Source organism: Battus philenor, unplaced genomic scaffold (genome assembly GCF_028537555.1).
Source record: "Battus philenor isolate CCGP_79_NKW_IND1 unplaced genomic scaffold, ilBatPhil1.0.hap1 SCAF_11, whole genome shotgun sequence".
NCBI classification, from domain to species: Eukaryota; Metazoa; Arthropoda; class Insecta; order Lepidoptera; family Papilionidae; genus Battus; species Battus philenor.
Genome location: NW_027181673.1, coordinates 179717 through 448614, shown reverse-complemented (window position 1 = coordinate 448614; position 268898 = coordinate 179717). Strand labels below are relative to the sequence as shown.

At 38.4% G+C, this 268898-nt stretch overlaps 3 protein-coding genes across 4 annotated transcripts; 2 read left to right on the top strand and 1 right to left on the bottom strand.

Annotated features, from left to right (window-relative positions):
- The first annotated feature begins 41247 nt into the window (after positions 1-41247).
- On the top strand, positions 41248-48987 carry LOC137931044 (uncharacterized). The gene is made up of 4 exons (XM_068774446.1): positions 41248-41461; positions 46248-46415; positions 47340-47499; positions 48706-48987. The coding sequence occupies exons 1-4, from the start codon at positions 41375-41377 to the stop codon at positions 48834-48836; spliced, it is 546 nt and encodes a 181-aa protein (XP_068630547.1). The 5' UTR covers positions 41248-41374; the 3' UTR covers positions 48837-48987.
- Positions 48988-49785: 798 nt separating this feature from the next.
- On the top strand, positions 49786-65191 carry LOC137930505 (uncharacterized). Of its 2 annotated transcripts, XM_068773777.1 has the most exons (7): positions 49786-50115; positions 60494-60608; positions 61399-61581; positions 62221-62235; positions 62782-62865; positions 63525-63678; positions 64842-65191. In XM_068773777.1, exons 2-7 carry the CDS (start codon positions 60522-60524, stop codon positions 64940-64942), a joined length of 624 nt encoding a protein of 207 aa, XP_068629878.1. In that variant the 5' UTR covers positions 49786-50115; positions 60494-60521; the 3' UTR covers positions 64943-65191. The 2 variants fall into 2 exon arrangements, with proteins under 2 accessions (XP_068629878.1, XP_068629887.1); XM_068773786.1 differs by lacking the exons at positions 62221-62235; positions 62782-62865 and having other exon boundaries at positions 49790-50115.
- Positions 65192-74999: 9808 nt separating this feature from the next.
- Positions 75000-221646, bottom strand: LOC137931541 (visual system homeobox 2-like). The gene is made up of 9 exons (XM_068774969.1): positions 221358-221646; positions 193483-193536; positions 169270-169290; positions 158140-158230; positions 152105-152231; positions 98505-98679; positions 79572-79705; positions 78478-78660; positions 75000-75146 (listed from the first exon to the last, which is right to left on the bottom strand). The coding sequence occupies exons 1-9, from the start codon at positions 221644-221646 to the stop codon at positions 75000-75002; spliced, it is 1221 nt and encodes a 406-aa protein (XP_068631070.1).
- Between the last annotated feature and the right edge of the window lie 47252 nt (positions 221647-268898).

Here is a 268898-nt window from a genome sequence, read left to right as displayed (position 1 = left end):
TCTGGGTTATGGACTCTTTTTGTCCTGGCCTTTCTAGTCCGCGGAATTTGTAAATGCCGATAATGTAATAATGACCCTCCGTCCGTCTAATAAAAAAATTGACAGTGGAATTGGGAACAGTTCAAGAGTTCCCCAAACTTTTTTGTTCCCCTTGCCATGTTTTTCCGTGTTGGGTAGACCCCCTACTTACCTGATATTGATTTCCTGTAAATTTCTAACTGTAGTGAAGTTTAGTGTTAAAAACTTAAAGTAAAAACACATGTTAATTTATACATTTATTAATTGAATTTAAATTAAAACTACTCAAAATAAAATTTTGTATCTGTTATGTAAAATATACGTAACATTAAATAAACTTTTTTTTTTACTTCATAGGTACTTTTATATTATTTTATATATTATTGTAAATGTTTTAATATTATAAAATAGTATGATGTAAGTAAATAGGTACTATCAGTGTATGTGTTGCGATCCACTATCGTGGACCCCTTGCAGGTTGTCATAGACCCCTAGGGGTCGATATAGGTCACTTTGGGAATCACCGGTTTAAACGATAAAAGTCTACAAAATACGAAAATCTGCAAACGTAGTGTAGAATGTTCTCCCACAAGGTGATGTTGATGATTGTTTTAAGGTTGTTGATAAACGTTGGATGTAGCAATTTCCAACCAGTTTTTTGGGAACCTATGTATGAGACCCATGTCCAGTGGTACAGTAATACCCCGCTTTACGCGACCCCGTTATACGCGATTTCACTATAACGCGAATCGCAAATTTCGCGCTCAAATGCCTCGAATTACGCGAAAGAGTGCGTATAAATATAATGTAGTCATCAACTTCTCTATGGTGTCTTGACCATCTGTCAAACAATTAAAAACAGTGTTAGATGTTATGAACGTATTTTACAAGAACGTAAACAAAACGTTACCAAAAAGACAATAGATGTATTTTTCCGTAAATAATAAGAGTATGTGTTGCATAAAGTGTTCCTAGAATTAAAGTGATTGATTAAAATGATTTGTATTTTTTTGTAATAATTTTTGACTATGTTTAATCATAAACCTCGTTATACGCGAATTTCAGTCAACGCGTTTTTTTTTTGGAACGTATCCCTCGCGTAAAGCGGGGTATTACTGTATACGTCTTAAGGTTGATATGATGTTAATGTTTTTGGTAAAAATCGTTACACAGCCACACTAAGTAAAACTGTCTCGAATGATAACACGAAACGCTTTCCTCTTCGATTGTGAACGCGATGCAAATTATACGAACGCGGGGAAAGTGACGACGTAGAGACCGCAGCGGAAGCTCTGCCACCTGTTTCATTAAGACAATCATTTAAAAAATATTCTAGAACAAATCGCTGCTTCCGGTATTTAACAAAGCTGTTGTATTTCTGCAGGAAGGTGGTAATAAATGCAATAGGTAAAAATAAAACAAACACTAAAATATAGAAATAAACCGAATATAGTAGTACCAAAAATAGTGATAAGATAATACATGAAAGAGAAGAATGATAATAAAAAAAATATGAATAAATTACTAGAATTAAAAAGTCCCTGTCCCACACGACATAGGGGAACGAGAGGTCCCCAACAGCGGGGACCAAATAAAAAAAAAACCTGATGTATTTTGATTGCAGCCTATGTGGTACATGGTGAGAATGAAACAGAAGACATAATCTTTAGATTATTTATAGTGAACACTTGTGTACACGAGGAAATATGCCAGAAAGCTTCATTTAAAAGAAGTTTAATAAAATTAAGTTTCTATAGAATTAAATCTTTCACCTTAAAATACGCGAGTAGGGTTCCAAACGCCTGATGATTTTAAAACAATTCACAATATACTTGTGTTGGTGAACACTCACCTTATTACAGTGATTATAGCAATTCATTTTAAAGCTGTATTTAAATTTTAAAATACGTTACACTGAAGCAGTATTTGTTTTGAAGGCTCACGAATACCCAGAGAGCAATGGAAAGGGTGATGCTCAGAGTATCGCTGCGAGATCGAATCAAAAATGACGAGATCCGCAGAAGAATGAACATCACCAACATAGCTCGAAGAATTGCTCATCGATGGCCGTTGGCGGGAAAGGTTCTCGAGTGGCTGATCACAAGCCAGTAGACGCAGCGTGGGTTGGCTGCCCACTAGATAGATAGATGACATAGGTAAGGTCGCCGGAAGTCGCTGTGACCGATCATCGTGACCATCTTTTGGAGAAGCCTATGCCTTGCAGTGGGCGTCCATCGACTGAAAGAAGAAGAAGTAGAAGTTTTTGTTTACCATCGACATAATACTGCTATTATAATACCGTGATTTTTATTTTACTTAATAAAAAAAAAATTAAATTTTACAAATTAAATCAATGATATAATGGTGAAGCGGAAAATTATGTTAAACTTGTACATTAACATATTGTATGCGGGCGTTTCGTGCCGCGATACTACGACCGAAGCAGACATTTGTCGCGAAATCATTATCAATTTTTGTACCAAAAAATATGTTTGTCATAGTTCTATTGATATATAAAAAGTGCTCTGGTATGTACAAACATATTTTCAAAATATCTTTGTTCAAGCAGACATATACTTGCTTTTGAATGGTCGATTATTTTACAGTACCGGCGATAAATATTGTACATCGTGGTTTGAAAGGAGACTATCGGCTAAATTCGGCTTCGTAGAGTACTATCTCTGTCCGACACTAGCTATGTGACGTTTTGTCAGTCGTTGTATTTCGTGCGACAGAGATAACGCTCTACGAAGTTGAAATTAGTCGATTGTCTCTTTCCAAATGTCGATGTGTAATATATCGCCGGATACGGTAACATTATAAGCAATAAGCTACCACCGGCTCGGAACACTGATTTGAGAAGAGTTGACCAAAAACTCGACATTTGCTTTTTAAAATAAACCTTAACAATTTTTCATGCGTACATATCGACCATGTGAATGTGTAAAAAAACAAAAACCTTTGAATATTAATAGGATTTATTCAATAATACATTTTTAATTTTAGATTTAAAACTAAGAAACGAATGGTCTAAGAATCTTGTAACTTTATTATATACACGTACACCCAAAGCCATGAAGGATTTGTTAACCTTTTTTATACAAGCGACCTGCATTTTACTGCCAGTCTATGATAAACATATTTATATGTACCCCGCTCTAGTACTGGTCGACCAATAACAGCTTAATATGCGATCCGATTGCAATGTGTTAATATGGGTATGGCTCCGGCGTTCTGCAATTTCAAATGAGAATTATTAAAATTCGATGTTTTAAAAAATAATAGTTGATCAAAAGTCTTGTAAAAAATCAGTTACAATCAAAATTGTGATGGAAGAAAAAAGCGAAACAATATGTGATTTAAGAAAGAGGACAATTAAACATAGGAAATAACTGAAAAATTATTAAATTTGAAATGTAAAACCCCCGTCCCACACACGATAGGGGTGAACGAAAGGTTCCTATTAGCGGAAGCCATAAAAGAAGTTAAATTCAAGCAATCACTTTGGTGTTTCTCTGTCGAAAGCAGAAGAATTTTTGGTGGTGTTGGTGGCTTACGAATTGAACTCCTATTTTTTATCATGCCAAGATATGGACCCCAGGGCATCCTGGAACACTTTGATAACCAAGTCTCTAAACTTTTCGTCTCACTATACAAGAAATTGTCAAACAATAAAACATTTCATTTAGAAAATGTTAGCACTTTACACACGTTTATAGTTGTGTCAAAAGCCCGATGTCTCTTACACTTCGAGATGCAAAATCACTGAATTATTATAACATACTTAAAAATGAACCTTACTGTGTAGTTTTAAAGTTTATAGTTGATTGAATTGAGTTGCCAGTGAAAGTGGAGTGATGCAGCGGGTTGAAGCTGATGCTCTAGTTGGGTGACGCGCGAAGTCGTTCCGCGCTGATAAAAACTTGGCACAGCACGGCTCGTATATTATGATATCCTGGTCTAGGACATCATTCTTTTATATCGAAATTTCACTAACTAGTTATACAGGATCTGTAACAATACACATCAAAATAAGAAAGTTTTTAATGTGTATTTTTCCTCAAAGTGATGCAAGGAAGAGCTTATTATTCTCGGAAAAAAACCCAATCGTAATCAATCAACATATATAATTATGTATCTTTAATGTATATGCATATAGTAAAAGTAATTAAGGTCTTGAATTTTTCTAATACAAGCCGCTTAGCTAATTTTAACAAGGTAGAGAGACAATTCCGTAAAGGTCGCGGGCCACGCTGCAAGTCGCTTCCAACAAGTCTTATTACAAATCTATGGCGGAGGTCTATATCCAGGAGTATACGAAGAGTGAATCCGTGCACAGCTGGTAGTTTATAACCACCCGCTTAACGCTTATGTATTGCGCCGGTCGCTTACAATCAGGAAAAAAATAACAAAAAATAATAATTTCAAATGGTCACTCAGAAAATTAATCTTTTTAAGATTGGATAAAATATTTATGGACAGTCGTAGCCTTTTTTTCAATGTCTAGGATTAATACTAGGTAACATAAACACTACTGTACTATATCCGTAACAATCGCGTTAGGTTACGGAGCATATTGATTCTATAAAAGCTGCTCCAAAAAGCTGACCAATCCATCTGTATCACATCATTGTTTACACGGACTCTCTCAACAACACACAACATCGAGTTTGAACATAAATATTACGAAAGCTTTGTTGTCACATCACATATCTTAGCTTTGCAACTTGTGCAAAATTAATAATAGTTCGTTTATGTTAAAATAAGTTATTAATAAGGTGGCAGTTTGAGGTGCGTTTGGGCGTCTAACTTAGATGTAACACGTTTTTCTTAAAATACTATCTCTGCTGTTTTTAGTCATACATACACCTATCCTCCGATTTACACGGTACTTGTTTTACACGTTTTCGCTTTTACACGGTTTTCGTAATAAGTTTTTTTTTGTTTTTATCGTACTCTACTAAATGCTACTGTGATTGAACACGTGTGCTGTGTACACATTTCACGGGGAATCCCGAGCTTATGTGCTGACTTGGCTCAATATGAAGAAGTTTACAAAGATCTTACAAAAAATTCTTGTATCTTGAAGCTATTGTTAATAACCGATTTTATTACCATCTCTCATAATGTAAATATTTCTGCTTCAAACATCGAATCGGCACAAATAACTTCGAGTGATTAAAGTGAATTCATACCTTCGATTCCGAAAAAAAGGATGAGAGTGATTTCTGACAGTGATAGAGGATAATAAAACACCTTTGGTTTTATTTTTTGTTATTTAATGTATTGAAATTAAATAAAAAAAACAGTGTCTCCGTAATATATTAAATATTTTAACTTGTCAATGCATTTTATTTTTATTTCTGTGAACACCTAAAAATATTGGAAAAATCACAACTGTTAAATAGGAAAATTATGCATATTCTGCAAGCTTTTCGATTTACACGGTTTGGACTTGAAAAGTTTTAATTTTCGAATTACACGTTTTTCTCAGGAACGTATCTACCGTGTAAATCGGGGGATAGGTGTATTTATTATTATATCTAAATTTATATTTTGCCTTCTACAAATTCATGCCTTATCGCTTTTTCAGAAACGAATATCAAATTTTTGGATTGTTTTAGATCTAGTCCAAGCGTGGACTGCAGTCAATATAAGTTCAATACATCTTAAAATTAAAATTTATTAATGAGAGTTAACAACAAATGATTCCTACTATTTCTCCGGCAAATAAAATAAGATAAAATAGTTTTTATTGCTGAACATAGATTTAATTATAATAAAGTAATATAAATAACAGTAAGCTGTGGTCAAATTGTTTCAGCTTGTCTTTCGACAAACGCTTCCTTCAAAGATTTCCATTTGGTTATGTTTTTTACTATAAGCGTCCTTCTTGGACCCGCTATTTTGGTAATATCTACCTCTTTTGCAGTCCTGTGGATAACACTGTATTTTTTTTTATTCAAGCCACCTGTGATCTGCCACCAAACGGCAGGGGACTTTTATATTGGTTAGTAAAAGAGCTCTGCAAAAAAAACACTATGTTAATAATTTTGTCCTCTTCTCCGACATATGTTTAATTATATAATAAAAATACCATGAATAAATCGAACTTATCAGTTCTATCTCGTCAATTTAAAATGTTATTTGGTTATATAATTTCGCAAAAAAAAAACTAGTTAATTAATAATATTAAAAAAAATCTGTCAGGACGACATTTGAATAAATAATATAATTTTAAATAGAAATCGCTTTGCACTGAATATATTTGAATTTAATTTGCAGACGTTTAGAAGTTGCGCGTAAACTAAAGGTAGCTATTTGTATGTTTACATAATGACTGGTCAACTTGTTTTAATAAAATTTGTGCTTATTAAATAGAATACATTTGAATAATTAGAGATTTCTAATTTTTGCAGCGATCATAAGCGTGCATGTAATGGAACTAAGAGTGTAGTAACATTGCATTCGTTCGGAGAGTTCTAGAAATGTAAAGGTCAGTTCAGACGCTTAATCTGGGGTTAATCGCTTGCCCTTTTGTTCCACCGGCCCGCGCCCGCTTAACTCGTGTGAAAGTGTCTTAATGTTGCAACCGCAACATTTCTGCGAAACAAATAGTGTCCGACATAAAGGAATACGCCATCTTCTCCGTACATTACGAACTTTAATTCAAACAACAGAATACTGCGTAGGTTTTTTAAATAATATAATAATAAAATAATACAGGTCACATAGAGCAGAACAGATTGACGTTGGACATTTATAGTTCTAGAGTAGAGATCACGCATCACAAAGTGGACAGGCAATCTTGTTACGGTATTCGGAAAACACTGGATAAAGGCCGCTTCCAAGCTTTCCTTTTGGAAGTCTTTAAATACAAAAATGTACCTCTTACAGCTCAAAAGATGGTTTTGAGTACCATCTTCTTTTTGTTACGAGAGGTAGGGTGAATATTTTGTATGGTAACAAGATAATATGCGCTCTGAGGGAATGGTAGAGTTATGAGGGATTCCTTCCTACCGAAACCTCCGTAACCGTCTTACATTTGAAAGGACCGCTGGATCTCCCACGGAACTTGTAGCAGCCTCTCATTACTATATTAAGACACATCCCGGGAGAAAGATATACCTCCCACGGCATGCTGGATGTAACGTAGCAACAACGAGACCACTTGTAACGCATTCCTTCTTGAAATTGAAGTAATACCTAGGGATCCAAAGTATCTAAGTGTCTAAAGCTTTCAATCAACACAGCAACTAATCACGGCAGGTTTCGGCCATATATAGTACTGCCAGAAGCTACTAGCCTGTTGAATTCCAATAGAAAAAAAAGATGAGGTACATGGAACGGCGTACTTCGTCCTACGACAGGTTGAACTGGACACAGTTTTGGTCCAGATGTTCTGAAGATTTAAGCTCAAGAAGACCAGATCACGGTGAACATAATCACCGGAAAGAATAGAGGAGTGTAACGTCAAAAATTAGCTATACACTAACCCCATAAATACAGTCAATGTAAATAAAAATATATCGAATGTATCTAAGTACGCTAAACAATCAGACGTCTTTATTTGCGCGAGTAAATTCGCAGAGAATCGCTAGTTATGTAACCGCCGTGTGTTACGCGGAGATTTCACGCAGGCAGTGTCCGGTTGCGGCGTGCTATTGGTGCGGCCACGAAATTGGCGAGTATACTTAACCCTTAAATGGACGATTTTTTTTACACGTTTAAAAAAAATATATTTGTTAATAGACATGTATTATAGCCTAGGAAAAATGATAAAAAAAATCTAGACATGAATTTACTATACTTTTTTTGCAATAATGTGAATGTTGTTTATAAACTACATTGCGCATTCATTGAGATTTTGCAAGTATGGGTAAAATAAGAGTGGATACTGTATTTGAAAAGTATTTATTTATACTTCATTATGATATTTATAAAAACAATTGCTTCTTTTCGTATCACAAAGATACACGATATTTTTGGCACATTTTGAATGTAAAGCCTGAACATTTTGGGAATTTGCACCTGCTGCTGCTTATCCAGTCAAACTGCCCAATGACATGTCTGATCCAATCTGACGTCTTTCAAAGGAATTGCTTGAGCTGGTTCTCGGAACTTCTTCATTACAAGTTCTCTTTGTATAGTGCTCCCACTAGGTCGACCACTTTTTGCGCCATTTGCAGTAGTAGATTTGTTTCTGGGCTGCGTATAAGTTACTTTGTTCTACAATTTTCTTTTTTAGATCTGATGTAAAATAAAATGTAAAAAAAAAACATACGACAACGTGTTACAAGACCTCAATGCTTCTGTTATCCGAGTTTCTCCCCTAAAAATAAGGCTGTCTTCAGCAGTAACAAGGTTTCGTTTTCGCGAAACCAGAGGTCGTCTAGGAATCCCTTGTGATTTACTCTGGGGTGCTGCTTCTTCGGCTTCCAAAATAGGAAGGTCTGGCATATTTTCATCGTTGTTGATTACGAGAAGAGGATCAGCATCCACTTCATCAGGCTGGGCATTCTCACCGTCATCACTATTTTCAAGGTTTCGAAGAACATCTCGAGCGATTTGATAATAGTGACCTTCATCCTCTACTTCGGAGTCTCACTCTTCTATGCCATCTTCTGAATCTACAAGAGTTTCTAAATACTTTGTAATTTCGCTTTCTAGTAATCGCGGCATGGTAAAAACCAAAAGAAAAATCCTTCACCAAACATGCATTTATTTAGCAGGCAATGCGCATTGTAGTTTTCCTACAACATACCAGATTTCGCCCTATTCGACTGTAGCATCAAGTGATTTTCAATGTTTTACAACGTGAACATGTAATTGAAGATATAATCAAGCAAATAAAAATATATTATATACTTACATGATATGTTATCAAAGTCCAAACAAAGCTACAAAACTTAGTTTCGCGGCACTAGAAAAGTTTTCTTCAAAATGACATTTGACATTACCTTATTTACAATTCTTATAAACATTGGATAGTGCTAACATTAAAAAATGTACAAAATTAGTACAGAAATAAGAACTAGTTGTCAAGTTTAACAAAAAATTAAAAGAAGGTCAATTTTATCTGTGGTTTTTAGTATGTTGTTTAAAAACAACAATATGCATTTAAGGGTTAACATGTTAAGATTTTTAAGTAAATAGGTAAGTAATTTAATAAAGGATTAGGATTATTTATTTTCGAATAAGAAATATTGTGTAATATAATTTAAGCCAATTTACACGAAAAAATTATTTAACTTGAAATAAAAAAATTATGTGAAATTGTATTTTAAAACTCCGGAACATTATCAAGGCAGATAATTTTTGTCCCTACGTTGGTATAGTCTATAACATTTCCCAAGCATCTATTTGTCAAAAGGTTTAATTACGTTTCAGTTACACGTGTTTTTGTAAAATGTTTCAATTTTGTCAAATGCGAAAAGTTTTGATTGGCGCCAAAATCTAGACACCTAGACCGGCGCCTACCCAAGCTGCATCAACTGGCTCTTTGTCACCACTAGAGAAACTTTTGGCCCTAACAGCCATCGGCTGCACGAGCAGCGTGCCCCGCCTACTCCCACTTCAGATGAGCAAATCTTCGAGCTACGTCGGTGGTCTTGGTTCAACAACATTCCTGATCAGTTCATAATATCTTGTCATAATTACTGGAATTAATTAAAATATAAGATTTTTTAAATTGGCTTTAATAACCGTTCCAAAAAAAAATACTTTTTATTTAAGTTGTTTAATAATTAAATTATTAGTAGTGGGAAGAGTGTTGTTAACATAAATGCTGCTTTAATACTCACGTGTATATTTAAACTTTAATATTATGTATCATCATAATACATACTATTTTTTTACGATGATTGCCGATTTAATGGCCACAAATTCTTTTCTAGTTTTAATAAAAGTAAAAGAGTTGTCGAAAGCTCTGTGTCTTTGCACCACGTTGTGGGTTTGGTGCCGACAGTTGACGCAGTTGGTGATTTAACATGCACCACTATCAAACTCATGGAAATTCTAGAAAGTTCTGTCTGATGTATTCACTGTTGCATATCTACTTTTATTTTCTTGCTGTTTTAAATATATACTTCAACAGGCAGCTATTTTCAGATAGTAAAAACCAGAGTGAGAAAGAGGGGGAAGAAATATTGATATACAGTTTTATTTATATATTTATTTATATATGCTTTCTTATACACAAAAATATTACTACGAATAATAGCAGAGAAAAGAAAAATAGATAATAAATAATTTTTAAGCCGTGGTACGTAAGTCAACGTCGTAAATGGAGATAGTAAACGTGAAGGGACGCTTTCTAGTAAATAATAAAAACAAATAACATACAATGTTTAATGGAATTAGGCTTTATTTTGCGGAAGTCCATGATAAGTAAGAAAAGGGCCAATATTTAGCCACTTCCGCACATGTAGTTGTAGTCGTGTAACAAAGTGCATGTGTAATTCACATTGTTTGCCGCATGCGCATTTCATCAGCGGGCTGGCGGCCGGTGCACTTTGTGCATGCATGTGCGGAAGTGGCTAAATATTGGTCCTTTTCTTAAATACCATACACATATATCACATCATTACAATCTTAATAGCTGATAGATGTCCACTGTAAGGTATAAGCTTCTAATCTAAATTTGTGACTTGTGTAGTTTTTAAACTTAAAATTTTTAAAAAAATGTGTAAATTTTTACTAGCGTACCTTTTAAGTTGACTTACGCACAGTTTCATAACAAAGCTCATGTAAACCAATCTTTATTTTTTAAATTGTCGACTTCTACTGTAACTGTCTTATTAATACAGAATAATTAGTTACAGGCGTAAAACCTATAAAAAGGTTAATATATGTTTTATATGCTGTTAATAAATATAAAGTACACCCTTAACAGAAATCGATGGTTTCAGAAATCATAAACAACATAGTAAAAACTCGTATTACTTCATATTATATCTAATTATTATGCAGACTGCAGATTTTGTACTGCCAGCAGTTATTGATCAGTTGCATTACATTAGAGTAACAAATTAATGTAACATATTTCTGACTGAAACTTTATTCAGGGTGATTAGAAATAGGCATAGTTTTAAGCTGGCATAAGCTATACATTCACAGCTTTAAAGATTTCAAACTTACAATTAATCAACCTGTATGTCCTAGTATACTTAAAAAATTCGCCAATAAAATCTATCTAATAATTTTTTTTTCAATATTCCTGTTCCTCACGCCACTATTTCCTCGAACATTTTTTAATGCTTTGGAGGTGTTTTTATGGAAAGAACGTTAAAACACTTTTCATAAATCATTAAGTTTTTTCTATTAATATCACTGTAACGACAGTTTCAAATATATTGGTTATAATTATTTAAAGACACAATAAATTGTTCAGAGGCGTTTAATATTGTATTACTAATTAAAGTATTTTTCTTAAATCTATATTCCACAGATATTACAATCTGTGGCTTTGTTCTTACAACTACATTTAATATTTCGGCCATTTTTTTTTCTTATGTTTTTGCATGTTACAGTGTTTATTAAGTGTCTTAAAGTATTTCCTAACTTAAAAAAAGTAAACTATTTAAAGCTAAATTAAAGTCAACTTTTTATTATTTTTTTTAAATCACTGATGTCAAGTTTGTTTTTAAAGACGCTCTACCAATGTCCAGTTTTTAACATTACGTTCCTGCGACCACTTTCTCACCCCTACTCCATATTGCCATCATCAGGTTGTGCGCCAGTGTCTGTGCGGCGGTTGCCGTGTTCGCATCGATGAACCTTGCGATCTCATCTTAAGTCTCGTCCGTGCAATACACACAATGCACGAGTTCGTGTGACGTGATATTGCTACCGCATGTTGGACACTGTTATATAGCCCGAGGTATCTGTTGTTAGACGAACAACGATGACCGCAACGCTCGTGGATGATCAGCTTCTTTGAACCTGCCCTTGTACTGTAACCTTGTTATCATATTCGGTGTGATTTAGGTACAGGGTGTTTATGATCCATTGGGACTTCTTGAGGAGTTGGGTTGAGCGTATTGCCGCCTAATTGCGGAAACCAGCACACTAAGATAAGAAAAGAAGGTACAGGGTGTTTTTATGTTCACGAATATTCTCCCCAGAGTAAGGATGCCTACTCATGGAGTGTATCAACTCCCTGAACGAATATATGCTCCTCCTTAATTACTGTTTAGATATATGCTTGCATATTTAAGGTCAAGGCTGTATGATTACAGTAGACAAACCGGTCAGGGTTGCATGCTTATAGTAAACAAACATTTACTTTTGTATTTTATTACATAAAACTAATGTATAACAAATAAATAAATAAGTATAGCTCCAGTCATTTTTAATAATTTTTAAAGAATCTAGTAGCATTTGTCGATCGAAGTAATGTTTCCATCTGCCAATAGCGAAAAATATTAGTATTGTTCAAGTTAAAACGAACTAATTTGACAATGCAAGTGTGGTAGCTGTTAAGTAAAACCTCGTGCCCTGGTTTCGCCCGCGCGATGGTAAGACAGCAGCCATCTTAAGGCTCTAGTGACAGCCTGCGGATCTTCGCAGCTGATCTTGTAGCAGGGCTTCGGACGGTAGCGTGGACTACTGCCTCTGAGAATGTAAAAAGAATCAATTGCAATCTTTTTAATTTCAGTAAACTATTTTATATTATAAATATAGTGATTAGTGGCTGTAAATATATTAATATAACCTCAAAATGCGCGATAGACTTTTTATATGTATATTTACTTTATTGGACATAAACAGTAACAAAAGGCAGTAAGAAAGTACAAACTTAGAAGCTTAGAAATATAAAATTAGTTACAATTGTTACCTTAAACTGACTATGATAGAACCTAGATAGTTTTGTAGATAATATGAATATTTATTATTACGTCAATGTCTTACAGTGGTTAAAAGCCCGTGAAGGCTTTGAGTTTTGAGTGGAAAAGTTCTCAAACAAGTTACCGGGCTATCATCTATTAACCTAAGAGACCTTGTGTATTTTACAGCAAAAAGGCGGACGGAATCTCAAAAAGTTTTTATAGGAGATATCGAAAGAAAGAGATCATTGGAGTAAACAAACACACGCTGTTCTAGATAGCATTGTAAAAGATGGTATTTATGTAAACAATAGTGTCATTTAACATAGTGAAAATAATGGTGAGGAAGTCTTGCGTGTTCTAGATTCAATTTTAATTTAATTTCTTCTAGATACAATAAGCAAAATATATAAATAGTTAACAAACAAATGCTAGACATCGGTGTTGGTTAGTTAGCATAGGTCCTCCAGACCATTACACAGGTCACGATCATACTTATCCATGATTAAATTATTTGACTTACTGATAATTGTGATCGGAGTGTATCTCGCAGAGCAACCTTCGCTTGCACTCCTCGCTGACTAGCGGGAACGCGGCGGAGTCCAGACGACGTTCCAACCGCTTGTGGTGTCTGCGTGTCAATTTTACACGTAAACAATTAGATGCTGCAGATTTAGATATTAATTTCAATAGATCCATTTAATAATGAACGCATTGTGTTCCTTCTGTCATTATCTGTGGCATAACGTCTGCAAAAGTAGATGAATTTTAAAAAAAGAACTAGAGCTTCTACAGTAGAAGCTATATAATATTATCCCGCGAATTTGACAGAATCAAGGCCAGCAATTTTGTATCATAATTTCAACCCACAGACCATCCAATGCTGGGAGCCTATGCGTTTTAATTTAAACTTTTTTAAACTCGACTGGACCCTACGCTTTTTAAGTTAGATCTAGTGGCGACATAATGGCCACTACAAAACACACACACCCATACAGACTCTCTGACATTTCTCGTGTATACGTCACTCACAGACATTGACACTTCACTCACTTCTCTGTTAGAGTGACGTATTCTTGTGACTTGTGTATTATTTTTATAAAAACATTGGAATCAAAATAAATGGAAGGTTTCAATCCCTATCACCTAAACCTCATTGAACGTGGCATGGTGATTCGTAACGGTATTAATTGGTGATCGATATAAGAGAAGAGAAGAATGGCAGACGAGACTATATTGATACAAAATACAATCAGATTGAACTTCCTATCGTAAAATTTTCCAACTTCTAATTATAAAATTAGGAGGTTTAAATACATCACACTTCGGAAAGATTCAAACTCAATCAGTTATTACTGAATTTGGTTAAAAAATCTTCATATATTTTTAATAATTTCTCGCAACGCTCTATGTGACATCGGTTACCTTACGAATTGGAAACTCGGTACATCCGTAGAACAAGTGTCACAGTCGAATTGATTATCTTAAAGCCTTACGTAACGGAGATAACGGCGCAGGCGCAGGTTGCGTGCCGCCGACATGTCCGGTTAGGTTCACCATGTTCACGGCCCGGATATGGGACAGCCTTTATTAATTTTTTATTGTTATGTAAAGGAACGTAGATTGGCTTGTTTAATGTTGAATAGAAGAAGCTTTATACTGTTTATTTACTATCTATAGTTTCGCAGGTATTCGTAGAAGTCACTTCGTATCACGTTTCAAATTTGTTTCATGCCGCACTGACCGCAGCATTTTTATATTGAACGAATCAAGCTAAAGAAAATTCCTTCCATTTTATGAATTTACCAATCAGCAAACGGCTTAGATCGAATATACTAGAACTTTTTTTATATCATCAAATGAGAGTTTAGTAAACCAAACAAGGTTGGGGCGTTTTTTTTTAAAAATTTTGTGAACAACTCTAGACAGCGAGTAAAAATCGACCGTAATACTTGATGTGTAAGGTTCAACTTCGCTCGTCGTGTTAGATAATTATATCTATACCTAAATGTAATACATAACCAATACAACTGCTGTCGTCAGTTTACTAATCATAAATCATATTGATCACTTGTGTATGTTAAGAGAATGCCAGAAAAGTTTAATTTCATAAAAACTAAAATCATTTAAGATCCCGTAGCAGAAGCTTCAACTTAAAGCTGCGAGATTTCTAAAAGAGCCCAAACAAACTAAGACAGGTTCGTTCTTTGTAATTACTTTCTTAGTAATTGATAAGCATTCATAATTAAATTTGTACAATTTGTGACGGTTGTTAAAAAGTCTTCAATAGACAAAAAATTACGCGCACAGGATGTTGCCAAAAACGGACCAAAGCGGATATATATCGTTTTTATTTTCATTAAAGTAGTTAAGAGAAACATCTTTATAAACAGCTAAAAGTGGAAAAATAGCAATGAAATATGATAAAGGAACGTTTTTATTCTATTATACAAACCACAGAGTAAATTAAATATCATGTCTCTATCTGTCAAAAGTATAACCTCTAAATTTATAGTTATTTTGGTATTGTTGCTTAAATCTTGCAGTGTTTAAAATAGTAGACTTATTATTGTTAATAACAGTTGTCAAAATTAAGACATAAAATCAATAATTACAGTGATATATTTTTTATTTATTCTATCTTTCGAACTGCAACAAACAGATTATTCTAGAAAGTACGAAATCAATCAACGCAGAAAGCAATTTATATATATTTTTTTTTATAAAAACAATGGCTCATAAAATATACCAATTTATTTAGGACTATCCGTAAAGGTGAAAACGCGTTGTCGCCCTATGCACCGTGGATCCCTTACTTCTCAAACTATATTGATGAATTGCGTTGTTATCGCAACTAAATTATAGAAACGAGAAAAGCACGCCATTACTTATTCCATATCCCGGAAGTTGGTAGGAAACGGTTTGGGCCCACGCGACTTGGGCGTGAAATTCGGAGCGGTTTGCTGGGGCCAGTACAGCAGATCTTTGAGTTATTCTTCCTCACAGATTCGTTAATAATTATATCTGTTAATATGAAGTAGCCGTTCTTGGTATTCAAAGTTAGCCGCACAAAATGACTGCTGATCGAAATGAAAGAAGATAAAATAGACTACTAACGTCAGTTCAAAAATATAGTTAGTATTTTAAATCAAATTTAATAAAAAGGGTGACGTAATGAGACATAACAAAGCCATGATACAGAAAGTATGGCGATGGATGGGTGGGAGATGCGTAAATGTAATGTGAATGAATGCTGTATATTAAATGTGTGCTAAATGATAGAAAATGTGAAGGATGAAAGAGGGAATAAAGAGAGGAATTATGGAGGTTTAGAGAGGGAGGATGAAAGTAGGATGGTATATATCCCTCTCCCGAAGACAAGATGGGAGAAGGAGTATTTAAAAAAATCAAATATAATTTCAATAAATAACATATTTTTTGGATGTAGCCTGATTCTCGTGAAGCATCAGTATTTGAATGAATCGTGTAATACATTGGACAATTCTGGCGATATAGATGAATATTAGAGTGGTAACATAAAATTAAATCTAGGTAACCCATTGTCATTTGTACCAATATTATTATAAGTCCATGTGCTCCATTAAGAACAGGTACATATATAAAGGCGGAATCTCAAGAAGAATATAATTAGGTTAGGGTGAATTAATAACCTTTTACCCCGAAATATGCTTATTGTGTAGAAATTGACCAACAATATTATGAATACTGTAAATTGAAGGTAGTCCAGGGTACACTAGCGTCCTCTATTCTTATTGACATTAATAAGTGTTAGTGTTACAACTTACTGTAGACCTTGGTCCTGGTTCTGAATGGTGAAGACGGTGGGTGTGAGCGCGGACACGATCAGCCCGACTGGCAGCAGCGCTGTCACCAAATGCAACAACTTCTTCCATGGATTTGCGCTGAAACATTTGAAACCTTTATTGCTTATACCATCTTAAGGACTTCGAAACTCAAACAATATGTAAACACAATCCTACTTGACAACTTGGAAATGCACCAAACAGATCATCAGGCAACAGTAAACTAAGCTAAAAAAAAGCGCGAAGTTCTTTTTGGAAATTTGCTCCAGGCATCCCCTACCAGGACAGCTGGATAGGAAATAACTCACGGTTTATGCCATCTAATAACCTAATCATTAAGGATTGTGGTAAGCCTTGGCGGATATGGAAAGATCGCCGGTTATAACAATGGAGACAGTAAATAAAAACTGCATAAGGAAATTGACGTACTGGGATTCATTCATTTTAATCGTACTTTTTTGGATTCTTTACCGACAATTCTCAACTTCGCTTGTCGTCTGTGTAAGACCTAAAAACTTTTGAAGTATATTTTTGTTTTTTAAACCAACAAAATTAGAATGGCCGGGAATTAGAGTCAAAGTTATGTTTACACAAATGAATCAATAAAAAACATATAGGTCGAAGTAAAAATATGTATACCGGATAAAGTCAAGAGCAATTTCTGTAAAATAGGACACCAGAGAGTCAATGAATAAAACAAGGGAAAGAAGACATCTTGAATCTAAGGTACATCAGTAAAATATAATAAAAACATATCAACTTACCGCTTTTTTAATGCGTTCTCCTTGCCATTAACGTTAGATTCTTGGCGATAATCTTCGTAGTCTGCATAGGAACTTGGCTTGTTCAAGGCATCAGGTATTTTGTACAGACCTCCAGCTGGTATCCTTACCGGTGCTTCTACCGTTGGTTTAGACAAGAGTCCAGCTGGACTCCAATGTCCCAGAGGATGTACAGGAGCATGGTTATCGTAATTATAGGGAAATGCTACGAATTCTTCCTGCTGGTTTTGTTGATGTGGATGGAATTGATCTTTCAGCGGTCTGTGGAATTGTTTTTTTGTTTAGATAAAGTTTATCATAGATTCAGTCTTAGGTTTGGTCAATATTTCCCGGTCTTCATCAGAATTGTGCTACATAGAATTTACAGTTAAAATACTTTAAATTCATATTCGCTGGACCATTCGCAAATGATTTCAGTTATTTTCTTAATTAACTTTGGATCGCAGTACTTTCTAATTATGATTACTAAAGATTGTCTTAAATATGTCTTAATAAGGCTATTACTAAAAGTTAAAACAGAATTAGATCTCTTTACAATATTTATTTGGCCAAAATACCAAAATCCAACTACAAAGCCTTACTTAGGAATCAAGACAGGGGTTTCGTGGACGCATTAAAAGTATTTAACTAAGAAATAATACTAACCCGTGGTAGGTTGCAGTTTGCAGCGGTGGTGAATAAGTCACCGCCGGGAGAAGAGGTGAGTCATCTAATGTATCATGATAACTGAACAAATGAGGACTTGGCTTGAACTCCTTGTCAGATAACTCCTTGACATTTTCTCTTTCTTTAGTGTTTTCACTAAGTTCATTGCCATTAAACATGTGTTTACTTGCATTTAATTTTGTCTTTTCTCTTGGAAACATAAAAAGGTTTGGCTTAAAATCATGATTCGTGTAATTCTCTTTTTCAACTTTGCGATATTCCTTATAATTATGTTTATCCGTTTCATTAATTTTCAAAGGTTCCTCCGTGTTTTCTTTACTGCCATCATCTTCAGGATTCGCAAACGTCGCATTGACCGTCCATGTTGTAACGTCAGTATTGGGATTTTTTTCTGACGTTTTGTTTATTACACTTTGTTCAGTAGTTGACTTTAGAAATTTATTTTTTTCAACAGGGTACAAAGTCGTGGTGTTGATATTTGTAACAGAATCAATGTTTCCACTTTCCTTTATTTGAATACATTCTCCATCACGTATCAAGGATAACACGCAAATCAATACCTACAACAATAGAATATTACAAAAATTTAATAAAATATTTGTGTCAACTTTATACTATTTTGAGTCTCAGGAACTCAGCCTGTTGGTGAGTAATTTCAGTACTGAAACAAAATTGTTTAGAAACTCGGCCAAGTCAAGTCTGGCAGAAAACCAAGTTACCCTTAGAATTAGCCTGAAATGTACTAGGAATACTTGTGAAAGACGAAGAAGGTTACTAACAGGAAACTTACTGAATATACATAGAGTTCGTGCGACATTAATGATAAGAAGGTTTGATCACCAGATGAATAACGGAAGGTTTATCTACGCAACAGTATAGATTTGCAACAATCTGGGAAAGATTGTATGGGAAGCCCAAATTCAAAATTGATTTCACCAACAGAAGAAAAAGAATTGAGAAAAAATTACATAGATCTTTATGCAAAATATACAACCATAGTCTAGTATTTGAAGAGAAATTAACATCGCTTAAGCTAGCCTATGTAATTTAGATTTTTTATGGACTTTCACTGCTGCTCAAATGGCATTTGCAGATTCCGACGGTTCGAGGTAACACGGCACAGTAGGCGTATACCTCTTTTAAGGCAGCAAAGTTGAAGAACTGGAAGTAGAACTGATGATCTTGTTGATGTCCACTTAGGAAGTTAATTATTGTCGCGAACTCTATATAAAACTGTATTTATAAAGGGCAACTGTTTAGTTTTTGCCGGTTCTTAGCAGAACTGCTTTCCGAGTCGGTGGCTTCTAGTAAGGATAACATTGACGACATTTTATGTCGATTGACGATTCGAAAGTGCCTGTAATAGCCTATTCGAATATAGAATGTTTTGGTTTTGGAGCCACGATTCCATGCATATATATGCATACCATCACTGGATTTGGAAAATTAAGTCACATTTTAATTATCATAGTTATATGGTTTCAAAATGATTAGTTTACTAAAGATTTATTGAGCAGTATTGTTACATGGCTATTGAATAAACAGATGCAATTTTAGACACCAAAAATTTATAATTTCTTGATCATATGATCTCAAATATTTATTTTTCTTTTTAGAATTGTGTTATTGCCCGGGTATGATGAGTTAAAGTTTATTATCCAAAATAACTTTACAAACTTCGGTGTGTAGGAGGTAGAAGTACAACCCTTTCACTTTCAGAATAATATTTTCTATAGGTTCGCCTTGCCAGCGTGCATCTGATGAAAACGAATGCATTGGTGCAGTGGCTGGAAATTTCCTTAGAAAGTGGGAGAGGGCAAAGGTCGGAGAGATGTTATTTGTGCGGGTCGTTTCAAAGTCGTTATGAACCCTCACTGTATGGTAGAAAAAACATTGGTTCTTATTATTTAATTATGTATTTAAAGGGATGGAAGCTTGAAAATTTATTTTTATTATTCGTTAAGATAAATATAATTTTATGTATAATAACTTATTGAAAGGTATTATTAAATTTGATGTATAAACGCGTCTGTTCAGCTTGGCATGCTGATCTTAAATATTTAATGGAATCAGGCGTTACCTCGCGGCAGTCCATCCTAAGTAAGAAAAGGACCAATATTTAGCCACTTCCGCACATGCAGTGGTAGTCGTGCAATAAAATGCACCGCCCGCCAGCCCGCTGATAAATGCGTATGCGGCAAACAATGCGAATTACACAATCGCCACCGCCAAATTACTCAACACGTGTTTCACTCCTCCACGGGGCATTTTCAGGAGTTATGTTACACCGATTAGTGCCAAACACAGAGTTATGAAAGAGAGGTATTATTAAACTTCTTTCTCGGCGTCAGAGATATCAAAATTTCCCTGTATAAAACAGTTTTATATGAGTTACTGATGGAACTGGTGGAAATAAATTCACTTTGCACACTAACGCTCACATAGACAAGAGAAAAATGCACGCAGAGCCTAATTTAATAAAAGCTAGAATAAAATTGATCTTCCCAATGATGGCATTCCCAAACTAAAATTAAACCTACGATACGTTATATTGTATAACATAACGGGGGTTTGTTATTAGTGGCATCTCGTTTCTCCATCTTGTTTTTGAAACAGGGATATATTTTACAATGATTTTCTTCACAAACTTTCCTATTTGCAACCTCTCTCTCATCCTTCACAATGATACTCTTTCTTCCTTCTTTCATACTTCACATTATCTATTATTCTCACAACATTCACGCGTCATGATAAGAGGTAATTCATTATCAAAGTCTGCTCTGTTTCTGTCAGTCACAAATGTAAGATTTATTTATTTTCTTTAGACTATACGTAAAGATTTACTTTCAAGCCAGATGCACGGAATATCTTATATGTACACTAGGTAAAACAAAAAAAAAAATTGTTAAAAAAATAAAAAAAATTTTTAAGTGTGAACAACCTTTACCCCTTAGGGGTATAGAAAATAGATAGTAGCCGATTCTCAGACCTACTGAATACGCATATTAAATTTGGTAAAAATCAGTCAAGCCGTTTCAGAGGAGTTCAAGTTCGAACACCGTGACACGAGAATTTTATATATTAGATATACAACCTTGATTGAAACCTTCAAGTTGATGGAAACACTATCGTAATCTTTGGTATTGCGCAGCAAATGCTTGTGACCTAGTGCCGATGGGGTCCCATGCGGAATGACAAGTGACGGCGCGAGGCGGCCGGCTTGCGCAACTAGTGTCCACTTTCGCCGAAAGTCACTGACCCCCACGGATGGGCTGTTGTGTTCACAAGGCCGTCTCGGCCACGTAATCTTATTATGAAATATATATAAAAAAAATCATTTGCCTATCGGTATGAAACTAGTTAAACTACATCCGGTGTTGCTTAACCTCTCTTTCTTACTTGTGGTTTAACTAAAGTTTATTTATAAAATTAACAAACTATACTGTATACTAAACTATACAAATTTGGGTTCACATTACAGCTAGAACTAAACCGAGTGTAAGAAAAGGACCAATATTTAGCCATTTCCGCACATGCCGCATGGCTGACCGTGTTGGAACGGATATTAATATAATCTGGAACTACATTTAACCGCTTGCATTGTTGGTTAAACCAAACTATTTGAGCTGCCACCCGATGTCATTTGGTTAATTTTATGTATAAACGTGCCGGTTCGATGCTGATCTTAAATGTTTAATGGAATCAGGAATGGCTAAATATTGGTCCTTTTCTTACTTAGGATGGACTTCCGCAAAATAACGCTTGAATCCATCAAATATTTAAATCGAGTGTTTTAAATGCACTTAACTAAAAATAAATAATGTATTATAGAAAATAAGTAAAAATGTAAAATAAAAATGTAAAATGAAAAAATGTAATAAGAAAAGAGGAAAGAAAGATAGATGAACAGAGCAAAAGGGTAAGAAAGTAGAAATGTAGCATGAAAGATAGATAATAGATCGAAAGAGAAAGTAAAATATGAAAGAAGAGAGAGAAAATAAAAAATCACGTGAAAAATTAAATTGCAAATAAAGTCCCTGTCCCACCATAAATAGAGGTACGAGAGGCCCCCAATAGTGGGGGTCATAAAAAAAAACTAAAAATAAAAACTCAGTAAATACTTCTTCAAGGCATAGGTCTCTCTTAAAGATATCTATGGGGGGATATATCATAATGGCCACGCTTGGTAGGCGAGTTGATGATCGCATTGTGGTACAAAGAGGGCGCTGCTTACAATCCTCTGGCAACTTGTTTATATACAATGGTTACCTTATATAATTAAATCACAAGTTATATATCATATAACTAGATTGACCAAATCTTTTAAGTACATAAATATATAGAATACATTTCACCACACTATGTAGAAGTTTAAACTCCCTAACTATAATATATGAACATTTTTTATTCGGATTTGCAACCCTCTTGTTTAAATTATTGTTATGTGTAACTACAAGTGAAATAATTGGCTCTTAGGTTAGCAAACTTATTGCTCTGTATTGCTCTACAATCTTTTATATATGGTAAATTTGAAAGAATAATAATATTTTGTATGTATGTTTTAAATTGTAACATATTATAGCACAGATAAAAAAATGTTGAAATGTTATGCGTGAAAATGGTAATAAATAGAATGGGCTAAGCTCACCAGAATTCGCTGAGTGACCGTCATCTCCTGGTAGGGAATACGAAACGACAGCTTTTACTGTTATATATAATATTTACGTCACCTACACTTATCGCGACGTCTCTATTGTTCTTGTCGTGGTGACAATTTTAGTGATGTCCAACAGTAGTTATCGATAAAATTATTTTTTTAATTTATAATTGAAAAATTTTTTTAAGGTATTTCTTAATACTGGCCACTAAGGCTCTGATAATATTTTTTTTTGAAATCATTCTTGGGTGACGTGACCGCTGTCATTGTATTTTGGGTTGATTTTGAGGAACAAACACATGCACGGATGGCAATTTATTTCCACCCATACGTGCAAATTTACTAAAAAGTTTTTTTTACACACTCGTAGATACTTTATTCACACTTTGTGTATTAATTATATAGGAATACCACCGCTCACAAAGAAGTTTCCAGTGGGCAGCAGCGACCTTTGATATAATACTCATCCTAACCTCTCATATAATACCACACTGCGATTATCGATCGCCTGAAACTACTGCGATTATGACATATCTCCATAAATATCTCTGGTGGTGGCCTGTTCCTTGAAGTGGCCCATAGAACACATGGCCTCGATGTAGAGCGATCTGGTGCGGTGCTCAGAGTTGAAGACTCGTGTAGTAGGTTTAATGAAACATCTTTGCAATGCGTGTGTATTCCTACCTTCGTAATACAATTTTAAAATCATTATTTTCAATCAATTGGGAGGAACCAATGCTGCTTATGAAGCGTGTCCCAAAAATTAGCTGGAACTCGTCCTTACACATTCAAGTTCTTCAACTGGTTATAGATAAAAAAGCTGGCCTAAGCTATCATGAATTTGTTTTTTATTTATTTCGATTCGAAACAGTAAGTTATATTAATACAAGTTCAAATATCGTTGTAAAAAGAAAAAGGTTAAGTCCAGAAGTCATTATCGTCATATACCCAGGGATTCTGAGGATATGGCAGTGACGACACTAACACATTAAATGAAAAATAAAAAGTTTTGTATGTGTACTATTAAATTCAATATGTCTTCCATTAATATAATGCTGATAAGTAAATATCTATAACAAAATTTAGTGTGTTAAAATTTTTGCAATGATGTATAGATATAAATTCAATTTGAAATGTTACTGGGTAGGCCATGTCGCACGCAGAACAGATGTTTAATTTTTTTTTATGGCTCCCGCTATTGGCAGCCTAGGGACTTTATTTACAAATAATTTTTTCTGGGTTTTATCTTTATTCTACACTTAATTTCTTTTATTCTTTCCTTTTATCCTTCACAATATCTTGCATTTTTTTTTTGTTCTTTCATTCCTTCTTGCTTTCCTTTCCTCATCATTTTTACTCTTAGGTGGCTAGGTACAATTGTTTCTAATCTTTATTTTATTCTTATAAGAATAGATGTTCGGCTAGCGTAGGGTAAGACACACAAGGTAAACCAAGACCTTGTTAAAATGTTCAAAAATGTCATTGAAAATTTATGGTAGAGACCTATGTTTAGCAATCGACGCCCTACAGATAAAATAAAAAATTTGTGAAATAACAATGTTTAATTCATTTCTTTTCAGGTCAACATTAAATATAAATGATTTTTTATATCATAAAGACATAGTTTAGGAGTTTAGATAAATTATCTGAATTGAAAAGGCACTTAAAACAGTGTTCCTATTTTAATAAACTTTTTTTATGTATGAATATTTAGCCACACATAGAGTCAAAAAAAGTCTCTGTGTTTGGCACTAATCGGTGTAGCATAGCTCCTGAAGATGCCCCGTGGAGGGGTGAAACACGTGTTGAGTGAATTAACGGTGGCGGTTGAGTGATTCGCGATTATCAAGTTGAGTGATTCGCGATTAATATTTAATGGAATCAGGCGTTACCTCGCGATTCCGCGAGGTAACGCCTGATTCCATTAAATATTTTTTTATGTATGTTTCATTCTTATAAACCGCGTCCGTCTCATCACTAGCCAAGTGGTTAATTTTCCGGGTGGCGAGTGCGCGTGCGCATTTATATTGTTGCTCGCTCCCGCCCGCTTCTAATTATTTCCACGTTTGTTCTTCGCGTTCCATCGCTGACTTTTAGTAAAAGTACAAAAACGTCTTTACTTTTTTATTCATAATTAGTTGTCACGACAGGCTGTGTTGCCAGAAATTATTGGCCATAGGCATTCTTATAGAAATAATAATCAATGCTACATATATAGTGGTAGTTAAAATGATGAAATACAGGATTTCGTAGCTCTAGTATTACGAACACATGTTTGCGCCGACAAATACCATCGCCTACCCGCCTGCCAAACGTGGCGATTTTGGTACATCCCCCATATATCTCAGAGGAGATATATGCCTTGCAGTAAGCTGAAAAGACGACGACGACGAAACTCACAAAAGATAGTTTCGAATAAAATTACTGCAAAGCCAAAAATAAAACCATTTATTTGGTTGTAATTAGTTGAAAATTTTTCAGAAGCGTCGTGAAACGTATTCTTTATATTTATATACTAAAAAAGGTATGTCAATGTACTGTAATACAATGTTTTTCTTTTAAAAAAAACACTCAAATAAGTCCACAAAATATAAACATACATACAGATAGTAAACCTGAATTACATTGGAGCATTTGAAAAAGTATATTAGCACAATATTATACTAATATTAACAAATAGTAAATAATAATGATCAAAATATTTAATTTGAATCTCTTCTGGATATAATTTATTAGTGCATATAAAATTCGTGTGAACACGTGACCCGTTACAGAGAGAGATGTGCGTGCATCTAAAAATTTCAAAATTTTTTACGTGCCCAAAGAAGTATAACTTTAAAATTACACTCTTGGATACACACCCATATTCACACACACACAATTATGTATCTCATAATAAAACAGTCATTTATTTCACATATCTTTACTCAACATACATTTATACTACAATACATTTTGTGAGATTTGGTTTCTTCTTCAGCCTTAATATGTTTATTTTATACTTTATCGTACACCAAAACTTTGATAAAAAAATGAAAAGGAAATGTACCAAAATAAGTAAAAAAGGACAATTTATATACAGGCACAAGAGACGCTCTTATCACTCAAGGCGATCTCTACCAGACAACCTTTGGATAGAGATGAGAGACATGAAGGAGTGAGCAGTTTTATATGTACATACATTACAGTATTTGCATATATATACAAATATGCCTGTTTCCATATATATTCATATACATACGTACGTATTTTACATGGAAAAGTCTATTTTAGACGCCAAGAAATTGCTCTTTTACCATCTTTTTAAATGCTGACAGCGATTTACCGTGTTTTATTGCTTCTGGTAGCTAATTCCATAATCTGAAAGCGACAAAAGTGAAAGATATCTCCATAAATATAGTAGTATGAGCAGGCAGTCAATTTCAAGTTCTTCGATGATCTAAGCGACTTATCATGTGAGTCACGTAAGATAAGAAATCTAGATTTAAGATAAGAAGGAGTAAGCGGGTTAAACGAAATACTACAGAGAGGGCAAAGGATGTGGGCATTCAGGCGAAGACGAATCGGCAACCACTTGAGCTTATTACTAAATTCAGAAATTTAAACATATTTGCGCAGAACAAATATGAACCTAATACAAACTTTCTTAATATTTAAGTATTTAGTCTAAACCATTCTTGGATATAGTTTTTTAGTTCAAAATCTCATTCTATCAGTCTTACACTGGATCATGCTACACTTAACACTTAACACTGGATCATAGTCAGTTACGCCACGTCCTCGAAGATGAAGAGGCTTTTGGGTACGTCGACCTCGTTCACCAGCTGCTCCGTCGCCTCGCTCCTGTCTTCATGCATCATCTCCAGCCTCCTGCTGTTTACCACCGATGCTGAGTAATATAATGTCACTGGAAAGGATACAAATTATTGTTTAATAAAATATTTCTATGCAACAGTAAATATTTTAATCGATTTATAAAATGTGAGTAGGATCTCTCCGGTAGCATTGGAATATCATTTGGTTAAAGCAAAATGCAAAGCGAAATTCAGAATGGATTGGCCATTTTGAATGGTTTATATCTAAAACGCGTCAAGTCTTGATTGGTCGATGTGACAGTGTTCAAGCGCAGTTAAGATTCGCTAACGAAGGCGATTATCGTTTTGATACAACCTAGGCTAGCTTGTTACAGCTCCAACAGACTTGTAGGTACACGTGATGCGCAAAATGAATTTCACGTCTCCTTTAACAACATTTTAATTATCTTCAATAAGTTTTGTTATTTATTTACTATTTTAATTACCAGCGTATAATTCTTTTGAACTATGGTCGTCCAGCGGTAGAAGACTAAAACTTGCGATTGATTATGTTCCCTGGACACAATCTTTGTGCATTAGTTATACACAATTTCCACTAGTTTAATTAAAATAACATTCATGTATCGCCATGCACTCTTCGCCAAATTGTTCACGATATTACACTTTTAGTAAATCAATTTTTTTTCTAAGTTGGTAGAACTGTTTATAAGTTGCCAAGCGTCTGTTTGTCTTAAATTAGAATACAATTTGCTAAGCTCAAACCATTTTGAAGGAAGTTTTGTGACTCAAATGCGTCAAGTCTTGATCGGTCGATGATTCATTGGTTGTTCGCGACTTTTTTTCCCAAAAACTCGACTCACATCGTTCCGTAACCGTAGTATTTACCTGATTCGTCTTCGTGCAACTTCTGGTTTTTTACCAAACGGGTTTATTTGGTTGCGGCGACGATATGACTTGGTGTATGTACACAGTAATTACTTACCGGCGCTTATAAAGTACACAGATATCATTGGATTGATTTCGCTGAAGCTGCCACTGTACGAAGGGAAACTCAGGAGCACGGTTCCCAGGATCGCGAAACCTATGAGGAGCACGCTGGATATCCACGCCATCACTGTCCACGGCCACATCAATCTTGGCTTTCTCTGTAAACGGAACATATATATTTAATAAATACTTATTTTAAACAAATTCGTACTCTTAGAGTTGTTGCATAAAAGATAAAGATAAGATAAAATTCGTCTATTCAACATTGGAACTTTTAAAATAACTCTTATTGATCGGCAATCAATTAATTTTTAATCAATATTATTATTTAATATTTAACGGAATCAGGTGTTACCTCGCGGAAGTCCATCCTAAGTAAGAAAAGGACCAATAGTAATTTGGCGGTGGCGGTTGTGTGATTCGCATTGTTTGCCGCATACGAATTTATCAGCGGGCTGGCGGGCGGTGCATTTGTTGCACGACTACCACTGCATGTGCGGAAGTGGCTAAATATTGGTCCTTTTCTTATTTATTATTTGACACTACTCTTTAAGATGTTATAGTTGTAGAGAAGAAGCAGAAATAAACTACTCAACAACACATGTTTAAATAAAGTTTAACACAGATTTATACATGTACACTATACCAGATGTAGCCTAAATGAAATCAAAATAATCGACATAACTGCCAAGGATTCTGGTCATTTAAATATTTGTTTATTGATTAAAAATCTTTTTCCGACAATTTATTTTAATATACGTTTTGAATTTTGTAAACGGTAGTACGATAATGTTTTGCGGCATTTTATTAAAAAACCTGATTCTGTTTATTATTAATGATTTAGAGATTCTTTGCAGTCGAAACTTTAGGACAGACAGTTTTTCACGTTGTCTTGTAAATACACTGTGGACATCCCCTATTGTTTTTTTTAAATTTATTATAATAATTTTTTTTAGTTTCCGCACTCTACATCCATTCATCTTAAGTTATTTCCTTCTTTTTCTTACTTTCCACACTTCGTCTGTCTCATCCTTTCATTCCATTTTCCTCTTTTCCGATTCCTTTGTTCCGTCACCTAATTCCTTACTTTTACTATTTCTTTATTTTTTTTCTTTATTTTATAAAATGTTGTTTTACAGCTATTATTTTGTTTACAATTTATTTTTTATTATAATTATTATACACTTGTACTGGCACACATATCAGCTACTATATATCGAAACTAAATCGATTATAAAGAAGATAAAAGAAGACAACAGGGAGTTACTGGTTACAGTTAGCTGATCATCGTAGAAGTCACTTTTTTATCTACCAGACTTTTGTACTACAAAACAGAAGACATCGTTTCAGGCCATAGACGCCAACTTCAAGACATAATCATTCCACAAAAAAATATACAGTGTGTGATTACGATAAGCATATGACGTTTTGCTCACCCTTTTGAAACTTTATTGTGATCTGTGGCAATTCTATATAATGAACGCACAAAGTGTGAATTATATAAGACTGTATCCTGGGAATCGATTTCACGACCGCAAGTCTTGGTCCTCTACCGCTTGGCTTTCGTTACGTGGCGTAAGAGAAGTACATTAGAATTATTAGTAACATGTATTGCCTAGAAAATATGGAACATAGTAAGTAAGAATTTTAATATTTACTACCTTACTCTTTTCTACCATAAAAAAACAGACGCTGTTGTTATTGTTCTATTCTAGAAAGAATGTCATAAATTTTTAAGCGTATTTGTTCGTTGCCTCGCATGGAGCTTTCATAAATGCGACGTCCCTTATTAAGTTGTTTCAAATACCACGAGAAGACCAAAGGTAGGATATATATTAGGTAGATACGAAAAGGCTCTTAGATTCGATTTCCTCCATGTCTAAGTTAAACCACGCTGTGTCTGCACGAGTGGATAAATAGTGCCAGAAGAACCTAATTCAAAAACAAGATTCAAAATGAACAGAATGACATTTTTAGCTAAAGGCTACGAGTTCACAATAAATCGAGTTTTATCAATGATAATTTTTACAAGCGTAAAAGCATAAATAGATGTAAGTGATCGAAGAATGTGTATTCACATGTCTGAAAGAGCATTTAAAATTTACACAAATTCATTCCAAATACAACGGCAGCGACCACATCACCGTTGACTTCCAAATTCAAATTCGAACGCGCATAAAATGATTAAACATAAAAGTATTGTGGCGTAGTGGCCAGCAATACGGATCGTGAACGCTGCAAGCGTTCTTAAAACAACTAGTTTTATTTCATTATAGCAATTTATATTTAAGCGATATTGCTATTTTATTTTTGCAGGCACTTAGTGTTTACAGCTTTTCTTTAAGTTACGTCACTGTTACGGCATATCTCCCGCAATAGTAAATCTTATTACTAAAGTGATTGCCTGAACGCACGAGGTTTTCAGTCACCGTTGAATTTGCCGTTGTCGTTCGTGGTTACAGCCCAGTCTCCAACTTCAAGGCATAGGCATCCCTGAAAGATATCTGTGGCAGGATATACTATAATCGCCAAGCTAGGCAGTCGGGTTGGCGATTGCAGTGTAGTACATTGTAAATTAACTTACTTACACAAAGATACTCTAATCATTTAGTTTCAATTCAAATATTAAAAGTATATTACTAAATAAATCTTACAATAGCATTCAAGAATTTTTAGTTGATTGAAATGTGTGGAACGTGCTTTGTTGATATGGTTGATATTATGTACATATGACCACAAAAGAGCAGTTGTTGAGTTTCCGGTCGGCTCTTCTCAACAGATCAGCGTTCCGAGCCGGCGGTAGCTTACTGCTTATAGTGTTAAAATAATCGACGATTCAAAAGCGCGCGTTATTGCATAGATAAATAAATTGACAGTAAAACGAATAAAAGTAAAATGGTATCTTTTGTTTTGAAATATTTATTCATGTATCGATGATGTGTGTATTCGGGGACTTTGATATATTATGTATGTCATATATGTTTTGGGATATTTCAAATTTATATATTTCAATAATTAAACAAACTATTTTGCGTTTGTTTTTAAAGCTGAGTTATAAAATTTATCCCAGCAGCTATATATTTTGAAGTCGTGAAGTTCTCTATACTGACTAAATTGAAAAAGACCAGAAAAGTAGACTGCCTGATTTTAATGCCGCTAGCCCGAGACTTTTTCAGTTTCATCGCAACTTTCAGGGCCTTTCAGTTCCGCGAAATTAACAAAATGTAACTAGCCGGATTTAGCCAGTTGAACGAATTTCGTAGGAAGCTAGACTACACGAGTGTAAGTGTTTAGTGTAAGTTTACAGTGTGAGATGAAAGCGAGGAGTACTCAGCGATTGATGGTGGGCTAGGAGTCCTGCCTCGGATCACCATTGCCGTGCGAGGCGGAGGCAATGGTGATCCGAGGAATAATTTATCTTTCGTTATGGAGACATTTCCTAACGCGGTACTACTTAAGCGCTACTGTGAGTACATCCTTTGTTAACAAGACAGTTATTTTCTTCTATCTCTATCTTCATTCATTTTCATTCCTTTAATCTGATACCTTTCACCTCCAATCATTTACATTAATTTCATCTCATAACTTTCACTTTCAATACAGTTTTGTATTAGACCTTTTATTGGTTTATCATAATCATTTTCAACGTATTTACAATAATTTGTTGATCTATCACTAATCTATTATGATAATCAGAGGAAAAATAGATGATAAAACTACTGTTCAATAATTAAAGCTGTTCTACACTTGTACCTAACCGGAAATTAATGTAATACAATATCATACTAATATAATTTATAAGATAATCTAAATTTTATCACCGGTGTATGATATCCAACTATTAACGTTTTTATTACGTTATTGCTTCATAAGATTATATTTTAGGTGATTGTAATAACATCCGCTTTGTACTTGGATACGCCACTAGGTTTCTATTTTTACACCTAGTTTAATCATTTATGTCATCAAAGTAAGAAAAGGACCAATATTTAGCCACTTCCGCACATGCAGTCGTAGTCGTGCAATGAAATGCACCGATAAGTGTCAAACACAGAGTCTCTGTGTCCGTACCAGACTCTGTGTTTAGTACTAATCGGTAAAACATAACTCCTGGAGATGTCCAGTAGAGGGATGAAACACGTGTTGAGTGATTTAGCGGTGGTAGTTGTGTAATTCGCATTGTTAGCCGCATGCGCATTTATCAGCGGGCTGGTGGGCGGTGCACTTTGTTGCACGACTACCCCTGCATGTGCAGAAGTGGCTAAATATTGGTCCTTTTCTTACTTAGGATGGACTTCCGAAAAATAACGCCTGATTTCATTAAAAAATCTATGTCATCTATTCATCTTCGCACCGCAATCGAATTCTGAACTACGTAACGTTTAAATCCGTGTGTTAAGCTCCCCCAGGAGACTACGAACTTTGCTACCTTAAAAAAAGGTCTTAGTCAATGTCTTGAAACCCGCAGAAAAGAGTGTTGGCTTTTGTTTAAATTTTCTAATGCCTTAATGTACCTCCAGTGGGTGGCTCCTGAATTAGTACTAAAAATAAACAAGCTTATTATATGTTTCTTCGGGCTTGGAAATTAGTACACAATTTGTGGGTTTAAGGAAGTCATAAGCCATGACCAATACATAAGGTCGGAAATTAGTTATAAATAGCCATGATGTAGTAATAAGAAAACAAATTTCAACAAATAAATGCAATAACAATAAAAATGTAAATAATGGAAAAGAAAATAATACAAATGTAATATTGTGAGAAATGTGGTGACAGATAGAAGACGATGTATGAACAGAATGTAAAAAACTTATAGAGTGAAAGATATTGTGAAGGAAGAAGGAAGAAAGAAAAAAGAATGCAAAATTATGTGAAGGATAGAAGAAGAAGAATGAAGAACAAAATACTAAAAATAATGTTTTGTAAGACAAGTCTCTGTCATAGATTAAGGTATAGGGAAAGAAAGGCTTCTAAAAAGGGGGCCAGCTAAAAAAAACCTTTTGTGGGCAGTTGTGTACAGTTTTAAAATCATTTGAAGGAAAAAATATGAAACTTGCCTTGAGACTCTAATATACTGTAGTATAAAATAAATATATAATAGTAGTATAAAATAATAAGTATAAAATGGCGAACCGTTGAATGTTTCACAGGACATTTAAAATAACACAGAGCCTGTAACTAAGCAACTGTCGGATTATTGAAAAAGTCCTGTTCGTCAAAAATCCGCAATTTGATCTTCGACCCAGGATGTTGTGTTCATAATTTCGATAAGTTTTGATAGAAAATTTAGAAATTTCCATTTCGAAGGGTTGAATCGAACGGAATATTCAAAAAGAATATCGAAGATTAATTGAAAAAGAAATGCATAATGAAAATCGAACGAAGATTGGACAACAAATTCTCACGGGTTTATAAAATCGCCATCTGTCCAGAGCTGGCAGTCATTGAAGAGAAAACGGTATTAAGGTAAAAGTTCTGAAAAGTGAAAATAGTGAACGTTTTAGATAACTTCAAGTTATTGTAATCAAGCAGTTGTACGTAAGAGATCCACGTCGGGGTGCTCTACAAGAGAAGGTCAACATATAACCAGTGCAGTTCAACCGCTCTTTACATATGGTAAATGAAATCTATTTAATTATTACCAGTACTTCACTCCAATCCTGTACCACAAGCCCGTAACAATAATTTACAATGCAGCGGTAGTCCAGCGGTAGAGAACTAAAACTTGCGATCGTAGGTCACGTGTTCGATTCCCCAAACACAATCTTATATAATTTACACTTTATGTATCAATTACCTCCAGTGAGTAGCAGCGCCCTCTACGTGTCATAATGATATTTTCCTTATGAGTACTTTTAGAGAAGGCCTAAGCTTCGCAATATGCTTCTATTTACTAAAACATCAATTAGTATGGTGACGTCAAACATTCCATAAGATAGATATTCTAGAGAAAGTGTATGTGTATAATTAGATTCGATAAGACGCACCAATGTACACCGTTGAAGATCGGTATAGACGGCGTAACATATTGCGAGAACTTTTCAAAAAGAGTTCCGATCCTCAGTAGTGAGGAAGACACCGCAGTAGTAGTAACATCAAGTAAGTTAAGTAGAAATAAGCGCTAACCTTGAAAGTCCCGTAGGTTAGGAGAATGCTTAATAACATCATGGCTGCCGCTATTGCACTTGCCAGCTCATAGAAATGGCGCCGTGTTGGTGGTAGGTATGTGAGGGTCGCTGCCACTGAACCATATAGCACCGTCACCAGGGCGAACACCACCTGCAAGGAAGAATTTAAAGATAATCAGAAGAGTAAACTATAACACTTGTGATAAGTCGCTCGTGATATTCTTTTTCTCTTCTAGTTCAAGTTCTGTCCTTATTTATCTTTCATAAATATATCCGAACTCTGTAGTTTAGGCCGCTGTCGACAGATGGTGCTAGAAGTTTCTCCGCCAAAGCGTATAAAAGGGCAACTGCGCGGTAGTATCGACATTAACAAAGAAGAGTCGATAATGACAGGACTTATATGTTTCACTTTTATATACATATTTGTAAAAGCATGTATATTATATATAAATCAAACTTATACGCTTCATACACTATTTAAAAAATATACATGAATTTTAAAAAATGTATATCTTATATTATTGAGAAGTTAAAATACCATCACAGGAGACATGTTTTATTGATCTTATTAGCATAAATTTTAAAAAAAGCATCAAGTAACTATTACATCGTAGTTGTTTTGAATTTGTTTTCTTTTTTTAAACTTCTATTAGTGTCGTCTAATTCACTCCACGATACAGTGTTTTGGTAAGCAGTAAGTTTTGATGTCATAGAAATAAGAATTATTTTAATACTTTCTTTTTCTTCTTCTTATTTTCAGCTGATAGAAGCCTAATGCGAAGCCTGCGCCTCCCTCAAAGATCGCCACGATGACCGGTTCAGCGCTGCCGGCTACCAGCCACCTCAACTATGTCCTCGGTCCATCTAGTGGAGGGCCTACTCATACTTCGTTTACTGGCTCGTGTTTGTCACTGGTGAACCTTTCTGCCCATCGGTTGGACGAGTGATATACCATCTGCTACTTCAGAGGAACAATTCTTCGCGACGGAACCTTGGTACTTTTTTGTAATAAATATGTAATTGTAATGTATGTAAGATGGAGTAATACAAAATATAAAACCTGTGATAAATTATAAATAGAAATAAATATAACTGCAGTGTTTGAGGATGAGTCAATGGAAAGATAGACAGATTTATGGAATAAAAGAACGGAGAAAGAGATAATGTGAAGAATGAAAGAGAAGAATAAAAATAAAAATGTAATGTGAAAAAAAATAATAATAAATAAGAATTCCAGTTCCCACAAAAACAGGGGCGGAACGAAAGGTCCTCAATAGCAGCAGCCACAAAAAAGAAAATAAACCTTGGAACTTTTGCGTACCTTTTTAATTCTGATTTAACCTAAATTTAAACTTTTATCACTTATAAATATTATTTTAAGTTAAAACCATTTGAAAAATACATATTAAATAGGCATATGTTTAGTAATTATCGATGATTGGTGGACTTTCTTTTTCTAAGAAGTATTTATAGTTTTACAGAGATGATATAAATACCAAAACGAAGCTCTACTTTGTCATAGTATCTAAGCAAGAGATGCCTCGGGAGACTTGGTTTTGGCCGTTATTTTGTTACAGGATTGGGAGATCGCTGAGCCCTTATGTCGCGGAAGCTATATAGTGTTGGTGAGAGTTTTCAAAAAGTTTGATTTTGGTGTTTGATTCAGTACACGTTTAGTTAGTTATTCCGATTTGATGGTGCTTAAGAGGGCCTCATTTTGCTTAAACATCTTGTATAATTTCCTTTGGAATTTATTTGACAGGTTCGTTTTATGAAGTTCATTGCTTGGTATAAATAATGACAGCAGGAATTTCGTTCAGGAACCCGTGATATTATGAGTAACACCAGTTTCTGCTGTAACTTATTAATTTAATATTTTTAATATTGGCGGAACCCGACGCAGCAAATTTTGAACACATAACGAGGCAGCCAAAAAACGAATTGAATACGAAAAAAGAAGGCAGAGTCAAAGAAAACCTAAAGTAGATAAAATAGTCTGATAAATGAAGTTTTAGGTTAGGTTCAACCTATTAGCTCAGGTTCACTACAATAGGGCTAAGGTATTTCTTGCCTTTTGTAAAAGGCGCTTAAAACGAAAACGCCTATAGACTGGAATATTAATCTTTTTCAATAACCATTATTTTTATGTTAGCTTTTACACAATTTTGCTTCACAACGAACTTAAGAAATGTGACTACGCAAGTATGACAAGCTGTTATTCAACCGGCTTAAACGTTAAGCCGTGGTTATCTAGATTGCCAGGTATGTTACGTGTAGTCATAAGGTGGAAGGTATTCCCCGATTATGTTTTAAATGCTTGAATTGTGTACTAATTACGTCAAATTACGTCAAATATTCCAGGATATTGAATAGTTTGTGATGTTTATGCTGTGATGGAGGTAATAGTTGTACTAAAAGAGATGATGAAAGATGTATTTATCAATATTTGTTACTTTTCAATAAATTATTTTGTATTTTTATAATTTTCGTTTAGCTTTCCTTTAAATCATGGATGCATAGACCGCGGCCCGCCGGTCGAATACTGGTGGCCCATCGACAGCAAATATAATACTCTTGTGTATTCGCAAAATATTGAATTCTATTCCAGAATAAAAAAAAATTAATTACCTATACTTCTGGCGGCCGGCCCGCCATCAGTTCATGATTTGCCCGAATGGCCCTTAGTCTTAATAAGTCTGTGCAACCATGCTTTAAATTGACAAGCTATTAACTTCTCGCCTGCGATGTAAAAGATTTATACAAAAAACGTTATAAGTAGAGAGATATGGAGTAAAAATGGTTGAATTAAATAAATAAACGAAGTAAATAAAACAGAAAATAAATAGTAAAGTACGCTAAAATGTTTATAAAACGAAAGAGAGACCTTTTTACTTTTGATCGTATCTTCGAATGCCAAAGATGAATCTAAATACATATAAAAATCTTTTATTTTTTAATTGAATCATATTAATAAATATATTTACCACATGCACCACAGCCACGATCTTCGTACCCGTTTCTAGGCTGATGCAGCAACAACATATTTCCATCGGCAAGCACATCCTTGCGATTTCAAATTATTGGAAAAATATTTATATAAACATATCAATGTTTTATTTAAAATTGTTCCTGAAATAACACATAGATAACGATTCTATTTGTTTATAGTCAATGATAGAAATCAATGAACCGTGATAGGTGGAAGCGGAGCGGCCAGCGGTGTCACACTGTGGAACAATACAACTTGATAGCTTGATTTCGCTGCAAGCGATAAGAGATAGCGTCTGACGCGACGCCCGGAGGAATGCGGGTAATTCATTTTTAACAGTTTATCGGGCACGTTACTCGATAATCATTTTCAAAGGAACTGAGCAATGACGCAAGCCTTGTCTAGTATGTGTGTGTAGCCTACAAGTGTAAATATGTACCACAATTAATGTCAAAGCTCTATATAATATATGATTATACGGATTTCATAGCATAAGTGGTTACCGCAAGAGAGATATATCGAAACCGTCAAAGAAAACTCGTGTATTCTCTTTTAGGCTTAATATGGGTAGCAAGAGGCAACAATTAGTCCATCCATGACTAACTAAAGGTTAAGATTAGACTGCCCACAACATGAACACTATTTTTGAAGGTAAAGTATACGGCGAAAGGCCATGTGGGCGATCATGTACCCGCCGATCCGGTCAAGTCAAATTGATAACTGCTCTCTCCATTTCTCCCTCTCCTGAGGGAAGCAGATGATGGGATGAAATGAAAAGAGCTTGTTGTCGAGTTTGTCAAGACGTATACGATCTTCTAAAAGCAAGAGAATACTGAGAAGAATTAGGAAGATATAAACAACAGAGCCAGAGCCGAAAGGACAACTGGAGAACAACGAAGAGGGCTATGCTCGGAGCTGTAACGCGAGTCAGAAATGTGAAGTTCTACCGTAAGAACAAAGTCAGCAACGTATATAGATGAATTGCTTGTCTGAATTGGCAGTGGGCGGCATTTCGCAGCAACCAACGGGCTGAAAGGTTTCCGAGTGGCGACCATGAGTGGACGCAGTACGGAAAGATGTCGTACTAGGTAGAACGACTAACAAGCAATACATCGGTAAAGGCGTTTGAGGCCACGAAAGAAAACATGCCGATGCGAAAGCTTCAAGAACTTTGTTTAACTATCACCATTAGATTAAAATAATGATGCTACTTGCCACAGATTTATCGGAAAGCTAGATTATTTTCTGTGAAATTAAGACCCGCTAAACAATAAAGCCTCTTAGTAGCCAAGAGTTTCAATTTTGATACCATTCTTTTAAATCGAATGTTCACATTACTATTAGTTTTTTTTTATCGGTTGGCTGTACGAATTTTACTGTTGTATAATATTCTTTCTGACGAAATTTAAAAAAAATCTATATTTCCCTTCATCTAGACCCTCAAGCAAACACAGTAATATTAAAAAAAATCACTCTCGTAAATCAGGATATTAAAGGTTTATATGTAAATTCTATGGGATATTGTCTTCTGCTTCGGTGCAATAAAATTAGAATAGTAGATGTTAACATGTATATTGTTATTGAAATCCACAACAAAATCGAACGGCTTGACATTTCCAATGCTGTTTTCAAAGAAGCGCGCGTAAATGAATGACGAAAGGTACGTTTAGTTTTCCTTTTTGGAACGTTGAATATTTTATCTATGGCAGTCACAATTCATTTAGGAGTGCGTAATGTCATGTAAAACTTACTCATAGTTCTAACACATTATCTATCATTCATATTTTAAAAATATATATTACATTGAGTAAATAAAAAAGAAAAAAGTGCGATTTTTTTATTATGATTCTAAAGATTCGTTCTTTTATATATTGATCGGTGTTGTAAATTATATATATAATACGAAATATCTGAGTGTTTTTGACATTGCTAAAAATTGTATAACATAAGATTGTCATATGTTTGTAATGACGTCACTCCATTAGCACCTGTAATGGATTTAACAAATTCAGTAAATACGAACCAAGAACCTGTTAAATCATTCTTTTTGCATGGAATAATGGTAGAAAATGTTTAAATACGAGAATACATCAGTGCACTCTGTTTTGGACAACTAGATGCCGGATACGGCACATTAGGGAATCAACTCCAGTAACGAGTCCTTTAAATCAAGATGCTGAAATTTGTACTATGTTATTTCGTTCAAACTAAAACTTCTGGCCATTCACAGTATATATATTGTAATTTATTATAAACTATACGTGTAAAAAAGATATACTCTTAAATGAAATTTTAAACTAATTGCATCATCACAGTTTCAGCCATAGGACGTTCACCACTGGGCATATGCCTCTCCCATAGATTTCTTAGAAGACCAGTCCAAAGCAGCCTGCGTCGTTTAAATGAGATATCGTCTTCTGCTTTAGTGCAATGAAACTGGGATGGTAGATGTCGTCTTGTATAATGTTACATAGATCTACAAAAAATCCAACATAGAGATATTTCCAATGCAGGTCCTGACGTCATGTGCGTTTAGTTTCGAATTTGTGAACATTGAATGATAAGTGAGTGAGATAGTCGTTACAAGTGTTTTCCGAGGACCCTAACAAGTTCATCTGTCTACATTGTCGGTAGACTTTCTACGTTCCGCTTGCTGGTTCCTTGGTCTCTACTTCAGAACTTTAAATTCCAGCAGTCATCTGTTCTGGGCATATAGCCTGCCTGCTGCCATTTCAACTTGACAATCCTTTGAAGTGTGTCGTTTTCTTTTGTTCGTCTACGGATTTGCTATGATAATATAGCAAAGGAGAGAAGGAAGGTGAGATATGGGAGACGATTTGAATTTAAAGATAGAAAAGGAAAGATAGCTGCTGTCGACTGACTGGGTCATTTAAAAGCTTTTTATATTTATATTGGCTTACTTTATATTGACAGTCTATGTTGCTTGCTTGATGTAGGCTTGCTTGTTCGTTTGTTCTGTCAGTCTATTTTTACGTATTATTATACTGTTACGTAGTTTTGTAAAATTATATTTAAATCACCACCATCATTTGAATGTATTTAATCCGTTTATACAGTCCACACGCTCGCCAATAACTGTGAAGTATGAAAGTAGAGAGTGTTATAAAGTTAAAAAATAGTTTACCCTAGTTGTAATGTCGCTGCCTCACACATGGAAAGGGAGGCAAGAGGTTCCAGAAAAAGAAGGCCATAAAAAATAGTAAAACAAACCGCTGATGAATAAACTAATCGAGCTCCTGCTTTCTATTAATTCTAATTACAGTCCCTGTAACAAATGATTGTATACATCACTTCTAACAATACATAAAAAATTACAGATTCTTAGCTCCATTATTTTTAGCTAGATAGTTCGCCTCGAGTGTGTACTTAATAATTAATTACACTGTATTTACAAAGTTACATTCTTCGACTTACGGTATCGCCTGTGCACTCACAGAAATCATTGATTTATTAGTAATCAGCGTGTACAAGTCACTAAACGTTTCAAGTGGCAATTAGTCATATTTTAAAAGTTTGCTTAGCCACCTATGATAAAGTCCACAGAGATATTCAATACAGGATTTGTGCGGTGTATAGATCAGTGTGCAGAAACGTCTTAGCTATTTGCAAATGGACCGAGTAAAACATAAAATTTGCTGTAGAAATTGTACTGTAATAATTATACGAACATCTTAGAATACCACACGTTCGTAAAATCGCTACGCTTGTATAGTTCGTCTATGTCATGTTTTTCCGTGTTGGATAGACCCCCTACTTACCTGATTTTGATTTCCTGTAAATTTCTAACTGTAGTGTGTTAAAAACTTAAAGTAAATACACATGTTAATTTATACATTTATTAATTGAATTTAAATTAAAACTATTCAAAATAAAATTTTGTATCTGTTATGTAAAATATACGTAACATTAAATAAACATAAAATAAACTATAAATGAAATAACATAAGTAATATAAATAATATAATTTTTTTACTTCATAGGTACTTTTATAAATAATGAAAATGTTTTGATATTATAAAATAGTGAGATGTAAGTAAATAGGTATTATCACTGTATGTATTGAAATCCACTATCGTGGACCCCCATTTTCATTTCATGGACCTCCAAATTTTTTTTCGCTGACGTAGACCCCTTACAGGTTGTTATAGACCCCTAGGGGTCGATATAGATCACTTTGGGAATCACTGGTCTATGGTATAATTTTTGCACTGACGATTGCAGACTGACCGTGTTGCATTTATTCCTTTTTTGAAATAAAACTTAAAATTTTATCGATTTTATTCACAACATTCACTTATTTTGACAGAAAAACTAAGAAAAAAAAATAAAACACGCAAACTTTTTAATGTCATCAACACTAACCAGATACAGCCATAACCATATATATTTGCGCAGAATTTTTCCTTGACTATATATAAGATGAATGCAATGAAATTAAAAATCATGACAGTCCGGAGGATAATAAGAATATTGTGTTAACGTCGAACAATAAACACAGTAGTTTATCTCGACGTAATTGTGCCGATAAGAGCCGCCTTACCTTTTGCTAGTCAGTATTGAGTTGAGCGTCTGAGTGTGCATGCTCCTACAGTTTATTTAGACAACGTTAAAACAACCGTCAGTTTAAACGTATCGCAGTGAAGTTATTTTAGTTTTATGGATGAACATGGGTGTTCCGATGGTGATGAACTGTTGTTACTGTGTGAGCTTGCACACAGGCACACTGATCATTGGATACGTGTACACGGTAAGATCGATAACGTATCTACTTTGTAATGTAGTTAGATAATGTTGGCAATATTTATGTTTATTATTTTCTATACGGACATCTTTATTAAAAAAAATTTACAATAAAATAATTTCATATTCTGAAGCGATCACAGTTAAATGTATAATACAGTGTTATTATACAAAAAATAAATGAATCCAGAAAACGTCTACCCTCATGTTTGTGCTATACGTCATTTACGAAACTGTTTATTATTAGTCCCAGCGTGGGCAGTTGGGCCGACGACATAGTTTAGATCACTAGAAGTTGCGGGTAGCGCAAGACCAATTATTGTGGCAATCTTTGTGGTAGGTCAGTACCTTGCAGTAGATGAAATGGACGCCTATCTATTTTAATGAGAATTTAATCCCAAATAAACTTTAGTTTCTTTAATAATTTTATGTATATTTTTCAAAGTAGTTAAAAATATGTATAATTGATAAACATAAAGTTACAACGCCATCTCGTGTCGAGTTACAATAATAGAGACAATGTATAATCCTTCTCCATTAACATATGTACAAGTAATAATTTTGATGGTGGTAATTAAAATTATTCTTGATGTAAAACAATTCAGCATATACTAACGTACACTTCTATCTATACATTCTAATAATCATACATCATTTTAGAAATTACAAAGATGAGCAAATAATAAATACAAATTAATTGTCACATAACTATAATAAAATTATCTTTTACAATTTTCTTAAAATGCGGTAAAACAATAGCTTTTATAGAAGTTTGGAAATATTACTTTATTTATTCTAACATCTTATAGTTTATTTTGAGATAGTTTTATATATACAGAGTTCTTAGATTTAAGCATAAAATATTATGATTTAATTGATATATTGTACACCTTATCCAAAAATTAGTTGTTTTAAGACAAAATATCGTAATTAAATATAGTAAGAACAAGCGTTTCCTAATTCTAGGCAGACTGTACTCCCAAAAGGTATTGGCCTGTCGAATTTTAATATGGTTTCAGAGTGAACAGTTTATACAGGCTGATTGAAAATAGGTGTAAAACCTTTAAAACTTCTTGATGACAAATAAACGAAATATCCACCTAATTAAACCTTTTTATACCTTTAATCAATAACCCTGTACATTTGACAATTTTGTACTAAAGCTTTATTTATTTATTTTTCCAAACAATTGTATGGAAACATCAATAAATTCCGATTTATGAGGTTGTTTTTTTTTTTTAATTTATAGCCCCCGCTATTGAAGACATCCCGTTCCACCCCTTATTTATTTGTGAACAGGAATTTGTTAGGTCAATAATTTTTACATTTCTTCTTTTTATTAATAATTTCTTTTATCTTTTTCCATTCTTTTTCATTTATACTTTACATTGTTTTTGTTTTATTAAATTTTTCCATCACCTTTTAACCTATTCTCAGACATTATATCTTAGGTCTAATTTATTATCTATTATATAAAATTCTCGTGTCACGGTGTGAATGATTGAACTCCTCCGAATCGGCTCCACCGATTGTCGTGAATCTTAGCGTACATATCGGCCAGGGTGGAGAATCGGATAACATCTATTTTTCATCCCCCTAAATGTTATGGGTAGTCCATCCCTAAATTTTATTTATATTTTTGATTTGAAAATGTTTCTTACAAATAACATACACGGTAAAACAACGTTTGCGACATCAGCTAGTTCACTATATATTTCTCATTATTTTTACTATATCACAGTTTTACATCTTAATTATTACATCATATACAATTTTCAGTTTTTATCTTTGGTCCTATTATATATTTTTTTGTTAAAATTTTTATTTCTTATTTTGTTAATTTAATCGTATTTACATTTTAACAGTGATTTATGAAGTTTTAGCATGAGCGGTGTTAAGATCGATTTTGCGTTTCAAAAATATTGGCTTTTAGTTTAATATTCTTTATTGTACACGCCAGCTTGTATGCTTGCTTTTATGCATTTTTGTAAATTTAATCTCCTTATTATGCTGCTCACATCACTATAATATAAATGAATTAAATGAAAATCTATCACAATATAGAAAATCTACATATGAATTCTCTGTCCGTATTTATATAAACGATTGCATGAACTAGTAGTATATGAAAAGCGAGCCAAGGCCGCAAATGAATAACTATGGAATAATACACAACACTATTATGTTTCCAATGTCTGTTTTAGTTTAACAATAAAAGATGGCAACAATTTATCTTTCACTTGTCTCCTAAAATTAAAAGTATATTATTAAATAAATCTTACTTTAGCATTCAATAGTTTTGTAGTTGATCGAAATGTTTCTTGACTCATTTTTATATTATAATGAACACAAAAATTTTTGAATTTCACTTAAAGCAACTGTCGAGTTTTTTTGGCGGCTTTTCTCAACAAAGCGTTCCGAGCCGGTAGTTACTACTTATAATGTTAAAATAATAAAGATATTTTAATTTTAAATTTGTAACTTCTAAGCGTGACTATTAACATGAACTAAGATAATCAAAACTCAATATCGTCTATACAAGCATTGTGTTCCCATTGTGAACTTTAGATTCATTATAAGTAATGTTTATTTGTTTGTAAATCTAATGGTGAAGAGCAGTAACTATGTATTTAACAATACAGTAAACTAAGTATTTTTACTGTAAATACAGCGCTAGAAAACAGTAAGGCATTCTTCTTAGATTCGTCATCCGGAGTTTCTAATGTCATCCGACACGGGACTCGTGTTGACACATCTTATCGGGGCTGACGTCACAACTGTTTGTGTTAATGACGATGGTTTCTATTTCGCTGTTTCTCTGTTAATACCATATACAGATTTTTACAATCTTATTCATTTGGATATTCATCTGACAAGCAAGATAAGGACCAATATTTAGCCACTTCCGCACATGTTGCATGTGCGGAAGTGGCTAAATATTGCTCTTTTTCTTGCTTGGGATTTACTTCTGCAAGGTAACGCCTGACTCCATTAAATATTCATCTGAAAATAGTTTTAATAAAAAAGACGTCCGAAGTTCAGGTTCGAACGGGTGATCCTGCTCGAATCAATAACACTCATTTATTTACCACAAAGGAAGCCTATGCAAGTCTCAAATGTTTTAAGATGGAGCCCTAAGTTCCTTGGTTCAGTTACTCTGAGACAGATGGACTGATCTGGTCTCGAACTATTATGATCACACTACAAGGGTTTTAGGAGTACTACAATCCTATATGTATCCTAATGTTTATCTAATATAATACGAAAATAACAGGCAGTAAAGCCATTGTCACAAGTTTAATTAAAATATCATAAGAAAAGTCGTATAATTTAAGTCCAAAATTCAAGACAACGGCATCCCGTAAGTTGCACTAAGATAGCGTAGTAGATTGCTGACCATCAGTCTAAGTCAGAGTCCCCCAAACTTTTTGTGTCGTAGACCCCTTGCCATGTTTTTCCTTGTTGGGTAGACCCCCTACTTACCTGATATTGATTTCCTGTAAATTTCTAACTGTAGTGAAGTTTAGTGTTAAAAACTTAAAGTAAAAACACATGTTAATTTATACATTTATTAATTGAATTTAAATTAAAACTACTGAAAATAAAATTTTGTATCTATTATGTAAAATATACGTAACATTAAATAAACAAATTTTTTACTTCATTGGTACTTATATAAATAATGTAAATGTTTTGATATTATAAGATAATATGATGTAAGTAAATAGGTACTATCAGTGTATTTGTTGAGATCCACTATCGTGGACCCCCATTTTCATTTCATGGACCCCCAAATTTTTTTTCGCTGACGTAGACACCTTGCAGGTTGTCATAGACCCCTAGGGGTCGATATAGACCACTTTGGGAATCACTGGTCTATGTTGTGGCATGTATACCATCTGTCGGAAAATTAAGGTCATAGTACGCGTGGAAGTACTTGATACTTCTAGATGGGCAAGTTCGACAGAAGTTAAAGTCTGTTTTTAAATATCTCAAGATCATTTACCAACAGAAGCGATTTTTTTAAGAAAGTAGACCTAATATAATGATGTTTTTATTTATTTATTCTAAATAGGGACACCAATAGTAAAACTTAATATACATTTACATAAATTGCGTATTACATAGTACAAAATGCATTTTGATCTATTATACGAGTACATAGCCCTACTCATAATTACGCCAGTCTATATCTAGACGTTGATCATCCTTCTCTTTCTTCTTTCCTGTGTCATCTCCCTCACAACTAAAGATTGTGACTCTTTTTGGAAAGTTTATTCCACACTATGTTACATCTGTGACAGTCTTAGGCGGCGTGTATTACTTTGACTGTAGTTCAGGACTTGATGATTAAAAAAGTTTAACAATATTAAGCGGCTCTCAAAATAATCTATACAAATAAATAAAATTAGAGTGTCTGTTTGTAATATTAAAATAACTTCTTTAATATTTATATGAATATATACGGTTTATGTACTAAAATATACGTTTTTATTATTTTTGTCTGCGTGTCTGTTTGTTCTGGCTAAACTCTAAAATGGCTGAACCGATTGTTTCGGAACTTATATTGACGGGTAGCTGATATATTAAGGAGTAACTAGGACTACTTTAATTTGTAGAAAAATACTTAAACAAAAGTAATAAACATTTTTTTTGTTAAATGAACGAGGTCGCATACACAGGTAGTTTTTAAATAAAACACTATCTATGCTAAATTAATCACAGACAAGATTTAAATACTTTTGACAGTCATATTATTTTACTGTAACATGATCACGCTTTTGTGTTCCCAGGTGTGGGCTCTGTTGGAGTTAACTGCGTATTGTCTGCTCGTGACCCTGGCGCCGCTGGGCAACGAGGGTAAAGTCTCCACTCATAAATACGTGCTGTACGTGACTGCTGCAGTAGTCAGCGGAGTCCATTTGCTATGCTCTCTGCTTCTCATAATTGCAGCTTATAAGGTGCGTATATATTCAAATGTCTTGTAAAACACCGTGAAAAATCTGGTCATGGATTTTCACGGTACAATATTCTTGAACTCAAGAAAGATATATTTTAAGTAGAGTTATAAATGTATTAGAAATGCTATATCTTTTAAACATTTTTTTGTTAAAGAATGAATATATGCAGTTACTTCTGCAAATGATGTAGGAATGCCATTTAATTTTTATCGGACACTTCCAAACACAACTATAATGTAGCTGCAATGTATGTAATAAATAATAAATAAAAATTAACAAAAAAAGGAAATTATAACCAACTATGAAAGACAGGAGAGTGTAAATAAAAGAAAAGAGAACGCTTGAAAATTTTGAAGTAAAAAAGAGTATATAGTAGTAGAGATTGTTAAGGAGAAGAGAAAAGAAATAAAAAAAAAATAAAGGACATATTGATAAGAAAGTCTTTGTAATAACTTTACGATAGGGAACGAGGCCCCCAAAAAGGGGTGACACATAAAAATAGCAATGTGTGTATGTAGAGAGACACAGAGAAAAATTACATTTTGAATTTTCATTACGTAACCTAGGCTAATAATTAAAAAAATGACGTTCTTTTAAACACAGTGTGTCAACGTCAAAAATTGTGTCATTACCATCACAGATTATAAACGTTAACATAAAGCCCTGAAATGGAATTGAAATATTCATTGTCTTTATTATCTGTGGTTAGATTATGTCTAATTATGACTTGTCGATTATTCTTAACTTTTTTTATTGATCGAATAGTGACTACAACCTCCCACTAGGACTTAGGCAGCGAAAAGTAGTCACCGTGAAGATCTTTGGGAGAGGATTTTGTCTTGTAAAGAGCGTCAACTGGCTGACGTGATGATGAATAGTTTATAGTGTTTGGGTGATAATAAATAGCTTTCAATAAAATTGCAGAAATTGGCATCACTCACGCTGCCATGGACAATCATCACGGGCATCCTTACCGCCCTTTTCTTCGTGATGTGCCTAACAGGTATCAGCCTCATCCTCCAGGACTCCGGTCTGATACTAGGAATCGAGGCGGTCGTCATCATAATTCACCTTTTGAGAGCATGTAAGATATTACATTCCTATATTTGTACATTATTTAGACATAGGCTTCCACATAGATTTCCATTGTAGCCGGTTGGTGGCCAGTATCCAGCGTTTTAAGAAGACTTGGGTGGACGGTCTATTACAGTACAGGTAAAGGTACATTCTCCATTCCAAATTCTTTAGGCCACTAGCCTTCAACACTACGACTTCAACTTGACAAGCAGCTTTGCTATGTTGACTACTTTTGTTTTGGATCTCCTCATTCTTAATCCAATTTTGCATAGAAATTCTGCGAATAACTTCTTCATGGCTCGTTGAGCAACTTTGATGTTGCTGATAATGCCCGTAATGGGAGATCAAAAAAAAAACTCCTCTCCTTTCTACTGCCCTGGTACTATGGTAATGGTACCTGGTAATTGATACCCTAAAGACGTATAAATTGACGGCTTAAGCCAAAGTCACATCTTGGAGGTTGTAGCACCTAGTTACTATTCCAATGAGAGCTTACTTATATAGCTTAAATAATAAATTGTAATGGTCTGGTCCAAAACCTTCAGCGTTTTTCTTACTTTAACCCAAAACCGCTGAAGCTATAAACGCTAACAAGAAACAGCCATAATCCAAGACACCCTGTAACTTACTGTATTGTTAAGATAATTTACAAAGAATAATTTTCTTAGTCATAGTTGTATGAAGACATAATTGTTAAAACTTTACGTATGTACAATAATGAAAAACAATAAAAAAAACTTGCATCGAAAATTTTAAGCTTGTTCCTTTTTAATTAAAATTAGTTATAATTGCTAACGACTGAACAAACTATGGCGTCATCATTTTATCAGGCGTTTTGTTTCCAAGGTTAATGTTTCTATTTAACTCACACTCGTTTAATAAGCCATAACGTCTGTTAAATGGCGGGAAAGTATTTGCAGAATTGTCATCTTCAAAACATAAACAATGAATTTTATTATCTATGGATTTATGATAGTTTTGATATTTTTAGGACATACAATTAAATATATACATTAAAACTGTTTAATTTTATTTTGGTATAATTAATTTTAGTAAAACTGCGAAATTAGCAAATAGTTTTTATCAAAAATATTATAACTTTGATTATAAAGAGGCTAGGAGATGTCACCAATACGTTTTAATTGCGTTCCGTTTCAACTTATCAACTTTGAGGGATGGAATTATATAATTTTATAAATTTATTGTTTTTCAGGTGTATCGGTGTACTGCATAATTATTGTACATAGTCGACATAAACAAATTATGTATGAAGATGACGAAAGAAGATTTCAACATTCAGCGCGTGTTTATAGACCAGTAAGAACATCAGATCATAATGTGTGATCTAATTATAAAAAATTATGGAGTAATGGTCTCAAATGCTGAAGGAATAATTGTATCCAAAAAATAACATTTGAACTAAGTATACTTTCTGGTAGAAGATGCCTGATGAAAGAATAACTTCGTTTATTATTCTACTAATTGCATAGCAAATGTAAAAGGAGAAAACTGCTTAGTGCCTTTGAAATTAATCTGTTTTAAAGTCAACAACAAGGAGAGGTTTCATACAATATATTCTTATGTACAAAGAGAATTATAGGTTCTTGTAAAAAATAATTATTATCTACAATATTATGAAATGCCCATAGTAATTTGTGAATAAATAATACATAAATTAAAAATTGTACATAATAATATAACATTTGATAAATAGGAAGCGTTCTAATAAATTACTTTGATTGTTTTTAATCTGTTATACTACCAAAAAATGTTTTGTAAATCAATTAAAGTCAAAAAATAATTTTATATATTTCATTAATCATATCTTGTCATAATTATCTTTTTAACTATATTAAAGTTTGTACAGTATATAAATACTATTATGTATTTATTGGATCGCATACGACTTATTTTGTAAAATATAGAAAATGAATCCTGTAAGTGGTAGTAAGTTTTGGTCTCATATACCAAAGACTTTAGATTTATTTGATGATTATGTGATGTAGTTTTATTTTATTTTCGTATAAAAGATGCACCTTATTTTTTTATTTATCCCTGAACAAAACATCAATAATACATATTAAGTTTAAACTGTGTTTTTTTTAAATTGTGTTAAAATCCATTTTGATTTATGTATCGAGTTAGAGTTAAAAAATGAAAATTGCGAAGTCCTTGAAACAAGATCGAAGAAGAAATCATGTAAGGAAAAAAAACAAAAAAATAAATAATATAAATATAAGAAAAAAAAATAGTGTTATACCAAAACGTGAATTAGTTTTTATAACAAAGTCAATTTTACATAAATTTTACCAGAAGTGCGCTTAGAATTAAAAGATGTTTTTTAACAAATGGTTACTGCGTGAAATGTAACCGTGAAACGGAACCTGATGTATTGATCCTTTACGTCAAAGGACGACGTAGTTTATTTATAGATTTTTCGCTTTAAAGCGTTTTGTCCTTTTCTAAAGAGCTATGTTTATACTCCTCTCTTTCTATTAGCTCGATCGATCCACTCCCGGAGGCCCATTCGAGAGGAATTCTTGATACCATAATATTATTTGTGCGCGTCGTTCTTCAAATATTGCATCGAAAGGAACGTGGCATCGCCCAAAAATAAATAGAGGTACGTTTATCTGTGTATAAATGCTTTTTACGTAATTAAGAAAATAAACATCTTTGTCCAGATATTTTAAAAATAATTACATTCGTTCTGAAACTTTATTTAAAAAAAAATAGCTACCATCAGATTAGTTATTTATAGATGTAGTTTCTTCTGATTTAAATGCGCACTATAGAGGAAAAATATTTTATGATTTTAAAAAATGTAGCTGAGGCGAATTTTCTTGAATATTCTCATTGCGTTTTTGATTCTGTGTTTATCGACAATTGTTTTGTTTTTAATTTAAAATACTTTTTTACATTGAAAAAGCGTTTTTATATATATCTCTATGGGAAAACAAATGTACATTTATAAGATGTCATAAATAATATATACAGTAAATACTGCACAAATATTTTTCATTTACATTTAATATGTTAAAATGATACACAATTTTTTTTATTATTCATAAAACAATTTGGGATTGCTTTATATTACATTATTATGAGAGATGTAAAGAGATCTGTTGATGAACAAAAACAACTAATATAGCCCTGTGAATTGGCAAGTTAAAGCGGTCAGGCCATATTGCACACAGTACAGATTAGCCGCACTAGAGCCTCAAGGTTTTGGGGCGAAGACTACAGACTGGAAAGTAAAGCATGTGTCCAGTCACAAGGTCAGACTAACAGGTTGCTCAGATCATTGGATGATGCTGCATGCAAGCGGCTTCATACTGGTTCTATTGGAGATGCCCAGCTATGGACTTTTTACAGCTGAAAGGATTATTAAGTCTAACACATTTTATTTTCGAAAAAATATGTTCAACTATTATCTGTATGATAATCTAAGTAAGCAAGAATGTATAATGTATTCAATCAATAAGTTAAAGGTGCTTTGTTTTTAGCTCTGTCTGGTCAAAACCATTGTATTTTAGTCAGACGAAGCTAAAAGTCTGTTAAGTTTATAATATTTATATTGTTAGTGTACAAGTCTCCTTTTAGAGTTGGGACAAATATATTAAGGCTTGTCTTTTATAACAAGTTAATGAACTAGTTTGCAAATCAATGGTATGGTACTCAATCTTTTGTTCATAATGATCTCAACCATATGTTAATAAATTTAGTAACAATTTCATAGGTTTTTACAATTGTTAGTAATTGAATTAATCATCTACGAAGACTCCTTGAATATAAACTATGATGAATGAAGACCTTTTTACTGTCAATTGATGTATAGTACACCCTGTACAAAAATCAATGGTTTCAGAAATAATAGAGAATATAATGATAATGTAGTCAGAAAAAGCATTTTATATATTCTAATTACTACTTATTAAAATTAATAATAATTGTTAATTTTAATAAGTAAAACTATACTATCTGTTCCTACAAAATTTAAATTACCAGAAGTTACTGGAAGTTAAATTATATTCTGATAAGAAAATAAATTGATGTAACATATTTCAGTTTAAATGTTTGAAACTTTTTTGCTGAAATTTAAGTAATTAAATTTAATTAAGTTATTTTAATTATAAGTTATTTAAATTTAAGTTTAAAGCTGTATCCAATCATCCTGTATATCTATTTAATTTCCCATTACCTAATATTTAATTTTGCCGAGGGCCCCAAGCAGTTGTTTAATTTAAATTATTTAAGGGTTAAAAAAAGGTAAAATAAAAATCAAAATTAATGAATTAATTAATATAATGTATTTATGCCAAGTTCAGTTGAACATTTTACATATTAAGATGTATTACTTAATTTCCTTTCCTTTCTTTAAAAAATATATTATATGAATATTTTCAAAACAAAATATTCCTTTTATTTTGTTCTTAATTATGACAGGGTTTTTATCTATGCAAACCTTATAGAAACATACATTTTTCTTTACATAAGTTACAAGTTATGATGCTGTGACAACATGACCATATCATTGACCAGGCTAGTGCTCTAAGTGTAGGCTTTTGTTAATATGACTCGAAACAAACTGATCTTTAGTTCACATCTCAAGGCATTCCTGCCAAGCTATATATTCAAATTACATTTAAAAATTATTTTAAAGTAACACAAAATGGGCCAACTATTAAAGCCTAAAAGGTTTCAGGTAAATAACACTTGTTTAAATGAACTATTTTATCACAGAGATAGATCAAGTTGATTCAAACCACATTGAAGGCCAAGAGGCTTTTATTTAGGCCATGTTTTCTCAAGATATCTTATCTAAAATGCAGATAGTAACTGAGATATCAGGTAAAGAAATTATTTTAAAGTCTACGCTAACTACAATAAAATATGTTCCGTCTTCTATAGTTTAAAATATTTCACTGTTATTCACAAAACATAATGTAATAATAATCATAAACAATTATGGTATTTTTAAGGCGGTTCAAAACTAATGTCAAAATTTTCAATGCTTGTTTAAAAACTTATTCTCTATGCATCTACATCATAAATGTCAAAGTGCAGTGACGTATGGCGCCATTTGTAGAAATTAAGTCGCGTTCACATTAAGACATTAGTTTTGGGTCACTTGTTAGGAATAAACTTAAGTTATGAAGGTGACTTTGAAGAATATTTAATTGTAAACTTTAGGCGTAAAAAGATTTCACTATACTAAATTAAATTAAATATCGTTGTGTAAAGTAAACCACATGGCTGTTACATACGGAACTCTATTATGGAATGCTTGTATTAACAAAGTTAGTTAGTACCTATACATTGTAACATAACGATTGTTGAACATAAATGTGGTAAAATGAATAAGTATTTCTCCAACTGTGGGCCTAATATCACGAAAAACTCCTACAGTCGCGCGGCGTATGTTTGGCTTGTGGCGACGTTTCTCGATGTTGTCCTGTTGTGGTATAATTATTTAAAATACGTCATCTGTCAACAAAACAATTTTTTTCTTTTCGTTTAAAGTGTGGCGTAGGTCGGGACTCACGTGTTAGCAATTGGGCGATTGTATGAAGGCTTCAAGTGTTGCCCCTATAAAGAACTAATAATATTTCCCCATCCCCACCTTCCTTCCACTAGTACTAAGCGTTTTGATAATACTTTTATATTTTTTTTATAATATAGTTTTTTTTATATGATAAGTCTTCAAGACAAGAGTGAATGGGTACCTTCTAAGCAAGCATGTAGCCTCATAGACCTCGTCATAGCTTAACATCAGGCGAGACAGAGGTCAAATGCTTCGCCTATAAAAGATAAAATATACATTAGACCTCTATATTAAATAAATATTAGGTGCCTGGTATGGTGTGTAGTGATATGAGAACATTACTGTTTTAATATGTAAGTAAAACTTTCAAGCCAACGGGACCAGGAATGTTGTCTGGTTAGAATTTGTTTCCTTATGAAGAGAATAAATAAAAAAAAAACATGTTGCATTTTTAACTTGAGGAAAAAAGATATTGAAAAATGTTTTGCCTCTTGTGCAATATTAGCCAAGCGTTCACGTGTTTTAATTTATTATGAATTATACTTACTCTCGAATAAGCTCGATAAAAGTTAACATGTTTAGTTTCAGCTACTCGTGTCCGAGTGAAGCGGGGTAGTTAGTTAGCTATGTACCGTTTACCGATATCCATATCAGAGTATCTCGCACGTTCATTTTTGTATATTTATAGGCCAGTTGAAACTCGGTGACGTGGATGTTTTTTTATTTTAGGCATAATGTCAGTCACTCATGTATACGTAAGGGAAATTAAAAAGGAAATTGGTCTCTGAGGTAAAAAAAAATCTTAGGCGCTCAACAGTCGACGCCTCACGGAAAACTATATGCTCTGTTTTATTTAGCTCTACATTGATATATGGAATTTCCAAATGGTCTAATATCAATATCGACTACATATGCTATGCATTCAAATATAATATTGTCAAAGTTTAGACGTTTATAGAAGGCTTTTATCTTTAAACACACATGCTTGCCTTCGACAAATTGATTAAATAAAATGTGTAGGCAAGGTGAATTTGACTTTGTTGCTACTTATTGTCAGACGAATTATAAGTGATCAAAAAATATAACTAAGCTTCAGCTAGGGTTATTATCGGCCGTCGACGAGCAATTCTTAGAGCTACATCGGTGACCAGATCCCAGGTCCAGAAGCGAAGCTACAAACATATCCCTCTCCATTGCTCTCTGAGTGACCGGCAACACACATTGGTCAAAGGCCTTCGTCTTCAAACTATGCGGTATTTTGGACGAGATGTCTCGGGGCTTCCCGAACTTGGATTCGATTTAGTGATTAACTATTTATTGTGGATATACCTCCGCCATTTATAGTCCCGTTTGTGGGGCCTCTCGTATAATACCCAGCGATAAATATTGCACATTGACCTTTGGAAAGAGACAATACGCTAATTTCGGCTTCATTATTTATTGCCGGGTATTGTACACTCTTATATTATTCTATGATAGGGACTTTTTCAAACGTTTTTGTTATAATTTGTTTATATTAGCATTCTTTATCTCTCATCTATCGCAATTTATTCTTTTCTCTTTTCTCTCATCCTTAATATCATGGTTGCACAGACTTAATACGACTAGGGGCCACTCGGGCAAATCATGAACTGATGGCGGGCCGGTCGCCAGAAGTATAGGTAATTAATTTTTTTTGTTTTCATTCTGAATTAGAATTCAATATTTTTCGAACGTACAAGAGTATTATTTTTGCTGTCGGCGGGCCACCAGTATGTCGAATACGGCGGGCTGCTTGCGGCCCGAAGGCCGCGGTCTGTGCATCCATGCTTAACATTATTCATCATTCTCACTGTTTGCACTTATATAACGTTCATGTATCGTCTCCTATCCTTTTTCATATTTCTCGCTATATTCATTTTTGCCCCCTCCCCCTTCCCCCTGTTAGGTGGACTGACAGCATAATCAAGGTTCAATCGACCGATTATCACGGCGATCTCTGGCGGAGGCCCATGCTTTATAGGGATTTTCACCAATCTTGGCGTCTTCTAATTCCTTCTATGTCACCAATTTGGGTATCTTCACATTCTTTCACTCCTCAATTGTCATCGACTTTGGTGTCTCTCATGTGTGTTCTGGCTTCTGTGCTGTCCTCGGTTTCTTCTGTCTTTTGATTACTTCATTGTCACTATCACCGCAGTCTTCATACTACCCGATCACCAGTTTTGGTGTCTTCAGATTTCTTCACTCTTGCAGATTCCTCTACAATTACTAATTTTATAGTAATGCTTTTCAGGATTCTACGCTAAATTACTGTTCGGTTTATATCTGAAATTTATTTTTGGCAATTATCTTTTATTAATAAAGTTTTATGATGCGCATACGCAGTTTTACGTCAAAGGTGTGCCCTTGAAATGTTCATTGTCGCGACGCGAGATAAGGCCATGCAGGTATACTGCATTGTTTTTGTCTAACATCGACGACGCTAACAAGTTGGAATACAAATGTATAGCAGCTGTGTGAAGATATATATAACTATAAGGCTTGCGTCGCACTAGAAGCGATATGGATTCGTTTTACAACTATTTGTATTATATTGTTATTTGAAAAAATATACGATTTTAGTTAGAAATCGTACGAGTTTGTTATAATGAACATTCAAATCTGTTTATTTTAATTAAATATTTAGTTGATAATTGACTGGAACTTACTCTGCCATAATTTTATCAGTAGAATGTTTCCTGTTTGGCATGGGACTATCTCGTAGACTTCACAAAGGCCGGTTTAGCAGCCGGTGTAGGCGTCTTCCGATGACCTTAACAATATCTGTCCACTTTGTGTGTGGACGACACACGCTCCGCTTGCCGGGCCGCGTCTACTCCAGGACCTTGCATTAGCGGCCATCTCTTATGCCCACCTGTGGCCTACCCACTGCAACTTTGCAAATCCACTGTGTTCGGTTACTTTCGTTCGTCTACGGATCTAATTTATGATTCGATTAAAAACACAATATTTCAATTTGGATGTCCAGCTGTGGGAATTCACGTTTACCAAAATGTTCCTGACGAAATAACATCGCTGTTGCTATTTTTAAACGGTTTTATTTAGTTCGACCCGTACGGAATTTATTTGGATCAAAATCAGAAATTGAAATTTAAGCACCTTCCCGTTGTTAGATTGATCTGAAATTTGATACACACATTTAATTTAGATGACAATACAATATAATAAAATCAATAACATTATAAATATAAGATGAATATACGTATACATATACTCAATATACGTATCAAATGAAAAGGCTACACTAGTAAAACACGATGATTATGTTAAAATTTAAAATTCAAGATGGACGCTGTTCCAATAAGGCGGACTAGGTACATATTTTTCCACAACCATCACAATATGGGTATCAAAAAACCGTTTTACTTAAAAGTTTTTTAAATGTATTTATTTGTTTAGCGTTCGGCAGCACACGATTCGAGCCTATCGGTTGATACTGTGCCGCTAATTCTAGAAGTCCGAAATCTACTAGTTTACTATATTAATAATATTTTGTACATTTACTATAATTATAATAAATAAAAAAATTGAGCACCTCCATAGTGTGGACAAGGCAGCGTGAAAAACTGTCTGTACCAAAGTTTCGACTGCAAAGAATCTCTAAATCATTTGTAATAAACGGAATCAGATTTTTTAATTAAATGCCGCTAAACATTATTGTACTACCGTTAATAAAATTCAAAACGAATATTAAAAATAAATTGACGGAAACAGCTTATTATTTAAAATGACGAGAGTCATTGGCAATGACGTCGCATGATAATTATTGATTTCATTTAGGCTATATCTGATAGTGTATATGTATAAATCTGTATTGTTAAACTTTATTAAAAGATGTGTTGCTGTGTAGTTTCTTCATGTTTCTTCTCCACAACTGCAACACCTTGCGAAGCAGAGTAGAGTGAATAATAAATTGTCGATCGATATGAGTTTTGTTAACAGTTGAATAAACAATGTTGAATAATTGAAGTTTATCTTTTACTTGCACCTGCCGTTGTTATAAGACAACTATTGTCATTTATTTTTAAAATGAACTGTTCTGTATTGGAAACAAAAAACATTTGTCTACTAACTAGTCTAGGTATAAATTCTGTTACTGGCTGTGTACATATATTTAAAAAAAAACATTTATTTGAATTTCGAACATTAGCTTCTACGATAAAAAATTGACTTCTTTATCGCAATTATTGTTTGTTTTTTGTTTAGAAATTATTTGTTTTGATAGTGGAGTGGAGTACTAAAGAGAATATGATTGCAGTAATTGCACTGTACAGAGTAGGTAAGGAGCCAGCCGACATTTTCGATACATTGAAAAAGCCAGGGATTAGCCGAATGTTTGTGTATCGTACCGTCCAAAGGTTCACTGAAACCATGTCTGTTGATGACCGTGAGAGATCCGGCTGACCGCGGTCTATTCGGACAAACCAGGCCGTTAATGCAGTCAAGGTCAGAATTCTTCAAAATCCCATAAGGAAGCAGAGAATCCTTTCCAGAGAAACGAGAATCCCACCGAGGTCACTTGGTTATCAAACAAAACTTAGATCTAGGGGCTTACTGGAGATACATAGGACATACCTTAAATCAGGTTCTAAAAGGAGATGAAAGATCAAAACAGCTGTTAGTTTGATACGCGGACGAAAACACTGAAAAATTATCTTAACCGATGAAAAAAAAATAACAATCGAGGAGCACTACAACAAATAAAATTATAAATTGTATGCACCCAGCTCTAAAGAAGCTTTCGAGGTAGTGGCCAAAGTTCAGCCAGTTCAGTTACGGCATGGTTTGGTGAGGTGTCCCCTACCAAGGGGTTATATATACTCCATTTTGCGAAAAAGGAGTGTATCAAGACACCGTGTTAGAAGAGGTAGTTAAACCTCTCAACAACACTTTACTCAAAAACGAAGTGTGGACATTCCAACAGGATTCAGTCCCAGGTCATAAGGCGCGCACTACTCAAATTTGGCCTGAGCAAAATGTTCAAGACTTCATAAAAGCCGTTGATTGGCCTTCGGCTAGTCCGGACTTAAACCCTTTGGGCTGTAAATTGTGGTCCATCGACGCATGGCCCGATCGTTTAAAAGCGTACTTTAAAACTACGGGTGGATACTTTGAATAACTAATTTAGTACGTAATATATCAACATAATCACATATAAAAGTATATATTTTTTTTAAATTATCGGATATTTTCTTTGTAACAGAATTTATGGCTAGACTAGGTATTATTAAAACGATTACTGGAATAAGCTTCGTATGATTAGTTGTAAATAATGTCGATAAAACCGCTTCAGTTTTTGCCTTGGGGCTTGTTGACGAGACTCGTTGGAGCACAAAAAGTAATTCGTTTTATTTAGCCACCTGCCCGTCCCATAACATTGTATAATGCCGGCTCAGTCCAGTGCAAGGTGCGCACGCGATGACACCTGAGCTTGTGTAAGTACATGTTAGTAGATCGTTTTATAAACACACCTAAATTTACAATTAAAATTTGCATTGTGTCTGTGACCTCTAAAATAAGAATGGACGATGTATGTATACATATATAAGCTTGTTCAAAGTGTAGTATCTACATACACACACACACACACACACACATATATATATATATATATATATATACACTACATTTTTAACAAGCTTCGTTATCAACAACCTTGTGACATATAGTATACAATTTTTCAAAGCCTGGGCGGTAACAAGTCAATCGCTTTTTCTGTAAAATATGTCGAGAGAAACGACATTACTTTCCGGTCCCCCTAATATATATATATATATATATATATATATATATATATATATATATATATATAAGTATGTGTAAAAGATAATGAAAGATATGAAGATATGAGGAAAGATATGAGGTCAATAATAGTTGATATTTAAATCTCACACCAAGCAAACGTGACGGACCTGTTCTTGGCACTGATGCCACCGAAATTTGCTAGCTGCAATCGTAACACATGGTTTCAGTAAGATGAAGCCACTTTGTCACACGTCCAACGAATCCCTGGCGGTGTTCAAAGAAATGTTTCCGGTGAAATTGATTTTTATACGCGGTGTTATCCCATAGTCACTTTGGAGACGAAATCTATATCCAGTAGACTTCTATTTGTTATTAGTCGTGCGTACATCCATAAACCAAATACGGTATTTCAACCTGTGGGATTCTTCCTAAGGCCGGAAGGTCTTGGAGCTCATCCCATATTTATGCCAATTTAAAACTACGAAAACAATGTTCGACTAATAAAAATCGTCTGCCAATTTTAAGTAGAGAAGTATTGTAGGGCGCTCTCTTTCGCCCGATGTATATAAACAATTATATTTCTGTGGTATTCCCCTTTTCGATGTGACGTTTATGTAATGTAGCTTCTATAAACTAAAAAAAAAAAAGAAGAGGTGTCGGATCATGCTGCCATTGCCGTCGATTTTGTAAAAATTTCCGCTTCCTTGTATAAGTGCAAAAATCGAAATGGTGGTCATTTAGATAAGTTTATTAAAAAAAAAAAAAAAACGAATTATTTATTTATATGAATTTTCCGATTTATGACCAGCCATTTATGTTAACCAAGATGAAGCTGGAGCAAATTTTGTGCAACCTCTCATGAACTTGTGTTTTAACACAAAAACTTCGCACAAACACATTAACCTATAAGTTGTAAATAATTATTACGTGGCGACACAATTTTTAACTTTTCATTATGTATATTATAATGTATCATTTAGTTTTATATTGCGTTTAAATCATTAGCCGCCCTGCAATTTTAAATAAATAAACAATAACTAAAAAATAAACTAATTATGTATGTTTATTATTGTTTTCTATATATGCTAACCAAAATTTAATGTAATCGGACTCTATGACAATTGTTGTTGAATTAAGATTATAATTAACCTGTCAACTGCCTATAGTCATATCTGTCCTAACTTCACGTGTGGGTGTGGGTCATATCTGCCCGAAATGAAGTAGGCTACATTGTATCGAATCCCCTTCAAAATACAGTATAAAATCGCTTGCACTATATGTACTGCAGACCACAGGATCATAAACAAAAATATTTCTATTATCATTTGAATAAATTTGTTCTCGACACTGACAAGCGCCATGTTGCGGCAAACGAAGGGTTAATACGCAGATATTTTTATATTTATACAGGATGATCGGTGTAAAGGATTTAAAGGAATAAATGTATAGGTTATTAACTGTCACTGTGTAGAACACTCTATTACCCTATACTACATATTAATATTATTGTATACTATCAGTACCTGCAGATTGTACTTATACGTAACGTAATATATTTTTGTCTTTGTTGTCTTGTTCACAACAATAACCATTCACATGTATATACGATTATTTAATTTTATAGCAACGGCCTATATAATCTAATAATTGTATAAATTTCTCTTTCTAGTAATACCGGAAAAAAAGAAGTTGAACAAATGAAGATGGGTGTGCCTCACATCACCACCTTCTGCTGGTGCATGGGCCTCGAGTCGGGCACCAAGGTCATCGCTTATTTGCACCTGGTAAGATTGGTGTTCTAAAATTAGTTTAAATGCAAGCATTTGACGCTGTGATGCTTCAAATGATTTTCACTTCTTACCGAGAAAAGATAACACGCTCCATATTTCACTATATATTAATTGCTTCGATTATTTTCTTATATCATAACGAATGCATTATATTGCATACGATTGTTGATCCGGCGCATCGAACAGGGGAATCCCACGCCAGAGCGTTCTATATTTAAATCGGGCGAAAGAGAGCGCTATACAATATTTCTCGCGACGTGATTAGCTGATTCTATGTCAGCTCCTGGGAAATCGAAACAAATTACTGTTGTGAATAATCATTATTATTCCACCATAAAATTATCGAAATCCTAATACCGATCATTATTAACTAAACGGCGTGTTAATTATTATTAGGTGTGCTGTCATATACGTGTGCATCTAACTGAAATGCATATATTTTGTACTTTTGTCATATAATTTAAATAAATTTATTTTTTGTAATGAAAATTTTCGTTTGCGTGTTTTAAATGCGTATTAAATTGTGGCTCGCGATAAATTTTTTCTTTTTATCAAGAAGCTTGGCCACCCCCTTGTTGTATACTTTCGCTATTTTTGAATAAACGTTACTTACAATACTTAAGACATTACATTATTGCGATCTTCTAGTTTCTATACTATTTATTTTCTTAGTTGCAGTCCATAAACATGTTAGCAAGACATGGACCTCCACTGAAGGTCTCTCATTTTCTCCAATTTTCCTCAGTTTTACTTGTCCTTACTCTACCTGACATTATTCTTCCAGTTGACATCGGTGGTGAACGTGTCAGTGTGCTCGGTGGCTGCGGCCAATGCCAAGGACCTGGCGGGAACGGACATAGACCCCGACAAGGTGTACGGCCGGCTGGCGGCCGTGGCGCTGACGGTGGCCGTCATCAGCTCCGTGCACGTGCTCCTCGCTACCCTCCTCATGATCGCCGTTCATAAGGTACGTCGCTTGCGGGACTTTAGGACTCATTAACCTTCTAACTGCCAAGCTGTTTTGACCATGACTTCCCCAGGTGCCAAATGGAAATATCAACTGTAGGCTTTCCTTATGTGAAAATTTGGGATCTTTACATTCTATGAATGAATATAAAATATTATGTATATCATTATGTACTGAGACCGCCCGCGGCCTTCATGGCACTTAAAGGCAACAGAGTACTCGATGTGCCATGAGGTCGCCGGCGGGTCACGTTTTTGTAACACAGAAAACACGATAGGTTTTCAAAGCCAGCTTTGAAATATGAATAAATTGTGAATTCAATACAAAGAAAGGTTTCTATATACATATTCTAATGTCAATTTTATATAAAAAGTGAGGCCGCCCGCGGTCTCATTGGCACCCATGGTAACCGCTTCTAAAACATGCTGCAAATCGTATACCATACCGTGATCCAGTTGCTAGGTGCCTAATGAAGCTAATAATTACCGGAGGGTCGGAAAAAAATAATATTCCTTAGATGTACAGATGAAAAATTGTGAGGTAGCCGGCGGCCCTCACGGTACCTATTGTTGGGTATCGTGAGGTAGCCGGCGGTCCTCATGGCACTTAAAAGGTTAAGTGATTTATACCGTTGCACAGTGGATCGTGAAATTGGTAGAGCGGACATAGGACTTGCTTTGGTTTTTTCACTATTTTTTAATGTCAATCGATAGACCTAGTAAACTTTAATCGAAGTTGTTCTATAATATTTTTTCGAAAACCTGGTAATTTAGGCAGAACAAATGTTTATGTTTTTTTGTATACGGAGCCGAACCAAAACAAGTAAATTACAGCTAAGTCATAATCGATCCACCTTTGAAACCTTATCTTCGATATTTCCTGGGCACTATACTACACGAATGCACTGTAAACGTTTGTCTATAGTCGCCTATTGGGAAGATAATCAAATCGAAAAATTAAAAAAAAAAGCTTTTTTTAATCTTAGATTTTCTTTTATCTTATTATTATAAATGAGTTACAAGAAAGATTTCACTTCATCAAGCAATCGCGTCGTGCGAATGTGTGAATATATATATATGTTCTCTCCGTTTTGTAGAGACACTGCAAAGTTATATATTAAATTATATATGCCTTGCAGTGTACATTAAATATTCATTCATCGGTTTGATATAATCAAATATTTTGTTGTCGTACCTACAGGATAACCGTCGGAAGAAGCCGAAAGACGCCGCAGAAGCTCGCATTAAAGAATTTCGGAAGTATAGAGAGAATTATTATGGAAAAGTAAGTGGGTCAGCGACAAATGAGGATATTTTACGTAACCTTCTGTTAACGTCTGATCCTAAAATCACAAAATATACACCTCGAATGGTAAAACAAATTGTAATGGTTCTCTCTAAACAAGTCGAAAATCTTCTGCCGCATTTTCCATTACATATATACGAGTACATTTACAAGATCGGTATAATGACAAGTATTTTTATTTGTAATTACTTGTACAAAATCATTAATAATGGTACTGTGTATGTTGACCTATTATAATGTGTTATATTTGATTGACAATCACTTTAAAAAATTTAAAAATCTATGATTAAAAATAGATTTTTTTATATTTTTACGATTAAATTATCTCCTCAACAGGCAGCTATGGGCAAACGTTTACAGTGCTATCGTGTAGTATAGTGCCTAGGATATATCGAAGATAAGGTTTCAAAGGTGGATCGATTATGACTTAGATGTAATTGACTTCTTTTGGTTCGGCTTCATACGAAAAAAAAAACATAAACAATTTTTTTTGCTCAAACTACCAGGTTTATGGAAAACTTATATAGAGCAACTTAGATTAAGCTTTACTAGGTCTATCGATTGGCATTAAAAAAGTGAAAAAGGCAAAGGTCCTCTGTCCGTCCTGCCATGGTTTCGATCCACCGTGCTGTTTGCAGCGCTTCGCTCCGGGCCTGCGCGTGTGGGTGTGCGTGATGTGCGCTCTGTGGCTGGCCGCGCTCGCCTACGTGGTTGTGTCTTCGGTGGCCTCCAAGCCTCGCGCCTCCGGTTCCGACATGTTCCTGTCATTCCTCGAGGGAGTGGTGTTCTTTGGTGAGCGAACTTTACGTTCAAAAATTCAAAGGTCCATTGCTTAGCGGTGTGATTCTTAAGATATGCCTCGAGATGTTCAAAGTATTGAAGACAGAAGTTTAAGTGAGTATAAATCCTCCATAATGATGTCCATTCTCCCAAGGGGTAGAGATTTTGCGTATACTTCTGTATACTCTTCCGAAATAAAAAAGCAGAAGTTGGTGGAATAACTTAGCGCGCTTTGAACTAGGATTCATAACGATATGCTATATATATTATTGTTTTATTGGGTAAATGCTAAATTTAATTTTCTACGAGTTATTCTTTTATCCTGTTACTCTATCATACTTTTATTGTTCCTTTCTTTCGTACTTTCATTCTTACGTACATTTGTTATTTCGTTTATTCAATTTTCACTTTTCCCATTCGTTCAGTTTTTATTCCATCATTTTTTGTCATCTCTCGTTTTTTCGTTCCCTTTTTGTATTATTATTATGATTGATGTTCCACAGACAGATATTAGCGTCTGTGCCTATGTTTTACATTCATGTTTATTATTTCCATTTTTTTCCTCACGTTTTTGCATGTTATAGTGTTGAAGTAAAAAAAGGTGTCTTGATATAAATCAGCAACTTACTAACAATGTCCAGTTTTAAACATTACGGTTCGTGCGACCACTTCCACATCCCTACTCCATATTGGCATCCTCAGGTTGTGCGCCAGTGTCTGTGCGGCGGTTGCCGTGTTTGCCACATCGATGAACCTTGCGATCGCATCTTGAGCCTCGTCCGCACAATACACGCACTAGTTTTCTTTCATGCTTTCATATTCCAAATTGTTTTATTCATAGTCCAGTGGTAGAGAACTGAGACTTGCGATCGTAGGTCGCGGGTTCGATTCCCCAGACGCAATCTTATACAATTCACAATTTTCGCGTTAGTTATATTGGATTACCACTGCTCACTATCAAGTTTCCAGAGGATCGGCAGCGGCGACATCTGTGTACCATAATGCCTTTGCGAGTATACCCCTCCATAGATATCTTTGGGGGAGCTCTACGTCTTGCAGCGGATCTTTTGCTTGAGGCTCGCGTGTGTGTGTGACTCTCGCACATTCAGAGTGCCCACTTGTGGAGTAAATGTGCTGCGAGTGAGCCAATACGTAAACGCCATCTATGGTTTCAGGTATCGTGGCTTACTGCATCCTGTGCGTCAACAGCTACTACATGGTGCTCCGCAGCGTCCGCGACATTGATATCAATGACCTCGAGAAGCTACCTTACTAGATGCATGTACACCCTATGCAGTCTAACCACCACAGTCTATACGAACTGTGCAACTTGCGCAGTCACTGCAGCCTAGGCAGACTGTATAAGCTGTGCGAATTGTGCAGTCTGTAAAGTTTGTGCAAATTGTGCAACCTGTGCAGACTGTGCGAACTGTGCAACTTACGCAATCTGTAGAGTCTATGCGAATTGTGCAATCTGTGCAGCCAGTATAAGCTGTGCGAATTGTGCAGTCTGTAGAGTTTGTGCAAATTGTGCAGTCTGTGCAACTTACGCAGTCCGTGTAGTCTATGTGAATCCTACAGTCTGTGCAGCCTGTATAAGCTGTGCGAACTGTGCAGTCTGTAAAGTCTGTGCAAATTGTGCAACTTGTGCAGACTGTGCAAACTGTGCAAATAACGCAATCCATACGGTCTATGAAAATTGTGCAGTCTATGCAACCTGTGAAACCCACCATTATACACTTTACTTCCTACTGCGGTATTATGAAACACTCTGCCGAGTTCTTCTCCCTAAATCTCTTCCTGCTCAACTCAAAGGTGGAATGCCTTTTGGCACGAATTCTATCTTTTCTATGCAATTATATGTCTATTTAACGTATTATATATGTCTAATGTATATTTCTATATGTCTATTCTTGTCAATGTTCAACTCATTTGTGCGAGCCACTGTTTTATATCTTTATTTGTATGAAAAGTATATTATATTTATGTCATTTATATAACATATATATATAGATATATTATTAATATATATCTGTATATCTGTATTTCATATGATTGTTAATATTTTATAAACGACGTTTACTTTTATATATATAAGAAGTGGTGACCACAAATGAATTGATATTCTTAACATATAGTAGCTATGTTACATAATGTATGTTATATGTGTTTGATGTAACTAGATGTTAAGATGTTTATAGATGTGGTACTATCAAATTTATTGGTATGATTCTTAAAGATATACGTCGGTCTCTCTCTGATATAGGCGGGCGATAGAGATGCATTTATTTATCAGAATAGGTACAGAGATACTGAAAATGAAGTCAAAAATTAAATCTTTATTTTTTATTTTGGTTCATTTATCACTTATATACACATATATATCTAATTGGGCAAATGCCAGAAGGTTCTAATTTGATAAAAGGATGGGTTTTATTTTGTAAGAATTTTCATAAATACTCTTTTTATTTGAAAATTAATAATTACTTTACAAGTGGATTTTATATTATAAGATAACTTTCCTATAATATAAATATATGTTATAGGCTATATATTTATATTATAGGAAAGTTATATTTTTACTTTTTATACGTAATAATAAAAGTACATATTTTATTGACTATTGCAATGGCATATTTGCGTTATCAGATATATATACATATACATATATATATGTATATGTGTGTGTGTGTATGTATATATATGGATATATTTTTATTCTATCTGTTGACATTTTTTTTGTTGAGTTTTAAAATTATAAAACTCGTCTATGTATTTATTAATGTGCATATATATAAATATAAATATATATACATGTATCTATACATGTATATATATGAATTTATTAAATATTCTTTGGATACATTTTCATGTAGTCTGTAGAGGTTTTTTAAATTAAGTCAAGGGCTTGATTGTAAAATAAACCCAGTGCCATATTTCTTTCTACGAGTTTAACTTACATAAATATTATTATGCCATGTGTTTGTTAATTACAACATTTCTGAACTTTAATTCAATGTTATTATATATATATATATATATAAGACATTTACACTTATTTACTCACTCATCACAATATCTCTGGACCTATAAGGCTAAGAGATCTGAAATTTTCGGTAGAAATATTCTGTATGTCGAGTTAAGATCAACTAAGAACCGATTTTACGAACTTGCAAGGAAGAACGTACTTGAACGCCTCTCCCCCTTCCAAATTGCAAGGAAGTTTGGGGGGAGAGCGTTCATTAAGTTTGCGAAGCCGGCGGGAGATAGATTGTATATATATTATATATGTTGACACATATATTTCCTAAAGTATATATGCCTAACATGGCAACATTACTAGCAGACGCAATTCAATTACCAGTAATTAGTTACTTAATATTTTAACAAATGTTGTTAAAAATTTGACATGGATCTCGATTTTGCGTTCAAGAATGGTCCACCCAACTCTATGAAGATATATGATAGAATACATATTTTGTACTTTGCATTTTATTTTTACAAGTTTTTATATTTTTTTTATTATCTTCAAGATTAAAATTTTGGACGGTTATGTTTAAGTGTAGTTTTAGAGACGCTGCATAAGTGAGACTTTATACATGAATACAATTACTTAACATTTTGTAAGAGCCCTTCCGTCTTCTGATATTGCCAAATTTTTTTTTAACAATCTTTACGCTTGTTAAGGGAAAACAGAGTAACTGTAGCTGATTTATATATTATAGATATATATATCTACATATATGTATATAAATTCTTTGGATATCTTTACGCCCAATTATTTTTATTATGCTACTGGTGCTTGCTATTATTATTTAAATAAATATTTTTATAGGAGTTTTAAATAAAATAAACACAAGAATTAACTGTGTACAAAGCTTTCGTGAAAATAAAATTGATTACTTTTATTGTTTATAGTCTGTTCGCGTTAAGAATTTTAGCCATTGCCTTCGAAGGTATGCTTTAAATGTGTAAACGTAAAGCTCATTTTTGATTAACTACCGTTCCATTTGTTACGGTGCGTTATTAGGTCGGCGCACAATTTTTTCCCCCCCACTGAATTATTAACGCAAACGAACTATAGTGGTATTTACAGCTTGAATTATTTTTTTATATCAATCGTTTTACAGTGTTGCTAGTAATATTTTTATTTTTATAAAAAAATGAATATTACTTTACGAACTTGATCGGTAACCTTTGACGTAGTCGTCATATACTTAGCAGAGCTTAACTGTATGTCTAAGACTTGAACGTGCCATGATTGTATTCGATCTGTTTGGGCACATGGTGTTCTCTGAACTACATTAGATGTGATATCACCTAGCGAAGGGGTCAGCAACTTATAGCTCGTGAAACAAATTAGATTTTTTTACTACTTTTTAAAGTAGGCACATCTGTTTGAATATTATTAATTATATCATTTTGGAACTATCAATATTTTTATAAACAAATTGGAAAAATACGCTACTAGAAGAGAATATTAATTTTGCATAATATTTTGAATTTACGATATTTTGCTTTTATCTGTAGTTTGCCGATCCCTTATCTAGTTAGATATATGTCTTCAAATTCACCATAGATTATTTTACCCTTGTATAAGAGACATATATTTATTTATTCGATAATATTTACATATACAATTTTAAATGGAAAAGATATTCATATATAAATTGTATAAGGTTTGGTAGAGCTAAAAAGAGGTGATGTGTAGACTAAAGTAGACAGAAGAATATAAAAATTCTTGTATATCGATCTTATATATCGAGCAGCTAACAATTCTTCTAAAAGTATACTCCAAATCCAAAGTATACTATCTTCACCGAATACTGTATAGATATTGTAGTCAAAAAAAGGCATAGACGATTGTAGAAGGCGATAACAATTGTAAGGTAAGGGCGCGTTTACAAATGGCTACCTTTTAAAATGGTGTGCAAGTAACTTTAAATGATTATAATTTTACCTACTCAAAATGTTCTATGAATCTCTTCGATATTTTGTTTTCTAATTATAGATATGTTTATTTAAGTTGGCATTTAAATGCACTTTTGAATTGTCGTTTATTTCAACATTATAAGTAGTAAGCGACTGGAAATGCTGATTTGCCGAGAAGAGGCGGCCTGAAACTCGACAGTTCTTTTTTTGGATTAAATTATGGATCATGTTTAATGTATGTGTCATAATATGAAAAAAATATCTTCTAATTTACGCCATCATTGTATGTTACACATCACAGATTAACAAGAAATCTGTCTAAAAATACGCTAAATCATAGAGCATATGATAAATCAACACTACATGTGTCTGAACCATGAAAATGACAGATGTGACGGATATTTATTCATAATGTAAACGCATCCTTAACTTAAACACTTAAATTTGGAATTAGTTTTACATTTTCTGATATTAACTCTGTCCAGCGAACACAGTATATATCTATTTACTTCCTGAGTCATATATAACTATGTTAGATGTAGTAAGATGTCGAATCTAGTTTTAAACATAGGATATATATTGATGTACGATCAGCATGAATAGTATTAAACGGTCTGTCGGTTATTTATTTAGATATTATATTTGAATCTTTCAAAAGAATCTCAAAATTTGTGTTGCATATAAATTCAGTACATTGACATTTTTTTCGTCTACCCTCAGACATACTCTCGGACAGTTGTACTATTTCCATCATCTTTTATTATGAACAGCATAATAGTGGTCTTACATAGTAAATGACGTCATGCTATACATTCCATATATAAAATCCTATATTTGTTTTTCCGTTAGATGAATATTATATCATTTGTGTGTCATGTGTCTGTGGTTAGCGGCCACTGGTAGATTCCTTAATCCACATGATCTTTAAACTATAAATCAGTTCCAACACCTGAGATTGACGACTGTATGATACTATGTATGCTATCGTTTCTCGGTGTATTAGCTATTATATTCATCAATTTATTAAATGTTATAAAACTGTATTTGTTTTATTTATTTATACTTTTTTGTGCACCATAACAATGAAAATACGTATAAAAAGACATGTAATATATAAAATGTAGATAATAAATATAATATAATAAAAAGTTAATTTATGCAAAGGTACAACAGGCGAAATGAAGGCGGTTTAAACCAAACGTTCTTTGCTTTGTTTCTTAAAGCTTTTTCACCCATAAATTTGATTATCCTATACTATATAAATTGTGTTACACCTTTCAGAAAGGTTTCAAAAATAAGTACCTTCTCGTGGTTAAAGGGCGTGGCTAAATAGTGACAGCAATGAGTCACTATTTTCTAAACTATAGTTAAAAAAGTGACTTTGTTGTTATATGAGTTTCAAATTTTTGCTTCACTATATTTTGATTTTAGGGCAAACATAGTTCTCTCTTTTTATCGTTAGTTTCTTTTACCATGAGTTAGTTGAAGGTAAGCATTCTGTCACCCAAGAACTTTCGCAACAGAAGAAGAAAGCCACTAAATGCTGGTTTATAAACATGGTTAAGTTGCTACAGACCTGACGTCTGAAGTTGATTTTACAGCGTTCTGTAGCTCTATATAATATAAAGTTTTGAGTACAAATATTCAGGTGGTGATGATGTAACAATGTATCTACATCAGAGTTCCCCAAACTTTTTTGTGTCGTAGACCCCTTGCCATGTTTTTTCGTGTTGGGTAGACCCCCTACTTACCTGATATTGATTTCCTAGTCAGTGCAAAGTAGCGAACCTCTGAGACTGCGACTCTCAGGTTTTTACAAGTTCAAAATGTATGGCGACCACAAAGCGAATACCAACATCCTACAACTTACACAATTTTATAAACAATATATAATATTTTTTTTTACTTCATAGGTACTTTTATAAATAATGTAAATGTTTTGATATTATAAGATAGTATGATGTAAGTAAATAGGTACTATCAGTGTATGTGTTGAGATCCACTATTGTGGACATTCATTTTATTTAATGGACCCCCAAATTTTTTTTTCGCTGACGTAGACCCCTTGCAAGTTGTCATAGACCCCTAGGGGTCGATATAGACCACTTTGGGAATCACTGATCTACATGATGTTTGTTTATGTAATAAAAAAAGAATATTTTCCTAATTTACAATAAGAATTTCAAAAATCACAACACGGTACTGCCAGTCTCCTAGATATAGTTTTGGACTGGTGTAATGTGTTAAAAACTCCAAAATAATTACTGCATGCTCTTGATTCTGTAGAATGACATGTAGTTGGACTTACAGGTGACAATGAGCTAGTTTCTAAAAGCCTTGAACACCGCCTGCGAGTACCTAGTCCGTCAAGTTTTTACAGAATTCATTTTGGGGAATTCCCGTTTCTGTACGCGAGTAGAAAGTAGGCGCAACCACCTTTACACTTTGGAGTTTTCTAGGAGGCGTACCAAGTGTTTCGACTCTACGTTTTTAAACCGCACAGCCCTAGTATGTCACGGTCTGTCAGCTTTCTTATTACGTAAGAATTATAACCCAGGTACCTTCAAGGTGAGATGAATACTTCTGGTTTTATTTGTTGTACATTTCTTTAGGTACACCCGTGTAAATAATGATTATGTTATAGCTGACAGGACATTCGTTTATAGGTGACACGACATTAAAAATTTACTGTAAACAATATTGTTGGAAGATCAGATTACAACAAATAAAAAATTGAAGAGAAAAATGAGCGCATGTAAGAGGAAACATCTGCCTTACGACTTTAGACACCAATAAAGATTTTAACTTGAAAATGTTTCCTTCGGCGCGCAATCTTCATCAAGAATGTGTGCTTAATAATACTCAATAAAAATTAGGAATCTGTTATGTATATAAAGTCAATTATTAAGATGGTTTCTAAAGTCTAAGAACTGAGAGATTTTATTGATTTAAGAACTGGTATAAATATTAGGCCTATAGTTTAATCAATATACACTTCAAGCTTGCTGCTGTCATTATCTTCTAGACCTACAGGCTCTAAGAGGAGTCACAGATTTAAAAAAATCGCATTTTATAAAGGTTACTGAGTTTTTTTTGTAATATAATTATGGTTTTACATAAAATAGTGATCGAGCGAGGACTGTTAAGACCTGGTCAAATGTACGAATGTGACAAAATTTAACTCAGGATATATCGACGAGTCTTCGTTTATTTTTCTATTTATTAATTGTCAAGTCAACCAATGGGGTGAACGCCATCTATCAGCATCGTCCGCAATCACAGCAACCTGTACGACATCTTGTATCAAGATTTAAAAACTTGCTTCGCCACGACATCTATATATTTTTTGATGATCTACAATCGCAAAATGACTAATAAAAGAGATTAAGGCGCCAAAACATTGGTTAGAAAAGAACCAATATTTAGCCACTTCATCACTTCAACACAGAGTCTTGACTCTGTGTTTGGCACTAATCAGTGTAACATAACTCCTGAGGATGCCCCGTGGAGGGGTGAAACACGTGTTGAGTGATTTAACGGTGGTAGTTGTGTAATTGTTTGCCGCATGCGTATTTATCAGCGGGCTGGCGGGCGGTGCACTTTATTGCACGACTACTGCTATACAGAGGAAGTAGCTATATATTAGTCCTTTTCTTACAAATGAGAGAAGATATTGATAGTAGTCGGATGCGGGGTTCAAGGTAAGTGAAACAAATAATAGGTTTTTACACAGTTTGTTTATTCATCGAAATGAGCGCAGGGCCGGTGCTTTTCACCTCCGTTCTGTTCAATAAATATATTACAATTCTATAGAATTAAGTACACGTAAGTACGGCCACTTAACGATTTACTATACATCCACTCTTCGAGACGAAACGAACCGAATATATTACATCGAGCCGTTATCCAGTGGATCACAAAACCTTGCGGCCAAAAACCAGATCGCAACTCACAGATTATATTTACAATTTACTTCCAAACGTTACAGCCTGACAGACTATATCACTACTTTCTATTTTTAAGAAATTAAAAATTATGTAAAATAATCTGCGTGTATTCAGTATTTGCTTAAATATAATCTTCACGTGCTAAGAAAATTTTGTTTATATTTTATCTGGATTACATTAGACATCGCTTCGAGAAATGAAATGGGAAAAGTAAATCTTATATTAAATTAGGCCAAGCAAAGGCGTTCGATGAAGCGAGGCTTCAACACGACGCTAAAAATGTATACATAAATTCAAAAATAGTTTATTCCACAATTTAAGTACATAAAGTGAATGAAGCCATGATTTCTTTCCATTCAACAGAGATCAAGTCTTTCGGAATGTATTCGATGTATTTCATTCGTTTAAAACTAACTGGCGTGCGGAGAAATGTACATCGTTTATTAACTTGATATTCATTGTATTGAGTTCGTTGCAAATGTGAGAATTTAGTTTACCTTGTGAAAGCTAGATTAAATTAAATGCAAAAACTGTCATTCAACGCCCTAAAGGCAACTACGGCTATATTGATTTGTACTGTCAAATTAGTGTTGCCAGCACCTTCACACTGATAATTAAAATATAATATTAATTAAGAATTGAACACAGAGTGAGAACTATCCGTGTTCACAGCAGGATGTATCTTATGTTAGATTTTAATGTGAAACAATGTCGGTGGTCCTAGAAACCGGCAGACGTAGACTTTTCTTAATTAATTAGCTCCAAAAATAAGCTTTCGTCGCATTCTTAACTTTAAATCTAATAAAATAGTCACATTGCACCTAATATTAAAATTTTACAAGTTAATGTACAGGATGTTGTTTCACGGCGACCGCCCTCCGTATAATTTACAATGTATTTCATAATTTTCTTATCTACGGGCGGCCCGAACTCGTCTAAAATTGTTTAGTACCGATTTTGTAACTAAACTAGATCGATTTGCATCGACAACGCGCGGCTTGCTTACAACTAACGGAGCACAACGAGGTCACAGAGCAAACATGCCGGTCCTTGTCTGAGGTTTATTTAAATTATTCCGAAAAACGAACAATTTTGAAAGTGGGACTTAATAAACTTTAAAAAAAAAATTAAGGAGAAAAATTTTGGTTATAATTTTCTTTTGGATCAAACTGTCACTGCTGCCTAAATTGCATTTGCATTAGGCAGGTTTGAAATGGCAGAGGGCAGAGGGCGTCTAGCTAAAGACCTCTTTTAAAGTTGAAAACCCGTTACTGAGTTATCGCTACACAATACTATTTTACCGGTTCTGGAGCCGCTAATCTCTTAGATCACTTCGGAACACTCTTCATGGAGTGACTAAGGCCAAGAGTCTCCATGAGGGGACCTCAGCTTGGGCTATCATCGGGCACATGTTCTAAAATTACAAAAAATATGGTAGAGCAGAGATTCCCAAAGTGGTTGTTATCGATTTCAAATTTCATACGTCATTTACTTTATTTTGTTGCCGAGCTCTAAAAACCTTCTAATACACGAGTAATAAAATTACTTTATAAGTTGTATTATGTATATCAAAGGCTTACGAGGAAGAACCACATCTTTTCGAGTAAATTATATCAAAGTTTCTAAATTCGTAAGCATTTTGTACCAACAGAAAAATACAAGCATTATGAAAAATAATTTGGCCGTCGATATCCGAAGTGTCAGTAAATTTTGAAAATGTACTTTGTACAATAATGTTTGACAATCTCTGCTGTAGACAATTCAATGTAGTTTATTAAAAATGATTGTACAAATCAAAACAATACAGAGTTTATAAATATACAGACTTTAAAGTACTTTAAAAATTTCGTTTCTTTTGTATTTCTGTTTGGGGTAGGGTAATCTAACAAATTCTGGTTATACACAAATATTATTTAGTTTATTTTGAAAGCTTATGGCGTTTGGTGGTGTCGTCGAACTGCGCTGTTTACTCTGTGACGTACATAAATCTAAGTGCAGGGGAACTTTGTACAACACTAACACAACTGGCTAAACGCATAAATAATTAACTAAACGTATTGCACGAAAACTGAAGCGCACGCGCCGGACCGCGTCGCCGCCTCACACGCTGCGAGCTGACCGGCCGGCACGAGCGGGCCGCAGCTGCACAACCTCAGACGAAACGACGTAGAGGTCGCGTCATATTTACACTTAGTTCATAAACCTTTAGCTTACGAGACACAAATATAATACCACTTTATAAGTAACCGTTAAAGTCAAATGTATCTGAGTGAGACAGATAACCTAAGACACGCGCGTATCATTCATATGTCTTTGTAACACTTTCAAGTCCAAAAATGAATGTTTATTAACACGATATCTGAGTGTGCTTGGTTCACGTAATCGTGTTTAGTCGGTGTCGGCGATGGTGTGCGCGGGGTGAGGCGTGAGGTACGCGGGGTGCGGGGTGCTGGGTCAGTAGAGTCTCGCGGGCGGCGGCGGTTCGGTGCCCACGTCGATGTCCAGCGGACTTTCCTCCTCGCTACCCGCCCCCGCTACCGCGCATGCGCCCGCACCCGCTATCGCTCCAGCCGCCGCGCCCGCTCGCTGCAAGCCGCGCACCTGAGTACAAACACACTACATGAAATATCGACTAAGACATTTAATCGCATGTTAGTAAAATAATGTGAAGATTACCAAAAATGTTCACAGTTTTAGTGGTCAATTTTGCAGTGTTAATTATTATACTTTAGTTCTACCGTCACTGTATAAGAAGTGTTTAAATAAAATAAATAAATAAATTTATTTATAGTACCTAACCTGAACTAACTAGGTCCCAATTCTCAACCCTAATTTAAAAAAAGTAAATACATAGTAGAACAGATAACCTACACAAGATAACGATATCGCAGGTTCTGGAGTGGGAGACACGACAAGTTTGGCGCAGGAGGTCAGCCCACAATGTGGACTGATAACTTTGTTTTAAAAAAATGCTGGACGCCGATCGCTTCCAATCGATCGGAAATCTGTGAAAGAGGCCCAGGTCCAGCAGTAGATGTCCCACTGCTGAAATGTTAAAGCTTATACTCTCCCCTGTGATGTGAAATAAATTGTCAAGACCTTTAAAACAGTCGCCTGTTTTCTTGCGGTGCACTATGATAACCGTTTCTTTTGTCTATTTACGAATATATATTTTTATGGGAACTATGATTAAATACTAAAATTTTTAGCACGACAATACTATATAGGATGTTCATATTGATTATCTAAAATAAAGCCATAAGCTCTTTGACCAATTTTACCCATTTTCGTAGGTTCCGAGACCCAGCAACCTTGAGCTTTATTTTTATGTCCTATTGGCCTCTATTGCTCTCCCCTATCGTATTTATACAGCTTATTAAAATCTTATTTGTAATATATAATATCCATTATTAATCCCCGAGCTTGAAGTAGCAATAAAAGCCTTAAAGCTTAACAACACCTTAATAAATAAGTAAATATGTGTACTCGTATAAGCATTGCATTAGTTAACAAGATTAAGCAATTTTTTAAAATTATTGCTACTAATAAATGGTTTTATTTCCAAGTAGATAATCCGAAGCTAAATACGCATTTTAACATAGGCTAAATGTTACTTTTTCCCTGATTTTATATCTTAAATTATATAATACCGTGAGTAATAGATAAGAATGTGATTTGTACTGAAAAATTCGATGAAATACAGATATTCAAATTCGATTTGCAGTTAAATATAGACGATTTTAGCACGAGCACTGTTTGAGGCCATGACCTTTGTAAACTGCTGAAAATATATTTGCGAAGAATGAGTTAATATTTGGAACAATGTAAGCATTTTGTCATATCAAAGTTTGGAATGTGTTATTCCTTTTGAAGGTAAGTTGGATAAGGCGCACAAATGCGTCAAAATATTCCGCAGTACAAAATCAGTGCTTACAACATAATCGTAGAATGGCCCTTTATTAGCAAATTTCGGCAACTTTTTTAGTGAACATCTTGCGAATATGAATATTTAAGACAAATATATGTAATAGTATAAACGGTGTTTCAAATCCAGTGTAATTAGTAATATACCTGCGCGATTAAAAGTTCCCGAGAGAGCCTTTTCTATAAAGAACCATTTTTGGCGACCTACCGTTTTCCTTGCCATGTGTGGACGCTACATGTTCGGGTAAATAATTATTTCACTTAATTTTATTTCGTATTCTCCCTTTATTCTTCTCAAGCTCTTTCGTGCTTTCTTTTGGTTTTTTACAATATCTATCTTTCCATCGCTTACACATCATCTGCTTTTTAACGCCTTTCTTCTTTCATTTTCTGTCTTAAATCACAGTTTGACCCCAGAGAGCCTTCGAGGCTTTGTTATGGAAAAAAAAATAGACTAAGGGCCATTAGCGCTCTGCTACTTTAATTCTCCTCCTCGGTTATACAGGGTGATTGGTTATTCGTAGTTATAAAAGGTTTAGAAAGATAAATATATAGGTCATTTGCTACCAATTAATGTATGTATGGTATACTCTATCTATAACTCTATCTATAGTAAGAAAAAGCTTTTTTAAATTCCAATTACTAAACATTACAATTAATATTTTTTTATTATCTGTTCCTGAAGACTTCATACTGCCAGAAGTTATTGGTCAGTCACATTGCATTATTTAATTATAAAATATCTCAGAGATAGTTTTATTCAGGGTGATTAAAAATATGTGTTGACAAATGTGCTATATGATTACCCCTATAAAGCTTTTATACCTTTAATCAATTACCCTGTATAATTACAATATCCGCCTAAGTACGTGCTGCGATGCATATATATCACATAGCATTTTATATGTAGCATTGCACAATGCGTGGTAAAAGAGTAAATAAATAAATCTCTGTGAAATTATAAATGTCAAATGTGAAAACATTAATGAGCGGTAAAAAAAGATGGCGGGAATGCGAAAGATTCAAGCGCGATTTGCAACTCTACAAGTAAAGTTAGTTCATTGAATGACCAGTGAGAAATACATAGCAAGATATGTTATAGAATCACCTCCACCAGTAGAATACCAGCGCCGTTCATTTACGTATTTAAGTAATACTTACCTGATGCATCATGTCCTCGTGCAGCAACCGGCTGTGTTGGTCCAGTACCTTAAACTGAGAGACTGTTCTAAAGTCTGTACTACCCTCACGTCTTTATCATAGCTAAAGTTTCCGAGGGAATCGTCAAAAATTTGAAAAGAGTTTTCATTAGCAACTGATTCTAATATTACGTGATAGTGTTATCGACTCTTAATCGATGTCTAGAATAATAAAACTAATCAAAGCGGGAAAAGGACGCCCGGGATTCGTCAACAAGATCAGGAATGAGATTCTTAGACGAATGAGAGTAAGCGGTATTGTCTAGCGAAATGGCACATTGAAGTGGTCTGCCCACATGGCACGTAGAATTTATGACTCTAGACATTATTACATGAAGCTATGGACTAGAGATAAAACACCAGTAAGCGCAGCGCAAGACGTCCACTCATGCAAAGTATCGGTCTAAGCCCAGGTCCCTGAACGTACTCCACGAGTATAGTTACTGAATATAGGTTTAATTCAAGTTAATACAACACTTTGGTACTTAAAATTCGGTGATGCTACATGCTAATGAACTAAATTTATCAATGACAAAGAAGATGTGTGAAATCGTGCGAAAGTAGATATTTAAGAAGCCAGGACTGGGACAAAATGTATGACAGTGGACGAAGTGAAGGCTAACAAACCTAAATATTTTAAAGGAATCACACTGCACACATTTGTATATATCACAAAAAGTTTTATACAAAAAATACAATTGGTCTGTTTGAAAATATATTGAGGAAGCCTGTGCCTAGCAGTGAACGTCCTAGCTGAAATAATTATGAATTAAGACAGTTGATGTGTGGTTAATTAAAAATATATTCACCTGCAGCAACAGGTTGTTGGAGAGCAGCCGGGCCTGGTGCTCTTGCGCCTTGGCCCGGAGGCAGGCGATGCTGTTGTTGCGGAAGGCCTCGGGGTCTTCGTAGAGCTCCCGACCAGGCTCGGGAGAGGCCCGGCCCTTCGCCGAGGAGGATGCTGTCGTGCTGCTGCCAGGAGAGCTCTGCGCCTGAAATGTTTAATTAACAACCTTTACAATAGAACTGATACACAGACAACGTAATAAAAGAAACAAGAGTTGAGCTAAAATTGAAAATTACAAATAAAAGTGTAAAAATAGGCGATTAAATAAATAAGTAAATAAAATAATACATATAATAATGTATACCTAGAATAGATGGATAATGTATGAGGAGAAAAAAGAATGGTATCGAATAAAAGGATAAATGGATAGGAAAGGGAAAGAAAGTAGAATTGTAGAAAGAAAGAAAATAAAAGAATAAAAGATCATAGGAATAACGATAGAAGAGAGCGAAAATAAAAATATACATGAAAAAATTATTAAATAAAAACAAAGTACCTGTCCCACAATAGATAGGTGTACGAGGGATCCCCATAGCGGGGGCGATATAAAAAAATGACATACAATGAGGTGTGAATAAAGACTATTTACATTTGAAATAATAAAGTTTACCACAAAGACAACTTCAGTCAACTAGGCGTCCATAATTCCACAAAGCGTGTGTATATGCGTAGCTTTAAATGATTACAAATAAGAATCCCAGCAATCTAAAAATAGTACTTGAGATGTTTCGGAAAAAAACTAAGGACCCTGAGTATCTTATGTGTTTAGTTATATATTCGAGTCTGATGAATGAGCTTATGTTTCCTCTTTTGTACTACATGTTCGGCATATGGAACTATCTGTAATATCCAAATTGTAAATAAGTTTGTTGAGAGATGTTCACTGATGGCTTTCGTTACCATTTGCATTTGCATTTAAGTTTAATTGCTTACAGATCAAAAGAGTTTATTTATCTAGAAAATTTACAACGTTACAACATACATGAACATTTTCTCACAGAATTCTGTTACTCTCCAGAAGAACTTCCTCGCGATGAGAATGAGCGCGAAGCTTACCTGGTTGTCGTGAAGATCGTGGTGGCGGTGCGGCGAGGCGGAGTGCGGGCGCTCCGGTTCCGGCTCGGAGCCCTCGCGCTCTGACCCCGACTCCTTGAGGTGCTGCGCGGCCTCCAGCGACTTACGGTGCATACCTATCATAACAAACACTCTTATTCATTTCTCGGGTTATTCTTTCTTGCTACCTATCTGATCAAAGTTTTGACCTGAACACTTTTGACTTTTGTTCAATGCTAGATTAGGGGCTTCACCAAAGTTAGCGATGACTAATCTTGTGGATTATGCTATCGGTCTACCTAGTGGAAGGCATTCCCACGCTGCATTTACCGGCTCGTGGTCGCGACACAATGACCTTTAGAATTGTTAAAGGAATGATATTCACAATCGAGGGCCTTGAGAATGGCAGCTTGGGGTCCCTTAATTCCTAAACTAGCGGATTTTAGAGACCCTAAAACTGATGTTAGGTCACTGGCTTGCGTAAATACCACACATCAGGACATTTGTTCTTAAAACTGTAGTTATATAGGATAATCTCTTTTTTATGTACTTTTTATTTTATTTATTACATCATTTGTTATGTGAACTCGTGTTGCGAGCGATAACATGCTTGACACGTGTTATATAAAATGTAAATGATCGGTAGCTCGCGCGTTGTTCGCTCCGAGCTAGTCTCTGGTGAGCGAAAGTTGATTTTCCATCTATTTCCCTTGGCTGCTATAAATCGCGTCGCGAACGCATCGGCGACCCCGGCTCGGAAGCTGGCTCCATTATTTATTAACTCGCTCTAGAGGCGTCTTAACGTCTGCTATAAACTTGGGGCTGCTATACGCGAAATAACGCATCCAACCGCTATAACGTAAGCTATTTAAGGAAAAGCTTAGCTCGTATTATAGACTGTACACTTCATATCCAAGATATCATGAATAATTATTTATTTTAATATTAGTAACCTACCATCGGCCAGAATCTCAACAGTTGCTTTTTTTTAATTAAAATTTAATAATGTAATATGTGTTAATAGGATTAAAAAGAGACTTATTACAAATACTAAGGCAATGTGCAGAACTATGCCCATTGACCGAATGATGAGGTTTTATTTTTAAAATTTATTAAAGAAGCGTCTGTAGTTTTAGAAGAGCTTTCTTTAATTGGTCACGTAAACGTAACTTTCTAATTTATCACGATCTCTTTGGTAATATAACAGTAATAATAAGAGATCAAGTAAAATGTCGTGTTCTTCTCTAATAAACGTTTTCAAAAGAAACAAATGAAAGTTTTTGATACTACTCTTGTACGAAAGACGTTTAAAACATACAAAAATGTCATTAAAAATTCATAAACGCATTTTTAAAATGACTTATTGAAGTTGAATGTAAGAGACATTTGAGAAAATTAAGATATCCAGTACGAAAGTTTTTAAAAGTCCTTTTAATAAACATTGAACAGATAATAACATAAATATTAATTTAATGTTTATTAGTACACCATTGATGCAGTAATAGAAGAAATAAAACATATCATGAAACTTCTCTATGACTTTCTTTTTATTGTGTCATGTACGTTTATATTATAATAAGAGACAACATTTTATTTCCGAAATTGTCAAGAAAATTGTAGTTCAATTTTAGGAAGAATCTTCAATGTTGAAGTAACAAGAGCGGATCAAAAAACTTATCGTAAGGCTTCGAGATGTAGGATACGTCGGGAGTGAGCACAGGGAGGGAGGAAGGCGGGTGACCCCCGCCTGCATAATGACGTCACTCCGAGGCTCTTGTTACTCGGGCTGAAACGCAAAGAGCCGTGATATGGTATCATCAGCGAATCGGAAGAAAGTGGCCGTGTATCCTTGCACGACCGACTGCATCGCCGTCACCGCAGGAAACTACAATATCTATGAAATAATCTAAGTCGATAAATGATACCGCGTTGTATAAGGTTTATTATAATTAATGAAAAAAATTTAATATTAGGAGCCATAGAATTGGCAACTAAGACAAAAGGCCTTAGACGATCGTACTTATTTTTGAGAAACATCTATATTCGTGAGATAATGTGTTGGAACTTCATATACCAGTTTTTTACGGACGTAGACCAGTTTATTGTGATAATACAGTGTCAAATAATAAATAATATAAAAAAATACACAACTTTCAAATCAAAAATGATATGTGGAATAAAGATAAAATCATTTTAAAGTTTTTATTTACTTAATACTTATAATTTCATGAATGTACCTTATTTGTCACTTTTTTTTCTTGCGATCTAATGCAACGAGAAATATAAAGTGGAAAGACTGTTACTTTATTGTTTGACAGTCCCACATATATGTATATATATTGTATTGTTTTGAGAAACAATAATTCATATGATTATTAACAGGTTCAAAAATATAATTCCAGTGTTATTAAGTTTTTCATTAAATAAAATTAGTTCATTTAATATTTATGTATTTTCGAATATATATTTAAATATTATAATCTTATTATTATTAAAGCTTTCAGAGATGACATACAATCACAAGGATATAAAACTAAACGTAACTTTGAGTCACATAAAAGAAGATTAAAGAATATACTACAAGTAAACCAGTGTAATACGAATGGATAATAAAACTAGTAGCTTTGGAAATAACTATCGATCGGTGACATCAGTTCACAAAATAATAAGTCACGTTTTTGATAAACAATTTTGATGAAAACGAAAGAGAAAAAAATATCTATATAGTAGAATCTCTTAGGATAAGCAGTGACGTCTTCTAGACCGGACATATCGCTAATGTAACTTACTTTAAGTACTGTACTCCGTGAAACAAATTTGACCAAATCTCACATAACTATGTTGGACAAGTAGGATCTACTCAACGAAATAACTAGGAATAAATTCATATGAACTTGTATGCGGTAGAGATACATAGCAGTGACAGATATAACGGTGAAGTTTATTTATAGCCTGCTGGAGTATTTAGGTCTGTAAAGAATAAAACAATTTATATCTGGAACGGGCTTCTAGTGGTAGCATTTGTGAGGTAATTTAAAATTTATTAGGTAGAGAAAGAAGTTTGGTCAATGAAGGTGAACATATCTCGCGATGGACCCACCTCTCGTAAGCTTATATTAATGGTAAGAAGTTACATGTCCTCAGCTGTCTGAGTAGCGTCAAGTTGTTCTGAGAAAAGAAGTTACTAATGATTAAATATGCTCATCTTCTTTCATATCAGCTGATAGACGCCCACCGCGAGGCATAGCATTCCACCAGAGATCCAAAGACTTGCTTTAACCTTGGCTATGTCGTCGACATATGAAGTAAATAATCATCTAATCCGGTCGTTCTGACGGTAATGAAGAGAAGCTTTAAAACAGTTCACGATTGCAAAGCTCTTTGAAAAAGGTTTTCGATGGCTCAACATCTTGGAACGAGATAATTTCATTAATATAACATACACGTTTTGAAATCCCTAAACACATTCGTTGAAAGGAGGAAAAGGAGATTTAAAGACGGATGCCGTCTGAAAGGTCGAACGAATTTAATCAAAAAACTGAAGATTTAGCAGAAATGTAAGTACACGCAGACGAGCAACTTGTTCGCGGACGCCGCGGGCTTCAATATGCGACCAAATTGTATTTTTATGACTCACAGCCCGCGCGGGGTCCGCTCTGAATGTAAGATCACAGTACGTACTACACTAGAGTGGTTCATATTTATTACACGAAACCATCAATGAATTTATTGACTCCTTTAATCTACCTAAGTCTATAGACTACTTCGTACCATTGTCATCTCACGTCGTTAGTGCTTTTCATAAAAAAAATCCAAAACAAAGTCGCTATCTTCTGTTTTTACTTTGCGAAGTACAGTAGATATTACGTTATTACATTTCTTGTCAGTGTCAATCATTTAACTTCGATTAATACTATATATAACATACAGTACATGTCTTTTAATTTTAAGGTTGTAAAAATATCAATAAGACCAATGCTAGTTTTTATATGCGGCAAATTAAATCAGAACTTACTAGAAAACATTACATGTTAATAAAGACAGGTCTTAAAGTTCTGGAGAGAAAAACCATGACAGACAAGTGCAGCGTGGTACGTAGGATGACACTGGATGCAGGTCGCTTCCTACTGGTTCTTTTGATCACGCTAGTGTGATCAAAATAATATCATTCGCCTAAGTCCAAACAATTTGATGGGTGTTTTGTATCTCTAACGCATAGTTTCGATTGGTAGATGTCATACTGGCTTTCTACGACTTTTGGCTATTCATAAAACTCTAAAGGCTAATGTGTGGACGCTGTTTTGACATGACTGAGGAGATAAAAACCGAATCGAAAAAGGTCCTAAAAGCTATACCGGAAAAAGACAATTCCGACTGTTTTCAAGACTGGAAAAAGCTTTGGCAAAAGTGCGTTTTATTGGACGGGGATTACTTTGAAGGGAGTGACATTGATTTGACTGAAATGAAGATTACAATAAAATAAGGACATTTAAACATAAGGTCATTGGCGGCCCAGCGATTTTCATCTGACATAGATGGAATTTTAGATGATGATACAAGAAAAAAAATCTGAAATCGACAGCAGGATTCTTAGAAACAATATTTTCAAGACTGAAATGAATACAGTCGCTAATTATTAAAGATAAATCGTGTAATGTTAAAATAATTCAAAGTACGCGCGAAGACGATAACAAATGAGTCCGCTGGTGGGTCATCAGCCAGGGTCTAATGGCTTGATTTGTCTGCGCGGCGGCGCAACTTTGTACATTAGCAGCGCGAAGCGTTGATTTAGATGCGGGAGGGGGGACGGCAAGTGACTTTGATTAATTGATACACGAACGTTTGGCTCTCAACATATCAGACTTGTCTGTATCAATCACAACGCAGTAACTGTATCGTTGTGAATTAACAAATCGTTTGCTACTTTGATTGCAGTAATTATAGGCCTGTAGTACTGGTAATTCTTGGACAAAACTTTCATAGATAGGAAAGTAATTTATTTATTATACTAGCCGACACGACAGATGTCTGTCTTAAATATAAATGATCAATTTGACACCTAATTAACAAAGGAGTGTTATTTTAAAAATGGGTTTATATACACAATACTGATAAAGTTATTTTCTGGTCGGTAAATAAATATGACGGTTTTTAACACTGTAACAGGACGTAAGAAATACATGGATTTTTATGATTAATTCCACGAACGTTCAACAACTGTACTTTCGAGGTATAAAGTCTGTAGTAAGTATCTGAAAATTCAAAAATAGATGAATGTAATCGGCAAGCCGGTTTTGAGTTATGAACTGATTAAGAGAAATGATGATTTGTACATTTATCAATATTATTTTAATATATTAATTAAAAGAATACAAGAGAATCCATTTGAGTGCAGTTCTATGATCAAAACGTGCGAAAGATGCATGTCTTTTAAAAGTAACCTGTTCAAAATAAAAGGTGGTAGATAAAATAAACTTTTCATAGATTTACAAAATTAAATTTAAACTTTAAAACTGTTAATGTAGCAAGTATACACAGTATTGTTTTGTAAATTTAATGTGATGCGAAAGTAAAACATTTTTCATGGATAACAATATATTCACGATTTCGGTTACGAAATTTCGCCGAAGATACTTCAGCCGCACATTAGACATGTAGTTTGATAATCCACATGGTTAAATTATTTATATAGGTTTTGGTTAAGATTTCTTTTGATGTTCTCGGAGGAATGTTGGGGCAATTAAGTTATGATTATAAATTGTGAAGATAAGTTTTGTCAAGTTAAGAGGCAGAAGCTTAGACAATAGAACGTAGCCGTGTTGTATAGCTGTTCAATAATTTCTTTGAAGCTGGAGATGTCACTCAAAGTAAAATGACAGGAAATGCAGTAAATAATCGTAAAGTGCATCCAAGAAACATAATTCGCTCTCGAAGAGAACTAAATGAAAGGGAGATTGAGTGCAAGACGGCGGCCGCGTTATTAAATTTGCCAACAAAGTGCAATTCCTGCCATCAAATAGCGCAAGTGCCATCGAGCCGCATCGAGGCAGCTCGGGAGGCCTTTGTCCGGGCGGCGCGCCGGCCGCTGCCGGGGAGCGCTCGCTAGCAATTTCTCACTTGCGATAATGCGCTGGTGTCACTCGGCGAGATGAAAGCGCCGTGCACAAAGCGAGTGCGTAATAGGCAGATAATTCAGCGAGATGCCCTCGTGGTGCATTATGGTCCATTTGCCGGCGCTTTGATGTGTCTGGCGGCGCTGTCGGCGCTGGCGGCGCCGGAGGACTCGCTCGAGTGCTAAGTGTCTGAAAGGAAGCACTCTCGCAATGGAATTAAGGAATCGCACTCGCTGCGTGCACTCGCGGCCGCTGCTCATTGCTACGAGAGTGCGCGCGGAGAAGCTACCGCGCGAGCGGACTCAAGACGGGCCGAGAACTACGCATGCTGGCGGCATCGTGCACTGCTGCTATTTATGAAACAGCCATTCTTATATTTCACAAGCCGCGTTTCTAAAATATCACTTAATTGAGCTCCTAATCCTAGTTATAAAATACAACACTACGAAGCGCACGAGATTGAGTTGTTTCCCGATAGTAGTAAATATTCTGCTTCTTTCTTTCAAGAACGTGTGATCATCTATCCAGTTTCGCGGTGAAACATTAAATTAATGTTCAGTCATTGTTTAAACGCGTGTATAACTCGACAGATACGATCCGATATACATAGAAACGTTACAAGATTGCTGGTCTCAAAAAGATATAACTAAAAAATACTGCCTACATTATTAATATTTTATTGTATTGTAAATTTATTATTATAAGGCTTTTTTTCCAGCTTTATTTAACTTATGTAATCTTGTGTGGTTTCCGAAAAACGTGGAGTTTGTCGCCCTATGTTTACGACTAGGACTTATTATTTATGTACGAGGAATTTGCCAATTGACTTGTTGCGGTGGGTGCATTACCTTTTTTAATATCTATATAACTTAACTAAATTAAGATAATATTACATTTAAAAATTATTTAAAAGTTCTGATAAATGTTTAATAATTATTAATTATTTATTTCTATAAACATGCCCTCTACTTCCTATGTAATTACAACAAACTTACACAAATATTCAGCTCCGTAGAATTTCATCTATTTTAAACATGGGACATGGGACATTTCTAGACAATGAAAAAGGCCTTTTCTTTGGATATTTTTTTTTAATTCTAAGGCTATTTCAACAATGCGCATTTAACCTTACTATTTATATTTACGCAACAAACAAATCAATAAACATGTCTGCAAAATAAATACAGAAAAAGTTAAAATTTTTTATAAAAACAAGAACCAACAACAGGGGAGTGATCGACCAGCTTATCTGTTCACGAATGAGGTTTTATCTATGGCAGCCTTGTCCTCCGCTGCAACACATTCATTATCTATATTACTGGCCACTACAGAAACAATACTTTTTAGTGTTAAATTATTCTTGCGCGTTCGAATTCATATTCCAATGCCATTTTAAATTCGGACGTTATCAGTGATGTAGCGCCTGCCGTTGTGATAGGGTGGTGCAATTTTTTTATTGACTATAGGCAAGGTATTTGACTTCTGTGTGCCTGATGTTAAGCCATGACGAGGTCTAAGATGCTACAGGCACAGAAGATGATACAGAAGAAACCTATTCACTATTAACTTGAACAACAACACTCCCAAGTTATAATTAGATAGAAGCAACTATCTCGGTAGGTTGTCCTATTTCTTAGCTGTTAGCACTATTACAGTATCAAAAAGCTTATTGTAAATAGATTTTGTACATATACATTACCCTTTTACCTCCGTTAACGGTAACATGTCGAATGCTATCAACAACTTTATGAGATTTAAGGAGGTAGAGAGCTAAAGACGCTTAATCTAAACCTTTGTGTAGTAATTGTAAGTAAAGTGGAATGGTTACTCCAGGGACTTCGACTTGGATCTTAACTTTATATATTACACCAGAACGGAAGGTCCAAAGATCTCAGTTCTCTAAGACGGATGACGACAGAGCGCATTAACTGCGCTGTCACATAAAATGCGTGTAGCATTCCTATTAAAAAGTGCATGAGAACTGAACATGTTACTACATATAACTTGCCTCACTAGAGAGTAGAGTAGTTTTTAGGTCTTACTGGACAAAAGTGTTCCTAAGTCACATCATGATTACAGAATAATTTGCCTGTAGCAGTACAAAGTAAGAAAAGGACCAATATTTAGCCACTTCCGCACATGCAGTGGTAGTCGTGCAATGAAATGCACCGCCCGCCAGCCCGCTGATAAATGCGTATGCGGCAAACAATGCGAATCACACAACCGCCACCACCAAATTATTCAACACGTGTTTCACCCATCCACGGGGCATCTTCAGGAGTTATGTTACACCGATTAGTGCCAAACACAGAGTCAAGACTCTATGTTGAAGTGATGAAGTGGCTAAATATTGGTCCTTTTCTTACTTAGAATGGACTTCTGCGAGGTAACGCCTGATTCCATTAAATATTGAAGCAGTACAAGACAAAGAGAATAGATGTTTTGTCAAGTGTAGACGTTGCCACTTAAAAGATAGTACATCGGGGTTTTTTTTAACTTTTATTAATATACCACGAGATGTCACGACGCATCCTTTGTTTAAAGTGCACTAGAATGTTAGCAGCCTAATCACCCTTGACTCGAGGACGCTCAATTTAAGAGGATTTCCCTGGGACATCATTGCTCCTTGACTTCTTTAAACAAAACCTTTGTATGGATAACATATGTAGTTTTTTATCCCTCTTATTAAGCCGGGATGTTTAAAAAGGATCTCAATATATGGTTAGTAGATAAACTACTTAAAATCTAATTTTTGGTGTATCTTTGTGCCCTTTGGTCCGTCAAATGTCGTAAAAGATACTTAAATGGTCATTTAATAGTATTTCTTTATTTATACGAGTATCTTACGCATTTCGTACATAATTCCGTGACAGGTTTATTTTTATCAGTCTATTTTAATGTTGAGCGGTTTTAGATCTTGAAGTAGACCTTCTGTCTAGGTAGACCAAGGTAGTCCTAGACTTTTAGATAAACAGACAAAAAAAATACTGTTCATGGTTCTGATGATTAGCACTGACACAGTTTAGTTCGCAGATGATGAAAACCGTGAGTAATAACCTCTCAGCATTCCATAAATTCAACATACAAATGCCTTGCGTTTCGTATTGTACTTTTCATTGCAATGCTTTGATCTAACTGATTAAAATTTTAATAAGCTTGCCAATGATGCGCTGAAACCTGCGCATTGTTATTTCAACTTGCCAATCCGCTGCGCTGTGTTGTTGAAATCTAACATCTTGTTTGGATTAATAGATAACTACTCGGTTACAGGAGGAACGCGTGAACCTCTTTTCTTAAGACCTTTATCTGATTCGACACTAAAGCGTCGAATGCGGAGGCGAAGGCAGTTTAAATCCGATACGGTTGTTACTGATAAGCTCATCTTGCTCGCTTAAGTGTTTCAGTAGATAAACAACTAATATTGGTTTCATAAATCTTAGTATCATGCTCCTTTAAACTCTAATTCTAGAAATGAACTGTTATTTATTTTAAGATACTCCTTCAGTAGGTTAGAGAAACATTTCGCTGTTAAACCTCTCGCTCTTTCCTCCACTGTATACAATTTAACTATCTCTATTTGTTTACGGTTTATTTCATTAACTATATTAAAGTACTTGTTCACTTAATTTGTGTGATCTTTGGATATACTTGTTCCGTAAGGCACAATAAGTTCTATTAGCACTATACGACTCAACTTTACTTTCACGAGATGCCATGAGCCGCGGTGTCCCAGCGGTGAGAACTGAGACTTGTGATCTTGGTAGTTTTATTCCTCGGAATACAATCTTATATAATTCACATTTTGTGTATTCATTATACAGGATTGCCACAGCTCACAAATGAGTTTCCAGAGGATGGGCAGCGGTGTCATTTAAGTACCATAATACCACACAGTGATCGCCATACCGTCTGCCCACCGTGGCGATTATGATATATCTCCTTGGCGGATAGTATACTAGTAGTAACAGGTATTGAAGTCACAGGCGAATAATTAAAAAGGTTATATTATAAAGTACATATAAAAGAATTTTAGTGACAAATAAAAAAAGTATTCAAGAAGTTACTATTGGCAATCTATTTGATACATTCCTGCAAATCTTGAATTGAAGCATCACCGAATATTTTAAAATACGACGAATAGTCCCACCGGTCTTTTTGTAAATAGTAGGGGAGGCTTAATCCCACTAGTGGATGTTCTATTATTAAAATGAGGGCCTTGATATGATAAACCAATATTTAATGGAATCAGGCGTTACCTTGCGGAAGTCCATCCTAAGTAAGAAAAGGACCAATATTTAGCCACTTCCGCACATGCTTTTCCGCATTCCGCACTGCATGTGCGGAAGTGGCTAAGTATTATTCCTTTTCCTACTTATGATAAACTAAGTTCATAATAAAGTTATTGGACATAAAAATGTTGAGCATTCTCCTTCTATAACAAAGAGTAACCATGCAAATAGTTCCTCTACTGCTAAGTTTTAATATATTGTTTTTAAAGTGCACTTAACCTATGTGACGGGTATAAAAATGTACAACAGTAATAAAGAAGAGTGGTTTTATTATCTGGCAAGTTGTGTATATTTACGCTAAGCGTGAGTAAGTCCACACAAGGTGAACCGAAGATATAGTTCAAGTTGCCAGAAGTCTCTGGATGCCGGCAGCGCATGACTGACCATCGAGGCAATATTAGGGGCGGGTCTGCAGTGGACGTCAATCAGATGTCTTCAGTTTCTTGATTAATTTTTGCTCGACCTTTTTGACAACATTTATTTTGAATGTGATAAGGGAAAATTCAAATCTCCTTTTCTTCCTTTCAATGAACGTGTTTAGGGATTTCAAAACGTGTATGCAATTGCAGTTGTGAACTATTTTGAAGCTTCTCCGTTATAATGTGAGAACGACTGGATTAGTCCAATATTTACTTTATATACTATTAAGAACTTGTTCATCAATAGATGAACTGATGATATGGCTAGAGTCGCGAACAGTCGCCTGCCGTCGCGGCAATTTCACAGTCAGGCTTATGCCTTGTAGTGGACGTGGACTTATGATGATGAAGAAAGCAATTCTTACTTTATATTCGATGCTGTTTATATAAACACTATAATTATATTGTACTCGAGGTTCACATAAAAATCAATTTATTGCGGAAATAATTTCATTTATTTTAAAATGTGATTTTTGATTATATGTTGTATTTAGATGATCATAATTGGCGTACTCGATGGCTCTGGCGCGAGCACATGGCGGCGGCCGCGCGTATGTACCGCCGGTGGAAAAACTCCCGCGAGTACATAATTAATATGTACGCACAGGCAGCCCTTTAAATCTCCGTTAATCAAGGCTTAGACAATGCGCCGCCATCTTGCCGGGCCCGCCCGCCGCCGCGCCCTCCCCTCGTCCCCGCGGCCCCTCCGCAGGCTCGGAGGGAAACTGTAGGCTGTATTCACACTCGCGCGGGCCGCCCCCTTAATTAGACGGCACGCGACTCTCTCTTTGCAACTCGAGAATATTTGATTATGTTTGGTCTTTTCAAATACAACGTTTAATTAACCCGCCGATGATATTCGTACAGACTCACTTTAATTAGTAAAGACTTATTAATATAGAATTGCAATCATATTATTTATTATGGATGCGGGTATTCACAGTTCATTGTGGCGATCGTTCAAGCAGGCTTTTGCCTCGCAGTGGGCGTCTGTCGGCTGACAGCCAGGTCTCACGGCAGAGGAACAGTAAAAGACGACCAGTATCATCGTTTTAAATGACCTTAAAACTTCTATGAGTTTGTTGGGTGCTACTCATCAGACCTTATTCTTATGATGTTAAAGTTAAAATTTGTTAAATTTCTCAGTAAATTAATAAATAAATGCAATTAATCATAAGTACCTTTGGCATCATATATTCATTTAACACTATCGGTGGACGTTGGAAAATATATATATAGTTGCAGAATAGCTGAGAAATAGTACAATGGGTGGTAGTATCACTCAAGACAATTTCTTCTAGATAAACCGTGTACATTTGAACATAAATATATTTATTCATATGTCTTCTTTTTCTTTTCAGCCGATGGACGCCCACAGCAAGGCATAGATCTTCTCCAAAGATTGCGACGATGACCAACCCTGCGCTGCCTTCATTCAACGACTTCCCGCAACCTTAACTATATCGTCGGTCCATCTAGCTTGGGGTCTGACTACGTCGCGTCTACCGGCTTGTCACAGCATTCATATATACTTAGAATAAATAAAAAATAATACAATAATAAATAAAAATATCAAATGAACTAATCCTAATTACACTTGCCAGAGAGATAATAAAGAAACGAAGAGAGAGAGAGAAAGAGAGAGAAAATACTGTTTTAGTGGATAATAATTCAATCTAGTGAATACTTTGTATCCAATTTCTTTAAAATATGTAGCGAATTATTTTCAGTAGTAACGTATTTAACAATCGAACGCCCTGTTTGGTTAAAAATTTGGTCATGAACGAAGTAGTGTGATACATGTGTTTACATAATAACACTTCACACAAACTAATGCTTAGATATAATGTAATAACAATACTATCTTGTAATAGAAGCTGGCGCAAAATTAATATCATAATGTGAACGTGTCTTAATTCTTACAAATGTGGCCAAACCTAACTGCAATTTGACATTTATGATGTAGATATATAGAAAATTATTCATAAGTGATGAAGATTTAAAATTAAGGCACATTCAAATAATGATGCTAGTTATATTGTAGTTATTATTTAAATGTTTAATTATTGATCCTTTAAGACAAAAATATGTAAAATTTCTTTTAATAATTTTGCCGCTGTCAAATTTTCGAGCAAAACTTGATAAATAATAAATTAAATAGGATTTGTAGAAATATTTTTTTTTAAATTAATTATAATAATATCAAAAAATGTATACAGCCTGATTAGTTATATGTGTTGTCAAGGGGTGAATGTATAGCTCCTATGCTGTTGTTTAATATACGATAATTACGACATAAATAATAAATAATGAAATAGTTAGTAATTATAGTTAAATATTAATTACACTCTATACCTACAGACTTTGTATTTCCAGAAGTTATTGCAAGTTAACATATTTCATAGTGATCAAAATATTCATGGCAATAATTAAAGACGAATGAGAGAGAATTCACGCCTTTCTGCTTTTCCACTTCTATCCAATCACCCTGTATATTAAAATGTTTAAATACAATGTATTTCAACAGCAGCAGTTGCAGTTTGTAATGCAATATTGTATGCGTTTGTATTGCATTTGATTTAACCAAGGATTCCCAAAGTAAATGTCATCGGCTCCCCAGGGGTCGATATGAACGAAAATTAATTTTGTGGGACAACAAGGTCCAAAAAAATCTATTAACTAACACAAATTCTTATTTAAATCTTTTATTTATAAACTAAATATTACATACGTCGCGATACGTGTAAAAATTGGTTATAAAAAAAAGTACTTTAAAAAAAAAACTGTTGTCTTTTGAGAAAATTATGTCAAGTTCTCGTGCCTGCCTATATACGCCTGTGTAAGTTTAGGTTTCCCACAAAGATGGCCGCGATGATCTATAGAAGGCTATCGATTCTTGATCATTCGAGACAATATTGGCTAGCGTTTTTGTGTTAAAAGCAAAAACATATTTTAAGTAATTTAGCTACGGAACTCTGGGATATCAGTTAATTTTTAAAAATGAATTTTCCAGCCTTTAAAATCTAAACATATATAATATATATAGTATTATAAAAAAACGCAACAGAAAATGGTGATACAATAATTCGAATCAAGTTTCATTTTGTACTAATTTTTACTTAATGCTGTTCACTGTCACAACAGCACTTTCCTATCTATTATACTACTACTACTATCTATTATAACTATTTTCACGAACATTTTTGTACTAAATAAACATTGATACTTATTTCCAAAGAGCCTACGATCCAACGCATCCAAAGCCTTCAGTAATTTCGATCCTTTTATAATATTTTATCGTCATTATCATTTCAGTCGCAGCACGTTTACTGTTGGATGTAAGCCTCCCTCATTTGGAACTCCCATGTATAGCAATATTTAAAGTTTAACAAAGTTTAAAAAAGTTTAACAATTTTCTAAAGCGTTTCTTTTAAGTATTCATACATATCCAAAGCAAAATTTTTCTTAATTTTACATTTTAAATCATTTTGATGTTTCCTAAACATAATCACTGCTTAAAACAATCCTAGACGTTGTCAAAAATGTACCAATTCAATATGTTGTACGCAAATAAAAAAAAGTAACTCAATATTCATGTGAGTTGAAAGGTAAGCTCAAAGCACATTTTCAGGTGCCGGAAGTGGCGGAGCAGACGTGAGAGTGAAACAAAACAATGTTACGACAAGCGAAACAAAAGCTCGGCGCCAACAGGAGCTTCTCATAAGCTCTCGCGTCGCCTGCTCGCCCCGCCGCAGCGAGCGCCACGAGAATCCTCGTGAAAAATGAACGTCGCTCTTGCCGAGATTAAAAATTACATGCGGCGCCACCCGCGCCCGCCCTCCGCGGCACTGTGCGCGACACCTCGCCTGCCCTCGGCGTTCATCTGGACCATTTGTTACCGCTTACGACTTAAGAGCGCCCGTGTGTTATGTTCCGTTCTTTAAAATACACTGTTGACACATCTAAACTTTTATTGTGCACGTAAATGTAAGATAAACATTCGTGTAGTCTTTTCATAATCAATTCTTACGCGATTGCTTGTGGTTTGGATAGATTTAAATAGGTCGACCCATGATTAAGCCGCCTTCGTGCCAAAAGCTGTGTTTTATTTTACTAATTCTTATTTAGTTTTGTGATAAAGATATGGAAGACTTATTATTTAACCCTTTTCTAAATTTTACTTCTATCAGCACAATCTGGATAAGTAAATTTTATTAGGTCAAGTTATTTCAAAAAATCGATTTTCTGTAATTTATTATAAATTTCAGCTTCAACTTGATTGAATCATGTTGGAAGGTCTGCCATTGTTTGCGTAACGAATAAGGAGATATATTCTATAGGTTGCAATAACTTAGATAAACACATTTATAAATTTAGACAGTTTCAATGAAGCCCAAAGTTTTTTTTAATTAACTAAAATCTGATTATACGGTACACGCTAATAAATTACATTGAAAACAAGTCTTCAAGTGCAGTTCGTTAACTGACCAACCAGCAGTGTGATATAGTTCTAAAAAAAATGTACTTTTAAGAGTTCCTAAGAAAAGTCATGCATCATGCATATACTGTTTCTGAATCAAAGTAATTATTATGTTTGTTTGACTAATTAGAAGCAATGCCATAGAGGCCCTTCAAATTCTGACATGTAATAAATTTACTTAATCCGTGTCCGAGTTTTCCTAATTTCACTTATGTAGTCACTCATCAGAATATCTTTAGAACCATATAGTATATAAACTTAAAATTAATCTGAGAATATTTCTATTATTGAGTAGATATCAGCTAAGAACGGATTTAAGGGAATTCCACCCATAAGAGAAGTTGCGGGGGCGTTACTTAAGAATGCGAAGCGGTCGGATTATAAATAAATTGCGAACAAACAAACAAATTGTATAAATAAATACTGGCTGCCTATTGCCCGCTACGTAAATGCAAAATTTAATTTTGTACTAACAAAGGAGCTAATCGTCTGCACTAGATTGAATTAAATCGAAGCGCGTCTGATGATTTTGTTCAAGCTTCGGCTAATTAGGGTGTCGAGTTGGCGTCGCGTGTGTGTTTGGGCAAGTAGCTGTGAGACTCACCGTCTCTCGGCGGTGGGCGGGCGAGCGCTCGCCGCTAGGGGCGTCCAGCCTCCCCCATCGCGCTCGACTCTTGAACAAAACCATCGGGTCAGACCACTCGTCACACATCATAAAGCAAATGTCATCTCGGTTATCGTTTAACGAGAATTTGACCCTGTTCCGACCTCGTTTGAACGTAGTACAATCAGCTAGCAGAGCAGACGCGCTGATTGTACCGAAGGCTATCATTAACTAAACTGCTTGCTTTTATTGACGGTAAAGAATCTAATAGATGACTGTGCAGTTCTACGAGCTTTATTGATCTTGTTTACAACTTTTAATGGTATCTATAGTTCAATTTTTACACTATACACTTGTATTCTATCAAGAATACTATTTATGAGATTTCAGTTTGTTTTATGAAGTGTATTTCTTTTAATTTTATCAGACCAGACATAAATTATAAATTTAAAATATTAAAGTTTTTTCAGGGCAATATATTTATATATTTATTCATATTATTCTCCGCAGTGATAAAATTTAGATAAACAAATTCTGCGATTTCATATCTTATAACTTGAAGCTACGGGGGTTCCAAACACATCCTCATCTGAGAAGATCCAACAACAAACGCAGTTGCTTTGTGATCACTTTAAAATATCATTAAAATGTAAGTAAACCATTTGTACTTAAGCTCTATTATCACTTAAAAAGTCTCTGTATGTATACACTGTAACAGGATACTTTTATTTAAGATTTTATTTAGTGGTCACTGAGACCTTATAATTAAGGATGTACATTTGTATTTTGTTGGCACACATTTGCTTATAAAAGAGTTATATATCTTTTAAAGCTTTTCGTAATCATAATATTGCTACTGTAAATATACTGCTTATATATTTAAAAACATTGAGTTTGACTAATTCAACTGTCAGTGAGACCTTAGATACTAAAAGTTAATTTGAATTGATGTTCTGCGATTCAAGATTAGATTTAAGGTTATATTCTTTATTTTGCAATAATACAATGGTTGCGATGTCACTGTAAGCACTCCACCCCCTCGGGCGAAAAACTTTGAGAGACAGAAGCTATAAATATAACTTAGTTTTTAGTTTTATTACAAGCGACTATTTATATGAATAGTACTAGACTACACAAAGCGATTTTTTCTATTTCTTTTGTAGCTTCGTTTGATATTTAATATTAAGTTGCGTTGTACTTTATCTTAATTAAAGTTTCAAACACATTTCATTTCTTTTTTAACGATGTAATCTTATATACCTATTTAGAATATTGACAATATAGACCAGTGATTCCCAAAGTGGTCTACCCCTAGGGGTCTATGACAACCTGCAAGGGTAGACCCCTTAGCACCGGTGGACCGTTAGCGAACGAAACGAAAAAAAAAATTGGGGGTCCATGAAATGAAAATGGAGGTCCACAGACTGGACAACGTTAGCCGAGGAGATTTAAGTTTAACCCTTACAAAATTGACGCCAAATGTTGATAATTTATTATTAAAGCATCAGGTTTATCACTAAAAATATTGACTTTTTGCTTAATGTTATATATTTGTTTGTAATGTTGTATATTTTACATTACACAAAATTTTATTTTGAGTAGTATTTATATAAATTCAATTAATAAATGTATAAATTAACATGTGTTTTTACTTTAAGTTTTTAACACTAAACTTCACTACAGTTAAAAATTTACAGGAAATCAATATCAGGTAAGTAGGAAGGTTTACCCAACACGGAAAAACATGGCAAGGCGTCTACGACACAAAAAAGTTTGGGGAACATATAGACATTGTCTAAAAAATACTATAACAAATGTAAATCTCTAACTCGACAATCTAGCGATTTATGTGGATAATGTCATTTCTGGACAACATAGAAGTAAAATGTCATGAAGAGTTTTCCACAATACTATTATTTTAGTTTAAATTTAAACGCGCACTAATTTTCAGCGAACTAATGTTATCTGTTCAACCCTCTTTTATAGTATGGTCTTAATTAAAACGACTTAAGTATAAAAATCGCAACGAGTTCCATGTTTTTAATTCTCAAACATATGAACACTCCGAAAACAATAAATTCGTGTCATTTAAAGCAGAAAAAATATATAATATTTACAACTTTGATACAGAAACCCTTTGTCATGAGATAATGTGAGTCTTGAAAAATTTAACTTAATATGGACAGCAAAGAAGAAGGGGTAGATATAATTAGATAGTAACGACTTCATTTGTATGCGAGACAAAATGAAGAAGAAAGAAGGCAACAAGTATTAGCAAGAGAAGGTATACGTTGGAACTGTCCATTGTGCTACAGTACAAAGGGTGGCTGATAAAGGAAAGTCAAATGGTGCTAGTATAACAATCCACGGTATCAATACGTTTGCCACGATACGCGAAAGGATTCGCTATGCACGGACACGATGTCCAAGGTAGTGGGAAAGGCTCAAGATTCACAAGTCTCCTTTGGTCCATGCTTGAATTAATCACTGTAAAGTGCCAAGGCGATGAAAACAATGATGGAACTGGTGTAGACCCAGTAATAAACCTAATCATCATGTCTGTTTCACCAGTAGCAAAATACATTGAAAGTAAATTGGAACAAGAGAAGCTGAACGCGAGTAATGCACCACGAGATATGATGTTCCGGATAAAAGAGGATTGTCCAGTGATTGTCCAACGTCACGATGGACGAATCAAATGAAAGACCGCACTAAATCTACGCATGCGAAGTGCTTCAGTCAAGAAAGATACCCCTCACGATCGCGACCACATGACAAGATCTTAATAACGATTCCGGTTTACGTGGAAATGAAAAAGAGCAGCTGAACATGTCCAGTGCGGCAAGACATATTTTCTAGGGTAAAGTAAACAGATGAAAAGGCAGATGTAAAAGTTGCTCGATTTAGGGAGTAAATTAAAACCCATTCCATTAATTTGGGAGAGCAAAGATCCTATCTAAATTCGCGCATGATTCCAGTCTTCTAGTTTACGTAGATATCTATTCGGTTAGGTAAAGTACAGGCGACTTACCGAGTAGCCAGGGTGCGACGGAATCGTTCTCCTTGGCGCTCTTGAGGATAGTCTCCGGCAGCGGCAGCGAGTGGCGGACCATGGCGCCGTACAGCCCGTACTCCGCCATGATGGTGGAGCGGCCCCAGCACTTCTCCGTCTTGCGCCACTTCGCACGCCGGTTCTGGAACCACACCTGCCAAGCGAACATAACCTTTATATACTCCTCAAAACAGAACACATTTATTTACTTTATTTTTACTGATCTTTTAAGCAGTATAGACATAGAAATGTGACCCAACAACTAACTAAATTCAGCTGTTAGCATAAAGCAAGGTCATTATGATTGTCATAAGGATTAAACGAAAAGAGAAAAAGTGGGTTCTACTTGGGTCATCGGAGCCGAAAGTTGATGCCCTACTTCCGCACATGCAGTGGTAGTCGTGCAATAAAGTGCACCGCCCGCCAGCCCGCTGATAAATGCGTATGCGGCAAACAATGCGAATCACTCAACCGCCACCGCCAAATTACTCCACACGTGTTTCACCCCTCCATGGGGCATCTTCAGGAGTTATGTTACACCTATTAGTGCCAAACAGACTCTGTGTTTGGCACTAATCAGTGCACTTTATTGTACGACTACCACTGCATGTGCGGAAGTGACTAAATATTGGTACTTTTCTTACTTAGGATGGACTTCCGCGAGGTAACGCCTGATTCCATTAAAAGCTACTTATATAGCCTGTAGATACCTTCATTTTATACCTTTAGTAAGCTTATATAAGAATTGAGTGAAACGGAAATTACAATTTATTTAAATATAGATAAACATATCAAACAGTAATAGTGTTAAACACTTGTCGGTTAGTAATCAGCAGTATTTGACAATTTCCTGGTCAGTGAACAGCCTAACTGCGGGCATTGGCTCATTGGCTCACAAAACAAACGCTGATCGGACGCTAAATAAATTTAAACAAGCGGCGGGGCGGCCGATGTCCAAAAGCGAGCGAGTTGTTTGTGCGACAAGCGAACGAGCAGGTTGAGCGACGAGCGTATGAGCGCGTTGAGCGACGAGCGTACGAGCGGGTTGAGCGACGAGCGACGCCGGCTCTCGGCACGGTAACTAAGCTCGGAAACAAACCAATTAGTGGGGACAAAACGCAACTAAATTACATTTTCAAATTCAGCTCCGTAATGTACCTACCGCGTGCAGGGTTGTCAGCGTGAGACGAGTGCAAATACGTAGCAGAGTTAATTACTAATTTTTCTACAACAAACTTATATATCCTGTATTCATATAGTTTATTTGCAGTACTACAATATCTGGTACGAGTGCTACTCAATCATGTACATGGAAATTACTACAGAGAATACAAATAACAACAGCGTTAGTAAACAATATTAATAATTAAATAAAGCCTTATTTAATACTATTGGACAATACAAAGTGCCGCAAGAGCCTTAAAGTTGTGTAGACGTAGCATTGGCACACATAGCCAAGGATGTTTTCGAAAAGCCCTGGATAAAGATCGCTACGAAATTGTTCCATTGGTAATCTGGGAACGTGGCCTATGTTCAGATGTGGGGGTTCTACAGCTGAAATGGTGTAAATTAATTAAATCAGTTAATTATAACAATTATACTTATTTAATCTAGTTTCACTTCCTATTGTTACATTTTATTTTTTAACTGTAAATGATTTTATTAGTATAGGAACAGCTATATTTGATCCAGCAATAAAAAAAATCCAGTATAATTAAATCTTAGTGTCCAGGGAAGCATTCTCAAGCAAATAAAGGATTGTCTTTTATATTAAAAACTCGTAACGATACCAAACCATTTCAGAAATATTAAAAAAACTATTTTTAATTATTTATCAATATTATATCCAGTGCATATCAACCGGCAGGCTATATATACAGGATTATCCTATATATATGGTGTTATACACAAAGTGCTATTATTTTAATGATTTGGAGTCGTAATTTTAATTGTTAAAGGCGTTTAATTTGTTTTTTTTTGTTCGTATAAAGATTTTCTTAATAAATATAAGTTAGTTAATATGTTTAAATATTAATTTATTGGTATTTCGCAATTACTATTTAATTATTAAAATTTGTTTCTCAATTATATTAAGCCGAATCCAAATCGGATGGGCAGCGTTCGGAAAGCTCAGAAACCTCTTCTCGTCTTAATAACCGCAATGTTTGAAGACGAAGGTCTTTGACCAATTAGTGTTGCCGGTGATGACAAACGTATCCGAGATGTGGTCACTTACGACGGATCTCATAAGAGGACTCAAGAGGGCTATGCTCGGAGTTTCGCTGCGAGATCGAATCAGAAATGAAGAGATCCGCAAAAGAACCATGATCACCGACCTAGCTCGAAGATCTGCTTGTCTAAAGTGGCAGTGGGCGATGCACATCGCTCGTGCAATCGATGACGTTGCACAGGGTCTCAAGTGGCCACCATGAGCTGGTAGAAGCGTCGTGGGCAGGCCTGCCACTAGTCGGATCGACGACATAGTTAAGTCACGGAAAGTCGTTTGCTTGGGGAAGGCCCATACCTTGCAATACATATACGTAAATCTAAAAATTCTCAAAACTTAAATAATGGTGCGTCATGCCTTGGTCTGTTGGATAAGATACATATTATCACAAAGCGCAAGTTCCTTTAACGGACATTTCTAAAGTTTCCTTGCTGTGCTCAGCATCTAGTCTTTATTCATTTAGAAGGCATTTATTTGTATTATCATTTAATTTAATTTATTTATGATGATTATTTGTGCATATTGTGAGGAAACAAAACTAGCTTTTAATGTAATACGATTACAGAAATTTCCATAGTAAAAGGTATCTAACTGGATTAAGACAACAAATCAATGATTTATGATTGCAAATGTTCAATGTGAATTAATATTGATTATCTGAAACTTTGCCTTCTCTACCTGCGAATTCGTTAAACGATTTGAAAACTTATTCAAAGACTGTTTTTGACTTAAAATGTGAAGAATATGTTCACGTTACTAAATAAATATTAATGACTGTTCCACGAATTTTTTCGTAGAATTCACAAATTTCTTTAACAAGCCGGAGTACTGCTGCTGCTGACTGAACCTGGTCATGAACGAAACATCAAATTTCATATTTTTCGTAACATAGATTTGATAAATGACACGTGAGAGTGGGAGAGCCGTATTCTTATACGATTTATAATTTGCATGAAAGAGTAAGAACATTAAACTATGCCCGAAAATGAACAAGCTTATCGTAGAAGGCTGTTATCCTGTAATGGGTCGCGTTAATAGTCAAGAAGCTTGACAGATTTTTTTATTACATACTTATACAAAAGTACTTTATTATGTTTTAAAAATTCCTTACACTGAAACAGGTATTTTTTAGGTTTTTCTTTGATATCCGGGGAAACAAGACTTGAACCCATTTTGATTGAAACTATAACTAAATAAATATACTTAGTAAAGGCAGCGTTCAACTTTAAATATACATAAGTATTCCAAACGCGTCTCATATGAAGGGTCCACAACAATCTCGTTCATAACTTCCAGAAACGTCTTTAATACTGTAGTGAAAATAATACATACTTAAGTTTAATTATCACTTAAATATCGTATATTTATAGTAAGAATTATTAAAAGAACTTTTTTAATAAACTTTAAAGAAGTCTTTATACGGTATTAAGAGGTATGACCGTTGATGAATATGAATTTTAGTAAATCGAATCTTTTGAAATGGGTAAACCAGTGCGCGGCAACCCTGGGAGTCCCCTCCCTCGCAGCCTAGCCCCCGCTCCCCGCCCCCCGACCCCCCGCGCCCGTCGTCTCTGCGAAACAGTTAATTTCTAATTAAATTTGTTAATTAAACTCGATCCGCGCGCTCTCGCAAATTAATACCCCGCGCGTATTATATTCCGACTCCGGCGACGTAGCCGCGTAGCGGCGTGCCTACGCGGCTACGTACCTATGGGGCTACGCGTGAGCGCTATTTACAACTAATTGTAACATGTATGTAAACGAATTCATTTATATTTTGAATCAGAAATCATGTGATTCGTGAGAGAACCGAGAATACCGACGTAGCTGCCACAATTGTTCGCAGTGGGAGTGGGCGTGACAATGTCACACGTTCAACAGACAGCTGTTCCGAAGATTCCGTGGTGACCAAGATCAGGTAGATACGACGTGGGGAGGGCTGCACTAGCTGGACCGACATCATCATCGTCAAGGTTGCGGGAAGTAACTAAATGTAGACAACGCAAGACCGGTCGTCGTGACGATCTTTGAGGGCGAGAGGAGAAAAGAGAAACTACGTTACAAATGTAAATTTGAAATTGGAATACTAAAAATTTTGTCGTATGTCGGCATAACCGCGTTTTAAAATGGCATAAATATTGTTTACTACCACGTAAACGGTATTTTGTAAAAACCTGACCGCATACTAATTATTAAGGGTGGTAGGTTTTTTATGTTCAACAATGAAGTATTTTTGTTGGGGACATAAATAACAACGCATCTACAGCAAAGAAAGATTTCTCACTTCATGCGTTCAGACGTCCTAAAATGTTAAGTAAATAAGTTAAAAAATAAGTCGCATGTGAGAAGATTTCACAAAACTGTATCATATTAGAAGTATGCAATGAAATAAATTTTGTTATATTTTATTAATTTTGATTAACCACTAATACTCAGCTATAGGGCGTTCACAGCTGGACATAGGCTTCTTGAATAGATTTCTGATAGTTTCTATTGTAAGAGGATTGTATGCAGAGTTTTCCGGCGACCTTAACAATGTCGTCTGTCCATCTTATAAGTGGACGTCTTACATTGTGCTTGCTGGTCTGGTCTATTGTCTCTACTCCAGTGCCTTAATGCTCCAGATGCCCTCTCTCTCTTTTTTTGGCTCCATTTTCGGAGACCTCTCGTTCACCCCTATATATGGGATAGGGACTTTGTTTACAAGATAAATGATTTTTATTTCATTTTCTACTTTCATAATTTTTCATAAAAATAAAGATTAAAATAATTTATTTAACATAGGAATATAACGTAACTATTATCGATTATTAGTTTATTATTTTTTTAATCTAATTTATTTTTGACTCCACTATGCTTCACAACGTGATAAACTTGAGGGAAAAACAGGAAACTCCACAACCACACATAATTTAATAAAGTTTAACAATGCAGATGTATACGTATACACTTCATCAGATATAGCCTAATTTAAAACAAAAGTGTCATGCATCATTATCAAGGATTCTTGTCATTTAAAACCATGGAATGTGAGAACATTCCTCACCGTAATTCTTAAAATATAACAGATTTGTTTTAACTATTACATTACTTTGGTATCACAAACTTAGTTGTTCACGACTTACGTCCATATCTAGTTTTTATTTTGTTTCTTTCAGTAAACTATTGCCTGCTGTCATCCGTTTTACCATGTTTAGTTTACCTTACATATTGATAAAGGTTATTGTTAGGACTCTGGTATTCAACGCATTCCGGATTGTAGTGACGTCATTTGAGAAGTGTTGATGCAGCAATTTTATATCTTTAGTATTCATGTTCAGGGTAGTGAGTTGTTTAAATAAGAATCGATTATATTATATTGGTCTTCGCTGATGATGGCTAACAAATTATTTATAATAAATTGATAAAGTAATTACTTTAAAACTTAATTTCTTTGGTTATGGGACGTGGATACGCCGACGAACAGTTATGGTACTGTATAATAAACGCAAATGATTTATAATATACAATATTACGGCAATTAGGTTTTAGAAAGTGGACATATTAGAGTGAACATAGTGGAAGAGCAGCGGCAGCGGGCGTGATGAGCACAGCTCAAGCGACCGGAAGTAGTAATGCGATTTGAAGCTCTGGTGCTCGTTATCCCGGAAGTGGATCGCGCGCCGGCGGCTTATTGTCTCTGCCCGGACGACGGAGCTTTATCCCGGATCATTTGATTTCTCGTCGCTAATGCCGCGCGCCGGGGGTCGCCCCGTGCGGCCGCCGGCCCGACTGTCTTACACTACTTTACTGTAATATTCTTTTTTAATGTAATTTACCTAATTGTAATTCTGTAATATTTTTATTGTAATTAGCGCTCTGTGAGAGAAAGAAATAATTTGATTTTTTTATTATATATATATATATATAGTCACTGACCGAGTAATAATAAAATTAAAGTACAAAAAAAAAACATTTTATATCAACATTTCATTTTAGTTCATGAGTAATCTAAACGTTATTAAGAAAACAAATAAGTAAGAAATTAACTAAAAATTGTAAACGTAAGTCGGCCAACTAACATTTTTAAATTACTTAATTGTTGAAAATTATCCAATCATGGATAGGAAGGCTATTGAAGGTCTTTACACCGCTTCTCCTGTCAGAGTTAACGCTTTTCCAACTAGCAGTAATGTTAGCCGCTCTCTGTATGAACCGTCATAGTCAAGACCGATTATCGGGTCGGTCTTTGGGAAGCTTATGGCTTGTAGTGTGCGTATATTGGCTTACATGATATAGTATGTAACATACAATTAGATTTAACCACTAACCTGTTTACATGTTAATTACATTTGACAGTTAAGTCAAAAGATATTGTTTTTAAAATACTTTGAATTGTCTTCACATTCTCATTTTTTTCTAATTTACATTACAATCATTTTTATTATGAAATTGTTGTATATCTATAAAGTCGTTGATGATTCCAAATAAATAAATGAACTTTTTAACTTTTCTGATTTTAGATGCGAGCACATGATCAATTATAAGTTATTTGTTCTAGAAGAGCTTTTTTTACCGTATCAAGTAAGATATTTCAACACTTTTTTGCACAACAGACTGTGAAGTGTAGGAATTTTCAAGTTTCTCAAGGAGGGTAAGTCGGGTTGTTCCAAAATCAGTTTCCATTAGTTCCGGCGCATTGTTTAATTTGCTTGCGCTGTTCTTTCATCGCCGCGAGCGCCGAGGTCCGTAATCCGCTAAGTCGGGGGTCCGAGCCGCCGCGATATTGATTGGGTGCTGCGCCAAAGCGACACACTAATTGCGAGCGCGAGATTAGCCCGCACAGGGTCGTCTCGGCCGCTGAGGGGCTCCGGTCTTGGTGAAGTACTCAGTAATCCCACGAACTCTTAGGTGATTAGTGCGTTAAATTGTTAAAATGGATTGTTTCCAAGCTCTATTTACTTAATTTTTTTATATTATTATTCAATTTTAAATCATCATCATTATGTCGGCCGATGGACACCCACTTCTAATCACAGGTCTCTCCCTAAAATTGGCACGATGTCCAGTCTAGCTGCATCCGCCTACTTCCCTGGTCTTTCTTCTTCCTTGGTCTCGACTATGTCGTCTGTCCACTAATGGGGACGACAGCCCAATGCTCTTATTAGAAAAAATAACTCTAAATAACTGTGGACATTTCAAGCGTTTTCTGAAATCAGTTTCCAGCAAACTTGGTAATTTTCTTAATATTTTTGTGATCAATAATTTTTCATATTTTTTATTTATATTATAATATATTAGACAAACATTGAGAAGAATGAAGAAGAAGTATTTTGTTAGAACCCAATTGCCAACAAAGGAGGTAAAAATAAAGTCTAGGTATATAGTTAGTCATGATTCCTCATGTGTTCATTTTTATTTTATACTGTTATATCAACCGACGTATTAAAACTCTTATAAATAAAAAGAAAACTTGACTAATACGCATATATCTAACTTCGGAATGAAGTGTTCAGTGGATAGAGGAAAAACATCCTCTCTCCCCGTTAGCGCGGAGCGTGAGTTTATTGGAAATACCATTTTCATTACCCATCACACATTTATCCAAGCATCAGGTTCCGAAGTAGAAAATTGCCGGAGCACCTCACACGCGTCCGAGGCCTGCCAAACCGAGATGTGTTCAATAACGCTCGCGATAAGGTAGGTTGTCGTAGGGCGCGGCGAGGCAACACAATAAGGCGCGCGGTATGCGCCGGCTCCGAATTTCCTAATTAACATGAGGCGCAGAGGTCCCGTGTAATTGTTAATTTGGCAGCACATTCGCGCCCGTTAATGATGCGTGACGCCCGCGCGAGCGAATTGCTCGCACCCGACTATTTATTACTTGTATGTGACAGTCGCCAGCGGTGCGTGACCTCTTGCCCCTAGGCAGCAGTCTTGTCTGCGGGGGCCAAAGGAAGCCGGTCGCATTACTCCGAGGGTCGTATTTGTAATGCTTGTGAAACAATTTGTCGGAGCCGGAGGCGCGGCGGCCCCTGCGCCCGTAGCCGTTTCGCTGGAATGCCACTTGCCGAATTGCCAAATTGTCGTTCCGCTGACCTATCAACACTCCATAACAATCTATACAGAGCATTCGACCTGAGTCCTGTGCTCAAACAAGATAAGTACATCTGCTGACGACATCCGAAAGTGGAGGTAAATCTATTCGTTAAGCAACTTCGTCCCAATCCAGTTCAAAGAGCATCATAGCGATAGATGAACCGGACAAATATGCGTATGACTTTGAAAGACACCCAGCTAATGGCCCATGTTCACCGTTCACAATAGTTGATGTAAACATGATTCAAATGTCAAAGTTTATATATCAACGTGTACATTTTATTTAGTGATATCATTGCGGTATTTTATACTCCAATCTAAACACTAAAAATTTGAAACTGATATACTTATTATTTATTTGTTTTTCCCATTCTATATAGTATGCATTTAATAAGTACTTTTAGTACATTTATCTCTATTTTCTTACCTAAGAAAAATACACGTTTTATGAGTTTTTTTTTCGGTGATGGATAAGAAAACAAGTAGTTAAAGATCTCTATTGTTGTTAGAAATTGAAGAGTTCACGCTCCGTATTGCTGTCCACTACGAACACAATTCTTTTATGTTAAACCATTCGAACGCCGATTTGAATTCTGACGCCATCAGTAATGTGATCACTGCCGTTGTTGATGACAGGATCTTCCTTCGCTGAAATAAACGCGATAATCGCGTGTGATCAAAGAAGGTGTGATCACATATATAAAAATACAATTGACTACAATTTTACAATTGGCAGACCCTAACCCAACAGCAGCGATCACATCACTAATGGCGTTTTTGAATTCGAACGCGCAAGAATAATTTAGCATAAAAAATGTTGTGTTTGTAGTGGCCAGATATACAAAGCCTGAATGGTACAAGATCTTATATGTGGAGACAATGAATATGCTAGCAGTGAGTGGCCGCGAGCTTGCTACCCCTAAAATTAGAACTTGACTTCGTACTTTGCGCCCAAATGAAGCGGCCGGCGCAATAAAATTTCCATAGCGCTGACATTAACTAGACGCGTGATCGCATTTGCATTAATACTTGAAGCCGACGGCTGGCAGCTCGGCGTGCGCGCCGCGCGGGAACTATTTCGTATCATACAGAACTTTAATCGCAGTAACAAGACTATATAACTTTTTCATTAAGACTAAGATGAGATATATGTTGATCGCAAGTTCAATTGCGTGTACGTAGCACTAGTGCTATTTATATTAAATCATTCCTGTTTAACGCTGACAGCCCAGCGGTGGGTGATTAGGACTCGCGATCGTAGGTTTGATTCCCAGTATTTAATGTAATCAGGCGTTACCTTGCGCAAGTCCATACAAAGTAAGAAAAGGACTAATATTTAGCCACTTCCGCACATGCAATGGTAGTCGTGCAACAAAGTGCACCGCCCGCCAGCCCGCTGGTAAATGCGTGTGCGGCAAACAATGCGAATCACACAACTGCTACCGCCAAATCACTCAACACGTGTTTCACCCCTCCACGGGGCATCTTCAGGAGTTATGCTACACCGATTAGTGCCAAACACATAGTGCTCTGTGGCGGCGGGCGGTGCACTTTGTTGCACGACCACTACTGCATGTGAGGAAGTGGCTAAATATTGGTCTTTTTCTTACTTGATTCCCAGTGTAAAACCTTATATAATTTACACTTTCTTTATTAATTACCACTGCTTACCAACAAGTTTGCACAGGACAAGCAATAGCGTCTTTTGGGTACTAGAATACATTCATTGTGGGACGCCAACCCGCCTGCAAAGCGAGGCAATTACGGTATTTCTCTTATAGATATCTTTTGGAGAGATGTACGTCTTGCTGTTGGCTATGGTCTTGCGAGAATAGTAGCAAAACAATGTGATTTTTCTAAAGGCAAGAAATCCTATTGCAATATTCAACTGTCTGAAAATACATTTGTTCATTGACAGTTAATATAGTTGTAATAAAACATGCGGGAATTCCCCGCGTGCAGACTAACAATCAATGAAATTCATCAGTAGGTGTAAAGCAACCAATTCAAGTTTATTTCATTTAAATATTCGTCAAAATGGAAAATTATACACGTGCAATCCTTACGGTATTATTTAAATAAAATCTCCTATACACTGAACGGGAGCTCTTATCACTGTTATAAATAAGCCGAAATGAATAAATAGAACAGAAATAAAAATACTTTTATAAACCTGTCAAGTCAAAACCATGCTCTTTCTATCAATAGGAGAAATCTAATGTTAACTATGAAGAAATACATTAAGGTTAATATCGAAAATTAGTTCAAACCTCTAACGTGTTACGAAGAGTTCTTGACTGCTCAGGTCTCATTCCTGTTCGCCGATCAGGCATTTTGTGAGTCGCCATAATTAATAGCGAAGAACTTACAAGCATCAAGATCTTCAGCAGTAAAAAGGACCTCCAGAAAGGTGTTTCTAGTTTGTTAATCTTTGGAGATTTTACAGCCTCTTTTAATTAAGAGCCCGTGGATATAGGAACGGAAACTTTCATTTTCTTCATCCCTTATAGGCGTAGCATCTGACCTCTGTCTCGCCTGATGTTAAGCGATGACAAGACCTACGGTGGTGCATGCTTGCCTAAAATACTTATTCACTCCTGTCTTGAAGACTACTACGTTATAATTGTCTGGAAACAATGACGCCGGAGAGTTGTTCCACTCCTTTGCTGTTAGCACTATAAAAGTATTTGCGAAACGTTCAGTGCGGGCGAAAGAACTTTCAAACATGTACAGATGTCGTGAATACGTACGTCTAGTTGTCTGATGGAAAAAAGGATTAAAATAATATCAATAGATAAATATTTGAACTGCTTCTGGTGCATGTATTTGGCTATTCGCACATCATCTAATTTGTTCGGCAAAGTGTATCAAAATAACACTATTGAACGAGTATCACAGAGCATGAGACGTGAAAACAATTATAGCGAGTGTTCCGGTGGAAGGGAGCGGTGAGGGGGAGGGGGAGCATGGCCGAGGCGCGTGCACTGCCAAGTAGCGTGACGGACGGCGCGCCGCTCGAAATAGAATTATAAAAGTCTATTGAGTAGAAAGAATTAATTCTGGCGCGGGGGCACAAAGGGGATAATGCAGCGCCGTCTCCGAGCGCCACAATCAAGGTGCTAAGCGATTTGGTCTCCGGGGAGCGGGGCTTCCCCGAGGCGCCGTCCTGGGACCGCCGCTTTATTGCATTAAATGTATTAAGTCTCGCGCCTCGGCATTGACGCCTTGTTTATTGCCGACGATTCAATTTGCGGTAGTGCCGACTTGTTTCGCCCCAAACATTTGATTCTTTACTATAATATTATAATAACAATTATAATAAATTATTTATTTGTTGAAACATAGCTACAGATCTCTTTGACAAATCACAGTAATATTGCGTAAAGCTAGGACGTACAAGTATGTATAAATTTAACCAATTTTATATTTAATTCAATATCAAAAAAATAATTACATGTCTAAATAATAAAAAAGAAACATTGCAAATATAACGAAGATAAAAGTAAATGCTACATGTACATACAGTTATACTGCTTTTATCAAAAAGTATAGTGAAATTGTCATTTAAAACTCACAGATTTTTTATTTCGTAGATTAGTAGGAGTGCCTGTAACATTTGCCAAGCATCTGTTTGTCTAAAGTTTGAAGAACATTTGGCTTAGCCCAAAGCATTGTAAAGAATAATTTGAGTGTGAAACGCGTAAGTCTTGATTGGTCGATGTCACACTGCATTGGTTCCTCGCGACATTTTTGCCAAAAACTCGACTCGTCTCATTAGGTTCTATGACTTTTAGCTATTCAAATTCTAGTAAACTCAAAAGGCCAAAGCAGTTTTGATAAGATTGAAGAAATAAAAAACGAATCTAAGGCCTTGAATGCTATATCTAATAAAGATTATTACGACTGTTTCGCAAACTCGAAAAAGCGCGGGCAAAGGTGTTGTTACAGTACTAGAATTACCTTGAAAGGGATAAAATTGATTTGGAAAAATAAGTGAAAAATTATAATTTAATTAACAAATTCACCTTACTTTTTATCGTAGTCTTGTCAAGAAAATATATACCTTTTACAACTGTCTCTCTACCCTGGTTAAATATATTTAAGAATCACTAGCTCTCTGTCACTCTTAATTTCTCATCAAACCAATGGTTGCTTTATGCATTCTTTTTAGATTTAAATATTTGTAACTAATGTTAAATAAGGCTCTTGTTTATAATTCACCAATGTACCTAATACATCATTTAACAATAGACATAATAATTATATTGTGCAAGCGAGATATAACTTTAACAGTCTATTTGAACGGCACGACATAGATACTTTTCCGGCCACCGTTGATTCGGTAAGGTTTAAAACGATTTTTTTTTTTCGGAAATATAAATTAATTTATTTCACTTTCTACATGTAATATTATATATATTTAAACGACTTGTAATTTGCTCCTAGTTTAATTCCACTATTATTTATTACATATTTAATTACCTACTACAGTCACTCTTCCTTACAAATAAATAATGTAATATTATCTATGCCATGTGTCGAAGCTTTTAGTGTAAAAATATTTTTGGTTTAATGTTTATAACCTTTTGAATCCAGAACGATAACAGTCTTGAATCCGATATGAGATATATGAGAAAGAGATAAGAGAAAGGAACATTATTACAACAGGTTATCGTAAAAATGTGCTGACTCATTTTGAATTTCATACTGATCAATATTTACAAAGGCACTTAACACGACCATATTACAGTATAGTATAGTAATCTTGTCTTTTTTTCATTTCCCATCTACAGGGTGATTGACTGTACGTGGGAAAGCTTTGAAGGGATGAATGTCTAGTTCATTTGCTGCCAATTAATGTATGATATACTCTATCTTAAAATGAACTCTATCAGATATATTAAATAATATAATGTTAATATCTTTTGAAATTTTTCTATAAATTATTTAAAAATTATTTTTTTTACTATATGTTCCTGCAGACTGTTCTATCAGTAGTTATTAATGTTATATATCCACTTTATGTGGGGAAACGTGTAAAAGCTTTCAAAGCTCTTCGCTAGCAAATAAGTTGTTAATTCACATTTTAGAGTTTTTACACCTATATAATATAAAAGCAGAGTAAACCATTACACTATTCCAAGTTATGACGTTTCAAAAACATGATTTATGAATAATGTTGTTTTGTCTTTGTCCACTGAAATTCGAATGGAAACAGAGTTGTAAAAATGAAACGGGACACAATATATTAGAACATGAAGTGTATTGTGTATTATAAATATAAATACTGATGGTGCATTTAAAAAGGAATGATTATGTAATCGTGTCGCCTGCTTGCACACCGGAGCCGAATTAGTTAAGAAGCTCTGAAGTCCGTACTTTATTTCTTTCGTCAATGCCTTTACTTTCTACCCTATGTCACTCAGAACCAAATTAAACTGCTTCGTAGCTAGATCACCAATCGCTTTCGCTACCTACCAGAAAGCCTTTCCCTATTAAAAATAGAAATTTTTCTCTTTTAATCCTTCCGCCACTTCTTATTTTAATAAAATTACCTGATAAAGTTTTCATAGTACAATGACAGCAACCAATCTAACAGAAGTTCAACTCACTCATGGACTCTGAACACAATTAAAGTAACAGCCATACCGTGGTTACTTTTTAACCTTAAAATCGACTTATTTATTTCTTTACGTACACCAGCATGTATGTTAAAAGTACATTAAAATTACCGTATTAATAATAGTTACGTGTTCCTTTATACGACATTAAAAATTTACTATTTACAACATTGTAGAAAGATCAGACCACAACAAATAAAAAATTGATCGCACGTAAGAATAAACATCTTATTGGCTTTACAAGTTTAGACACTAAAAGAAATGTTTCCTCCGGCGTATTCAAGATTGTGTGCTTAAAAATACTCGTACTTATTGAAATTGAATATCTGTTATATACAGTGAATTAAGATGGTTTCTGAAGACTATAAAAGTCGCGAATGATATAGCTGGCAGGTAATTGTTCAAATACTCCTTTATAAACTGCACCTTCGTGCTAAGGGAGAGTGGAAGGCAACACTTGTTTCGTAACGGGGCCCGCACAGGATGACTTTCATAGAGCGTCGAGGACTACATTGAATAATAAATGTTTCCATGGGTAATATGCTCGCTTCTACAATAAAAAAAATATGTATAATTTTAAAAAATTGTCAAAAACCGTTTGCGTTTTAAGGGTAGACTTCCCATGAAAATTACTTAAAAGTAGATAACATCTTTGGAATGTGTTGGTCATATAATCATTTTGTATTTTTTAAGAAAATACTTAGTCTAGCTGAGATTAGATTTGAGGCATTTATCATCCGACTAGGTGGTAGGCTCATTTTGATGTCAAATGAGTTGAAATCCTTCTTAATTGGAATAAAGAATTTTAGAATTTGAATTTGGAGATTGTTATACTGAATTACTCCAAGGAGCATCTATCCCAACGACCTTACTGGCGACCTTCCAGTCCGGATAAAAATTGCAGGCTGCTCTTCAAAGTCCAGGAAGACAGAAACACAACTTTTGTGACATAAAGCTATTTATTTTTATAGCATGTATTACACGGAACAAAGTAGTTTTTAAAGACAACAAAACGTGGGTACATTAGTACTACGTGGCTAGCGCCATCTAGTAGGTTTCCTGAGAAAATTGATAAAAACAGTTTTAAGTATTTACCAAAAAGTAATGTAACGACCCGGGCCTAGTCTCTCTAGAAAACCTTCTTATTTGTAAAGAGGTCCATGCTTAGTGCCTTAAACGCAGTGCTACCTCATGCCTGTAAAGCTGTTAATGCCAGGCGAAGGTTATTTACTAATAACAACAGGAGATGCATCTAATGCTTATAATCTTTTCTAGATAAAAATGAGCAAGTGATTCAAATGTTTAGAATTAAGTACGGCCGCTATAAACTACACAAACGAGCGGAAAACGACGGCAATCGACCGCAAATTTGGGTCCCGGATATATCTGTTAATAAGGGTCGCTGTTGTTCGCGACTGGAACTTTTGAGGAGTAGTTTAGTTGGAAACTAGGGCGCTGGGAGGACAGCGCGGGTCTGCAGCTCGGACGCGCGCGGGGGAGGAGCTGCCGGGACGCGGGGGGACTGTCGGACAGTCAGCAATTTCATTAACCCACGGAGACGGCGACAATTTAAGTAAGGCGCCGACTGCGACGGCTCACAAAGACTTATTTACGGAGTGCATAATTTCATTTCTTCGCTTTCGTAGGCGGCGGGGGGCGTGTCGCCGATCCGGTGCAGGCGCGGCGGCGGTGCGATCGCGTCTGCTCCCAATTTGCGGCAATTTGTCGCACAATGCCCCCCTCCCGCCCCCCGCCCGGCTCGCTCTAACAAGTTATTATTCAATTTGGGGCGCGTCCGACACATTCCGATCGTTCAATAGGTGAGCGCGCGGCGACAGCTTGCGGCGCTCCATTCTCCGCGTAATTGGGCAATTTCGATGATTACACCCCCCCCCTCCTCGCCCCTCGCGCCCCCGCCGGCCAATCTTCCCGGTTACGGTAATTGGCGGGCGCGGCCGCGTATCTGCCCGTTGAGTTCTCTAATAAGGCGCTACAAGAGGCGCACGCGGGGCCGCCGACGCGCGTGTTCCGCCCGTCAATCAAACCGACACTATCATTTATTTTCATAGCGTTTCAATTATGAATAAACACAACGCGTTATTAGATGCCTGTTGTGTGGTTGAGATCAGATCGGCATACTACTGCACTTGCCTGTCTTCTTGTACAGGACAGTTCTTCATGGTTGTAAAATCTTTGAAGAAGTGCATATATACGTACAATCACTTTGAAACAGATCGAAGAATTTTAATTAGTTTTAGGCTTCCCCAAAGATATCTATGGAGAGATATACCATAATTGCCACACTTGGCAAGTAAGTTGACGATTGCAGTGTCGTATTGTGGTAGACAGAGGACGCTTCTGCCCATAGCATGTAAATATGTTTGTGAGCAGTGGAAATCCTATATAACTAATGCACAAAGTGTGAATTACATAAGATTACATTTCGAGAATCTAACTCGACATAGCTAGCGAGCTTTTGATATGTAATGTCAACATTAATTAACAACAAATGAGCTTTTTTGTGTCCGCCCCCTCAAAGCTATTACATCTATAAGCAATCATCGTGTATAAATAAAAATGTACCGTTGGTCAATGATTCAGATTGATATAGCAACACGTAAATGGACACCGTGTTGGCGCGGGCGGACTGCGCCCGTCGGGTTTCCCTGATATAAAATCGATACGGTCGCGTTTTCATACTTTCATAACTGAATTTTATTTCTACACCCCCTCACTCCCCCCGCGGCCCCCTTTAAGACGTTCCCTCTAATCCTCGAGGGTGCATTATAAAGGCCCGCGTCGATAAGGCGAGAGAGTAAATATTTCTTTTAAAGTAATCCCCTGAACTGCTTCGCTATTTGGCTCGCCGGCACGGAGCCGGTGTGTGGTTTTAATCGCGTGAGACGCGGACAGGACTCACTCTGAATAGTGCGAACTCTTTATCAATAATTATTCATTTAGTTTTTCTATGCCCAAATAAAATACAGTCTATTTGCGATAAGGATTGCATATATAAGTTGTTGTCATGGCGAAACTTTACGGCGTCGTCTCCGCAAATACCAGGCTTGCCTCTGAAGGACTTTTTCGTTTTCGCTTCTTTTATAACTTTTTTAGTATGCAAAGGATGATCTTTCTCTTGCAAGTTCTCATAGTGAGACGGTAGACGACCAGTAGGTTTGAACAAGCTTGGTGTGCTAGCCTAGCCGTACGGTTAAGAAAACTTCCCGTGGACCGCAGGCCTAAATTTTACTCCGATGTGCCAAATCAAATGCCGGATGAAGTGGATATTGTATCTAAATATTTTGTCTCTTTCATCTTGAATTCATAGTAAAAGAATATACAAAATTCTAAATGCATAACTGACTTTTGGCTTTTGGTTAAAATTGGTTTTCCAATTTTATGGAATAACTATTAATAACATTTTTTTTTACAAAATTCAACAGATTATTGTTCTGCGATTAAGAAAATTAAAGCGTACAAAAGTAAACTAACGGAAAAGCATATTATTCCATAAACGAATATTTCAATTACAAGAATCCTTGACAGTGATGTCGCCTGATTGTTCTGTTTTGATTTACACTATGACCGAAACATTTTGTTTAACTTTTTTTAAATATGTGTTGTTGCGGGGTTTCTTCCTGCTTCTTCTCCGCAACTATAACATCTTACGAAGCAGAGTCAAAAATAAAATTGGTTTACAAAAACTTGACGACCTATAAGTGTCCGGTTAAAAGTTCCAATGTTGAATAAATGAATTTTGTCTTATCTTTAATGCAGCCAGATCTCAAGTAAGAACTCAAACATAGTTAATGTAAGTAGGTCTAAGTTATAGGTAGCCTACGCGCTCGGCTACGTAAAACTGTAAACACAAACGGAAAACAACATGTTTGACGAACAGAAATGGTGTGGTCATTTCTACCCGTGCGCCCAGATGTGTGACATGAGTTGGTCAAGTCGCAGGACGTGGGGCTCCTAAAAAAATACTGCGCTAACTAGAAAAATTGCCCGCTTCCGGCAGCCGCGGGAAAATAAACATCTAGCGGACAAGCGAGTGGTGCGAGGCAAAGGCTGAGGCGGTTGACAGAAGCAGTAGCAATTGTTACATTTTTATATTAATTCTTAATTTTTGTTTTATTTTGAATATCGCTAAGGCATTCTGATGTTTAATAATCCATTACTTGAGAGATCATTTATTTACTTTTTATTATATATGATTAAAAATGCCCGCACTAAAAATGAAGCTGGCTCCCATGCTCTACAAACTAACAATTATGGATACATGAGAATTCAAAATTCAAATTCTGCCACTGGACACCCAATATTAAAGTAATATTTTTTCAAACCTTATTGAAAATTATACACTTGCTTCGCTCTGAAGATAGAGATTTTAATTTAATATTTACATATTAAACGCAAATAACAAACATTACATTAGCTAAAATAAAAATTAACAGTTTTAGCGGCCGCGTTGGCCGTTAAATTACATCAATCCTTCGATATTAAATAAACTTAAAATTAAACTTTTCTTTAAAAATTGCTGCTGGTTCATATGATAACATTACTTTTGCACCTCCTATTAATTGTAAAAACGTTAAAGAGATAAATGTCATTATGTCATGGCTGTACACTTCTTTCTAATTATTTAGTACAGTGTGATTACTCTGAAATTTGTTACATTAATTTATATTTTCTATTGAAATACGATAGGCCAATAACTTCTGGCAATACCAAGTTTCCAGGGACAATTAAAAATATTTGAATTAAATATACTAAATATTAATTGACAGAAAATGAGGTATACGTTCAACCATTTAAAGGTTTTACATCTAAAACCAATCACCCTGTATAATTAATCAAACAAGCACAATTATGTTTTTAATAATTATAATGTGTATAGAACATTGTTGTGGCGGTTGCGTGCAGGTCAACTAGCGGGCGTGAATAAGCGGTTTGACGCGATCAGCGAGTAATTGCAGTGTGACGGGTCGCGCCCGTCAGCGCCCGCCCGCGCCCGCGCCCGCCCGCGCCCGTGCCTCGGGCCGCGCCCGCAGAACTGCGCAGTCAGCCGTTTTAAAGACACAATTAACCGCGGCCGGAGAGCCGGCTGTTAGCGCTTGCATTGGCGCGGCCGAGCTGTCTTCGCATGGCTTTTTGTCCAATTTAGAGGCGGTTTTTAGTTTATCCTGTCATTAACAACTGTCTGTCGATGAATGACTTTTGAATGCTATTGGCTTAACGTTCGTAGAGAATGCAGCGGGTTCTATTACCTCATTTATCAGTTAGAACTGTATATATTTATCGTTGAAGGTGATTCGAGTAAGCATATGAAACGCCTTTTAACTTGTGTCAAGATACTGTTACACTGTTAGTTGAATATTAAAAGATCAATGAAACTGTCTAAATCTTTCCGAACCTGAATTCGATGAACTTGAACAGTTTGTGGACTACATAGTTAAGACCACATCACTGAATTTTGACTTCGTATAGTTACTTATATGCCTTCACATGGAGCTATTCACTTTTAGTACAATGCCCCGTTTTTTCACTCTTCACCTTCTTATTTTAAAAGCCGTCTCTACTTCTTGAATAACACTCACGTTCGGTATTTACAAGCATGGAATGATTTTGATGAGTATCTTTGGTATCGCAAATGCCTTTCAATTCATGAAAAACGCTTGTAAATTGAAACGATAAGACGTTACAAAAGCGCGCTGAATAAGTTATTTAGATGCGTTGAACTTGGGCGCGCGCAGGAGCGCCCGCGAGCGCGAGCAGGAACCACGAATTTCTTTAATCCCGCCCTTGCAGACGTATTAAGTAATAAGGGGAAAATCTTTTCAAAACCCCTGCGGAGGTTTACTGAAGGATGTGCAAGTATCGTTTAATGAAGAGCCGCGTCCGATCGCCCGGGAGAGGAGGACGGGGGGCGTTGAGTAGGAGGCCGGGGGGCGTGGAGCAGGATGGGGGGCGAAGTGGACATGTCCTTAATATGTTTTTTAATTACCGGACAGAATCATCATATTGGCGAGGATTTGCGGTATTGCAAATCGATTCGTCTGTCTGTGCGGCGACACGGGCGGGCGGTGCCCAGTTATATGGGAATTAATACAGATTACGAACGAGCGGGGCGTTTTGCGACCCGGAATTGGATCCGAGTGTTATTATATTGAAAATTGATACACCGTAGCTGCGGTGGCTTTAAACGAAGGGATACGTAAGCTATAGGTCTGCAGTATCTTAAGAATTATTAACGAATTTTTACATAATAACACATCGTGTTCAATAATTTCTCTTACTACAGTAATTACGTCACAGATAAAGATTTCATTTTTAAAATAAAATAATAATAAGTCTTTACTTTGTGAAGGATGTACTGTAACTGCTGATTGTGTACACGTCTTTATAATTCACTATGGTCTAATTGGTCAACCACAACATTGAGTAACCACATAAGTCTCTAATTTTTAACACGAATGAAATCTGGATACAGGCCGCTTGAAACTAGTTTTATTGAAAATATATAGGAAGCCCTGTGCCCAGCAGTGGACGTCGTGAGATGAAATTATAGAGCCGAAGGGAAGAGTTAAACTTAAAACGATCAAAAGTATTTTTATATTTAATTTATATCAGAAACTAATTTCTTGGCCAGACTGTTTAAAACAGTCTTCAGATGTAGACAAACGATCGCGAATATCTTATTTGTAAATGTTAAATGCTAAAATGAGTACTTATTTTCAAGTAAGTACCTATTCGGTTCAAAGTGTATTGTAGTAAGATATAAAGTTATCTGCATATCTTTTATAACAAGGAAAAAAAAAACATTTGAAGTGGATGAATTTGCAAATATTCAAAGTCAGGTAAACGGAAAGTCCAAGGGAACCATTGCGAGAACTACCATGAAACATAACAAGTTTGAAATTCTTATGTTTGAACTTAAGTGGTCCTTTCACGCGTCAATATCTACAAATTAATGTTATAAATCATTCTTCGATTTACTAACGAGGTATAACAAATGAGGTTGTAATGGTGTTCACCAGGCATCGCCGCTCGCACTGGCGCCGGGGAGCTACGGGGCGGTCCCGGAGCGCCGGGGCGACAGGAATGCGGCGACCACTTGTGCCAACATGATCAGGCCACGTGTTTGCGTAGATGCTCCTCGGTCGCCGAATCAATATATAATTAGTTATAATAGCGCGGGCCGTCAATCACACCAGCTGGGTCCTTTTACTAACAGATATCTTAGTCTTGTGTTTGTATTTGTTGTAGATGTTGTGCTGCTAGCCGGTCTAGGCTTTTACAGCTTCACCGAAATTGAGCCCGAGGAAACAGAGGTCCACGGACTAAAAAAAAATTTACGCTGGGGATCGTACCTCAGTTACGACGAAGACGTTTACACGCGGAAAACTACAACCGTATAGGTGTATAGTGTAATGAGTGGGGTGTTGGGTATGTAGTACGAAGCGAGGACTACACGGCGGCCGGGAGAGACACGGGCCTCTCCGGATCTTAGTCTTATTGCAGCCCTGTATTATCACAGATCATAGCCAGCGATCAGGTAGGTTTTACAAACATCGGCTGTACAATTTTTTCAAATAATTTTATCTTTTTAATCAGTCATAGAGAACACTTATACACGTCAAATAGGAGAAAACCACAGTCAACAGAAGAACACAATTTACATGGAAACTAGAATCAAACATAAGTCTTCTGTAATAACATTTTTAAATTTTAAAAATACGAATGTGGCAAACGCATATGAGAAGCTCCCGTAACAAAGTGTGTGTGTTTTCACGAATATTTTTTTCTTTACATATATCTTTAATACTATAGTTAGAACAGTTTATTTCCGAGCTGCATATCATTTCAATAAATATATAATCCATAGTATGTGTTGATGTTGTTACCATTTTAGGTGACAGTACTAAAACCCCATCTGGATCCATGGTATGGGATGGGGATGAACTTCTTCGTACCTTCGACACCACACCCTCGCCAGTGCCACCTTCGGGCTTCATAGCTCTGTGTTCCACTTGGACAACATTGGACCACGGATTGCAGAAAATACCACGCCAGAACAGAAACTGACAGGGGGTATATCAGGATATCAGCGAGCTGGCGGGCGGTGCACTTTGTTGCACGACTACCACTGCATGTGCGGAAGTGGCTAAATATTGGTCCTTTTCTTACTTAGGATGGACTTCCATAAAATAACGCCTGATTCCGTTAAATATGTAAGATCTTTGTGCTGAAGATGATGATGACTTGTCTTTTAAGGTCGGAGTTATCTTTGAGAAGTGATTTTATATATTTAATAGTGAATAATTAGGCGTATTGTTAAATAATCTTTGAGAATGAACTAATTATTTGTTGTAAATACGTCAGCATTTTATTTTGAGAGATAGAGCGTGCCGGGCGGGCGCTGGTGTCGCAGCGCCATCTTGCCGCCGCCAGCGCCCTCTGACACCTTCCTGTCTTTATGCGCGCCGTCCGGACCGTGACTGTGTAAACAGTGTGGTCATTACGCGACCGTTAAATTGCGGGAACCCATTCGCGTGCGCCGACCGCGTCCGCGAGCGCCATTGTTCGATCGAATAATCCTCGCAGCTTTCACGGAAACTGTAATGTTATTGTTAACAGTGTACTAAATTATGAGAAACGAAACGTGTTTCGTGATGTCGGTGCCGCGTGCAGGTTCGCAACACACAAGCGCACTCAATTAAAACTCGACAGCGGCGCGGGGTACTAGGATCGATTCTTTTATGTTTTAATGACGAGCCGCACCGCGAGATGGGACGCCCGTGGCCCGGCGCAGGTAGGCGACGCTGCCGCCCCCGCGCCGCTCCAGCGACGCCTCATCAATCGAGGCCTAATAAAAAGCCCTCGCGGCCCACACACGCCTTCCCCGAACCGCTCTCCTGGCGTCCCACTAACAATAATTACGCGTTTATTTTCTCTCCAAGCCTCTCGAGTCACGGATGCAACCCGTGTCAGTTGTTGACGCGCGCCGGCCCGCTGCGACCCTGCGTCCACGACGTAAGGTTCAAATTGCGAGCGCGCTGCACCTCATTAGCGTGTAGTGCAACAATATTGAAATAATAAGGTGTTAATATGGCTCTTTGTGTCGGTGTCCGGTGCCGGACGGTGCCGGACGGTGTCGGACGGTCCTCGTAACGATGTTGGCGTCATGTTTTGCTTTTTCCCGCGCATTGTAACACGGTCGGGCTTCGGATAATGGCCCCGCTACAATAGCCTCGACTGACATCTTATTGACTTAGGCCAGGCAAAGGATTTTTTTTAATAATTGCTTATTGTAATATTGAAAGGAAGCGTGTAACAACACAATGACTATTACAAAATAAAGAAATAAGCTTTTATATGATAGGTGAGTTATTTGATTGGTAATAAATTTAAACTTGGTTTGCTTTGCATGTATGCTTATGATAAATATCGTAAAATTTTATTTCCAATCGTTGTAATTTATTTTTTAGTTCGATAACATGTCGCCATCCTGTAGGTACAAGATGAATAAAATAATAATAAAAAGTTAACTTCAACTTAGTTTAAGATTTAACTAACGCTGTGACATGCAGAAACGTGAGCAAAATATTTATTTTTGATATATTCATGTTAAAACAAAAACACGGACACTAATGTCTGTGGAATATAGATTCTATAAAAAAATAATATGTAAGTACGGAGGGTGATTTTTGTGTAATATTAATAAAAATTAAATAGATCGATAACTGTGCATAATTATGTACAGGAATAAAACTTTAAGTACATCATCATCACAATTTCAGCCGTAAGACGTCCACGGGAGCCTTTAACAGAGTTTACTAAAATTTACGTAATAATTAACGTCTACCTATTATGTTTAATTTTGAATAGAAAATTATTTCAAGTTTCCATCAAAACCAACTGCAAACTTATTGAATATGTTAGTGTTTTGTATAAATAGGAAAAGGGAACTGCAGATATCATTAAAAAAATAATTTGGCTTCGGAGCTCCCTGGGCAATAATAGTTTAAGAATCAATGGTTTATGATGTAGGAAAATTATAATCAGATATGTTAGCACAGAGTTACAATATGCAAGCGGTCACCGTCCTACAAGCCGGGACCCCAGCAACTGTCGCCCGCGCTGCGGCCACAAAGGTAAAACAAACACCGCATTCGAAACTTCTACCCGCCGGAGCTGTTAAATAAACACGCGATAACCGTCTAATTGTGACGCGTTGCGAGGATCCAAAACTCTTTAAACAAACAGCTGAGAGCGCGTGCGGCCACACCTGACATCAGCACCCGACTCCGAGCCTGCCGGTCGATTGTTCCAACGATTTTAACAGATTATCTGTTTTATTTTAGAATCATAAAAAAAGAAATTTAATATTCATTTAACAATACATAGATATACGTTACATAAGAGAGTATAACTGTAGGTGTAAAAGATTTAAAAGGAAAATTTCATGTACAAATATAGCTCATTTGATGTAAATTAATCACTATATATTTCAACTCTTTCGGAAAACCTATGACTTCAGAAATAACAAGTAACGTGTTGTAGAGCCTATAGGGTCAGATAGTAAACAACATTTTATTTTAATATGTAGTAATCTGAATTTTGAAAACACTTTTAGTTACTATATTATCATTACGTTAATTATTATTAATTAAACCATTGATTTAGAATTGGATGTACTAAACATTAATCGACAGGAAGTATTAAATATTATACATCTATAACAAATCACCTTGTATTTGCTTTAAAATATATTTGATAATGAGGATCGGAAACTGGTATACGATACATGTTTGTCTAGGCAAAACACGACGATACGTCCGAAAACATGGCTATTTGCTTCGGGTGTACGTGAAAAGACGAATATCAAACTCCCACCTCGTGAGGAGCCATCGAGAGGTCCTTGGTGAGACGCGCGAGTTAAAAATTGAAAAGGTCGCGTCATCCAATTTGCGGGTCCGCGCCAAATTGGACGGCTCTCGGGCGCAAGGGTCCCCGGAGACTGTTGGACCACAAACTATTCACGCCGAGCCCTTTCAAGACGCCACCTCAGTGTGTTTGCCCAACTCGACACTACACCGGCCGGCTCGCTGTCGAGATGTTTTCTTATTGCGAACGGACTCGAGCTGCCCCGCGACCCGCTTATCTATTTATTCATATATAATCCACTTTGTGTCGCTTATAGTGAACACTTAGGTACTTCAATAGAACATTGCCGAAAGAATCCAATTTAATAGAGATTAGAATCATATTAGGCTCTCCTATAATTGTATCCTTCAACTTAAAATACAAGTCTTCCTGAGTTTCAAATATACTCTAACCTGAGATAATCCCACACCAATCTAGTTTGTTTTTTGTGATCACGCACAAATATCATTAATACAATTAATAAGTTAAAAAAATCCTTTGATCCGTAGATATTTTCACTAGTTTTTTTTTCATTTTAATTCGTTAAATGACAACTCAGAATCATTACACATGTTTGTTGTACATGCGTACATAGCTGACATTAAATTCAATCGGGGTTTATTCGTGATTTCCTTGACAAACATACTTAATACAGTAGTAAAAGCAATTCATTTCAAGATTTACTATCATTTAACTTGTAGCATGATTGATATTACAATTTATATTTGATAAAGTTTATGAATGATTGCACGGAGCATTAACTGCAGTGTAACCTTATTACTACGTGACCAATTAGATAACAGATAATACGGGAGATTCTTATGTACTTCCTGAAGGGGTATACATCAGGGGATCAACGCGGTTTTTTTATATTTAATTGATAAAGTAACTTAGTCAAATGAATCTAATGAGAAGTGACATTATAGTATGTATCTCTAATCTTCACAACATGTAGCTGAATCTATTTGTATAAATATGCATTCCTATTGCCTAGGCTATAAATTAGAATTTTTCTACTACTTTATAGAAGGGTCTCATGGTCGTTTCAAAAGAAAAACAGAAAATTGCAATGAAATTTCATTATCGATGCTACTATATTAGTTTGACAGCTCACGCGCTGTAAAAACATATTGTTGTTTAAAAACTACATTAGTCAATATGTATTGATCGTAAAATTTCTGTACATTTAATTTGAAATTAAATTAATAAAGTGATCCCTTTGATATATGGTACATTAATTTATTTTTCTCTATGAAAGTATATATATGTAGAATGCGACAAGCGAGACCTCTAGCAACGTTTGTTACAACAGATAATATAAAAAATTATATATATATATATATATATACATTCGCTTAATGGGATGTCGCACCAAAAATTAGTCGACACTCATATATAAAGCTATACGATACTTTAATAGCGTGAAAATTAAAAGAAATCAATGAAAATCATAAAACATAATGTAGGACTTATTTAAAACGCGGTATGAAAATTCTTCCTAGATAGGGTAGAGATCATAAAGGTCTCCTTCTCCGATTATATAAAAGCATTTGTAAGTTAGGCTATAGCTTGGTTTTGAGTCATTTAGTTTGCTTTGAACAGAAAATTTTTAGTTTCGTCTTTATTACAGAGAACTTTAAAATTTAAGATGAACTAAAATGGACTGAGGATTTGAATAGGGAATGAAAAATAGCAAAGAGTGTGCACTTGCAAGGCACGACGACAAACACCGGGGCAAGCGGAGGCGCCGTGTCCCGGGCAGCGGCTTCCCGGGGCGCCGGGGATGTACCGGTAAATAAAGTCCGGTTCGGAGCGCGTACCGATAATCTAGTTACAGTGCTTTGTGGCGGCGGGGGCGGGCCGCCGTGTGATTTGTGTCGCGCCGCCCGGGAACACCATCGGATACGGATAAGGACGTATCCGTAGCCCCTCGCCCGCTTACGGATACGGTTAGGATAACATTTATTACATCGGTTATAGCATTAACTATACACTAAATTGTTTTTATTGAGGAAAATTGTAAGTAAAACAGTGAACGGTGCGTAAAAGATTTTGAGTGCTTTATGTTCTTTTATATAACAAGTGTCTGCACCCCATATAACGCGAGAGTTTTCCCACTTTGTATTTGTGTACTGTATCATTTGTAGCGATTTGTACAGATTATAACCATCTTCATCTGCATATCAATTTTATTTTTATAAAATAAAAAATAATCTATTCCGAACTATACTCGAGAAATGTGAATGATTTGCTTACAGCGCGTTATACGGGGTCAAGCGTGCGCGTTAGGCAAGAATACTAGTACCTGTTTTCTTAAAACATCGAGCTATCAATCTATAAAGCAGGTTGTGATATTTATTTTACAACAGTGAGTCAGAAGTTGTAATGGTTTCGAAATTTTATTAACGGACAACAGGTCTTGGATTCTCTTTTAAATAAGAAAGGGACTAATATATATCTACATATATATATAGCTACTTCCGCTATGCAGCAGTAGTCATGCTACATAGCGGAAGTAGCTATATATTAATCCCTTTCTTACTTAGGATGGATTTCCGCAAAGTAACGCCTGAATCTATTAGATCTCTTTTAAATAACGTGGAAATTTTGTGATGATATTTATTCATGATACAAGGCATGGGCATAATCATAAATTCTCACTAGGTCCACGTGGTAAAACTCTAAGTGCAAGTAATTACATGTATGTTTATATCTTTAACACTAACTAATGATATATAATGTACATTGTACAGTGCAACGTAGGTTCGACATAGCTATGAACTGAATATATTAAAATAAATATATATAAGAATATGTATATATTATATAATTTGAAATTGTTATTTAAACTCCAAGACATTAGGAAGATAGATAATTTTTTTTGCTAGGTTGGTAGTTGTTTGTGACAATTGCCAACATTTTACAGTATTATATATGTTTACATTTCAATATATAATCTCCGATATAAAGCTGCACCTGCTCATTTTTTTGTGGGCCACACTGCCTTTTGTGGGTGTAATTTCAAAAAAATCAATTGCTGGTAATTTTTATAAGGCCAAACATATACTGGCAAAGTTTAATTCGTAATATATGAGAAAGAGTTAAAAAATGTACATCTTTAATAAGCAACCCTCCAACTATTTTGTAGGGTAGAATTTCAAGAAACACGTTCTTAGCTGATCTGTATTTTGTAAAAGAAATATTGATGCAAAATTTCAAGTTTCAAAACCTTACAGTTCCGGAGATATCGTGATGAGTCGGTACATATGGGGAAATCTCTTCAAATAGGAAAGCCAAAAAATAAAAGAGCTTAAATAAAAAGGGGCGGCATCTCTAATCTGCTCAACTAAATGTATCAATCAAGTTCTAAGCAGCTTTAAAACTTGATAATATGATTATTTTACTTCCTAACAGATGGCGCTGACTGTCTATTTTAACGGGATTGCTTTCGCGGTTGTGATTTTAAGTGTTTAATTTTTTTTCATGTATAGTTTATAACATTGAAAAAACATTCCCTTCACATATTGTAGTATAACAAATAATATAGAAGAGTTTCTATTTTTATATGATATTAGTGTTGCGGTAAAAATGATAATAAATTACAAATTTAACAAAAAACCTTGACAAAAAAATTCAATTTAATAAAAGACAATGATAGATAAAATTTAATTAGAAATTTATAGTTTTTAAAAGTGATTTTGGTGTTTTTATATGTAGATTAGATATTACTGAAAATAAATCTTTCGAAACAAAACATCATTATATTTTGCGACGTTTCAAGTCGGTTTTGTCCACGCCTGATACGCAAGGGCGTTTAGTATCTAGAGTGGGCAAAGGGTAATCCCGGGAGGGACATTGATATTTATCTTTTCAATTACTTTGTGACAGTTAATGTGGTTACTGTATAAATATTACAAATGATATTTGTTTTATGAATAGTGGATGTGTTCAAATTAAATTTATCGTATTAGATAAATTTACCAATATCATTTCAGCTGCACAACACACACTGCTGGGCATATACCTCCTCTATACCTTTCTAATGAGACCGACTAGATTCAGTGTTTTTCAAAGACATTAACAAGAATATCTGTTCACCTCATGGATGAACATCCTGCGCTGCGCTTGCTCGTTGATCTCAAAACCCTTAAGGCATGAGCAGCTACATTGCATGCCACTTCAACTTCCCAATCCGCTGGACTATGTTGTTGTTGTTATTTCCTTTGTACTTTCTATAAAATTAGTAAATATAATAAATTACTAACCATCCAAACGGAAAGCGTGTCGAAATAAAACATGTATCGTTAGAGTTTTGCTTGGTCGTGGGAGAAATTGATCGAGTCTATCTTACGAGCGCAAGTCATGTGTGCGCGCGTGCAAGAGTATGCGTCTTTCGTACAATTTAGCGATTGTTACATGTGTGCTATGACAGCTTCACATGCAAGCCGTGTGCATATATAAACGCACACACGGGGCCGCGCGCAAATGGCTTACGATGTTACATCGATATCCGGGGCATCGCATCCGTTCTACACCGTCATTTGTCTAATAAAGTGTTTCGGACCGGCGGGCGCGCGGGGGGAGCCGGCGGGTGGCGCTGGGGGTGCGATTATCGAGTTAGGTTCGCGCCATTTAGCAGTTGTTTTGCATAACTTGCCCGGTACCGCGGCGCCGCTCGCTGCCCGCGTGCGGGGAGGATTCCACCAGGGTAAGATACTAGGGCTTTCACCCAATCTATTGTCGATTTTTCAAAAACGAGTATGTTTTAATATCTACCATATTCAACCTCTGAGAAAATACTCTGACCTCTTTTTGTGGTGTAGTTTTAGTTAAAAAGTTAAAAGTAATTTTAAAATAAAAAAATCGTTGTTATAACAGAAAAATATTTACATTTCAAGTCATCATCATCATCATCATCATCCTAGCCATAAGATATTCACTGCTGTATATGCGCCATCTCCGGAGATTGTGATGGTGTCCCATTAATCAACGTCAAATTGTGAGACAGTGAGTACGTATTTATAAAATGATTGACATTCAAAAAAGTTATTTAATTTTATGTATCCTGCGATATAGAGCACTGTTATAATGACAAAATGACCGTGTTCCGGTGCGAAGGCGCCGTGAGTAGGAAAATTATCGCCCTGACGGGACATGTCATTGTTTGTAAAGGTGACGAGCGGAAACGGAAGATATTGTATTTCTGAAAGCCTGTATAGCTGCATTATTGGGGCGTTCACCATAATTTTAAGGCCCTCCTTATGTTGTCAAAAATAATTTAAATCCTTACGTTGGTAGTTCATGTATATCTGCCCAATGTTAATTATTCAGAAGTCTTATGATCTAGATAAAATATTTAAAAGATCACGTAAAATTATTTCAAAGTATTTTTTAATAATAGAAAGCATCATAGCAATCTGAAGGCGTTACGTTAAAATGCTGAAAAATTCCATGGATTCTAGTGACAGTTCCAGGTCCACCGCGTTATAGAGAGACGAGCTGGGTACGGCGCTCAGTGCTAACGATCAGCTTTGCAGGCTTTTTAATTCTATTTATTTAAAGTAGACAGACCCCCTCTATTCCTATTCCTAATATGTTGATTATAATTGAAGGTTATACCAATAAGTACAGTACATCCTCCCAAGGATATGGAACTATTCACGGTAGGTTAAGCCTCTTTCTGAAAGCAGTATTCTTAAAGGTAAATGCCCCGCGCGCAATCACACTGACTCTTCGAACAGGTGATGGAATTGTAAGGCTCACTAAATTTCTGCACGTCACCAAGAACAGAATAACTATTCAACCCTCGCCTTTGACACCAGATGTAAATGTAGCGGCCATAACCAATGCTGATTAAAACGTGGTCTACGTCAAGCGCACAGTCTGCCAGTGACATTAAGTCAACAGTGACTTTCCGACGAAAAAAGTCTTCATTCTCCACTTCTATTCTGAAGCAGAACAAAGCTATAAGCTTCGAGCGACGCGGATAACGAGCGCGAATCACAACAACAGGCAACTTGCGAAGTATTCCCGGCGCGGCGGCCTGCAACTTCAGGATTGCAGCCCGTTAAAACTTGCCCGCGCCCGGCGCCGCGGGACGCGCTGCTCTAACAAAGATACCAGTAACAGTTACTGTCTGAAATTAATAACTCAATCTTTGAACTATAGCAGAATAAATATAATTCATCTAAAATTATAAGATAAACCAATCTGTTGTAAGTGCGACATATTTTACGTCGTATCTCCAGAAATAAATTACTTTTAATTTTAATCGGAACAAGTGCGGATGCGGCCGCAAATATTTGATTTTTGTATGCATTAAAATTAAATGCTCCACCTGATGAAAAGTGCACCTTCGTGCTAAAACCCCCATGGTAGTCACCATCCGCGTTGTATGGGGGTTTTCGGTATCAACAAGTTAAGGAACATTCACAACCCCTTATATATATAGTCAGGGTATGCGTTGTTCACACTACCCCTAAAACGCTTGCGGTGTGAATAAAGATGGTTCTACACCATCTCGGAGTCGCTTAAGCTAATGTACCCTGCATTGACCTTCGCTTGTGAAATTATATTAAAATGTATTAACTGGACATAAATAATAACATGAATTTATCTCATTGATTCATGATAATGATATAAGGATGCGTTTACATGGTCTTACCTTTGATCTTTTTAAAGTCTATTAAGATGTTCAGTGCGACCATAAAAAAGCAAGGATTAAAGAACATTAAATTACGATCACTGCACGCTCTTTAGTGCGAGTATAAATAGATTTCAAGTTAAGTGTATCCTTCCTCGTTCTTCGAGAAATAACATTAAGTTGCGAGTTCACAATAAAGATCGTCCGCCGCATTAAGCCCGGATCAATTTACCAAATAAACGTCACGGGACGGAGCGAGCGTATCGACAATTCATGATCCTAACTGGAATAGATCGCAAACTTGATGCCATTAAAGAAATGGCTTCCCACGAAAAGCAATAAATCTAATAAAACTCGGAGTGGGCGGCGCCGAGAGTGCGGGCGAGGCGCACAGGCGGCAGCGGGGCCCGGCGGACACAATTCATTACACTCTCGGGTGCCGGTGACTGGCAATGCCCAGTTCGTAACTTATGTTTACTACTTAAAAGTGCAAATCGACTACGCTACCGATAGAGTCAACTTTGAGCCTTATCAGGTAGCCTTGAATCGAAATGATAAAAGCATTTTGAGTATTTTTTTTTAACCACCAATTTATGAAGCCCTAGCAGAACTTATAGTTGAATAAATGATAAAAATAATAAACTTTAAGCTGTAGATCTCTGTAGATAAGGCGAATAAAGTGAGGCGATGTATGGAGTGGAATGAAAGATATTGTAAAGTGAATATAAAAATAAGAGGAATAAATGATAGACATTGAGAAAGACGAAAGATGGTAATAAAAATTATTTAAAACCATTTGAAAAAATATAAGGCAAATTAAGAACTTGTACACCCGTGATAGGAGTAGTGTTTCAAGTTTCTGATGCGGAGACAACGAAGGGCGTCAGCCCACAAGGTGATCAGATGACCTCGTTGAAGGCGTTGAAAGAAAATGGATGTCGGACATTGGTATGCTTCCAATTGGGAAACTGTGGGGTTGCCGTGTCCAGGCGTGGGCATAGTATGTCTGGAATGATGATAATGGAGAACCAAGTGTCTAAATGCACAACGGCCTACCAGTAAAAAAATTGTAAGACGATCCGAGCCGAGTCTCCCTAAAGGACCCTTCTATTGCTAAAGATTCAGTAAAGGCGCTACTAAGGGAACCAAAACCATCACTAATAATACGATGAAGAGTTTGAGACGAGGCGTAACCGTTTAAGCTATTAATACTAGTTAGTTGGTTTTGAGAAGTTAAAGGTGGTGACGTCACCCGTCATCCGCCTCTGACTTGCACCAATCTCAAGGACAGTGTAAACGCAAGCCTGTAGCGGGCGACGTGGGTATGTTGCGAGACTCGATCCGCCTTGCCACAGCGTCCCAGCGTCCCAGCTTGCAGATCAACTCGAGCTTAATAAGATATATAAGAGAGATGCTGTGGTGTTTTATCACCCAAATTTAGCTTCAGAGATCCAACCTTTTGCAATACTCTTTCTGCTTCCATTAACAGTAATTGTGAAACATTACGTATTACTATAAGTAGTGTTTACCTGAAAGACTTATTTATAATCTTAGATATCGAGTTTGACTGTCGTCGAACCGCAGGAATAAATTATTTTATATTCGGTAAAGAAAGCGCAGCGTAGGATGGACATCAACAAGACCCTCCAATTCCTATCCTTTATATTTTAATACTTATTACTTTATCCCTATTTTTTACTAAATGGGGAGATGAGCCATGGAGCCCATGAAGTGACCATGGTAAAGTGCTTCCGTGAGGGAACCTCTGCATGGACTATTGCTCGTCAATAATAATAACTTAGCATTTCGTCACAAGGGCGCCCCAGAGGGCCCGACCTCAGCTTGGCTTCCTTTTTGGAAATCTATATCCACCAGCTGTGGACGGGCTACATATTCATAACGATGAAAAACAAGAAATGAAACTGGCATATCATTTGACCACACATTTGCTTAGAGCAGATATCCCTCATATTAGACCAAATAGATTCAGTCAATACTGTATTAAATTTATAATTCTAGTTGGAAATCATCGCACATAAATTATATTCTTATAAGTAACTTGGTATATGCATGTTCTGGATTCATCATCATTATCTCAGCCATAGATCATCCACTGATGCGTCCACTGGTGATGCGCGCAAAGCGCGTACAACAGTTGCCCGATATTTTAGATTCTGGAATAGAAACTACGGATCTGCAAGCGCAACATAGAGCGGCCACCCGTAACGCGGATATACGACCTTGTTAAAGTCATCGGAAGACATTGGATGCAGGCAACAGATCTATTAATATTATAGAACACAAACACAAGATCTATGAACTATTAAACTAACCGCTAAGTTTGTTGTGAGAAATCATAAGATTGAATTGTTGTATTTAATTAATCTATCGATCTAGTTAAATAGGAAATCCTTTTCCTTGTGTCGCGTTCGTTTTTCGGCGGTGAATATTGCTTTAGCTATTATGTCGAGCGTGTTTCGATCAGCTTATATGTAAGTTATGACAAATAGATAATTAACATGTAATCAGAAAATGTTTCAGATGTATTGTAGCATCTTGTATGCAAATCAAATAGATTCAAGCATAACATTGCAGGACAGCTTTCAATAGACTTATTAATATAATTTCTGCATTTTGCTTGATTACTCCTACTCAATGTCTTTCTCGTTCTACACCCCGCAAGATGTAATTCATTAAAGTTTTATTAGCTGTTATCGGCCCAGCTGTAGAGGAAGGAGACTTGCGATCGTAGGTCGTGGGTTCGATTTCCCCGTGTACTATCTCATATAATTCACACTGTGCATTAGTTATATAGGAAGGCCATTGCGCACAAACAAGTTTACATCGACCTATGTCTACCATAACACAATGCGCTTGTCGAGCGTGGTGATTGTGATATATCCCTCCATAGATGTCTTTGGGGAGGTCTATGCTCTACCTTACCTTAGTAGGTGTGTGCGGGCTAAAAAGACGAATAATAAATGAGGCATCATGAATATAAATCGTTTTAATGGAATGAGAATTAAGAAGTAGAGAATAAAAGGCATGAGAAACTAAATGCTGAACAAAAGTGAATGGTGTAATAGTATAGTAATAATGTAGACACAAGTGTATAAAAAATAAATAAACCAAAGGAGGTTTTAGTCCGGATTATCACACATGTTCTCGCGTGCGAAATGTTTGGGAAAAAAAGAGGACAATGAAGAGGGTCGCAGACAATAAATAAACATCTATTAGCGAACAATAACACGACAGAGGGCTCGTGCGCGGCATTAGGGCGTCGCTAAAGTAACAAGCGCGCGTCTTGCGGCGCAGCGGGTGGCTGCGACCCGGCCTCATTATGCGGTAACGAGCCGCGTGGCCGCGCGTGCTGCGCCTGCGACCAGCGCCCAGCGCCCCGCGCCCAGCCAGCACGCCCGGGACTTCGCCCGCGGCGGAGACACCAGTCACACAACGAACGCTGTCCGAAAACTCTTTTTTTTGTCTACAAATACGGCTAAGAGCATTTGAAAGTAGTTGCAAACAAATTTCAACGCTGACAAAGATTGAAGAAAATGTAGTTTCATATAAGTATATCTGCAGTATGCGTCATTGTGTATTTAAATCATTTTGTAATTGTATAAATTTTAGGAAATTTTTTAAAATGGTGTTGTTTCCAAAATACTAAATGTTGAATTTACTTTCTCAGTTAAGGAACGATGACAGACAGGTTGTGATACATAATGTTATTAATTGAAAATAAAAAGAGAATGGTATAAACATAACACTTTATTTGTAATTTTACTTAAAATCACAAATGTTGGAACTAGTATAAATAAAACGTTAGTTCTCAAATTCCATGGAAAATCTATTGTTGGCTAATGAAAAAACATTATTAGACTACTATTTACTTAACACAAAACGCATATCAAAAGTAAATTGACGGAAAAGACTTATTATTCAATAAACGAATATTTAAATGACAAGAATCCTCGGCAGTGATGTCGCTTGATTGTTTTGATTTCATTTTGGCTATTTCTGATCAAGTGTACATGTATAAATCTGTGTTAAACTTTATTAAAAGATTCGTTGTAGAGCTTCTTCTCCACAACTATAACACCTTACGAATCAAAGAAGAATCAAGAATAAAACAGATTTTTAAAAAAGTTGACGATCAATGATAGTTCTGTTAAAAGTTCCAGTGTATTTTATCTTTATCTTTAATGGTTGAAGAATCCTGCCATTGCAGTGTGTAATAATAAAAGTTTATTCTATCTTATCTGTCTACCTTAAATCCCTACTTCCTGACGATTGGGTACATCACCTAATCTATCATTATAATGAACTTCTCCCGACATTGATCACATTGTCGGTTCATCTAGTGGGGGGCCACATCACGCCGGGTCTACCACCCCCACTCCAAGCAAGCAATATCACATTACTTATTTTATTTATTTTATTTTTATTCATTAAATAAATTTATATATTATTTTACATCTGGAATATTTATATTAATAACTAGTTTCCTTCAATAAAAATATTACCGGTAAGTCTAATTTGAAAGAAACGGAACTGAAAATCAAACTAGATTCCTTTCTATTTAAAATAAAATCAATACTTTCAAATGCGTCCTGGTATAAAAAGACCTATCGTGAAGTCATTCGTCTTTATTGCAATCTATATCACAAACAACCCTGTTAGAGTAATTATAGATATTCCTAATTACAAGCCGTAGGAAAACGAACATGGTATAATTTTATGTCATATGTTTTCTTATAAGTTTCTGCAGTAGCTACATCAATTTTATGCAATTTTGTAGGTATCCAATGTATGCAAATAGTTTATAACATGTCATTCACAAGTACCCGCTCGGGTCGATTTTAAATTAATTTAAAATTATCACTTCGCAAGGGAGCAGCATCTAGTCATTTTTTCTAATTTTATTTTTTAACAAAACACTTAACACGATGTTAAGTGCGTAAATAAATGTATCGTAACGCGGAATACATTTTTCAAAATGTCACTTTAAACTAAATCAAATTAAATTTTGAACGAGTATCTCATCGTGTACAAGCTGTGTATTATTTAGGTCGCATATCGCATGCGAGTTGTGTCGAGGGTGCAATCTGCGTGGTGCGCTGTACACGTAATGAATATAAATAGGCGGCGCGGGACGGCGGCGGCGGCAGCTCGCGCCGCGAACAAGTTGGCGGCGTGTCCGCGGTTCGGAGGGGCTGCGAGATTTAATCCGATAAGGACACGATTACAGCGGCGCACTCGTTGTGTTGTTAAACTCAATCATTTCCTCAACTGCTGTTGTTGAACGATACACTACATACAAATCCTCCTCTTTAACATACAATACGCGGTATCTAAATTTTAGACATATGAAATTTTTCTGACTTATTTTTACAATAAAATTTACTTTTACGTAACAAGAATTGCTTTCATTTTTAATCATCATCAGCATCTAAATGTGGACATTGGTGACTCCTATAGACTCTGGAGGCTGTCCCGGAGAGGCCTGTGATCATAAATTGTCTGTGAGTGGAGGTCTAGGCCTTAAAGTCCTAGTGGTCATCTATTCTGCTCCCTGTGTGGCCTTATTACTGCTACTTTATCTTGCTAATCTATCGAGCTACATCGATACCTCATACATACCGATCTCCTCATAAGGAAGTTCCAAGTATAAGCTATAGCTCATTGAACGTCTGCGAGCTAGACTGTGAGCAAGGCCCGATGTACTTGAAGTTACAAAAATTACAAACGACATAAGTCTATTGTGCCCATGGTTAAAATCAATTAATGTTATAGGCACCGAATGTCAGTCAATTAATACAATCGACAATTCCATCAATCGATTAAAAACTTTTAGAAGATTCGTCGACCTCATATATACCGATCTCCTCATAAGGAAGTTCCAAGTATAAGCTATAGCTCATTGAATAACTGTGAGCTAGGCCCGAAGTACTCGAAGTTACAAAAATTACAAACGACATATTGTGCCTATGGTTAAAATCAATTAATGTTATAGGCACCGAAGGTCAGTCAATTAATACAATCGACAATTCCATCAATCGATTAAAAACTTTTAGAAGATTCGTCGACCTCATATATACCGATCTCCTCATAAGGAAGTTCCAAGTATAAGCTATAGCTCATTGAATAACTGTGAGCTAGGCCCGAAGTACTCGAAGTTACAAAAATTACAAACGACATATTGTGCCTATGGTTAAAATCAATTAATGTTATAGGCACCGAAGGTCAGTCAATTAATACAATCGACAATTCCATCAATCGATTAAAAACTTCTAGAAGATTCGTCGACCAGCAAACGACCTGACAACCACTATTTAATCAACTTAACTTGAGCTATTAACTTGAACAATCACATTACAGACCCCTCACGAATAAATCGGCGCGGACTCTGTTTACAACAATTAAGAGCGACGCAGCGCAGGCCCGCGCGTGGGACTCATCCCACGCCGGCACCCGCGCACACCGGCGCATCGTCTGCTGGCACTTTATTAACTGCTCCCTCGCAACCCTCCTCAAATATTCATATGAGAAACTTGTAGCGGCTCCCGCTGCTAAATGTACCATGTAATTATCGTGTATTATGCATTTTTATAATCATTTTAATATGGGGATGAAATGGAAGTATTGTTTTTATGAAAAACTCCATGAGATAAACATTTGTTACTTTTTACAGGGTCTATAAAATTATTAGTTCTTTTGAAGGTATATATATACGATTTTCTAATAAACTTCCCCATGGCTCATGATGCTTTTATGCGATAGAATAAAAAAACTCGTCAATCGAAAATCAGTAAAAAATCGATGTTCAAGTCATAACGCAGCTTGTAAGTGAGTTGCTTTAATTGTGTTAATGACAATTGTTGAAGCGATCACAAAAAACCTTGACTTAGTTCGTTGTAATCTCTTCAGCAGCTTCTTAGCTTTTTTCTCATGACATACATATATACATTATGGTCTTAATTTAAAAATGATACTAATATATACATGGATATAGTTGCCATAGAATATATCAATACTCTTTGGTATATTTTTTTCGTTTTAGATATACGTGTCTTATTGGCATTTACAAATTCCTTAGTTAGATAGCACCTTCGGTAGCTTCGACTTACGCTGTTTCATCACCCAGAGTTCGAAACTGCACTCTTAAACCAATCCGCCATCAAATGATCACCAAAGTGATAACAAAAACTGCCGGAACGATTCGCAAGCATCAGAAACGGTTCTAGAGCGTGAGTTGTTAGACTAGTTGGTGACTTGTTAGACTGTCACACGGATGTCATGAAATAGCACAATCGCCATGCTTGATATGCGAATTGGCGATCGTGGCAAGTCTATATAATTAATAGATAAAGTGTGAATTATGTATAACCGTACACTGGGAGTCGTATCGACGTAGCTCGAAGAATTTCTCGACTGAAGAGACAGCAGGCGGGCCAGATCGCTCAAGCAGCTGATGATCGTTGGGCCTCAAACGTTCTCGAGTAGCGAACATGAGCCGGCGTGGGTTTCCCCCCACTGGGTGGATCGAAGACGTAGTTAAGGTCGCGAGAAACCGCTGAATTCTGGCAGCACAGGATCAGTCAGCGAGATAATTCTTGACTGAAAAAATAGAGAGAGTACACATGGAATCGAACCCGCGACCTAAGATCGCAATTCTCAGTCCTCTGCCGCTGTTCACACGGGTGTAGTCAGCCAAAATATTTACAAATCGCATCATCTTATTATAGATGATGTTCAACCATGCTCATAGCATTGAAGACGCGCTAACCGATGGTAAAAATCCCGTATCAAAAATATTTAAGAATTGACGGAAATCACTCTCGTCGATCAACTGTTATATTTCGCTAAGAATAATAAGAGTTAAAAGTATTTCTATTTCCGTTCCTGGTACCGAGGGCAACTTTATTAACAGATTATAACTTTTGTACTTTACAGAGCATACAACTATATTTTAATAGTTAACTGTAAGCTTAAGGGTAAGTTTTGGAATTGTCGACAGAGCAACACAGACAAGGTGTAGTGAAAGAAAAATCACAAGAAAACGGAAGTTGTAGGATTAAAAATTTGCACGAAGATTTCCCAGCAGTGGGAACATTATTAGATCATCGTCACGTCTTCAGACGACAAGAGCTAACACGATGATACAATAAAGCGTGTGCGTACTATGACATTTTTTTTTATTTGGTGCGTGTTAAAGTTGAGTGTTGTAGGTCAGGGGATATCGCCATTAGTGGAACATTTGAAGAGCTCGCTAACAACCGAACGATCTAACGGGACCCTAAAGCCGTCATTAAGTTGCAAACACACACAGCTTTGCGCCGAGCTGGGACATTATTACAAATTAGGGGCTGCAGGCTCCCCCGACTCGAGGGCGCGCGGGGACCACGCCGCTTGCACCCGGCCCAAACGAAACTAGTCCTTACTGCTCCGTGGTTAGGGTTGCGGCGTGCGCACTGTGCGCTTGGTGATGCGATAATTTATAGTTTATCTCATAAATTGATTATTACAGATGGAGAGGCAGTATAAATCAGCGGTAATCCTATAGCGCGGCGCCGCGCTGCGGCTACTGCCTTTATTTGTATTTTATTGTTATAAACTTATCTGCTCTACCTACATGATTAAATTATATCTATGACCGAAGCTTGGTGGGGCAAGATCTTCATAAATCTTTCAAATATACGCCAAAAATGTACAGGGTGTTTGGTTGTAGGTGTAAAAGATTCAAAGAGTTAAGTGCTCAACTCATTTGCGAGCAAAACTTTATAGCTTTTGTACTACTTTACAATCATCATGTATAAAATGATAGTTCTGAAATAAGTTACAATAATTTTTTTTCTGTTGGAATGCGGCAATTTAATAATGTCAGAACGAAGTCAACGGCGTCAGATAGTAAAAAATAATACATTTTTATATTTTGCGATACGAATTGGAAGCGTTTTTTCTTACTATATTACCATTGTTAATTATAAATATAATTACCGTTTTAAAGTTTTTGCACCTACTTACGCTAAAGAAGGTACAGGCTTTTAAAACCATCATCTCATCATTCAATATGCAAACCCATAAGTGTCCATCACCGATGATGATAAGAAGGATGAGTACGAAATAGCAGTTCCATTGTCCCTTTTATCGATGCTATTTAGAGACTTCCACGCAAATAACAAACCATAGACAAATTCGACGGCGGGGGGTCCGCTGAGCGCGTATCGTTCAAACGTCTCCCCGCGCAAAAAACACTTGCGCTACCCGACAACAGATACATTTAATGTGGTTAAGCTCTTAACATGAAAAGAAAGCAAACAGTCGACGCGGCCGGTCGTCAAGTGGCGACATAAGGCGTTTCAATCAAGCCGGGCCACTCGCGCGGGCAGCGTAATCCCAGCTTCGCGCCCCCCGGACGCCCCCCGTGCCCCCGCAGTCCCCGGATCAGCGCCCCAGCGCATCGTCGACACCAGCGATTGCCCCGGCTTAGCAAGCCAGCCGCTCAATTGCTTGTTTGTTGTGAAAGCATCCGGGTTATGATACACCCTCCTGTTCTCTCGTCTCGTGTTCAGGGGATTGAGCGGCTGTTGCTGGTTGAAGACTTCGGCTGCGACTCACCAGGGTGTTCGAGACAAGAGGTTCATTTGTTTGGTGTCAAATGCTACATCTGCAGCGCGACGTATTATTACAGTATCTCATTTATATTTTGTTTAACAATTATATACAAAATTTCAATGAAAAATAAATTCTTTTATCGATTTATTAATTTATTTCAAAGGCAGCAAAAAGAAATTGGTTCAGTAATTAAATATATACAGACACGTCGTCGTTTCAGCTCATAGATGCCCACTACTGGCCATAGGACTCCCCAAAAGATATCTATGGGTGGATATACCACGATCGCCACGTTTGTCAGACGAGTTCGCCATCGTGGTGTGGTATTTTGGTACGCAGACAATACTGCTGCCCAACCTCTGGAAACTTGTTTATGAGCAGTGGCAATCCTATATAATTAATGCATAAAGTGTGAATTATGTAAGACTATATCCCGCGAACCGAACCCGCAACTGGACTACCACTGCATTATTGTACTAATGAGAAAGATCGCAGCTGCACAGAAAACGCAAAAGTTGTTAATGTGAGAAAATTTAAAATAAAAGTTCGTGCTGTATTTTTCGATGCCGAAGATCAACATTAGAGACATCACCATTTAAGCCGTAAGAGAGAGTAGATATTTCCAAAAGAATCGGTTTTGATTTGTCAGAATTTAGTGTTTTTCCACGACTTAGACAATCACGACGTTGATTGTCCATCTTGTGCGTGGAAGTCCTAATCCTTGTCTGTCTGTCTGTGGTCTCAATTTCTGAACAGTTCTGCACGATATGCAGCCTGTTCAATTAAACTTTTCAATCTACTGAACTATATCGGATATTTATTCAAAAAATTATGGAGTCGAAATGTTTTTTTTTCGGCTTTTTCTTCTCCCAAAATAGTCGAAAAGTCTGACGATCCTAAGGAGTTTGTCGTGTGGAGCACCGCTCGCTTACCTCTTTAAATATACAATGTTTTCCTGCCCTAGTCTAGTTCTATCGGAGATAGCGAGTTCAGTAGCGCTGCCTGATCAATAACAGACCGTGCAGAGCGAGTGTCCGCACACACACGCGGGCGGTTCAGCCGGTGGCTAATTGGGAAACTCCGGCCCGTAGACTGCGCGCGTGCTAATTGCTAAACTTGACCGGACGTCCGGACATCCACCCTCTCCCCCCCCCGCACTGATCATCTTCCCCGGCTGTCATCAGGGTAATATGGCCGCTGGGGCGGTGCGGCAATTATTTGAACTAACTATATAAATAACTTACTTTATAAGTCTGGTGACATTGATATCTACGCGGGCATTAAAACTAGAGGTTTTTGGTTTTATGTTTCAAAAAGTGAGTAACTTGTTCGATGTGAATACAATATGAAATAAAATTATAAGTTATGTACATCTGTCACACTCTTAAAATAAGAAAAAAAATTGAAAAAAGATCTGTAATTCCTTGAATTCAATTATATATTAATAATGTAAAAATTAATAAATATTAATAAATTTGGATTAAAACATCATACCATGTAAATCTGTCTTTATTCTTGCACATACTTTATTTATTTTCATGAAAATTATTTTAAATTTAAATGTAATTTTGACTTATCGGCGAAGCCCAAATATACGAAGATGGGGAAAAATAGTTAACCATTATATTGAATATCTCAGTTAATTGGTCACTACAGTCTAATGTAAATTATAAATGTAAAGAAATAAAAAGGCTTTAATAGGAAGGTTGTCATTGTCAACATGTTACCCGTAGAATGTATAAGATTGTTTATACATGTATATAATCATTCAACGGGTAACATATAAAACTTAGATTATGTAATAAAAATAATATGATTTATGGCTTAAGTATCCAATTTTTTATTAAATTATTTTGTAACAATTTTTTTATGTGTTGTTCAAACAATAACTTTGATAATTTCTTTCAAAGATAAATGATTTATTAATTTTATTCATATTTATCCACATGTGTACGCAAAAAAAAAGAATGAAAACAGAGTACAAATTAATAGACACTGTTGTAGAATAAGTCTGAGCTCCCATATAATTACAAAACATTTAAGGTGAACTCACAGCTTATGATGTTCTACATCCATCCTGTTTTATTTGAAATTTCTAGACAAAGCCAGTCCAGTAGTGGACTTCCTGAGGTTCAAATAATAGTAGTCATTACCATTAATGAAAAACAAGTAAGAAAAATTATAGAATCGTTACTTAAAATCAAAACATTAGAATCCACTAATTTTGTCAGTACGACACTATATTAATAGGTTTCAGGTTGTGTGGCGAGCTCAGGTGTGGGCGGGCGGGCGGTGCGATTGCGTTAAGTGGGGAAATGCAGCCGACTTCCGCTGCAATTCGATCGGAAGCGGCTCGCGTTAGCCGATTCACGAGCCTTTATCATAATTTCCGGCCTTCAGTTCGCCACGAACATCACACACACGATGAACTTTTGTCTATCACTTTTTAGGCCTGTTAAAACTGATTACTAAATCCACAAATAAATATTAATGGGTATTCTACAAAATGTTCAATACTATCTCCTAGAAACGTATGATGACACAAATAAATTTCTGTTCAACTCTTAATAGAGGTATATATGGGCCTAGTGCCTCGAGTAGAGTCAAATCCGGCTAAGCTGATCTAATTTATCCAATGTCCGAAAATATACTGCAAATGTTTCTCACGAGACAGAAGTCTGTTTTACATCATCTTTTTGCGGAATTTCTAGATTAAATTTCTTACTTATCAATAACAAAGAATCGACAGCAAGGCGATAATAAGAGAAAACAAGACTGAGTTGATTCTGGAATTTTTTTATTTATTTAAATTGTACACAAACACACACTTCTTATTCTTACAGCCGATAATCGTTGGTCTACCTAGTGGGGGGCATATCCACACCACGTCTACCGCACAAACATTCTTACGAATAAACAAACAATCGTTGCATCTGTAGTAACACAATTTTTTTTTTTTGTTATTCATGTCCTACATTTATGTATTTCTCTAGTTAAAGAGAAGGTCGCTAACGGATGTAAAATAGTTCATAATTACTTGCCAATGACATACTAGAATTACATAAGGTTAGTTAAATTAAAAAAATAAAATATTATTTGTATGTACAGTTTTGTTACTTCATAATCCAAAATCAACTTATAGCGACGTGGTAATTCTATGCGAGACATACATACATGGGGTTTCAAATAGCATACGTGATTAAAAGAACCTCATGCTTAACACCCTATAGTTGCTTGTTTTGTTTTCGGTCTGAATCTACACTTTTACCTTAATGTCATATAGATTGTGGACAAAGGTTCGAAAGCTCTTTCGGAAAACTCAGGTCTTAGATTGTTTATGCAAGGGTTTCTTGTAAAAATACCAGGTAAGATCTGCTCTATTAGAATCTTTAAACTCTTGCAATATCAAAATAGGATAATCGCTGTTGAATAATACGCTTATCCTTTCTCTAATACGATGGGTGTGAGGTGAATATAGACACATGGGTTTAAAAGCGTCTAATGCAATAGTTTTGATTGAATGCGTGATAAAAACCAGTCGATGCAACTTAGATACACCCACCGATAAATGGACAGAATATAGTTAAGGAAGTGGAAGTCCCTGGACACAGTCATGGTAGCGACCTTTAGGAGAAGCCTAAATAAAGACCATAGATAGGCTGTAATCACGTCTTCAGTATACTAACTTAGTATGCATTGGACACGACGATGCCTACAAACTGTTTCGAACGCACAGACTTACTTTAATCATGATAATGATAAATCAGTTTAAGGCTTTATGTAAAGAATGAAGTGCCCGGACGTGTTTGTTCGCCTTTGATGTCAGCAAGACGGCGACGCATTATGATTGCAGGCGCAGCAGTGCACCGCGGCCGCTCCTGACGCAACCGGGGGGTGGGGAGCGTGGTGGTGGCCCCCACGTGGGGCCTCGTTGTCGTTTTGGTAAATGAGCACTTTATCACATTACTTCATTGCAGCGGCTTGAATCTCAATCAAGTTTAGACTACACACACACCCAAACACACACACACAGACACACACATATATATATATATATAAATATATATATATATATATATATATATTTATATATATTAGTTATATGGGTAAAAGCTTTTAAGGAATGAATCTACAGCTCATTTGTCGGCAAAAAAATTTAAAGATTTAACACCTATTTACAATCATCCTGTATATAGCGACCATTGTGAAACTCCATCGGATTACGACAAGCTAGTAACTTTTGAATGTTCTAATTCAAATTTTCTTTCCATATTCTCATTACGTTGTTTATTATTTCTGAAACTATTGATTTTAGGATAGAATGAATCATATATTAATTGACATCAAATACCTTCACCCTTTTAAAAATTTTACGCCTATAACCAATTACCCATTCAGGGTAATAAAATGACGTTTGTAAACTTAATTTATGTGTTGTTCATTAGATTGTACCTTTTTAAACAAATGCCAACAGGATAAAGGTCCGTTATTATTCTTCTTTGTGTATTTTCAGTCTCAAAGATGGACCAATAATTCCACAGCGTTTATCACATAATTAAATATGACTCGTATTAAAAAGCACGGTAAGGTAACTCTCTTTGTATTAGTGCCTCTTTGTAGACATTCGTCAATATTCCCACAGCTGGGATTCAACTCGTTCTCAGAGCATAGGCAGTAATCTTTACCACGCGGGCCTAGTGCACAGTGATAACTGATTACCTTTAAATGTTTATCATCACCGTCAGCTCGTTGTTTTATTTTAAAATTTTCTTAAGATTTTTATAGTAAGTTTATTTAGAACAGATATAGCACTGTCATAACTCTGGTAGGCTGCAGTCGGATATAGCTCCTTAACCGAGATATCGGATAGCGGAAATCTACTACCCGGCTCGGAGACGCGCCTAATTACCGGCCGAGTCGGCAGTCGAATCTCCGGCTCCGAGCAATCGAAGTCACACACAGACGCCATCGATTAAAGGTTCTATTTCGATGGTTATTGAATTATGGAGCGATGTAACACTCGGAGCTTTGTCCCTGGGCGGTCACCTTCCCATTGCTACTGTCTCGTTTATATATTTACTGCTTAGTGATATTGCTAGCGAGTGCGAGTGCTTTGTCTCGGTGTATTTGTGACTATGAGCGTTCAGTACAAACTTAAATAGATTTCATTTGAATATGTCTAAATTATAGAGCAATGTTCTGATTAATTTACAAGTGCATTTTATTTTAATATTTTTTTAGTAAATATGATATGAAGTACATTTTAACCATAGGACGTAAACATTTCCCATAGATTTTTAATAGAAACGGTTGGAAGCGGCCTGCATGTAACGCCTGGTAGTATCAACAGAGTCTTCTGTCCGCTTTTTGGGTTGATGTTCTACACAGTGCTTGTCTGTCCGTTACAGTTTATACACTAAAAAATTTTTTTTTATTGGTCGGATATATTCAATATTTCACCTTCTATAATCACCACATTGTGGGTAAATTTTATGTCTACTGAACATAAATTCTTAACACCTGTTTAATTGTAATTATGGGTATAAGATAAAGTTTTCTAGCTCTAACCGAAGTTAATCCTAAGCCGTGCCATCCGTACCAGGGAACAAAATATTCAGGAATAAAATAAAAGCACGAATACGTCGCTAATCAATACGTCGCTTCCATTAGCGGACGCAGACTGGAAGTGCCGGCGCGGATTGTACAAACGCTCGCTTGTTTTCATAAAAAGAAACTGCGTAATTGAGACATTAAGATGCGCGCAAAAAGACGAACGTGCGGCGGCCGCCATGACGCGTGCGGGGGCGGGCGCGGGGAGCGGGGCGGCGCGGGGGGCGGCGCCGCCGTGGAAAGCGCGGGAAATCACCGCAAGCAGTCGCCGCCCGCGCGGACGCAAATAGTTTCTAGTGCTCTCGAATTAAGATTTAAAATCGCGTGGTCGGGGCGCTCCACGCGGCGGCCAATCAGCGCAGTTCCACGCGCGCTCGCTAGATGGCCCCGCGCGCCCGCAGCACGGCGCCTCCACTCGCCTCTCGTTTACTTTACTAATTACAATCTAACTTCTGTCAAAGGGACTAGTTTAGATATCCGTTCAATTAACAGCGATTCTTACACGGACAGTGACGTCAGTCACAGCGGGTGAAGCGCGGGATTGTTGTGAGGAAGTCTTCACAGACATAGCGACGGACACGACGCGGCCTTGGCGGCCCGGTTCGCCTTTAAGCCTTGCCTTCTCACACCTGAGGAACTTACAAAGCCGTTTAGGCATCATTAAGCTGGACCAATAACACCTGCGCGGCGGAAATTTTCTCAGAATTACGCAAAGGATTTCACAGATAAATTCATTATGTCATATGTTAAGCGGCGAACACGAGCGTGGGTAGACACCCCTCTACGTGCATCGACGACGTGCTCAAGGTCGCGGGAAGTCGCTGGCGATCCTTGGAGGAGGCCTAAGCCGTGCAGTGGGCGACTATGAAGAAATACAAGAGAATATCTTAAGTTAGTGAAGAATGTTATATTACGTTACCAGTTTAACAAGAAGCAGGGAACAAAGGGAGACGCCGGGGCGCGTAACGAAGCGCGTCGTCGGAATCGGGGAAACCTAATCTCGAGCGGGCCATTATACCGAAAATTAAGCCATCGCTCAAAACCGCCCCCGAGCGCGGCCCGCGCGCGCTGCGCCCTCTGCGCGCCGGGTAGAGTTCATTATGCCTTGCGCGCCTCGCGAACATCATTTTCATAAGCGTATGAGGGGGCGAGGGACGAGGGGAGAGCGGGTGTAAGGGGGGGAGGGGTGCCGGCCGCAGGTTTTGTGTTTGTGTTTTCCGCAAGTCGCGAGGGCAGGCGCGGCCGCCGCTCGGAAAAACTATTAATAATAATTACGGTCGGCGCTGGGCTGCGCGTAATTATAGTGCAAGTGTCGGGCATTGTCGCCCCGCGCCCCCCCCCCCGCGCCCCCCCTCGCACCCTCGCACCCCAAGCCCCGCACTCCGCGCACGGCAATTATTCCCCAAGATCAAGCGGAAGTGTTTATTTATATTCAACAATTACATCTCGCCCTTCGGAATCTACAGTCGCAGTACCTCAACACGCAACCACTTTGAGATCGTTCAAAAACTCACATGGTACGCAACTACGAGTAATCCAGGACACGTCTAAACCCCCTTGTAGTCGAATACCAAATAAACAGGAAAATAGATGACAGATGCAAAAACTTTAAAAGGTGTTTGCCGTCACTCATTTGCGAGCAAAGCGTTAAAGCTTTCACACCTTTTTGCAATCACCCTGTATCAAGTGATCACTCTAAACTATGTTAGGTTTTTACCATTGGAATGTGACAGTCCTGTAACTTCTGGCAACACAAAGTATGCGGGGATAGATAATAAATAATTATTTATTATATCTAAAGCCATTATTTTAATATAGAAAGTACAATACACGAATTGACAGCAAATGGCCTATTCATTTACCCCTTTAAAGTTTATACAACTAACCAAACTAGTATTACAACAGCTAAAATCTAATTCGGATGTAGTCAAGTGCGAGAGACAATATAAATATATACGGAGTGATACATTGACAACGCGCGTTAAGATTTCGTTATGGCGTTATAAAATAACACGTGATGGTTGAAATATTGTAGAACTAGTTCAACATTATATTCTGTTTCAAAATAAATAAAATTGTTTATTGTAGTTATATTATAACAATAATAAAAAATCACGCGAAACTCTTTTTTTATTCAGCCAATAGACACGTTCTTAAGGTATAAGCAACTTCTAGCAACCATAACTATGTCATCGGTCAACTCTTTGCAGAGCGTACCCATGTACTGTTCGTTCCCGACAGCCATCAGTGCATCCATCAGGAGCAATGTGCGCCGCCCACTGCAACTTCAGCAGAGCTATTCTTAAACTTTCATCAGTTGCCTTGTTGCTTTTGCAGATCTCATCTCTGATGATCTCAATTCTCAATTGACGGAAAAAGCTTATTATTTAATACACGAATATTTTTATGATAAGAATCTTCGACAGCTATGTCGCCTGGTTATTTGATTTCTTTTAGACCAGTGATTCCCAAAGTGGTCTATATCGACCCCTAGGGGTCTATGACAACCTGAAAGGGGTTTACGTCAGCGAAAAAAAATTTGGGGATCCATGAAATGAAAATGGGGGTCCACGATAGTGGATCTCAACACATACACTGATAGTACCTATTTAGTTACATCATACTAACTTATAATATCAAAACATTTACATTATTTCTAAAAGTACCTATGAAGTAAAATATTGTATATGTTTATAAAATTGTGTAAGTTGAAGGATTATTAAATTAACATGTGTTTTTACTTTAAGTTTTTAACACTAAACTTTACTATAGTCAGAAATTTACAGGAAATCAATATCAGGTAAGTAGGGGGTCTACCCAACACGGAAAAACATGGCAAGGGGTCTCCGACACAAAAAAGTTTCGGGAACTCTGATTTAGACTGTATCTATTAAAGTGTATATGTATAAATCTGGTATAAACTTTATTAAAGGTTGTGCAGTTGTTGAGTTTCTTCCTGCTTCTCCTATGTACAACACCTTGCGAAGCAGAGTCAAGAATATATAAATTTTAAAAAATATGCTGACAATCAATAAGAATTCTTTTAAAAGTTTCAATGATAAATAAACGAATTTTATCTTTATCTTTTTTATCTTTATAAGGCACATAATAAGTGACAATGTCTTGGATTCGTAAGTTACCACAAGTAACACAGTGATCTTCGATGTTTGGAGACGTATATCTTTACGGTTTAAATCGAATAAATCGAATAATTCTTTGGCATTAGACTACTAATTATTATAGTCCAAAGAAATGTTTAATAAACATGCGTTTATTTCTTATTTTGACATTAAACATATCGACATTTTTGTAATTTTCAGTAATATAATTATGCATTAAGCTGACGTTTCAGCCTATATACGCTCCCTGTCATGGGCCTCCTCAAAAGATATCAATCAGGGGATAACCGTAATCGCCACGCTCGACAGGCAGGTTTACGATCGCAGTGTGTTATTACTGTACGCAGAGAACGCTGCTACCCATCCTCTGGATCTTTCTGCAGATGACGTTACAATGCTTAGATATAAACTCAGGTCCTCGTGATGCAGAACACAAGAGCTGAGTGCACCCCGCGCATGCTCGCTCGTCGCGTCAGCCCCGGCAAAATACGGTCGCAACGCAAACGTTGAAACCGTTCCCACCGTTTACAATTTAATTAAGGATAGAAAAAACGTCATTCACGTCTCTGTTCGTGCGCCAAAAAAAAACCCCGGCGCTGCGCCGAGCAATTGTTAACAATAGAGCCGTAAAGGAGCTTCCTTCCTCGAAACGGTTTCTTGTGCAAAGTATCGCGTTGCCCCGCCCGGGAGTCGAATTCACTACAACATTGATTTGCGAGCGCTGTGCCCACGCTGCCGGAGAATATGGGACAATCCACAGATTTTATTTCATTTAAAAAAATAGTCATGGAGAAAGTATGGTGTGAACAAATTATGCAACACAACCATGACTAAAAATTTTTCAAAAAAGTTATTGACCAAGACTGTCATTAAGGGGGTTACGACTGAGAAGACGAATAAAAGGTCAGTGTGTGCTCACCTGGAGCTTTAGATTAAAATTTTACAAAGAGTAGATGACTTAAAGATAAAGTATGACTACTTTTTCTGCATTTAATTTATAAGCATTGATCTTGACTTTGTCTTTTAGTAATTAAAAAAATATAAACCTAATAAATAGCTCAGAGAAAATACTCCTCGAAGCATACTACTGCTTGTATGATAAATATATGTTTAAAACACCTTTTGCTTTAACTGCCGGAGATGGTATATATGGGTATATAGGCCTGTTTAAAATATATACTTTAATTTAAATTTTAATTGTACACGGAGATAAGAAAAAAATCAAAATGGACACAATAAATAAAAAAGGCAATCGTATCGTAATAGGATTTCTTCCCGACAAGCATTGAATGAACTTGTTTACCAAGTAGCTTACTAGCTCTTTATAAAATAAATTGCGACCTAACCTTACACAGGCACAGGCGAATTGCCCCACACGCGCGCGGCCTGAATAGTGAATGATCTAGAAAATTAGTTGCGTGCTTTAGAACTTCTAATTCCAGATTATGTGACGAACGTAAACACCGAGAGGTACTCGGGTTGTAGAAAAGATGTTTTAGATAAAAAGGCTTTTATTTACTTTAAAATTTATCATAGTTAAAATTTTCCTTAAACAAGGTAGCCGGACCAATTTTTTAAGGTCGTTGGAAGATGCCGGATGTGGGGTCGCTTACCATCGGAAAAATAGAGGGCAAGTCTGTACTAGACATAGTACGGTTATAAGGTATAAATTATGATGTATTGATAAAAATTCCAAGTAAAAATAACTATGGTTTTTAGTGTTAAAGTCACTAAGAAAATAATAATTTATTAAGTTTGTCAACTTGATAAAGAGTCATATAATAATAAATCAATTATTGAATATTTCAGTTGTACTTGTTGATTAACAATTGATTTGAATTAACAATTGATTACCACGTAGCCTCAAAAATTAAGACCAAGGCAATTCTTAATTTGTTATTGACGTCACAAAGTTATATTTTATCGCCAATTACTACTTCAAAGTAAAGTATACCCTTATGCAATACTCATTGTATGTTGTTGTGGGATTGTTTACCTTGTCGATATTTTTACCTATGACTTTTTGGTTTCCTTATGAAAAATAAACCATAGTGCAAGCCGTACCGGCAAATGATTTTAACCGTTGAGTTTCTCTACTTTCAATGCTAGTGTTTAGAATAACGATAAAGTTGATTATGCCTTTCTATAGGCTCCATAAAATTATTATTTCAGTCAAACAGAAATATTTTGCAATAAATATTATATTTTATGTACCAATAAATTATAGTGAAAGAATTTTAAATCATAATACAGTCTGGGAATACATTGCTCTGAATTCTTTGGACATTTGTGACTGTGACAAGAAAACACCGACTGTGTTTACTGTAAACTCATCTCCAATCAGGATGCGTTGGAGTTTAATTGGATGATAGTGACTATCAAGGTTTGCGCTATTGGTAGTCTAGTGATGATGTACAAAAGTAGTCATTATAAATGAAAGTGGAAAGTGTAATGTGTAGTAATAAGTGTCTCGTGGTGGATGTTGGGACTGTCCGTGAAGGTGCAGCGTGGTCACCCTGGCGGCTAGGATGCCGGCTCGCGTTACGCTGGGTCGGCGCGCGCCGGATAATGGGCGTCGCTGTTGGGCCAGAGCTTTTTTGCCTGTAATCCAATTACGCGCTCCCACCCGGGACTAATCGCCCGGACACAATGCGTCGATCAGGTCTGCACCTTTGTGTCCCAAAAAGCTACGAGAAACTACGAGATTGCTCGACTGCATGGCGACCGTACAAATTATGGCCTTGTCTTATGACTATCATACGTAAGTCGGTTCAGCTGAGCGGGTTACAGTTCGATTTCGATGCTCAAAATAATTTAAATAACCACAGTATGTGTAATGTTTTGTTTTACAATGACTTTTACGCGAATGAAAATTTACAAGAATCCAACACAACATAAAACTAATTTTTAACGAAATATATCGCTGCTATTTTTATTTCCCGATGTCCTAAGTGCCTCGGCACCCATGATCACGGAAGGATTTTCTTGTTTACGATAGAAAATCTTCTTGGTCTGTACTTTTTGATTAGTTTTTTTGTAACTGGCACTACCTGCTCTATTACATGATTTCAGCTTGACGTTGATTTATGGGTAAACCCGTATCTGCATGTTATATTAATGTTATAGTATTTAATACTGGTGGCTAGTCGTCGCAATAAAGCTTTGAGTATTTATATTTCATTATGGCATTAAAACGGATGAAACAAAATATTAACGAAGTTTTTATTTATAATCTTGACGTTTAGATAACGTCACTCCAAAGAAATTCAATTCAAGAAGGTATATACTATACAGTAGTAATAGACAAATATTGTTATCTATTATTTGGCCTGACACATTTCTAACAGCCGAAAATTACCCTGTCTAAGATTAAAAGAAAAAAATCGAAGCGATCACTTTATTTATTGATGTAATGTCTTACTTACTTCAATTATTTTTCTAATTTGTACATTGTATCAGTACTAATAATTTTATTTTTACTATATTTGTTCATGTTACACTATATATTTTTTTTCTTAACAAATAACCAACACATTCCAATTTGACTGACGTCAAACGTTTGACAGATAGTGATAGGTGTTTTTATTTACTCTGTTGAAAATTATTCAATTTGTCGAGCCTGTTTCGGATTTTACGCTCGGTTTCAAATTAATTGATTATGTGTAATTGTAAATAGACTGAAATTATGAGAATAATAAAATCCTGAAATAAAATTTACATTGCAGCAAACAGGCACATACCTGTATCCTGTCTTCCGGGAGGTCCGTCTTGAGGGAGAGCATCTCGCGCGCGTACACGTCGGGGTAGTGCGCGTCCTTGAAAGCCTTCTCCAGCTCGTCCAGCTGGTACGACGTGAAGATAGTGCGGCTGCGGGCAGAAACGATATCCTATACGTTCGGATTACAAACAAAGGGTTTACAACTTCGATACTCGTCGGCTTCGAGTGCCGGCCTGGCGTTGAAATCAGGGAGGAGTCAATAGCCTCCCTGATAAGCGGAAAGGATACCAGGGAAGAGTTCCTCTCTTATTGCAAAAGAATCACACAATATGCAATAGAAAGAAATAAAAGTTAGGCATAGACAACAAATAAAAACTAACAAGACAAGTTCAAAAAATAATATAAAACTCTGATATAGAATAGATAAAAATGTGATACAATAAAAATATAAATTAAGAAAATGTAAAATGAAAAGAGGACGAAAGAAAGGTAAACAGAGCAAAAGGGAAAGAAAGCAGAATTGTGGCATAAAAGAATAGAATGAAAGATTATCTGAAGTATAAAAGTAGAGAATGAAAATAAAAAATAATTATGTGAATAAATAAAATTGCCCATAAAGTCCCTGTCCCACCAAATATTCGATACTACTTTTTAATAACTATAAAAGGTCATCACTTTACTTTATACCTTGCTCTAAGCTACATTAAACTAGTTATACATTCATAGGCAACTGTGTACGGCTTTATAACAGCTAATACAAATTGCAGTCAGACAAGACCTGCAATCTTACACGAGCCAACGCCGCGTATCGACTACATTGTTTTATAGATAGTTATATTGCTGAAGTTTCTTCCTACACTTTGTAATAAAACACCAATCGGTCACGTTCGGTCGCTATCGATCCCGTCCACTGATGTACTGTGTAAAGAAGGTAACCAAGAAGCGCCTGTGGCATGATCAGCTCTGCTCTCTAACTAGTGTCTTTCAATTTTAACTACAAGAAAACTTCTTTCCTCAAACTTTCTTTCTCAGCGCTAAAGATTTTGAAGCAGTAGAAATGGTAGCTAGTAATTAGCAAGCGATCAAGTTGTTGGTAAAACCTTCCTTGAATCGAAATGCCAAGCGCGTATTGAGTAACAGGCCTTGCGTTTGATCACTTCATTTAGGGTTCGTCCAAATGATATAAGAACTCAATAAAACTGCGAAAAATCTGACAATCCGAGTCGATGCTTCTATGGGAATATTTAAGTTTAACTGCTAAACACAAGGCTTAGGCTATATTTTTTCAACAGTATTCATCATCATTAAAAACAAAAATATTTATGCAGACAATGGTAGGCTGCTCTACAAAGTCTAGGAAGACTGAAACACAATTTGTGATATATAATTATTTATTTTTAGAGCATTTTAGAGCATTTTAGAGCACACATAGTGCTTTTATAGATAACAAAACGTCGGTAAATCAGTACCACCTCTATGAAGCTTACTGACTAGCGCCATCTAATTGGTTTGTAGAGAAAATATGATAAAACAGTTACAATTTACAATAGTCAATAAATGGATCAAGATTAACTTAACGCCTTGTCACACTTATGAACAAATCGGATATATTATGAGCATTAAACCGTGATCCTTTCAAAGTTGACTACAAAAGTTGAAAATGGTATATAAGTACATATGCAAATTAAGATTGTTTTTGTATCAACTCGGTCTTAAAGCATCTCTCTATCACACAGCTTCCCTTCGCAATGTAAAATGGGTAAACGTAAAGATGCATCAATTGTCTACGTGAGAAAATAGATTTAGTCACACAATGGATGGAGACCGTGTGCCGTGGTCCATTTCACGGCAGCTTTAAATTCGGCTGCAAATCGTCTGCGAGTGCTTGCTGCGGCCGCTGAGGCAAATAGCGGCGCAGACTGAATCGGTACCTAAGATCCAACAGGCAGGTCCGACGTCTTGGCTCTCGAAGATAAATTAATGTTTGCTTTCCTTCCTTCTTAAATGTTTGCTCCTTTGGCACTGGCTTGACTATACGTACTTAGTTAAAGCAAGATAAATAGAACGATTACAATGATATACATGAAATTCTGATACTGAAACGTTATTTTTTTATTTAAGTCACTTGTAAGTCTCTGCCGCTAAATTACAAAGATATTTTATATTGGTTTCATTTTTTATCATTTATACTTTTTACATTTATTCCTTATATTATTTATTTAATTTTACTTAGATTGCCTATTGCTAAATCTTAATCTATTTAATATATTTTCTATTTACTGCCTTAATATAACATTTTTTTCCTATAATATAATTGTCTTAAATTATATACTAGTTCTATTATCTATATATATAATGTGTGCATGCCTTCTATTTACAAGAAATAGGTGGCATTGTTGTTTTTAATTCTTTAAACTTATTCATAATTAACTCTTTATATTAGGGTGACCGGAAAGTAATATCGTTTCTGTCGACATATTTTACAAAAAAACCGATTGATTGTTACCGCTCCGGCATTGATTTGTATACTAGATGCCAAAAGATTGTTGATAACGAAGGTGAATTTTGTTGGTTAGAAATAAAAACTTGTTAAAAATGTAGTCGTGTGAGTTTAACTTAAGAAAGCGACATTACTTTCCGCTGCAGCTAATATTTTTATCAAAGTTTATATGCGTATTAGAGACTGAAACGTGAAACTATACAGGGTGATTTGTTATAAATTTAAATTCTTTGAAAATTTTGTATAACTTATTTCTTGGCAAATGAAACTTTTGCACCTATTTCGAATCACTCCTTTATATAATGATCACTCTGTTTTATGTTACAATAATAATTTTTTCCTGTCGTAATGCGACATGCTAATAAATTTTATTAATACAAAGTTTGCAAGGACAGATAGCAAACTGTAATTAATTTCAATACGTAGTCATCCGAAATTTTATTATTTCTTAAACTATTTAAATTGATTCATCGCTTAAATGTTTTATACGTATAAGCAATAGCCCCGTGTAGTGCGTAGCGATTTTTTTATTTACATTTAATATCATCGCGTTGTTGAAGAATTGTCTCAAAGTTACGGAAGTATTAAGTGTTGAAAATCAAGCGGTTAGCGTCTTGAAGGAATTGCTTTTATAACTACTATCACGTCCACAACACGCGGTCGAGTTCAGTATCCGTTTAATGAGTCATTTATGACCCGCGCGGCTTACAATATCACTCATTCAAGTCATAGGCGCACACCAGAAGGCATCGCTTTTCACTGCGCGCCTGAATATAACCTAGTTCAAGACGTGCCGGCGCGCGGGGCGAGACGCCGGTGACCTGCGAGTTAATTAATGTTAATACGCATTCACCAGCCCGGCGCCGCCCGCTAATGGCTGCCCATCGTATCTGCACGTGAATACGTCGCGCGCACGCCTTGCCGCCGTTGAGAAATATAAACTCATTTATCGAGCATTCAGACGATATCTGCTAGCGATTTAAGTGTTCGCAAGCCCTCGAGCAAAGGATTTAAAAGCAGTTACATAGTGATGTTACAATTATTCTCAGCTTCACTGATTCTGAGAGAAACGTGAATTGTTTCTTTCATTTATTTGTTTACATACATTACAATCTACATAGAATTACAGTGATTGCTTGCAAACAGTGAGAAAGAAGTCAGAAAATCTAAATTCGATTGGAACTACAATCAGATTGAGCTCCCTTATATTAGGGTCACTTAAGTTAAAGCTACCGGAGATGGCAGACGCGCCCACTTGTGGTCACTCAAGTTCACAATTCCCAAGTTTTATTATAACTTAAATACTTACTATTATAACATGACATTTCACAAAAAATATTTATTGAATTTATTGTAGCTTATTTGTAATTTAGGTCCAATGATTAGGTTTGTACATTTTCCCTTTAAAACTGAAGAAGTTTTATTGCGTCGAGGTAAATATGTCCGATGGATAATCAAGAATTCGAATACTAAACGCGTATTAAATGACAGTCTAAGTTAAAGCAATTGCGCCTGGTTACTCTATAGTTCGTCCATATCAATGTTACAGGAGGCAAGCTCCCTGGCGTGCCGCTAACCTTGCAGCCTGTCAGCCTGCCAGCTTACCTCACCAGCGTTAGTTCACCGGTATGCCATTTTTAATCTGCGATACTTGAAAAAGTCATTAAGAAAAACAATGACATTTTGTCACGTAAAAAAATTTTTGCACAGGGATCTATACAATTTGACATTGGCGGTTATAGAATCCTCTAAATTTGAATGGAATTTATTTAAATTTTAGTCAGTTACATTAATATGACAATAAAATTTAAAATAAGACTTAAACCACGGACTGCGAGTACTGTCATTGTAATTGGACACAAGGCTACGACAATTTCTTTAATAAAAATTAGAAGTGTAAATGAAAACGTGCGATTGGTGCAGACAGTGTACAACCTGTTCCAGAAGAAATCTATGGAGCAAGGTTAAGTCCAGCTGTGGACGGCATACGGTTACCTATGATGATGGTGACAGTCAAATTATAATTTCAATTCAATGTCTACAATGCAAATACATAATAATTATAACACAATGTCTAAAAGTAAGAGTTAAAAATAAATATAAATTTAAAACAAAATAAATTGGACATTATTAACAACTATATATGTATTAACTATATAAACATAGAAAATTGATATAAAAAAAATCGTAGTATATTCCCAGTGCTCTAATAGAAATGGAGCGAAAATTTCCTTGTCAATATGAAAACCTGGTTTCAACAAAATAGGGTCTAATCGACGGCAGGACGCGGGAGAGAGAAACGCTTGGAATTCCAATAAAAATATTCCGCGCCCCATGCCCTCCGCGTGCCCATATTTCTCCTATTTTTAGCTCTCAGCTGTACGAACTGACATCGGTCGCAGTTTCCTGGTAGTGTAAGTTTCGCTACTTTATTATATCTGTGTAACAGATTTTATAATTAAATACTTAGCCAAACATCATATAATAGATAAAATTTGAAGACGAAAAAAGATAATGATTTACCTAACTGAACACGACGTGCGCAGATTTTAATCACCTTTTGATGGTGTCTAATACTTGTCAAATCGTTTGTCTTATTTGTAAACACGCATTTTAATTTAAATATAAATTATATACATATATCATCATCATTGGCATCGGCTGGGGTAATAGCCGTATGACGTCCACTATTGGGCCTAACTCAGGCCTTTACACAGAGATTTCTATTAGGAGCGGTTGAAAGCGGTCAGCATCCAAAGCTTTTCGTCAGAATGTAGAATAAAAAAAGAGAACTCTAGACAATGTGAAGAAACGAAACTGCTTCAAAATAGTTAGTCGACTCGACGGGCCGCGAAGGTGTTTAACCAATGCCTTGCTTTTTGAACACGCTCCAAATACTAAACGAACATATATACAAACCTAATAGTGCTGGTGCCATATGGAAATCCATGAAGGGTACCTATCTCCTGTAGTGGACACTTGATATTGCCTTGCCTGCTTATATTCGTGCAAAGACAGCCTTAGAAACAGTCTCATCGATGTGTTCCTCAAAACTAAACTTGCTATCTTCAGTTACGTTCAAATGATTTACACATTTCTTTTAGTTGCGCATACACGTCGAAGTAATTATATATTTTGATTTTGTCTATTATTATACAAACTATATAATAGTATATGATATGAAACATTGAGTTATTACTCGACCTAGGATATAAAGGATGTAGTTATAAAATAACTTGAATCTAATTTCATAGAAACTATTAAATAAGATTGCAAAATATAGTATGATATAGATGTGGTTGGTCTTTCTGTGAGGCTTTATTCAAGATTTTCAATAAAATCTTTTATTTATGTATTCTATGGATTTCAAATATATTTGATTAACATTTTTAATATATGGACTGTTGTTACATATAATCATATCCTAACATAAGGAAATATAAAACTGGCAATATATGCATTTAAATTGTTTAATATTCCCAAACAAAAAGTTTCAAATAATGACTACATACGTAATGGAAAGTTTTTAAATAAATATCGTATGCTTGGAGACGCACCTGTGCCTGCGTTTTTTCTTCTTTTTCTTCCCGTTGTAGCCGGTCAGTCCGTCGACTGTGAAGTCCTTGGCAGCCTCCAGCGACGACACGCCTGCGGGGCAAACGCTCCAACTCAGTACGTGTCCAAAACCGACGCTTTAAGCACAATGTAACAGCTAATTCATTTATTATATATTCCGCTTTGAAGTTAATTGACACGGTTAATTAGCGAATTGAGTCATACGTGTCAAAACAGACATATTATATCATACAATGAAATATATAGAAACTTAAAAATTCATGAAAACTTAAATATTATCTGAAAACTTCAGAGAGATTCTACCAAAATATTTTCTTTTGTGTTCAGTTCACTTATTAACCAGTGTCGTCCATCCACTCTCATTATTATATTTAAAATTCAAATTATTTCTTTAGTTTAATATGTTTCCATTATCCATGGGAGATATCGATAGTCTCCCATGGGGTGGACCAATATCATAAAAAAGGTCGCGAGAAGTGAGGGTGGAGGCCAGTGTTGCAGTGGCTGTCTGTCACCTTACATGATCATGATGATGAATATATTGTCAACACGACAGAAAGTGTCGGTTGATGGCAAAATAAAAGAAACATTTTTGAAACCTATTTAACTAACTAATATACGTGTATTTATAATCTAATATACAACTGTGCTCAAAAAGTAAGGTGAAATTGTGATTTAAAACTCCCGGCCATTAGAAAGGCAGGTCATTTCTTTCCTAGGGCCATAGAACTCTACAACAATTGCCGCGCGTACGACTATTTGTCGAAACTTGTAATGTCACATGGCTACGCCCAAACCATTTTGAAGTTTTTGTTTTGTGTCTGAAATGCATCAAGTTGCGATTGAACCACGTCATGCTGTACAGGTTCTTCGCGACTTTTTTGCCTAAAACCCGATTGCTACTCTTCCGCAACCACCGCATTCGCCTGATTTGACTCCGTGCGAATTCTAGCTGTTCAGCGAATTCAACACGCCGATTTAACACAATTTAGGAGATATAAGCCGAATCGAAGAATGCCTTTAAGGCTATACCTAAAAAAGACGAGGACTGGAAAAAAACGTTGAAAAAAAAGTGCGTTTTATTCGACGCGAATTACTTTGAATAGGATGTAATTGATTTGGAATAATAAACAAAGAATTTATATTTTACAAATAAAATCATTCTACTTTTAAATCACAGTATTATTATATATAATATGTACTCTGTACTTTTATATTTATGTACATCAGATTCTTAAACCCTATACTACATGATGATAGCGCGATCTATTTTTCCTTGGAAACCAAATTCGTCGAAAAAGTCTGGAAGAATATTTGTATGCTAGTTGAAAGTTTGCCTATTTTATATTAATTTCCTTTTATAGTTTTTATGTATAATAAATAAGTAAACTGTCTTTAAGTGATCTAATCCAGTATCAAAATACAAATACCTCTTTCAAAGATAATTGCATAAATATAGGGCGCGTAAAAACAAATATAATATAGCTGTTAATAGCTATGCTTTTTTTCATGATGTAAGTATTGTCATTGTCAGGTACGACGATTCTGGTACGATACCGATTTTGTGATCCTCTAACAATCCTGGTGGGCCAACGCCCCATGCCCACCAGGTGAACTTCAACACTACATGATATCCGTCCGTACATAAGCAGCATGCACGCGATCAGTAACGCGCTCACGGAGCCGCAGAGCAGAGCGCGTCGCTTCGCCCCGGTCTCGTTACCGACAGCCCGGGGCGGGGAGCGGTACGTTTGCCCGGGGATTGTCACATAATTACCGAATGTGATTGTCGCCTGAATTAGTAAGCGACGTCGGGTTAATAGAATAGATCGGGCGAGTCCCGGGGGAGGCCGGGGGAGCGGCGAGGCGCGCGGGCGGCGGGGGAGAGGCGCCCGGGGACGCCCCGGGTAATTGAATTTGGTGCCAATGAATACGACAATGAATTATTAAATTTAGAGCGGCCCCGTCGTCGATTTCGGCTCGTTAATACTTTATCGCGTTACATCGGCGCGCCGGCTTCTGGAGATGTTACGGTTAGTTCGGGAGCGGGCGATGGAGGGGGCGCATGACGGATGGGCCCTGGTGCCGCCGGCCGGGGTGCGAGTTGGTTTGTTTGGAGGTCAAGCCGCGGGAGCGACGCCGGCCGCGCGTACATTATTAAAGCTCCGTGAACTTGATGACGTCACACAGATCTTGTAACTGCAGAGGGCACACATTCGTCGCTGTTCGTGACGGTTTTATTTTGTTTCTTTTTTTTTACTCACCCGTAGCTTAGGTAAAGGCGTTTTTCTATGTTCTCGAAAGAAATTTATCGCAGATTGTACGTAATAGTTCAATTAAATGCCGTATCTATTAAGACATAGCAGCCTTTCACACTAATGAGTGCTATCTAGTATCTAGCTTATGCAATGGTCGGATTTAATTTCGTCATTGCAAGGCTCGCGCGCGGATGTTGTCAGTGAACCAAAATTAGTTAAGCACTTTTTTCATTAAGTAGTTTTTATATTGATGCAAATGAACTTTGTTTATTTAATATTTCAAAGTTAAATAGCGAATATTAGACAGCGAATAATATTAAGTAGAGATCAGGAACCAAATCAAAAAACCCAAGAAGAATTGTAGTGACAGTACAAGAGCAACAGGTGTAAAAACATTATTAGTGAGTAAATTGTTAGTGTTCAACTTTGGTTTTGTAGCTAACAATTATACGGGGTGATTGTAAAAAGATGTAAAATCTTTTAATGGTCTATAACTCATTTGCTGCCAATGAGTACACCTTATTCAAAATTCAATGGTTTCAAATATAACATAATTATTATATAGTAATAGAAAGCGTTTCAAAGTTTCAGATTACTTTATATTAAAATTAATTATTGTTTAATATATGTGCCAGAATACTTTATACCGTCTGAAGTAATTTGTCTTTTATATTTTAATAGAAGATAATATTTTGTCTCATAATTCTGTGCATTTTTTTAAAAGAGTGACTTGAAATAGGTGAAAATGCTTTAAAACGATGAACCTTTAAAGCTGCTGCAGACCTCAGTGTTACAGTATTAGAATCAAACTTGTTAAGAAACCAAATCATTCCCTACTTAAACTCTCACACATCAAGAGGGCTGTAGCGGAACCTTATGCCCTTAACAAAACATTATGGAACGTTGAAGTGGCATTTAAAATTCTGGAGTAGGTACAATGTGCCGGCAAACGCAGTCTGGTACGTCCACCCACAAAGAGGACAGACCATCTTGTTAAGGTCGTCGGAAGGTGCTAGCGCCAGACCGCCTCCAGCCGAGCCTGTTGGAAATCTATGGGAGAGGCTTTTGTCAAGCAACCAACGCCTTACGGCTGAAGTGGTGATGGTGATGAAACATTATCATAGGCTGATGTTTAAATATAGACCAGTGGAACGAGATTTTCTAAACTTAAGCGGGTGCCGTGTACGGTAAAATGTAGTTAAAGTGTAAACACTTTACTTAACATAATGTTTTAGACCTTATAACTGAAAATATTATTGAGGTCTAATCGAATAACAGTAGATATAGCGAGTCTGGCGGAGGGCATTCCGGGGTAGCCAGCGCAGCCTGCTCGAGGTTCTGTTATAAGCGGCTCATTACGCGCGGAGGTAATGTATGCGCCACCACGCACCGCCGCGGCCCTCCGGGGAGGGAGGCCCTCCTCGGAAGCACGCCACTCCAGCGCGACGTCGTTAGCGGACACCTATCGATATATGGCAGCCTTGATTTTCTCGGATCAGGCTTTATTATGATTCACGTTAGAGATTAGAGAAGGCTTCTCCCATTCCGGTTATTGTAAAGTAACCGCGTCTAGTCTTATCGCCTATAAGGTTTATGGTAGTACCACATTCTACATTATACTGTGTATACAATTCAATTTATAGTTTCAATATTTTATATTTAGAAAGAACGAATGTAATAGCGCAATGGTTATAGTTGATGAATTAATATAATTGATTTTTAATTTAGGATAACTCTATCTGAAAGTGGGGAAAATCGACAAAGCTGTCCAGAATTGGGTTTCATAATTCCTTTTTCATAGTTCCATATTGTAGTTATAATTTGAGACTTTATTAATGGTATATAGAAACATATCTTTAACTTTTTTTCCACTACGCTGGAATACATAATTTCCCACCCTTTTTTATTCCACAGAATACGCGTTTGACAAGTTTATGGCGTTACAGTTTTAAATTCTTTTTATTTTCAGATGGTAGACGCCCGCTGCAAGGCATAGGCTTGCCAAAGAGATCACCGCGACGCATGACTTGCAATGCCCACATTCAGCGACTCCTGGCAACCTCATGTCACGGTACAAGGCCGACTCGCGACACGAGATCCTTTCGGCCTCAACGCCCCGCAACAATTTACTATATAAGCACATTTAATAAATCACAACAACACTGTGATTTGAATTCGTCGAACAAAAAATAAATTAGTCGATACACGGCCAAAGTAATATAATAACCGTATAGTAATTTGGAACAATAGGTGAGTGAACGCAATGAAATATATAAAAAACATTACATTTCATTTTGAATTTTATATGCATCTCATATATAGAAGTTGGCCAATCCGGTATGTATAACGATTTGTCATAGCTTTAGAGAGGTAGAAGTAGGAATGTATAACTCATTTCATGTCAATTATCGTATGGTGTATCAGCAAATAAATAGGACATATATCAAAAATCAATGGTTTCAGATATTATTAATAACATAACGAAAGAAAAAGCAATTTCAAAATTCGGAATGTGACATAACAAAATTATTTATTTATTACTATCTAGATATGACTTTGTATTGACAGAAATTATTGGCAGGCGCATTTCAATGGAACGAATTTAGTGTGACGTATTACATGGTGTTCATCGCCTTTCGGCTTATACAATCTATCGCTCCGTGTTCAGAGGAGAGCGGCTCCTCTTCGCTGACCCGGTGGTGAGCCAGGCCGCTGGGGCTGAGCTGTGCTGGGCGGGCGGCGGCGCAGGGCGTCGCGGCCCGAATCAATATTCCGCACCGGCCGCGCAGGGACAACAACGTACACACGTAGCACGCGCCCCTCCGCGAGTGCTCGCGCACTTAATCCGATGTAAACATTTGTGCGGCAAGCGGGCCGGAGGGGGAGCCGGTGGGGGGAGGTGACAGACCCGCACTCCAATTCGCGTGATCGTGACGACCAGCCGGCTGCGGCTTGTGTTCATAATGTTCACACACGACGGTGGAACAGAATTCCTAAATACTCAGTGGTTTTATATTTACTTAATAAACTTTTTACATAAAGACGTCCCCCCGTATGGTGTACAAACGATCTTATTAAAGCCGGTTCAGTAGCAGACGTTTTGGCTGAAATGATGAAGATTAGAGTCTAATTAATTATTTTGAGGTCGTTTTCACTTTCCCTCGGATGCTTAGAGAAATGAGATAAGGAAAAATGGCTCGAAATGAGAGCAAGTCTTTTGGAAGGCAGTAGTCATATTATGTGTACAAGGGTAACCACTTAAGTGGAATAAAAGAACAGAATAATGTACCGCGATATCTGTGCATTTTCAAAAACACTTTTCATCGTATATCCTGAATCAATATCCTTGATTTGTCATAAAATACATGCAATAGACATGGAGGAAACGTGAATCAAATATCGATTAAAATAAGGCAAGGTTACGTAGCCCCGACGCAAGGTGACGCAACGAACGTATCAAAACAAAAATGGCGCGTCGTCACAACACACAAAAAGCCAGTGAAAGTGCCCTCACAACAATAATCTAGCTCTTGTTGAGCACTTGTTAAGAGTAGTATTTATTGTTTTATCATTTTAATTGGGACATACCCGTGGTTTATAATAATTTAATTTTGTTCTACAAATGTATATAAAAGTTACCTATCCCTTTTGTAGGTATAATTTTATAAAATATGTTCGTGGTAATTTTTAAAAATCCAAAAATATTCTAAGTATTATACCGTACTAAAAGAGTCAAAGTTGAAAAATATTCATTTTTTAATGAACGTTTCTCAACTCCTCTCGCCGGCAGAATTTCATTAAACCTATTATTAACTGACCTCTACTAAAGGTAAAGAATATTTCTCCCAAATTTAAAATCACAAAGCATTGTGGTGATGAGTCAAAATATGGGTATAAGCCTCTAAAAATTGAAATAAACTAAGAAACATTTGTGTTAAAATATAATGGTTTGGTGTTCAAAAATTAAATTTTGTTGTATTGTATCAATGAGCGTAACATTATCTATAATTGCATGTAATTTTACAGATAAAGAACAAATCAACACAATTCTTGAAAAAGAATTAATGTATTTAAATAATATGTTTTGTAATTTCTTGAAACCACATAATAATAGTCCAACGCGTCCAATAAATATTGTTTATCAAATTTAATATAGTAAGACAAAATTAAATAGTTTTAATTAATAAATAATATAGCTTTAGTATTTAATTATTAAATAAAACTAATTATAGATACTTTAGATTAATAACATGTATATTGTTTAGTTGTACTTGAACAACATCAAAACATTGACAAGTGTAAAATCGACTAAATTACGCTGAAGGTAAGTAAAAATGTGAAATTGTTTTGGGCACAAACAATTAGGATTATTATATCCACTGGCTTAAGGAGACATGAAGGTCTTGCAGCGTAACCTTTAATGCCATAATTAAATGTATAACAGCCTTTGAGATATAAATACCTAAAGTTTTTTTCTACATTTGGCCTTTGACAAAAAATATTTATTTCTTTATATACACTTGATACGAACATTATATAAATATTGAGATAGAAAAAGAAGAAATACTCTGTACCGTCATCTCTTTAGAAATAAACATAATTAAATGGCAGTATAACAATTTTTATGCGGTTTACTAATTTCTACAGTTGAGGGATGTCATAGACAAACACAACTTTTTATCCGTTTCTGTGGACATATACAAGCAATCGTAGCAGTCCATTTAAAATTTATTATAAAATTATTAAGTAAATGAACAAAGATTTTTATATCCCTGCGCTACCATGTATATCATTTTTAAACGTTCATTTTCAGTTCGATTTATAAACCTCCATTTTATTTAATTGCGCACGTATTGTCAGTACTAAAGGTATCACAATTTATCATCCATATTAAATCGAATCGATGCCTGTACGTTATTTATATGTGAGGACGGAGCGGCCCCGGTTCTGTGAAGGAAATAAGTTTAGTTGTCAGCTGCGTCGCTAGATGGCGTTAGGCGCCGCAGCCGGTCCGGGCGCTCGTGCTTAGGTTTTGGTGAGCGAGTAGGTCGATAGAATGCCGAGGGCGCGTCCAATTAAATAATCGGCTAAACGCTTGTCCACCGCGACGACGTTGTGACGTGATAAGCAATCGCGGAGCCTGGCTCGCGTTTTATCTTCGTTAGCAGTTATTAGGGCCTAATGAAATTATACTTCCCGTCTCAATCGGACAAATGCGTATGTCAATACATCCATATTTGTACTACACACAATATAGTGTTTATTGTAATTAATACAATCTCAAAATAAGGTGTTGTCGGTAGCTTTTGCCGCTCTTACGGAGTTGGATATGAAGAATGAAGTTCGCGTTGTTGCCGGCGTTGGAAAACTATGTATGAATGTTTTATCCCAAACATACATCATTTTAATTCATATAATAACGAAAAGATAATTTTGTTACTGATATTTCTGTAGCAATACTGTATATGGTAAGCATATTCCTACAATCTTCTTTGCGGTCAGCTGAGTGTGGTTTCCGACGCGCGTCGTCGCTTCTTCCCCCTCAATTGAGCTGCACTGAAGACCTAAATCGGTGCACAAAGAGCCGCCGGAGCTGTGCAAATGCAATATATATAAACGTGATAACGCGGCTCCGGCGGCGACAGATTGCCAATCGCTAGGCCAATTTGCGCGGTTCCGCTCGCGATTAGATTTAACCGCGGCGGCTGCTCGCCCCGGCGTCTGCCCCGGCGGCTGCCCCGGTAGCAGCTCGCCCCGGCGGATGCCTCCGGCCCGCGGCGCTGAGGAGCCTAATCTCGCAAATTGTGTTTACGTTTCGCGCCCGCGCCTCGAGCGACGAAGCTGCCCGACCTCGTCTGCATTTCGCAGCCAAATTTCTTAATCATTATATCATTCGCTAATTTTGTAACCGTTTATTCAATTATTCATTCAAATTAAAGTAATGTTCAACAAATTCAATTACAATTTATTTTTGTTCTACTGACATTTCAAATGCATTATACCACCTACGTTCACAGGTGGGGCCGTGTCTGCCGTTCCTATTGTATAGTTGCTTCGAGGTACCTTCTTCTTGCGCTCTTGTAGTTATCTTTGATGTTAGATTTAATAACATTATTCACAGGTTCGAGTCGACGGAATAGTCTCGCCATCTTCTCTAATGGAATTTGGGTTTTACGCATAGTGTAACAGGAATCTTAGTTCTTTTAAGATGTTTTGTGGTTTTTCAAATGTTAGAAATGGACGGACGCGATCTTATACTTTCACGGACTTAATATTTCTATAAATGGCAGTTTTTTTAATTTATTTATATTAGCCTGAGTTAATTATTTACGTATACAATAATAATTTTGTTAAACTGTGAGCCAATTACAAATCTTCACTTGTTATATTAGGTTACAAGTGTTTAAATGAGCATCTGTAACAAACATGCCTCTTCAGTTTTTAACGCGCGTAGAAAACAGAAATGTTTTTATATCTTTTTTTTTTCTCTTACACTCACACAATCATCTGCAACTTGCTAAGAGAGAAAGGACTTGACGAGTAATTAAAAATGGAGTAATCTTTTTAAGTTATTTGGTTAACCTTATTCATTACAACATAATATGTTCAGCTGATTGTTTATCAGCTGACTATAAAATCACGAAATGCGTGATAACTTTTCCATAATTTTTCAATTAAACATTGGCTTCACAGTCGTAACACTGCTGCTTATAGATGTAGGAACTCATTAAGTTTTATCGGCGCCCAACCAAATTCTATAATCGTTGGTCTGTCAACGTGACGCGTTCACGACTTCCTTTTGGACAATAACCCAAAGCAAAATGAATATAATTCGCTGCAAAACAAAACTACGCCGTATTCGCCCACCAGTATTAAAATATAAGCTAACTAGGTTAAAATATGTAAAACGACCCACTTAGAACATAGTGAACCTATTATTTTGTGGCCGTGGACAATCAAAGAAGAGTAATTATAAGATATATAATTACGAATTGATTGAAGCCGATGAGGTCCGTTTATAAACAGAAATGTAGCCGGCAAGAAGGAAGAGCTACCCTCAATCTTTCAATTATAACTAGGAAAGCAACGTCGTTTCTGCGCATGTCTATATGATTGTCATTTGGTAACTCATTACGTATTTGGAAGATGTTGTACACTAGACGGTAGGTTGTTGATACGAAGGTGAATACATAGTTGATCAGAAATAAAAACTTATCAAAAATGTAGTCGAGCAAATTTAACTTAGGAAGGCGACATGACTATCCGGTCCCCCTAATACAAGGACGGTATGAGAATGTCTCAAGGTTGAACCTGCGCCACATGAATAAGTCGCCTCGAAGTCGTCGTGTATGAGTCACAATGTAATGTGTATCTTGCGGCGTGTCGGATTCGTGTCGGAGCGTCGCGTTTTGGCAGCCGCTGTCACTCGCCAAATAAAACGCTCGACGCATGCAAATCGAATCTAAGGGCGCACCGGGGCGCTGCGGGGGGCTGTGGGGGGCAGCGGGGAGGGAGGGAGCTCCACAAATTGGCAATTCGTCCCGGCAGCGGCGGTAATCGCGCGCCGCGGTTTTGTCACATCCTCAATTACTTTCTTTAACTGAATTTTTCGCGTCGCGCCTCCTAGCCCGCAGGCCCCAAGCCTCTGTGACAGTTAGAAGAGTAAGCAGTATCTGATAGAAGAATGCTCTACCACGATAAAGTGATTTCCACCAAAACCTACTTTTAGTGTTCAAAGCAAAAAATATAGCAGCTTTAAACTTATCACTCAACTTGCCATACTGTTGTAGTTTGTAAGCCCTAAGCTTGATGTAATTGTAAAATCCTTAGAGGCAGCGAATTTCAAGACAAGAAAGAAGAACGTTTTGTATTATTTACGAAATAAACTGATGGTTGCAGAAGTATTATCAATAATATCTGGTAAATATACAACGTATTCCTTAGTTTCTGCCATAGGCCGTTTCAACAGTTCGTAACATTCATAAAAAACAAGGATTTTTAGTTCAATCGACAGCACCTTTAATAACCGACGTAAGTTTTAATATTGACACCGTATCGCTAATGTAACCATTTGTTTGGCTAATAGAACTCGGAAAAAATCGTAAATCTTATCTTTTACGTTAACAAAACCGTCTTCATCGCAGTGGATGTAGTTTGAAGTTGGTTTTAACTTTCCTCAAAGAAAGTCAATGAGAGAGAGCCCACGTCTAGCCTTACAAGTGCATATTAAACGTGTCATCGATAATGGAATTATCGTTGATATCGTAGATTTAGAATTACTTTTCTCGGCAGAAATAAAATTGGTTATATAACATGCGCGTGCGCAAATTCGTCTACATTTTTACTAAGAAACTAAATCTATCGACCTATATGAAAAATATATAACAGTAAATTTTAGTTAGGAAGATCTTAATGTATGTCTAGCTTTACTACGCAATAGTTACCAATAAAATTTAGTGTGTACGAGTCCTAAATTACAGTTCGTTTGCGTTAAGAATGCAAGGAATCATAATTGTCCGCTGCCCTAACCGGGCCCTGTATCATCAAATTATTCTTAATTAGCCTTCAACTAACTTTTAGCGAAATTGACATTCTATTTAAGTCGTCGAACACATATTATCATTCTCCAATGCAATCTTAACGTGAATGAACTATAAATAATAACCATGTTGTGATACTCAAAATAGTTATTCAAAATTTACTATTCGCGTAGATTTAGATTTAAGCAAATCAAAGCAATAAATGTGCACGAAACTAATATAAATAATAAAATTATTAGTACACTGCATTTTTAACGCAAAGGAACTATAACAGCTAATGTTGAAAGCACGCGCGGGAAAATGAGTTTGTTACCTGAGTAAAATTGTCGGACCGCTACGCAACGTACATGGAACAAACAAAAACAACACAATTAACATATTGCCACAAAAAAACTAACAAAGTCCTCGCGCATCTACATCAATACAAAAAGGTGCAAATTAATAAAAAACACATTTATTCATAAATTATAAACTTTTTAAAATAAGTATTAGCGAAAACCACGGATTTGAACATTCTTAGTAATTAAATCACTTAATTATAACACTGTCAGGTAGTCAATTGACAGTTTTAGAAACTTTACATAAGTAATTACGCTTACATCCGGCATCATTGATGACCGCTAATGAAAGAAATATACTTCTCTTTAGTAAAATAAAACAAAAAGTAATATTTTTTTCCAAAATGGACAAAATATAAAAAAAAACTCTGCTATTTCGTTTTATATTCAAATATGGAAACTTATTCACAAAAATTGTTATTTTCACTTATTTAGTAGTGTGCAAACCTTCAAAATTTAAAAAGCCAAACACATTAATAAAGGTCTTATTAAACCTTTTCAAAAGACACTGATACTTTAGCCAAGAACTTTGAATTTAAAAATACATAACGCTGCCTATACGAAAGCCGTGCAATTTCGTAACTACACACAAGAAAAAATGTACGATTTAGAAAAAACATTTTTGGCTCTCCGATAACATGTAATGTAAAGTCGTCGTTGTTCGTCGTATTTCAAGGTCATAGACACTCCCTCGAAGGCATGTATAGAATACACACCATAATCGCCACGCTAGTGCTATATTATGATTCGTAGTGGACCCTGCTGTCCAACCTCTAGAAAGTTATATGCGTGTGGCAATCCCACATAATTAATGCACAATGTATTAATTATGTAAGATCTTATCCCGGAAGTTGAACCCGCGACTAATGATTGCGAGCCTCATTCCACTACCTCTGAGCTGGCGTTATATTTTATTACTAAAGGGCCCCAAAAATTTTAGAAGCTTTATAACGTACTTACTGTAAAGAGATTCAGGCTAATAGTTTTTAATTCTTGCCATCTTAAACCCGGTAAGATTATAAAACAATAATAAGTTCGTATTAAATTTATCCTAGCGTGTACAATAAAGAATATTAAATAATAAATAAATATTTATGTTAATGGACAAATCTATATGTGACTCCCAGTTTGGGTATCAGAACACAAAGATATGGGGTGATAACTATAATATCCACGCACTGGCAACTAGAGAAATTAGTAAATCAAGGAAATGAACCATTTGTTGTACTACACAAATTATTGAATTTTTCACAAGTATGCCTTTAACAAGCCACTTTAAGCAAAAAAAATTATCTGTAATAAATTTAAATGCTTACGAGGCATGACTAGGCCAGCGGACAATGAATCATCATTGTCCGCTGGCCTAGTCTAAGTAATTTTAACGCGAATGGACTGTTAACAATAACCTATTTTAAATATTGAAAAAGCATCAGTCTATATTTATTTAATGTTCACCATTAGTTTATAGGTTTAATTTAATAGTTGTAATGGAAAAGTAGACAAGTAGAAAATGCGAGACTAATAATCTACAAATTAAATTATTAATAAGTAATTACTACTTAAAATAATATTAATCAAATGTTGCAAGATATAGTATAAATTTCATTCGGCATGGGTTTTTTTGGATGACATTAATTGTTTTGTCTTATTTTGTAATAATTTGTAATGTTAAGGGGAAAGGCGTGAGGCGGGGATTCCGCCGACAACTGGCAATTTATTCAATAAGTTCATTTTGGTACAATTATACTGGTAATTGTGTTATTAAACAAATATAAATATTATTCACTCATTAGTGGTTTTACAAGAACAGTTGTTACAACGGCCTACTCAAACAAGGAGAAGACAGTGGACGCAATTAGAAAACATTTATGCTCACACGCAGCGGCGAACTCAACTGGCATCTGACCATGAACGCTTCAAGAAAAAAATTACACTAATTAATGGTAAAATTCATTTTAAACCATTGAAAGATTCTGAAATAAAATCAAAACACTGTACACAAACTCCATTCGAATGTTCACACGCGGCAATAAAAGATGACAATGTAATGTTTAGATCGTTAAATGTTCCACGCCATTTAATTTATAGATGATACCGAATGTACTTGTGCGAGTAAAATATACGCTGACTGTACCAATTGTGTATACCATTCCATTAATTTCGAGACAAATGGGAACTAATGATTTCATATCAATATTAATATTCGTGTTTGCTTTATTGTATAAATTAGATACAGTTCATAATTTATGTGAACGAATATACAGGATGATTAGTTATATGTCTTAAAGCTGAAAAGAGGGCAATATACAGCTCATTTGTTTGTTACAATTAAACTGGATAAAGTCATCAATCTGAAACTCTATTAAAATGCTAATGATTTCTGGATTTGCAAAATCTGCAGGGATAGATAATAAATAATATTTCATTTTTAATTTATCACTACGTTATTTATGTTATGAAGGAATTGATTTTTGGATGAGGTGTACATTAATTGACAGGCAATGATATCATCAATCAATCCTATGCATTGAAATATGTCGTTTTTAGTGATCATTTTTTTCATGCATCACAAGATGCATATTTAATGGAATCAGGCGTTACCTTGCGGAAGTCCATCCTAAGTAAGAAAAGGACACTCATTGATTTGGCGGTGGCGGTTGTGTGATTCACATTGTTTGCCGCATACGCATTTATCAGCGGGCTGGCCGGGCGGTGCACTTTGTTGCACGACTACCACTGCATGTGGTATTTACATTACATTGGTCCTTTTTTTACTCACAAGATGCAGTTATTGCGCGTGGCTGTCGCATCTACCACGCTGCCCTAGTCGACAACACTCAACAGTTTCTTGTTATGGATTAATATTGTCTACCAAGCATTTAAAGCCAGTTGGCAGAGCGCTTAGTCTTATATATAGCGTTTTAACATTAAATTAGCAAAAAAGCTCTCTCAGGACCTTGACTCAGGTAGTAACATTATTGATTAAGGTGTATTGTATGGGCCATTTGAGAGTATCACGTGAGAGTGGTCACGAGCGAGCAATGTGCTTGTGGTTCATGTTCGTTCGGACCCCGCATCGACCCCGCGCGGAACCGGTCGCAAAAACTCCGCCGAAACCGAGTCGCGGATCGCGTTACGTCGCTTCCCACCGGGTGTTAACAAAAATCGAGCAAAAGCGGACGCAGCCGCGCGCGCTTTGTGCCGCGATATTATGATCTCGGTGCCCTTTGTTTTACTTCGGACAGGGACTGCTCGGCCTTCGCCGCCCTTCCCGCGCCCCCGCGCCCGCCGCGTTCACGGCACCGTTCTATCCATTAATCACCACCGAGTAACACATTAATATGTTAAATTTAGAAGCGATTTCAGGCCGTCCACGTTAAAATGCAGGGTTAGAATCACAACTTCTAATTAGGTCTACTTTTAATTGCTAATTAATTTAAGATTGTGATAACTAAGCTACCACCGACTCGGAATATTGAGCTGTTAAAAAGAGCAGTTCAGAAATTAAACAATTAAATCCATCGTGTTTTAGTTAAAGGGTTCCATTACAGAGGAACTGAAATCGTTACTGTAAGCAAAGTGATACAAATCAATGATATATTACATCTACAGTTTTTGCGGGTTAAGTATGAAGTGAAGTGTATCCGTCAACCAAAGCAATGAAGTTGTTCCTAATGAACTGTTGCATTATAAAGTATGCCAAGTGGTCACTGTAGATTTAACTTATTAAAGCGTACTGTGTTATTAACGCGAAAGAACTATAGACATGATAGCAAAGTAACAAGAATCGAGGTATGTTCTGATCAAGACGGAAGTTAAAAATACATTCTCGTATTATCAACGACAGAGTTCGCTAGAAGAGAGTAAAGAGAAGGAAAAGGAAGTAATAATGGAATCAAAGACAGGAACCAATGCATTGACAAGATGAACGCCGACAACCTGAACCGTAAGTTTAACAAGTTTTGTGTACAAATAAAAAGTGCAGCCCCTTGCGCTAAGTCGATAACAGCAGATTCGTAATAGAATATCATTGTGTTTTCCATCGCTAAGGTTTAATCTACTTTCGCCGAGTTGACCTTGAAACAAATACTATCACTAAATATCTATTTATTTAAAATGTATCAAACACATTGTCAAAGTATCTACCTAGCCACTGGATATCTAGATTTATGAAATCCAGTAAATTTTCTCTCTGTCAACTTTTCTAAATCAACCTTTAAATCCAACTTTAGAATCATTAATCTGTTAATGTTTATTTTGACTTCTTTTTCATCGGCAGCTGATTTATTAATAAATCTTATATTTAGTCAATTATTTACTGAAATAGTATTTAATTTTAGTACCATTGTAGACTGGCTATGGATTCCAACACAATCCGGCAAGTCGTGTGCATCTCATGGACTTATCTATTTCATGTAAGCACTTATCCGCAAATCATTCTATTATTTTTCCGTGATCATTCAAAAAAAATAACTCTCGTTTTTATGTAACAATGACATAAGTAGTTTAATAACTTGATGTTACATGTTACACAAAAACAATGTAACGGAAACTAAATGAAAAGTCGTAAAACAAATCCTATTGCCGTATAAAAGATTTTTAAATGATAATAAAGCATTGGAATAAATTGCTCAAACTATTATACCGATGATATCTTGATTGTGATCACATAAAAAACTATTAAAAATGTGTTAGTTGTGGGCTATTCTCTGATCAAAACGCGTTAGTTACCCTCGTACAATCAACATAATTTCAGCTGCAGGACTGATAGCTTGTGTTGGACATAGGTACCCCCTTTATTCAGGAGTTCAGTGTGAATCTAGTTTCATAAAAATTAAAATTTTCTGCTATTTATGATGTTCACAAGTAGTCACTATAAATGACCCAGAGCCAAAATAATATTAATAAATAATTAATATTTCAGTTGAAATTTCATCATGCGACGTATTGCGTCGTGAGCGTTTGTGTGTTGAAGGTGTGGTCAGCGCTAGTTCGGCAGGTGTCGTGTGTGCACAGTTGCGGGCGCACAATGCCGGCAATTACCCGGCAAGGAGTGCGCTAATGAGTCGTGTAAACAGGCTCCGCGAGCGCACAATACCCGCAATTACGTGACGCCGTGTTTGCCTGTCCGCCGACACAAAATGGCCGACGCCTGCTCGCGGCCACTGTCTGCTCTGCCACGCTCTAACGCACGCCTACTGCCTACTGGACCCGCGCGCCGCGAGACCTAAATTGCCATTAATGTGTGCGGGTAATTGGATGTTTTTGTTCCGCGGAGCGAACACACGCGACGAGACGCGCCGGCCTGTCTCGTGCCATATAATAAGTCCCAAACGCGTCAACACGTAGTGCTATCCAGAGCATTTTGATATTCTATTCGGAACTTTGACCCTATGAAGCGTTTAAAACTGACAGCAACATAAGAAGATAATTCGCTTAATAATTCATTTGAGTTGTAATTCAAAGTAATTAGAAAAATAAACTACTTCCAAGATTTACGCGAATATTACTCTTGAAATAATAAATAAATAACGCATTATATCCAGGTGTATTATTTAGGTGTCTTGAATGCTTTGCAGCCCCATAGTCTCAGACAAGACTGAGGTGTTGGATGTTCGTCCATATATCACAATTACTCAGAGATCACTGTTAATTATTACTATTGATCTGGTGAACGCAGAATGAACTTCATCAACCTCTACCACGGGTGAACAGAGTCTTCATTTACATAATATCTTTTTTTAAAGAATTTTTCATTCTCAACCTTCGTCCTTTTCAATGTCTTCTTTTCTCTAATTTCCTTTACAATATCTCTCATTCCTTTCCCCACCAAATATATTAAAGTATCGCAGTGTAACATGGCGACATGATCCGTTGAAATTGTTTGTTTATTAGAAAATTTGTTGAAATCATTGAAGTTTTTTTTGAATGTTTTCATGAAAATATGTACAACGTCCCTAATGACGAAGGTCTATTACCCACGTGTATTACCAACACTGGTATGTTAGCTAACAGCCGTGGTCTCTCATTTAGGACCTCATTCGCAAGCTTGCAGTCGCTCCACGACCCACGAACCACGACTGTGCTGGGAGTTTTCTTCTAGGTCGAACCACGAATGGATCTATCTATGGATCTATAGATGAACGCAAGCAACAGACATGGTGCAGCGAAATAGCCAGGTGAAGTACCAGTGGACAAACTAAATAGCGCACAGGAAAAATGTCCACTGGGTCTTAAGGTAAAACCTTGTTTCCAATCCAGAGGAAAATACAGATCGGAAAGCGCAGCGCAGAAAGTCCAGTCACAGGGACATATAACCAACGCTGGGTGCCAGCTGTTTCCAACTGCTCCTGTTACAAATCAATGCAGGCCTATGTCAAGTAGCGCACGTCCTACTGCTCAAACGATGGATTTTTCTTCTCATAATCATATTTAAGCGTTTGTTGATCTGTCGGAAGTAATTTATTCATCAGTAGCAGAATAATATGAAATGTACTTTTCTCTAAAGACTAATACAAGTCTTTAGAAATCACCTGTTCATCTCCGTCCACTATAAAGAGAAAATAGTGACTGAAAACTCAGATGAATGTGTGGTGCTCGTAGAGGCAATTCGCGTCCTTCAGCGCGGAGGCGAGCGCGGGCGTCGCCAGTCGGAGGCTCCGTGTGAATAGCGTTTTGATAAAATAAACGTTTAATTAAAAACGCGTAATTAGGTGGCGCGTGTGTCATTCAGCGGAGTGCATTTGATTCGGGTTAAACTGAAGTTAATCCCGGCAACGCGCGCGATGAGCCACTCTGCGCCGGCGCAGCGCGCCCCCGCGGACTCATGTTTTCCTGATATCAGACTTATCTCGCTCGACGTCTATTACTGTTGCACAACAGGCAGCCGTGGAGATCGCGCTGGTTATTACACGACCTGATATATTTACGTACAGACTTACATATTCATTTTATTTTTATTTTATTATCCACTTATGATAATTTATAGTACACTTAAAGCTCTTTCTTCGAGCGGTATGTGTTCTCTAAATATGCCGCGAATTCAAAAACCGTGAACACGGAATGGTAACCTATATGGAATTGTACTGGATTGTTCCTAGGTAACAAATTAAAAAAAAACACATACATGAAAAAGTCAATTTCATTTAAGGTTTTTTAACATTTTGGTTAATTATCTTAAGGTTTAAACAATGGTTTAAGGAATTTTGTAATTTTCACTTGCCTGGTAATTTTTTTAAAGTCCTTCTATTCAGACCAACACGCATCCGTTGCATTAGTAATTTGCCTCTTAAAAATAAGACTTCATTCTATAGACGGTTCAATGTTCATAAATAAATCGTAGAACTCATTTGCCATTCAACCTTCAAAAAGATTTTTTAAACATGTCACATTAATGCTTATTGAAGCTTCTTCTTTATTGAGCTGTTATTGTAACATTATAAGATGACTTTTTTATAAATACATTCACGACATTTACAAAGGATATTGGTTTGGATGCCTTTTGGAATCCTTTTATTATTGTGTTTGTACTTATTGGATCCGCGAATATAAGAATTTTTAATTGCGAGTGTAGGAATTGAAATTAAAACTTAAACAAACTAAACTATTAATTGAATTGAAAACGCGAATGAAAGAAGCGCAAATAAGGTTCTACTGTAATCAATAGCGTGCTCTGTGGGACGAACACTGGAAAGTTTTCAATTTGATCTAGAATCACTTTAATAGCATTCTTTTACTTAAAAGTAGCAGGGTTCCAAACGCGACATGATCCGAGTAGAGCTCGAGACAAACTCAAACTAGTTTTATTGTTATGATTACTTTCACAGCTTTATTTATTCTATAGTACGAGTAACTGCAGTTCTCGCTTTATCATTTTTCAAAATTTAATTTTCTATACAAAGTTTTTTTTGGGAGTTTTTGTTCAATAAACTTTTAGATTTATTAGATGATAAGTATACAGTAAAATCAGACCCAGTTGATCACAAAGTGTTACTGATTTTATATTGTCACACATACACACACACACGTGGATGCACGAACAGCTTTTTTCTATAGTACAGATATTCTATTTTTTCTACAGATATTCCATCAACTTCAGCAACATTACCCTATAAGAGTTACCCTGTGGATTTAGTGCTATAAAAACTACTAAGACAAGACAAAGACAAATTTAGCTCAAAAATAACTAATCGTGTTTTTCACAAAGCTCACAGTGAAGAATGAATTTAAGACGAAACTACTTGTCAATTGAACATTCTGACAAGTGAACCCAATCTCAACAAAAAATCCATCGGTGGTGTTTAAAGTAAATATTCCTTACAGTAAAGTCGTAGCCAAGTTAGTTTTAATTGCTTCTTAATTTCAAAAAGAAATCAACAGAGTAAAAAACTTGTTCAGATCTAACTTAGATCAGAGAAAGATGGCTAGATAAGGAGGAAAGCCATTCAACTACTTCTGTGATCGTTATTGGTCTGCTAATAGTGCACGTCTAAGAAGAAGAAGGAAGATCTGTGATAATAAAAAGGACTTACGGGATAGTGATGAAGAGATTGCATTCACCTGGCTCAAGTCTGACAGTTTTGGGAGGTAAACACTTGGTCTTTCACTAACTGTTTAACAAAGCTGTTAAATGTATTTGTACGATAAAAAGCAGGAATACGAGCGCGACCGATTACTTTGACTCTTCGTTATCAATCAAACCACTGCCTTATGAGCGACTGCCCCATCGCGTTCAGCGGTCACTGTCAACAGTTTGCGAGAACTTAGATATTTAATGGAATCAGGCGTTACCTCGCGGAAGTTCATCTTAAGTAAGAAAAGGACCAATATTTAACCACTTCCGCACATGCAATGGTAGTCGTGCAATAAAGTGCACCGCCCGCCAGCCCGCTGATAAATGCGTACGCGGCAAACAATGCGAATCACACAACCGCCACCGCCAAATTACTCAACACGTGATTCCCCCCTCCACGGGGCATCTTCAGGAGTTATGTTACACCGATTAGTGCCAAACACAGAGTCAAAGAGTCATTTCATTGCATGACTACCACTGCATGTGCGGAAGTGGCTTAATATTGGTCCATTTCTTACTTGCGAGAACTCAGAGTCTATACATATCCACAGGAGCCGGTTTAAACACATCAACATTGAGCACGCAGTGTTCGAGCTTCCCTTGAATCCATGCCCTTAAAATGACTCATCTTCCATAAATGGGATGTCGCGTGACAGATTTGTTGATGAACAACCTCGCACTACATCTGTAGTGATGTAGTGGTACTTTCTCTGGGATCATTAGAGTCTTCGGTTTTGTATTACGGTACAGAATCGTAAAGAGAGTGGTGCTTTGAAAATATGCTGAAAATGTTCAGCTTCAGCTATTTGCTGTCGATATTGTAGACTAAGCGCCGCAGTAATGTGTCATCCCTCAGAAACTTCAGGCTTCAGGGATACTTTATGTCAGGTAGAGTGAATGCAAATTTGCGATGCGATGCTTTGTAATGGACTAAATATGAGAGAGAAAGGTGGCGGGCAAAGATTAGCAGGACCATGCTACGACTCCTGCGATGGGGTCACCTACATGGAGATGGAGTGTTTCTGTGAAATTAATGAGAAGATCTAATCATAAGTTACTTACTTAAAGCACCATCGAGGTACATCGGTCTTAAATAAGTAAGCTTACGTGACCCCTAGACTTATCCGCAAGCAATGCCGGGACCAGAAGACTGCACCAAGCCTGATAGCATCAGTAGCGTATGATTATGTCCACTCCCATAGACAAGTAGAAAGAAGAAGGGAAGTTGTTACCCAGCTAAGACCATCTCTAGTAGCAAGCTTCTTCTTTGCAAAAGCTGCGGGACTCTATACACGCTGACGATTAAATGATCAAATGTAACCTGGTTTAGGTAAAGATTTGTTGCGGGTAAGAGGTCATCGTCAGTAAAAAGGATCTGATCAGTCATTATTCACAACAAAACATATGACGTACTAGGGTTCTTTAAAGCAGTTCACTTTCAGGTTCGACCAACATCTTTTGATATCTTCTCTTCCTTAAATTATAATATCTAGGGGTGGAGTACATTTTCAGACAGTGATTATTGTCCAGGTTTCAGACAGATCGGGTAGGTCAGGGTCACAATATACACTTTTGCATAAGGTGACGTCATTGCGTTGGGCGTGAAATTGTCAAGCGGAATCTCCGGGCGCAGCAGTGGTGCGCGCGGGCCAGGTCCCACTGCAGCCGCGCGGTCGATATCTCAATTAACACGTGATCGCCTCTTGGGCTCAAAGCACTTCGATCTCCAAAAGTCATTCAGCACGCTGCCGCGACGAGGAGCCCGCACGAGTGCGTGGCGGGATGAAAGATAAATGGGAGATTCTGCTTTGAAGTCGAGAGCGAAAATTTTCGCTTCGCCTGCAGATTGGGGTGTCTTTGAAAAGGTGTTTCGAAACAAAAGTTAGATTTCATTCAATTTTAAGGTTCAGTTGAGAAACATAACGCGGCGCCGCGCGGCGAGCGAGTGCGGACTCTCCAGCGGCCGCGGCGCGTCGCAGCGCTCGCATCCTCAACAGCTTGAGGAGCGTGTCATCTTAATTATTTGCGCTGCCCTCACGGCACCCAGCGCCGGTCGTTGCCCTGCAGCGGGGCCGCGCGGCCGCGGCGCGCTGGCGCAGTTCACGGCCGCGCTGCCGGCAGCCAGTGCGTGCCCCGAAGTACTGCACTCCACCACTAACTCACCGGATAGAAATTATAGCCTACCACACCGATCAGCTTCAGTTGATTTATAAGTACTGTTCAGTAATGTATTTGTTTTCATAATAAGACATTGAGTTGCAATAACAACAATCAGTGATCAACTGAATTACAGAACTTTTTCAACTTTAATCGATTTGCACCGAAATGGTACTTGCGGAGGCTCCGGCAGGCGCAGCCATCTCAGAAGTAAGAAAAATCCTCAAGGTCAAAGACAACTCGCAGCTGGTGGCGACCTGCATCGGGTTATGACAATCATGCAATGAGAAGTTAACAATAGTGTACGGGTTTAAATTTGCGAGGGAAAATTTGGATACGGATACTTCGATAAGGGTATTCGAACCCAGGAGCGGGACCGCAAGCGGCCGCCGAGTCATCGGGTACGCGTGAGTACTAAACCACGTCGACGACTCACCAGATGACCGCGCCCCCGCTGGCGGCGCGGTGGCCCTCGATCCCTCAATCCGAGAAATTACAACAGTATTTGGCTTAAATTCGCAATTACATAATAACTTTATCATCCACTTAGCTAAGCACCGTGACGTGTGGGGGGGCACCGGGAACGTTAGGGGGCGCCGGGGGGCACGGTTTTGGGGGCGCGGCCCCTCGGGGCTCGTTACGGCGGCGAGAGCGGCGCCCCGGCCGCTTTCCGCCGTTTTTTGAAAATGATATTGTTGTCGCGACCCTCGTAATGATGTAAGGATACACTCGGCTCTGAGTAACGCGATCCCATTCCGCGGGTGTGCGCTAATCACGCCGCCAAGACCCCGCCGGTGGAGTGCTGGCAAACGTCGTCGCCAGCGCCGTCCTGTCTTGTATACACAAAACATTCCTATATTTTAAGATCAATATCAAAGCACTAAAATTAATTCATACAACTTCCAAAACGAGCCCGCAGGTATATCCGCGCGCGAAGGATAGCATTGCAATAAAATTTCTTTTCTCGTATCAAATACGCAAGTATTTCGCAGTGTCTCGTAGATCGTCGCCTAATAATTTACCTAAAAGGACGTCGGCGGTGTATCTGTGGGCTCACCGACAGACGCCGCGTGATCTCTGTTTGTATTTTACCTTTTCTATATTTGTAAGAGCAACGAAATGGCCTTTTTTATAATTGAATCGCGGGGTTTTTCGAAAATGTTTACACCAAATGCTACAAGAAATTGTTGATTGTCTATTCATTTTACATCACTGCAGAATACTTGTCGTTTAAGTTGTGTTTTAAGTGGTAGTCTGCAACGGAGAACAACCTCGACATTGACATAGACGACTAGAGAGCGTGAACTTGCAATCTGGTAGACTGTATATGTCGCTTCGAGTATACTAACAATGAACGAGTCCTTGAATTTTAATGAGAGCTGATTAAAAAAGTGGTGGATTACGGCATGTAAGCGTGGTTTCCCTCTCTAAGTCGCGTAAGGATCTTTGAGGAAGCTTTGCTGTGAATTTCTTCATGAGATCTAAGTGGAAATGAGGAAATTCATAGATGAACAAAAGAAACCGACATTGTTTAGGATATTGGTTAGTTGAAGTGGTGGTAAGCAGACAACACAGCGAGTATAGCAGATGACGACCGGGGCCTTGTGCTCCTGGAGCGGAGAGCGCAGACTGAAGAGAGTTCATGACGTTCACTCACAAGAAGACGCTGCACGCAAACTGCGCTTCAACTGGTTCTATTCGAAATATGGGGTAAGCGTATATGCAGTAGACGTCATATGGTAGGAATTACGATGATTAAATAGTTGGCAACTAAGCGCGCAAGCCGCTCTGTTTGTGTCTGAAGTTAAAAACTGATCTGGGCTCGCGTACATCGTTAGCACAAAATTTTCTTAATCCGCCGAGAGTGCAGTGAAGTAAGTGCGGAATCGGTCGGGCGCGGGCGGTTGCGGGAGGTCGCGGGGCGGCACGGGAGGTCGCGGGGCGGGCGCTGCAATTATTTTCTCAGCTCACGCGCCCGGGGCGCCGGAGAGGAAAAATTTAAGAAGCAAACGCACGCGGCTCATTGGGCGCCCGGGACACCTACGGGAATATACGGAGCGGAGTCTAATTGCTAACTGCTTACGTTGCAGACGCGGTGCGACGGCGGAAGGATTTCTTTTCGAATTGATCAGCTCGCCGTGAACACTGGCTGGATAGGCAAGCCGCCATTGGGTGGACCGAAGACGTGACCAAAACAGCGAGAAGTCGCCCGACGCGGGCTGCGCAAGGTCGATCATCGTGGTGGTCTTTGGGGGTGGCCGGTATCCGCCAGCGTGCCTCTCAGCTGACATGGTGATGCTGGAAGGCTTTACACGGAAAGTCCAGCCAACAGTAATTGAATTTCTTATGTAATTATTTCAAATTGACCCCAATGTCGGTTCCATTTCTTTCTTGAAGTCTGTATAATGTTAAACAGTTCAGTGATAGTCAGATAGTTCGGCTGTGCCACAACATTAGTTTATAGAGGATGCCTCCACAAATTGTAATGTATAATACTAGGCATTTGATTTGGCATGTCGAACATAACACATTGACAGAGCACTGTTTGAGCTTTGTCTTGCTCCACAAAACCAAAACCCAACGATTTTACCAAAAATCTTACATTTCTGCTTGATGTGCCAAATCAAATGCCGGTTGATTTAACGAAATATGAAACTTAGAGCATTACGTCGAGCAGGACGTTGACCTCGACCTGTTCGTAGCGCGGGAGGTGCGGAGGGCGAATTTGAAACGTCATCGAAACGTTATTTCTAGAGGAGGGTGTTCCCGGTGAAGCCATTTTGTTTATTAATTTGAAATCGATAGGTCGCAGTCGTCTGCATCAAATATTAACTTGTGTCTTACAATAATGTGAAATCCAATCACTAGTTCCATCTTTAAGTTAAATTGATTTAAAATGATTTAGCATAAATGATGTCTTAACAAAGAACAGTATCCAACCTTGATCACTGCGCCATTAAACTATGATTGTAAGAATTATTTTCTACGCATAACATTTTTTAATTCACGGAAGACACGACTTCATCGCGTTAGCAAATGTTTCTATGGTCAAGGCTAATCACATGCCGATGACCACCATTTTACCGTTTCATTGGTAGAACGTTTAGCGTTGTTGGTGAGCTACTGCAGAGAAGGTAACATTTTCGAAATGACATGTTCCTCCAGGCTAGTTGAATGTTTATTAAACTCAGAGGAACTATGTATTACTTAAAAAAACATAGTCCCTCTGAGTTTCTGCCGTCTGTTTCCAGGTCTAAGGCATATTATACGATGTGCTCCATTGTATGTTGAATGAAAAATTTGCAATCAGTGGCCAGCAAGTCGTAGAGAAGGCGATGGAGACTTCGCGTGAGCAGAACGCGCAGGAGGCTGTGGCCGCGGCGGAGCGCGAGGAGGTAATGGCCGGGCGCGGTGCCGGCGCGGTGACGGCGAGCGGGGCGCCGGGGCGGGCCGGGGCGGGGCGGGGCCGCGTTGCCTTATAACCAATTAGGGCCACTTGAGTATCGAGCACGAGGCGAAACAAAGTCGCCTTCTCTGCCCGCGGCGCGGATCGATTGGGTCGCGCGCCGGCGGGGCCCGCGGGGCTCGCGGGGACCAGCTCCACTCGGCGGCCGAACGAAACGATCGCACCGGACTCCAACTGCCCGACACTTCCCGGGCACGAGCACCGGACCGTCTAGCCAAGTAGAACGCTACTTAATATGTAATCAGTCGAGGTGTCAACAAGGCACTAATTACTGCCCCCCAGTCATTACACCTAATTAATTCTAAATCACGACCCCGCCCCCGCGACCGCACCACCCGCCCCTCGTTGAGACGAATTATGTGTGAAAAGTACTACCGCATAGTACTTACAGTTGGGTAATTGCAGGTCAGAAGAGATGTCTCTGAACTTTCTTCGCCAGGCAATACAGCTAAGCTTTCCTTGCTCTCAACAACAAACAAACAATCAAAAAACCTACTCACAAGGAAGACGTCTCAAACATTACTTAACGTAAACAAATGGCGGATAGCTCTCGACCTTTCGCGTCGTCTAGTTACGTTCATTTACGGGATGCACCACAAGCCCCACAAATTGTAACTATATATGAATTGTGTTGAAATAAATATATATGTATTGTTTTTGTTTGAAAAAATATATATCAAGTACTTGAACTTGCGACAACATGAATAAACAATGACATCGTCATACTAATCAGTTCGACTAATTCCTTGCGGAAATTGGGACGCGAGCTGCTGAGAAACATTAAGCGCTGGGCACCATTAAAGGTCCGTAGGTAGTCCTACGAGGTTCGGTACCTCTGCAGACATCTACCGCTGGACAAACATCCTCAAAACTGGATGAACGAGACTCGACAGACCTCACCCGAAACGTTTTTTCCTTCCATGTGCTTTAAAAATATTATCGACTTCAAAAAGTACAATAAAAATCATACAGCAGGCGCGATTGATTACGTAATGTCAAAAGTTAACGTAACCAAATTGAAGGCTAACAAAAACTAATTCACACCCGTCTATTCTGTATGAACGGCGTCAAGGTTACTAGATGACGCAAAAGTAATGTCATTATCTAAACGCATATTATTTATTTAAAAATGGCGCCTAATGTCACACTCATGTACAAAGAATTAGATATAAATAAGCAATAAGGTTTATCTGTATATCTTTATTACAAATGTAAAAGCACAGTGACATTTAGCGTCATTTGTGAAAGTTAAAGCACTTTCAGATTATGACATTACATTTGCGCCACCTGTTTTAATAGAGACATGTTTCAATTTTCTTCATGTTTGAATGTAAGAAAAATGTTTTGTCTTAATTTTACCGATTATTTATGTCCATAACCTTCGCTGTTGCTTATAGATAATATAATAAAAAATTAGCCGAGTTGATCCTGTGGTTCACGAGATACGAATATAACAATACATTTGATTTGTAATTGATTTTTAATAATAAAGAAAAAGACGTAAAGATATACCTCAGCTTAAAAGCTATAAGAGCACAAGTTAACTGTTGCTTGTTAACTGGATGCTATGAAGTTACAAGTTGCACAATCGCTGGAAATTACTTCACCCTTGTTGCGCCCGAACTGGAGGGAAGTCGCCGCAGCTTGTCGGGTCAAAATATTAACAAAATATCAATTGCATTTACGATAACTACCCCAATATTAAATTATTTATTGGATAAACTAATTCAGAGGCGATTTACGCTATTGCTCTAAATACAGTAATAATATAGTGTGTAACTAGAGAACTAAATTCATATTTAAATTGTATACGTGGAGGTACTAGTGAAAGGTATGATAACGATATCATTGCTATAAGCTGCTGAAGGATTTGATTTTTCGTTGTCTTATGATTTAGTGGACAAATAATAATAATCCAAGATCTTCAAATGTTGATCGAATATATCCAGAACTTTTAAAATAGGAATAAAAAGCGCTTTTAATAAGAACTACAAACTATTTCTACTAAAATAGGTCCAGCCAATCTTAGAATTGTTTGTTACAATCTCGCACACAAGTCAACTTAATTTCTTATGTCATATCCTTATATACTATTACCAAGTTTAGCATAAAGGAGGTCTAAACCTTTAAAAATACCCAAAACGACTACATTACGTTCAGATTTCGTGTCCGAGCTACTCATTCAATCTAATATATAACAAATTCCTGTGTCAAGTCGCACTTGGAAGCAATTTTGATTTATTTTAATATTAAATTATTTTTTTCGTACCCTATATATAGATATTTCTCATCTGTAATTCTCCTTCTAAATGTTATTTAGAAAATGCTTAGTAAGTTTATACCAGTGTAGGAAACATTCAGACAAAGCTTATATTCTGTAATTTTCAGGGCAACCACTTTATCGATGTTAACACAAATATGCATACAGTCAAATTTTGAGTCATTTTCAGGTATTTTGTGCTACCATATCAATGTTTAAAATTATCATTTTATACTTTTGTAGTTCTTAATTTTTCATATTTAAAATATGTATTGTCAATTTTAAATTACTGTCTTAAAGTTCAATAACTCTTGTTGTCTCTTTATTCTTTAGATCTATGTTATGCGTGTCATGGTTCAATCAAAAGATTAATAACGAGCGCCTATTCCTGAGCACTAGTTATATTTTAGAAGGCCGTTAATGATCTCGTCTTTGTGCATTAGTTCTTCGAAGTTTTAGTTTCGAAGATCTCGAACAAGGAGAGCCACTCCTTGTTTTAGTCAGTCAATGTGTTCAGATTCCACGCCATTTCGGTCTACTATAACACATGCCACTAAATCTCTGTCTTAAACTGTTTTCCATCGTCTAAAGGTGTAAGAACAATAAAAATATCTCTTGGTAATCCTCTATTGAATACTAGAGATTCTTGAAAAACTTTTAACACGACAACGTGTTACTTTGATTTACACTGGAAATTATTAAATATACTCGTATTATTGAAACTAGAAAAACATTTGTTTTTTGTCATTTGTACATCATTCCACCCATCTCCATTGGGTTCACGAATCTGTGGCTTTATCGCAATAATCTCAGTGTTTCTTTGCCCTTAGTTAGCCTGCTTGATTTCATAATTGTTTTCACATTAATCGCCGCAAGATAGTAGTCATGAAAGGTTACATTTGATGTGTATGAAAGTGAGATGACTTGATTTCTCCTTGTAGCGACGTCTTACCACCTTTCGAAGTACTTCGTTGTTTTTTTGTGTGGAACTTTTTACTCGAGGATATGAGCAATTGAATAACCTCGCGTTTATCCAAAAACACGAGGGAGAGATGACTGCAGCGTCTGACGTCTTTGCATTTGCAAAATACTCGTGGAATGAGGTGTAATACAATCGCTCCAGATGCGTCTGCGGGTTGCAAGTTAGCGGGTGTCGCTTCGAGGCGTGAGGCAGGTCGTGTTCGCGCGGGGCTGCGGTCGCGGCGAGGCCAAGCTGCGCCGGGCGCGGCTGCAGTTTGCACTGCACTCCACACAGCGCCTCGAGTGTTTAATTAATTCCTTCACCAGATCCCTAGCGCTCCGTGGGAAGGCGAGAGTGTGCAGCGAGCGCCGGCATTGTGCCGCTGAAGTGGCGCGAGCGTCTCGGCGAGTGCAAACAGCATCCCGGCCGCGGCGTCGATGACATCTCGACAGCTGCTCCCGCAGTCTTCGGACTTGTCACTTGTCGGCTGCCTGCTGACGCCGAGGCGCGCTGTCGGCTGTTCCCACCGCGTTGATCAAACGTGCACATCTGCGCTCACAGGACGAGCAAGTCGAGTCACCGCCCGCCCGCAGGCACCACGAGGACACCTGAGCACTGCAGAGTGCCTCGCTTTCAATACGATTTCTTATTTATTAACGAATACACTTTTGACTCGGCGGGGATTTTTTAGGGAGTTCCTTCTGACTATTCAATCAAAATCAAAATACTCTTCATTCGAAAAAGCCGTTACGAGCACTTTTGCATCAATCAATATAAAATGTCGTCATTGTTTGCCCTGCACTAAGCTACCACAAATTCGGAAGGCAGTTCTGTTAAGAAGGGCCGGTGAGAAACTTAACAGTTGCTCTGTACAAATATAGAACAATGAGTCCGCGACAATAATTAGTGTCAGTGAGCACCAACAACATTTAATTGCACGCATTAACATCAGTGTAGTATCCTTGGATAGAATAATATACTTTTTTTAACTCTCTACAGTGACAGATCTGAAATTTTTTTACTTCGTTTGTTTTGGTCTTAGACTCCCTTAGACATGTCAGATTCTGTGAAACTTGTTAATCAATGAGGAGCGTTGATCTTCGAATTCTGTTTTTGATATTCCAGAATAATATTAATTAAAGAGACATCAAGAGGTCTTCCTATGAGAATTGAAGAATACAAGGACATTGGGCGAGTAAGAAATACATCTCAAGTGAGCCGAGCCCAAGAGCCCGTGGGAAGCTGCACGCGTAGCGCCGCCATCCGACACCGCCGCAAACACTTGCAACGCGACCCGCCCCACTCCGCGGTAATTATTTTGTAACAATCTCCGAATCAAATTACTCGTTTCTGACACCTCAGTTCAGTGCGAGCGCGACATCGATGGCTATAGCAATGACATGTCTAATTTTTTTAGTTTAATGGAAGAAATTTTCTATTTGTATATAAGATACCTCGCTGCTTTCAGATGGTGGACGAAATTATGTCGGATTTCTGTCCAATAATTTTCCCACTCGCTCTTATCAATCAACATTTTCCGAACAGTTCTCATCGGTGTATCTGTGAATAAGCGCATTAGTCAAAAAATCCTGACTGTTCATTTTTCTAGATTCGAGAGGTGAATTGTTAAGGGAGTCCTTTTGGTCGCAAGAGATTTATGATCTGCACCGAACTAACAGTCATATAAAACGATCGTGTTTACATAGTCTGTGCAGTACCGAAGTCTTTTGTGTTTGAACTAGTCACGGTGCCTTTTACAAGGACAACAAAGTTATACATGTCTCTACTCATTTTTATCAGATTCCACAGGCTCTGTGAAAGTGGAATGTGGAAGATTTCCAGTGTCTGAGAGGCGTGGTCGTGGCTGGTCGCTTGTGACTAATTGCAAATACAAACAGGAGCGCCGGCGCACCCGGTGCGCAGCCGCTGTCTTGTTATTACAATTTGTCGGCACTTGGCGCCTCGTCGACTTGCAACCTGACACCTCGCCGACGCGCCCGCGCCGCGCGAATCGCAGCCTTATTGCTCTAACATAAGGCTGTCGGCCGCGCCGCAGATGCAACAGTTGAGCCTCGTCTCGAGGTGACAGAAAAAACACGGCATCCTCACAAATGTTTCGAGTAACGGAGAAGGTTGTCGCTTCCAAGTTCGCTACTTAATGATGCACTGTTTTGTTTGCGTGTTTTGTCGGCCGCCGCCCCGGGGACTGACGCGGCAGAGGCACAGCGCGGATGTTCAACTCGTGAAATAACGAAGATCATAACGCTGATAACAGATACGTTTAGACCAAATTAAATGCGCTGATTGTACTTCCGTGTTGTAAGCGTGCAAGACGGCCCTCTTTTGACAGAGAAGACGCCTCGCCGCCTTAAAATTACGTTACGTGTTAGTTCATCTTCTGAAAAACCGTGGCAGTGCCTTAGTGTTTCGTGTGCGCAGGGCAATGACATGAAGTGCCCGCGAGGTGGTTGAGAGGGGAGAAACGGGGAGGCTTGTGTCGTGTTGTCGGCCGCGGTCTGAAAACAAAGTGCTAATTATGTAGTTGACCCCCGGCCTCCGCGACGACCTCGCTCGTCCCACATAGGCTTAGTTTCGGGTACATAACAGGGACCCCTAATATTCGAATTAAAAATGGCGGCTTCCGCTAAACAATAGCGGCAGAAACGGCCATCGCGTAGCGGCGGCTTTGTTTTAGGAACAATACTGCGTACGGCCATGCTGCCGCAGCGAGCGGGTCGCAGCCCCATGGAGCGCCCCGCGGCGCCGCCGATACCAAAATTCGCTCGCAAAAATGGCGACGGAGGCAATTTTTACAAATGGCTGCCGGGCGGGGACACTCAGGTGCTAGGGAGTAGAAGGAGTAGCACTTTCAGAGCGGGTCGCACGGGAGTCGTGCCGGTGCCGCGTCCGCGTCGCGTCGTGCCGCCGCCGGCCGCACGGGAGGATGCCGCCGTACGCCCGCCGACCTCTCCAATTTGCATTTATCGGGATACTTTCTAAAACCTCACGTCCTACCTAAGCGGAATTTTCCCCGGCGGGGCGGCGCGCAGTGTCGTGGAAAAAGGCACCTTCCGCCGGGGCCGCAGGGCGCAGGTCGCGCGGCGCTGCCTGGCGGCCTGTGGCGCCGCGGCGGCTGCGCGGCGGCTGCGCGGTGACGTTTGGCGTTTGGCGGATTCATTACGGAGACAAAGGCGCGCTGCCGGGCGACGGGGCGGCGGGTCGGCGGGGCGGAGGTGGGGCTCCCCCGCCGCCACTAGCCACTTTCCTAAATCAGCGCCACGTATTGTTCGATATTAGTTCTTAGATGGCGGGGGAGCGCTGAAAGCCCGCGCCGGGGCCTTTGTGCACCTGCCCGGGGTGAGACTGGTCGCAACATCTAAATACAGGATTCTTTTGCAACGGGACGGGTGAACAGAAGCTGATCTTGAGGTGACGTAACGAATATTTAGCAAAACGTACAGCTCCAACTAGCGAACACTTTGGTTGTTCCTTGATACGTCATAATACTCGTATATTGTTTGGATTCGAATGAAACCTGTCGGGACAATCAATGAATCAGTTCAACGGTAACTGTAATTACGAAACGAGTGGACCTTGAGTAATCGAAAAAAGATTAATCTGAGCAGTAGCTACGGACCTTGAAACGAAAAACTACGCAGCGCCGGAAATGCAAACATTACCATGACTACCTGAAAACAAAAACTTCTCTTTTTTGTTCAAGATCTAAGGTAGAAGAGTTATTTAACAATTATTCCTCTGCTTTATTTTTTGCTTCGATAACTCCATTTAAAATAAACCCTGGTCCTCCGATGGCGCTGCCATGATAGATCCTAACCACATTGATAGCTCTTCGGCTAAGGAGTCGTTAAAGTTAGAGAAAGTTTAGGCCCTCATCCTAAACATCCGCAACTCTGAATTATCAATATATCGTAGTCAATGAAATTATTATTATTAATTCAAATTCATATATTAGTGATATTGATATATTCTCGTGCTCTCTTGTATCTTTTAAAGGACAATTTGCGTTTTCAATGGGGAGACACAATACAATTTAAACGATTATATAAATATATGATATAGATATATAAACAAACATAATATAAGCTTATAAACCATAATCTTTGACCCCTGTTTATTAATGTTTTTACTTGTTCTGTCATTGTTTGACCATAAATGATTAAATATTTTCAGTGAGATAGTTATAAGGTAGCAATTGTAACTAATTTTATATGTCTATGCTTCTAGTTTGTACTTTCTTACTACTTTTTGTTACTGTTTATCTCCAATAAAGTAAATAAATGTATATACATAAAGCAATAATTTATTAACATTATCAGAAATAAACGACAAACAAAAACGCAAATAATTAAACAGTACAGTCGCTTGGGCCGCGCACCAGCGCACTTGGTAAATTCAAATAAAAGAACTGAATTAAAGATTCTCCGATGCGGGTGATATTCCGCAATAAATAGATAAAATAACCGATCTACCTAATAACGAATGTAAACAATTCAATAAATAACCTGTATACGAAATTCACGAACTTAATTATCTGGATGTCTTAAACATACCTCGCAAGAGTATTGACAAATAAATGAACATTAGCGATGCACTCGAAATACCGCAGATGGACATGGGCTAGTTGTACATACCTTTCTTTAGACTTCATAGAATCAATAACTGTTATTGCAAATGTGTGCGAATTCACTATATATTACATTAAATTAGGCTGTATTGCTAATCAATTAATCTTTGAAAAAATGGTCACAGAAAATGTACAGAGTTTATTATGAGCTTTTTTCTGACGCGGACGCGTTTGGAAGTCCGAAAATTTTATGTAAAGATTAAGGATGACATCATAGGGGAGCCCGTCTTGATTCTAGCTTTTTCAAATTAAGTTCCTCCATGATTCTGCCCATGACATATAAAGGTGATCGCTGTTATTAATCCAACGAAGAGAATAGCATGAAAAGCGTTGTAAATAAATGACTAAGACTGCGTCCTATGAGTACCACAAAGAGCAGCAATAGTTCGCCCCGGGCTGGATGGAGAAAGTGAACTGTAAATTTATTTTATTAAATAAATAAAAATAAAGAGCACCGTGTTGCTAAGCGCAAGGTTCTCATAGAGAGAAAAATGGAAAATTTTGAAAAGATGATAACAACACTTTTCTTTTACCACACACGCCACAGAGAAAACACACATTTTAAGTTTTGTTCATAATGTATACTTTCGTCGTTGTCATTTACTATATTTTCCCAAAGATATCATTGGGATATACCAAAATGGCCGCGCTGGGCATATTGGAAATTAAGTATATCGATGTTTTTCTAATATTCAGTAACTTAGTTAAGCATTAAGTTGTCGTTTTAGCCTATAAACGCCCACTGATATGGGCCTTCCCTAAAAATATTTATAAGAGAAAAACTCAATCGCTTGCGATCGCCAACCCGTTTGCCGAGCGTGGCGATTGGTGTCATATTATGGTAGGCAGAGAAAACTGCTGCCCATCCTCTGGAAGCTCGTTTGTAAGCGGCGGCAATCCTATATGATTATTGCACAAAGTGTGAATTATAAAAGCTTGTATTCCGGGAATTGAACCCGCGAACTACGATCCCATGTCGCCACCGTTGGGCTGCAATCGCTCGACTTATATTGTAATTATTACTAAACCCTCACTTCAAAAAGAAAACATTTTCATACGGAACCGTTGTTCATTGTTAAAACATTAATTTAATATATAAAATGATTGTTCATAAATAAGCTTTATTCATATATTTTTTTCTGTTCGACTACAATGGACCTTCAAAAGTAGGTTCTCAGAACAGCGAGTAATAAACAAACTTTTTCCCATAAAAAAACACAAATAATTCATCATCATTCCAGAAATAGGACGACCGTTGTTGGACACAGATTATCTTCATAGGTTTCCAATAAGAGCTTAAACTATTGCATAGTTAAATATTTCTGTGGTAAAATAAATATTGCAGAATTATAGTATCTTATAAGATATCGTTTCACTGGACTCGAGCCTTGTACTGCGTAGATCAACCGATCGGATTGTTCGTTAAGCTTCCTGATTTTATAATTTGCATTGATTTTTGAAAATGATATCTTTCATTAAATTCACACGGTGAGAAAACTAACAATAAATGAGAACGTGTAGAATGCATACAGGATGAATGTTTATACGAATAAAAACTTTAAAGAGGTGAATGTATAGCACATTTGCTGCCAATTAATGTACGATGCACCCGATCCAATAATCAATGGTTTCATTAATAATAGATAACACTATGATAATACAGTAAGAAAAAGTGTTTCACAATTTGGCGTATCCCATATTAAAATATTTATTTTTTACTATTCGACCCTGCAGACTTTGTATTGCTAATTGCAGTTATTGGTTTATCGTATTCCAGAAGGGAAATATTTTTGTGTAATAGCTTCCACATCTATAACCGATCACATTGCTTCTTGTGATCACTTCTGTTTAATCACATCCCAAGCCGTGCCATTATGATTTGATCGTAATTGTGGTCAACAACTGAACATAGTTTTGACGCTGCACGCTCTACTGATTTCAGTTCAGACATTGGTATGGTCGTAAAGAGGCCAGGAGGCACCGCATCCAGCAGCGGGCAAAGCGGTCTGCACAGGTGCAGCGGCGCCCGCACGCCGGAAGCACTCGGGGCGACGCGCACGCGTAATGACACATAATGCGCCGAGCCGAGTGCATAATGGTAAGAATTACATTGTGTCAGGTACTGACCCGTCAGGTGGGGCTGCGCCGTCGGGCTGTAGGGGCTCTTGATCTGCGGGAAACCTGCGGAGCAAGAATTACATTAATTGAGCAACAAACAATTAAGGGCGGCGAGGAATTCCAATTCACAGCGCGCCCGAGCTTTGCGGGGGCAGGGGGTGCGGTGCAGTGCGGTGCGGGGCGGGGCGGGGGCGAAGAAGAGGGGGAGCTGCCCGAGCTCTCAATTAACTAGTCCCGGACATTTTTCCGGCAACACCGGCTCGCGTCCGGGGCGCACGCCCCGCTCGGAGACGCACGAAGTCCACACGGATATGCCTGCGTTAGCCACATAATTATATGTTATCTATTTAGTTAGCACCGTCTGGTTAAATCTCGAAGAAAGCGACTACGGTGCAGATTATCATCATCATATCAGCTCACAGACATAGTTCTGCTGCAAGGCTCAGTTCTTTTTCCGTTCTTTTTCTTCTCACTCAATAATCGCCTCGATGACCTGTGGCTTTCCGCTTCCTTAACATTGACATCCATGTATCAACTGATACTAACACCAAAATTCTGTGACTAGATGAAGCTCGTTGATTTCATATCTCTGGTTACACACAGGTATTTCTATTCATATAAACCATTTGAAAACAGCGGCATCTATCATATTTTTGTGAAAAAAAACATAAATTCTTATATAAATTTCGGTGGGCAGATCACGGAAGGCGCTGAGCGTAAATCTAATTTTTTCGATTACTACTGACTGGCTAAACATTCCACGCACAGGCACGGTTTTGCTACATTATACGAACGCAGGATCTTCATTAGACAGTAGCAACTTTGAGATGTAAACAAGGTGTTTTCAAAGTATTTGTGCTGGCTTGTCGGAGCTTGTGAATAGTAAACATTCAGCAAAGAGATAACGTTGTCGGATACATCTCGTCTTGGACGGGGGGAGTCCCCGTAGGTGACTTACATAAAAGTCTTGTAACACCTAAAGACGTTGATCTTTGATTAACTGTTGCATATAACTGAAAGTTCCTTGAACATATCACGTGTAATAAAAACTTAATTGCCTGTTTGGTGGTGCAAGAAAAAGTTAAAGTAAAGCGATCTCGTAGACGCTCTCCAAAGAGATGGACAAAGATCATCACTGTCGCTAAAAAGTCAGTAAATGAATGCCCTCACTCCGCCAACCGCTCCGACACATGGCGAAACAGCAATAGCACCAGAACCGACTGGAGCATGACCACGACCACTCTGATAAAAGCTCACAAAAGAGAAGAATAGCTAAAATACAACCTTTGCATATTACTAATGCATGATATATGGCGCGATTGAAACCGCATGCGAAAAAAATAAAAAACTTATAGTTTATGATATGAAAATGAAAAGTACACGAAGAGGTATGGCTTCCAAAACATTTATTGTATAAATTAAAATAGCAGGGAAAGAGGTTGCACCGACTGGCTACTTTGAAAATTCTAACGGTTGCGTTCAGTCCGATATTAACGTCGAGTCCCCCCAGAGATCCCTCGAACAACTAAGTAACCCATGGAAGCCATTAAAGGCGAGCTCAGTGGTCTCCCAATTCGACGAGTTATAGCAACGGTCCAAGCCGAGGTCCTTGAGGTACCGCTCGGGTATAGTTACTGTAAAGGTCTAAGCTAGGAGCTTTTAGCGCTCTGTAATCTCAAAGTCGGTGAAGATGTTCATGTCAATATGATAAATCTGTCAATGTCAACAAAGATAGCGTGCAAAAGTGTTAATATAATCTGAGATGGAGTGCACGAATGGGAAAGGAGTGAATGCGAGCAACTTCTGAACTGTATCCCTAAAAATTTTCATATATTAAATCCAATCAATTATAACTAACCTATTAAAAACGTCCTGTGGCCGAAATAAAGATTATGAAAGTAAATTTCCGGCTACATTTTTTTTAAATTTTAAATACTATTGTTTAAACAAATATAATACTTCGTTGTTACACGTTTCATTCAATATATTTAAGGCGAGCTTCTTCTATATGAATCAACGAGCTTGAGTCAGCGGCACAAAATGAATCGACGATGAGAACATTAGACCGCGTGTCCGCATTGGAGAAGAAAAAAAGAAACAGCGGGTAAAAAGAGATCGATGATAACGTCTCCATATCTCACCAGCTGCTGTGTCTTTAGAAAAAGTTTCCAGTAATGGACATCTAGTGAAGATTTAACTTAAAGGTCCAGGTCTTTGTTACAGCCTATAGACACCCACTGCGAGGCAGGCCTACAAGGCAAGCGGGCTGGCGATTATTATATTTTATTAAGGTACGCAAAGTTCGCTGCTGTCTATCCTATGGACTTTTGTATGCAGTGCTAATCCTATATAATTAATGCACAAAGTGTAAATTATATGTGATTGTATCCAGAGAACCTGCGACCTACGGTTGCAAGTATCTCTCCTGTTCCGCTGAGAAACCACTGCTCAAATTTAGCTACATTAGTATATTACTCCGTTTCCAGGAAATCAAGTGAAACTTTTCGACAACTGTCCTATCTCTTGTATTCAAATACTTTTGCCACATTATGCGTAAGAAGGTTGGCGCTACTTGCTGGCGAGATTTGTTCAGAATTGATCCAGGGGTCACCCAAAGGGGCGACCCGAATCGAGCTTGGGACATCACGAAATCTCAGTTGAAATTACATCTGTAAAGTGTCAAGGAGATGGCGGGAGACTGCTTGGAGCGGGGCCCTACAATCGAACTGCTCTAATCAACTACTGCAACTGCATTGCTCTAATAAGCTCTCAATCAAACAAATGGGGATTAGGCTTGTGCATACACCCTCTGTTAAGCGCTACCTCGTCATTAGCAGAGACAGAAAATAGAGGTCAAGAGATCATCGGCACAGATGTGTGCACTAAGAATCGTGAAAGATTGAAAAGATTACAATTTGAGAACAGACACCAGACTTATGACAACTAGATGAAGATTGTAAAGGATACCATGACCAACAAAGGATTGTGGTGAAAGCATTGGGTGCGGAGGCGGGGCAGCGCGCACAGGGCGCTATTGTGTCGCGAATTACCGCGTCGTGGTGCCGTCACGTCGCCCGCTATTTAGAAATCACTCGAATTATCCTCAAGCGATTATTGACAAAACATTGGAAGCGTCACTTTATATTTGAGGAAAAAAATCCGGAGTGGATTCGAGTGTCAGCAGCGCACAAAGCGGCGGGCGGCGGCGACAAAAAATCGCACAATGGAAACCTGCACCCCCCTCACACTCTGCAGCATCCTGCACCCCGCACCTGTGCCAACTGCCTAGCTCATCTCCTCTGTTTTCTTAATGTTCGTAAATCTCATTGAACAGTTTTACTGTACGCAGGCTGTTCTTGCAACAGGCTCCTAACATTAACTTTTCACATGTTTACTCTGTTGAGAGAAATGAGAGTATCAAGGGGACAAAACCACCAAAACTTTAGGCGTGCGCGTTTTTATATGACCGTAGCCCAGCCCGCCCAGTTTGATTTTATAAATTGTAAATTTACATAATTTGGACCTGTGATTATGTAGCGTGTAATAACAACCTCTTTATTGTGCCGGAACAAATAAGTTTACACGAAACGAGGACCGTAAATTGTTTGAAAGAGTGGAATTAGTCCGGAGCTGTTTGCCGCAGTAGCTGGAGGTGAGGCTACTCGAGGGGAGAGAAAATCAAACGCTTTTTTATTAATCGCGCGCCTGCGAGGCATCGACGTCGCGTCGATTGTTTAGCGGGCATTCACGAGTCGGGCCATTTGAATGGTATTTGGATTAAAACGCGGCAGCAGTCGCGCTGGCTGTTCCCGCAGCGAGCGCGGGCGCGGCGGCCGGCTCGGATTTCGGGGATTAGACAAAAACGACTAGGACAACGAATAAAGCGCGCTGTAATCGAATCGCCACAGACTAAATCGAATTTCGCGAGGCGTAGACAATGCGCGCGGTCGATTGCGCGCCATTCAGTCGTAGACGCCGTCATTATGTCTTCAAACACCCGTTCGCGATCGCAATTGTCGTCGGATCAACAATGTTGGACGACAAAAAAACACATAATGGCGCTGCGAGCACTTCCTCAATTATGTGCGGCGCGCCGTAAATAAATAAACGGGCCCACAGGCCGCAATAAGCCCGGGCCCGGTTACGCGCAGCGGAGACAGGCTTGGTACTATGATGCACAGTAGAGCGTTTGTAGACAAGTGCTCTACAAACGCTCTCCTGTCTGCGGGAGCGCAGCCCGCTGCAGCGGGGTCAATGCTTCATCATTGAGTTTCAACCTTAGGACATCCACAGCGGGATCTAGACTTTCCGACACTGTGTTTGCTGGCCCGTGATCACCACTCCCTAACCTTAATGCCCAGCGATCATCTCTTTGGCGCGCTATGTGGCCTGTTCTGTTGGTATACGGTTCTCTTTCTTCCTTCTTCGATCTCATTCAGAAATCCCGAATATAACCCGCAACAAGCCATGGAAAAGGCTGAGGCGAGAGTTGCCAATGAGGCTAGTAGGCTTGCCGGTGAGGAGGAGGCTTGAATTAGTGATATAAAAGGGTTTAATGCTTGGACAACCTTAAAAGTTATCGGTAGTAAATATTTTAAATGCAATATTAGGATCAAACCGTTCTTCTTGTACAGAAAAAATACACACAGTTACTTCAGGGCCGGCTAATCCCTTCAGGTTAACGTTTAATAAACATAGTATTATAGAGAGGACAAGAGATATCGTATTGTAACTTCTTGGAGGTACAAGATTCGAAAAAAGCTGCAATTTCTTCGCACATGGGTACGTGAGAAAATCAAGTATTTTTTAGCGCCGGCCCGGCCCGTCTTCGGCCTCGTCGAAAGGAGCGCTCGTGTTGTTCCGCGTCTCGGCGCATCAATATAAAAGAGCCGGCGTTTGGCGGCGCTGCGCACAAACAATGCGGAGAGGATTAGGCGCCGGTGCGTCCCCATTGTCGCGATGTCATCCCATTGTGCGCGCATTGCCCCACTCGATGCGTCAAGTGCGCTCTCGAGGCACTCCCGCGCAGCGCCCGCCGCCCCGCTTCCCCTCCGCTCCGCTGCCCGCCGCCGCGGGATTATGTTCCAGTTCCTCCAGTGAGTGAACTTTGTAACGCTATCCCGCTTTTGCTCCAACCTTTGTGTCAACCTCACGGCGGGATGTCGCCGACGGACAGGAGCAACACTGCGGGTACTTAACAAAATCTGCTACACGGAGAATACTCTTCCGGGTGATCTGTAACTAGGAGTAAAGCATGGGTCGCGGGGCGCTGAGCGAAGTGCTGCGCTAACATTTTATATTAAAAAGTTTTCTGAGTCCGTTGGACACACAGATGCTAGTCGGCCCTCGTTTGCGTTCACGCAGCGGTAAATGGCTCTCTGCGGTCTGAACGTGTTTAAACTAGATGTTGAGAACAAGAGCAAAGTCAACAGCAGCGCAGTTTGTCGTCGGGTAGTCTGCCTGAGTACCAATCTTCCCATTCGACACCCAGTGCCGGCGGTGCGTGCTAGTCGACAAAAAAAAAAGAAAGGTACTCCAATAACGTTATCACTGCGACAAATACTTAGCAGGTAATGGGATTAAATCCCTCAAGTTGTACATCCACAAACGCTAATGTTGCAACATAATGCCGAGCCAGCACAGCGACCGCCTGCGCATGCGCAGTCAGTTGCGGATGAGTTATTCATTTGGTTTTTGCAACTTTAATAATCACGATCTACGTAATTTGTATCAATAATAAAAGAGAAAAGACGGCTTTGTCTATATCAGACAGGTGAGGTTGTTTTTTGATTTTGTATGTTTTTAAAGTGAAACCTTTTATTCGACTATTGAATCGACAAGCACATCGTAGAACGAACTGCCGCAACGTGCACAGACCACCTTGTTAAATGTTCGCAAGACGGTGGAACCTCCAGTGTTATTGTAAATATTTGGGAGAGTCCTGTGTCCAGCAGGGGGCGTTCTTCTACTGAAATGATGCAATGATTTTGAATTAGTAGTAAAATAAAATATACTTGTACGCCCTATGGATGAGTCAATAGAGATATCTAAGCTGAATGCCGAGTTATTTACGTTTGGAGAATGTATGGTTTTGGAAAGTAAGTTTTTAGTTCAGGTGAAAAAACAGAGCGCACATAGTTCGTTGGATTGAATTCTACGTTATGTAATATAATTTGAAAGGCTGCGATACAAAATAATCGATGTACGTTGAATTGAAAGATGAGAGTGAAGCAAAGATAGACCGCCGGTAAAACAACAAATGTAGACGATTTTAATTATTATTCTTATGTAAATTTTGATTTTAAGTAGAATCGTTTTGTTTACGCGCATTGATTAGGCAAAAGAGAATCTACAACGATAACAGAAATATCGGACAATGATTGATATTTTTATTCATTATGCTTTGGATATTGTTAATTGATTAGACATACGTGTGAAGAAGAACTGCCGAGAGCTTAGAGAATGGAAATAGGTTGCATATTCAGCTGGTCAGTTTACTGCTTGGAGTGAATAGCATCCGAACAGTTATTCCAACGATAAGATGTTACCTTATCTTACAATGTCAGTTCGGTGTATACGCAGGGCATTAGAGGCGACTGTACAACAGTTGATAGCAATCTTTGCGCCGCCCAGAGCGACCTTTGCAATTTAGATCCATCATTTCAACTGTGGCATCATCCGTGTAGTATTGTGTAGTATTGTATCTGAACTTTTTTTGTACGGTCAGTAACATTTAGCCGAGTGACCGATAATATATTAATATTAAGGTTGATGAAAATTAGCAGAGAGATAAAAGCGCAGCAACGTGACGCGACCTCGCATCTCGAGAGGCCTCATTATTAACATATTCGCGGAAACTGAAGGCTCAGCGGCCGACGAATAAAGCCTTTGTCGGCTGCAGGCCCTCTCGATGGGCGCGAGGGCCCTCCACTAGAGGACGCCTCCGACGGCTTCCGTCGCGTAAACAACTACACACGTCTGGGCTGTCCCGCTCGGGGTCGCTTCTAGCCGGGACCGACTTGCACCGGGGCACCGGGGTACCAGGGCACGCGGTAACGGAACAGCAATACTATATGTTGCTATTTCTATCACGTATCGGTATTTGTGAATTTTTATTTTCACTATCGACATTTCCCGAAATTATTTCTGTAAACTATTCTCCGATCGCTAGTCAAAGGACAATTCTATTTATTTTTTTTGCTCCATGGCTTCCGTGGTCCTTGTTAAGTTGTTAAACGCGTCGGTGAGGTTCGCGGCGCGAATTAAAAGTAACGACAGCGCCGGGCTGCAATTACTGCCGCGACCCCGCCTGCGCGCCGAGATGTGCCGCTTCGATGTGCAGGCGCCGCGCGCGACCACCTATCTATTGATTCCACCTATCTATTGATTGACTGTCGAATTAAGACGTCGCGGGCTTTATCAGAATTGTCCCCAACACTGGACTCTGAAAACACATCCTGACACTGCGTCCTATACTGTACAGGGTTAGGTACTTATACTACTAAATATAAACAAGATTGAATTGTCAAAGTTTGATATATTAAAAGAGTACTATTCCTCAAAGATCACCACGACTCAGCAGCTGCCCGCGACCTAATCCAAGTCGTCGGCACGCTTGCGGGAGCCCACTGACGTCGCGCCTGCCGGCTGGTGGTCACCACTCAAGAAAGCTCCAACCCCAACGGCCTCTGGTTGCACGATATATATACCCAGCTCACAGCCACTTCAAACAAATTCGAGCTAGGCATTGACCTTTATACTTCTGCTAATATCCTTATTTTTGATTTGATCTCGAACCCCGAGCAAAGCCCTATCTATTGCTTGAGTCTTAGGTTGTTGATAATATATCAAATTTGACATTTGAATATTGTTTACATTTAGTTATGTATCTATATCTATTTAGTAAAGAATATAGATAGGTTTCAGCAGTGATATTACCTTTTTAGCTTATATACGTCTTTTCATTTTGTCTGTATCACGTGATATTATGGAATTGGTTATGATTATTCCAATACCTGATTACAAATTTAAAGTGCTCTTTGCCGTATGCTCGCGAGCAGCGTCCGGGCAGTGGGCGGTATCTGTGATGGTGTGCGCAAATAGTTTTAACTTGACCTTCGTAGACTGCAATAGCAGAAATTTTTGCATTTGTTGATAAAATGCTTTCAAAAATACTATTACGATATAAATATCTATCCCAAGCGGGGACGCTTCGGAAATATGTGACAAAAGTCCACATCAACAGGTCAAATCTGAAGAGATAAAAGGCTTACTTAAATTAGTTATTGTAAACACGGCTTTTTAATTCGTCAAATGGTGCAAGATAAACTGAGTGATAACGCAGCTTTACTATTTTATTAAGGAAATGTACAACACACTACAAGTCTGCTAATTGGAAGAACTTACTTTGATAAAATTACAACACAAAAGCTCTCGGGATTTTTAAGGAAAATGATAACTTGTGGTGACACAAGGCAATAAAACCTATCTTTATTTACGCAGTAAATGTTTTGGCAGAAAAGAGCTGTCACAATGCAGGATGCGCTAGACGAGCTAACCTTTTGTTTGGCGGGTCCTGATCGCCGCGACCTCTGAGGGCAATAAATTAATATCCAATCGGCAACTGGGGGTCGGTTAATTGAACTTGGCTTCGGCGCTTGTAATCCGACAGGAATGCGGCGCGGGGGGAGAGCGAGGCGCGCGGGGGCGGGGGGGGCGCACCGGCGGTGTAATGCGCGGTGCTATTCCAATTACCGGCTCCCCCCGCGTACCGCGGCTAATCCACTAACAAAAGATCCGTCGCGGACGCGCCGAGGTAATTGAAATTTTATTGCCGACCCATCCCGGGGACGTGACCCGCTTGCTGGTTAATATCCACAAATGTCTCCGCGGTCCCGGCGTCAGGGTGACGAATAGCAAAGCACTTTTAACAAAACGCTTGGCATCCTCTAAGCGTTTTAACAAGTGCTATGCCGACCGCGGAACAAACACTGCAGCCGTCTGCGTCGAGCGCACTGGTGCCGCTACCATGTAGTCAGGATCAACGTAAATACGACGTTATGACGGCCCATCAGTTTAAGTTCTTTAGCCCACGTCATATGAATAAGAGACGATACATGTTGGAGTCCTATTGTTCAAGGTTGCGCCAATGGCTCAAGATGTTACTGAATCTCTGCGTGCGAAGTGTGGGCTCCCGCCAGCGCAACCTTAATTGCGCCTGTTGGCTGAGAGTTTACCTGGTTGTGGTCTCTTTGACAAACATCTGTTGGCTTTCAGGCATACGGATAGTCCTATGTGCAGGACATGTCTGGTAGGGCAAGAGACTGTTGCTCGCATATTACTCCAGTGTACGCGGGGAACATCCTGCATTCTACAGACCTTTGTTCACCATAGCAGCTTCTCGTGATCGCCGGCGATATCATGGACTTACTGGAATTTCTCGAGAAGTTGGTTTTAATTAAGCCAACCGGATGAAACTTAAGAAGTACTCCGCTTGCTTGTGGATACAAGCCCGCTGAGACAAGACAAGTGTCAAGGTGAAGTAGAAATGGCGGAGAATTGACAGTAAAGCCATGATACCACGGTCGTACGGTAATGAAGAAGGGAAACAATACGCGTCTAGAGCAGCACGCGCGGCAAGGCGCGGCACGACGCGGCACGACGCGGCACGACGCGGCACGACGCGGCACGACGCGGCACGACGCGGCACGACGTGGCACGACGCGGCACGACGCGGCACGACGCGGCACGACGCGGCATGGCGCGGCACGGCACGGCCCAGCAAACAGCACGGGCGGCATGCGGAGTAGCACTCGAGGCTCGGCGCCGCTACTCGCCGCATGAATAATGCAGCGCGCCCGCTTTGACGCGCAACTAATGCGCACTCATTATTGTAACGTGCGGGCGCAGTCGCACCACGCCGCGCAATCTACTCGTGCCTTGCAGTTAGCACATTCAAATTTACAAAACTTAAAAATTATATAAGCAAGCAAAAGTGTAACCTTAAACGCATTGCTAGGCGCGGAACTCACCATTCGACTCATCTGGCAAAGTGATCGCCTTGAAATATGTTTTATTTTGTCTATTGCACTGTAACAGGCCACTAACTTAAAAAAACGAAATCTGTCAAAGCAGTAAAGAATAATTTTATTTTAAGAAAAAACGAGAAATATTTATTAGAACATGAGAAATTACTTTGTCGAATTTGTCTGAATTTAGGTTAGACATATTCATCAACAATAATTTCACCTGCGCAAATAACTCCTTTGGATCAGTGTGTGTCGGGGAACTAGCAATTTCGTCGTGCGGGTTTGTTTTTTTTTTTCTGTATACAGTACACATTAGAATTTCGTAAGATGCCCGTAAAAGTGCAATTGAATTTTTATAACTTCTGTCGGTTTAACGAGGTGGCGCGAAATCGTCCCGCTGCTGATGCATCTGCATCTGGAGCCTCGTGGGATACCGGAAGTGCTTTCTTAACATCACACCTTTGTAGCGGCGCTTGCACGCGTTCCAATCGTAGTGCCGTCTGCACCCGCACTCTCGACCTCCCCGAGCCTCCCGGTGCCCACCCTCCCGCGCCCAGGCGCGCCCTCCCGCGCCCTAACCTCCTAGTTTTAGAATAGCTTCATTGTTATAGTCGTGTAATCACACAGACGCCAACTCACTCGGCAGCTTTGTGATGCGAATTAAAACTGTTTTTCTAAGCACTCAATCAACACGTGATTACATAAACAACCTCTTGCCTGTCGTTACGACTTGCGATTAACAATTCCACCATTTCATTACATCTCAGCTCTTTGTAACTGTATCAGTATTAAAGCATACTGTATTGTTTTGTTAATGACCGAGTCTCACAGAAAGATGCCGGAACGAAGGTCACTTAGTTATTTTCCCATTATTATATCCTACAAGTTTTTTTATTAATTTCTGTGACTTATGTGGTTGCCTATAAAGCTTTAGATAAACAGTATGAACTTGTAATAACATATACGGGGCAACCTAAGGAAGGCGGGTGATGATTATGATTGATATTATGATGATTACAGATTGTCAATAAAAATGCGATGCACATAAATTTTGTACTAGAAGCTAAAAGAGACAACCTTGGCATGCCTTTGTCTAAACTTTAAAACTACTTTGCAGATAACTGTGTTTACTATAAACTCCCTTATAATACTTTGCTACAAAAATCAAACAAAAATTTTTAAAAATATTCTAAGGGTTTATTTTATGTGATAGCGCAGTTTTGGATTAAACCGCTCTAACTATCGTATCAAAGATATCGTCAAAGTGATAAGAAAACAAAAGGAAAACCTGACAGAGTTTAAATGAGTTCTTCTTAGACCCCATTGAAACCCATGAACCTTTAAGTTGACAGTTGCCATTAAACATGAGCTCGACTTGTTCAAAGCGGAATATAAAGTGAATAAATAAAAGGACAATTTTCAAGTGTACGTCGCTATTAAAAAAGATTAAAAAATCGTCTTCAAAATTATTACGGTATGTATAGGAAGACCAGAAGAAGCCGGTAAACTCACGACAACTGGTAAAGAAGTAACAGAGAATGCCTTGACAAATGGTCGATATATCCGAGTGCCTTCGCAAGTCAAAACCAAGTGAGACGCCTTTGTACATGACGACTGTTTGCAGCTTCTTGGTCGTCATTTGTACGGAGCCAACCATTGCTTTATGCTAATTAAACATCTGTTTATTTTATTTAAATACGTTTTTTCCAAATAAGAGTGCGGAATAGCGCTATTATGTCGTTCACGTCATACATCATTCCATTTCAACTGGCTATCAGTTTCATGTAGGTCATGCAGGTTGATTGGTTATTGGTGTAAAAGCTTTAAATTGTTGATTGTATGGCTTAATTCATATTAATAAATGTATGGTACACATCCAAAAATCAATGGATTTAGAAATAATAAATATCGTAATAATAGTAGAGTAAAAAATAGTTTTCAAAATTCTGATTCCTAACATTAAAATTAATTTAAAGTTAAATATTTCAGTGATTATACCTTTAAAAGTTTTTCACATGTAACCGATTTCGTGTTACAAATGATAAAATAAAATTCAGATCAAGGAACCCTGCTGTACACCAATATTAACTCTCAAATTTTCTGAGGCTACTGCTATTGTCCTCATAAATAATAAAATTAATTAATTATTTATTAAAATGTGTGCAAATTCAGTAGACATAAAGATTATTTTTTGAAAATCGGCGAAACAATGACGGCAAACAGGATAAGCTGTGCTATTTATACAACAAGAATAATAATAGTAATAAGTTTTAAATTCATTGGAAAATAACTTCATTACTATAATATTTATGAAAAGCCGAAAACGATGTGTTTTATTAATTCATTAGGCAATTCTGAATACTTTTCAACTTTGTGCTTTTCCACTCTTTGTGTTTGGTACTATCGGCGATCCGTTACAAAACTTCAGATACGAGGTAAAGATGTGGTCATATCTTGAAAGCTAGAATACGCTTTGAGACTTTTGCATTTTATCTGGAGTAATCCTTAAACGGAATGTTGACCTTTTTTAATGAAATCTAACAATGTTTGATGTGTACATTATAATATCAACCGCGTGAATGAGTCCAAAAAACAAAGGTTTGCATAATAAGATTTATTTGGTAAAATGCTTTTAATTTTATAGTTACAACTTAAAGACGGCGACTAGCGCTTCTGCGCACACTTTTGCAAAAGGCGTGCTGGCGCCAGGCGTCAAAAGAAGTGAAGAAGAGTGTACATCTTGCAGCTTTCAGCTGCTAAGTTTTTTTTGCTAAGGGTAGCAGAACAGCTGTAGTTATATTCGGAGAAATGTGGAGTAGACTTGGGTAGTTTTGCGATTTCATTGCACTTTGTTTAGCTTCTAAGCCACAGTTGTTGCCTGCTAAGCCACTCAAAGATATAACCTTTTCAACTTTTATTAAATTTTAAACAAAGTGGTTGTTATAATTCTTAATTTTCTCATACTACGGAATCATTTTGAAACTGACGTTTCAGTAATTTCTTTTTCTTATGAGGCACGGACCTGCTGATTGCACTGGATGCGCCGGGGGACGCAGGGGGATGCAGGGAGCGTCGGGGGTGAGGGGTGACCGAGAGGACAATGGCCGCACTCGCGCCGCTGACAAATATTTCTTCCACTTCGTTAAAACACACAATTTAGGGCAATAATTCGACGGCTTGCCGGCTTGTGACAAAAACAGCGGGGCCTCATCGTCTCTCCGAGTCCTTGGCTACCTTATGCCCGAATCATTGTCGTGGGAGCGCGCGAGCCAATCTACACCCTGCGGCCGCTGGAGTAGGTCGAGATTCGCGCGCACCACCGGCGACGACACTCCGGCGGAAGTAATTAAAAGTTTTTGAAGCTTATTGCGAGCGCCGCTGAGTGCTATTTCGCGTGTCCGCGCCGAGAGAAAGGAGCCGCGGGCAGCTCGGCTTAGTGCTGCGATTTTCAATTAGCGTACTCAATTATAAATGTAAATTAGGTACGCCGCCGTCCCTCTCGCGGCTCGAGCCGTCTGCGGCGCTGATGCGATAGCGGCGTGGTCACGTAGTGGTAATGCGGCGGTGGTGGTGATGCCGTGGTGATGAGGTGCCATCTCCTCGTCCATGCTGCACGCGTCCACGCGCACTGATTTTCAGTTCCATCGGGTAATGCTAAGCACTGAGTACGAAGAGATTTTTTGTCGATAAATCAAATGTTTATTCAGCGCGAGTCAAGAGACGTCGCAGTTTGAGGTCTGTGCGTGGTGCCGTGAGGAGAAGACTGCCGCGCAGCTCGCGCTCTGATTTTTATTTTACGTATTTCTAATACGTACAGTGCTCGAATTTGCGCGAATATTCTTATAGAGATCCATTTCCTCCTATGATTGCGAGGGTCCTCTTTGAACGGGTCCAGCAAAAGATCGGTACAATTTTCATTGAGTACTATTTGAATTTTATCGACAGGAACAGGTACAGTTGTGATAATGGGAGTAATGGCGACGAAACCTGTCAGGCTGCACGACGATCTCCGACACCGCGACGAGGTCGTCGCCGCGGGCCCGGACGTAGCTTGCAGCTTTGTCGGTACTGAATTCGCGAACTGAGTCGCGGCGTAAATTCGCGACGGAATAATAATATTAGGGCGTACAGGTCCGCGCGCGGGACGTCACTAGCGCGCCGCCGGGGGGTGAGCAGTGTTAATAGCAGGCAGTTAGGGCTCTTTGTGCTACGTGTGAAGTGAGCACCGGGGCACACGAGGCCTGCTCCGGAGCCGCCGCGCCCCGCCGCCGCGTGCCCCGCTGCCCCGTCGCCGCGCCGCGCCCCGCCCGCCGCACCGGGCGCTCTAAACCCGTTCGCCGCGACCGACCCCGTTTCCTGCTGATTCGAAGAGGACACGCAAGCTGGCTACGGGATTATCGACCCTAGCGTAAAGACATAAGGGCGCAGATTTTTGCGCGCCCGCCGGCGGTTCCGGAGGAGGTAACGGAATTGTTGCCGGTCTAACTCGGATCGGTCAGCGGTCGGCCGAGTCACAGGGAGCGTTGCTAGCAGTACATGGGTGGAATCCAGCGTCAGTTTGTCCCGCGACCAGACAACGCGCAGAGTGCAGGAGGAGGTTTTATAAATAAAAATAAATCGCTAAATTAAAACCTAAACTTAAATCGCGATACTAAGCGAAAAAACCCATTAAAAGTTTCCGCGAAGCAGACTACTTTGGTCTGCACACAGTAAGCGGGCAGTCGCCGCCGGGACGCAACCGGGGCTCCGCGAAGTGCCGGCAAGCACCGCTGCGCAGTGAGTTCCGGGTGAGCACGGGATCCTTCAATCTCAAAATTGTACAAAGGACAGAGGACTAAATGATTACAAGCAAGTAATCGAAACTTTAATGAACTCATTAGTTGTGAGGCATGAACCGGACAACCGGACAACCGGACCGCGAAGGACATCGCCGCGACCATGTCTGATTTCTACGCAATGTAAACAAACTAAGGCGAAGAAACAAAAGGACTGATGTAATCGTTGGAGAGTTAATCCTTCCGATTGGTTGTCACTTCAGTAGAAACAAAAACACTAAACCACTTGGAGCGGCCGCACCGCCCGGGGCTGCAGCGGCGGGGTGGCGGGGGCGGAGGGCCACGCGGGTGGGGGGACAGGGGGACACCTCGCGCCTCGAGAAAACGATAAAAAAACCAATTGGCATTCAGCCGACGGCGACGAGCTTTGATGTCCTCTAAACAAAGTGATACATCCCGCTACGCCGAGTACCTTCAACCTAGTTAAGCAAAGGAGTCGAATTCGCCGCGAGCGACTGTCGCCCCTATTGGCTGGAGTTAGGGTTGGTTTTGGCGCTCGCGGGTGAATTCGTCTGTTAGCTCTTATTATTGTCGTCTCCCAAGAGATTTCCTTGAGGAAAGGCAGCCGATCTGTGAGCACACGTTACTGCTGGGCGAACTAGTTCCACACTCCTCGGGTACTGGCGTGACGTGGCGCAGGGTCATTTTCCAACCGTCTTTAGCGACGGTGCATCGCGCTGCAGGCAATGATCACGTCAGCGAGTTAACTCGCTTTGTTCTCGCGGCGGACAATCACGACGTCGCTGCGTTATCTTTCTCAGATTAAAATCGAGTCGCGTCGATATTAGAGCTCTCGTCGGGGGCGCGTCTTTGTCGCCGCCAACACTTTCCAATCAAGCGCTCGACAAGCATCGAGCTGGCATTGTCGAGGCGTCGCCTCCCAGCGGACGAGCCTCCGTCGCCCGATAGCTCGCGCTCGGAACGTTTTCTTTTCAAATTTTTATGACAGGTGATTAGGCGCCCCGGGCGAGTATGGTTTACGTACTTAAAACTCGACCACATCACACGTGTCGCGCAGCGTGACCGAGTACTCACATAGCTATTGATGGAATACTCTGAAACGTTTTCTTCATGTCATGGTGAACAGAAACTAAATGTGAACATAGCCTATTTCACGACACAAAGGCTGAATTAAATGAGTGTGTTCAACATTAAATGAATACAAAATTAATTTAAAGGAGCAATCGTTCAGCACAAAAGGAATGATCTGGGGATGGACGGCACGACATCTGAGAAGCCAGTTTAGTGCCTCTGCTTATCTTTGGGAGCACGGCTGGAAAGCGTCTCCTGTTCATTTCAGCTACACTTATTCTCTGAGTTTTTACGAAAAACATGCAGTGATGTAGCACGGTAGGATAATTGTCCGTCCTGAGGGAGGAGAGGGTGAGTGGGCGCGTGGAGCGAGCAATTCACTTGAAAGCCCACAGATGGGCACCAGTGACTACGAATGTTCTGGCGCACACGTTAGCCTTCGAGTGCGCGGTGTGATCTCATTTGTGGCGAAGCTAATTCTTAACATGATCTATCTGCGGTGCGCGCGGGCAGCGCACTGTTGTGTCATCAGGCGCTCATTACGTCGATACGCCTACTGCCACCTACCGCCTGCTCCATAAAAACATAAATTTTAATCAATAACAACAACATTCGGCGGGAGGCGGCGATCGCCCAGGTGAATGCCTCGGAACGCTTTTTGCGCATCAACTTTTTTCAGCTGCCAGCAGCTCGCCGCTCTACCGCGGCCGACGTTCAAAACTGTTTTTCAAGTCGAGTGTTTATAATGTCTCACACTACGTCCGAGCTCCGTATTCTAATTGCGTCAAGGTTGTCTTTACGCGTGTTAATTGTTTACACCTAAAACGGTTTGAATATTTCGACGTTCAAGTGCTTTGTTTAATTGTACTTGATAAGGAATCTGATTTACGACAAAACAAACACGAAGTGTGGTTACATTGTTGGTACATTTGTACCGACTGTCCATTTTGCGCGGAGAAGGTTTGCACGTAGTGCTCAACGGAGCAGCTCCTGAACAGCAATCATCCTTGCAGCGAATGAACTGGCCCCGGCAGCGGGGCAGAGTACTGCTGACTCGCCGGGGCAGAGGACACCGTCCTGCTGTGCACCGTGCACTTGCAATGTTTACTGGCGAGTGGAGTCCGTCCGGCGCCCGGTCGCGCTGTCTGCTGCAGGTTAATTAACAATGAGAGTCCCCGCGGCCGCTCCGCCCCGCTCGCCCTCCTCACACCACTCGACGCCCTCTCCCCCTCTGAGAGCCGACGCTTCGGTTTTCTTTCAGAGCGCAACGGGCAGCACGTCACGGCGGATTCTCAGGTTACAAGACTCCGGATTGGTCTGCAGTAAGAAGAAACTATCGAATTCATTGACACGGATAGCTTAGCCGAAAAAGAAGATCAAGGCAAGTGAACATGTCGTCGACGAGCATTGAGTTGTTGATCTTGTTCCCGTCCCGTTCATCGTCTGGCGATGTTTTTCACATTTGGCGATTACGATTTCATCCATTCCGACTCTTCGACAAGTGATACTCTCGTGTTTTGTGTTTTCGGCCCAGTTCTCTCTGAACATTACAAGTGAACTAGTTAAATAAAAATAATTAACTACCTTTCAAACGAGTTTAAATAAACTGCAAGATTCTGAGATGACATTTTATAAAATTTGTAAAAATTATTGGCAAAGCTGAACATGCAGACACCAAACTTCTGAGGTGCAGATCAGTTTCATATTAATTTTTTTGCGTTTTACTGGTGCTTTAGTGCTAATGATATCAACATTGGTAAAACGCCCAGGCTTATTCACCGTTTATTTGAGAGCCTTACGTCATAGATAAACAAAATATCATCGAAAACATTCAGTGCCACTTTTTTGACGGGCGAACTAAAAATGAAGAAAGAAAACACTTTGTTTGCTCGCTTGGACTCTCCACAAAAATTTCCCATGATTAAATAAATATGAAGACTTTTACAAATGTAAATTGAAACATTGAAAGACAGACCACTGCATACGTATCCAAGAACGACCAGATCAGTTCTTTACTCCGGCTCACCGACTAATTCCACCTCAATTGCGAAGTCAGTCCGGAAATAGCGCAGAACGCGATGCTTCGCAGTAAATAAAAAAATTCGTGGAAATTAACAGACGTGTTGCACCTGAACAAATATTAATTGCAAGCAGAACAAACGACACTTCGGAGGCGTGCGCAGCGCGGCACCGGACGCCTCTGCGGGACAAATACAGCACGTCGTGCGTACAACGGCTACCCAGCTGCGGTAAAAGGATTAGCAGAGATCTGCACTCGGCGACGACTCCGTGACGAGTAGAGACGTGAATCCACACGTGCATTGCACCCTTGGGCACTTTAAAAGGACTTATGCGTGTTCGTTATAAATTGAGATCTGTTGACTTTTACAGCTTCCTTGGACCCAGGACTAGCAGAGTCCGCGACACAAGAGTGCGTCACTGTAAGTGACTAATTTATATTCAACCGGCATTATAATAATCGGCGCCCCCGCCCCGCCCTGCCCCCTCTGCTCGCGGAGTGGCGCCCGCGCCAAAAAACTTAATTTTATTACAGTCCTTTTTACGTAATGGCTTGAGAATGATTTAATCGAAAGGACGCGCGCGGGCCGACTGCGCCGCTGCGGCGCGGGGGAGCGCTTGTAAAGTAATGCGAACTGCTGCTCCGTCACGTGCTGCACTCCTAGTTACTGGTAGCACTCAAAACTAACACCGCCGTCAAATGAAGACAATGTATGGGTCTTTCCCTTCTTTGGGAACTCGTGCTGCTTAGCAGATGATACGACGTTGCGCGGAGCGGGGGGCGCGGGGTGGGGGCCCGGCGCCCGTCGAGTGCTGCACTTTACAGAAAAAACGGAATCCGCGTCAAATCTCGCGACTTCGTGAGGTCGAGTACTCTCTATTATTGTCCGCGGCGCGCGCTCGCAAAGTGCGCCCTGCGCGCCGGGCATAAGGCTCCGATTGCCTCGCCGCCGAGATAGTTTCGTTTCCAGGCTAATTAGGGAGTAGGGAAGTGCTCGTCGCCGGCAAACGAATTTCAGCTGCAGCGCGCGCCGCATGCGCTGCTTTGAGAACTTATTTTGGCGTGAAAGCTGTTTATTCCTCAATAACTACTAAAAATGCGATGGCGTTTGTTTGTTTTTTCGTCGAGATTTCTTCTCATTGCGCTTTAATTAATCGCGCGCGGCCGCGACGCGCCGCGCCCGCTGACAGTTCCGGGGAGCCTTCGTTTTATTTCCCTCATTAAGACGTTTATTTTTAGGCATCTCAGTTTTAAAGTGACTTTTAAATTTGTTTTAATTACTTTTTAGCGACACCGAGTTAATAAAGTGGGGCGTTTCAGTTTGAAATACCGACACGAGTTCGAATAGAATTTTGGGTTTAATTTCCTCCGGTCGCCGCTTCCATTGCCCGCTGCTCATCGCTCAGAGGACATTCTGGTGCGAAATGTTCACAGCGGCGGGACCCGCTAACGCCGGTGATTAAAATGCAGACGGCACGCGGACGAGTCCGGGCGGCGTCGCCTAGTTGTGTGAAACTAGCTATTAGTGGCGGCTGTCGCTTTGTGCGGAGGTGTCGAGCCAAGCGCTCTCACCTCGCGCCCGGGCCCCGCCGCGCGCCCCCCGCGCGCTCCCCGCCCCGCCGCCCGCCCCGCCCCGCGGAGCCCCGCGCTGCGCGTCTCCGGTGTGAGCGCGACGCGAGTAATCGGCGAACAAATCTTTTGGTTCGGCAGAGGCGCTACGCGAGCCCGCTCGCGCCGGGTCAGCCGTCGGGGCGCGGCGGGGCAGCGGGGCGCGGTGCGGCGGGGCGGCGGGCGCATTGTTCGCGCGGCCGGTACAAAGGGCGCGCGTCGGCGGAGCGCCGGGGCCGCGGCGGCCGCCAATCTCACGCTCCTTGGCCGCGAACAATGCGCGTCTAGCGCAACGCTAATTCCTCATCTGCGCTCCCGCTGCCGCACGCGCGCGGCTAATATCCCGCTTCACACCTCCGCGATGACATAACCCTCTCCGCACCGCCCCGCGTGCACCGCGAACACCCGCTCGCCGCCCAGCGCACGGGCGCCCGCGGGCTACCGGCACCGACACCGACGGCACCGCAGCAGCAGTCGACGGTGATATCAAACGAAAGAAACCCGCACATACATTGACAGTGGGGACGCACGGAGCTCGTTCCCACCATGTTGCGTCTAGAGTGCAAAAAGTGTTACCAAAGCATAATAACGAAAATAATCCATACAGCGCAAATATGTCGTTGCACTCTACAAAATTCTCCCTCATGTTTACAAAAATAAAACAATTTTATTATTCGACTATTTACGACATAGTCATAAGCGGCAGCGGGGCAGGAAGCCGCGCGCGCTTGTCGCTCGCGCCGCGCCCGCCAACTGGTTCCGAAGCGGAGGGTTGCATGCACGCGTGTGCCAAACACACACACACGTACGTTTGCACAGGAGCGGTTACGCGCACCAATAACCGACAACTCTCCCGAGCCAGGCCCAGCGGCCGGGACAGCTCCGCAGCGCTGCGACCTGCGACACCTGCTGGAATACTGAAGGAAGCACTTCTGGACTCTCCTCACTATCCCGGAGCGGGCAAAACTACGTTCTGATATTTTTTCCGACTGAATCTACACAGAGTGAGGTCACAAGCCAGCTGATCTTCCGCTGTACGATGTGACAGCGTGATGTCCTCCACGCCACGTCTACTGCCATAGGCTTTTGTTCCAACAGAAAAACGCGATCCATAAGGTTTCGACTAAGTTTATGGATGGAATGTAGTATTTGATATACATATTCCATTTTTGTTAATAACCAAGTTCATACAAAAGAAGCCATTCGCGATAATACCACCGTTTTTACAAACAATATGCTGTGAGATAAATAAATGATATAAATAAGTTATGGCAATAGAAATAAACCGATAAGTATGTTGCCAAACTCGAAATTCGATAACAGCTCATGCAGATCTGTTGGCTTTCTTTTTAATAGGGCAACAGCAGGGGCACTTTTGTTTTACCGAACAAACAACTATCATATAATGTTAGGATGTAAAATTAAAAATATTGCTTATGGCTGTAGTATTGTACTAAAATTATAATTATATTGTTACATAAATAGCTCTTGTTAAATGAATAACTAATTAATGTACGTACTCCTTGTTTATTATAAATAAACTAGCTGATCCCGCAAACGTTGTTTTGCAAAAAAAAATAAAGTTTTTAATTAACAAATGTAAGATAAGGGTTGATCGTAGAAGGGTGAAAATTTAGGTATGTATGTATTTTTGTATACTGTATCATAATAAAATAAAAACCAAAAAAATTGTCTAAAAAATTAAAAATAAAATTTAGGGGTGGACCACCCTTATCACTTAGGGGTATGGAAAATAGATAGTAGCCGATTCTCGGACATACTGAATTCGCATGTAAAATTTGGTAAAAATCGGTCAAGCCGTTTCGGAGGAGTTCAAGTTCGAACACCGTGACACGAGAATTTTATATATTAGATAAATAAAGTGATCACTCCCAAATTATGTATTTATTTTGCAATCGGACTGCGACACCCCATAGTGTTTGTGAGCGCGATGGCCGGGCGAGCCGGTGCCTGCGACGACTCCTTTCGACGGTAAATCAATTCGCTCGGCCCCGGTCTTGCGGGCCGCTGCGGGTTCTACTACAGCGAGCAGTAGTACTACAAGACCATAAATCATTAACTCCTAATACGGATCAAGAAACAGAAGTTCAACTCACGCTTCATGTCACTACATCCATCCGAAGCCCCGGTATACCTGCTCCCCGAACTCCTCTTCAGTCAGCAATATTTAATTTCTCTCAACTACCAATATGTATACATTTAAATAATATATAACATTTAAAAATCCAAAAGAAACACAAAGCAATAAAAAACAATTTATGGCTTTTTTTCTCTTCACAATCCACAAAAGCCTCCTCCAGCCGCCTGTATAGACCCATGCCTCATGGTACCTCTACATTTTGTCCCCATCACCTTCCTAGTGTCCCATCATAGATTTGAGTTTTCGGTTCCTTTTTTCCGTCACAACTACCGTTGAATTCAGGTACACTTATAGATTTTGTATGTACATACTTTTTGTCTATGATATATGTGGAAACGTATAAAAAGATGTATAATGTACTTAACTTACATATATATGTCTAAATGCCTATATGTATTAACGGGACAAACGACCTTAATATCAGAAATGGAAGCCTATGATCGCAGGCTACCAGCCATGTTGCAGATCTACGGGAAGGCTTGTGTCCAGCGGTGGACGTGCTTCGGCTGAAATAATCACGATGATTTTATTCCATTTGCCACCACCAGGTCACACTGGTCCACTTGCAAATACTCGATTTGGTTTAATTAAATGATTATTATAATTTCTCGTGCTATTGTATGATTTTCAAATTACATTTCTTTACTGATTGTTTCTCTCATTTTAATCTGGACACCCGCGCGCGGCAGATAACGCGAGGTGAGTTTGCAACGGTGAAAAGGGCACGGCTTTTGTTTTAAAGGTCGCATCTGAGACGCGCGGACGGAGGAAATGGAGAGGAGGACGCGGTGTAAGCGGGCACTCGCGGCCCTGCCAGCGCGCACGTCTATGTCGTTCCCGGGATCGATACCGAAACGCACCCGGAGAGAATCGACGTGACACACATCTCATTTTAGCAGTTTAGTAGCAGCCAATAGGAGGCCACGGCTTCTGCAGCTGATAACAGTTTATCTCGACGGAGAGTTTCCTTTCCGTCTATTGTAGAATGCCATTAGAAGGTGTAGCGGCTTTGACCAAAAATGTACCGCTCTGAAATAGAACTGCTCCACAACATAAACCTCATCCAAGTCATCTCTGGCTTCGCACTAAGTTCAGCGGATTCCGTGTGTGGACCGCGCTGTGGGAATCGGGAGCAGTTCTAAGCGAGTGACCACTAACACGGCGGGGCAGGATATCAGCTAACCTTTTATCGGGCTGTCGAAATCTGCGCACAAAGCGGCATTGTGCGCATTGTCCGCGCACAAAGCGCGCGAGGTGTGAGCGCGCCTGTCTTGTCTGCGCGCGCGCACAAAGCCGAGGTGTCGGCGATGCTCGACGCGCGCCCCCGCACGACCCCCGCACTCCCCCGCGCCCGCCTGCGCCCGCCTGCGCTCGCCCTCCGGCCCGCACCTCGCTAACTTGATTAGTTGAACGCGTCGAGCGAGCGGCTCAAAGGATCTGTTTGAGACGATCAATGGCTGATTCCTTTCAATCGCGGTGGCTCAGGTGCGCTTTGTTCGCGTTTGTAGTGGCGAGGTCATCTTTTGAGACGACCCCGGCCCGCGACTACTTGCAGGCTGTCGCGCAAACTGACTACAGTACATTTCAATACAGATATATTTAGTCTAATAAGCAGCGTTCGGACCGCGGAGGTATGCGCGGCTCGAGTTGCTGTTGCAAGGATACAATTGTGCATCTTCCTTCCTCCTTTTTACATTGAAAACAAGTAGGGTATTAATGTTCTGATAATTAGTAATATTTAATCATATTGCATTGCCGCAAAGACTAGTTGAAGTGGCGGTGAGGCACGCAGCCCGCAGAGCACTGGGGCCTTAAGGTACCGCAGTGCAGGAACAAAGTGAAGGACATCCACGTTGGAAATTGACAGAAGAGGTTCGGTTGCTAAACTAATACAACTAATAGACAGTAAATTGAATTTTACAAGTACAAGGTGCATTATGTAAGACGGTTGCGGCTCAAGCTCTCAGAGCGGCTTATTGCGCGCTCATTTTAACACAACGACCAGTCGTTCAACAACAGAACCTGCCGGGGACTGCCCACCAAGAATTTCATACAGTAGTATACGCAAAATCCTTCCGTATTAGGAACGTAGTGATTTATCATTTAACCGGCCGTTGGTTTCGAAGATATGCCTTCATCTGGTCACCGTAAACTTTTTTAATTAGGAACGATTTGATTAATTAGGAGGCCTGACTAGATCGACGCACAATAATGATGCATAGCACTAATTCAGTTCAATGTGATCTATTCATAGTGATCAAAAACAGTGACAACAGGATATCAGAAAAGTCCAATTTGATATAAACTAAAATCAAATTAGGATGATGATGGCATCTTTAACTTATGATAAAGCCTTTTAGGTCTCCAAGCGCGTACGGATCTAGCAAAGCCACAACGGATTCAGATAATACTGTGATTTTCAGGGAACTTTATTATCAATACATACAAAATTAAATAAAAAATTTCCAAATTGGAGAATAACTTAATAATTTGTCGGGGTTGCTTTCGGTCGTGCAAGATCAACGTTGTGACCGTAGTCCAACGAACTGTTTTCCACGTAAGACAAGCAATACTTCGTTCATTTTGCATCGGGTTTCATAGAAAGAGCCTCGGGTGCAAATAAAACCGAAAGATGAGCTTGACAGGAATTGATCCGTTTCGGAGGCCTGGGTACAATTATGTTCTTGGCAATAGATTAAAAGAAATTATTATATTTCACAGGATTGACGACTTGCAAAGTAAAAACAAAATGTGACGAAGTTAAACAACTAACTAAGTTTAACTAAGAACTGAATAAGTTTTAACGGATACACAGCGGTTCTCATATTAATTTTGTTCCTACCGTTTTGAATGCTATGTTCCCGGAGCAATTGAAGTTTGTAATTCCGAAGCCGCAGTTGGAGTCAAATAGGTCTATAAGCATATAAGCACTTGGCAACAAAAGCAAAGCGTCCGTGAAGTCCTGGCCAGGTGCCGACTGAGGGGGGGATAGCGCTGGAGGTCTTGGCGGACTCGTGTGACTCACGAATAGTTATAAGCAAGGTGTAGTTACTTGATACCAAGCAAAACACTCTTTTGAAGGAGTTGCACAGGACTGTTAAGTTAATTTTAGACTTATTTGATGATGCAGTGTCGGCAGTAGTTTTTGGACCAGCACAACTAAAATTAATTAATTGTTTGTTTGTTAGAACTCACTAAAAGTTATGAAGCCACCCATAGGAATTTGTTTATTTCAATATTTATTACATTTAGGTTATGTTCCAGAAACTTAAATAAATAAATTAATGTTTGTCATTGAATATTCGGAATTTAATAGTGGTTGAAATTTGGGAAGTTGATGTTTTGAGAACAATGATAATAATACTCGTTTCGATGCGCAGAAAATAAACTATTCTATTCTATTCTCCATAGAAAGTTTCGGAAGATGTATGACAAACATCGCCGAGTTCAACTTGATACAACTGCAACAGCTATGTCTGAGCTTCAGTAATATAAATGAATAGATAAGTTGCGTGTGATTGTTCTAAATAACAAAATAAAAATTAGTTAAAATTCCATTGCAGTGGAAATCATTTGAAAGCGATGATAAAGCTCGGTAATGAATTTTTGTTCTCACCACCAAATTAAGGATAATTGTCGAGCTGATTAATAACAAACTGTCCGAGTATATTGTTGACTCTTTTCAAAGCGCGTCTGGATCGAGGGTTTCGTGTATTTGGTTAATTCATTACGTATACAAGTGATCACTTACTAGTGATACCTACAGTCTATAAGAAAAACTGTTTTATTTTTTTTATATATTACATATGTTTTTTTGTACCGGACCGTCACTGCTTCCCGGATGATATTTGCAGATTCCACGAGTTTGAGGTGTCACGGCACAAAAGTGGCAAAGCCCGAGGGCTCCAGGGCGGTCTCAGCACGGGCCGCAGCATGCTACTGATTTTAAGACCGATTTGGCGGACGCCCCTCGCGCGGACCTCAGCTCGGGTTGTCACTCAGGGACAATATTCTTTTAGCATCCTGACATTGCTGTGCCGAGAAGGACAAACCCTGTATTATATGCTATTCATGAATAATTTTGTTCACATATATTGATAATGTAAGCACTCATTTTTATATTTACAATCTTTTTTTTATATACTACACGTTGATAATGTGCCTTATAACATTAAAGTGGTATAAAATAATTTATATTGGTACGATGATGAAAATTATAAATTAAAGTCATGATAACAGAACGTGGCCAATGGTTGTGATCACGAAACTAAAAAAATGTTCGTGTAAAGTGCCTTTTGTTACAAACTCTTGTAACCAAATCATTTGCGTTACTGTTGGTTCACATACATTTAATAAAATATCCTTACTCTACATCATCTTGGTATATGTATTTCTTACTGCGTTTTACTTTTGCGATATAACGTTCAGTTTATAATTAATAACCTTCCCATGACAGATATAGTTTGTAGTTTCGAGTAGGACACATATATGATATTATACTTTTCAAAGGTGGTATTAAAACTTGACTGTGAATGAAGAAAAGAGATTGCAAAATAACGGCGGTAAACGAACGGCACGAAACAGTAATTACCGATCTTAGCACTTGAATTTTTAAACAGTTTATTAAACAATTACATTGTATTATTTACTGTACAGCAGAAGTGTAATCTATAGTTCAATCGCGCGGTTAATGAGAGTTCAAATAATATTGATAGGCCGGGCGGCGCGGCGCGCGGTGCCGTCGGGCGACGCGATTTTGGCGTTCACTCCGCTCGAAGTTCTGCAACTACGAAACTGCACCTGCTGCAGCTGCTGCAGCACTAAAGCAAACAGCAACGACCGCGAAATTTAGTTCCTGGCTTGAAGCGTAAACAGTTTCAAGTGCAGGAAGTAGAGTACGGGCGCAATTTCCGATGTTCTAATATTTTGCCAACCAAAAACATTATAATCTTTTATGTGTATTGGTAACAATTAAGTAACTTTCTCTACGAGAGGATACTTCTATGCTAATCGAACATAGTAGGACAAGAACAGGCAACAGAGTCTCTGTCGATGTTGTTTTGAAACAAAACGCACTTTTAACCACTACAATATCCTTTGCGATTAGATTTTTTACTATATTTGTACACTATACGCGTATATTACAACCTTAAAACTACAAGCCAATCACAAGTGTTGGTTTTAAGTGCGAATTAACAAGTTTAGAGAAGTTGCAGCGCCGACGGGAAGTCACTGCCATCGCGGACGTCATGCAAAATAATTATTTAGTTATTTTTCTTAGTTCTAGTAACACTACAGTGTCTCACTTAAATTTAGGTAATGAATATATTTGAATTTTTAAATATTTAGTAATCAATTTAAGTTTGTATCTTTTTCAACCCGGACTGCACGACATTTTTGTTTATAACGCTACTGCAAGAGAGAATACACAATGATTATTTCAGTGATGACTCAATTGAAGTTTAATTATTATATGTATTCTCACAGACCGTAAAGTTACGTGATGATTTTAAATTAAACAACAAAAGCAAGTGAATTAATACGAAAACCACCAATAATACTATTCGTTAAGGAATAATTAAGATGGAAGTTATTAAGTTATACGATATCAAAGCAATTGATTAGTTCATATCATTTAAAATTTAAAGTTTAATTTTATCAGACTGCGCCGGGCGGCCGAGCCGCGGGCCTAACGAGATGCCGACAGTTGGAACGATTTAGAAAAATATTTGATTAATAATTTAGTGTTTGTTGTTGTGGAAACATTTCAAATAAGGCAGCGCGCGGACGCGGCACGAAGTAACCGACCAACGTGACACACACACACACACGGCTAGATTTGATTTTTGTTTGAAAACAATTGCAGCGGACACACAATATTGGAGAGTCTGCATAACGAGCAGCGCCAAGCTCTGGCGACCAGCAGCTGGGTGACCAGCAGCTCATTTATGTTGTTTGCTTTCAGTTACATGTAAGAGAGTTTTTATGTACAAACATTTAGTTCTGCTGAAACTAGTGGGACCGGGAATTGGGTTTAGTGGAGGCGCCGGCCGGCGGACTGTTGTCTGATAGAACTACACAACGCGTTGCAGCTCGCCGGTCGGCGTCGGAGGGTCAAAAGCGCCGGTGACATCCGATAAGAGAAGCGCGTGAACAATATTTAAGCGGTAGCGTAGCGCGGACATGAGGAAGACACGTACCGGGCGGCGCGTGCAGCAGCGGCGGGCCGGGCAGGAAGGCTGCTGCCACAGCCGCCTGCGCGTTGAAGGCGGCGGCGTAGGCCACGCGGCTCGCCACCGCGGCCGGCAGCGGGAACTGCGGCGCGAACCCGCGGCTGTCGCGCCCGGCGCTCTCCGCTTCGTAGCGCTCGCGGCCGTCGCGTGCCTCGCGTGCGTCGCGCGCGTCCGATAGCCCCAGCAGCTCCTGGATGGCGAAGGGCGAGCGCTGCGGGGCCCGCGGTGCGCCGGCGCTGGCGCTCATCGCCTGCATGCCGCCGGCAGCGCTTTACATTACTGTCCCGCACTCGCACTGCTCGTCGGGCGCGCCGTGTCGCGACTCGCGGTACCTGCGGCGTATAGAGTGACGGGCACGAGCGCTCGCCGCGGCGTCCGGAGCGCGTCTGCGGCCCGCCCGCCGCGCTCGCCGGCGCCTCCTCGCCACCCCGGCCCGCGCCGCCCTGGCCGCCCTGCGCAGCTGCGGACTGGCATAAGCGCCGCCATGGCCGCGCGACTTACGCCGTTTGGGAGCGCGTGCGAGCGGGTGCGGGCGGGGCCTCGCTAATAGCCAATACGGATATTTTGTTACCGCACTCTATTGGCCAGATTTCTGCGCGAGCCCCGCCCGCGTGCAACGCGTCGCACGACTTTAGACTCTGTGCCGTACAAATAAGCTTGGGAGCCGGTCACAGGCCGAGTGTCCCACGAACTGATTACCTCGCGCAAGGGAGCCGGGCGGCGGCGCGGCGAAATCGGTGCTTGAGGCCGCGCGGCGCCTGGAATACCTTAATCGTACAGAATCACGAGAACATAATGATACATAAATACACGGCCGCCCCGTGCCGCCCCGCGCCGCACCCGGCCGCCCGCCGCCGCCCGCCGCCGCAACGGATTTATAATTGTGCGTGCGCCGAGATGTAACTGTTCGCGCTGTAATTTCGCGGCACATGAATGTTCCCCGCGCCCCGGCCCCCGCGCCGCGGCAAGCCCGTGGAGGTCGAATTTGAAATTTCCTGCGCTTAATTTAGGTGTAATAATTACACACTTTTCTACAAAATTGTTTCAGGTTATTCTAAGGTATTCAGAAAGAAACGCTTCGACCAAAAAATTTAAGTAAACGTTCCGCACCGGCTGCAACGCCTGCGAACTTTGCAGGACGCTGAAGGACCTGCAATACGGAGCTGTCCCCGCGCCGCGGCGGCGCTACGGGCGTAACTTATCCTTGTCATCCAGGTTAAGCCATATGCACCTTGACCAATTACTTCTGTACAAATTAGAAGGCCGTGTTCACATGAACCAGTCAAAGTAAACCCTTCGCAAACTACAAATACGTGTTTTATTAATTTTAAAAGATACCTCGCCTACTCAAAAAAATAATAGTGGGGCAATAATTGACATCAGCGAGAGCCGAGTGACGCGTGCAACATTGGAACGTGGGGTAGAAGATGCTCAGTACGGGTCGTTTGCTGCCAGTCCTGTTGTATATCTAGGAGAGGCCTTTGTTCAGCAGTAGACCTGTAATTGCCGAAAAGTTGATGATAATGAAAGAAGAAGACTGAAGAAAAACGGGTAACAATGGACTCCAATTTGTGGCCAAAAATCTACTTAGATAAAAACATACTCGCAGACCTGATGAACTGAGAAAACTTTTTTGTTTTATTATAATTGGACAAAGTTAAAAAACAAGATCAACCCAAATTAACGAATATTGGAGAATAGGCTTTTATGAGAAATATTATTATGTGACACGGGTCTTTATTTTAATTTTATTAACGCATTTTTAATTTATTTATTTATACACAAAACTTTTATCAGCAAATGATCACACAGATTTTCATACAAGTCACGAGTTTAGATATGTCCTTAGCTTTATACACACAGCATGGGCAGACATAATCAGAAACACAGATACAACACAAATCTCATTACATTTTAAAATTATTATCCAATAGTTACATTTGAAGATTTCAAAAAGTTAATTTTTACCCGGGTAGATGCGTCTTTACTTTTCATATACATTGATAATTTACTATTTCAATTCTTATAGTAAATATAGAGATGAAATGCAAATTCAATACCAAGGATGACAAAACAATTTGACCAATTCCGATATTTTTCATCGTATTTTCTTTAAGGCACGAAAAAGTTTTACTTCGAAAGAAAAACGGACCCATACACACCGCAGTCGATTAAAACACTTGACGTTTGCTGTTAAATAATTTACATTGATATGAAATAAAAAAAAGACATGGAAGAACTCAATGGACAAGTATCTTTTATTTACTTTTGCTTTTTACATACTTCTCCTTAAGCATTGGAATGAAAAAATTGTTACATCATCTGTCCTGCAGGGAATAAAATAGAAAACTTATATTTGCAAGCAAATCGTCTAAATGAAAGTACATATATACATTGCTACTAAAATGTTGCGGCGTGCCAAATAGAATAACCATTTTTTTCAAAAATAGATCTAATAAAGAAGTGAAGATATTGTACATGTACGCAATTGCTTTGCATAGATACAGCCAGTGGATGAGAAAAGCAAATGCAGTCTCATGACATAAATATTATTGACTAAATGTTTATCTTGAATACAACTGACGGTGGCATTAAATAGCTGTCGCCTTAAGTTCCGACGGCAGAACATATTGCACCGGCGATCAATCGGCGACAGCGCTGAACAATCAGGTTGAGTTTCAATCACTTGATCGCAATGCTTTGCCCGTTTGCTAACCAGAGGTCCGAGATGCAGGGCCTTTGCGTCACTGCATGGTTTGTCGCATAAGGTAACGGATGGTCAGGTACTATCCGTTGTGCTCAAAAATATTCCTTACTGTGAGATTGACTTGCTAATCGGAAATAATTTGGTTATAAGTGGATAGGTCAACGGACAATACTGTTTCACTGTATTATGTTAAAAAAAAACGCTAAGACTTCGGCCGCTACATTACGGCATGAACCGAAACTTCTTGGTAGACTTCAAGTTTAGGTTAGAGACGAGCAAATGTTGAGTATCGGGTCAGCTCTTGTCAGCAGATCACGATTGTTACATGTTAAAATAATTGATGAAATATTAGAGCGTGTAAATGCCTGCTAAAAAGACGTTTTGAATTAATTTACTAAAACGAGGTTTTAGGATAGGCTTCCGAACCGATCGATCTGTACTTGTCTGTAGATGTAACGTTGTCTCATGTGACAGTAGATATCAGCAGGGGGACTCATACCAGTGGTACGCGGGCAGGCAAGTGCCGCAGAGGGCGAGCTCCGTGCCCGGAGGCGCCACCAGCCGGAGGGAGAAAAACTTTGCAGCGCGTGCTCGGCGTCTTAATTAAAAAAAAATGACGCGCGGAGCCCCGCGGCCAGCTCGCGTCGCGGCGCATGGACCCGCGCGGCCGAAGCGCACGTCTCATCGATACCCTCGCAGCTTGAGTTGGGGGACAACGTTATGCAGAAGCTCTGCTATCGCTCGTAGCCACTGATAACAGATGTGTCTTATCATTACCGAACATACACAATATTATATACACTGGAGGCGAAAAAATTCGAGAATTTCAAGAATAGAGAAGCAAATGATGACAATTCATTCACGCACAGAGCGACATCCGTACAGAATATGCTCTTAGTAGCAGTCAAAGTCATGCGGGGTGGTATCCGGCTCCTGTCACAGTCATTCGCTATTTCTCTGTGTGTATGCTGATGTCTGTTCGCGCGCTCATATTTAGAGGTGCATATGTAAGAACCCTCACTTGGTTTGTCCATCCTAAAACTTCAGACTTTAAGCAATTCGCTCTACCGCCTTACCGCTTCCACGCTACCGTTTTAATTTAGTAGTTTTTCGTCTCGTGTCCTTGCAAAACATTTATATTAACATTTAATTTCTTTTACTTGAACGCGATCCAAAAATCTGCTACAATTCTTAGCACATTAATATTTCAATGAAAGCAGTCGCTGCCGCCCGCCGGCGTGACTTCGCGGACAACACACACTCAGTTCAATGTACTGGTCGCAAACAATTGTAACAAATACTGTTTATTGCAATTAAATCAATTCCAATCAGTTGTAACATCTACGCGTGATATTGCAGTCATAACGTATTGCTGTACGTTTTAATTCAAGAAATTAGGGAGAGCGGTAGAGACAGCCGAGCAGCGGTAGCGCAGCGGCAGAGGACTGACACTCGCAAGTCGTTCGCTGGTTCGATTCCCGGGATATAATCATACGTTATTAACACTCGTTGCATTAATTACATCGGATTGCCGCTGCTCACTAACAAGCTTCCAAAGGATGGGCAGAAGCGCCCTCTGCTCACAATAATATCACACTACGATTGTTACCCCGCCTGCCAAGTGTGGCAATTATAATATATTCCCACATTGAATCCCTTGGCAGGACTTTGATTTGCAGTGGCGTCTATCAGCTGAGCTGTAGTTTCTTAAATTATAAATTTTATAATTACGTGCCCGGAGAGAGAGGGAGAAGTAGATGGAAACTGTGGCCAAGAAATATAGATAAGAAGAATTATTGACGCGTCATTTGAAAAAATCCTGTGTGATTACCAGATCTTGAGATGTCACCGTAGAGACAAAAGGCGTCTGCTAACTTCTCTGGTGGACTATAAGAAATATTACTATTAATAATTTAAAACAAAATGATAACGAAAAGGTATCATTATAAATTATGTTAATTGAAACAAATTATTTTTGAAAATATTGACCTTGCATCGTCTCATCGGGTTCTTGTGTAAATATTTTTTTAAATTGTTTTTTATGTGTATATAACGTTAAATAGTTTAGTGATCCCAATGTTTCTTAAACTAGAGGTTGTGGTTACCTTTAATTCGAGTTTTAATTAAACGAGTATTTCCACTTTTTAATTTGGTTATTTTTATGTAATTTTTTTTTTTGGAAACTTGTTCTCTGTGAAGAAATGTTAATATTACATGAAACTTTTTTTTGGTAAAGTACATGTTACCTGGAGAAAGGAACGCGGACACGAGCACAACGGAAACATACATTTGTGGATGCTTTTCAAAACGGAAACATTTGATTTTTCTGATATAGACTGAGAAATTTAAGCGGAGAGAAATGACGAGATAATAGACTAATGAGGAATTCTGTACTTCCCACAGCATACAGAATATAACTCAATGGTAACTTTTTATGAAGCAACAACTCTATTTATCTTAACGTTTTAGGGTAAACATTAAAATATACAGATGCAAGATGGCTGCACGCTACATATATAGCAACATAGTTTAATTTTCGCTAAGATTGAGAAATCAAAGACAGGGCCTGCTCGCATAACGAAGTATCGTTTATAAAGTCGGTGCGCGGACAGAAGTAGTAAGCGTACGGAACTGTTGGCTGGCGGCACCTGAAGATGCGACGGCTTATGTTTGCAATCAACAGAACAGAAACGTCGATATCAAATTAAGAGCGACGCTGTTTTCATCGTTTGTTTGGCAAAGTACAATTCTCTGTGAGCGGACCGAGCCCAGCGGAAGTGGTGCGGCGGAGCCTCCGCCCCCGCGCCCCGGCCGCACGCCCCGGCCGCGCGCTAAATAATGTACGGCTCACGATTGAGAGGAGATCCAGACGGCGGTGCGAAAATGGCTCCTCTCCACATAATGCAGGGCATTGTGAGTGCGACCAAATAAAGAAGTGCCCGCGCGCAGACAAACGGCGCGGCCGCAGCGCGCTGAGAAAACGAGGCGCGGGCGCCGCCCGGCCGCACAATGCGCGTGTGAACGTAACGCGACACCGCTCCGCCGCGCGCCCCCCGCGCTGCCCCCGCGGGCGCCCCGCACGGCCATCGCCACACCTGAGCCGAGGCGTAGGCGGGCGGGCGCGGCGCGCCTGCCTTTGTCCGAGACGCATGAATAGCATTGAATTCGGAGCACGAATGTCGCAGTGCTTTCTAGAAACAAGGCAATGTTTTTCGATTCTAGGTCTCACCGGAGGAGCCCCCCCTGCGCGACGCAGCTTATGCGGCGAACCGGGCGCAGCCGAGCGAGGTCAGCTATTTGACAGCGACGCAGAGTCTTGTTCTCATTTTTCAAATTTAAGTATCACACAAATCACTTTTATATTCGGTATCAGGAGCGCTAATGCTGGTGGATTTATGAATCCAACGCGCAGGTCCGTTTTGTGTCCCAACTGCAAAATCGGAACGATGTGCCAACACGATACATCACTGTACCGCTGGCCCGGCTGCCTCGTATGCTATCAAATCTTTTCTAATAACATATTCACCATAAAAATGTATCTTCAACTCTTTAATATAAACTTGACCTTTGGCAGAAAATAACCATTCATTGCGTTCTTAACTCGAATGAACTGTAGAGTCGGCGTGTTATTTTTGATTCAGGCGGCGGCTGCAACAGTCGTCACTGTGAGATATGGTGAACCATTAACCTCGAGCAACAGAGTCAGTGACAAGTCAATAAATAAACAAATATGCATATCGGGAAACACCGCTTGAGAACGAAATCGGTAACATAGCTCTACACTCGTTAAGTTCCTTTTGGATTGTGGCGAGATTTCCTTAGAACAGAAGGCGTATGCGTAAATAATTTTTTTGCAGGAGCTTGAATGCTGACGCCACACTAACGAAAAACATTAAGAGTGTTTTAGAGACTGGACTACAGCGATTAGTTCTGGCATAAACAAAATCATCAGCGGGGTGCTCACAAGGTAATCAGTTTTCACAACGAAGTTCCGTTGGCCAAAGCGAGGACAGTCACAGGTGAATGTGCCTGAGTTCTGTAAGCTTTTTCATGACCACTTCAAAGTCTATAACTTCGATAATAACATTCGCTGTGAGTCAAGATTCAAGCCTATTCTCCTAATAAAGTCGTATCCTCAGCGGCCATATTCTCAAGTACTTTGCTCCCTTGCTACATCGAAGAACAGACGCGCCACCTACAATCTAATGCAATATTTCTTACTACTACGCGACAGCCACAGGTTTTACCTGTACTAATTACTACGCTACTTGTTTTAATATAAAACTTATTGTAAAGTGTGAGACATACAGTGCAACAATCCTAAAATAAAACGAATGCTAATAACGCAGCGGCTTTCTCGCTAACACCAGAACATTTTTATGACAAAAAATTAGTGTTTATCTTAAAAAAAAAACTTCTTATTATCAGTTTTTATTGACCGAAACCTCTTGTTTAGTAATTATTTAACCCTCCGAAGACTTAGCGCGGACCGTCACGCAGTTGTTTCACTAGTTTAGAGCAGTAGACATGAACTAGCCGGTAGGAGATTTTATGGCGCAGTTTTGAATAGACGCTCAAACTTGTAAGATATGCCATCAAGGTCAAATTTCTTTTGCCTGCCACCTAAGTGACTTCCTCACCAATTCCAATGTTTTTTGGCGCGTTGTGAACTGAGTACTTGTGAGAGTTTTAGTTCAATTTGCGGCACTACTCTTCAATTAACTTAAATTACTCCAATTAACTTGCTTAATCAAATTTAGTTTGTTATTTCAAACAGTCGACTATTTCCGTCGGGCATCACGTTATAACACTCCGCGAGACTTACTTATGTTTGTTGTGTCTTTATACTATCAATTGCTATCAATACCGTGCTCAACAGATCAAACGCTTTGATGTTAATTATTAGTCACCTTTAAGTTATGGGATACGTTCTGGTATTGTTTTAGACCTCTTACCGGAAAGGCTAAGGGCTGCGGGAACATTGCTATTGTGACGAGTAGCGCGGCGTCGTTTCTCGGCAGTCAAATAGTCAAGTCAACACTTTGTTACTGTACAGTAGCTCGTAGTGGAGGCGTTACGGCGAGTGCAGCGAGTGCAGCGGGTGCAGCGGGTGCAGCGAGTGCACTAGGCGATAGAACACTCACTCGCCGTCAAGTGTCACTCGATACTAATCAGCGCTGAAGCGCTTTGTCTCGAACGTTACTCGTGTGTAGAGGCGCTCCGAGCAGACGCACACACGCGCACGCAAGCAGTGCACGCACACGAGCCCGCCGCGCACGGCGACTAATGCCTTGATATTCTTGTGCTCACTACCGACTTCTTTGGTGTAAGAAAATAGTGACTCGACATTGTTACTTCACTCAGCCATGCACCCTGGCCAATAAATGAATAATGTTTTCAAATAAACTTACAATAGGTCAACGTGAACATGGCCTTCTAATTTGCTATGATCTCATTTATTTATATTATTATCTACTTCGTACGTTATGATTTAATAGAAACCTTGCACACGGCGACATACTTCAGCTAACAATTTCCAAATTTTCTAAAACGACCTGATCTCAGAAATGCCCACAACAAACTAGATTTTCTTTTTTTTTTTGTTACGTTTATGTTTTTACAAATATATCCAGTAGTTAGTGTATACATCCCCAAGCTTTATTATTACCTATAAAATCATTTACATTGTAATAAGTTTTTTTCCGAGTGTTTGCTTTATAAACTTTTTCACGGGGTTTTATTATAAAAGCGTACAGGTGAACTAAATAGTTATTAATTTTACGAAATCTAGAAAAAGGCTAAACGAGATTATCTCTATTCCTACCGTTTATTTTGTGTGTATCACACTTTTTCTTATTAATAGGATGAATAAATGTTTCATTAAGTGATACAATGCTTACTATATCGCAAGTGCACATGCAACGGGTTGTCGCCTTCACCACGGTGCAACCTTTTAATTGCCCTACAGCCGAGAAAAATTTAAGAATGATCTAAAAATGTGGCGCGTACTGGAAATTTTGTTACTTCGCGAATCGGCCGGCAGAAAGCCAAATGCAGCGTCAAGTCTGTCCTCTAAGTCTATGATCCTAAATCCATAATATTTAATTGTGAAGAAGGTTAAATAAACGAGGATGGAAGACTTGACAGAAAACTTTTAAATTCTTCTTCATTCGACGAAAAAACTTAAGTAGATTGGAGATGTAAATTGCGACGGGAAGTTCCGCGTGAGCCGAAAGTTAAAACAGCAAAAAGTATATGGCTTTCTTACTTTCAGCGTGGTAATAAAGAATATATATGAAATTCTACAAACACGCTTATCCCTACTGTACCAACTGGATCTACCAGCAGAAAATCTCTTTTGCCGTCTCCAGTTTTACTGCAGAAAAAGAAATTCCAAAATTCATAGATTGTTAGCTTTTCAGCGTCGTTTACGGCGAAAGGTGGACGGACAACGCAGCGACGGCTCGACTGGGCGGTGCTGGAGACCAATGTCTCTCTGCTTGCGATCAAGACACATTTCGGAAATCTTTCGCTATCAAATTATAAAATATTTTTACATTTTTGTATCGTTATGTATGAATTTGTTGTCAAGGGCAGACTGAATGAACAAGGTCCAGTAGTCGTCCAACTTCGCGTTGAACGGATCTCAAGTGAGACCGATCACTGAATGGCCCCAGAACACAGAGTAGGAGGGAAGTGCAAATGAAACGCGATTAAGCTGAAGATGTATTGATTTACAGGGCGCCGCAGCCACTGGACCAGCATTAATACCAACGCTTGTCCAGTTGCTGTACCACATTTTGTATTTTAAAACTTAACACTTTACTAAAAGTGTTACTTAAAATAGTATAAAACAACTAGTTGTAACTACATGCGAACTCATCACCAGAGCTCGTAGAAAAATCTCACAAATTAATTTGTAAATCTGTTTCAAAAAGAATTCTTCACGAATACAATTAGTTAGGGCGCGGAGCGCACGGCGTGAAGTGAGATTGAGAGGGAAAATGAGAAAAATATGTAAGAAATCGTAGGTGGGAGATAAAGAGATTGCGTGCCGCGGGCGCGCTAATGACGCCGCAACGTGTTGCATTGGCAGATTGATATCCACTTAGCGGCGGGGCAACGGGGCGGCGGGGCACCGGGGCGGCAGCGGGGAGGCAGCGGGGCGGGAGCCGCGTAATGATAAGCGCGGGAGGCTGCGCTCTCATTGATTTAATAGCCTGCCTGCATCTGATCTGGATCATCCGCACGCTCAGGGCTCGCACCGCCGCGAAACTCTTTCACGAGGATTCTTTATTTATTCCTTGACATGTTTCAATTAGCTCGCAAAGTTTTATTTATTAAAACCCGAATGAATATCGTTATCGAGAGTGTAGGCCGCGCCGCCGCGAAGCTACACCGTCGCTACCAGCCTCTTAAACAATAATCTCTCTAGTCTGAACAGCGCAGTATCAAGATAGCTATGCTATGTTAGCCGAATAGAAATGATATAGCGCTCTTCTATTATCTCTTTTGTAAGCAATTGCCAATCTCTGGTAATGTGAGGAAATAAAGGTATTTTTTTACGTTTTACATGTACATTTATTTCAGGTTCTACAACCTCCACAACATGGTTCTATTATAAATTAATAGAAATCAGATAATAAAACACGCGCACTAAAATGAACAGGGACAGTCGGCATAAGAACAAGAGAAGGCGTTCGCATCGCTCGATGCGATGGCTGGATGTAGATTCAAATTTTGCTTCTTTCTTAGTTTGGTATTACCAGTCAATGTTTTTAGTCGTGTATTTTCTGGTTTAAACTCTGTTCTTTAAGCGTAACCTAGTATGCATTTCGTTTGTATGAATGGAAATTATAAAATGATTGTAGCCTTTTTCAAATATCTATTATCTCTATAACTAAAATTACTGAAATATTTTCAGTGTTACGATTTAATGGTAAGTCTAGCCTGTTAGTTGTGCATGTACTCAGTTAAAGTGGTGCTATAACAGAAAGGCGCTCGACGCCGTCGGCACGGAGGCAGCCCTAGCGGCGCGGGGCGGTGCGGGGCGGCCGCAAATTCGCGCAACACTACTCTTTTATTGAGTATCCGGGCCGCGCGCCCCGCGCCCCGCCGGCCCCCCCACCGCCCCTAACCCCCGAGGGTGCATAATTGCGCGTCGCTGCACCTCCATGCGACCTGTGACGCCGAGGAAACTCAGTTATAGGCATTTTGCGGCGGCTCCGTATCGCGGCGCCGCTCCCCGCCGCACCCCGCCGCGCCCGCCGCACCCGCCGCGCCCGCCGCCCTCGCGCCGCGCGTCCTTTTGCAGATTGAAAAAGATGATAAGTGTCGCGTGAAAGACTTTCTCTGCGACGTTTGGGGACAGCGCCCGCTCGCCGTGTACGGCGGCCGACGGTGGCATTGCGGTGTATTCCGCTTGTCCTCGTGACGCACAAAGAATTACATGACCGACGAGTCCTAGCAGTTGCTAGACCTCACTTGACGATATAGGACTACAAGCTACCGTCACCGGTCCGAGTCGGCGGCGCGGTGAGCGCGTGCGACGCGGTGGGCAACGGCGGGCAACGTGGGCAGTGCGGCCCCGCGTCGCTAACGAGCGCCGCCCCGCACGAACACTTAGCGCCGCCACGGCCCCCGGCCTGTCTCTAAGACTATTGCGACGGGGTGTTCCCTTTGGTTCGGACTACGACTTTGCTTTTTGTATACCATGCACTCTATGAACCCCTGCCCTTATTTAGCCTTCTTTCAACTCCGTACCCATTACGCTCTTTCAGAACCAGATATCGAATTCGCCTCTCTCACTTCTTCTTTTCTTTTTGTCTTCCGCGTCGTGTCGCCGTCCGTCGCATAACAAGCGTCACTGATCTTCAACAGAGCTTGTGAGTCAGTGTGAATGTTATTCTTAAACAAGGTCCCAATATAACTACCTGCTTAAGCAAATATCTCCCACAATGAGTTAAGATCTGTAAAAATTATGATTGGTTTTTATTGTACAAGTTTTTGTACTTCCACTAACTGTACTCGTGTCGCAGCCTTTACTGCATGTTGTCTATTGCCAGTCTATTACTCCACAACGCAAAATAAAATTTTTAACACTTAAAAACAAGAAAATACAATCAAAAATGTTACGTACTATCCATGTAAACAATTTATTTGATTGACAACATTGTTTAGAGCGGCATCGAGATAGGGAGACTTGATATTTGCAAGGATTTTATTTGTAGCACTAGAGAGAAGTCATCGCAGCACCGATGGAACATCATCATTAATTAGGAATCATGTTTGAGCGATTGGAATCAACATTACGGAACAGGAAATGATAGAGCGAGGTGCACGGTTAAAATATCTGCAATAATTCATTGTGAAAATTTTGATAATAGATCAACATCTCAAAAACTGTTCAGGAGAGGAAAATAAAAAATTCACCACGGCAATGGGCCCTTTGTCGCTATATTTATTTTAATTTATTCATAAAGGATTGCCAGCATTATATGTTAGATACAACCACTAATAAAAACATTGGGTTAATTGCAATTTGGATAACCAGATACCACGACATTTGTCAAGTTTGAAATAAATAATTAAATATTCAACAATAAAAATGTCGTCAGCGATCTAGTTCACTTTATTTTATTGTATTATGAGTTCAATGGACTGACGACAGCAGGTCCAAGATTATGTTCCCATGATGTCATACAGGAAAGAAAACTATACATATGTTTTAAAGAAAAAAAATTCCTTTGGATTGAGGATCTATATATCATAGATGATCTATAATGTGCTGGCGCTAAAAGAAGACAGGTCGCCGGCGGCTGACGGATGCTACCTGGTCTAGAGTTAGAAGAAACATGAAATATGAATAACGCATCTCAACCTATCACCACAAACGTCTGTTTTTAAGACAATACCCACACATACACACATTTACTGAATTTAATAATGTCTAACAAAATCACATATGGCAGTTACATTCCACTGTATTGTTATAATGTGAGGCCGCTCCATGGAAGGACGCACAGAGGGAACCCCGGCCTAGACTACCGCTACCTAACATTTGGACTGTCAGCAGCTTCTGGTTGGCCGTAGTCTTAGAGCCGCGGGAACATTGTTACTTAGCTACAAGCTTGTTACTTCTCATTTATAATATAATTAATAGATTCGGTTCTGAGTCGTCGATTATTTAACATTATAAGCAGCAAGCCACCGCCGGCGCGTAACGCTGATCTATTGACAAGAGCCGCCCAGAAATTTGACATTTGAATTTTAAAAGAAATTTACCAATTTTTACATTGTAATATAAATCATATAAATGAGTCGACTAACCAAGTTCCACACATTTCGATCAACCAAAAACTGTTAAACGCCGTAATAAGATTTATTTAATGATGTACTTTTAATTTTAGATTCAAAACTAAGAAACGGAAGGTCCGAGATATCTCGTAGAACTATTTTATATATATACGCGTACACTGAGACCCGTGAGACATTTGTTAACTTTTTGAGAAAGAAATTTAGTGAATATTAGTTTATTATCATTTCTTGCATTTATCAAGTGACTATTATATATTTGTGCGCATATATGTATTTGTCCATAGCTTACTTGTCACAAATAATTTATTTTAGATGTTTATATATCCTTGCAATATTATATTATCGTATATCCTAAAATTCGCATCCTCTTTAATTAAGAAAACAATAATATCGTTATGAAATAACCAACTATCTTTTGTACCAAATTATGCATATACTTTCATATATGTACCATACAAAATATATATTTTCTAAAAATTAACGACATAAAACTTTTTAAAATAAAATTTAAGTAGTTATTTACATTTACAGTCACCGTCGCGGGCCACTTACACTTTTAACAGATATTGTATTGTCATATGTTATTGCTTAGCAGTGTACAGGCGCTGTACCGCCAGGAGTCACTTGAAGGATGCATTCGACGGTAAAGACATTCCCGACAGGCAACATTTCGATTGTATAAAATTGACGCAGGACAAGGTCTGCATTCGTCTGTCAAGCCTGCAACGCGCAGAGGGCGAGGCGGTGCTTCATCCGCCGGCGGCTATCTGCTGGAAGGCCGCATTCTTCCGAGGTCATTTTGAGGACTAATCTTAGTTGGTACACAAATGATGAGAAGGCCAATGACAAAGTTTATGCTATACAATGTTGAAAGTTATAAAATTTATAAAGTTATAAATAGTTATAGGTATAAAGGCTCTAAAAGAGTGAATGTACCGGTCATTTGCTATCAAAAAATGTATGATATGTCCTGTCCAAAAGCCAATAGTTTTAGAAATAATATATAACTTAATGATAATATAGTAAGAAATAGTTCGGATTACTACATATCAAAATTAATTATCAGTGTCAGTTTGTATACGTATAAAATAATTGGACCGTATGTCAATCACACTGAGAATTTTGCTGTTGTAGTTATAAGAACGAGAAAAATCTAATTCTTACAACAATTTGTTAGAGGGAATATACAACGTAGGAAGCGTTTCATCTCGTATAAAAATATCACTTCGTAGATAATTTGTTCACAAAGACAGGACGAACCGAATTGTTAATAATTTAGTGTAAGATTATAAACTTATTTAAGTTATTAATCTTATACTATATATTTATTTAAGTCATATTATTATGTATTCAATTGGGGCATTACTACGTAAACAATCATAACAATATGTTGGCGATATCACGAAGAAAGCACATATAGTTTTGAAATATATTTTGCTTTTAAAAATATTCTGTTAAAACACACACCTTTGTTTCCGGTGTCTTTCGTTGTCATAATTTTAGTCGTGAGATGTCCACTATTGGACATAAGCCCAGCCCTGAAACATTCAATAGGACCATTTGAAAGCGGCACGCATCGAGCATTTTTTCTACCAATATATGCACAATATATGCACATATTCGATACAAACAAGTTGAGATTTACTGAATGCGTCCCCAATAAGAATCGAGATCACTCTGATTTACAAATTGTTCTATTTATTGTTTTAAAAAGTCGTCGTCGACATGTAGAACAAAACTCTTGTACTAAACTGTAAGAAGCTATTTGCTGGCGCCCGAAATTATACATCTAGAATCATAAACATAGTTGCGACAGAAAGCCGACCAAATGGAATATAATCGCCCACAGTTAAACATTAGAAACTACCAATCCTACCGCTAAGTTGAACAAGGCCGTTAGTTATTTTTTTCAAGCTAAATATGTTTTTTTGTCATGGATCCCTGCTACTTGCCTTGTCGCATTGACAGACGCTTAACTTAAATCAGTAACCTCGGTTAGAGCCATTATTTTATTTCACAGGATAAGGAAGCTGCCAAGCTTTCGCTAACACGAATAGTCCTTGCAGCTAGAAACAAGAGCACCCAAAAGAGAACCCCGACTTAGGCTATTAAAGAGTATTTTAACGATTGTAATTATTCTAGTGCCGAACCTAGGCTTCATATGATGTTATTAGAGGATGATAAAATAATATTGTTGTCTACTTTCGCGATTCCAGCTCATAGACGCCCACTGAAAAGAATAGGTCTCCCCCAAAGACAGAGATGCGCCCTAATCGCCACGCTCGGCAGGTAGATGGGCGATCATAGTTTGGTATTATGATACTAAGAGGTCGCTGCTGCTCATTCTCTGAAAATTTGTTTGTGAGCTGCGGCAATCCTATGTAATAAATGCGCAAAGTGTGAATTATTTAAGATTGTATCTCTGTAATCTAACCCGCGACCTGCGACCGCAAGCCTAAGTCGTCTACCGTTTAGCGACCATCACCACTGTTCTTTACTAAATATGTATTAGTGCTGTATAAGACAAGCTTTTTTCTCAAAGAGAGAGTGCGGTCGTAGTTCCTCCTGCGGGCCGGTATGCGTAAATGAGGCCACCCGGCTGCACTTGAGGCGATGCACTGAACCCTGTGGTATTCAGGTACAAGAATTGAATCATAATATCAAACGTTAACTAGAAGACTTTATGCAATAGTCATATGCACATATATATATAAATATATATATATATATATATATATATATGTGTGTGTGTGTGTCTTAATCATGTGATGATCCTTAACAAAGTTACTGTACGTGAGTCCGCGAAGGTTTCTAAGTTGGTATGACCAATTTTCGACAGATGGCGTCACTGTCACCTCAAATAATTTCTTATTTTATGATTTGCATTGAAACGATATGCCTTTCCTTCAAACTTATTTTAGTTGGTGGCGTAACAACGCGCGTGTTCAAGCTAGCATCTAATATATCTATATACGATAATGGCATGGCTGTGTACATAACAATATTAGTAATAAAAGAAAAACAGCTCGGTACATGAGGTTAGCATTTGCAATAAATATAATAGTTTTAATTAATTATTTTAATGCTAGTTATTTTCTAGAATTTATACACACTCACTCTTTTGTGGACAGCTGTTTACAGCTTAAATAAACACCCGTGGAATGTCTCCAATAACCATGTAGCTAATACAAACAATTTATTAAACAAGAAGTCATTACAACAACTATACTACTGCGTAAGGGATTTCTAAGTGAAAGTACAGCTAGAGAACCAATTGCTCTATCGTATCAAAGGAGTTTGCGAACGAACGAATTTGAAAGCCTAGGAACTTCAAGTTAAAGGATTCAATTATGGAGAAGCTCATTCTTATTCTATAATAGTTCCTATCGTACTTAAAAATGATACGAAATAGAAAATAAATAGGAATAAGTATAAAACCAACGTCATCAGTTATGGTATCTCTTTACAATGTTACGTCACTGGGCAGCCCAGAGCTGGTCATCGAGGCGATCTTTGAATGAGGCCCATGCCTTTCAATGGGCATCCATCGGCTGAAAAGAAGAAGAAGAATGGCGACACAACTTTTGACTTAGAAATGGAAACTACCTGCATTAGACACCCAGCTTTCAGGATAAAAGACAAGTTTATGTGGCTAAGGGAACACAAATACGTACTCATCTTCAGTGATATCAAGAAACGTCAGAATCTCCTAAAGAACGTGCGCATTTGCAGGTCTGACCACATGCAGGCTTGCGTCCGCGTATACCAGCCACTAGACTGTAGAGCTGATTGCAAACTGATTCGCTACCGTTTGTGTATAATACCCGGCATTTGATATGTCACGTCGGAAATATTAAACTTTTACAACCATAATCGACGTTAACTGTTCTATATACATTGTGCAATAGAGACAACGTTCTATAAAACTGAACCTGGTTGATCTTTTGTTGCCTTAGCTCCGAATCGTTTAGTCGAAAGGTCGTGAACTATTTCTTATTTCATTGCTTAACGCTTAACAGAATGAAGCATGCTTTGTATGTTTCGGAAGCGATGCGTTCAAAATAATCGCGCGGAGTAGCCGTCAATCACACAGAATAGTTATGAAGCAATTAAAAGCACCCGGCGACGCGCCGCTTATTGGTGCTGCCGAGACATCATTCTCTGTGAACGCACACCGTAATGTCGGAGAGCTACCCACTAAAACCGTCTGCGGCCGTTCTTGGCGCTCATGAGATCGACAAAGCTCGTCACAGCTTCCCCAGTTTACAAAGCACCGAGACCATGCCAGACCACACCACCAGTAAACTTGCTCACGTTACTATATTTAGTCAGAAGGCAAGAACTTCACGATCTATTTAAACAAAGATTTGGTTAAACCATTCGACTTTAATATAGATATGAGTAACTTCTATATTTAATATGTGTTGACTGTGTTATTTTCTCCTATAAACTTTATACTTCGTTCTACTTAGTATATTTCTAGGAGACGGACGCTGTCAACTGCTACACAGTGAAATTACAGCTGCAGCAACTATTGTATCTAATTTCAAGTTTATTTGTGTACATATGACTATTTAATGTAATTATTTCTATATAGAGTGACCGTAAGTATTAAAATGGTGAAACAGAAAACATATCTTTAGAGAAATAACCCCGTGTAATAAAGAATATATATCAAATAGCTTAATTCAAGTTAATCAGTCTTAAACGGACACCAAAGAACTTTAAATTCATATTGAAACATGTAGTGTATGCAACCAGCCCTTACGGGTGAATGAAGGAGACAGGTACTCTGCAGCCGAGAAGGCTATAGCAGGTACAGGAGGACATTCCTGATATGTTTAGAATGTTTTTAGAATGGATTTGTCAATAATCAATATTATAGATCTATTCGGTGGCTAGATGTTGATAAAACTGTCATTACACATTACATTATCTTAAAAAATGTTTCTATACACAATATTTCCAGAAAGAAGCACAGAGCGTGCAGAAGTAACAAAACATAAGTAGCAAGACACGTAACGATACAGAGGTAAAGTGCCGTCGATGCCGCCACAAGCGCCGCCAGGTGTACAATCTTATTTGAAAATCTTCTGCGTGACTGTATATATGAAGCAATGGAATAGAAAAAAGGAATACTTAAGATACAGTTGCTTCGTTATCCGCTTCGGGTACAGGCCGCAGACGCACCGTGCCTCAGCTGGTGTACCTGATGATGACAGCTAGTTCACCTTCTTCGCATCTAGTTTTCGAGTCTGCGAGGTCGCGGCTGGGACCTCTTGGGCCACCGAGAATACTAGGGCGCCGTCCGCGACGCCATCGCGACTGTCGGCGTTACGCACTAAAACAATAGGGCTGCGCTTGCGCACCAATGGCGCGCTCCGGCCGCCGGCGCGCGTGATTGGCTGGCCACAATTAGCTCTCGCCGCCCGCCGCTAATCACGGCTGCCTATTGGTGCTGCACTGCGCTCTAATGCACCCTAATCAACATTAATTACCGCAGCCGACCGCTGCACGCGGCGCTTCGGCGAGCGCTGCCTACCCTGGGATTTAAAAAGTTCATTGCAGTCGGTAAGTGCTCTCCGAAACAATTGTCCATTGCGACGACAATAAAAGCGACGGAACTGCTTACAACAATCAGTTAGCTTGCAGGTAACTTGTCGATAGGGCAGGTATTTATTTTACAAATGGACTAAATATTATTTTGTGTTTTATAAAGAACTTTCGTTGCTGATCACAAACAACACACATTCCTGATTTTATCAACCAGTCAAACACTGTATTTCAGTTGTTTAGTAGTTACAGCGCCCTTAAACTTGCGACGGGATGTCGTTCGCACATTAGCAATAATGTTTATTGCTATACATACATACCACTGCTGTAGTGTAAATATTTACAGTTCATTTCGGCTTTGATGTTTTTAACAAACGTGAAACTTATTGTAAATGTTGTTCCTAATTATTTACCCGGGAATAATCGGTCCTAAAAGTCGGTCCTAAAGATAACTGCTCAAAAATCTACCGAGCTGTGTTAGTGAGCCCTGGCGTAGGATAGACGTGTTCACTATTTTGACCTCCATCCAACTGCAGAGCGGTCAGTAAATTATTTTAAAAATTGCTGGTAAATAAACGGTGACCTCCCGAAAAAAATCTAATTATGCAATGATTGATGATTGATAAATGTACACTATATTCATATCAATGCTACAGGCTAGATTTTGTTTTCTATTCCTACAAGTTGCTGTGCGAAGAGACCTAGACTTAACTTACCATCTTCTTCTTCTTTTCAGGAGTCCAAAAAGTTAAGCGCAATCGGTCCCTAGGTTTGATTACCGGCGACAAAGTTTAGTTGAAAGATTTTAAAGACACAAAGTTTCGCGCAGCCAGGGTCATTGTAATCATTATATCAATCGGTAAACGCCCACTGCAAGGTAAATCCTTCCCCCAGAGATCACCGTGCTGACCGGTTCTGTGCTGCCTGATTCCAGCGAATCACTACAACCTTACTTATGTCGGTTCACTTGGTGGGCGGCCTGCCCACGTCTCGTCTTCCGGCTCGTGGTCACTGCTTGGTAACCTAACTTTTTATTCACACTTTCATATCTCTACCATGGCAGAGACTTTTTATATGTAAGTTAATAGTTTTTTATATTTTTACTCCAATTACAGAGACGATTTGCCTGTAACTGTGGACTGGTCGCTCCCGCGAGGAGTTTGGCGCGTGATGGCTAACCTAGTTGAAGACTACTATCTCAACTAACTATCTCAATGTCTACTTTGAATCTTCTGTTTTCGGTCTGGTTATTACGTTTCAGCCGAGGCATCCGCTAAGGAAGTGCGGATCGCAAACGTTTGTTTATTTTACTTTTAATTCGCGCGGCGTCGGCTCTCCCCGTGTGCGTCAGGCTTGAACAAACCGCGCGATCTATCCGCGCGCAGTATTCGCAAGCTTGATTACAAATCTTTTTAATATCAACACTCCAGTGCACGTGCACCAACTAGGTAAAAATATAAATTTACCTTTTTTATTAACGATCGACAACAGGTCGCAAAAAACGACGCACGTAAATAAAAGTTTAATTTCTCTTCTTATCGAATTATTTTGTAATTCTTATTTAATACAAGAATTCAATTTAATCTATATTTATGTAGCTGTTACGTATTATTTGTTAGGATAAATCTAAAGTTGGTCGTACATTAAACTGTTTGTGAGCGTTACAACTTACTTCGTTCTGAAATATTTTTACCTTACAAAAATTCAAGACTGTCTATGTTTTTGGTAGAAAAAATATAAACGAGATCCAGCAAGGAGTGCTATAAATTTAAACACTAACTTGACGTGACCACGGAACCTTATGTATTCCGTGCATTCTATTGTTAACTTTTAAGTTATTATTTAATAAATATTTTTTCAGACTTGGACACTGTTTGAGTTAAGGTGACAGCGCATGACATGAGCGCGGTAGGCGCATCTCCTTAACTTTGTTTACGTAACGTAGTTCAAGGAGTCCCCCGGAACCCCCGATAAGGTTGTTACATCACACGCAATATAACCGGATTGGTTGAATAATAAACACTTGATAAATTGTGCAAGTGCCTTTACTTAAACGTAACCGTTGCCGTCGGGAACGGCTGCTAATACACAATAAGTCCATTCTACGATCCTGTTCATTATACACCCGCCGCACCGCTGCTGCAAGGAGCTGCGAAGTTACAGTAAAGTATTTAATGGAATCAGGCGTTACCTTACGGAAGTCCATCCTAAGTAAGAAAAGGATCAATATTTAGCCACTTCCGCACATGTAGTGGTAGAAGTGCACCGCCCGCCAGCCCGCTGATAAATGCGTATGCGGCAAACAATGCGAATCACAAAACCACCACCGCCAAATTACTCTATATAGAGTTAGTTTTTTATAGGTGCACTTTATTGCACGACTACCATAGCATGTGCGGAAGTGGCTAAATATTGGTCCTTTTCTTACTTACAGTAAAGATTTCGGAAAGTCGCTACACGCGGGCAGCGCACGACCGGTCAACGTGGCGGACTTCGGGGCCGGCCTGTGCCTGGCAGCGGGCGTCCACAGGCTGCCATGTTACTGTACTGAACTTTGCCTCTTTTAGTTCTTTCAACTAAAATAAATCGCTGGTTTTTCGCCTACCATTCTTTTATACTTTCTAATTTAAACCAAGGAAATAAAACAAATTCATACCGTTAAATGACTTGTGGATTTGTAGCCAAAGTAAATGTAACAAATAATATTTGTATGTTATTTGTTACAATATTTTAATTACGCTCGTATTTTTTTCTTTTGTTATCTCGTGGCCATAATATTTAAAAATTAAAGTGTACGTTCTTTAAATCTTTAAAAGGCGGTACAAAAGGAGTACATCCTTCAGAATAAAATATCTCTGTATTCGAGTAGGCATTTATACAGACTTTTGATGTGTCAACTTTTTTTTAATGGAATCAGGCGTTACCTCGCGGAAATCCATCCTAAGTGAGAAAAGGACCAATATTTAGCCACTTCCGCACATGCACCCATATGTTACGATGCATGCATATGTTACACCGATTAGTGCCAAACACAGACTCTGTGTTTGGCACTAATCGGTGTAACATAACTCTTGAAGATGCCCCGTGGAGGGGTAAAACACGTGTTGAGTAATTTGGCGGTGGCGGTTGTGTGATTTGCATTGTTTGCCGCATACGCGTTTATCAGCGGGCTGGCTGGCAGTGCACTTTGTTGCACGACTACCACTGCATGTGCGGAAGTGGCTAAATATTGGTCCTTTTCAACTTTTTTAACACTATAAGCAGTTAGCTACCACCAGCTCGGAAGGCTGATCTGTTGGGAAGAGCCAACCGGAAACTCAACAGTTGCTATTTTAAATGAAATTTAATAATTAGTACATTATGATATCAACGATGTAAATGAGCCGACAAACTAAGCTCTACACATTTCGATCAACTAAGAGCTCTTGAATGAAGAAATAAGATCTACTTAATAAAACACTTTTAGTTTTTAGATTTAAAACTAAGAAACCGAAGGTCTGAGATGTGTTGTGGAGCTTGAAGACTTTTTTTTTGAAGACGAGTTTTCTGCGTTTCGAGTTAATTCTTATATCTTGTATTTATCATTTGTCTCTCAGTATTTTTTTAAAAAAGTATTTAAATTTTAACGCATCAATAATATTATATGTTATATATATTGTTAAGCAATAAATTTATGAAAATAACATAATAAGGACATTGCAGGACCTTCGAGCGTCAGGCGGCGCCTAAATGCGGCGCCGCTTGAAAGTCAAGTCGATTCTAGTTTCTGCTTCTGTTTTGATCTTTCAGCTGCAGGCCCATTGCCGTCGGTAGTCCGGCAATGCTCAGCCTCAAACGAGATAGCCGTTAAACACATAGACTTTTTATTATTTTTTAACACATTTTTGTATTTAAAACATTCGAATACAGACCGAAAGATAATATCTCTACTGTTGATGCGGGCAATCGCAAGGCGCGACTGTGCAGACAGTTCCTGCTCATTTTTGGAATACAAAACTTAGCGCAGCACAGTGTTTGTTACCAATCGTTCAGTCTCGCTAGCAACAGAAGCTGTCGCGAGTAGTTTGCGTTCCGAATGCACCGCCCCCGCGCGATGGGTGCGAGCCCAGCAGCGTGCACTTAAACATAATTACTTTGCGTCGGCGGAACTTAACTGTAGTGGGGGGCCGCGCACTCGTGTCGTCAGCGATCAGGAAGGAGAGCGGCGCGGCGTAATGGGAGGCGCCGTAGCTGCCTATCGAGGAACCTAGCGGGCAGCTGATGAAGTGAAATAATAGAGATCACTGAGCAGGCTCGCAGCGCGGCCAGGCCCACGCAGTCCCACGCGGACTCGCCCCGGCCTCTGTCCCCTCCCGCTCCCCCCGCGTCCCCGCGCCCCCGCACACTTCCCCTTATTAAAACTCGTGCACCGCACCTTCGGCACACATCCGCAGCCATTACTCCCCGCTATATACATTTCTTAATTATTTTCTAACAGAAATATATTTCTATCTGGATCATTTAAAACTGTTATTGGAGACATTATTTTATTCCTCACGTTAATGACTTGCAAAGTGAGTTGTGCGCAGTGCCCCGGGACAGAACTCATCGACATTATGGTCGACCGCGTGCGAAGCGAACTGTGCGCTCAATTTTGACCAACGAATAATTAGTTTAACCAGTTTCAGTTACCATCAATTGGTTAAAATACTCGTTTAATATTTAGTATACTTAAAACTAATTCAAAAGTCACTTTTAACAAGTGCACAGCTCGAGTTGGTCTTCTGCGACGTTGCAGTCGGATCACGGTGTATATTCTCGTCTAAATCTCTGTTATTGTCTCACAGGTGACGTTAATTGAACACAAAGTACGCCAGTAATTCTTTTCATATACATACTGGTTGCCTCGAGGCATTTATCGTCGTGTTTTAGCGAAAGGTCGTCAAGTTAAATTTGATAGAGTTTTTCTCTAGTTATGTATTCACACATTTAAAATACTGCTAGCACCCGCCGTAATATTATTTGTATATATGTAAATTGTATGACCATATATGGACAAGCGCAGCGTAGGAGGTCCATCCACGAGATGAATGGAAGAGATGATTCCATTGGCCTGCATCCAGCGTCTTCCTATGAAGACGCTGGATGCAGGCCGATTCCGACCGGTGCAATGCGATATTTACTCAGCAGGCCTGTGTTCAGCGGTGGACCTACATCTAATGAGTCTATGACGGTGATCAATGTTTTATCTGTGGTAATCCCAAATATAAAAAAATGTCGAATTGTCACTGTGGTGCTTGATTGAATGTTGTCGTTTTCGCCCGGGCACCCTTTACTTTATTTTCTAATATCATGGTAAAGTAGTTGTGTACAAATTAGATAGCACTGTATACAAAAATGCTACAGTGGCGACGAACACCTTTATACAAAAATAATTAATTTGTTTGACTCGTTTTTTATTACAGGTTCAATAAATGTCCAACTATTAGAGATCGGTCGTACAATTCTTAGGTACGCAGGGACAATATTTTCAATAATTTTTTACAAACTATTTTATTTTGGTCTTCTATTCTTCGCAGTATCTTTCTTTCGCGCGACATATTTTTTATTATTCCTTTCCATGCTTTATTATCATTTCTTTCATCGCCTTCCTCACTTCATCTTTACCTCCAGACTTCGACTTTTACATTTTAATTTTAATTTTATTTTCATTCATTTTCAATTATTTATCACAATATCTCACAATTTGATTCTCTTCATGGTGTAACAAGGCTAGGATTTGTTACACTTTATTACGGTACCAATTGCCTTTGGCAATAATTTAGAAAGACATGGGCGTTTTTCCTCTTCTTCTAAAAGCCCAACGATATTTCCCTCCTCTATTCTCTTCTGCATCCGAAACGAGCAGTCCATGCGCCTTTACAAAGGCTTAAAACCAAATGTGTGCCATATTAACACCTCGATTTTGTCCTATTAAAGATAATGCGAAATCGTGCACTTCTCGAGCGGTCGCGTGTTTGCCGCGGACTTCAATATTTATTTATTCATATTGATTTATACATGACATTGTGGAATGACTAAAAATACAACTCGTTGTTGATGATTTGATTTATGAAAGCAAGTGAAGAATTTAGCTTTAAACTGGTAAGCGATAATTTTTTGATTGCATTCGGCGACATTAAATTGGAAACACAGTATCGATGACGTCGCTGCAGTTTGGCTTAAGACAGGCGCTGCAACAGTATCTGCCGGACCCTGGGCAATAGCGGCCTGCAGTGCACTACAGCGACCGAGAAACGTCTGCAAACCATCGCGGCTCATTTGGAAGTTGGACTGTAGGAAGGAAGCTGGACTATAGATTTTTTTTCTCCTTTAATTTTGAGATTGATTCTTCTTCTTTTGCTTTTCGGCCGATAGACGCCCATTGTTGGACATGGTCCTCCCCCAAAGACCTCCTCGATGACCTGCCCACCGCTGCCCGCATGCAGCGACTTGCCGTCAGTCTTAGTCAGTCCACCAAGTGGAAGGCTTATCCATATCACTTTTACCAACTCATGGTTGTCACCCAACAACTTTTGAATGAGATTGATTTTTTGGTAATTCATTATAGTATTACATATATTTAGTAATAAATCTTGCGTCTTATTTATTGGATGCAGTTTGAGGAGATTGCGCAGTGTAATAAATCACTGCCTGTCACAAACCCCAATGCCAATGCTGGTAGCTTGTCTTCGTTATCAACACTCGCCTGCAGAAGTGTACAGGCTGTGCGATCAAGCAGCTCGATGCGCAAGATTTGTAGCTGCACACCGGCTTCACTCAAGAATGATAAAAAAAATATTGTAGCTCAGTTTAATACTAACATGGGGAAGATATAAGAGTACTAAAAGTGGGAACTACAGCGCAGTTTTTTTAGTAAAAGACAGTATTTTAGTGTATTTTTTTTATTATGGTGTTCTATGGACCACAATTGCAGCTCGCAATCGCAGTACAAAGTGCGATTAAAAAAGACACGACAGTAGTAGCAGGCCACACTAATTTTATAACCTAATCAAACTATTTACATAATATGATATTTAATCAATATTAGTAATCCCAAAAAAGAGCTTTGCGGGCCATTTATAGCGCGGCAGCTCGGGATTCATCGCTAGAAGTTTTTAAGCTGATATTCTACCGGCTGCATCGCAATATATCTAAAATAATGTTTTGTCTCTCCGCGTAAACATCCAAAAATATTAAATAAACAGTCATAGTCACGGTATTGATACAAGGAATAAATATAAGCTGTCTCATAGTTTCTTGCACAAAAATTAAATAAATCATTTTAGCACAAGGTATACGCTGGCACAATAAAATTCCAAAATCAATGCTTTCTATTGGCATAATGCCGACATTTTATGTTGATTGACAATTCGAAAGTGCTTGTAACAGCCTATTCAAATAAAGAATATTTTGTATTTTGATTTTGATCAGCGCCCAGCGCACACAAATCAATAAACCTACCTATGATCTCGTTAATCTCTTTCTAGTATATCGGACATAGCAGGTAAGGTACGGTGTACACGGTGCCCGGGCGAGGTGTGGACACAGTCACATTGTCTCACTTGGAGGGAAACCAGTGGGAGATCCTCGAGACAGACTATCACTTTAGCGTAATCTGCTACTGCTACTACTAAAAGTTGTTGTAACCGTGTATTCAAGAGTCAATGTTTTTTCCTGGAAAGAATTATCCATCTAACTGTGGTCGTCTTCTCAACAGCGAAGCAACACAACGCAGTGGGTGCCGGGCTCACCGCGTGTGGTATGTGGTGAGGCTACCGTGCGCTTGCTCTGTGTTGGCGCCGCTGTCGCTGCCGCTGCGCCCAACGGGAGCCGGCGCGCGACGCGGCGGCGTTCCTGTCGCAGGTCGCAACGAAATACAATTAATATAATCCTCGTTAGGGCGGCGTGCGCGGCGCAATTTGCCTCCAATATGAATAAGTGTCGCGCTGCGGTGCGGTGGCGTGCGGGGGGCGCGGGGCGTGGAGGGGGAGGGCGCGCTCGCGGTGCTCATTAAGGACGTAACGAGCGGCCGCCGGCGCGCCGATACCGCCAATCGGCAGCCACAGGGTGCTCCGAGAATTAACACGCGACCCACCTGACCCGCTGCCGCTGACACAAATTGTATCACTTGCATCCGCGTCAAGCCGGAGAAACAAATCTCTACATCGATTTTTTCATTTAATCACTTCCGATTACATTTCGACGAAAAAGCTTCTTAATTTTAGTAGAAAATATTTCATTTCTTAACATGTGGAAACATTAACTACTTAAGCAATAGATTGGATCCTGATAACGGCTATAATGATTGCACATGCATGTTATTTCAACTACGTTCTGGCACATTTAATAAAAAATAGTTACTTTATGTAACAACAGATGGCGCTGTTAAGAGCAACATCCAGTCCAGCGTTGCACCGAGCGCAGAACAGTGTCAATCAGTCAATACAACACGTCAAGCGACGCGTCTGACGTAGAGTTTCTTAAATTTATTAGCTCACGGGTTTAGGATCCGCGTGCCCCGAGTCCGAAGAAGCTGTAAAAGTCATAACGGCTAACAGCGTGCGGCATCAATCGACCATAGCCAGCAGATCAGTACATGGAAGCTCTACCGATATCAGCTTGGAGGCGGTACTGTGTCGGATATTAGTTAATAAGGCATACCATAGCTTCTACACGGCAGCGCGAATACGTTAGCAAGTAGAATAAGAGTTTATTGCTATTTCTGACTAGATTTTTTGACTAGTTTTTTTTAAGCTCTGTACGGACTAAAATTTTTAATATTATTTTAAATTTAAATTCATTTAAAATCACTTCCAAATAGCTAACATTCCGACTCCAAGTGAAGATCACAAAATTCCGTTGACATCACAATTAAACACGATCTATTACAGCAACTCGTACGTTGATAATGCACAGGGAACATTTACGTCTCTTGCAGCGGCCTGATGCGTACTGGTTACCCTGCGTTGCCCTGGGCTACTTCAAATCCGGCCACGTTTGGCACTGTTCTTTTTCGGCTTTAATTTTTTTTAAGCCACAAGAAAATAATAATAAAAAATTGTGTGCCAGCTATCAGTGTGTGCTGTTGGAGTGGGATTTTGATGGCCATGGTTCTTCTAGTTGACCGTCGAGGACAGGCTTTGCCTGCTGCCTGGATGTATCTGTGGTGGCGGGCTATTTACGAATTATGTTTATAATAACTTCTTTCCTAAAGAACACAAGTTGAAAGTTTTCATTAGCTCTTAAGGTCCTAGTGTCACGAGGTCAGTCAGTTCAGTTCAAGCTGATCCGCGACGGTTACAGTTTGTCAGAAATTAAAGCAACTACGAGCGAAACTGGAATCAGAAGACAGTGACGTCTTCAAACTTCAGTTGATTCGAATTGATTCTCTGTTCGCAGGCCAAACTTCTGCCCGCCGATATGTCGCAAGTCTGTTGTAAATCGCAGCGCGGCTGGCATCACCCTGTAGGCGCGGCGCCCAAATGCGTCGATACAATGTGACGCCAACGTCACGATCTCACGTACGGCGCGCGGCGGGGCGCGGCGGGGCGCCCGCAGGGCTGCCTCTACCGCCGTCGCCACCAGCTGCCGTCCATTGCACATTAAATGTTACTTTAATAAAGATAATTTCGTAACTGACCAGTTCCACCAATGTTGAACTCACAAGTCAAACTCGAGCACCATGCAAATGAACATAGCGCACCAAATCCTCAAGAAATTCCGATCATTGTTTACAGAACCAGGTATCTAACCCGCTGCAGCGCCTATAAATTGGTCCACACTATGGTATATCATACATAAGTAACACAGTTTGCGAGTTTCATAATGCCTGGAATGCACTGCAGACGCGGTGTCATCTGACACAGTACAGAGACTTAACTAGAAACATTACATGAAGAAGTTACTGCAATTAACAGCGTCGTTAACTGTCAGGAAGACAAGTAGGAAACAAGACCGCTCTCCTGGCTCGAGGGCCAATACGTGTCACAGCTGTTTGTTGTGCAATAAAACAACGCAACATGAAAAATGAAAGATCATCGCGCCGCCGGCAGCCCTGGCGCGGCGCGCGCGGGAATTAGTTCGGGACGAGTCAATCGGTGGGCGCTCGGTGTCAACTTATAACGAGTTTGGACAAGTCGCTAATGAGTGGAGAGGCTAATTGCTCCCGGCGATCACACCCCCCTCCCCTCCACGCACTCACCCGCGCACACCACCGCGCACTCCCGCACACGGCCGCCGACATTATTACAGTTATCAAGGCACATTCGTTCGAAACAATCCGACCTATCATTAGGAAATCTTCACCCCATCGAGCCGCAACGACAACTTGAATAGATTTAAAGGAGGAAAAAGCGCCGCGAGCCCACAGAACTGAGTCGTAATATTTCTCAATTTCTCTGTTAAAGGCAAATAGTCAAGTAAGACTCGGCGGTGCAGTAACCTGAAAATATTTGAAAGACGACCGCAGAACAGACGCAATCGACGGCGCCCTCTTCCGCCCTCCGGTGCATGCGGCGGGGAGGTGGACCTCTTTAGTGCAGACGCTTGCAGTTGCTGGCGCTGCGTACGTTACTTGCAATCGTTGTGGAGGATTATTACTCATCCAATCTGCTTACCCGGTGTGCATCAAAACTGACGCTGAATAACGTATATATATTTATGCACATTACTATCTATGTCAAGAATTCCAGAAGAAACCACTTGGAAAGAAACTGGAAACAAATTAAGCTTCAGTAAAATGTCATTCTTCAACTTCAAATTAATCAAGGAGATGTACCAAAAGCACAATAATCTACAACAAACACACAAAGTTTATAAATATTCGCATTGCAGTAGAGAGTGCAATTCATTGCCAAGCTCTATGACCACTTCAAAAAGTGTCGTCGTCATTTCAGCCCATGGACCTTCCCTGCACATAACAAAGTATAGGCCTCCATGTCGCCGCGCTTGGCGGGCGGGCTGGCGATCACTGCGTGGTATTTTGGTACGCAGAGGACCCAGTTACCCATCCTCTGGAAACTCGTTTGTAAGCTGTGGCAATTCTATATGATTATTGCACAAACTGTGAAATATAAAAGCTTGTATTCCGGGAATCAAACCTGCGACCTGCGAATTTGATTCGCGATTTCGGTTGCGATCACAAATCCTATTTCTCTACCGCTGGGCTACCGCTGTTTATTGTAGAGTTATTTATAAAATGTTTACTCTGTAATACGATGTTTTAACTAGATTTTATTTAAAAGACATTTTACGTAAATTTGTTTATATAACCGTACATTTTTTATAAAGAGAGTTAGTAATGCTATGGAAGTCCAAAGAAAGGTAAACTTCTCTTTCTCTTATTTAATCTGGTCTTTATTTCCAGTGCTGTCCTAGATGGCTTTTTATATCCTTATTAAAGTAGTGAGAAATATGATAACAATCGTAACTTCAGCAAATTCTTCTCTAAGAAGACTTTAGCTCGGTTATTATTGATTAGAAGAACGATTCTCTTCTACAGAACAAATATCGTATCGATATCTACAACATCTAACCAGTTTTATTAAGATTCTTTGTGTGAGGCCTACAGTCTGCGGCAGAAATAATAATGACGGTGATCAGAAGCCCCGCTCCATAATAGTATCCCTTAAAACACAATGAGAGCCTAAATAGCCAAAATAGTGTAATTGCGTTTAAGCTTGTTAATTAACGGTTTTTTATATTGCCCGTGTGGGGAACTTGTCTGTCTGAAACGAGTCGAGCGCGGTAAATAAGAAGTCTGCTGCTGATACTGCAGACTTGTCTAAGGTTACACTAGCAGTAATGTTTATGTAACTCAAACCCTGTTGCTAGGACTTCGCTAAAATATTCCTGCAACGCCCCCCTGACCGGATATAGACGTAGTGTATCTAGAAGGCAGTAACCACTTCCTTTGGCTAAATATAATAATAACATCCTACATAGTTTTCTTGCAGTAGCAGTGCAGACTTGCGTGACCGGCTAGAAGGGGGTGAAGAGTTTGTTTATTTAAAATAAGATTAATAGAGCTCATGTTTTATTTTTCGTTTGACCACAAAAGAACACACGGCGCCAGTGAATTTTTACTATTATTATAATGTGGTGGCGTTTACGTTTTCATTTGCAAGTTGGTACTGCAGTTACCTAGCCGCGGGGCTCACTGCATACGTTTCTGTTTATCAAATCAGCTTCCATCAGATCTAGTACTAGGCAACCGTAAGTACTGGTTCCATACCATAATTACCTTTATGAATATCTTGCAAAGACACCGTCTCGGAGCAACGTTCCCGACTTAGACAGGAGATTGCGTTGGCGGCGATCGCGGGGCGACCGGTATTGTCTCGCCCCGCGCTCGTTATCTTAATAGCAGCCCTGATCTGCGGCCGCCGGGGCGCGCCGGGGCGCGCCGGGACCGCCCGTCTCTCTGCTACCTCTGACTACATTTCACGATTAACAAATAATCGCCGCACGCAATGACTAAACCCTCCAGCCCCTGAGTACCCAAGAAATTTTACCTTCAGCGTGTCTTTTATAATACCACTGCATCAACGTTGTCTTATTAATTGTGCTGAAATAGTGTCGGTGCATTTTAAAACGCGAACTTAGTTTTCGTGTAAAAGTTTCTTAAAAGGCCGCACAACACCGGCGTCCATAGTTTTTTTTGCAAAAGATGTATTAGTCACAAATGAACATGCTTTTATAACATATATTATATTTATAACATAACGGCAGTTGAACTGAACAACGGAGAAGTCGTGCCGTAGACCCTGCTTATAGCGGAAGATGATAATAGTCTGTCTGTGAACTGCTCGTGCTTTTCTTTTACAACTATCGGTATAGTCTATTCTCATTGCGATAATATTGACGCTTATAATGCGTCGAGATGTACTTCCGGAGCTGAGCTACGGAACAAGTTGGAAGATGAAGTTAAAGATGGGAGCAGCATCTCATCTCGTCATATAATCGCCGACAGCGCACCGCCGCTGATCCTATTATAGCTGAATGCTTAAAAGATTCTTTGTACAGACGTATCTCTATTTGTATTAACAAGCGATGTACATATAATTGTTGGCGTGTCAGGCCGCTACGCACCGTCGCCGCGGCCCCGGTCACCAATATGTTTTCATTAAAACCATTCAACCTACAAAAAGCGCAACTCACCGCGTACCTGTAATTATCACTAAACGCGTATCTAAACAGGCCGGGCCGTCTCGAGTGCCGCGGGTTCCACGCACTCAATAATGATCGGCGTCTCTTACAAAAACACCTCAACAATGCGCAGCGTCGACGCGGCTCTCGGCAAGTCTTCTGGGAAGACGCGCGATCGCACGCCGGACAAAGGCGACCGGCCGACCGGACAGGTAGACGCCCCGCCCGCGCCACAATGGCCCCATTGTCGCGGACATTTGTTGGCACTCGGGCGCGTCACGCCGCGGGACAATGGACACTGTTGTGACAAATGCTCGCTAATCCGCGCCGCCCGTCGCCTCTGACGTGTCGCGTCAAGCAGTGGACACTCCCCGTCAATGGCCCATTGACGGCACAATTCACACAGCTGCGCTCCCACCGCACTGTCACCGCACTGTCACCGCGCTGTCACCGCACTGTCACCCAAGTGTCACCGCGCCCTTGGGTCTGAAAGTGCGAGCCATCTTGGGCGCCTTAAGCGAGCCGCCATAAAAATACAATTGTCTGTTTACTTACGTACTATACATACTGAACCAACAAGCCGGCGCCGCTCTGAAACAAATCTCCTAAAACTATTAATTTCATTGATGTACTCATGTAATTTTCCACTTTCTTTTATTTATTGTAATTACTTGTAAGTCAGAAAGCAAATGCCGGAAGATTTCTACTTAAATAGAAAATAAAATTTGAATTAAGCTTTTCTAGTTTGGCAACTTCCATCTAAAATAGTTCCAAACGCGTCTGTGAAAAGTCCACAATAAAGACGACAGTATTTTTACTTCATTGTGATCATTTATTTAAATAACCTCAACACAGTATTTACACTATTTAAATCCTAAGCTATCATTTAAAAATCCGTTATACTACAGTAACATTTATGACAGGTTGGTTAAAAGTAATTTTAAAATTGAATACATGGTAATTGTAATGCATTCCACAGAAGTTTATTATAAAAGCCTAAAAGACTAATTTTATGAATCTACGCTTATGTACATTGCTATTTCTTATATTTATCTGAAATATTGTGTCCACAGCCAAGGTTTTCATCCGCATTGTGACTGCGTATCATAATTTTTACTTGTACGAGTCTTCAAATTTCGTATAAATTATAAGTGGAAGGTTCAAATGTTCATTGTGAGCACATTCGTGACGGTCGTTCGTATCTGAAATCAAAATTAATTTAATGCAAATTACAGTTACAGAGCAGTGGTAGAGCAGCGGTGGAGAAAAGTGACTAGGAGTCGTAAGTCGCGAATTCGATTTCCGAGACACAGTGTTATATATCATTTTCACTCTGTACATTTATTACATAGGATAGCTACAGCGCACGATATTTCGTCGATCGGAGATGAGCAGCATCGTCTCCTACGCACTGCGGTCGCCAAGCGAAGCGATTATTGTACATCCCCCTGTAGATATCTTTAGGAGAGACCTAATTCTTGCATCTATAAGCTGTAACGATGAAAGTCACAGATTAAAAACAAGTATTGTAAATTATAGAAAATGCTATTGTAATATTAAAAGACCAAAGGAAATTTAGGACAGGATATTTTTTTGCAAGATTAACAATGGAAGTGGCAGTGGGCAGTCAGCACAGCGAGGAGAATGGATATCCGTTGAGGCCTGAAGGTTCTAGAGTGGAGACCACGGACAGGAAATCGCAGTGCTGGAGGTCCACTCAAAACGAGGACAGACTTTGTTAAGGTCGTCGGCAGACGCTGCAGACCGCTTCCAGCCGGTCTTTAAGCAAATGTATGGAAAAGATCTATTCGGTGAACGTCCTGCGGCTGAAATTATGTTGATGATAGTGATTAATAAATAAATAAATAATTAATTGCAGTGATTATTCTAAATTACGTACTCAAGGAACAAAAAGTCAGCGCAGTAGCGTCTCAAGTATTTTTATAAAGGTCCTCAGAAGAAACAAGACAGAAATTTTAATATACCACCATGGACATAAAACCAGAGGCGTGCCGAGCTGAGCACCAACCAAGGTTTTTGTAAACTTATTATAAAGCCTTATAGACAGCCAAAAACATTAATTAAACAAAAAATGAAAACGAAGCAATAGAATTACGACGTCAAACTGCTCGGAGGTTTCATAGCGAAATGCTGTTCGGTAAGGTTTTTCCAGGGTCATTAAACTTAAAGTGGTGAAGGGTTGAAGCCTTAAGTAAGGACGTTTTTCTTTATATTGCTAAGTTGGAAAGCGCCTTCAGGAAATTCCGTCTGGGTCATTACATTTTTATTACGCTAGTTTCAAAGGCGGTTTAGCTTTTGGATTGATTAGACAGACAATTTATAGAATAACAAAGCTTCCCGAAAAGTAACCTCAAAATTGGATTTGATTTAAAAAAATTAATATTCTGATTCAAAGGTGCATAAAAGACCTCGCTTGAATGGGTCGCTTTATTTTAAATATGACAGGGCCTCAATGTCCTGTGGTTGGCTAAAGAAAGTCCAGGGATATGTTTCATTAACATAACCTTGATGATATATTATAATTTACAAACATTGAACTGTACCAAGTAATAAGGAGCTGAGCTTTTTTATTTCAATGTCTATGTGCCAAAAGGAATCTTCGGGTTGCATCAAATATATTTAATACATCCCAAAATCTTTCATTCTTTCGGAATACAAAATCAATTTTAACGATTTGTGCCATTCACAGTTTCGGCTTAATTTGTACTGTCAAAGCTAATAGTCCTGTAAGTAAAGAAAAAATTATGAAACACATTTTAGAGTGGTTCTTAAATGATTGATTTAGTAAAATTAAGCAATAATTACTTACAAAAATATTTTTTTTTTAGTAACACAGAGCGAGGCTTTGGAAAAAGGTACGCGATTACGTCTTAACAAGTCTTTAGTTAATTTTGATTGACGTCAAATGATTGGTCACAAAGTGCGAGTGTTGATACTTCCTCTGTTGTTCGTCAGGGGAAAGAGTCAATTTTACTGCAGTATTTTGTCGCGACATTTGCCAGTTTACTCGTGCCTTAACGAATTGTTAAAAACTAAAGTTCCTAAGTTTTACTTTTAGCTATTTTTTTATTACACAAACGTTACGTGCTACGTCAACATGGTTTTTTTTGGTCAATGCGTACGTTATTGGAGTGGCGATGGCTTTTCAGATATAAATCTTACGGCATGCACACGGAACGAGCTTGCAAGAAGTGTCAGTAAAAGGTTCCCAAACCGGACTCTCGTACATGAGTATTAAACATTTATTTGTAGTATTATACGTGTTCTTAATGAGGTTATACGGGGATGTGAAAGAATTATATCTCTAAAAAAAAAAAAAAATTTTTTGCTTCAATCAAAGTCGCACGCCTTACGAAATATTCACGTGTTTCCTTTATGTATTACAGGTAATCGTTCTTTCGTTATTTTCTATTTAGGGCCATATAAGTTACAAATCATATTTGAATTTTTACGTGCATTGGGATGAATGTACAGCGCTTAAGACACTAATTAAGTTTCAGTAGCAGCTCGTTCCTGTGCAACTTAACTCGTAGCTTACAAGTGGAAACCGAGCGAGAATACGGCAACAAATACAAACATTGATTTCCGACTCCAGCAATTTCACACCGCGTGGCTTATATTTGCTTATATGGGCAAATGAATGGCGACAAACATATTTATATCATTAGCTTGAGTCGAAGTTGATAACATCAAAGCTCTGACGTTTAACCTTATTTTTGTCGGCACGAGTCTAAGTCTAGAACAATCTGGAACTGAAAAGAAATCTACTGTATTAAATAATGTTTTTTCAAAGAACGCCATTTTGTTTCAGATTATTTAACAAGTATATAAAATCTTACTTATTCTCTGTTGATGTCATTGCTGTTCGCGAAGGCTTTTACAGCTTTATCGGAGCTGAGGTCACGGAGCGGGAGGGTCCGTGGGTACAGTATGTTTCACTGCGGTATACAGAGAGTTTCGTTGAGACCAGAATCAAAAATAAAAAAGGCAATCCCTTGTAATGACGAGTTTACGTCACCAACAGTCTTAAAGCATTCACGTGTTGAGATGTCGTAATGGCTTGGTATAACTTTCCAGTATAATAAGTGGCGTTGTATGAGTATATATGTATATGTGATTGGTTACTCGTGTAAAATTTACAAAGGGGTGATTGTATAGCTCATCAGGACAGCACGTGCTACACCTTAATCGACAGCAAATGAAAACTACATTCGTTCCTTTAAAGCTTTTACACTTCTAACCACTCATCCTGTGTGAGCTGTGATCATTCATTTTATAGGATTTACTGTGTCCTATGATTCGTATACCGTCACTAAGATTTCATCCCATTGATAAAATAAGGTACATACAGCGCGACCGTCAACGACTGAAGTTGTTCGATGTCCAAGCACCGCGTGTGCAGTACCCCTGCTCCCTTATCAATTCGCTGTTATCAAGTGAGACGCAAGTGGAAGGTGCGGCAGCGGGCGGAGGGTGCTTTCACAACTGAGGAGTAATTTGCTGAAAATTCGGACCCCGCACTCTTTCACGCAAAGTAATGGGTTCTCGTTAGAATCAAAATGAACCCCCGCGTCCGGCCCGCGACGATCTCCCCTCTCCACCCCTCCCCTCCTCACCCCGCGCGCCCTTCTGAATTGTAACGCAACTTGCGGACTCAAAGATTCCAGCAACGCGGGAACCCTTCAGGTCGCCCGCGCCCCTTATGTAAACATTCCGAATAAAAATGCGCCATTACTATTTGCATTCATATCTAAAGAATACATACATGCTAAATATTGCTCCCGCAAACTCCTGAATGCGTAGTACGAACGAAATTCGACCTTTTCTTTTGCTGCATACGGCACGAAATCGAAACGATTGTATTTTTATGATGTGTGTTTTTATTTGCGCAATAGTATGAATGCGGCCCGTCCGTCCTTGTCTCGCTCGCGGGCAGGGCGCAGCCGTCTCGCTCGCGAGGTAAGTAAAAGGTGGGATGATTTAGACATAACCGACGACTGGCAACTGGCAGCCGCGTGGGAGCGGCCAGCGCGGGGCCGCGCGGCTCGACACCCGCGGAGGTACTGCCGCTGCGCTCTCTTCAAATACATGCTCGGATACTTGTGAAAAACATATTCAATAGAATTTCTTTGAATTTTACTTTTAACTCCTTACATATGTTGAAATATAGTAGTAATAAAGTCAAGTTCACACTGACCCGATCAAAATATACTTCCGAAGGAAAAAGCTAATTAAGAATAACTTGATTAGTTATACGACAAGCGCAATTAGTACATGATATGTTCTTAAAGAATGGACTGTTGTATACAAACTTATACACATCTTAATACATTTCAATTAAACATGGGTATTAATAACCTTTCATATAAATTTGATTGACATTAGTCATGTCAATTGGAAATTATGATTTTCCTCGGAGCACGCGGGCGCGGCGGCGGCGGCCAATGGCGCGGCGGCGCGGGCGAGCGAGCCAATCCGCGCGCCGCTTTTCATAAAAAGAACCCCGTGATCGCCGCCGGCCGCGCTAATTGTGAACGCGATTGCAAATGGCGGCCGCGCGGTCACGCGAAGCGTGCAAATCGCTCACACGCACTTCCGCAGCACAGGCTGCGCCGGCGCCGCCACGCACTCACTTCCTGTTACTTACTATACAGGATGGTTACAGGTGTAAAGTTATACACCTATTTCCAACTAGCCCTTGCAAAGTAGTCACTCACGCAAAGTGATCACTCTGAAATATATTACATTAATTTTTTTATTGAATGCGACAGACCCATAATTTCGCCAAAAATCGCTTCTTCGTACTATGATATCAATTTATTTTGGCTGTTCTGAAACCATTGATTTTTTGATAGAATGTACAGTACATTAATTGACAGCTAAATTAAAAAAAAGTTCTTAATATTTTTATTCAAGTAGGCATTTAAAATTGTCGATTATTTTAACACTATACGTAATAAGCTACCTCCGACTCGTAGTGCTGATCTGCTGAGAGGAGCCGGCCGGAAACTCTTTTCAATGAAAATTATACAATTTTTTTTAACGTAGAGTAATACTGAGCAATCTTTTAGTATATAATGCGTATACAATTCTAATAATACAAATTAAGACGCACTGTTTGGCTATCTGGTTGGGTTTGGTGACATAAAAAGGTTACATTGCTAAGTTAATTTTAAACTTGGTTTAAAGTTGGATATATTATGTCTCTTGACATTTTTCATTTTTCTTTCAATCAAAACGTGTGATAGATTCACATTCATTAAACAATTCGATATATATTTGAATAATCCTTCAAAATAGTAAAGATCAATGCAAATTACGAAAATTGCGACATTTATGGACCTGAGAATAACACAAGTTTGGTTTAAGTGTTTTTAAATAAATTTAACACACTCGCTTTAATCACCCAGACATACCCTCGGATAGAATGGACCCATTTTCGAAACATTTTGTTCAAGGTCGAAATATTCGTAGTTAAGACGTAACTGAAAAATGAAAATAGACTAAAACAGTTATGGCTATAAAAAAAACCTCTTTGATAACCAAAAATCGCGATCAAAGATCCGTCAGGCTTCATAGAATGAAAAACCTGGGTTAACTCGACAATAAGACAATACACAATTACACAACACATACACAATTATTCACACGGACTCACAATCTTCCATCGCCGCGCTGCAGAATAGAAGCAACACCCACCCCATCGTCACACAAATTCACAATCAGATACACGCACGCGCGCCAGCTACATTACACTTTACATGGGTCAAAAGCCACACAGGCGTCGTCGGTAACGAGGAAGCCGACTTGGCAGCAAAGAGTGCTGCCGCAATGCACTCTCCACCGGCTTATGTCTACTTCCCAATGAGTTTCGTGAAGAGCGCAATCCGCGCGGAACACAACCGCATTTGGCAGGCTAGATACGAGAGCTCGGCACAGGGTCGACATACCATAGGACTCCTTTCGAAACTCACCGACATAAACTGCGAAAACTCATCAAGACATCCTTCCATCTGACACAACTACTAAGCGGGCACGGGTACTGCAAGCAGTACCTGCACCGTTTTAAAATAATCGATAATGAGACTTGCCCATGTGACGACTCCACAGTACAGACTTTTGATCACTTACTCAGACACTGCTCCCGATTCGCGTCCAAATGACATAACCACGTGACCTTATGTGAAAACCTTAATATATCTCCGTTCAGCTTACCGGACCTTCTCAAGAAAAAATCTACAGCAGAATCTTTTGATGAGTTGGCCCGGCACATTGTCCTAAATCTCAAGGCATTTAACGGTCTGTAGCGCTTGGGCAGCGACTTAAATAAAATAATGTAGCAACTAATATATAATTGTGTATTCCAAATTGTATTGTTAATATGTATAAGTTTTAGCTGTATTTACCCGTAAGTGAAAAATGTGTAAAAATAAAAAAAAATTGTAAAAAAAAATAATAATAATAATATAAAACGCTGTCGTGCCTCGCAGCTGGGAGAAGAAAGATCCGTATCAAATAGCGGCAACCCTCTCCCAACTGTCTGCGTTTAGTTAAAGCGAAAGATAAATACTGTAAAAAAAAAACACCAGCGATACAAATTAGAATTAATAAAAAAAAAAAAAAACTCGACAATAAGGTGACGCTGCGAATATAGTGGAATTGGAAGGACATTCTTTATAACGAGCCTTTACCGTCAATTAGGACAGAAGGGTCGGTTCTCTGCTACCAATAGCTGATGAGATTAAAGAAAGAAGTTTCAGGAAAATATCCGCAAATAATTAATACTAGGCGTGTGGTCTTTCATCGTGACAACGCTGGAGAACGCACCTGTTTAGTCACTCAGCAAAAATTAAAAGAACATGACAGGTAGGTGATACAGCACCCCACGTATAGTCGTAATCTGATTTTTACTTGTTTCGGTCTTCATTAAATATTTAGTGAAACAATGACATCGGTAGGTAAAGATGTTAAGTATACACCATAGTTAATTGTGAATAAACCTTGAACAATATACAAAGAGTTTCGTTTAAAAAAAGAAGGAACTTTTTGTCCATGCTCATATTTAGCTGTTACTTAAAACACGGCATGTTAATGACATGAAAATGACAACAACGTAACACCCGTTGTGGTCGGACGCCTGGAAACATAACAAGTTCAAAAGTATTTGTACCTAGGTCATGGATTGTAGTTAGATGCACACCAGGGCAACGAGATCAGCTGAAGAATAATTTTGAACTGAGCAGCATTCGGAAAACTAGACTTTGTTCTCGAGGTTAAATAGCTCACCAGAAAATTTAAATGTTTTACCAATACTTTCTACTGGAAACACGTGAATGCCTCTCTAAGTCACTGAAAGACAAACCAGTAGCTCAGAAATCAAAGCTAAGTCACAGATATAGACATTAGAGTGACATGACTTGTTCGACCGTCTCGTCCGGCTGGCCACACCCTAAAATGTTTGGTCAAAATAAGTCAACTGGAAAATCACATGCACTATGAAAACGTCATGAAGGCAGCATCTAAATATCACTGCTTAAAAAAAGAAGAAGACGAAAGACGAAGGAGACCTACACTAAATTTTCATTTGAGGTTATCTAAAAAGTATAAAAGTATTTTCACCATCTACTTTGTTTCAGGTTAAATTAATAAGCATTCACGATCACACATTTTATTGTGTGACCGTGGCCGCGGTAGTTGGTTCACATCGACACACGGAATTAAAACTACTTACAATTTAATGTAGTATAATGCCCGCATGCCACGTGCACCATTGAAGCCTAAATTGCCTTGAATTTAAACAAAATATTCGGCTACGAATGTTAAACATTCCGAATATATCTACAAAGACGTTCCACTCATGAGCTTTCAGGCTTTCGCGCTTTCCTACAGGATGGGAGCCGGTTCCAGAGCACGGTGCAAAATAATGGATCTGCTCCAATTGTTTAAGCGCGAAACTAAGATCACAAAATATAAACATGTCAGTAAGAAACATTGTTTTATGCAATTATTAAAATTTCCCTAAAATATGGCTTTTCAATTTTTCCATTTAGTAACAACTTATGGCAAATGTACCTTTGTCTTTATGAAAAAATCCAATTAAACATGATTTTTTATTGATCATTATTACTTCAGCTGATATTGTTCCTATGATAGATTTCCAAAAAGACTGTGAGCGGCCTGCATATGACATTTTTACGACGATCTTGAAAAAGTCCTGTGTCTATCTTGTGAATGGGCGTATCTTCGCTGAGCTTACCTTGTAGTCTATTCCCAGAACGATAAGGAGCTAGCAGCCATTTGTTCCACGTCATACGTCGTCTACCCACTGGCACTTCAACTGCTAACCTGCTGTGCTATGTAGTTTACTTTCATTCGTCTACGTAACTCCTCACTCGTAGCACAATCTTATAGAAAAACCCTTAGCGCGATGCTCTCAGTGGTTCGCTTAACCACTGTGAGCTCATCAATAAGACCCGACCTCAGCGCGCCGATCCGATGTGATGTATAAATGAAAAATAAATTTTCATTACAATCAAAATAAAAATAGAAGCACTCTCTCTCTCTCGTGTCTTTTGTCTCGATGACTTTCTGCCATTTTATAGGTACTGACGTAATGCCACAGATGCAGAAATTTCAAAATTTCTATGAAAAAAACGAATGAGCAGTTTTTCCTTTTGTTATACTAAGAAACAAACAATTCTGAAAACTATACGAGTGTGAGTTCGAGATGATACGAGGCGTTTACACTTTGGCGCATTAACACCAAATTCTCTCCTGAGTAACTAAAGATGAAAAAATAAAAAAATATTTATTAATTTATAATCGAGCTGTGATCTTCCAGGTAAGCATCGGACGGACTGGGAAATGAATAGAACGGTGATCAGCAAGCCAGGTCAAGCAAGAGTGATGTTCTCATGATAATAAGGCAGTCTCTATTTCCGGTGCTTTTGTCAGTCTTCTCAATCCTTTTTTAAAGCTTCACTTCAACTGTTAGTTGACGATGTTATTTCCCGAGGAAATCTCACCGTACTATGCACATCTCTTTCATCATTGTTGCCTGAAGTTTCACCTCTTTAACTATGTTCTGGCCAGCGTTTTGTTTTCGTAGACCATCCGCTTGCCATCACTAATGTTCAAGTACTCCCAAATAATCTGTATAAATAAATGTTAATGATAAATAATAAAATCGCGATCCTTATATCAAAGAATTCGTGGAACTAAATCATTAAAGTTTTTGTGCTTTTAGTTCCAAATTAATCAAAACAATATTCTTTATCCTCTCAACAATGTTAGCTTTTACAGAATTAGCAGCGGCTTTATCTTTATCAGGTTGATCAGAGCGATCTTCACAACTGCTCAGACTTCAAAATTACCGGACCGAAAACCCCTGGACAATTTATGGTAATCCTTCTGTCACTGCAAAAAGTTACAATATTCTGTTCCCATTCTTTTCATTTTTTAAAATTTAGAATTACTCTGTAAATTTAATTTTTATGCAGAGAAAAAATAAAAATAAATTATGGCTATCTGTTTGTTACACGAAAAACTACTGAAAATACATGTATACCTTTTATTTCATACTTTAGAATATATTAAAAACTAACGAGAACATCTAAATGAAAAACTAACCAAACATCAGCGCAATCTGAATAGATTTTTGTGTAAATTTTAGCTCAAAAAAAACTTTATGACAAATAATTAACAACAATTTTCATATGTCATTCGCGATTTCTTTCTTTTGATTTTATTTATTTATTCATTCAGTATAAAACAGCCATAAACAATTAAGGCAAGTATTTTAATTGATTTATATTTGATCTACAAACAAATATGACGTAAGTATTTTGACTGACCGGCCAGTGGCTACGCGCTCGCTCAGTAGCAGAGCGCGCAGAGCGGGCCGCGGCGGCCGCTATGTAGCCTGTAACAACACAGAGCCGTATCATCAAATCTACCTGCACCCGCAGCTGCGCGCCGCCCCCATTGTCCGCGCGCCGCTGACAGCCCGCTAATTGACAGCTGACAGGTGACAGGTGACAGGCGGGATTTGCGGCCGGCGCGCCGCATTGTGCGCGCGGCTCAATTAGAATATCACGCAGATAACGAGTCCGGCACGAACCGCAACAACAAAATAACATCCATTATAAAATAACACCGGCCGCCCGAGACCTCGATGTCCAGAACGAGGAACATGAACCACAACCTAGCAGCAAAGTAATGTTGTAGAATAATCCTTTGCCGTGCAAATATCGAATGTTTGTGAGGAGATTCTTACGCCCCTCCAAAGTACAAAAGATACCACCTAGACCACCTAGTAGGTTTCAGTGCGAAGCAATCTTACGTGTTTATAAGTTTGTCCTTCCCAAAGAATGCAGAGTATCTTGCGTAGGCATAGAATTTTCCTCTGAAACAAAATAAGGACCTATTGGTATTGCTAAGTAAAGCAATTTTTATTGCTATTTAGAGTGATGCTGGTAAGGCTTGTGTAGTCGCGACTGGCAAGTACGCCAGCTGCTCTAGCACTGCTCGCAGCGGCTCACCGCTGTGCGTGTACGAACCTTTGCCTTCGCTACATGCATACCGCTATAGATTGTTTAGTTTCTGAAAAAACTGGGAAATTATATCTCCATCTAACACTTCTGTCTTATACAGTCAAAAAATCATCACTAATTCACACATTAAAACCTTCCATCTTGATCATTATCAAGATGGCAGGTATTAATGTGTGAATAAAGCACAATTGCTGAATAGGACGCACGACATTCAAATGATAATCAGTTCAACTTAATCCCGAGACACAAAAACTTTAGTTGCACCGAAGACCCGCGCACTGATCGCTTTTGTTGGACGGACTTTTTGTTGGAATCGGAAGCATTGATCGGGGAATGTTAGTAAACACGGCGCGGCAAACAAAAGCTGCCAACATTAAGTTCATCAATACAATATCCCGCGCTGGGGCGCGACTTCCGCACCGCGAGCGCCGCCCTCAAAAGAACTCGGATGTTATAAAAAGTTTTATTTTATCATCACTAAACTCTTTTTTAGAGGCTTTGATTTCGCCAAGGCGTATTGATTGATCGGCGGCGATGCGATCTGTTTTGGTTTTGTTTTGATTTGTTTTCGATCGCGCGGTGTCGGGTGTCTGTTGATCGACAGCCTCCGCGGCGGCGCGCATCCCGCGCTTTGTGCCGCTTATTCTTCGCGTATCGCCGAGCGTGCTCGGGTTCTCGCATAGAGCCAGCGCTCGAAGGTTTCGCTAGAGTAGTCTATTGTGGCCCGCTACACTAAACGACGTCTCAGCAAGATAGACTAACTCGACTGCATCAACCAACTGCTCATCGGTTACGTTCTGTTACCTGATTTGTTCCAGCGTTAGGCAGCCAGGTAACTTCAGCTCTTAGAATATCTAGTCTGTCCACCATTTGGGACGTCGTGCTTCCGGTGACTTTTCTTTTAATTTCCCAGCAATTATCAGGTTTCCGCATTGTTGTTATCCCTGCCAGCAATATGAGCAGGCTACGTACAAACACTGAGTTCCCTCTATTTTCAGTTATTTCAGTTCACCTCATTTGTCAGTAAAAAACATTGATGTTTTTACAATACTTTCAATTATTACCCTGTACATGATCACTCTGAAGTATGTATCTTTCAAAAAGTAACTTTATTGCTGTACAAAGTCTGCTGCAAATAATTATTATTTTTATGTACTATTCCGAATATTGAAAACACTTTTTTCACACACATTACGTTGTTCATTATCTCTGAAACCATTGTTTTGGATGGAGTCTACCGTGCATTAATTGACGGAAAATAAACTGTATATTCACTCTTTAAGCTTATACACCAATAATCAAATAGGTCTTATGTTATCGATTGTTTCTGACGATAATGGATGATTATAATGATCTTATATAAAGAAGCTATTTTGATTTTATACTTTTAACACGTAGCAAAGGATATAAAACATTAGTCGGAATTCTCATTCTTAAATATTTCGCACGAATATTTTTTTTCGAATGAAATATTTATTTGTAAGGCTAGCATCTGTAGGTAATTACATATAGCAATGATATCTATATATAGAAAGTGAATTACAAGAGAAGACAGATAAATGTATCTTAGTTATTTTATATAGGTATATAACATAACTAAGATTCTAGATTATATATTATTGTTAGGAAAAACTACTTTCTTGCTTTCCAGCCTTCTGTAAATCCTTTCTTCTGTTCAATGAAAAGTGTTTCTTCGGAGTCGTCACTGCGCACTGCTTCGTAGCAATCGCTTCTTCCCGTGAACACCGTTCCTATCAAACTTGAAACTCGTGTTTATACTTTTGTTTGACGACACCGAGCCTTTGAGATGGCCTGCCCTGCGACGCGGCGTCGCATTTCGTTTATTCTCTGTTGTGGTTTCATGTTGTATTGCTGACATTTTTCCAATAATCTTTTGTATTTCATTTTTGTTATTTGTAGACGATGGCGGACTTTTTTTATTTCATTTCAAATAATATTTATATTCGTTTCGTCAACATTATCTCACCCGACCCTTGAGATTGTGGCGTGTTGCTTGCATTCAGACTGGCACACAGGATCATTCTTTTGATCCGATACAAGTAAAACTATTATTATTTATTAAAAAGTATTATTTACCCTTCGCGCGCTGCGACCGCGTTGTGCATTGTTGTTATTGCTGCTGTTCATCTTTCTGTTGGGGTGAGAATATATTTAAATTTTAATAGAAGTTCGAAAACACGTATTTAAATCAAGATTAATTTTACCATTACCGTGTTTGTTGCATTTATAAAATGTATTTAATTGAGACATAATAAGTAAGGCCTATGCCATGGAGTAGGCTTCCGTTGGCTGATAAGGACACGAAGAAACGCTTTTTTTAATTCCATGTCTAATAATTTAATATTTAAGTTCAGAGCGTTTTAACTTAGATTATAGATTTAAAGCTCTGCTGAGCACCACGTCATAGGAACAACCTTAAAAAGCAAGTGAAGGCGTGCCTTTGTTTTGTGCCAACTACGTTATTTAAGTGATTATTTATATCTTTTATTTCAAGCTGTTCACAACAAACTTAGACATTTGTATAATTTTTAACATTTTAAAACATATACGCACTTAAGTAAGAATAGATACAAATGAATGTAAATGCGTACCACTCGTGTTGTAGTTGATGCGTGGAGTGGTGGCTGTGACACAATGTGTGACCGCACGTGACGTTGGGCGAGGTATACCTCTGCACCCGACAACTTGAGTAATCGTTTAAACTTTACCTGAAGAGCACGTAGCGCCGCGTAGCATGCCGTAGCGCTTGCTACGTGTCCCGCCGTATTATTACCGATGGAGCACAAAAGGCCTCAAAGTAACAATAGTGTTTTTATTCGCACCCCTGTCAACCGTCGCGGGCGTTTAGACAATTATTCAGTTTATCGGGCGTGACATCGCAGCGACAATGCGGCCCGGCCCGGCCGCCCAATTTGATTACAGCGCGGTGACGTGACATTATTCAAATGCCGGTCGCGCCTGCGCCGGCGCACGCTGGGGTTCTGTACGCCCACTGTGCACACACAGTGAACACAAATTATATAACAAATTTATAATAATTGGATAATTCGTTCAGAATTCGCCTTGACGAAGCCCAACCCTCACACCCCTTGTTCGCGGGCCGGCGCTGTGCAAACGATTGCAACGTGTTTATATTTTCCAGCGGGTCCGCGCGGCCCGCTCGGCCGGGAACTACTCCGACGTGTAAAGAGTAGACTGAGTAAAGGTAAATAAATTGGTCCGAAGCCCCGGCGCCGCAGCGGGGCGCGTCACATCGCAGGCGCCGTTATATTTCATGAGTAGTTGACATCTTGCGCGACTATGTAGTTGCGCCGGAGCGCGCGCGGAACCCCAATGCAAACAGTAAACAAACAGTAACCGGAGCCGCGACGGGCGAGCAGATGTCGTTCGCTCGCCGCGCAGACGAGCCCGCGCCCCCTTCGCACACTCGTTTCGTTAGAGCGACGTCCGATGTACAAAACATTATGTACAACACGTGTGTATATGTGACACTGTACATTGGTGCAACTATTTTGTTTGCTTACAGCCAAACCTTTTTTTTATAACTCTATTGAGGCACCCCACATTTGTTTTATAATGCGACCGCTGCATTCCCGTAGCACTGCCACGTCAATAGTATATACACATTTCAAGAAGAATTTCTTTTCTACGACCCCTTCTTCTACCAGAGGTTGGTTATTATCCTAAACGCTGGGGCTCTGAGCAAGCTCCATTCCTCATCTGTGACAGACTCTTCAAGTTTTTCATTCATAAGGTGCATCATACATCTTTTGCCACGTTTCACATTTCTTGAACTTCTGTGTGTTGTATTTTCTTTTTCTCAAATTGGTAAAATTTTAAGCAAAAACTATTACTACATCTTGTTTACATGAGAAACATAAAAAAAGATAACAATTTAATTCGGTCAAATCGAAATCGCCTCATGACTGAGTTAGTTTTTTAACTAGTTCCAATATACCGCACAGCAGATAGACAGCGATAGATAAGACTATCGACTTGACTTTCCTATTACGTTATACTTATTCCTGTTGATGCTTCAATAAATGGTAAAGAACTTTCAGCACTGAATTATATGCCTGCTCTCGTCCTCTTGCAATGTTTTTTTTTAATTTTAGTGGTCGTGATCTCTTCTCATTTGGTTACCTCTCCATGAGTATAGTCCGCATTGGA

Coding starts and splice junctions, on each gene's coding strand:
- LOC137931541 (XM_068774969.1), bottom strand. CDS start 221,646: ATGCAGGCGATGAGCGCCAGCGCCGGCGCACCGCGGGCCCCGCAGCGC. Junction 169,291..193,482: donor GGCGCAGCCCCACCTGACGG/GTCAGTACCTGA, acceptor TACGTTGCGTAG/CGGTCCGACAATTTTACTCA. Junction 78,661..79,571: donor ACGATCTTCACGACAACCAG/GTAAGCTTCGCG, acceptor TAAACATTTCAG/GCGCAGAGCTCTCCTGGCAG.
- LOC137930505 (XM_068773777.1), top strand. CDS start 60,522: ATGAAGATGGGTGTGCCTCACATCACCACCTTCTGCTGGTGCATGGGC. Junction 62,866..63,524: donor GAGAGAATTATTATGGAAAA/GTAAGTGGGTCA, acceptor TGCTGTTTGCAG/CGCTTCGCTCCGGGCCTGCG. Junction 63,679..64,841: donor CGAGGGAGTGGTGTTCTTTG/GTGAGCGAACTT, acceptor CTATGGTTTCAG/GTATCGTGGCTTACTGCATC.
- LOC137931044 (XM_068774446.1), top strand. CDS start 41,375: ATGAACATGGGTGTTCCGATGGTGATGAACTGTTGTTACTGTGTGAGC. Junction 46,416..47,339: donor TCATAATTGCAGCTTATAAG/GTGCGTATATAT, acceptor ATAAAATTGCAG/AAATTGGCATCACTCACGCT. Junction 47,500..48,705: donor AATTCACCTTTTGAGAGCAT/GTAAGATATTAC, acceptor ATTGTTTTTCAG/GTGTATCGGTGTACTGCATA.